Here is a 249865-nt window from a genome sequence, read left to right on the forward strand (position 1 = left end):
TAGTTTAGTTTTATACTGTATCTGAATATTAATGAGTAGCACTTAAATTGTACAATGTATATAGCCTGGCCATAGACAAGTTTTTGATTAGCATACAGTTTGATTAGAAATGATTAGTGTTAATTGCACTAATTATAGAAATGTGCAAACATAGACATGTTCACATAGATATTATAGCCTATAATTTAAACATGATAAGCGAGATATTTTGAAGAAATATGTTGGTCAGCTGACCAGGAAGTGGCTGTTTCCTCACGACACACAGGAAGTTGAATAATCAGCTGATAGTGGTGGTGTTTTGTTGGAAGTTGCGGTTGTTTGTGAAGTGTTTATATTCCTTTCTCTTCAATTCACGACAAAGACACAACAAACGAAAAAAGGAATTCGATGGACATTTAATTATTAATGATGTTATGAAAATTAGCTAAGTGACTCACTGTTACAATTTCAACTCATAGCTAGCTAGATTGCTGTTGAATCCTCGGGAAGAAAGAAAACAGCAACGTAACGTCAGTCAACGGGTTTGAGACGTTCTTTGTTTTTGTTTTGTCAGACAGAATTGCAGTATTTGGTTTCTTCTTTTTGAACATTGTTTTATATTTATTTAGAATTGTGCGTGGATTTTGATTACAATAACTATACAGGAGAGCTAGCTAGCATAGCTACAAGTCGCCGATAATTGTTGTCAAGCTGCTGAGTTGTCTAATCAGAAGCGAGACAACAGAGCTGTTTACATAGTGACGAGTGTGGAAAGATTTCAGACTAGCTAGGTAGTTGTGGTGTGATCGTCATTTGCACATCACTCGGTTAGCTCAACTGCGACCTGTTGGTAGAGTTACATGTCAGCCACCAACCTGTAATTCTCAGTTAGCGTTGTGTGTAATTTAGCAGGTTTGTTGCGCAATTCCTGTATGCCAACGTTGTCATCAAGGATCGCTGGTCCAAAAGTATGGTAACAGCAGTGTGTCGTAACTAAGTTTTGGAGTGTCTTGACCTCTGAGAAGGTGTCATTTGTCCCACTGTCAATATATTTCAGGGTGTTTTATGTAAACCCTTATTGTGTATGCCTATAAATTAAGTATTATTGTATTGTGTTAATAACTTAATGTTGTGTACAAACCGTGCAATTGAAAAGGAGTGATTTAAGAAGAGAAGGATCAGGCAGTCTAATATTAAAGAACGGTCCAGTTCTGGCACAGGCACAGAACCTCGTTGAAAATCCTTCTCCCTACTTGCCAATGCTGGATCTGGAAGTTGTTCCTGAAAGATCTTTAGGACATGAGCAATGGGAATTCGCATTAGGTACGTGACTCAGAAGATAATAGGTTATTTGGTATTTCTTCAATCGACCACACACCTTAAACTAATATGCATGTTTTCCCTGTCCGTTATTTTTCATATTTGTTTGTAATTTGTAAATGCGGACTAAATCTATCTCTAATCTATTCCATCTTTTTTTTGTCACAGGGATGCCATTGGCCCAGGCCATTTCCATTTTACAGAAACACTGCCGCATCATCAAGAATGTCCAGGTTCTCTACAGTGAACAAGTAAGAGATGAGATGACTGCTCTTTGATATGATGTAGGGTGTGGGCTGTCAGATTAATGTGACAGATTCTTGATTGACTGTGCCCTGTAATTACATGTTATCTTTCTGTGTTTCTAGACGCCACTCAGTCATGACCTCATACTCAACTTGACTCAGGATGGAATTAAACTGTTGTTTGATGCCTGTAACCAGAGACTGAAGGTGAGGGAGAGGTGCTCTCGTGGGTCATGACTAGACTTCATTCAGTAAATACTGTATGTTGAACACTAATCACGTCTCTTGTTGCTGTAATGTTTAGGTGATTGAAGTATACGACTTGAGCAAAGTGAAATTGAAATACTGGTGAGTGATCATCTGTTCCTAGTGTGAATACCTGTGTGAGTATTAACACATGTATATGTGAGTGAGATGGGAATTTGTCAGACTGGAATTGTTTGTTTTACTTAGTGAGAATAGTTTGTTTCGCACATTCTTCATCATATGTTGGATGTGGGACTTTGTGCTACTACATATACACTATATATACAAAAGTATGTGAACACCCCTTCAAATTAGTGGCACTTCAAATGAGTGGACTCGGCTATTTCAGCCACACCCGTTGCTGACAGTTGTATAAAATCTAGCACACAGCCATGCAATCGCCATAGAAACACTTTGGCAGTAGAATGGAAGAGCTCAGTGTCTTTCAATGTGGCACCGTCATAGGATGCCACCTTTCCAACAAGTCAGTCTGTCAGATTTCTGCCCAGCTAGAGCTGCCCCGGTCAACTGTAAGTGCTGTTATTGTGAAGTGGAAATAGGAGCCACAACGGCTCAGCTGCGAAGTGGTAGGCCACACAAGCTCACAGAGTGCACCGCCGAGTGCTGAAGCACATAGTGCATAAAAATCGTCGGTCCTCGGTTGCAACACTCACTATCGAGTTCCAAACTGCCTCTGGAAGCACACAAGCCTAAGATCACAATGCCAAGCTTCGGCTGGAGTGGTGTAAAACTCGCCGCCATTGGAGCAGTGGAAACGCATTCTTTGGCGTGATGAATCACGCTTCACCAACTGGCAGTCCGACAGATGAATCTGTATTTGGCGGATGCCAGAAGAACGCTACCTGTCCTACCTGGTTCGGGCTAGGCCCCTTAGTTCCAGTGAAGGGAAATCTGAATGCTACAGCATACAGTGACATTCTACACGATTCTGTGCTTCCAACTTTGTGGCAACAGTTTGGGGAAGGCCCTTTCCTGTTTCATCATGACAATGCCCCCGTGCACAAAGCGAGGTCCATACAGAAATGGTTTGTTGAGATCGGTGTGGAAGAACTTGACTGGCCTGCACAGAGCCCTGACCTTAACTCCATCGAACACCTTTGGGATGAATTGGAACGCCAACTTCGAGCCAGGCCTAAACGCCCAACATCAGTGCCCGACCTCACTAATGCTCTTGTGGCTGAATGGAAGCAAGTCCCCACAGCAATGTTCCAATATTTAGTGGAAAGCCTTGGAGGCTGTTAGAGTGGAGGCTGTTATAGCAGCAAAGGGGGGACCAACTCCATATTAATGCCCATGATTTTGGAATGAGATGTTCGATGAGCAGGTGTCCACATACTTTTGGTAATGTACTGTAATAGTATCTAAGCCTAAATGGTGTCATTGTCTTGCAGTGGAGTACATTTCAACACTCAGGCGATAGCACCCACTATAGAGCAGATTGACCAGTCGTTTGGCGCCACACACCCTGGAGGTAAGGGAAAGACACTTACCTCACCAATCAGCAGATACAACTTCTTATTGATAGTACTGTAGAATGCTGCAAGGTAGGCTTGTTGTGTTTGACCATGTTTTCCTCACTCCACAGTATACAATGCTGCAGAGCAACTGTTCCACTTGAACTTTCGGGGACTCTCCTTCTCCTTCCAGCTTGACTCATGGAATGAAGCTCCCAAGTATGAGGTGAGACTATTACCTGTTCCTGTTATATTTATCCCTAGTATGCTGTTTTTATCTGACTGGCTGTCTAATTGCCTTATAAACCCTGTTTGACATACAGGATCTGCCACACTGCAAATGTATTCTGTAACTTGCTCTGCTTGTTGTACCCTTAATAGTTTCCCTCGTCTATTTTTCATAATTTACTTTACCTGGCTGACAACCCCTAATAGACTTTGTTAACCAGATAAAGTACTAGTCTTTTTGGCTTGGATTATTTGTTAGATAATGAAAACCCCTGTGCTTCATTTTGACCCCATGGCAATTAACAATAGAGCTGTGTGATGCATGAGTATTTGGTTTTGAAGCATTTGATAATGCTGGAAATACAAAAACAATCTGCCCAAAAATTGCTTAGTATGTTATTTTTTGTGAAAATGCATTGTTACAGTATAAAGCTGTTGATGTGAGTGCTTGTGTCTCTATATGTTGAATGTGAGCTGTTGAAATGCACACGCCAATCTACTCCCAGTTGTTTTGCTTTGACAGCCTAACTTTGCCCATGGCTTGGCCTCCCTGCAGATTCCGCACGGGGCCACAGTGAAACGGATGTACATCTATACTGGGAACAACCTACAGGACACCAAGTAAGAACATAATGTATTCACAAGCACACCTGGAATAATGGTTGAGCATGGCAAGTTTATGGGGAGATGGAGGAAGCAGGTGGAGTATAAGGTGAAGGGGAAGATACTGTGTATTTGGTGAGCTTGTTTACTCCAATGGAAATGCTTCAACTAACACTATCTTCTTTGAATATGGTTAGGTTTAAAAGTATTGCGAGATGTGTGATCTTGGATTGCAGAAAAATACATGACTGTGACTCACTCTGTCGCTCCTCAGGGCTCCAGTGATGCCCCTTGCCTGTTTCCTTGGCAACGTGTATGCAGAGTGTGTGGATGTGCTGAAGAATGGTGCGGGACCACTTGGTCTGAGACTTCGCATCCTCACTGCAGGTACATAGCAAAGGGACATCTCAACCCACTCATGTCTATGAGTACAACACCATCAGAACTGTGGAATTGAAGCTAATTCTGTTCAGGTTGATATTCATTTTGAGGCTCTCTGAACACATGCCACTGACGGGACTGGAGGATGTAGGTGTTCTCTTCCCGTAGCTCAATCCATCCACAATTCTAATTGGATCAGGCTAGTCTTCTCTTCCTTCCTTGAATGAATTCCTTCCTCCAGCTCTGTTGTTAGGACTGTAATAGAGCCTCCTGCTGGAGCTACAGAATAGTGCTTTCCTGCAAGTCCCTCAGTTCCATCACGGTCCATGCTCTCTCCAGTCCATATGTAAAGCCCTGCTGATCTCATCGCCAGATATCACCTCTGACAGGCCCCTCCCCTGGAGAGGCTGAGCTAAGCAAATAACCTACAGGAGGAGCCATGTACACTATGTACTTGTACTCTACGCCCTTTAGTAGATGGGAAGAGGGCTATCAAAATATGTAAGTCATCTGAAAGTCTCTTGGAATCCCTCATCCAGTGTTTAGACGTGTGTCTTTTGACCAGCTGTTTTTGTTGTCTCCGGTTTGATGTATTATATACATTGGTAATGAAATGATGTGCTCCAACAGTTTTGCAACATCAGGTCATATTCAGCTTGGATAATGAGTGTACTCGTGTCCTGTTGTCAGGCTGTGGGCCGGGGGTGATGGCTGATGCCAAGGTGCGTGCTGTGGAGAGGAACATCTACTTTGGAGACTCCTGTCAAGATGTGCTGAGCGCTCTGGGCTCGCCACACAAGGTCTTCTACAAGTCAGAGGACAAGGTATGGCCCTTAACTCTCTTCCCTGTCTCCCTCTTTTACCCTCACCCCATTTTCTCAGACTTGACTTGCTGCTCTCAGTTGATATGACCCTCTCTGTTTATAAACAAGCTGTCTTCATGTTTTGGTTTCCTGTTTCAGATGAAGATCCACTCTCCGTCGCCTCACAAGCAGGTCCCGTCCAAATGCAATGACTACTTCTTCAACTACTTCACCCTGGGGGTGGTAGGTCTTGGTGTTATATGGGTGGTGGGTAAAGAGAGGGCTTGTCTTTTTTATGTTGACATTAAAGCTCAATGTACAGTTTTGACCTCTGATTGTTTCCTCTTCCTGTCGTTCCAGGACATACTCTTTGATTCCACCACACACCTGGTGAAGAAGTTTGTCCTTCATACCAACTTCCCTGGTCATTACAATTTCAACATGTAAGTCTCTGCCTCGGTTAAGACTGGCACTTTATTGGCCCTTGGCTGAAATATACAATGTTCAGACATATGATTCATTTGAATGAATGATTTGCAGTAGAGCCATAAGAGGCTATTAACTCTTTAGTGGTTGAAGTAATGTAGTCGCAGGACTGCAGTGCAACCGCTCAGTAACATGTCAAATCTCTCAATACTAGATATCATCGATGCGATTTCAAGATTCCACTTGTCATTAAGAAAGGTGAGTTTCTAATCAGCTTTTGTATTGTATTTCCTGAGTTTTTGGTTCTCCTTTTGTACTCTGCCTGTCTCCTCTCTGACCTCTGTCAAGTCTCCTCATGTAATCCTGTCTGTGTCTTTCAGAAGCTGCTGATGCTCAGTGGGAGGACTGCATCCTTACTACCTACAGCAAGGTCAGACATGCCTGACCTGCTCAGTCTTTGCCTAACTGAATGTTTTCCTACAACATACTGTATATTTTTGATAAAGAGTTGTGAAAAACACCACACAAGCAACTATGTTTTATCTTTATAGGTATCTGTGACTTTAGAGAAGGTTTGTTCTCCTGACTGACTATGGTTGTGTCTCCCTTAGTGGGATCAGATTCAGGAGCTTCTTGGACACCCCATGGAGAAGCCTGTCGTGCTCCACAGGTAAGAGATGCCTGGGTTAGAATATACATGACTACTTTCCGATGAACTGTTTTCACTGTACAACTGACTGCTGGCTCTGCAGTTACCAAAAAGGTGTTAATTTTTTCTGTTTCACAGGTCATCCTCGGCAAATAATACCAATCCGTTCGGCTCTACATTCTGTTTTGGATTACAGCGAATGATCTTTGAGGTACGAACTTGGTGTGTCTCCTGAGTCGTGAGTGATGATGGCATTAGGATGAGTAGTACAAAGGCCTGTATGTAAACTCTGTGTCCTAACTGTGCAAACTTGTCATCCCAGGTGATGCAGAACAACCACATAGCTTCAGTGACTCTGTACGGCGCCCCCAGACCCAACAGCCGGGCCCGAGCCGAGGCCAGCGCCCACTGAACAGCATCCTACTGCCAACCCAGGCCCGGCCTGAGGGCTGTCTCTCCCCTCCTCCAGTCCACGCCACAGCATCCCTAGGCTGATCAGAGCAGTGTACTCTGTCTCACTCAATCTCTCACCCACTGCCATGTTCACACCAGAGAGGACCCATCTGCCCCACTGTGACGGGCACCTCATCCAGAGGCCTGCTAGGAGCCTTACGTCAGCCTTCATCCCACCCCCCCTCCCCCCTCTGACTCACCCTGTCCCAATGGTCTTCATCATCAGAACACTCATTAGATGTGTTGGCAGTGTTTCATCAATGCACATTTGTATGCCGGCGTGTACAAACACATGCTCACCTGCATACACAAATGAGCACCTGCGTGCATGTTACAGTTTTTTAAATGACTTAATACATGCTTGACATGCACACATATATCAGAAACTGATACCAAAAGCATTTCAATCCTTTCTCCACTATATGTTCATGTTACCGGTTCATTTACATGCATATGGATGCAGGCTCATCTCATATCTGCAGCACTAGCATAACAAGTACACCGTTACATACACAGACAGTTACAGAAACAAACATGCATGCACACAGACACAAACAATTGCATGAATAGAGAAGTTGTTGTTTTTAAAAGAAGAGTGGTAAAAGATGACAAGCACAAACTGGCCTCCCCATGGAGGGTCCTAGTGCTCTGCATGCTTTGAGGGGGAACTGTCTTGGCACATGATCAAACACAGACACACGTATACTGGTCCACATACACCACACACATTCATACACTCATGCCATGAACAAGTCCTCAGCATAAGCCACCACCTATTGCAAGGCCGTAAATCACTAACTGCATTTGTAGTTAGTTTTGTGTTAATTTGCCAGGACCGATGGAAACATTTGTAGTTCGTTAGTTTGTTTTGTGTTTATTTGCCAGGACCGATGGAAACATTTGCACTAAGATACACCCTATTTACTTTCCTGTTGTTTCCTATCCAATGAGGAGTATTGTGCATTTTATTTCTATTAGTGAGGAAATGCTCCAGCTCCTCTATCCCGCGACTGACTTCCTTTCCTTCCACATGTACACTGTCCACTGCTACCCCTGTCTTTACAGCCTTCCTCCCCATGCTATCTCATGATTTCTCTCTTTCCCCCTCCATCTCTCTCTCTCTCTTCACAGCAGATACCTTAATGAATCCCTCAGATTTACTTCATCATTGCTATCATTCTTAATTTAAAAAAGTGTTAAATTGCCAAAAGTTTTGCCAAAGATGGTTCAGCATGTTTTAAGTTATCCAGACATTTTAGTTTGGCAAAATTTGACCTTTTGCTCAGAAGAGCAGACATTCCCTCCTAAACAATATTTTTCTTTTATTGTAGGCCCCTGACCCATAATCTTAATCTCTCCAAAGTACTTGTTGAGTATATAATCTTTATTATTTGTGCTTTTTAATGCAGATATTTTTATCATCCAGTTTTTAGTCTCCTGAGACTTCTCCCTATGTGTAGCAGGTAGATTTGGGACTATGTGCAGCAGCAGTCTCTTCTGGTGTTTGTACAGATTTGTAAATAGTGTGCTCTTTTCTTTTGTCATTTTAAGCTAATGGTACATTGTGGGTCTGAATTGTTTTAAGGTCAGAGCACACACCAGACGTGACACTTGTATTACTTAGGAATTCTGTTTGATGTCTCTCTCTTCCTAGTGGAGACAACAGTGGCGCTCCTAAGCCCTGGGCCTGGAGGGTTCATTCATCTCTCTAGTTCAGCTTTAACCACTTAGTACTAGAGACAGATGCTGAAGATGGGCTAAAGCCGAGACAAGGAGGGGTTACTGTTGGATAGGGAAGGGAGCCCTGTACAGTCTGATGTTTAGAACCCCTGGATGTGTGTGTGATCAGTGTTACAGTGGGTTGATAATGTTCTGGTGCTAGATCAGAGGTGTGACTGAGACTTATAAGTGTGTGTCCTCCTCTCATCTTGTGTATCTATCTGCCATCATGTCAGCCCCAGTCAGACCAGCCCTCCAGGCCTCAGCTTAACAGCGTGTGATGCAGGCTTATTACATGGGCATTGTTCATTCTGTTACGTTGACTTGTTTCATGAGTTGCAATGAAAAAAAACCCTGTACTGTTGTTTTTAATTTCATCCCTTGCTTTGTGCAAGTTGAATAAAAAAAAAAAATAAGAAAAGAAAAAGGTAGAATGGCTTGTTAACGTTGTGCCTCATCTCCCACCAAGCCTGTCTCGACTTCTCTCTGTAAATTAAACTAGGCTATAGAACTGCATTGTGTATGACTTGAGCATGAAAAGTTAACATGGTTGGCTGACTGTCACCCATAGTCATCATTGTCCTCTTGCTCCAGAAAACATAGCAGTAAAGAGTAGATTAAAGACTTGGGTCACTATTCAATCTGTATCGCTGAAGTGTTACATCTAGCACGATAAATGTAAAGGTCATTCATTTTCAATTACTCTAACTCAACTTTCTCGATACGTATTGAATAGAGCCCTTGATGTAAAGGTCCTGAGCTCAGTCATGAAGGGCATCGCTGTCATCCTCATCACATATCCCCCTGGTATTCTGATTGGAAGATTTGCACAGTACACAATACATTGTTTTGTCTGGTCTTATGTTCTCGTTGCTGGACACAGAAACATGTATATCACTCTGAACATCTCACAGCAAGACAATGGTTATAACATCAGTTTGAGCACCCACTGGCCAGCCCTTCATGACCTGAGATGGATACACAGACTGGTTGTGTTGGAATTCAAATACAATGCACACATAGCTTTGAGCGAGAAAACAACTGCAACACCACCAATGTTGCGGGGATGTTTCTGGAATGTTACTGCTGAGAGTGAGTAGCTAGTGTGCTGGGCTGTGCTTGCCCAATCTCAGGTGGACATATCAGATATTTTTTTAATGCCAGGAGCAAGTGAATGCTTAATTTTCATCAGCTGGTTTTAGCTATTTTATTTCCTCTGAGGTAATCCTATTTTTCCATTGGAATGAATGAATGGTTCTCCTTAAGATTGTAATTATAAATGGACAACTTCAGTTTAGTGCAATACTTGTATTAATTATATGTATTGTCTCCCTTTATATTGTGTGTTATCTTCCTCCCCCAAAGTAATTATTTTTGGTGGATTCAGTACAGTTAACCCATTTCTGGAAATGGAAATTATCCTTAATTAAACTTGTGAATCAAATTCATTGGAATGTGGTGTTTTATATTTTGGATACCTTTACTTCTGTACAATAAAGAACATGTATAGATCAACATTATCAAGCATGTCATAGAAAGCAATAACCATTATAATCACAACGGTCTGCTTAAAGCTTGCACAATGCTTCCCACTGAAACGATGCAAGATTGCTGTGATAAATTTAGATGAGCTCCTCATTACATCTACTGAAACTCAACATTTATAATTTTATAACACTGCTCATTATGAATTCTGTTAATGAAACATAATCCTGTTACCGTGTGTACAAAAAGGATATGAACAAATGGATGTAATAAATATGGCAAAAAAAGATTTGTTTTATTTATTTATTAAGAGCAAGAAAAAGCAGCACATGCAGTTTTTCCACCAGGGACAATTTCAGTGTTAACAGATTGCTTTCTATTTTCATATCAACAGCATATAGTGTAAAGAAAGCATTTGGACTACAGCTGGAGGTATAGCTGAACATACAAGTTTAAAAAGGAACACCATGTATGATTTCTGATTATCACAAGTATTGTAAATGATAGCACACCACCCACCCACTCATGTTCAGGCTTTACTCTGACCTTTGGTTTGTTGCTTGGTGATTGTCGTCTTCAGTGTGTCTAATTATGAACTAAAAAAAAAGAGGTGCTGTGCACATAACATTGATGAAGGTGTGAACTGTTTGTGTTCATACCTCTGCTGGAACATTTCTAGGAAAGTTCCCCCAGAGTGTTGAACTATATAATGAGGTCCCTTGGGGACTTCCTACCACAGCTACAGTTATTTTTTTATTTAACCTTTATTTAATTAGGCAAGTCAGTTAAGAACTAATTGTTATTTACAATGACGGCCTACCAAAAGGCAAAAGGCCTCCTGCGGGGACGGGGGCCTGGGATTAAAAAAATAAAGAAAATACAATATAAATATAGGACAAAACACACACCACTACATAGAGACCTAAGACAACAACATAACAAGGCAGCAACACATGACACACAGAATGGTAGCAACACAACATAACAACATGGTAGCCACATAAAACATGGTACAAACATTATTGGGTACAGATAACAGCACAAAGGGCAAGAAGGTAGAGACAACAATACATCACACTAAGCAGCCACAACTGTCAGTAACAGTGTTCATGATTGAGTCTTTGAATGAAGAGATGGAGATAAAACTGTCCAGTTTGAGTGTTTGTTGCAGCTCGTTCCAGTCGCTAGCTGCAGTGAACTGAAAAGAGGAGTGACCCAGGGATGTGTTTGCTTTGGGGACCTTAAACAGAATGTGACTGGCAGAACGGGTGTTGTTTGTGGAGGATGAGGGCTGCAGTAGATATCTCAGATAGGGGGGAGTGAGGCCTAAGAGGGTTTTATAAATAAGCATCAACCAGTGGGTCTTGCGACGGGTGTACAGAGATGACCAGTTTACAGAGGAGTATAGAGTGCAGTGATGTGTCCTATACAGTTGATGCATTGAGCTTTACCTCCCCTAACTTCCCTTTCAAGTCTACGTACAGGTGTAATATGATGTGTTATCACACACAAAGATTCATTATTGACAACACTGTAGTGTACATTCAATTTCACAAAATCAACCTGGCACATGCTTCAGTCAATATTGACCTTATTGAGGCTCTGTGCAATAAAATAAATAAATGGATTCAGTCACACTGTACTTAAATGGAGCAGGGATATTGTAAACATTACCACCAGTATACAGACTGGTTTTACATCCAGGATGTTAATGAAAAAGATAACAGGATTTTTGTCTTAGAAAAAGGGTACATTTACAATGGCTGTAAACTTAAGCAAAAACCACTGTATTGCCTCAAATTAACTACCAAACATTCAATCACAGCTTCCATATCCCAATGGCTTTCACAGTGTAGTCCCTCTGATCAACCTAAACCAAACCCCTCAATGCTTTACAAACACTTTAACATCATAGTCCTGTTCCACTGTAATCTCTGAGTCCTTCTGTCCTGTTGTCCCGAGTACCTTGCCCCTTGACTTGAAGTGCCACAGGGTCGGGGCCAGTTTACTGTGGCAGCTCAGTTGGGGGTCATGCAGCAGGTTCCACATGAGCCAGATCTGTGGCACTGTCAGGCTGTGTACCACCATCAGCTCCCTGTAGAAACAAGGGTCAAACACCTGGAGGTGGGGAGCAGCAGAGGGGCGCACAATGCCAAATGTACGAAAACCCTCATGGTGTGACGGTTTCACTCCAATTCTCTGTAAGCACATGCCTAAGAACACATCGTCGATGGGGAATAGTTCTACCTGCTGACAAGCTTCACTCAGCCGCCTGGCGGTGTGACCAGACATCACAAAGCCTCCCCCTCCTGCATATGACGGATACATCGTCTGGCAGTACACAACCTCAGGCACAAAGTACTTGCTGCTGCGCCGGCGGATGGGGTGGGCGTGGTGGATGATGTCACCCACAAAGAGGTCCTTATCAGGCTTCTGACCCTTCACCATCTCCAGAATGTTCTCTATATTCACATAGACATCAGTGTCACCTTTGAAGATGAACTGGACGTTGGAGCAGCTGTCATTCACCCACTGGAGGAAGTGGGTCTCTTTAAGTGTCAAGTTAAAAAATGTGTCATCAAAGTCCCAGAGGAGAATGTCCCCAAAGGTGTGGCTCTCGTAGGCAAGGAGCCGGTCCCATAAAGGCAGGGCTGTCTTGTTCCTGGGTACACCAAGGAGGAATACAGTCTTTACTGTCTGCCCATCCTGGAACACACCCTCTCTTCCCCAGGTGTGCCGCACTACCTGCCTCCTTTCAAAGTCTGCCACTACTGACTTGATAGCAATGAGCATGTAGGGCTCGCCTGAACACTTCCCTGGCTGGTCCATCAGCAGTATGAAGTCCCGGTTGTCCTTATCCCTCAGGTAACCCTCAAAGTCAAAAGGTGGTCGTGTGGGTAAAACCGGAACAGCCTTTGTCCCGTCATCTTTCTTTGACTTAGATTTGGTCTTGGCCTGAGGTTTGGATTTAGACTGAAGTTTGGACTTGGGATGTGTCTGAGACTTAGAATGGGACTGACGTGCAGACTGGCACTTTGTCTTGTCTGGGGGCATAGAAGGGACCCGTTTAGTTACATGGCTCTCTGGTGGGGGCCCTAAAAGAGCGCGGGAACTTGTACAGCCCTGCTCTAAGTGCCAGGTGTCCCAGGTGGAAGTGAAGCCTTGATGGGCATACAACATCAGACAGAGTAGCCCCAGCATGAGCAGGGTGCACAGAACATCTCCATTTATATAAATTCTCCTCATTGTGTCCCACTGAACCTATTTCCCTCTGATTTTATTTACCACTCTTTTCCGATTGATCTTTATTTTCCTCTCCCTCAGGATCTCAGAGCAGAAAGCGCCACACAGCATCCTGTGAGGATTGCCCAATACTGATCATCCATGCAAAGGTTTTCTGGATGATTTCCAACCGGATTGTTTCCATTCATTGAGTCAACATAATGACAGGGAACAGTTATGACCATGAGCTCCTGCCGATTTATTCTCCGTAACCCAACACTCTGCAGTCTTGATGTTTCTCCTGCGGTATGTGAGGGGTTTTCCCTTTAGTCCATGACACTCATTCCATCTCATCAGCAGGATCTGCTCCCTTGATATGACGATAAATCACATGAGAAATAAACATAAAAGGAGAGGAACAAAAGTACATTTTACTTTTATATTTAGTTATTTACATTGTATAATTTCTTTTCTGTTTTTCATTGAAGTTATTATTAATAAATGATCTCTGCAGTTGCAATCCTTCAAACTAATTTCCCCAAATTCCCAGAACTATTTGCAAGAATGTTTGCAAGAATCAATCTTCCTATAGCAGACACGCCCCCCCTACGGTTTCCCGATTACGATTGAATTTAGGTTTAGGAGTGTTTTAATGATGCATATTTTGTACAACAGCCGAAGCTGTAACATGTGTTTACCAAAACAACATGCAGAGAGAACATTCACTAATTGCGTCTGAGGCATATGTCGATTCTGATACGCTCGCAAGAAAGGCAGCGCTGCTCTCGGATCAGTATTCTCCCTTTCAAATCTTACCTACAGATCAGCTCCTAGAGAGATGTCACCTATGGCTACAAATATTGCGGCAGCTTATTCTAATGCTTACCCTATAATAATGCACTAAATCAAGATTTGCCACATCATTAAATATATTGAGGCAAAAATTACAGACAGTGACGTACAAATAGCAAAATAAAACTAAATTGAATAAACATGACATTCATTTTAATAAATTTGAAAAACAACATATTGGTATACGTAGCCGAATACAGACACCGCGGTTTTCATTTAATCATATTTTTATCCTTCGCTTGTTAGTAACAATTGCAAAGAAATTGGAAACCTTGTATTTGTAGTCACAGTCTCTTTAAAGTTATTGGTAGTCACAGAAAGACAAATAAACATCTGGATTTTGTTTAGCGGAGATCTTCTGTGTATAAAGTGAGGCGGAAGGACAAAAAAAACATCTAACGGACGACACACTTAGCTGTTCTTCGAGTGGTCTGAGGCAGTCGTTAAATAACGAGCGTTTTCAAGAGTAACTTTACTGATGGATGGTTTTGGGAAACGGATTTGACGATGTTCCTACGAAAGTTCTAACGATTAATTTAGCCTTAAAATACGTTTGGGAAAACGGGCCCAGACCATCTCCCAGTTGTCTACCATTCAAATGACACCTCAGAAAAAGCAATGGAAAAACGTGATTCCCTAAAAACACGCCACTTTCGAAACAGCTACCACCGGAAGTGACTTTTTCGTAGCAGGTTGAGAGAATTTATGAAGCTGGTTAGGAGAAATAACGTAGCAGGTTAGGATAATTAGGTTAAGGTTAGGAAAGTGGGTAAGGTTAGGGTTAGATAAAACGCTCTCCTAACCTGCTACAAAAAGTAACTTCTGCAGCTGTGCTCCATCGAAGTGGGGTGTTTTTAGAATAAAATGTTCCAAAACATTTCGAAGAATGACAACATTGACATTTTCTCTTATAGGACGTAGCCCCAAATTTGGCAAATTCGCTATAGGAGGGGGGCGTGTCTGACCTTATGTTAAGCTGTACATAAGATTCCTAAATAGAAAAGCATGTCCTGTATTCATTAGAACATAGTGTTCCTAACGTAATGTTCATATTAATATCTTTCCTAAATGTAACTATTGGTTAACCATGCAATTTATAACTTGCAAAAATGCATCTTTGAACAAAACAACAAAACGTATTTTACGCATTTTGCGTCAGCAAAACTGACATACATGCGTTTACCCTCAAAGGAATAATTGTGTTGCATATATTATATATCCTACCATGACGCATTACATTTACATGTAATTGCCAGACTCTGTTGCATATTTGCATATCACAGGGAGACCTATATTGAATAACCGCGTTTGTATTGTAATCAGTATGTGTACAAAGTATCCTGCACATCAGTCATCATACTTACCACGACAGATTAAAGTCACCAAAGCAATTATATAGCGCCACTGCCAAACCCGGGAACATCTGGTTTCTGTATGAAATCTGCAGTCTCAGACTGTAGGAAAGCTGGGGTCCAACCTGGGTCCAACATAAACGAGGTTTAAAATTGAGAGAAAAACACATTAAATGAATACAGACGTACTTGGTTTGGAGGCTCTGTAAGAAGGAGTTAACTTTTGGAGAAATGTGCAAAACTGGCACGATACCGTTTTAACGGTGTTCTTTACACTGGCCACGTGACACGTGTGGGAGTCGCTGGTTCAGCGGTGCTCCAGATGCCAGCACAGCAACTGGAGACAGACTCCCAAGAATTTGGAGGAAGGGGGCATAATGATGAGGACCTAGCATACTTATTTGTCCGATAATGTACTTTTATCGTGGTGATCCTTGCAATATGGGACTATATGTTCTAGCCCCTAGCTGTCTAAAATGGCTGCAATTTAGGAGCAGGACTCAGTTCGCATGGTGAGACTGACATGGAATACATTTATTTAACTGACAAGACTTGAATACAAATACTACAAAGAAAAACTCAAAACACAGAAAAATTTAGTTATAAGACAGTAATTTAATTTAGTTACATTTCTTTCTGCACACACATAATACAGTTCCCTGTCTATTTACAATCTACAAAAAGTAAACATGTATCTCACTCTGCTGGTCCCATCTAACATTCAAGGAGTATAGTTCTTTGGCTACAAAACAACATATACAAGTTTACAGTTACTCCCAACCACTGACTCCTCTAAAACATCACTGCTGCCCAATGGCACCTGGGGGTCCAGGTGAGGCCAGTTTCTTCTTCTGGCCTTGCCACTAGAGAACTAGTCTTTCTTCACTCATGTAAAGCCTCCCCCGTTTCTCCCCCCAGACTGGCCTCTCAGGGATTCCAATCCCTTCAGGATTTCAGGCAACCACTGTGCGGTGCCCTCAGGAAGAGGCTGTGCCTGCTTTCATGATCTTGAACAGGACGTTGACATTGTTGTTTTTGATAGCGTCTCGGCAGGCTGTGATAACCTGATTCTTTGGCTTTCCCACTGAGCGAGACAATGAGGAAGAGAGGTTAGCAGAGATCTGAAACCTTTAAAACACACATGAAATTCTCTTCAAGCCTGATGCTTCACTAATCTCCGTCAACCCCTACTCACCTCTCAGTCTCCCTGCCCTCTGAATGGCCTGGTTGACAGACTTAAGGCAGGCGAGGAGAGCATTGTGATTGTTGGATCGGATCTTGTACTCATTGATTAGGTCTCTGTTCAGGTCATAGAGCTCAATGTAGCGCTTCTTCATGTTCCTTCTGTCAGGCACAAAGAAAGATGAAGGGATTAAAAAGAAAAACAGGTCATTATCACCTTATCGAGCCATGCAAAGGAATCCTACAGAAAAATCATGGAGGTGGTGGTTGGTATGTTGTCACTCACATGTCACCCATGAGCCGTGCATCCTCTGCCTGCACCAGCATGTTACGGATGTGATTAGAATGATCTGCTATGGCCGCCGTCAGCTTTTGGTGGACAGAGTGATAGTCATCTACCTGTTAAAACAATAGATGACAAAAATATGTTGGGCCTACCACACAAAATAATGAGAGAAATGGTTGGTAATGAGATAAATACTATTGGTGTGGAGGCTGAGGTGGGGAGTTTACCTCAGTTAGGGTCGTTCGCAGCTCCCCAAAGTATGTGGGGAAGTCTGCCTCTGCCTGTAGGTCCTCTATGGCCAGGAAGGAAGCCAGTGATTGGACTAGATCCCCTGCCAGGTCTATGTCGTCTGTGTTTAGTGTGATCTGATTGTAAAGAAAAGGGCAGGTGAAGGGTCCATTTTGAAATACTAGAGATATCCTGTGCACAGCGATACGTGTTAGGACATGTAGACATACCTCTCCACTAGTGCTTAGCATGCTGATGGTGAGTAGTCCTCCGCCACGTAGAGAGGTGAACGTCACGTCTGGGGTATCAATGCCCTCTAGTAGAAGGAAGTTCTGGTTCAGCCACATGACCACCTAAAGACAGAGAATACAACCATTTGATAGTGACAGTAACATTACTATGGAGCCAGAAGGGCTCAGAAGTCGCCACAGGTGACAGCACATGAAAGTGTGTGTGTGTGTGTGTGTGTAAGAGTAAGAGTAAGTGAGAGAGAGCAATACAGAGTTTGTGCTCACTCTCTGTGGCCTGTCGTTGATGGTGAAGGTAACTTTCCCAGTAGGTTGGGGGGCCTCAGGCTCAACATTAAGATCATACATGGAGAAGCGAGGCAGCTGACGTGTGATCTCAAAGACGTGGAACTGACTGCTGCAGGGAACAGAAGAAGCACAATCAAATTACAAAATGTTTTTTATTTTTATTGGACAGAGCTAAAGTTCCACTGAAACTACAATGTTTGGATAATAAGAGTGAATTTCATTGGCAAATCAATTGTTCCAGACAATACACTAACACATCTATGCAGAAGACACATCTATGTCTCTTTCATCATTGAAATATGTGTACCTGCTCTTGCCGCCAACAAAAGCTTTGATGTGTAGATCCACAGGGATATCTTTGGGGGGAATGATGGGAACACGGATAGAACCACATAGATTCTGGGCACTGGGATGTACCACATGACTTTCACCCTCAAAAATTCCCTCAGCGAAAATCAGCACGGCTCGAATTATGGTCTCTGTAGAAGGAATGCCAAGAGGTCAGTACCCAGCCCACTCACTTACCACAGTAAGCCACATCAAATCAAAATCAAATAACATCACGTTACTGGTCGCATACACATATTTAGCAGATGTTATTGCAGGTGTAGCGAAATGCTTGTGTTCCTAGCTCCAACAGTGCAGTAATAAATACACGAGGCTGCGCATTCTGGAGTTATAGGATGGTGAGTGTCATTGGTTTCAATGTGGGACAGGCTGAGGTTTGGTCAGCTTGGTGAGATTCTGTGTGGTTTTAGCTCTGTGTAAGTGAGCTGCTTACTGGGTATTGATGACAATGTAAATCTAGGGCATGAGTGTGTTAGTGGTCCGTGAAGATGGTAAGGAGGGTATCTGTGTGGGGTGATGGTGTTTACCATTCGGCGTGGAGATGCTGAGCTCTATATGTGACCTCTGGGACTCCGTGGCTTCTCTGACAGAGAGGACAGTCTGGAGCTGGGTATTGGCTGGTATCACCCCCATCTGGGTGTCCCGTTCTGAAGCTCCTGGGACAGCCTGCTACAGAGACACAGTCACAAAGAGGTATTTTACACTATGACACAAACACCATGAGTGTGTAGTCTGTACATAGTTAAGAGGTGGGAGGATCGTAGCGTTCTCCTCACAGTAACTGATATGTCTGAGAAAATGTGTCTTTGAATGTTGGTCTGGGGTGTGGGTGTATGCTTGTATGTGTGGGCTTTAATATTATAAGAATATAATGCTAACTTCAGAGAGTTTCAGCACATCTATGAATGTAAAAGTGTGTTTGGTTGTAGCTTTATCCTCATAGTTCTTTCTGTGAAAGTGTTTGTCAGTGTGTGTTCCTAGAAACCTTGGCATTCTCCTCATAGTTGCGTAGTTCCAGTAGCAGGTTCTGCCTGCGCTGACTCAGCTCTCGGATCAGATCCTGCTCCACACTGGAGTCCATCAGGTTCCCCTTCATCTCCTTACTGGCAGGCAGGTAGCCACGCACTGACAACCAGCACACAACACATTGGATGTCACTTACTGAAAACATACACACAAATAAACAATATTCAATAGCTATTGTGTTCCACATGTCTTTACCTTCTCCCTCCACAGAGGTACAGATGAGCTGGATCTGTCCATCCATGCGATAGTCCCCTTCCACCACTCCAGCCACAGAGGACGAGAAGTTGTCTTTGAAGATGACTTCACCTGTTCGATCGCTCCGTGCATCAATCTGTAAATGATGGTGAAGTCAAGGGGACTTACAACATTCCTTACACTTGGAGGAAAGGCTGGTGCCAAGTGCCAACCAGTTCCAGACAATGTGACAAAGTGAAGGATTAGAGAACTTTGGAAGACTCTTCTTGATTGGTGCTGTACTCATTTTAACAAATAGGTGCTAAATTGATTATCGACTGACACATCAAGGTGGTTTACCTTTCCATTGGACCAGCCTGTGATGAGTTCTACAACACCGTCAGCGTTAAGGTCAAATGCATGGATGCTCATTGCATGGTTCTTAGACTGCAGGGAGAAGGAGGAACCTTTATTGGCACATATTTAAACATAAAGCTGGTGCAAATGTAATATGCTTTGTGTAAAGTGACAGGGATGCATTTAGACAGAAAACAACCTAATATTCAGCCAATTCAAAACTTGCAGTACCTTGATTCTCCAGTAGCGGGCAGTGCGGTCATATACACCCACAGTGCCGTTGGCCAGAGCATAACCAAACCTGCTGCCATGCATATGACAGAGGGAGGTAACCGTCTGAATGACACAAAGAGAGAGCAATCAGCACACATCGTCTCTTTGCTGACACACAATGTACTATAAACATCAAGATCATAAAACATAATCAAATAGCATTACATTTTACATTTACATTAGAAACAACATGGCCTCATGTAAGATGAGCAATACCTCATTTTCAGCAATCTCAGCCACAAGTTCGTCTTCTTTGAATACCCTAATGTCAAAGTCCTCTGATCCGACAAGAAGCTGTAAAGACCAGAAAAAAACAGCATATTACCCATTTTAGGATCTAGTATAGACCTATCTATTTAATAACACAACATCTGAAATCGTTGAGTTTTATATTTCAAAGTATTTGCTTTCATCTTTGGATAACAAATGAAATGCAACACCTCATTTTTTCCATCACCAGTAAAATCACAGAGCACCAATGATCGCACATTATCCCCCGTGACCTGAAAATGAACCCATAGAAACAAACATCAACAGTTATCACTTTTCTATTGCGTAAAAGTATTTTTATTTCAATTTCATTTTTGCACAACAGTTCACATAATCAAGAGAGTAAGAGGAACGTGAGCCATACCGTCCAGAACTGGTCACTCCCCTCATAGTCAAATCCTTGCAAAGCGCAGTTGCCTCCAATGATGGCGACGGGGGACTCAATGTTCCCCAATTTCCCTAAAACAATGGCATTGGCCCCATCTGTCACCTATAGAGAATATGATGTGAAAAAGGATATTACATCTTAATTTGCAACTTTGTATTCAGTTAATGATTCAGCAGGCAGATGGCTTATGTAATACTGCTGCTACAACAGAATCATGAGGCTGTACTGATATGTTATAACGTTGTGTCCAGTCCTTTGTACTGTCCTTGGCTCACCTCTCTGTAGAAGATGTCAGCATTGTCGTGTACGTCATAAGCCAGCAGGTTTGTCTGGGTGCCCACGAGGAGCGTGTCTCCAGTGGTGTTGGGTCCTAGTGTGCCAGCTGTCAGGCAGCTCACAGCCTGGTTGATATTGAGCAGAGAGATGTCCGAATCCTGGGCACTCTGACTCAGACGGTGGGCTGCCTGCCGCTGGCCACGTGTGTGAGGGTTATGGATAAACACCTGATGGAAGAGAGAAAATTGAATAACTTCACTGGAGTGCTATACTTCAATGCATACTTCATGCACACATGTAAATGGAGAAACAATCAAAGAGAACTGAGTGAGGCCATACCTTCCCTGCTTGTGTGGCTGCAGTAAGGCATGGGTGGATCCCATCAAACTTGCCCATTGTAACCATGCGAGGGTTGATTTTATGGTTCAGCTTGAGGGTGAATATAGGCACCAACATGGTGGCACAATCCTACAACAATAATAACCAATCATGGTACATATGGTGTGTGTGTGTGTGTGTGTGTGTGTGTGTGTGTGTGTGTGTGTGTGTGTGTGTGGTGTATGAAATCGAATCATTACTGCTAGAGAAACAAGGATGTTGTATCCCTCTTTCAATCTAGCAGATACTTGCAAACTACCCTAATGTTATAAACAGCTTACTCGTCGCCCGCTGGGTGTCCCGTTACCTAGCAACACTGGGCAGCTTGTCAAAGCTTTTCATCTAGCTAATCCCTGTAGTTTTCTCTCTAGTTAGCTATGTTCATTGGCTCCTCATTATCTTCAAAAATAGCCAACATTAGATAAACAGATAACTACAAAGATAGCATAGCTATGACCAATTAAAATAATGTTAGTACTCGAGTGCAACATTTGAGTAATTCACTTTCCTAATCATGAAGACATCCACGACTGGCACGAGACAGTCAGATTGATTGTAACTCATCACAGCTATTTACGTTAACGTTAGCTAACTAGCTAGCATGCTATCCACCATTTCCAGCTGCAACAAGACACGATATTTTTCAACATACAAAGCATTGCATTTTACGCATATGAATGGAACATGTGATAAGGTGAGATGATATCTTACCGAAGTCCTCGATGTTTAGCTGTCTTTAACTGTCAATGTTTATGGGTTAGCTAGCTACAAGCATGCTATGCTAACGTCCGAATACAAGGCAACAAGATGCTTTCCCTCTTGCAAATGACGTAACTTGTCACTCAAATCTTCTGAAGTTACTGAGGGGGTTCGATTAATCTCGCCCGGGCGCTCGTGTAAGCGTGTTTTGCACCGCCTGAAAGTTGGTAGCAACCGGGCTGCCTCCCGCACATGAGCCAGGTGCCCCGCATAAACACTGAGGGGGTTCGATTAATCTCGCCCAGGGAGCCCGTGTAAGCGTGTTCTGCACCGGATGAAAGTTGATTCCGTTCGTTTTGGAACCGTGCCGCGTTGAACGAATCAGATAATCGGACATTTCCGCGTTTCCTAATTCCGATTAGGATGTGAACGCAGTGATGTAAACGCAAAATCAGCTCAAAACAAAGTGATTTAGGAGCACTGGAGTAATGAGAAGGATTATGTTTCAAATGCAAAAGTGATTGCTTTTGAGCTTTATTCCCAATTAAAACGAGTTAGAAAATTCAAACCTTTATTTAATGGAAAACGATGTTGTAGGCTTCTGGACGACACACCATGATGCCTTGTTGACAAAATGACAGAGCAAGGAGCAGATTACTGTTCGAGTTGAGAAAGGCGCTCCTCCCTCCCCGCTTTCGCCTGATGACGTGTGGGCCTTTTCCCGGTTCAACCTTGGCCAGCATAAAATAACTCCCTCACTTTATCGCGAGCACAACACTACACAGTACAAAGTGCTTTGAGGTAATCGTTGAATAAACAGGCTTCATTAAATTTTTCAACAATAAGTTTAAAAAAAACGTTTTATTTATTTTTACTCCAAAAAATAAGTTCCTCACCGGGAAAACATGTATTATATTCCATTATATTATATGTTTCTGTATTGACTATGATTCATATTATGGTAAATTACATGCTTAACTTTAACAAAAGTTCATATATCTTCATTTTATATGATGAAATATGAAATATTTTTTATGTTAGGCCAATGACAGTTCTGGTAGCATCACTGTTTTCATTACGGTCGTTTGTAATTAATTGTAGCTGGTACTGTCAGTGACTATTTGTATAACATGGCACAATGTTTGTGGTATGACACAGCTCAATTACTCAGGCAGGAGATTCAGGGAAAATACTAACAGTCAGTCGACGAGTGCAAAGTGATTTATTCTCATTAGAATGTTGCTCACGAGCGCTGCCCGTGTGCAAATAAGGGAAGCATGGACATGGAAGCTCTCAACACAGCACTAATGACAGCAAATTCACCCGGAAAAGTGACAAAAGAACAATTGCCCAACTGTTGTGTACCGTGTGCACAATAACGATGACTGTCCAGTCGAAAACCAGTCAATGTAGTGATTTATAGCCTAAATCGTCGTTTACATCTATTTGTCATAAACACTATACATTCAAATTCTTCCCGACAAGTTTACATCTAGAATTACATACATTTTCTCATTCTAAATCTAGAGCCTAGTAGTCCTAGATTAGATGTTCCTATAGGCTGTAACACTTTCAATCATCATGAATTTGAACAAGAAATTTAGTGTGCCTGTAAAATAACAATATCTGGTAACTAAACGTTAACGAAAGTCCAGACCCAGTGGGTTATTTGAAGGCATTCCTAAATAAATATAAATCCTAATCAATGTTTGCATAGTAACATAATGGGGAGCTGTATTTGAATGAATAATTTGTCAACAACATGGTAATTAGGCTATGTAGTCTATTGAAACAATAGGCTACTCTTCCCTTGATGGGAATGTTTTCGCTCTAGATAATAAACCGTGTGCAAGCAAGCCTATTATAATGATCTGTCTGCGAGAACCCGCGACTCTGTTTTGCACACCGCACCGGTCTGCCCGGACGCTATAAAGTCGAAGTCTCGCTAGCTAGACATTAAAAGCTGACAACACACCACTGACACCCAGCCAAACTACTACGATCCATTCGGATAAAGAAGGGAGCTCAAAAACTGGAAAATGGATCCTTGTGAATGCTCCAAAAGTAAGTTATCATGTACATTGATCAATTTATCAAGGACATAGGCTATGGATACGCCTTAAGCGTATTTATTTCGAAAATCTTACCAGGCAACAAGCAATTACCTGACTGAACTGTTTGTTTGTAGCTGGATCTTGCAACTGCGGTGGATCCTGCAAGTGCTCCAACTGTGCATGCACCAGTTGTAAGAAAGCAAGTAAGTGTTTCTGTTATATTCTAAATCCAACTAGTGTTATTAGGCCAATAGTCTTTTTTTTCTTATCGCTGGTGGCACTTTAAAGCCCCATGATTAACCTCAATTGCCTCATTAGTAGGCTACGCAGTAGTCTTTGGTCATCACTAATCGATTATTTTTCGGCCCATCAGGTTGCTGCGACTGCTGTCCTTCCGGCTGCAGCAAGTGTGCCTCAGGCTGCGTGTGCAAGGGCAAGACTTGTGATACCAGCTGTTGTCAGTGAGGCCTGGTGTATTACATCACAATGAAGTCCATTCCCTATGACTGACGTTGTACCATCTTGAGCATAGGTTTTGTACTTTGTCAAATGTAAGGCAATAAATTGCATCTAACTTATTCAAGTTTCTTTGACTTACTTGGGTTACTGGAGTTGTTGGGCTGTGGGACATAAGGGGTAAAATCATGTCTGTACTCAAAAGAGCAATTGCTCGCTTCTGGGAAACCAGTTTATCATTTTACTAAAATATGTTTAAATTGAGGCGCAAGATCGATCACCTTAACCAGCCAGCACAGCAGGTGGCGTGAGAGCTGATGACTACAAAGCGCAAGGTCTTGTTATGAGGCATGATCGCTGAGCGTTATAGTCCTTGGTGGAACCAGAACTCTTTGACGTGAGAAGTCGTCGCGGTAGCTATTAAGGAATATCAAGATGCCGCAGCGCTATTCCAAGTGGGATGCACTGAGGGGTTCGTGCTGACAGCCAGGCAAATGGCGTCCTTGACTGCAAGAACAAGATCTGTCAAGTGGCGTTTAAGGAGCTGCAGACTTAAAATACGGCGTAAGAGGTGAGGTAGGTCGGAAGGGGGAGAGGGTTTGTTAAAGAATTGTAGAAAGTGTGAAATGGAATTGAATGAGGGCGAAGTATTGGAGTTGACGTTCTCAGGTCAGGATTTTCTTGTTGCGTAAGTGGACCCTTGCCCTTCGGCTGACCTATTTGTGGTGTGGGTAACCAGAAGTGCTCTTGTGATTGTTTGTTTCTGCTGGTCAGAAGGAACAGGCGCTCCAAATGGGGGCAAGATGTATTAATTGTTTCAAGAAAGGTACGCCATTGAAAGGAGTGATTACTGGGGTAGCTGTGAAGTTGACCAACTGAAGGGGGAAGATTCCCGGTGTTTGGTGTGGCGTGAGTGGTGAAACGAGTTCTCTTTTGCGTTTTGGTATTGAGTCTTTGCCCGACAGTGTTATCCTGTACGAGCTTTTGTGCCGAATACATTACGTTACAGGTGTCTAGCTTATGGGCATGTGGAGGGAGGTTCCTAAGTGTGCTTAAAGGCACGAGACAAATCTAGCATTGGGGAAAGTAGTGTTAATTGTAGGGATGGGGATTCGAAATGACCGGTGAGAAGGGCAGGTTGAGGTTTCCAGGGTTAGAGTAGTGCAGAAGTTGTCATATGCTGAGGAAGATGGTTCATAGGGGAGGGAACCTGAGAGGAGTGGTGTGTAGTAGATATGTACCAGTACAGAGCGATAGGACAAGTGATGTTTCAGTAAGATTAGATTTATAGCAATGGTTATCAATTGTACTGCAGGGATGGAACTTAAGGCGCAGAAAATTGAGGTTGTGGTGGCAGCTGCAGAGATATTTTGGTGTGCAAGCTCTTGACGTCAGAAGAATTACAGGATGTGTTAAGTGGCGTCCCATCCTTTCAAATCAAATGTTATTGGTCACATACGTGTTTAGCAGATGTTATTGCGGGTGTAACGAAATGCTTGGGCTTCAAGCTCCGACAGGGCAGTAATATCTAACAGTTTCACAACATATACCAAAAATACACGTAAATCTAAGGAATGGGTTAAGAATATTTATTTAACCTTTAACTACAAGTCAGTTAAGAACACATTCTTATTTACAATGACGGCCTAGGGACAGTGGGTTAACTGCCTTGTTCAGGGGCAGAACGACAGATTTGTACCTCGTCAGCTCAGGGATTCGAGCTAGCAATCGTTTGGTTACTGGCCCAACACTCTAACCACTAGGCTACCTGCTGCCCCTATACATATATACATACAGTGCTGTGAAAAAGTATTTACCCCCTTCCTTATTTTTTTGCACATTATTCACACGTAAACGTTTGATCTGAAACATTTTAAACATTACACAAAGATAAACTGCATTTTGTGTTGACTTGGGTTAAGTGAATCTATTAAGGGAAAAAAGCTATCTGAACCTTCATGGCCCGATGTTAAAAGTAATTGCCCCCTAATAACTGATTGTGACACCCTCAGCAACAACTGCAATCAAGCATTTGCAATTACTGGCAATGAGTCTTTCACTTCACTGTGGAGGGATTTTGGCCCACTCTTCTTTGCAGAATTGTTTTAATTCAGCCACATTGGAGGGTTTGAGAGCATGAAGCGCCTTTTAGGTCACGCCACAGCATATCAATCAGATTCAAGTCCGGACTTTGACTAGGCCACTTTGACTAGGCCACTTTTTTTTAAGCCATTCAGAGGTGGACTTGCTGGTGTGTTTTGGATCATTGTCCTGCTGCAAAACCCAAGTGCGCTTCAGCTTGAGGTCACAAACTGATGGCTGGACATTCTCCTTCAAGATGTTTTGGTAGAGAGCAGAATTCATGGTTCCATCAATCACAGCAAGTCATCCAGGTCCTGAAGCAGCGAAGCAGCCCCAGACCATCACACTACCACCACCACATTTGACTGTTGATATGATGTTCTTTTTCTGAAATGCTGTGTTACTTTTACGCCAGATGTAACGGGACGCACACCTTCCAAAAAGTTAAACTTTTGTCTCGTCAGTCCACAGAATATTTTCCCAAAAGACTTGGGGATCATTAAGATGTTTTTTTGCCAAAAGTGAGATGAGCCTTTATGTTCTTTTTGGTCAGCAGTGGTTTTTGCCTTGGAACTCTGCCATGGATGCCATTTTTGCCCAGTCTCTTTCTTATGGTTGCGTCATGAACACTGACCATAATTGTGGGTTCTTTTGTGACCTCTTGGATGAGTCGTCACTGTGCTCTTGGGGTAATTTTGGTAGGCCAGCCGCTCCTGGGAAGGTGGCAAATACTTTTTCACAGCACTGTATATGTCAGAGAGGCATTGGACTAAGACTCAGTGGCATAGTATAGAGTACAGTATATAAATATGAGATGGGTGATGCAATATTTACAAACAAGTAAAGTGACTAAGATACCATACTATAGAGTACAGTTTACACATGAGATGAGTAATGCAAGATAGGAGACATTATTAAAGTGCCTAGTGTTTAATTTCCTTAAAGTGGCTAGTGATTCCTAATCTATGTCTATAGGCAGCAGCCTCTGATGTGCTGGAGATGGCTGTTTAATAGTCAGTGGTGTAGTATAGAATACACTATATACATATGTAACAGCATAGCTTCCGTCCCTCTTCTCGCCCCTACCTGGGCTTGAACCAGGGACCCTCTGCACTCAACTGACACCCACGAAGCATCGTTACCAATCGCTCCACAAAAGCTGTGGCCCTTGCAGAGCAAGGGGAACAACTACTTCGAGGTCTCAGAGTGAGTGAAGTTACCGATTGAAACGCTATTGAAATGCTGAACGGAGGGCCGTATATGCATTCTGGAAGGTAGTATAGCAATGGTCAAGGGTTCTAGCAGCGCGAGTACAACAATCAATATGTTGATAGAATTTCGGGAGCCTTTTCCTCAAATTTGCTTTGTTAAAATCCCCAGCTACAATAAATTCAGCCTCAGGATATGTGGTTTCCAGTTTGCATAAAGTACAGTGAAATTCTTTGAGGGCCGCCGTGGTATCCGCTGGGGGGGGATTTAAGTTTCTGTATGTTATTACAGTTACACCATAAGTCGTTAATCATAAAACATATACCTCCACCCTTCTTCCCAGAGATATGTTTGTTCCTGTTGGTGCGATGTACTGAGAACCCAACTGGCTTTACAGAGTCAGACAGTGTATCTCGAGAGAGCCATGTTTCCGTGAAGGAGAGTATGTTACAATCCCTGGTGTCTCTCTGAAAAGCAACTCTCGCCTTGAGCTCATCAATTTTATTATCCAGAGATTGGACATTAGTGAGTAAAATACTCCGGAGCAGTGGGTGGTGTGCACGCTTCCTAAGTCGGACCAGAAGAACACCTCGAGTACCTCTTCTCCGCCGGCGTTGTTTTGGGTCAGCCTCTGGAATAAGTTCAATTGCTCTGGGGCGAGCAAACAAAGGATCCACTCCAGGGAAGTCGTAATCCTAGTCGTAATGCTGGAAGTTCTGGTGAGTTATCTTCCTGGCTGTATGTAAAGACAAAAAACAATTCCTGAGCCAATAACATAAAAAAATAGTACATAAATAAACAAAATACTACAAAGTTGCAGGGTGTTGGCCTGAAGTAGGACTAAATAGATTAATAGTGGGCTGGGGTTTTTTAAATATATTTTTTAGTGAGTTTACTGTTAGATCGTAGGGTATTTTGTTTAGTTGTCATGTATTTTTTTCAAGCAAGGTATAAGGGATTTAAACTCCAGTCTAGTAGGTGGCGGTATTACAACATTTATTGGATGGCAACCGCTATTAAACCTCATCGAAGAAGAATAAAACGAGGCCTCGTCCAATCAGGCTCGACCTCAGAAGTGCCGGGGTAAAACGTATCTCCGACTGGAAAACAAATGAGATAAGCGCAAAAGAGTGAAAACAACTGTCATAACTACTATTTGTGGAACAAGGGAAAGGATAATTTGCTGTCTAGGATTCATGTAAGTTACCCAGCTAATACGCGTTACAACAAGTTATGAACCTGCCGTTGCATGCCACTAGTTTAGCTATAGTTAGCTTGCTAAAGTGCTAGCTTGCTTTGTACCTGTAAAATAACTGATTCTTAAATGTGTAATTCGTATTAGTGTTGTTAGCTTTGGGACACAATGTCGGGAGTCTAATACACAGACTCCCGATGTTGTTGTGGGCAGTCGTATCAAAATCAGTTATTCTAGGCTTTCCACGCTAGTTAGCTAACCAGCCTAGTTGCTCATCGTGCCAAGGGGGCATGCGCGCGCTGGTTTCGATTCAGCTGTCATTGCGTGGCTGCATGCATCTTGATGCAGGTAATGCTCAGAAAACTCACAACTCGGTGAAAAGCTATGTAGTAACAACGTCAAGTTATTTACGCCGACATTGTGGACAACAGAGCAAAAGGCTCCAAACAGACAAATGACATTTCACATGCTATGGCAGAATAATAAACACTGACCAGTCCATCTCGACAACACAATTAACATGTTATTTACAAAATGTACGTTTCGAAAGATACACACGACGCTCAACGAAATTTGAGACAAAATGTCCACAGGAAAGTATCCTTTACCCGACTATTTTCAGCACTGGTACTGCAGTAGACATTTCTGGCACGTGCAAAATCATCATCTTCTATGATTATATTGGCGATCCCCACAATGTAATGTGCATCCCGCAACCTACTATGCGGGATGGAAACACGAGTACCCCAAAAACTGAACTACCAAAAAAGAAATCCAACAACTTTTCTGTTAAAAATAAATAAATAAAACAGATCTGAATCCTACACGGACTCCAGGGGAACCTGGAAGGGCGGGTTTTCCGTCGCCAGTACCTCTTGCATCGTCCCAAAAACTTTTCTGCTGCAGCCACAATAATGTGTCTTTTGTTCGACTTCTTTGAGACTTGTGTGGTACAGTTTGACTGGAAATGAACGCAACAAAATACACTTTTTTTTATTTTAAATATATTTTTTATTTTTAAGTTATTCCACAACAATACAACACAGCTAGAGTAAGTACTATGACAAAAGGTAAATCAACCCCCCCCCATTAAAACAATGGCAAAATACAAATAATGAGTTAAATTGGAATAGTAATAATACTAATGACTAAATAAGACAAATGACAAGAGATACCAACATATGCACAAAGCAATACAAACAGTACATTACAGAGAGACAATAGCTGCATCAATCTACATTGATCTACAAGCTCACATCCACCAACCTCAATGGAAGTGTTTCCATATAGTTCAGGAATGGCTGCCATATTTTCACAAAGTGGTAGAATTTATTTCTGAAAGCATAGGTAATCTTCTCCAGAGGAATCTACTTACTCATTTCAGAGAGCCATCTTGTAATTGGGAGAGGGAAATCCGATTTCCATGTCAATGCAACACATTTTCTTGCAAGGGCGATTTTTCTGTAAATTTCATTACAATCAATCCTTAGGGTCTTTTTAACATAAAACATCGATAATATTCCAACCGGACAATAGCGTATTCATTACAGAAGAAAAAGAATGAGCGGCGCTCCAAACGTGCCCGCGCAGTAAACAACTCACTGCTCCCAGGCAGTCCACTCATTGACTGAGCTATTCTCTGCCCAGTAACAGGAGACGCAAGGCTGTTGACAGCCAATGGAAGCCTTAGGAAGTGCAAAATGACCCCACAGACACTGTAGTTTGAACAGGGATTAGATAGAAAAATTACTAATCACTTCCTGGTTGGATTTTTTTCTCAGGTTTTTGCTTGCCATATGAGTTCTGTTATACTCAGACATCATTCAAACAGTTTTAGAAACTTCAGTGTTTTCTATACAAATCTACTAATAATATCCATATCTTAGTTTCTGGGAGTGAGTAGGAGGCCGTTTACTCTGGGCACGTCAGTCATCCAAGCGACTCAATACTGCCACCATCCATAAGAAGTTAACGCAACAATTTCAACAATTTTACTGAGTTCCAGTTCCTATAAGGAAATCAGTCAATTGTCTAAAACTCATTAGGCCTTAATCTATTAATTTCACATGACTGGGCAGGGGTGCACCCATGGGATGGCATAGGCCCACACACTGGGCAGCCAGGCCCAGCCAATCCGAATGAGATTTTCCCCACAAAAGGGCTTTATTACTGACAGAAATACTCCTCAGTTTCATCGGGTGTCTGGTCTCAGACGATCCCGCAGGTGAAGAAGCCGGATGTGGAGGTCCTGGGCTGGTGTGGTTCCACATGGTCTGCGGTTGTGAAGCCGGTTGGACATACTGCCAAATTTTCCAAACGACGTTGGTAGAGAAATGAACATTAAATTCTCTGGCAACAGTTTTTTTTTAAATGGTTGCAAATGTATAAAAAAATGAAATATTCTATTTACATAACCTTTACTCAGTACTTTTTTGAAGCACCTTTGGCAGCAAGTACAGCCTCGAGTCTTCTTGGGTATGACGCTACAAGTTTGGCACACCTGTATTTGGGGAGTTTCTCCCATTCTTCTCTGCAGATCCTCTCAAGCTCAGTCAGGTTGAATGGGGAGTGTTGCTGCACAGCTATTTTCAGGTGTCTCCAGAGATTTTAGATAGGGTTCAAGTCCGGGCTCTGGCTGTGGCACTCAAGGACATTCGGAGACTTGTCCCGAAGCCACTCCCGTGTTGTCTTGGCTGTGTGCTTAGGGTCATTGTCTTGTTGGTGAACCTTCGCCCCAGTCTGAGGTCCTGAGCACTCTGGAGCAGGTTTTTATCAAGGATCTCGCTGTACTTTACTCTGTTCATCTTTCCCTCGATCCTGACTCCCAGTCCCTAGCGCTGAAAAACATCCCCACAGCATGATGCTGCCACCAACATGCTTCACCGTAGTGATTGTGTTAGGTTTCCTCCAGACATGACGCTTGGCATTCAGGCCAAAGAGTCCAACTTGGTTTCATCAGACCAGAGAATCTTGTTTCTCATGGTCTGTGAGGCCTTTAGGTGCCTTTTGGCAAACTACAAGCAGGCTGCCGTGCCTTTTACTGAGGAGTGGCTTCCGTCTAGCCACTCTACCATAAAGGCTTGATTGGTGGAGTACTGAAGAGATGGTTGTCTTTCTGAAAGGTTCTCCCACCTCCACAGAGGAAATCTGGAGCTCTGTCAGAGTGACCATTGGGTTCTTGGTCACCTCCCTGACCAAGGCCCTTCTCCCCCAATTGCTCAGTTTGGCCTGGGGGCAAGCTCTAGGAAGATTCTTGGTGGTTCCAAACTTATTCCATTTAAGAATGATGGAGGCCACTGTTTTTGGGGACCTTAAATGCTGCAGGAAATGTTTTGTTACCCTTCCCCAGATCTGTGCCTCGACACAATCCTGTCTCGGAGCTCTACGGACAATTCCTTCGACCACATGGCTTGGTTTTTGCTCTGACCTGCACTTTCAACTGTGGGACCTTATATAGACAGGTGTGTGCCTTTCCAAATCATGTCCAATCAATTGAATTTACCACAGGTGGACTTCAATCAAGTTGTAGAAACATCTCAAGGATGATCACTGTAAAAATGATGCACCTGAGCTCAATTTTGAGTCTCATAGCAAAGGGGCTGAATACTTATGTAAATAAGCTATTTCTGTTTTTTATTTTGAAAACATTTGCAAAAATGTCTAAGAACCTGTTTTCACTTTGTCGTCATGGGGATTTGTGTGTTGATTGTTTAGGAAATTTTTTATTTTATCCATTTTAGAATAAGGCTGTAACGTAACAATGTGGAAAACGTCTAGGAGTCTGAATACTTTCCGACTGCACTGTAACACACTATCATGTGACTCAATCTGGTACAGCCATAAAGATTGCATGTAATTTAATCCAGAATAGTCATTGGTTTTTAATCCAGCCATTCTGTCCTTTAACTTCTAGTGGTTGCCATGGAAGCGGAGGGCTTTGGAGAGCTCCTGCAGCAGGCGGAGCAGCTTGCGGCGGAGACTGAGGCTGTGTCTGAGCTTCCCCATGTTGAGAGGAACCTTCAGGAGATCCAGCAGGCTGGAGAGAGACTACGTTCCCGCACCCTAACCCGAACGTCGCAAGACGCTGCTGACGTGAAAGCGTATGTTCCCTCTTGTGTATCAGTCAGTCACAGATATTTATTTTATTTTAGAGATTATCCACACATTGAAATCACATGTGAAGTGTAGGCCAGTTCCCTTTTCTAGTAATATCTCATTATTTCCCCTGTAATGAACGAGGCTGATGGTAGTAAGATGTTGAAGTCATCTGCACAAAAGCTCATCATTGTGATTGGTTATTTTTCAGATGACAATACATCTGACTGCGTTTGGACTACTTGCAATTATGTGATATTGTCACTATTGTGTGTGAAATAGAGGACAGATATGTTTCATCAGTATTTGTACTCTTGGACACCCAGTTTATTGGAGCTGTTCTGTTATAGGAGATGTCTTTAAGAACGGATTTATGATGGCAGGTTAATGCTGCTCCCCACATTTCACTGGCATATGAAACGCAGTGTAGCTCTGTTATGTTCTGCATTGCAGTGAACTTACTTCATGCTCCTCATGCCCTCTAGAGCAGTGGTTTCCAAACTTTTTATAGTCCTGTACCCCTTTAAACATTCAACCTCCAGCTGCGTACCCCCTCTAGCACCAGAGTCAGCGCACTCTCAAATGTTGTTTTTTGCCATCATTGTAAGCCTGCCACACACCCTATACAATACATTTATTAAACATAAGAATGAGTGAGTTTTTGCCACAACCCAGCTTGTGGTAAGTGACAGAGCTCTTATAGGACCAGGGCACAAGTAATAATAATAAATATTTTTGCTCTTTTATTTAGCCATCTTACATATAAACACTTATTTGTTCATCAAAAATGGTTAACTCACCACAGCTTAATGAGAAGGGTGTGCTTGAAAGGATGCACATAACTCTGCGATGATGGGTTGTATTGGAGAGAGTCTCAGTCTTAAATCCTTTTCCACACACAGTCTGTGCCTGTATTTAGTTTTCATGCTAGTGAGGGCCGAGTATCCACTCTCACATAGGTACGTGGTTGCAAAGGGCATCAGTCTTAACAGCGCAATTTGCCAAGGCAGGATACTCTGAGCGCAGCCCAATCCATCTGACAGGGGCTTCTGATTAAATACAATTTTCACAGAACCGCTTGTTGCAATTTCGATGAGGCTGTCTTGTTCAGATATCGGTAAGTGGACTGGAGGCAAGGCATGAAAGGGATAACGAATTCAGTTGTTTGTGTCATCCGTTTTGGGAAAGTACCTGCGTAATTGCTCACCCAACTCACTCATGCTTCGCTATATCACATTTGACATTGTCCGTAAGCTTGAGTTCATTTGCACACAAAAGAATCATACAATGATGGAAAGACCTGTGTGTTGTCCTTGTTAATGCAGACAGAGAAGAGCTCCAACTTCTTAGCCTCAATTTTGTCCTGCACATTGAATATAGTTGTGGAGAGTCCCTGTAATCCTAGATTCAGATCATTCAGGCGAGGAAAAAACATCACCCAGATAGGCCAGTCGTGTGAGAAATCCGTCATCATGCAAGCGGTCAGACAAGTGAAAATTAAAGAACACTTTAAGCTCGTCTCTCAATTAAAAAAACCTGTCAATACTTTGCCCCTTGATAACCATCGCACAATATGATGTAAAAGCGTTACATGGTCGCTGCCCATATCATTGCATGGTGTAGAAAATACACGAGAGTTCAGGGCCTTGCTTTAACAAAGTTAACCATTTTCACTGTAGTGTCCAAAACGTCTTTCAAGCTGTCAGGTATTCCTTTGTCAGCAAGAGCCTCTTGGTGGATGCTGCGGTGTACCCATGTGGTGTCGGGAGGAACTGCTTGCATGCGCGTTACCACTCCACTGTGTCTCCCTGTCATGGCTTTTGCACCATCAGTACAGATACCAACATGAGCAGCAGCTACGTTTGGCTACACACGGACCGTTAGTGGAACTCCCGCGAGAGAGTAACAGTTAATGTGATTGGATGTTAATTATTTGACTAGGCTCCCTGTATTTGACATTGTGTTGTTATTTTGCTGAACATCTAGATGGTGTAATTTTATTTTTGGCAGTGAAACGAGGCTACTCAGGCAAGGGAAAAAAACTCACCCAAATGTATAGCCCTGTTGGAAAATATAAATGGACTGTTTGAAAATGTGAAGGGGAAAAAAACAACAAAAAATTAAATACTAAAAATAAAATCACATTTTTATTTGGCTTACCCCCGACGGCTTTGCGCGTACCCCAGTTTGGGAATACCTGCTCTAGAGGATACTATACTAAACAAACACAATCTACTCTTCCTCTGTTCCCTGTAGCTCTATCCTCCTGGGTTCCAGAGGCCTGGACATCTTCCACATCTCCCAGCGTCTGGAGAGCCTGAGTGCTGCCACCACCTTTGAACCTCTGGAGCCAGTGAAAGACACTGACATCCAGGTATTCATTTCAGACTGTCTCTACGAGTGTGGGGCTGCTTTTACATCCACACCTGTTCTCTGGTATGTCACAACCTTCTCTTCTGCGTTTTTCAGAGGCAAAGGCAGCCGGGCAAGTGATGGTAATGAATATTTTTGAGTTGGTAATGATGCTCTAGTCAAACTGGCAGTTTCATATCCGGTTCTGTTAATGTCACAGCTGAGGTTTACTGCGTCATGATTTTGTTATGCTGACAGGAAACAAGCTGACGGATTCTGTTGGAGGATCATTGCAGTTTCTTATTGTTGGAAGTATTAGAAATGTTGTGTGTCTAGGAAAAGATGTCTGATGTGTATAGTTTCCAAATCTTTACTCATCATTCTGTATATTAAACCCACTGCCTGGAGTGCTGACAGTTTGCAATTCAAACGCATGCACAAAAGTTAACCCAACGTCCTTTGATTGGATTCGAACTGTCTTTGGTAGATGTCTGTGATTTACATTTGATTGGATTTGAACTGTCTTTGGTAGAGGTCTATGTGATTTACATTTGGGGGCATTGAACTGTCTTTGGTACAGTTGAAGTCAGATGTTTACATACACCTTAGCAAAATACATTTAAACTCAGTTTTTCACAATTCCTGACATTTAATCCTAGTAAAAATTCCCTGTCTTAGGTCAGTTAGGATCACCACTTCATTTGAAGAATGTGAAATGTCAGAATAATAGTAGAGAGAATGATATATTTCAGCTTTTATTTCTTTCATCACATTCCCAGTGGGTCAGAAGTTTACATACACTCAATTAGTATTTGGTATCATTGCCTTTAAATTGTTTAACTTGGGTCAAACGTTTCAGGTAGCCTTCCACAAGCTTCCCACAATAAATTGGGTGAGTTTTGGCCCATTCCTCCTGACAGAGCTGGTGTAACTGAGTCAGGGTTGTAGTAGAGGTCGACCGATTAATCGGAATGGCCGATTAATTAGGGCCGATTTCAAGTGTTCATAACAATCTGTAATCGGTATTTTTGGACACGTATTTTTGGATTTGTTCTTAAAAAAAAAAAATGTTTTTATAATTATTATTATTATTTTTTTTATTACACCTTTATTTAACTAGGCAAGTCAGTTAAGAACACATTCTTATTTTCAATGACGGCCTAGGAACGGTGGGTTAACTGCCTTCTTCACGGGCAGAACGACAGATTTTTACCTTGTCAGCTCGGGGATTCAATCTTGCAACCTTACGGTTAACTAGTCCAACGCTCTAACCACCTGCTTTACATTGCACTCCATGAGGAGCCTGCCTGTTACGCGAATGCAGTAAGAAGCCAAGGTAAGTTGCTAGCTAGCATTAAACTTATCTTATTAAAAACAATCAATCAATCAATCATAATCACTAGTTAACTACACATGGTTGATGATATTACTAGTTTATCTAGCCTGTCCTGCGTTGCATATAATCGATGCGGTGCGCATTCGTGAAAAAGGACTGTCGTTGCTCCAACGTGTACCTAACCATAAACATCAATCTCTTACTTAAAATCAATACACAAGTATATATTTTTAAACCTGCATATTTAGTTAATATTGCCTGCTAACATTAATTTATTTTAATTAGGGAAAATGTGTCACCTCTTGCAACAGAGTCAGGGTATATACAGTGTGAAGACTATTTCTTCCTAACAAAGACGGCCAACTTCGCCAAACGGGGATGATTTAACAAAAGTGCATTTGTGAAAAAAGCACAATCGTTGCACGACTGTACCTAACCATAAACATCAATGCCTTTCTTAAAATCAATACACAGCAGTATATATTTTTAAACCTGCATAGTTAGCTAAAAGAAATCCAGGTTAGCAGGCAATATTAACCAGGTGAAATTGTGTCACTTCTCTTGCGTTCGTTGCACGGAGAGTCAGGGTATATGCAACCGTTTGGGCCGCCTGGCTCGTTGCGAACTAATTTGTCAGAATTTTACGTAATTATGACATAACATTGAAGGTTGTACAATGCAACAGGAATATTTAGACTTAGGGATGCCACCTGTTAGATAGAATACGGAACGGTTCCGTATTTCACTGAAAGAAAAAAACGTTTTGTTTTCGAGATGATAGTTTCCGGATTCGACCATATTAATGACCTACGGCTCGTATTTCTGTGTGTTTATTATATTATAATTAAGTCTATTATTTGATAGAGCAGTCTGACTGAGCGGTGGTAGGCACCAGCAGGCTCGTAAGCATTCATTCAAGCTTTTTTATGGTGGTTTTGGAGCAGTGGCTTCTTCCTTGCTGAGCGGCCTTTCAGGTTATGTCGATATGGGATTCGTTTTACTGTGGATATAGATACTTTTGTACCCGTTTCCTCCAGCATCTTCACAAGGTCCTTTGCTGTTGTTCTGGGATTGATTTGCACTTTTCGCACCAAAGTACGTTCATCTCTAGGAGACAGAACGTGTCTCCTTCCTGAGTGGTATGACGGCTGCGTGGTCCCATGGTGTTTATACTTGTGTACTATTGTTTGTACAGATGAACGTGGTACCTTCAGGCGTTTGGAAATGGCTCCCAAGGATGAACCAGAGTTGTGGAGGTCTCCAATTTTTTTTCTGAGGTCTTGGCTGATTTTCTTTTCATTTTCCCATGATGTCAAGCAAAGAGGCACTGAGTTTGAAGGTAGGCCTTGAAATACATCCACAGGTACACCTCCAATTGACTCAAATTATGTCAATTAGCCTATCAGAAGCTTCTAAAGCCATGACATCATTTTCTGGAATTTTCCAAGCTGTTTAAAGGAGAATATAACACAATAGATCTGGTAGAAGATTACACAAAGAAATAACCAACCTTTTTTTTTACCACCATCTTTGAAATGCAAGAGAAAGGCCACTGTTATAGCCGTCACTCTGTTTGTAATTCCGATAGTGTCCACAAGATGGCAGCAGTGTATGTGCAAAGTTTCAGATGGATAACTTGGAGTATGAGTGATCCTCAAGACTTTTAGTGTGAAGTCCCCAGGTACATTTGGGCAGATTGTGAAAAAGACATTCATATTCCATTTTTCTGCAAGAATAATGTCAAATCTGTACACTTGGACTTTGATTTTGCTTTTCAAGTATTAGGAGCCATATTATAAGTTCAACATTTGCAAAACAACCAGTTTTCTTAACTTCATAGCTCTGAATATCCTTATAATTTTTGTCCAAAATGAAAAGGCATGCTGTCGTACAAGGTTAGTACCTACATTTTACAACATGTACATGGTTTCCAGATTTTTCCGTGAAGCCCATGTCATTGGCTATCTAGCTAGCTTTGTTCGACCTTGATTGGTGCTTATTTGACAAAGATACATTCGTTCAAGTGATGGCCGCCCGCATCATCTGCGCGCCATGAAGGTGTCGCTCTCTGACCAAATATGGTGTTCTATAGGATATACTACACCCCAAATGAAATAGGGAAGTCTTGTTACCTTCCAGGATCTCTGAGGAATAGATACGAACGTGATTTGACTCATTCAAACAACGTTTAGGGTTAGATTTTCACAGATTCCTTTTTTGCAAAATGAACGAGTGGATATAGAAAATCGATCATGCGTGCTATATGGACCTTTTTTAGGATATGGAAAAGGATTTTATCTAACAAAACGACACTTCATGTTATCTCTGGGACCCTTTGGATGATAACTAAGAGCAAGATTTCAGAATGTAAGTACATATTTCGCCTTTAGAGGTGAATTTATCAAACCTGTTGCGTTGAAAAGTGTTTTGTTAGGAGCTCTTCTCAAACAATAGCATGGCATTTTTTGGGCAGTAATAGCTGTTCTAAATTGGATAGTGCAGTTATATTAACAAGAATTTAAGCTTTCAGCCGATATAACACACTTATATGTACCAACGTTTGTTTCTCTAAAATCTGCTATCTTGACATAATGCGCTGCATAATTAGCTTTCACCTGGTCAGTCTTATGATTCCTTATTGGTGGTGTCTGTGAAATCCACTCCAATCAATGTAGATGAAGGGGAGGAGACCTGTTAAAGAAGGATTTTGAAGCATTGAGACATGGATTGTGTATGTGTGCCATTCAGAGGATGAATAGGCAACACAAAAGATTGAAGTGCCTTTGAACGGCGTATGATTGGCGCACTGGTTTAAAAAAGTTTTGTGTCAAGAACTGCAACACTGCTGGGTTTTTCACGCTCAACAGTTTCGTGTCTGTATCACAAATACATACGGGAACCTGAATCCCTGTAGAACGCTTTCGACACCTTATACAGTCGTGGCCAAAAGTTTTGAGAATGACACAAATATTAATTTTCACAAAGTCTGCTGCCTCCAGTTTGTATGATGGCAACTTGCATATACTCCAGAATGTTATGAAGAGTGATCAGATGAATTGCATTTAATTGCAAAGTCCCTCTTTGCCATGCAAATTAACTGAATCCCCAAAACATTTCCACTGCATTTCAGCCCTGCCACAAAAGGACCAGCTCACAGTCAGTGACTCTCTCGTTAACCTCTTACATCTAGACGTTCCGCTAGCGGAACACCACTCCAATATCCAATGATAAGGTGTGGCGCGAAATACAAACTCCTCGAAAATCCGAAAACTTCAATTTTTCAAACGTATGACTATTTTACACCATTTTAAAGACAAGACTCTCCTTTATCTAAACACACTGTCCGATTTCAAAAAGGCTTTACAACGAAAGCAAAACATTAGATTATGTCAGCAGAGTACCCAGCCAGAAATAATCAGACACCCATTTTTCAAGCTAGCATATAATGTCACAAAAACCAAAACCACAGCTAAATGCAGCACTAACCTTTGATGATCTTCATCAGATGACACTCCTAGGACATGATGTTATACAATACATGCATGTTTTGTTCAGTCAAGTACATATTTATATCAAAAACCAGCTTTTTACATTAGCATGTGACGTTCAGAACTAGCATTCCCACCGAACACTTCCGGTGAATTTACTAAATTACTCACGATAAACGTTCACAAAAAACAACAATTATTTTAAGAATTATAGATACAGAACTCCTTTATGCAATCGCGGTGTCCGATTTTAAAATAGCTTTTCGGTGAAAGCACATTTTGCAATATTCTGAGTAGATAGCTCGCCATCACGGGCTAGCTAATTTGACACCCACCAAGTTTGGTACTCACCAAACTCAGATTTACTATAAGAAAAATTGGATTACCTTTGCTGTTCTTCGTCAGAATGCACTCCCAGGACTTCTACTTCAACAACAAATGTTGGTTTGGTTCCAAATAATCCATAGTTATATCCAAATAGCGGCGTTTTGTTCGTGCGTTCAAGACACTATCCGAAGGGTGACGCGAGGACGCGTATCGTGACAAAAAAAATCCTTAATATTCCATTATCGTACTTCGAAGCATGTCAAACGCTGTTTAAAGTCCATTTTTATGCGATTTTTCTCGTAAAAAAGCGATAATATTCCGACCGGGAGACGTCCTTTCCGTTCAAAGACTCAAAATCTAAAATGGACACTTCACGTGCACCCGCGCGCCCGTCTCATTGTTCTCAGATCGACCACTTACCAAATGCGCTACTGTTTTTCAGCCATGGACAGCAGAGTCATCATTCAACGTTCTGGCGCCTTCTGAGAGCCTATGGGAGCCTTAGAAATTGTCACGTTACAGCAGAGATCCTTTGTTTTGGATAGAGATGACAAAGAAGGCCAAGAAATGGTCAGGCAGGGTACTTCCTGTACAGAATCTTCTCAGGTTTTGCCCTGCCATTTGAGTTCTGTTACACTCACAGACACCATTCAAACAGTTTTAGAAACGTTGGAGCGTTTTCTATCCAAAGCTACTAATTATATGCATATTCTAGTTTCTGGGCAGGAGTAAGAACCAGATTAAATCGGGTACGTTTTTTATCCGGCCGTGGAAATACTGCCCCCTATCCATAACAAGTTAACACAGGTGTGAGTGTTGACGAGGACAAGGCTGGAGATCACTCTGTCATGCTGATTGAGTTCGAATAACAGACTGGAAGCTTCAAAAGGAGGGTGGTGCTTGGAATCATTGTTCTTCCTCTGTCAAACAGAGGGCATTGTTTGGGGCATCCAGAAAAAACCTTGTCCGGAGAAGACAAGGTGAGTACTACCAACAGTCCTGTGTCATGCCAACAGTAAAGCATCCTGAGACCATTCATTTGTGGGGTTGCTTCTCAGCCAAGGGAGTGGGCTCACTCACAATTTTGCCTAAGAACACAGCCATGAATAAAGAATGGTACCAACACATCCTCCGAGAGCAACTTCTCTCAACCATCCAGGAATAGTTTGGTGACGAACAATGCCTTTTCTAGCATGATGGAGCACCTTGCCATAAGGCAAAAGTGATAACTAAGTGGCTCGGGGTACAAAACATCGATATTTTGGGTCCATGGCCAGGAAACTCTCCGGACCTTAATCCCATTCAGAACTTGTGGTGAATCCTCAAGAGGCGGGTGGACAAACAAAAACCCACAAATTCCAAGCATTGATTATGCAAGAATGGGCTGCCATCAGTCAGGATGTGGCCCAGAAGTTAATTGACAGCATGCCAGGGCGGATTGCAGAGGTCTTGAAAAAGAAGGGTCAACACGGCAAATATTGACTCTTTGCATCAACTTCATGTAATTGTCAATAAAAGCCTTTGACACTTATGAAATGCTTGTAATTATACCGTAGTATTCCGTAGTAACATCTGACAAAAATATCTAAAGACACTAAAGCAGCAAACTTTGTGGAAATTAATATTTGTGTCATTCTCAACTTTTGGCCACCACTGTAGAGTCCATGTGCTGACGAATATTGCAACTCAATATTAATGTGTTCCTAATGTTTGGTATACTCAGTGTATTTGTACTAGCTAAGGAATAACCTGTTGATGATCAAGTGGTGCTGTAATCTGGTCACAACCTAAATGGATACATGCCATATTAGTGGGTTTCAAACTAGGGCTGGGAATTGCCGGGGACCTCACGATACGATATTATCACAATAATTTGGCGCTGATACGATTTGTGTTGCGATTAGATTCTGTGAATTTATTGTAATGTTCCAAACATATTGCTCACCATACTTCTGCTGCAGAGGGACAAGAGAGCCATGAGAACATTTGTTTTGATCAGTCATGGAAATAAAAGTGCTCAAAACAAAGTTGGAGAACAAGCTATGAATAGTGCTGAGCTATTAACTGAAACGTTAGTTATTTTTCAAACAACTCATTGACCATCATCTGTTCAATTATTTGAATTCCATTTTGTGAGGGTTTTTTCTGTGAGCTCATGAGTTTCTGTGAGTTTCTCTAGAGATAAATCATATCCAGCCCAAACTGTGCGATGTAGCAGGGAGTTGTAGTTTCCAACAGGACAATATTCTATGTAGTTTAGCTCATAAAATGTGGTAATTAACTACAATGACCATAATCCATTGCTCATCTACTTGTCCGGTCTTTCTTTTACACCTGCTATGGAAGAGAGAAGAATGTGTGATTATGAGGGGATATAGAGAGCAGCTGTTTCTTCCCAAGGTATCTCTACCTGAAAATACATGATCTAAGTGATTGATAGTTGGTATTCAGCAGTCATAAAAGTATTCCTTATTTACTTTAAAGAACTACAAAATAGTGATTTTTGTCAGACAGCATAGGCAGCGGCTCTGTAGAGATAAGAAGACTTGGAATTAAATGTTAAAGTAATCAAATAATATACACCTGACATTTTTTATTAAAGTAAGGTGAATAAATTGTTATTGAACCTTTATTTAACTAGGCAAGTCACTACTAAGCAGTAATTGGCAGTTACAACCATCATGGGACTTTTTTATTAATAGTTTTATTGTGTTACAGCATTCAACCCACATAATGCATAGTGCAAATAATCGAAACTGGAATCGAAAACCGTGATAACAAATCCCCCCCCCCCATGAAAAAGCACTAATTGCTCATCACGAGCTATGAAGTTTTGCAGTTACAGCCAACGAGCTCAAAAATAATATTACAATATTGTCAAAACGATACGTTATATTATCAAAAATAATATCCCAACATGTAACTATGGATTTTATTTCTTCCCCATCACTATTCCAAGCCCTGTCCAGTGTCCACCCGTGATCTGTGGCTGTTTTAGAAAAGGTACTATGGAGGCATTTTCTTTGTTTTTCTTTTGTGTTTACACACTGGCTTTTCCCCATCCTCCATGTGTGCTGATGAATTGCAGCTGGGATGATGTTCCCTGGGTTTCTATGCAAGTCAATGAAATGTGAAATGCCTGCTAATCAGTTAATGGTAGCCCTTACTTTCTGCCAATTGTTACATCAACGGGTGATGTTTCTGCAAATCTGATGCCATTTAGTGGGAACTGTCTCAGATGAGGAAGGGAAATGGGAAGAACCTCCAGTCAATGTGCAGTATGTTGAAAAAGAAGATTAGCAGCATTACTATAGTTATTCCATTGTGTTAGTAGTCACATGTAAAAGCACATGAGAAAATGATGAGGCTTGAAGACAGACTACCATCCTCTGGCCACACCCAGACCGTCAAAAGTTAACACACAATGTTCTCTTTTCCTCTTAATTGGTTTGACACTACAATATTCATTTTAGCAGTGTTAATAATATTGTTGCTGTATCAAATGCATTGATTAGCCTATTCTGGAAGAGGGTGTCATCCACACCATCAGGAAATGATTATACAAATTAGGGTTGTGGGGGATGGGAAGGCAGCAGATAGTCAGTCAGTGAATGACTGGGGTGTTATATTTCTGTATTGATCGCCTCATTTTCTGATGACCCCAGTGCTCCCTCTCCCACTCATAATCCCCAACCTTACATGTGGTGGGCCGGCCGGATGGAGCCTTGGTTTTACTGGAAGTGCACTTAGCCCCGTTGCAGGATTAAACAAGGCCTTTTTAGCTGGACTCAGTTGAGTGCGTGGGGCAGACACAGTGGGAAGTGGCTGTCCTTCTACTGTTCTGTACTGTTTATCCTCCACTGTGCATACCTTTGCATTCCTGTCCATTTTTTCACGACAGTTTTCATAGGCAATTAATGGAACATTTATTTATTTAAACTGTGTGACCTTGCTGTATAAAGCCAGTATTACTCTCACATTACTTGTTTCGTGTTAACTTTACGGGCAGGGAGCCGCTGTAGAGTTGAGTCAAGCTACAATAAAAAGCTATTGAAGATCTATCATCAAACTGTTGGACAATGAAATTCACTTTTCTTCAAATATCCTATGTTACAAACTGTGTGCCTTGATTGCTAAGTAATCTTTTATAACTAGTCTATGGATATCCACCCTTTTCAGCTTTTTATTAGTCACGACAATTAGGCTAGGCCAGGAGATGATACTTGTATGTGGTAGCCTATGTGCAGTCAGTGGAACTGAATGGTATTTTCCCTATTGTCTGCACTGTATTCATAGCTTAGTCTTTTCAGTAGCCTAGGCACTGGTAATAATATTATGTAGTATTCTTTACGTTGAGTGTGATTGTACTGTGTAGTACTGTATGTTGAAGTGCTCAAAGGGAAGCTTAAGAAGACAAAGGAAAAGCTAGATGCTGATGAGGCGTAACCGCTCTTATCTCTATGTGGGCGGCTCACAGAGAGGAATTGGGGTGTGAATGATGTCTGTAGTATATTTGGGTGGTAATGCATATGATTTCCCGCATTTACGTTTAAGGTATGTATATAGCCTACTGTGCTTTTTTACATTTGTTATATTTGTATGTGTTGAGGCATGGCTCACATCAGTGAGGATGGAGATAAAGAAGGAATGAGAGTGAGAAAGGGGTGATAGAAATATCCAAGGGAAATATGAAGAGAAAATAGACAGAATTAAACTGAAATGAAGATCGAATATGGGCGAGAAAGACATGGAAAGAGCTGGATCACAGTGGAATGATAAAATGGCGAAAAGGAGAAGAGTCTTTCTCTCTATTTCCCAGTTTTTCAATTCCATCTTTTTCTGTTCCTGCTTTCTCTCCCTCCCCCTCTTTCTCTCCCTCCCCCATCTTTCTCTGAGAGCAGCTATAGTGATGGCATGTATTCTCTGGACAGTCTGATAAGCGCAGCTGCTGCTACAGCAGACTTTGGTTAAATAGCTTCACATGTGCAGCATGTCTGGTCTGTGCAGCTGTGTACTCTGTATGCCCCCCTGAGAAGCCACTGCACCCTTCTCATTAACATGACTCCTTAAGAGGATTATTAGCCCAATTTCTGGACAGGATGTCGGAAGCCATCAGCAGAGGGGAGAAAAACCATTACCATAATTGCATTGCGCTAGGGGAGGAGGAAAAGGGGAAGGATGCATAGATGTATAAAAAAAGGAAGAAATGAGTGACACTGAGAGAAGAGGACGGCAGGGATGCTGGAAAGAATCAGGCGGCGGGGGAGGATCTGCTGATGGAGAGAGGAAGGCCTGTGAGGTTGAGCAATTACTCCTCCTTGATCCCCCCCTGCGTCTGAGGGCTGACTTGGTATAGTCCTCCAACAATAAAACAGCCTACAGTAACCCTTCATGTGGCACATCTCTGGGTTCACACCGGTGGCCCACATTGGGTGAGGAAGGTGCAGCGTCTGCGATGCGGGCCTGTCAGAAGATGGTCCGAAAACGCCCCAGAATGGCGTCAGCTCAGTTCTTCAGATGGAGACAGGGCAGTGTGTTTAGTGTCAGGCATAGGTCTGTCTACGCCTGGCTACCTGCATCTCTCCTCTTCCCTCTCTCTCTCCCTGCCTGGCAGGCTGAGCCACAGCATGAGTGAGTATTGCCTTCACACACAGACACACTGCGTTTGTACATCTGCTCTGTCTCTGTCACGATCTGTCTGTCACCTTCTCTTTCCTCTATCTCACTCTGTCACTATCTCTGTCTGTGACTATGAAGATGGTGATGATGATGGAGGTGGTGGTGGTCAGTTATATGAATGCTTATTCTCCACACAGGAAGTGGTGGCATAAGGGTGGGGTTTCACCTCCCCTGCTCCACTCGTTGTTACAGAGTAAATGAAGATGCAGGTTTTCAGCTACTGACCCGTCACACTTTTTTCTTTGTATCTCTGTGGAACTACTGAGCATCAGTACATTACATGCAGAACTAAGGGAAAAGGATGAAACATACAATTTAACATGTAAATCCAGATGATAGAGAATTGATTTTAAGATGTTCTAGAATGCTTTCTGTGTGTGATGTTGTAACTATGTACAGACACAGTAAAATCACTATCATTTGTGAACTTTTAGACTGCTCGTTTGACTGAGCCCTGGGAAGAATTGTATGTATGTGCGCATGTATGTATGTGACACGAATCAGCACCGTGATATGGCCCATGTGTTACATGTATTCCTATGCTCTCCTTTTTTTTCTTGAGTTCTACTTTAGTGAACTATAGTGAACGTTTTCTGTTCTTGCGATATCGTATGCAGTATATACGCCACAGAAATTTTGAGGGACAATGCAATTATGTAGGAGAAGGTTCTCGAGTCAGACCAGCTGGCTATATATGTTACATACTGCATATGTGTATATGGCTGGATATATGCCATGAATAAAAGATCCAGGGAGTTTACAGCTTCTTTGTCCATTACTCAGGGAGTTTAGAACCTAAATATGAAATGATAGCCTAAAGTGTACGATTTTTAAATAAAATGTAAAAAATGCGGATAAGTTCCCCCTCCCTTTTGACCCTTCACTTTCTGGAAACCATAGAATGAAACGCATAGCCTAATCTTGGTACTCTGTTATATTCTTCCACATAATGCCAGTTCACTAAATGTATACATTTATTCAGATGTATTCTCTGTGTGTCTTGCTGTGTTTGGAGACATGACCTGAGCTCTCCTGGTATATAAATAGCTCCATTGTCAGCTCTTAGGGTGCAAACTGGGTAGAACCTGTTTCGTTTGGAGAGCAGAATCTCCTGAGGGGGGCGCTCCTTTCTCTCTGCCACAGACGACAGGAGGATGGGAGGACCGAGCACAATGACTGAGCAAGAAATTTAATTGGCAAGATATAGCAGGAAATCTTCCTTTGTTTTATCTATTGAATAGAGGATAGGTACTGCTCTTATTGCTTGCGATACTGAAAAGCCTCAGCCTCCCCCTCCTTTCGCGCTCTCCGCACTGTTCATTTACACTTGTCATTTGATGGTCGGCTGCTGAAGTAATAAGTCAATGATAATTTATAAGCTGTCAGTCAAGATGCGAATGGCTGCCGCTCTGATGTCTGGTGATGTGATGGATTGGACAGACTGGGGGGAAGGTTTGAGCATGGGGGGAGGGGCTGAGGTGGGGAGGGCTGGACGGGATGCTGCGCGGTCCGTCCTAGAGATGACAGGTGCCGAGACAGTCTGCAGGAAAAGGCCCATTATCTGAGAGAAGGGGATAGACTACTATATATATCATATATCATACTGACACCTGGAAAATCCGAAATCCATTAGGCTTTGATTTGCTCTTTTTTCGCCAGTTCTACCGTTTATTTAAATTTTTTTACATATTTCAATAGTATCTCCTAATGCTGGGCGAGGAAGTGTAAATGTGTGCCATTGTGATTTGCAGGCCTTAATCGCAGACTAAAGTATGACATTACCCTTTTCAGCTTTAAAAATGTCTTGTCTGCATAAAAGGGAATTCCACTCTAAAAGGCATGAGATTGTCTGTCGGTTTTTCCTCTGTAGCAGACTTATGGAATATGGAAGGCAACAATAGGCTCAATTATCCGATTTTTAAGGCAAATAAATGGCCTCACATTGTAAAAGGGTGTGGCTGGCATTTAGCCTAGTTGTTAAAGCCAGTGTCCACTATCACAGAGGATGGGCGTAGTGAGTGACATCCATTGTGCTAACTATCGGGGTATCTGTGTCATTGTGGCAGGCCGGACACCACTGTGGTACCATTCATTCATGGGCTGGAATTTGGTTTCTTAACGATCCGCGATGGATCTATGGACGATTCAGCACCACCATTTTGCATATAGTAGGCTATATCTTATTCTTAGCTTCTAACCCCACCCTGGTTTAGATGCATTGACCCCCTCAACCACCGCCCTCTTTTACATTGCTGTGTGTCTGGGTGGGTGAGTTTTATTCCCTCCTCCCTCCCCTCTCGGGCGGGCTGGCTGCCTGGAGGCAACGTACAGCTCCACTCCGAGGGCGGTTCTGCCTGTTCTGGGTACAAAATGTTTTCTCTTTCTCTTCGGACATCGGAAGGAGCGGAGGCTGATGTTTCTCTGTGCGTGCCAAAGTGTACATTAATTAGCTTACTCAATGTGAGATGGTGAGCACAGTCTACGTGCACCTACACAGCTGTTTGCTAAGTTGCTCATGAATTAAACCCATGATTATGCCCTTACCATGAGAAAACAAGATGTCAATTTGAGTTCCTTGTATGTAGGTATTGCAGTAGTAATGGCATTTTTTTATTTTGGTACTGAAAGGTAGGCTTGCTATATCACCATTTTGACCCCTTAAGGAAGTGAGACAGCAGACAGACTTACATTTTAGTCTCTTCAAGATGCATCCATCCGTCCCTTGTATATGATGTTAGCCAGTTAAATGTAGATGCTGATGAATCTCAGCCCACTGTGGAGTTTGTTCCCTAAGGTAGGAAATTGAAGATGGGATGATATGAGGACAAAGGGCCAGGTGCGGTGCGTCTAATCGACTGGTGCTCATCATCAGTCAGGCTTCGTTGAATTAGCTGTAAAATGCCTTGAGATGGGCTCTGGGTTTGTGGGGATGGGATGGAGCATGAAAATGGCTTAACGCTTGACAAGATATGTAACAGGAGTTATTTTTGAGTGGTTAGAATGTCAGGTCAGGAGGAGGCTTCTACGGCTACAAAGAACATGAAGTTGCTATGCCCTGATTGCTGGCCTCCCATTTTTAGCATAGCGTTCATGATGATAGTTGTTCTCCTTAGTTAGCCCTTGCAGCTAGCATTTTGCAGGAGACCTGACTGTGTGGTCAGGTGGAATGTTGGTTAAAGCCATTCTAACCTCCAGCATTTCTCTTTCCAGGGCTTTCTGAAGAATGAGAGGGACAATGCGCTGCTCTCTGCAATCGAGGAGTCACGTCGCAGGGTAAGTGGCACTCTCCTGGCTGACTGGTTTGCCATGACCACACCCTCTCTGCACCCCGTGTTCACATCTAATAATCCCATTTGGCTCCATTGTTTTTATTTGTAAAAATGTTCTTTAACATACTTGGGGCCTCATTTATCAATATTGCGTTAACTATTCTAAAATACTACTTACGGAAGGAAATTAGATTGTTCGTACACACAGAAAAAGTGTGATTTGTCAATGAGCATCATACGCACACTGGTAGGAGATCCGTTGATAAATACCAATTGTTTGCAGCCTCAGTGCTTGTGCACAACCTAGGCTATTAGCATTTTGAAATGCCCCTAATTAACCATATAGACAATCATCCCTTTAAAGCCTGTGGGAATATACAACGGCACAACCCAAAAAAGCTACGAAAAAAAGAACTTCTCCGAGACTGAAATAGAGGTGCTAGTGTCAGAGATTGAGTACAACCAAAGGTTTTATTTGACACGCCCAGTTGTGGTTTGACCAGTAAAATTTAACAAAGCTACAAAGAGAGGACCATTAGGACAATTCTAAGATGCTTTAGCAATGGCAATATACTTCAAATGAGTAGGCAACACTCACCAATAAGCCATACATCCTCAACATCAAATCAAATGTATTTATATAGCCCTTCTTACATCAGCTGATATATCAAAGTGCTGTACAGAAACCCAGCCTAAAACCCCAAACAGCAAGCAATGCAGGTGTAGAAGCACGGTGGCTAGGAAAAACTCCCTAGAAAGGCCGAAACCTAGAGAGGAACCAGGCTATGAGGGGTGGCCAGTCCTCTTCTGGCTGTGCCGGGTGGAGATTATAACAGTACATGGCCAAGATGTTCAAATGTTCATAAATGACCAGCAGGGTCAAATAATAATCACAGTAGTTGTCGAGGGTGCAACAAGTCAGCACCTCAGGAGTAAATGTCAGTTGGCTTATCATAGCCGATCATTGAGTATCTCTACCGCTCCTGCTGTCTCTAGAGAGTTGAAAACAGCAGGTCTGGGACAAGTAGCACGTCCGGTGAACAGCACCCCCCAATGTGTAAACATTGGTTCATCAAGGGATGTGAGATGCCGATGGGCAAGTTCCTGCTGAAAAGTGACCGTTGCCAAAAACCTGAGGGTAGATAGCACTTTGATGTTCACCGGACTGGTCTTTCTAAATGGGTTTTATATCCTCGCAAGGATCCTATAAGATTGCTTTTGGGAAACGATATCTGATGAGCCAATCTGTCGTTTCTGCAAAAATAGTCCCACCTGTTTCTAAAAACGCTCACTCTGCGAAATGCAGAGTGTGCTAAATCTTCCAAGCAATATCAGCCATCTCTCATTCCATTTCCCATTATCTCAGTCTTTTATAGTATTTCAGAAATAGTTTAACTTTCACATGTGCCACATATTTAACAAATTACTGTACTTTATAGGGATTATTATTGTAACAAATGCACTGATATGGTCACAATGAAAATACAATTAAGTCTGACATATATTTTCCACATCCTACGCTTGACAAGCAGTTCCCTTATTCCACCACTGGTCATGGCTATGCGTAAATTTACGCACCAGCTCAAGCAAACGTTCATGTTGATAAATCTCACACTTTACTATTGTATAGCCAAAGGTTTCCCTCCGTGACATCTTGACATACCAAATGTTCTCCTGAATAGGCTATAGTTGCAATCTGTCTGGCACTTTTTAATAAAAAGAATAAACCCATACCCTGTTGTCAATCATGACTTGCTCACCTTGTACCAATATAAACCCTTTGCCTATTATCTTTCTAAAATGGTTTCCTCTCCATGAGTTCAGACCAGGTTTAATTAGGAACAGTTCTAATTATCATCCGCTGTCCCGGTGGGATTGAGATAGATAAGGTCTCTGGATTATAATCGCTTCTTGGCTAAATCTGGACCAGCCATAAATGCAGACCCACTTTAGCGTCACAATCCCATCCCTCCACACACCCAGGCATCACAGGGCGTGAGCCAGTTTGAAGAGCCCGCATAGTCCCAGATTTCACTTTTACTGTGTGGGGCCCCAGGATACCTGCATGGATGATTGGAGGTGTTTACTGTGCACAGATAAAGTGCCTTCAGAAAGTATTCATACCCCTTGACTTACTGCACATTTTGTTGTGTTACAGCCTGAATAAAAACTATTATTTCGTTTTTTTTTCTCATTCATCTACACCCAATACCCCATAATGACAAAGTGAAAACATGTTTTTATAAATGTTTGCACATTTATTGCAAATGAAATACAGAAATATCTCATTTATATAAGTATTCACACTCCTGAGTCAATACATGTTAGAATCACATTTGGCAGCGATTACAGCTGTGAGTTTTTTTTTTTTAAGTCTCTAAAGCGTTGCACTCCTGGATTGGACAATATTTGCACATTATTATTAAAAAAATTCTTCAAGCTCTGTCAAGTTGGTTGTTGATCATTGCTAGACAGTCTTTTCATAGATTTTCATGCTGACTTAAGTCAAAACTGTGACTAGGCCACTCAAGAACATTTCTCTTGGAAAGCAACTCAAGTGTATATTTGACCTTGTTGTAGGTTAATGACCTGCTGAAAGGTGAATTTGGAAAGCAGAACCAGGTTTTCCTCTAGGATTTTGCCTGTGCTTAGCTCTATTCCAATTCTTTTTATCCTAAAAAACTCCATAGTCCTTGCCGATGACAGGCGTATCCATAACATGATGCAGCCACCACCATGCTTGAAAATATGAAGTGGTACTCAGTGATATGTTGTTGGATTTTCCCCAAACATAACGCTTTGTATTCAGGACATAAAGTTAATTTCTTTGCCACATTTTTGTAGTTTTACTTTAGTGCCTTATTGCAAACAGGATGCGTGTTTTGGAATATTTTTTTGTGTACAGGCTTCCTTCTTTTTGCTCTGTCATTTAGGTTAGTATTGTGGAGTAAGTACAATGTTGTTGATCCATCCTCAGAGTTTAATGGCTGTGATTGGAGAAAACTAAGGGTTTTAAGTCACCATTGGCTTCTTGGTGAAATCGCTGAGGGGTTTCCTTCCTTTCCGGCAACTGAGTTAGGACGCCTGTATCTTTGTAGTGACTAGGTGTATTGATACACCATCCAAAGTGTAATTAATAACTTCAAAATGCTCAAGGGATATTCAATGTCTGCTTTTTTTTTTACCCATCTGCCAATATGTGCCACCCTTTGCGAGGCATTGGAAACCCTCCCTGGCCTTTGGTTGAATCTGGGTTTGAAATTCACTGCTTGACCGAGGGACCTTAGAATTATACGTATGTGTGGGGTACAGAGATGAGGTAGTCATTTAAAAAATCTTGTTAAACACAATTGCACACAGTGAGTCCATGCAACTTATTATGTGACTTTTTAAGCACATTTCTACTCCTGAACGTATTTAGGCTTGCCATAACAAAGGGGTTGAATACTTATTGACTCAAGACATTTCAGCTTTTTATTTTTTATTAATTTGCAATGATATCTAAAAACATAATTCCACTTTGACATTATGGATGGGGTATTGTGTGTAGGCCAGTCACACACAATCTCAATTTAACCCATTTTAAATTCAGGTTGTAACACAACAAAATGTGGAAGAAATCGAGGGGTGTGAGAACTTTCTGAAGGAACTATCTCCCATGGCGAGAGGTTTTGCAGCGTTGGCTATTTTAAACAAATCATGTGGTTTCTAACCCATTTATGCAGCCTAGCCTGGTTCTCTCAATTATTTTCAAATTGGTCTGTCCAAATTAAATTTGTTCTCTCTCTCTTCGTACTTACGTGTTCTCTTTTCTTGTTCTCTGTCAGACGTTCCTCCTGGCAGAGGAGTACCACCGTGAGTCCATGCTGGTTCAGTGGGAGCAGGTGAAGCAGAGAGTACTGCACACCTTGCTGGGAGCAGGGGAAGATGCTCTGGACTTCAGCCAAGACGTAGAGGTCAGTGTCTCCATCTGATCTTTATCATTGTCCTATAAACCCTATGAACTCCAGTGCATAAAGCACACATCCAGATATAATCTATATACATATAATATATGACTTGACCACATTGAGATAAATACGCACTCATCAAAAATGTTTACTAACCCAGATGGATGTTGCAGAATTCAATAGGCCCCTCCCTTTTGCGAGAATGTTCCTTACATATTTTCTTTTTCAAAAGAGAAATGGCAAGCACTCCTGTTTTTAATAATGGATAATGATCCAGCACATTCAGTTGGTCTCCCACAATGTTATCAGTCTTTACCAAAGCAATGTTTGTTTTATGTATCTTTGTTTAGATAACCTTCAGGGCTCCAGATATTTAGCACAGTAGGGAAATTGCTGTGGTAATCACAATTTCCTAACTGTAGTTCTTACACATTGTCCTGTGGTGTGTGTGTGTGTGTGTGTGTGTGTATTAGAGTTGATTTGGAGGGATTTGTCTTTCTCTGTGCTTATTGAATTATTAACCAACAGTTACATTTTAAATTTCTGACCTGCTGTTCACTCTCTATGCCAGAAACACACTATCTACTGTGTTCAGTTGTTTCTGTCTATGCTCTCTTCTCTTATAATGCCATGTCTCATACAGCATTTATACTGCCCTATACATGGAATATACATTTATACTGCCCTATACATGGAATATACATTTATACTGCCCTATACATGGAATATACATTTATACTGCCCTATACATGGAATATACATTTATACTGCCCTATACATGGAATATACATTTATACTGCCCTATACGTGGAATATACTGTTGTACTGCCCTATATGTGGAATATACAGTTGTACTGCCCTATACGTGGAATATACAGTTACACTGCCCTATACGTGGAATATACATTGTATGGGTGTGTCCCTTTTGTTCTCAAGAATACATGGTTGATCTGGATAAATGTTTATGCTTGTATGTGCGTGCATTTTATAATGCGAGTGCATTCAGCCGTGAGCTTTGTTCACAATGGCTTTCACGCTACGTTGGTCACGACTACAATTATGAGCAACAAAGATTGAGGCGATAAACCTTCGTTTCTCTCGCCATCACATAACTACACACTTTTATTCACCATTTTTAGGTTTACCCTGTCCTCTCAGGGCAGCTTTCTATTTGACGCTCAGTGAAATGACTTGTCATGTATCATCTCCCTGTCTGTTTGTGTTGCAGCCCAGCTTTGTGAGTGACGCAGGGACTCCTGGGCGGAGTGCTCTTGACAGCGTGGAGGTAGCCTATGGACGACAGGTTAGTAATTTGGCCTGACGCTGATTGCAGTGCAGCACCACTTAACGTGAGATACCTACAGTACATAGCAAAAAAAGGGAAGTGCAGTCTGCAATTAGTCTCACTTAAAATGTTCAAAGATGTGAATCACCAAACCCGTTCCCTCTCGTGTATTTTATAAATTTCCCTATGTGACGATATTAGACTTTAATAGGCTGTAATACATCCAGTCAGCCTGGGGCTAAGTGCCCTGGAACCTCGTGGGCTGAAATGGATGCACAGCCTCAGTCAGGATGCAGCTGCACTGTAGTGCACTTGACTTCATAGTTATGGGGTCCTGCTAAACAAGGCAGCAATAGATCAAAGAATTGATTAGCTGGCAGAGCCAGGGCATGCTGGGTAATTTCTCTGCCCCACTGCACGGGGGTAGGACAGCCTGTCTCTGTATCGTCCTCCCCAGTCACTCGATAAACACTGGAGTTTTAGTCCACTGGTTAAAGAGGACAGAATGTGTCGCCATATCGCCTGCGGTGTCATCATGCTGCTCTTTGTGATCTTCTTTGATGACCTCCTGAACGTTTTCATCCTTTTTGCCCTGTTTTTCATCATCCATCACTTCTCTATGCGGCCGTAGTGTTCCCTGGGGACGACTGGGACCGGGGTGTGGATCAGGGCCCCCTGGTCTTAGTGCTGAAACGGACAGCATTCAGTCTGTCAGTACCTGTCTGTCCTCTGACCCATCTATAAGTATTTCTCTGCTTTTGTTCCGCCTCAGATCTACGTCTTCAATGAGAAGATAGTGAACGGACACGTCCAGCCCAACCTGGGAGACCTCTGTGCCTCAGTGGCAGACAGCCTGGATGACAAGGTTAGCTTCACGGAACCATTCCACATTCCTTTGTCTCTGTCTACGTTTGTCTTCCGCTGGGCTGGTAAATTCTCCAATGGCCAGTTGTGGACATTTTGGATAACGAGGGTGTATATCTGAATGAGTATATATGTTTGTCTCTACAGAACGTGTCAGATATGTGGCTGATGGTGAAGCAGATGACAGACGTGCTGCTGGTCCCAGCCAAAGACACGCTGAAGAGCCGCACGTCCGTGGACATGCAGATGGCTTTCGTCACGCAGGCCCTGCAGTTCCTGGAGAACAGGTCAGAGGGGAGAGCCGTAGAATTAGAATGAGAACACTCCTTAAATGTATTGCAAAATACACTCGTGTAGTTACCCCTCCACTAACGTTTTTGGTGTTCCCTCTACGGCAGCTACAAGAACTACACCATGGTGACGGTGTTTGGGAACCTGCACCAGGCCCAGCTGGGCGGAGTCCCTGGCACCTATCAGCTGGTGTGCAGCTTCCTCAACATCAAACTACCAGGGCCTCTGCCAGGCATGCAGGTACTACTGCCCCCTGCACTGCAGCACATTCTGCTAAAGATGACATTAGCACTGTGCCCAGCCTTACATAGCCCTGGACTATTTCAGTTGGTGGTTTTTACTAAGTGTCGTGTAGAGGCATGCAGGTTAACTGCGCTGTGTTTGTGTTTATAATAGGATGGTGAGGTGGAGGGTCACCCAGTCTGGGCTCTGATCTACTACTGCCTGCGCTGTGGGGACCTGGGGGCTGCCATGCAGGTGGTGAACCGGGCTCAGCATCAGCTGGGAGATTTCAAGACCTGGTTCCAGGAATATATGAACAGCCCTGACAGGCGGTAGGTACCTCACACATAATGTACCTCCGCTGTGTTAGTAAACTGGTCTAGGCTGATTAGCTTTCCATTTCACATTCTCCTGGAATTTGACGTGCTGTAACACTATGGCTCAGAACACCAAAGCACCAGTGTGATTGCTTTGCTCATATGAATCGAATCTAATATCCTTAGTACTCCTTTTTTCTCCATCTCTTTCTGTCTATTGCTCTCTGTCTGACCTGTGCTGTGTCCTCTCCTCAGCTTGGCCCCTGCCACAGAGAACAAGCTGCGTCTCCACTACCGCAGAGTGCTGAGGAACAGCGCTGACCCCTACAAGAGGGCCGTCTACTGCCTCATTGGGAAGTGTGACATCGCAGACAACCATGGAGAGGTGGCCGACAAAACCGAGGACTACTTGTGGCTCAAGGTGCTTGCCTGATGATCAGTCTGTAGAGTCAGGATATTAATATTTTACCACTGTACATGATACGTAGCGCTAGTTGGGGAGAATCAGGTCAAATAGGTTTGCCTATCGTAAATGAACCCTCACATTAACGTAGACCTGTCCCTTCCTCCATGCCCACAGCTCAACCAGGTGTGCTTCGATGACGACGGCAGCAGTGCTCCTCAGGACAAACTGACACTGCCCCAGCTACAGAAACAGCTTCTAGAGGACTATGGTGAGTTCAGAACTCTTCTGGGTACATGACAGCCAGACTACTAATTTGAACAAAAATAGACCTTCAATACTAATTCTGTTCTAAGAGAGAATACTGTCTAGGACTGGAGGACTCTATTAAAGTAGTGTTGTGTAATATCACCACTTCTCAGTCCCCCCTGGGAACTGCTCTGCTCAGATAAAGGAGTGCTTCACTGTTCACTCTTAAGACTTAAACTTTTCTTAAGTTTTATCAGACATAAGGAGGCAAAGCTCTCCCACCTGGAGGATGAATCATGGCTTGTTATCTCGCTCATTTCAACACAGTGCAATAAAAGGTGACTGTGACTCATAGCTAAGCTTGCTGCCTTTCAAAATGGCTGATGTATTCTTGTTTACTTCCTACTTAGTTGAACATGAACTTTACTGAGAGGGATTAATGCAAGTTGATGACTAAGTAGTAGAAGTGGAATAGTTTTGGTTTGTTTGTAATTGTTTCGAATCTTTGTAATGCGGAGCAAATACATTGCTGACTTTATTAATCTATATTCAATTAGCATGTTCTGTTCCCTTTCCCATGTTGTGAATGTGATCCTAATGATTTAGAGTTTATTTCTGTTCCTTATCTGCAGGAGAGTCCCACTTCTCAGCCATCCAGCAGCCGTTCCTGTACTTCCAAGTGCTGTTCCTCACGGCCCAGTTTGAGGCTGCTGTGGCCTTCCTGTTCCGGGTGGAGCGTCTACGCAGTCATGCTGTTCACGTGGCTCTGGTTCTCTACGAGCTAGGGCTGCTGCTCAAGTCATCTGGACAGAGCGCACAACTGTGTACGTCAGGCTACTTGTTTGACTTCCTCTACGTTTGCTTAATTTCTAGTCACACACCTTTTGTAGTTTTGAAGATGATGGCTACTGATAAGTGAATGTTTTTCTACGTTTCAGTGAGTCAGGAGGCTGGGGACCCCCCTATGGTCCGACGGCTCAACTTCATCCGTCTCCTCATGCTCTACACACGCAAGTTTGAGTCCACAGACCCCCGGGAAGCTCTACAGTACTTCTACTTCCTACGGTACATTAAGTTACTTTGCAGCCATCCTCCTGCTCTCAGTTGGGGAGACCTCACCACCACTCCACTGTGTGTCAATAACACTTGGAGGCATGGCGGTATGAAGGGAAAATGAAGTCTTTGTTAGGGGATTTCTGGGTGATTGAAGAGATGAGGCCTCATGAATAAGCCAGTGGGCCATGAATCCAGTTCACCATGAATAATACAGAGGCTTTCACACATGCCCTTGGTTGGGTCATTTACTCTTTCTATTGGGGTTAAGAGAATAAAGAGTTTTGATTAGAGCCTTCAGACCTCTATTGTTAATTAAAAGCTGTAATGTGTATCAAATAGTTTTGTTTGAATATCGAATATGTGGTTGTCTATCCTCTCTTCCTTTTGGGCACAGGAATGAAAAAAACAGCCAAGGAGAGAACATGTTTATGTGCTGTGTTAGCGAGCTGGTGATTGAGAGTCGAGAGTTTGACATGCTTCTGGGAAGACTGGAAAAAGATGGCAGCAGGAAGGTAATGGTCACACCTTTGTTCTCACTCATGATAAATGTATGTTTTACGGTTTTACGGTTCAAACCCCTCTTTAAATGTTATTCACTTCATTGTGCATAATGATCCATTTTGTGAAAGCTGATTTTTCCATTGTGCTCGCGGCACCCGGGAATGTGTATTCGGGCTGTTCAAAGAGCTGATTGTGCCTTGTGCTTCTCCCCCAGCCTGGAGTGATTGATAAATTTGCCGGAGACACGCGAGCCATTATCACAAAAGTGGCGCTGGAGGCAGAGAACAAGGGCCTGTTTGAGGAAGCAGTCAGACTGTATGAGCTGGCCAAGGTGAGCAGGGCTCTGGGTGGCAAACATTGGGGTCAAGCAGTGTCAGTGGGTTTACTCTAGGTGAAGGAATGGGCCGAGTTGATAGAGACGAAGAGTAGAAAAAAATGAAATGTCTCCTCACATTCCTCTATTTTCCTCCTCTGATCTGTAGAATCCAGACAAGGTCCTAGAGCTGATGAACAGGCTGCTGAGTCCTGTTATTGCCCAAGTGGGCTCCACCCAGTCCAATAAGGAGAGACTGAAGAACACTGCTGTTGCCATCGCTGAGCGGTAACATCCTGGCATCATCTACATTCTGCATTACCACTGAAATGAGATCTTGTGTGACATTGCATCTTACAGGCTTACTGAAATGAATTGTGTTATCCTCAATGGTCCACTCATTTTTTCTAAGTTCTCTAACTTCAGTGTGTGTTCTTGTTCTCTGTTTCAGGTACCGGACCCAGGGTGTTGCTGGAGAGAAGTCTGTGGACAGCACCTTCTACCTGCTGCTGGACCTCATGACCTTCTTTGATGAGTACCATGTTGGTCACATAGACCAGGCCTACGATGTGAGTCTGACACCCAGGGCTTCCTGCCTGATGGCTTACAATGCTGTTTATTCAGATGGAACTCATAGTAGTTATCATGACCTCTTCTTTAACTGTCCATAACTTCTCCCCTGTATCTCTCTATTTATGTCAGGTTATGGAGAGACTGAAGCTGGTCCCTCTGAGTCAGGACAGTGTGGAGGAGAGGGTCGCTGCATTCCGTAATTTCAGTGATGAGGTGAGATACTGCACTCTAATTACACTCAGTATGCAGCACCACACATCCAAAGTGTACATGTAATCTTTTATCCTTTTATTTTATTGATTACATGCTTAGTAAACAACAGGTGTGGAGTAGCAATGAAATGGTTATTTATTGACCCTTCCCAACAATGCAGCGATAAAGAAAATAGCTAAATTATAGAAAAGTAAAACAAATAATAGATACAAATGCTACATACAGTACCGAGTCAATGTGCAGGGGTATGAGGTATTTGGCGTAGATATGTACATATAACTAGGAATAAAAGTGACAGATGGTAAATGGTAGCATCAGCGTATGTGATAAGTCAAAGTTAGTACAAAAAGGGTCAATGCAGATAGTCCGGGTAGCTATTTGGTTAACTATTTAACAAACTATTTAGCAGTCTCATGGCTTGTGGGTAGAAGCTTTTCAGGGTCCTGTTGGTTCCAGACGTAGTGCATCTTGACTGCTTGCCGTGCAGCAGCAGAGGGAACAGTTTATGACATGGGTGGCTGGAGTCTTTCAGCATTTGCATGGGCCTTCCTCTGACATCGCCTGCTATAGAGGTTCCGGATAGCATTGAGCTCGGCCCCAGTGATGTACTGGGCCGTAAGCACTACCCTCTGTAGCGCCTTGGATGCCAAGCAGTTGCCATACCAAGCGGTGATGCAGCCAGTCAAGGTGCTCTCAATGGTGCCAATGTAGAACTTTTTGAGGACAACGACCTGTTTGAGGAAGCAGTGAAACTGAATGAGCTGGCCAAGGTGAGCAGGGCTCCCCTGTCTTAACTGCATTGTCCTTTGCATGTTATTCCAGGTCAGGCATAATTTGTCGGAGGTTCTCCTGGCCACCATGAACATCCTGTTCATGCAGTACAAACGTCTAAAGGGCGCCACAGCAGGAACCCCTGGTCGACCACAGAGATCCATGGAGGACAGAGACTCGGTGAGGACTCAGGGCAATACTGGCCATGGGATAAAAATGGAGGGACTTTATTAAGTCTTTGAGGGACTTTTGGGGGCTATGTGTTGTGATGGACTGGGCAGTAGAGACATGCCTCTGCTCTATTATGTAATATTTCATTGAATAATGAGTACCGAACCGTCTTGTTTTGACACAGGGTTGATTTCACTGTCAGCTCTAAGATGTTAACATGCCCTTTTGGCATTTTCTGTGTTTGTCAACAGCAACTGCGCAGCCAGGCTCGAGCACTGATCACGTTTGCTGGGATTATCCCATACCGCATGGCAGGCGACACCAATGCCCGGCTGGTGCAGATGGAGGTCCTAATGAACTGACTCCAAAATACCCCAAAGCCCCAGCCATACCCACCCTTCTCATCAACTGTCTGATTTATTTTTGTGCATTTTTCCCATTTCTTTGTCCTTATGTTGCTCCATATTTGTATTTTTTCATAAATTGAAATAAAATGTCAGTTCAATTTCATTTCTTATGCATTAATTTCATTATAAACCCATTATTTGATTCATTTTAATTTAGTTTGGCAGTTAGTTTGGCAGTTTTCTTATTGTTTTTTCCATTGTTATGCATCAGGGATGGTCATCTATAAAATGATTAGTGGTATGAGTACTACCTGGATTTAAAGAAAACACCAAAAGAAATATTTTTACTCTTGAATTAATTTGTAATTGTTGATTTAAAAATTAATTGTGGCTTTTGATATTATTTTATGGTAAAAGGGATAATTAACATTTTTGGCAATGAAGCCTTCCACTCCCCCCCCGGAGTCAGATGAACTCATGGTGCTCAAACTGCAGGCAGAGACAAAAATCGTATCCATGAGTATAGGAAATGTATGCACTCACTGTAAATCGTTCTGGATAAGAGCATCTGCTGAATGACTCAAATGTCAAATCTGACTGGGTAAGTAGAAAAAAGGGCTTGGTTGCCAAAATCTCAAACTATCCCTGAGACATGGCTGCCTATAGTCAAGAAGCAACAGGGAATTGGGAATCATTACACTAGCCATAATCCAGTGGTCCAGGAAGAACAAAAGCTTACAAAAAGTTTTCATTAAAGTATTCACAAGATGTGTGTTCTACATTAAAATCCACCTCAACAGGCGATTTAAAAATATATATTTTGAGAAATCATTGATAACGAGATTTTGTGGGTGCTAGAATGAAAACTCAACATCCACTGTATACTCTTCGTTGATGGAACGGCACACAGAGACAAAATGTATCCCTGCTGGTGGCTTTCTATTAGGAATTAAATGATAATGATATGTCTCTTTGCTACAAGTCATACTGGATTGATTGTCTTAGAAAGGCCAATATGTTTTTTTGGATAACATTCTTTTTTTATGACTATGATAATATCACAGCAGCTGAAGAAATGACACAAAGTAGGTAATAACTGAATTGAAAGAACATTGTGATGGGCCTTGTCATGTGTGACACTGCTGCACTTATTGACAGATGGTTAGAAGGGAGGGAAATGCCCTGAGAGAACACAGAAGGGAGTCTTTGCTTCACTTGGCTGCGCTAGATTGTTGAAGCTGTTCCCTCTCAAACTTAACCCATTGTCACCACAGGGGACTTGTGTTCATTATGGAGAGAATCAAACTTGACTGTGCATGCTCTTTTACTGTAGTGCTTTAACTTTTCACTCACAGCCCTTACCATCATCATTGGATCTGTGCTGGAGTTAGTTACCTCCTCGGACTATGATCCTCTTTCCTTTGTTATTGAGACGGTGCTTTTACTTTGCACCACATCACAACCTGCTCTAGTGAAGATCAGTCTCTGTGTGGAGAAGACATGGACTGGGAGCTCCCTCTGCCATGGTGGATCCATTCTAAGGTGTGTGTGCTGCAGCTGGTGTTGTGAATCAGGCCGATGCCACACACCCGCTATAACCCGGCTATTTCACAACACCAGGGTGGCACTGCACCACTGCCAACTAGACGCCAAGGGCAAGCAACAAGCAGCTTTGAGGAGCCGAAGATCAAATGACCTACTAGAGTACCTACAGTTCATTTGATGAAATGTCTGCTATGATTTTTGCTTTCAATGACATGTACAAGCATTTGATTAAACAGTGTCATGATATTGTGAGTTTTTACTTACTTTTGTGTCAGATTTAGCAATACAATTATGCCCCAATGAGCCAAAAACACTATATTTTGGGAGATTCCAGGAGGTATTTGATCATTTGTTAAAAATATGTTTTCAGGATATAATTAATAAAAAAAGTTAGATTTTGGAGCAAATGCAGTCAGGGGGATCAAGAGTTCTGAATAGTGAGGTTTCTGTACCAGAACTTGTCTGCATTGTCAGCTGTATTGTAATATGCTCAACTGTGCAAGTTAATGAGAAACTCGATGAAAGGACTGCTGGCACAACATCCCACTGTGCACACATTGGTTGAATCAACGTTGTTTCAACGTCATTTGTCAACGTATTGTGACGTGAAACAACGTGGAAAATACATTGGATTTGAAAAAAGTCATCAACCAGTACACGTGTATTGGAAGAACAGTCCGTGTAGTTTTTGGCCAATTCATATTTCCTATTAGATGACAAGATTAAAAAAACGAGTAAAGGGTTGTTCCTCATTTATTTGATTTAAATCCGAACTCAAACAGCACATAAACGGTTTGTTTTGTGGTTTTTATTGTCTAAAGGAAATGTTAAATGTTAAACGATAAACGGAATAATGATTTGATTCAAATATGTTTTTAATGGTCGGTTCTGGTTCAACCCATGTACTGTATGTTTTGGCCAATTGGTGTCTTCCTGACAACACAGAGAATTATAAATGGGTCTTTCTTTGTTTTATGCAGATATAATGGTTATTTATATATTTTAAAAAACGTTTCTCATTCCAATGATTTGATTATTGACTGTCATTGTAGTGGGTCATGTGACCAGTCCTGAGTCCAACATTGGCCTAGGTCAGTGAAACAGTTACTTCCACAACCCTAACATGTAACCTACATAATTGTGGATAGGCGCTATAACATGCCACCGATCACCACAAGCTTCAGTGCCTACGAACTTAGACAACATGACCACAAGGGCAGTCAGCCACGGTGCTGTGAAATTCGCGCGTCTTGACCAATGATCTATACAGTGGTCATGACCCATTGACAACAGTTTTTAGTTTTGCCTATGTCAGGTTTTGGCCATTTGTGATGAGCCTATTAACGACATCAATAATAAGGTATGATATAAACTCTGTCCACGGACCTAAAGCAGTGATGCCAATTTAGCAATTTTGTTGCTAGATTTAGAAACTTTTCAGACTACCCTGGCAACTTGTTTTTCAAACAGCACCTAGCAACAAATTTAGCTACTTTTAAAAATGTATTTGGAACTTTTAGCAACTTTTGAAAAGTGACTCAAATGCTAAAATGCACGTATTTTCCCTCTAAATGACACAAAAACGATTTTCTCTGTCACATACTCAGTCACAACACACGTTCCTGGCTGCAAAAGTGCATTGTGAGTGACTTCAGCATCAGGCCAGCAGCAATTTGAGTACATTTCAAATCATTGTTGGCTGACTGCAGCAGCAGTAGTATGGGTTCGACGAGCCAATCCCAATTAATATAGTTTGTCACGAATGTTTGATCTTGAACAGAACTTACAACATCAATCAAAATTGTACAGAAAAGAGTGGGAGTCTGTACCTGAACAAATGTGAAATCATATTTTTTGCCGAGATGGCCTGTCAATTTGAGTAACGTTATTGTGTATTCTACGTAATGACGCTGTTTTACGTTATCACGCAATGACGTCACAACGTCTTTTAGCAACAAATCAACCTGTCTCTAGCAACTTACCCTGAAAATTTGTTGGCAACACTGACCTAAAGTGCTTTTAAACTCCGATGGGCAACCGTGCGGAACGACCAGGGCCCGGTTTCACAAAATCATCTTGGTTCATCGTTAGAATGATTCTAACGATTAACTTAGCCTTATGATGCTTTTGGCAAACCAAGCCCTGTGCCCCGTTTTCCAGAGCCATCGTATAGCGTTAGAACCATCTTACGATGCATCTTTAGTAGCCGAGGTGTTTCCCTGAGCCTTCGTTAGTAACGTGGCTCTTAAAACCCTTGCACATCTTCGAGTGATCCAGACCACTTATAGAGCAGCCAAAGTGCACGGTTAGGCTGAATCTTTTCGGTACAAATTGGAAACACCTGGAACACTATAAACGCCAAGCCATTGTCAGACGTCAGAGGAACAACAATAATACAGCATATGGCTGCTATTCAGCAGATTGTTGCTCTCCGAGATAACCGGCGATGCCGGTTGGTGTATTTAAATGCGCATATTCTCAACAAACTGAGCCCATTGCAGACTCAATGATGGGGCAGAAATACAGGGTCCCACGAGACGAGATACTCAGACTAGTCGACCTTGTTTCCCCTTCAAGCAGGTCGAGTTTTCTCCAGGTCCTTCGTGATGGACACGCCATCATAACATTTAACACTTCATAACACTTCATAACATTTAAACACACATAACACATAACACATCATAACACTTCAATGGCTGTGTGAAGTTGCTGAATATTGGCGGAACTAGAACACACTGCCGTACACGTCAATCCAGAGCATCCCAAACATGCTCAATGGGTGACATGTCTGGTGAGAATATAGGCCATGGAAGAACTGGGACATTTTCAGCTTCCAGGAATTGTGTACAGATACTTGCAACATGGGGCAGTGCATTATCATGCTGAAATATGAAGTGATGGCTGTGGATGAATGGCATGACAATGGGGCTCAGGTATCTCTATACATTCAAATTGTCATTGAGCAAATGCAATTGTGTTCGTTGTCCGTAGCTTTTGCCTGCCCATACCATAATCCCTCCGCCACCATGAGACACTCTGTTCACAACGTTGATATCAGCAAACAGCTTGCCCACACAATGCCATACACGTGGTCTGCGGTTGTGATGCCGGTTGGACATACTGCCAAATTCTCTAAAATTATGTTGGAGGCAGCTTTTGGTAGAGAAATTAACATTCAATTCTCTGGCAACAGCTCTGGTGGACACTCCTGCAGTTAGCATGCCAATTGCACGCTCCCTCAAAATTTGAGATATCTGTGGCATTGTGCATATGGGATCTTTAATTTCAACTCATGAAACATGGGACCAACTCTTTACATGGTACAATTGAATAGGCCAAAAGCATAGCCAATCCATTTAGTGAAATGAATGATTGAGGCTGGACTCAAATGCTACATTGATTTAGGGCGTATGCCTGCCGAAAACAAGTCACATAGGCCTACTGGCTATGTCATCGCTGGATGGGCTAAATAATGTAAAGCTATTTTGTGACAATGTACTTTTTTTGCAAATTGCTATAGGCCTATACTTAAACAAAATTGCATTGAAACAAATTAATTGATCCAATGATTTACCGTCCGTAAGCTGTAGGACAAGGTGCAGCTATATGGTTTGATGCGGTTTCGTGGACTTCCCCACTGATAACCGATAATCCCTTGTTAAATCGGAACAGCCTCAGCTCATATATTTAGGCATATACTAAGCTCCTATATGTCCGCACGTGATGACATTCATAGGCTAATGCTTATATGTGTAGGCGTTGCCTGAACAAAAGTGTGCACAATAGGCTTGCTAATAACCAATTTGTTTATCATCTCAGGCACTGGCCTCTAATTGACACTGAGCTGTTTTACCTGTATTCTGACAGGTTCAGGATCCTGGACAGCGTTGATAAAAAAAAACGTAAGTGCTGAGAGTTCAGGATGAGAGGCAACGGGCGAGACTATTATAGAATCTTTATTCAGAAGATCTAAAAGGCCTTCTGGCTCTCTTACATGTGGAACCTATTTCCTGACTTCTCGTAGTCTGGGGGAAGATTTCAATTGCATCCTCTCTACCTTGTCTCCTCAAAACCCATGCATTTTTTTATTTTTTTAATTTAACCTTTATTTAACTAGGCATGTCACCAATTTGAGGAGAAAGCCATAGGTCCCTCCCCTCTGACCTTCTCCAATGGGTTTTGAGAAGGAGGCGAGGAGATAGGACACGATGAGTGTGCAATTGAGATCTTCCCTGGACGTTTCCATCAGACTCATCTTTGCCTGCTGTCGCTGTTACCATGCACACAGTGGGCTTCACAGAGACTGTGCAAGCACTAAAGAAAGTCAGTGTGTAATTACATAGGCGTTTACCCACATCCCTTATAGTCAACCTTTTAAATTGAGTTATATTTTTTAGCTGCACTCTTGTTTGTCCCCCAAACTTCCCACATCAGGAGAGTGGTTCCAGCATAGTGGACCCCATCATTGGCATCTGCGTCATTGGAGTGATCACTGTCACATGTCTGCTGGCCATGTCATTGGCTGGGATGGAATGGGAGTCCAAGGTCAGTTTAACCTGCCACTAGGAGGCAATATTTCTAAATAAACTACAGTACATGCCTGGTGTCAAGATGTAGGAGAAATAGAGAGGTGCGGTGTAATTGAAATTAACTTCAATTTTATTATTTAAGTATTTAATTTGTTTGAGGTATTTTTTGTGAGCCTCTAACTATGTCTCTGAATATGTATTGTGGTGCATTGTGTTTGAAGTGAGTGTTCATTAATAAGCCTGATTAATACTGCGTCTGAATTAAACATCCCATCTCCCTTTCATGTAAATCTCTCTCCGACAGGGTGACTTTTATCAATATATTCGGCTCTATTTACTCTCAGATTCGAAAATGCTAATTAGCATCAAAGTATACATCGTGCAAGACAAAAATCCCTGCAAACTCCTGCACGTAATCTCTAGCTGGCACCTTTGCTAAACGGTACATTTTAAGAAATGTAGCCAATTTATTAATTACTACATTTAGCTAACATTAGATAGTTAATTCAGAGATTCTTACCTTTGCCTCGATTTGTCAGTTTCGTCCAGATCATGGCATTTGTAGTTCTTTATGATAGCCACATTAGCAGCTAATTAGCATTTCATTTGTTGGGGCTAAATACAGGTGAATATATTGATAAAAGTCACCTTGTCGAGAGAGATTTACACGGATATGAAAATGTCACGCTAGGATAAGACTCATACTGTTGTACTCTATTGCGTTATATTAATAGCCTAAATTATGACTATCCAAACTTCTCATCACATTACGAATATTAGGCTATTTTACATAAGTCTGCACATGCGACGATGCATGAAATGCTTTATTATAAAGGTACATTTTTAATGGTGAAAATCAGTTTCCCCAAACTTGAAACTCACATGCAGCCTGTGCTGAGGACCTAATGAGAACAATGTCAGCCATTTCCTACTGAATCAACTAAATAAAAATGTCTCACTTTGTAATTAAACTTCTTATTCCCTCTCTTCTTGCCTCCCTCCTCTCAGACCTCAGTGTCTAGTTCTCAGTGTTCTGCCCAGTTGGCCTGCACTGGTCGACATTGTCGGAACCTTTACCAAGAATCTAAGCCTGATGATGTGTAGGAATGTTGTCACTGAGTTATCATATTAAATCATTGTACAGAGATTGACATCTAGGGTTGTCCTATTGCCCGGGGAAAGTGACCTGAACAGTTGCACAAGTTGAGCCTGCTCTGAGGTTGTCCCATTGGGCAGGTGATTTGTTTCTTATTGATAACAACCAAAATGCAAAGAATGTTAGTCACTGTTCTTCTGATTCCTCCCCTGTATGTAGGTGAAAATAGCCACTTAACATTTTCAGGCAAGTGATAACAATCTTCGGCCAACCAAAAAATACTTCCGACATGACTAATGTGCAAGTGCCTTTCAGATCTTAAAGGTGCAATATGCAGAAATCGCTCCACCATTTCCTGGTTGTTAAAATTCTAATAGTTCACCTAATTTCAGTTTATGTGACAAAACAAGAAATGTATAATGTAGAGAATCATTGTACCATCTAAACCAGTGAAATATATTTTCAATAACCAAAAATATTGTATTTTCAGCAAGTAAATAGTGAACATAGAACAGATCTACTGCTTCTTAGACTTGCGTTCAATGAGAATGACAGATCTGTAACTCACATGTGTTGGGTCGCCCAAAAAGTTACATATTGAAGGTTAAACTAATAATATATGCCATTTAGCAGATGCTTTTATCCAAAGCGACTTAGTCATGCATGCATACTTTTTTGTGTATGGGTGGCCTTAGCAAGAATCGAACACACAACACATGGCATCGCAAGCACCACGCTCTACCGACTTATCTTTTTTAATTATTTTATTTCACCTTTATTTAACCAGGTAAGCTAGTTGAGAACAAGTTCTCATTTACAACTGCGACCTGGCCAAGATAAAGCAAAGCAGTGCGACACAAACAACAACACAGAGTTACACATGGAATAAACAAGCGTACAGTCAATAACACAATAGGGGGAAAAAAGAAAATCTATATACAGTGTGTGCAAATGGCGTGAGGAGGTAAGGCAATAAATAGACCATAGTAGCGAAGTAGTTGAGCCACACATGTCAATCCCTGATTGTGCATTAGCTATTTTTTGTATTCTATGTCATAAACCTCTCTCTCTCTCTCTGTTACCCCGCTGTGCCAAAAGGGAGGGCCTTCTCCCTCAGCTGTGGACACTGCCAGTAGCTACAGTCATGTGACCTGACTGAACAAGTGGCGGATCAAGTCCTTGTATCAAGGTGTGGTGACAGATGACCTGCACACTGGGTTTCAGATGCTGCTCCAGGTGGGCCAACTTCCAAGCCTCATCTCCATCACCGCAGTAGTGAGATCTAGTAGAACAATGGTCTAGATCCAGTTCATCATGTGGTTCCATACTGCAGGATTTAATTCATGTGTTATCATTTATTCCCGCAGGGTGCAGGTTTGGTCAGATGTCCTCCTGATGGGGTTAAAAAGGAACTTGCATAAAATCAAATAAAAAATCAAATCAAATTTTATTGGTCACATACACATGGTTAGCAGATGTTAATGCGAGTGTAGCGAAATGCTTGTGCTTCTAGTTCCGACCATGCAGTAATATCTAACAAGTAATCTAACAATTTCACAACTACCTTAAATACACAAGTGTAAAGGAATGAATAAGAATATGTACATATAAATATATGGATGAGTGATGGCCGAACGGCATAGGCAAGATGCAGTAGATGGTATAGAGTACAGTATATACATATGAGATGCGTAATATAGGGTATGTAAACATTATATAAAGTAGCATTGTTTAAAGTGACTAGTGATACATTTATTACATCCAATTTTTAATTATTAAAGTGGCTAGAGATTTGAGTCAGTATGTTGGCAGCAGCCACTCAATGTTAGTGATGGCTGTTTAACAGTCTGATGGCCTTGAGATAGAAACTGTTTTTCAGTCTCTCAGTCCCAGCTTTGATGCACCTGTACTGTCCTCGCCTTCTGGATGGTAGCGGGTGTGAACAGGCAGTGGCTCGGGTGGTCGTTGTCCTTGATGATCTTTTTGGCCTTCCTGTGACATCGGGTGGTGTAGGTGTCCTGGAGAGCAGGTAGTTTGCCCCCGGTGATGCGTTGTGCAGACCTCACTACCCTCTGGAGAGCCTTGCGGTTGTGTGCGGAGCAGTTGCCATACCAGGCTGTGATACAGCCCGACAGGATGCTCTCGATTGTGCATCTGTAAAAGTTTGTGTGTGTTTTTGGTGACAAGCCAAATTTCTTCAGCCTCCTGAGGTTGAAGAGGTGCTGTTGCGCCTTCTTCACCACATTGTCTGTGTGGGTGGATCATTTCAGTTTGTCCTTGATGTGTACGCCGAGGAACTTAAAACTTTCCACCTTCTCCACTACTGTTTCGTCGATGTGGATAGGGGGCTGCTCCCTCTGCTGTTTCCTAAAGTCCACGATCATCTCCTTTGTTTTGTTGACATTGAGTGTGAGGTTATTTTCCTGACACCACACTCCAAGGGCCCTCACCTCCTCCCTGTAGGCCGTCTCATTGTTGTTGGTCATCAAGCCTACCACTGTAGTGTCGTCTGCAAACTTGATGATTGAGTTGGAGGACAGACCATCCTGCATTGACAGCTACATTGGCATTCTACAGTGAGTGAATCACTGTCAAATCAGAAAGACGAGTTCCTTATGGATGTGTTAGTGAGAATGAAGTTTAATGTGTCTTTGTGGCTGTGTTTTAGTGACTCATTTGACCTGCAGTATGAAGTGTGAGGGCTGCGGATGAGGGAGTTAACCCTTGGTTTGAGGCAAGCCCAGAAAGGGGTGTCAACACCTGTGTGCACCCCTGCAAATGTTTTATTTATGTATGATAACATTCAGAGTATACAGTTTGTGGTCTATGACGTTCATTTTTTTTTAAAAATAGTATTGACAGAGGGATGTTGTCTTAGTTACAATAGACCCTGATGCCATGGTGACTGAGCCTCAGCCTCATACTGTGTTTCAGTCCGAGCAGGGGGAAAATACCATTGATGTGTACTGGCTGTTCGATGATGGAGGTGAGTTTCTTGTTGTGAATCGGATTGTGCCCATGCACAAATATCAAAATGTACAACATAGACTGATAATGTGGGGTTATAAATCATACAATGTTGTTAAATGTCAAGTACCACAAGTCAGAGAGATAACATAGGATAGAATTATGTCACGGTCATATCAGGCAAAGGAGTCAATGTTATGTGTGAATGGTAAAAGTTAAGGCTGTTGAGACATTGCTAATTCCCTACCTGCTCACACGTAAGAAGTGCTGGGTAAGGTGCGAGGTTCTCGTCTTTGTGGGCGGAGACATCCTAGTGAAGGGAGGAGCAAAGGGAAGAGTGAGTGTAGCATGTTTAGGGTCATACTGGGCGGTAGAGACATTATGTAATGTTGTCAGAATAGCCCTTTGCCTTTCCCCTCCTTTGAATAGATAAACTGAGCATGTCCTTTGTGTCCCATTTATAGTCATGGCCCTCGTCGGCAAGTTCCGCCTTGGTTTCCATGACGTCAAAGTGCTGCCTGATATCAATGGAAGACCACAACATGAACAGTATGGTTCCCTGTCACTCACTCTGCACTGTATTGTCTTATTCTTATGTAAGAGTTTAGTTGCACAGTGATTAAACCCTATGAATTTCATCTACATCGATTTACAATTTATGTAGGTCAGTGCTCTGTTGAGACACTTCCATCTGCCTCGCTGACAAGTGTGAGGAGGTTTGAGGATCTGATAGGGACCTACAAGCTGAACACCGACTAGAAGCATGCAGCTGAGCAGATGAAGCAGGTCTGTCCCTGGGTGGTGTCTGGTGAGGAGATGGAGAGAAATAAGATCATTAACTGGGATTCGAGGGCCCAAAGGGCAGTACCACTCTATTGCCAAAATGTCAATTGTAGCATAGCTAGATGTGGAATACATGTTTTGGAATTTTGACAGTATCATTGTTCTCTGGTTACTGTACCTCCATATATGTGTTTTTGCTCCAGACCCTTCAACAGATTCGTCTGAATGAGGTTCTCCAAGATTACTCAAGGGATGCAGCCATGATTGTTATGTACATATTTTGTATTTACAAACCAGATGTCTTTCTTGCATTCATTGACTTCAACCCACCCCATCCCATTACAAAGCCCATAAAGGTGAGAGGGATATTGGAGTGATAACTGAGCTATGTTCTCTTATTGACAGAGCTATAAAAATAGAGTCGCACACTATATATAAACTCCCAGTAATTTATTGGGTAAATCACCAACGTTTCGGCATCACTGTGCCTTCTTCAAGGTAACGTCATGAATGCTTGAACCAGGTTATGTAGACAAACAGTGCAATTACTGCAACCAATAAAAATAGTGAGGGGTGTGTCATAATTATTACGTTAATTAGAATGAATTGAGTGAAACTGTTTAAAAACTATAGGTTATAGCATATATAATATATTAGGCTATTGTTATAATATGGAAACAATTAAATATTGTACATAATATTAGCATCAGCATACATTATTGTTTAATTCAATTTCACATATATATTTAATTGTTTCTTATTTCATTAAAACATTTTGGTTCATGTAATCTTTTGGTTCAACCATAATGCATAATAAGCATCATCAACAGGGGAACATATTGGGTGCATCATCAACAGGGGGAACATATTGGGTGCATCATCAACAGGGGGAACATATTGGGTGCATCATCAACAGGGGGAACATATTGGGTGTATCATCAACAGGGGGAACATATTGGGTGTATCATCAACAGGGGGAACATATTGGGTGTATCATCAACAGGGGGAACATATTGGGTGCATCATCAACAGGGGAACATATTGGGTGTATCATCAACAGAGGGAACATATTGGGTGTATCATCAACAGGGGGAACATATTGGGTGTATCATCAACAGGGGGAACATATTGGGTGTATCATCAACAGGGGGAACATATTGGGTGCATCATCAACAGGGGGAACATATTGGGTGTATCATCAACAGGGGGAACATATTGGGTGCATCATCAACAGGGGGAACATATTGGGTGTATCATCAACAGGGGGAACATATTGGGTGTATCATCAACATGGGGAACATATTGGGTGTATCATCAACAGGGGGAACATATTGGGTGTATCATCAACAGGGGGAACAGCGCTGATAAGCTGTAGAAAGAATATATCCATTTATAAGACTGGTTCATAAAAGAGAGAATTGTTCATAAGAAGGGCCTGAGATCAAAGTCAATATTCAGACCACTCGGGACAATGTTTTTAGACAGGATATCCAGTAAGCCTCCCTTTGTAGTAGTAGGATCTCGATGTTACCTCCTCTCCTTGGTAGAGCAACATGCTCAGTGCCTGTGTATTTGAGGGAGGAGATGGGATGGTTAGCTTCAACAAAGTGAGCTGCTACTGGATAATCAATGTTCTTACACCTGATTGAGCTGCAGTGTTCAGCTCCGCGTTGTTTTAATTATATTTTTGTTTGTCCTACGTAGGCTTTCCCACATGAACAGGTGATGAGATTGATTACTCCCTTGGTCTTGCATGAGATGATACCCCAAACAGGGATTTTTCCACCTGTATGTGGGTGTCTGAAGAAGGATGTTGTTATAGTGCTGTTGCACTGTGCTCATGAGCCACATTTGTAGTTCCCATTTGGAACGGGTGTCAAGAGTGGGCTTATTGACAGAACCATGCCCGTGGGAAGGAGAGGGCAATATCCCAGTGCTCTGTGCATGGCTTGGCTGGAGACTCGTGACTCGTGCCCACTTAATGGTGAGGGGAAACCAAGAGCATATCTTCACCGTCTAATGTCAGTGATCCCTGTTCTAACTATGTTTAATGAAATCACGCAATAACCAAGGAAAATAGTATTGTTATAGCCCTGGTGATAATACATCTAATTTTCTCTGGTAAAAGTGCTCTGGTCATGACAATTCACTTCTTTCATTATCATCAGCAGACTCCTTAGCCATCTGAATACATTTAACATCATCATCAGTAGCAGAAGCATTGTTGTCATTATCATCACTATGCAGTAGAATATAACATTTGTTATTGGTGTGCTTGATGATAGACTGTTTTGAAGTGTAACACCACTGTGTATTTGTAATTGTCAGTAAAGAAAAATCCTGTGCTTTTATAAAAATGTTCGATTTGTTAACAAAGATTAAAGTAATAACTAGGCTTCTTGTATTGTGTAATCCCTTGAAAGAACACCACTATCATAATGCTCGTTTCGATGTTCATTCTAAGAAGCCTAACTTTCAAAATAAAGTTATTTTTGGTTCAACCGGAACCAACAAAATGTTTGATAAGTACAGTATAGAGCACAATTATCTAATGAAATGTTTCTGTCTTTTGAATGTGGAAAATAACTTGGACAGGCCAAGGCAAAATGTTCAAATATGACTGACGTAACTCATACGTGGTGAACTGTAACTTCGAAGCGGGTATCATAATCTTTGCACAGCATGCGCAGAACAGCATGCGCAGTACAGCATGCTCCCCGAGCCTCCACGTTGGATCACGAGCCTTGCTTAGCCAATCACATCAAGCCACAATGTGTTTCCAAACAACACTCCTTTTAACGCGACAGGCTGTGTCAACTACTTCCTCATTTCAACTAAAAAGTTTTCGGGTGAAGAAATTGATTGCTACTTTGTATCTCTGACATTTCAGATGACCAGATACTGTAGTTACTCACTCCGTTGATATTATTATTTGATAGCTAAGAGGCTACATTGTAGCTACTACTTAATCACGTTGGGAGAGGTCACAAAAAAATAAACATGGACAATACTGGTTTTCTTAGACAAAAAACGATCAAGCTTGTGATAAAAACACCTAATCAAGCCCACGGGGATCAAACGATTGAAGGAGTTGACATGGACTGGACAGTGAAAGAGTTGAAGACACATTTGTCGAGAATGTACCCAAACAACCCGGTGAGTGAATGTAATAGTTAACTTCGCTAGCTAACGTTACCAGAGCAAGCTAGCAAGTCCTTGCCAAGTTATATAGGTCAAGGAAGCTTGTCAGCTAATGTGACGCTAGCTACTGTCAATAACAATCATTCAAGCCAAATAGCTAAGTTAGCTAGCTAGGCTATGCATAGTTGTGTTTATTAATCGTGGTTGCTGTTAGTGTGTCTTGTGTTGACATCTGTCCCCCTTTCCCCCACAGGCTGAAAGTGATCAGAGACTAATTTACTCTGGCAAGCTGCTCCCAGACCACCTGCATGTAAGAGAGATTTTCAGAAAGGTACGTACGTGTGTGTGTGCTTGTTCATCTATCTAACAATTACACATAACTCAGTATATAGATAAAGTTCTGAGAATATGTTTCAAGCATCTGGTCAGATTGTAGGCATCATCTGTCAAAAATATATTGTTACCGATTCAACATAATGTACCTAGATCAGGGATTCAGTCAGCCCACACAAATACCTGAACTCAGATAATTACGAAACATGTCTTAGTTGTTTTAGTATTACTGCCGTGACTTAACTGTGCAGAACAGTTTGAATATTTCATCTGTTTTGTCAATTAATCACAATACTAGAATCATTATTGTTGAACAAAACCGACTGAAAACTGGACTTTGACAACCCTGGAGTTCTAGCCTATTATAAGCCCCTCATAACCCCTTTTCTAAACTTCAGATCAGAAGATGTTGATCACTCAGTTCACTACTTTTCTTACAGGATTTTTCAATAGCCATTTTTTGTTGTTAATTTTTTTTTTCAAAAGGTTGTCCCTCTATGTCCAGTGCCAAGAATGGATGTAATGTATATTACTGTGGTTTATGTTGTCTGGTGTATCTTATCATGTATGTATATGTCTTCACAGACGGACCTAACACCCACTGTGCACCTGGTGTGTGCAGTAAGGACTCAGCCTATAGGTCCGCTAGGAGCAAGGCCAAAGGTAAAGTACCCCATATGGAACCCTATCTCAAACTGTGACACTGGATTGTATGTGAAGGTTATGATGTAGTCCTGGGTGAAGCTTTTTTAAATCTACTCAATAAATAGCATCAGTCAACAATGCCTCAGTTGTTGCTCCCCAATATATTGTGCCAAACCATGATGAAACTTTTTAGTTCTGCTGTGCCAGTGATTCCCTCGTTCTTTAGAAACCATGCACACCTCATGAATATTAACTAGTAGCTATAATTGGGAGCTGACAAAGGACAGTCAAAGCCAGAGATTCAGCTTAGGAAAAAGCCACCTCACACAGTTGATAAGGAATCATTTGATAAGCCAAAACGCCCTATCAGCCAAAATCGTCTCAATTATTCCCCCATTCAGTGGTTGAGAATGCGTCAGTGGAGTCTGTTCTGTTCTCTGGAAAGAGGAGTCCCAGCTCAGTGGGTAGCAGGAGACAGGTGCACAACTGCTCTCATTAGGATTCTCTGGAGACCATAACTTTGCATCTCTGAAACTTTACTGCAGCTTATAGCTATGCAGCTAGATCTAAAGATAGCTAGGTTGGGGGTTTCACATAACTTTAAAAAAAATTGTGTGAGTATATTCCTGTATTTTAGTGCCAAATGGGTCTAGACATGTGTGTGAGGGATCCATTTTGTAAAAAGCTTTTTTCAGATTGGGAATGGTATGCAAACAATCATACAATACATATTCAAGTGCAGTTTAAGGAACCAGGACCAAGTATCTTTCACGTTATTTTGAATCCTCTAGTCTACTGTGATGGTTTCTGTTGTCACTTTGTCTATATCTTTAAGATGAGGGAGGACGGTATTTTTTTAAATGAGCATGGCCTTATTTCAGTATATTGGATGACTTTCATTCATATTCTGTCATTCATATTCCATTCACCCAGCTTAATGTAACATAATAGCTTTAGACTACTACATCATACTTACATTTTCCCTACACCCATCATGAAGTTGCTACAACCTATCCTATGAATGAAGCTTAACAATGTCGGTGCACACAGGTCAAGAGAAATGTTTGCGTAGTCAAGGTGACGGACAGTGACACATTCAATACCAACTTGCACACACTTTCCTGCATCTAACTTTTCTAGGGTGTAATCATTAGTCCAACAGTTGCAAACAAGAGTTTCTTTTGGACAAATTCAGATATGTTTATCCCCGTTACATTTGCTTCCGTTTAAGGTTTTCATCAGAATTGGTGGAAAGAAAACACCCCTGATCACACGCAAACACAGTTCACTTTCATAGTAGCCACATACCAACAGCATGATCACTTTGCTCCTTGTATTCCTTCTCTCATCAACACGCTCTCCTCCTCTGAGGAGCATCCGCTGATGTCCACACCTGTGGTGTAACACCATTTCTCACTTTTGATTCAGGTCAGGGAATCAGAGCAGCAAGAGGCACAAACCTCAGCCATGCCTACCGGTCAGAACCCAGAGGGTGCCTCCCCAGCCCCATCTGTGCCCAGTGAACCAGAACTGAGACAGCGCAGGCCCCCTGCCCCCTCTCACACCCCACCAGCAGCTGCATGGCCTGGCACTACAACGTGAGTTAACAAGACTGGTGCATTCTTTGCATAAGGCTGGTGGTATTAGAACTGTATCTATTACTTGTGTTGCTTTATGAAAAGTTATATTGCTTGGAGAGATTATATGCAATACATTGATCTATCCTTCAGTCTGACATGACATGTAATTCACACTGCTATTATCCTGTGTTTCTAGGCTAGTGGCAGCAGAGATGACAAACCCAACCTTCCCCACTTACTCCCTCTACAGCCCTCAACAGCTTCTCTGGCTGCAGCACATGTATGCTCGCCAGTACTACATGCAGTAGTAAGTATTCAATCACAAGCATTTTATCACATTTAGTTATGTGACTTCCTACTGTTCTGCCATAGCATATTATTAACCCTCTAGAGCAGGGTGCCCAAACTTGCGGGCCGAATTTGGCCCGTGGGTGGTTTTATTTGGCCCCACAAGTTTTCTGATCCAAAAATAAATAAATAATAAGCTAACATATGGAAGTGTTTTAAGATGGTCATACCAAGGATTATTTAGCTGTTTGATTTTGAATTTTAAGACCCATTAAGTTATCAAAAAATATATACAAAAATGATTCGAAGGAACATTGAATTTGGCATAACTGCTATTAGCCAGTAGAAACGCATTGAAAAACAGATTCACTACATGAAATAACAGTCCCCCAAAAAATGTAAAAGGAAGTTTGTTTTGAAGTGTCTGTCCTATATCTGAGAGGGATAAGATCAGGAAGTTTTATATATATATATATATATATAAATCTTACATGTATTTATCCCCATATTTTAGGCACTAAACTATGTACAGTACCAGTTAAAAGTTTGGACACACCTACACATTCAAGGGTTTTTCTTTATTATTAACAATTTTCTACATTGTAGAATAATAGTGAAGACATCAAAACTATGAAGTAACATATATGGAATCATGTAGTAACCTAAAAAGTTTTAAACAAATCAAAATAGATTTCAGATTCTTCAAAGTAGCCACCCTTTGCCTTGATGACTGCAGGTAGGTAGCCTAGTGGTTAGAGCGTTGGACTAGTAACCGAAAGGTTGCGAGATCGAATCCCTTAGCTGACAAGGTAATAATCTGTCGCACTGCCCCTGAACAAGGCAGTTAACCCACTCTTCCTAGGCCATCATTGAAAATAAGAATTTGTTCTTAACTGACTTGCCTAGTAAAATGAAGGTAAAATAAAAAAAAAAGGACAGCTTTGCACACTCTTGACATTCTCTCAACCAGCTTCATGATGTAGTCACCTGGAAGATAGCCCTATTTGGTAAAAGAGCAAGTCCATATTATGGCAAGAACAGCTCAAATAAGCAAAGAGAAACGACAGTCCATCATTACTTTAAGACATGATGGTCAGTCAATCTGGAACATTTCATGAACATTGAACGTTTTTTCAAGTGCAGTCGCAAAAACCATCAAGCGCTATGATGAAACTGGCTCTCATGAGGACTGCCAAAGGAAGAGAAGACCCAGAGTTACCTCTGCTACAGAGGATCAGTTCATTAGAGTTAACTGCACTTCAGATTGCAGCCACTCTGCTTCACAGAGTTCAAGTAACAGACGCATCTCAACTTCAACTTTTCAGAGGAGACTGTGTTAATCAGGCCTTCATGGTCAAATTGCTACAAAGAACCCACTCTAAAGAACACCAATAATAATAATAATAATAAGAGACTTGCTTGGGCCAAGAAACATGAGCAATGGACTTTAGACTGGTGCAAGTCTGTCCTTTGGTCTGATGAGTCCGAATTTAAGATTTTTGGTTCCAACCGCCGTGTCTTTGTGAGATGCAGAGTAGGTGAACGGATGATCTCTGCATGTGTGGTTCCCACCATGAAGCATGTAGGAGGAGATGTGGGGGTGCTTTGTGACACTGTCTGTGATTTATTTAGAATTCAAGGCACACTTAACCGGCATGGCTACCACAGCATTCTGCAGCGATACGCCATCCCATCTGGTTTGCGCTTAGTGGGACTATCATTTGTTTTTCAACAGGACAATGACCCACATACCTTCAGGCTGTGTAAGGGCTATTTGACCAAGAAGGAGAGTGATGGAGTGCTGCATCAGATGACCTGGCCTCCACGATCACCCGACCTCAACCCAATTGAGATGGTTTGGGATGAGTTGGACCACAGAGGGAAGGAAAAGCCAACAAGTGCTCAGCATATGTGGGAACTCCTTCAAGACTGTTGGGAAATCATTCATCATGAAGCTGGTTGAGAGAATGCCAAGAGTGTGCAAAGCTGTCATCAAGGCAAAGGATGGCTGCTTTGAAGAATATATAAATATATTTAGATTTGTTGAAAATCTGATTCCATATGTGTTCATGGTTTTGATGTCTTCACTATTATTCTACAATATATAAAAAATCAAGAAAAACCCTTGAATGAGTAGGTGTGTCCAAACTTTTTACTGATACTTCTATTCATTTTTTAAAAACTGGTACCGGGGACCTTCAGGCGAGTCTTGTGAGGCTTGTGGGCGTCCTAAAGCAAAACGCAGAACACCATCGTGTTCGTATGAGTCAGCTTTCCACTGAGATGTCATATTAGTCTGTAGCCCAAACCGTTTGGAGGCTACAGACAGAAGTTGGCAGAAGAGGATGAGTTCAACTTCAGATGAGTCTTGTGAAGCTTGTGGGTGTCTTTAGAACTGTCGTTTTCATGAGAGTCATCTTTCAATAGAATAGTTTGTAGGCCAAACTGTGCTGACGCTACAGACATTTTCTTGAGAAGAATGATTTTCGGGATGTCTCATGGTCTGACAAACACCAGTCTAGGGTGATATCGGCAGATGGGGTGGATTGAGAAGCAGCCCATGCAAAAAAAAACATCTCTCTAGCTTAAAGACACATTTTTGGGGGGATTTTTGCATTATGTTAATTAGATTTTTGCAGGGGCACGGAAATTGTAGGCAAGGGTTAAGCAGGGAAAATACTTGAAGTGTGTTTTTCTTGTCTTTTGTCCCAAAGCCATGCAGCCTACGCAGCAGCAGCAGCCTCTGTCCCCTTTGCCCCAGCCGCCGGCCCATCCCTGCCTGTCGCACCCCACCAAGCCGCTATCCCAGCAGCCCTGCCAGCCAATCAGAATGCGCAGGACGCCGCCTTCATCAACCCGGGAGCAGCCAATCAGAACCTGCGGATGAACGCCCAGGGCGGACCTGTGATGGAGGATGAGGAGGATATCGATCGTGATTGGCTTGACTGGGTGTACACGGCTGCACGTCTGGGTGTCTTCCTCAGCATCGTCTACTTCTACTCCAGCCTGAGCCGCTTCGTCCTGGTCATGAGCAGCCTCCTCCTTATGTACCTGTGAGTTTGCTGTTTATGTGGCTGTTTGTTTGTTCTTACACTACCGTTCAAAAGTTTGGGGTCACTTAGAAATGTCCTTGTTTTTGAAAGAAAATTGTAAAAAATGGTCCATTTTTTAAAATAACATCAAATTGATCAGAAATACATTCTAGACATTGTTAATGTTGTAAATGACTATTGTAGCTGGAAACGGTATATAGGCGTACAGAGGCCCATTATCAGCAACCATCTCTCCTGTGTTCCAGCGGCAAGTTGTTAACTAATCCAAGTTTATCATTTTAAAGGCTAATTTATCATTAGAAAACCCTTTTGCAGTAATGTTAGCACAGCTGAAAACTATTGTTCTGATTAAAGAAGCAATAAAACTGTCCTTATTTAGACTAGTTGAGTATCTGGAGCATCAGCATTTGTGGGTTCGATTACAGGCTCAAAATGGCCAGAAACAAAGAACTTTCTTCTGAAACTCGTCAGTCTATTCTTGTTCTGAGACATTATGGCTATTCCATGCGACAAATTGCCAAGAAACTGAAGATCTTGTACAACGCTGTGTACTACGCCCTTCACAGAACAGCGCAAACAGTCTCTAACCAGAATAGAATAAAAGGATAAGAAGAAAATGTTCATTATCTGTTAGTTGGACTGGTCCTGGGAATGTAAACAGTTTCCATTATTATCATATCAGTGAGTTGGTACTGCCTCTTTTTTTGCACACCTGTTCTTAACCATTAATAACATGAAATTCACCACCACGTGAATAAGATGTACTCACAAATAACATGTATCCTGTGTACTTTGACTGTATGCTATGACTGTGTAATAAACACACAGTTTAAGAAAAATCATGCAGATCTACTTTATTAATCCCCGTTGTCTTCCTCTCAGGCACACAGCAGGCTGGTTCCCCTTCAGAAGAAGGCCCCTGGTCAGAGGTCCCAACAACCAGGTCCCCGACGTCATCCAGAACCACCAGGACAGGAACCCAGTTCCACCTGTAAGACACGTTCTCTCTGGCGGTGGGAAACAGAGATGGCTTTCTAACAAGGCATTTAGCTACTGCCCTTATGTAGTAACATTCATCACACAGCATATAGCCTTTCAGTAACAGTGTTGAATAAATACAGAGTTAGTGTGTTTATATCTTAACTCTGGCGGTGGGGCTAACAGTTTCTCCTCTTCTCTCAGACGGAGGACCCTGCAGAAGAAGAGGGGGCTGGGGCGGAGGCTGAGCTTGATGAACCACACCCCCTGACTGCAGTGCTGGTGCCTCCACACAGGGTGTCCATCGTTTGGACTGCCTGGATCTTTTTCAAAGCCTTCTTTGCCTCCCTCGTCCCAGAGGGCCTAGCAGTGGCTAACTGAATTATCAACTCTTCCAGCAGGGGGCACACTGGTGCTGAATTTACCCTGAGTATTAGACTTGCCTCTCTGTCACGGGAAGTCCTCCCTCTTTGGATTTCTGGATAGTAGATGCCTGGACATTTTGTGAGAAATCCTGAATGATTTAGGGCTTCAATGCATACTAATCCCTGCCTGTAGTCTGTTGTGAGTCTTTAGGGATATGGTGGTTCATTTGGCACTTCCTGCCTTATGACAGTGACCAAATGGTTGTATATGCAGTATAGTACATACACTTCTCGCTGCCAAATGGTTGTATATACTGTAAATGAGTATTGGAACTAAAAATGTAAATATTATTCTATTGTCTGTGTAACAGGGTTGGTTATGTTTTCACTTGACACTGCAGAAATCTGTATTTTGTTTGTGTATTCCTATTGGTTGGTTAAATTTACATATCAGTAAGTTGTAATGCCATTGGTCATGCTTGCAGATAGGGAGAGATCGCAAACTTAAATTCTTCCCAGTCTGATATTGACATGTTCTGAAATTACTATATTCTATTTTCATATTTACAATGTGTAGGAGTTCACTATGTACAGTACCTGTCAAAAGGTTAGCCACACCTACTCATTCAAGGGTTTTTTATTTTTTATATTTTCTACATTGTAGAATAATATTGAACACATCAAAACGATGAAATAACACACATGGAAACATTTAGTGACCAAAAAAGTGTAAAACAAATTAAAATATATTTTGTATTTGAGATTCTTCAAAGTAGCCACCCTTTGCCTTGATAGCTTTGCATGCTCTTGGCATTCTTTCAACCAGCTTTATGAGGTAGTCATGTGGAATGCATTTCAATTAACAGGTGTGCCTTGTTAAAAGTTAATTTGTGGAATGTCTTTCCTTCTTAATGCGTTTGAGCCAATCAGTTGTGTTGTGACAAGGTAGGGGGGGTATACAGAAGATAGCCCTATTTGGTAAAAGACCAAGTCCATATTATGTCAAGAACAGCTCAAATAAGCGAAGAGAAACGACAGTCCATCATTACTTTAAGACATGAAGGTCAGTCATTCTGGAAAATTAAGAACTTTGAAAGTTTCTTCAAGTGCAGGTGCAAAAACCAGCAAGCACTATCATGAAACTGGCTCTCATGAGGACCGCCACAGGAAGAGAAGACCCAGAGTTACCTCTGCTGCAGAGTATAAGTTCATATAGAGTTACCAGCCTCAGAAATCGGCAATTAACTGCCCCTCAGATTGCACCTCACAGAGTCCAAGTAACAGACATCTCAACATCAACTGTTGAGAGGAGACTGCGTGAATCAGGCCTTCATGGTCGAATTGCTGCATAGAAGTCAATACTAAAGAACACCAATAAGAAGAGACTTGCTTGGGCCAAGAAACACGAGCAATGGATATTAGACAGGTGGAAATCTGTCCTTTGGTCTGATGAGTCCAAATTGGATATTTTTGGTTCACACTGCCGTGTCTTTGTGAGACATGGAGTAGGTGAACGGATGATCTCCGCATGTGTGGTTCCCACCATGAAGGAGGAGGTGTGATGGTGTGGGGGTGCTTTGCTGGTGACACTGTCAGTGATTTATTTAGAATTCAAGGCATGCTCAACTAGCATGGCTACCACAGCATTCTGCAGGAATACACCATCCCATCTGGTTTGCATTTAGTGGGACTATCATTTGTTTTTCAAGATGACAATGACCCAAAACACACTTCCAGGCTGTGAAAGGGCTATTTGACCAAGGAGGAGAGTGATGGAGTGCTGCATCAGATAACCTGGCCTCCACGATCACCCAAGCTCAACCCAATTGAGATGGTTTGGGATGAGTTGGACCGCAGAGTGAAGGAAAAGCAGCCAACAAGTGCTTAGCATATGTGGGAACTCCTTCAAGACTGTTGGCAAAGCATTTCAGGTGAATCTGGTTGAGAGAATGCCAAGATTGTGCAAAGCTGTCAAAGGCAAAGGGTGGCTACTTCGAAGAATCTCAAATATAAAATAAATGTAGATTTGTTTTATACTTTTTTTGGTTACTACATGATTCCATATGTGTTATTTCAGAGTTTTGATGTCTTCACTATTATTCTACAATGTAGAACATAGTAAAAAAAAAAGAAGGAGAACCCAAACTTGACTGGTACTGTATGTGTAAGCTACCTGTTAGATATTGGTCATGTTATTGCTGTAAGAGCGAGTTAGCTAGCATGCTCTAATTTTAATGGTCGCTTTAGCTCCCTGCTATTTCCAGACGAGCTACGAATCTACAGCCATCAACATACTGTTGTCTTACACATCTAACGTGCTTCCTTGTTTCTATCGTCAGGTACCATCACATTTATTGTAGTTTGTACTATTTTTGTCATTGTAAAGATGTTTGATTAAGAAAACTACCCAGTCTGATATTGACATGCAAGCGATCAATCACGAATCTGCAGCCATCAACCTATAGTGGTCCTGCACATCGAATGTGCTTCCTTGTGTCTATTGTCAGAATAAACACCAATCAACTGGAACCACTGGCTGGCCATTCCTTTCTTTAAAAAAATAAAACAATGCAAGAGTTATCAAGTATGACCACATCTGCACACTTTACAAAACATATCTTATTATGCAAGCTTGCTTTCATCGGTTAAATTCTGGGATGCTCATAGTGCTATATGACTAGCAAGTTTGTGTTGCTCTTGCTCAGAGATGGATGTGCTATACAGGGTTGTGTGTGAGTATCGCAGGCTTTTCTGGTTGTCTCAGATGTGAAATAGAAAGCAATGTCAACATAGTGTGGTTTTAATTCATTGGAAAGGTGAAAGAACTGAAAGCTGAATTATGGTTGACACAGGAACATGCAGTTGTGTGGGGCTTAGGCCAGACTGCTTTATCCGTCTAAAAACAAAATTGAATCATGCATAGCGAACTTGCTCCCTTGTTATACAGATGACGAAAATATGTATTGTGATTATTTTTGGAAAGTATTCAGACCCTTTGACTTTTTCCACATTTTGTTACAGCCTTATTCTAAAATGGATTAAATTGTCGCCGCACCATCAATCTACACACAATACCAAATAATGACAAAGCAAAAACAGGTTTAGAAATGTTTGCTAATTTATTAAGAATAAAAACTGATTACATTCACGTAAGTATTCAGACCCTTTACTCAGTACTTTGTTGAAGCACCTTTTGCAGCGATTACAGCCTCGAGTCTTCTTGGGTATGCTTGGCACACCTGTATTTGGGGAGTTTCTCACATTCTGCTCTGCAGATCCTCTCAAGCTCTGTCAGGTTGGATGGGGAGCGTTGCTGCACAGCTATTTTCAGGTCTCTCCAGAGATATTCGATCGGGTTCAAGTCCGGGCTCTGGCTGGGCTACTCAAGGACATTCAGAGACTTGTCCCGAAGCCACTCCTGCGTTGTCTTGGCTGTGTGCTTAGGATCGTTGTCCTGTTGGTGAACCTTCGCCCCAGTCTGAGGTCCTGAGCGCTCTGGAGCAGATTTTCATCAAGGATATCTCTGTACTTTGCGCCGTTCATCTTTCCCTCGATCTTGACTAGTCTCCCAGTTCCCAATAAGGCTGTAACATAGCAAAATGTGGAAAAAGTCAAGGGGTCTGAATACTTTCCGAATGCATTGTATACACTAATTGTAATTTCCCTCTAGTAAGTTCCAAATTTGATTTGTCTTTATGTTTTTATTTTGGTAAAACAGCTGTTTAGGGGATGCTACTGTATCATAAATATTTTGTGTAGACTTGCATTAATAGATGCAATAAATGTACTTATTTAAAAGGATTGCCTCTTATGAAACAGTAATTTACTAGTCAACTAACAGAACAAATACTATATCACATCTGCAGTACTCAATAACACAAGCTTGTTTCAGATAAATATGTTTTTAATTTTCATAGCATATCTCATGCAAATGTTTTAAGTTCACAGGGGGAACCCTCCTCCACTCCAACTCTACAGCTTTTGCAATCCAAAGTTAATTGACCTGTTGGAGAATTGTGGGGTTTGCAAACTGCATTCTGTGTTTACCGTGTGGGGTTGTAGTACATTTCCCTCCTTTTCCACATTGCTTCCTCTGAGTTGTCCAGGCAGGCTACAGAGTTCAGCTAGTACTTCTGGTCCATAGAGACTTGCTCCCTCTGACCCAGTACACTCTGCAACTACTCATATCTGTCATGTACTTATTTACTGGAAAGTACATATTTTCTCAGGAAGTTAAATTGACTAATTGGTTCTCTATAGATTCATCATGATGGGTCTGAGTCAATACTGGCATTCCTGTCACTGGATGGTATGGGAGCTTCTGAGAATGTGCCCTATAATCTTTTGGGGGTACATCTCTGTTATGTACTGTCCTATAATAATCCTACCTCACATGTACAGAAGTAGCTGCCTGGGGCCAGAAAGACCACACAACAAAAAACACCCCCAAATCCTCAGACTTCAACTTTGGCCTGGTTGAGGCCCAATTATAGCCTACTGGGGCAGTTTTGTGATGTTTAGTTTATCAAAGGTTAGCCTCAATCCATCCCCCATCTCCCCGGAGGCGTCTTCTGTTCCCTCCCTCTTCCTCCGCTTGTCTGTTCGGTATTATCAACACAGCCTGGATCAGTTGCAAGTTTCTGAGGAGACACAACACAGCTCTGGGATCCAGTTTGAAGTCAGTATTAATTTAGCTGCTTGTGTGATGGATAAGTGTTTGATGACACTCCCAGTCCTGCTGCTGTTCCTGGGCCTGGTTGGGATATCCCGCTCCTGTCTGAATCCTGTCTCTGCATACAGATTCACTGGGGCTGTCTGTAGGCTGACCTACTCTGCAGCAATGGTCTGTCAGTATGACTACTTTATTCCCGTCTCTCTCTCTCTCTCTCTCTCTCTCTCTCTCTCTCTCTCTCTCTCTCTCTCTCTCTTTCTGGTGTTCTCTAGGATCTCTCTCACCTGTTGCTGAAAGTGCTTTATAGCTTCCTTATTGCATTGTTTTTGTTTGAATAAAAACATGAGCTTTTACTGACTTGGTAGTTGAACTGTTTTGTTGAGTATTAGCTTTAATCTCATACAGACAACATGTCTATTTTGTCTTCAGTAAATGAGAAGACCACCAAGGTGATCCAGGCTGCATTCCAGCATGCCAAATATCCAAGCATCAACAGCGAGAAGTCTATTCTCTTTGTTGGAAAGGTTAAATATGGGCTTACCAAGTGAGTGGACCTCTCTCCTTCCACAGTCAGCACACCAGCACCACGTGTGCATGCTTTTCCTTTCATTCTCCTCCATTTCCTCACTTACAATAATTTTGTCCTACATTCGCTAATCATAGATAGATGAAGTATATGGCACATGTTTGGATGAATGCATAAGCACTCATTTTTAAATCACAAGCAGATTGAACGTCAACTCTGTTGCCAGTGCTTTGTTGGTTGGCTCTTTTAAGGAACAACCAATAATATTATCCTCTCCTGATCTTTGCCCTCTCAGTCTGGAGATCCATAACCTGTCGATTGGGCGGAGTGAGTTTGAGCTGAAGCCAGTTAAAGGCATTGAGATTGCTATCTCCAACGTGTCTGCTGTTTTCAAGGGAACCATCCAGTATGAATATGGCAGCTGGCTGTGAGTCCTTCCATCAATCACTGTAACTGGGGAGGATGACACTGAGCAGGAAAAAGATGGAACTATTGTTGATCAGTTTATGTTCAGATTTTTTATATCATTTTCTGTGAGTTTTAATGTTATGTTGTATTTTAACCAAATATCCTGGTATGTAGGCTACTACTAAGGCTTGTATGTTGACCTTAGATAACTGTGTGCTGGTGACACTGCCATGTGTCACTGTTTGCAGTGTCAACGTGGGCCATTCAGTAGATTTTGAAATTGAGTCACATATTGATCTCGGCATTAACCCCAAACTTTGTAAGTAGATTTTTCTGTCCATTGTTTTTGTAGTTTTCAATGTCCACTCTCATTCTCATTCTCCTCAAGAGTTTAAAGGAATCTTATAAACAGAGTTTTATTGTGATGTGTTGTAATGTATTTCTTGGCACTGACCAGTCTTTCTATGTCTCAGATTGTGGAAAAGAGAAAGTTGCCGCAGATACCTCAGTCTGTTACCTCACCTTCCACAAGCTCAATCTCCTGCTGCAGGGAGACAAAGAGTGAGTGAACGTGAACATGAAACCTAGAGAAAATTGTGCAATATATTACACTTGTCAACTGCTCTCTGTTTTTCGACAAGAAAAGTAAAACTGCTACATAAAATACAAACCCTATGCTTTACATTCTGTCTGTAGACCTGGCTGGCTGAAGAGGCTGTTTACAGACTTTATCACCTTCACAGGGAAGTTGGTTATTAAAAGCCAGGTGAGTGACCTAAGAGGGAAGTTTAGGATAAGACCAATTTACAGTTGGACCTATATGCAAATATTTTAAAAACTAAACCAAGATAGACCACACCCTGTTGTTGGAATGGGAACAAATAATGGGAAGAACAAGCAAGGAGGTGGGCAAAGCCAAGCACGAGTTAGCGAGATCCTATTGGGCCGTTATAGCACACATCTGCATATTTCCGTTAGGGAACGCCTACTCTGGGAAGTGCACGTGTGCAATAACTCAATTCACCTTTGCACTCCTTCTAAACAACACGATTTTTTAAGACTTTGGCAAAAGTCTAGTTTTGGGAACAGAAAACTGTATTGAGATCAAATGTTTAATCGATGACAACATTTGCAGAATGTCTGTCAAAAATCCAACTCCTTCCATCTTCTCCCACTGCTGTCCACTGGGCTTCCTCTCACTACCATTTTTGGTAGTGAGTGGAAACGCCAAGTGGATGCTTCGCATTTATACATCCAGTGAAATATCTGTCTCATTGTTCTATCTGTGGTATATGTCTCATTGGCCTTTACTCAATTAGATTTGCTCAAGTCCTGCATCCTCTCTCCTCCGCCCTCTCTCACCTACTTTTGAAAAAGGTCAAAGTGAATGTCGGCGAAAATGTGCTTGTATGAAATTTAAAGGCTAATAAATATGTTTGATTCACATCTCCATCTCAACCAAAAATAAAAGTTAAAGAATAGGATTAAATCAAATCAAAGTGCATTTAAAGTTTGATTTGATTTAGTCCTTTTCTTTAACTTAGATTTTTGGTTAAAATGGAGATGTGAATACAACATATCAATTATTAATTTGTAGATAAACTGGAATTAAAGCCAGACTCAGTGGCACAGATGGAGCTATCCAAGCAGAAGATACATCTCCTTAAAAAGTTGATATTTGGTTGCGTTGACAACCAAACACAATTCAATATCACTTTTGCAATACGGTAAATAGCCTATTAACTTGTCGACAAGTTAACAAATTATATGTTGGATTCACATCTACATCTCAACCAAAATAAAAGTTAAAGAATAGGATTAAGCCAATGGCTCAGATGGAACTATACAAGCAGTAGATACATCTCCTTTAAATGTTAATGTTGTAGTTGTCAACCAAACACAATTCAATATTACTTTTGTAAGACAGTAAAAGCCTAATATTAAGGCTATCTTACAAACTAATGTAACAGTATTTATTCAACCTTAAAATTAGTAACTCATCTATGGACACATTGAAGTTACTGTAACAATAAATGCCTTCTTATGTAATCATAGAAGGTGTGCATGTTCAGGGTCCCAGGCCTGTGGAAATCTTCACAATTGCTATAATAATCTGCACAGAATCTCAAACAGTATCGATCACTTGCACCATATGCTTTAATGTAATCTCTACTAACTGCAACCCAGGTAATTTAGTTGTGATATTAGATCAAGCAAATTGATGACTCATTAAATTGTTGTATAAATAAACAAAATATCTGACATTGTATTCCAATTTGAACTTTGGTGTGCTTTGAAATGGTTGAAAGTGCACTGATAACATATTTAGGTGACAACTAAACGAAAAATCAGACATTGATTAGGAATTTGGTTGAGCTTTTAGCTTTTGGCTGTCTTTTTGAGTGGGTGAAAATAAGTTGGAATCTCATTGATCAACATAGGCTATCTACCAAATGTTAACCAATTCTCCATGTTGAAATGACATGGTGTACCCAGTGGGACAACCTGGTCTCAGAGCATTTTGTGTTATTCTGTATTTACATTTTACGAATTACACTTCGTATTATATATTCCGAATTTGCAAAACGTACAATATGTTATGAATTTGCAAAATGTACAATATGTTACGAATTTGCAAAACGTATATGATATGTTACGAATTCTAGCTAGTTGGCTAATGTTAGCTAGCTCGCTAATGTTAGCTAAGCTAGGGGTTAAGGAGTCCGCATTCTTCCCAGCCAAATCAGTTCAGAAGAGTTTGTGCATATATTATGACAACATTTTGTGACGTTTTTGTTCAATTTGGACTTCAGTGAGGATTTTTGGGGCTTTTCAGGCACACCATTTTTTTTCAGGAGGCAGGCCAAAGTTTGGAGCTGAAGTCTAAGCCCCTTCGTCGGTGATTGGTCAACAGTAGGCATTCTTCAATAAAGTCTTTGTTGTCATTCAATGAGAGACAACTCATTTTCATGCAATTTTTATTGAGAAATACTGCACCAAACATCTTAGTTACATGTAAAATTGCGCAACTAAGATCTCCTCTGCAAAAACTTCAAAATGAATGACAGATTTCTTGAGATATCTTAGATTCATTCAGACTATTTTGAGGAAGTGTATACTGGCTACGGCGTCTCGTGATGGACAAACAGTAGTTTTGCTGACTTTTTCTAATTTTTCAAGTGAACGTCTTTTAAGGGAGTATGCGAGCAGCCGAACTGAAGCATGCTGATGTCTCTAGGGTTAGGGGTTAGGGTTAAGATTAGGGTTAAGTTTAGGAGTTAGGTTAAAGGGTTAAGGTTAGGGAAAGGTTAGCTAAAGGGTTACGGTTAGAGTTAGGGAAGGGTTAGTTAACATGCTCAGTCGTTTCATGGTAGCTAAAAAGTTGAAAGTAGTTGAAAAGTTGCTAATTAGCTAAAGTTGTCCATGATGAGATTCGAAATCACAACCTTTAGGTTGCTAGACATTCACATTATCTGACCAACCACTCTACTTAAGTGACCATAAATGGAGTGTCTCGGACTTACGTACAGAATAATACAAAATACTCTGAGACCACATTGTTATATGTGATCCAGTACTGAAATGCATCCCAAAAGGTTTTAGTAGCTTATTTCTTCAGGTTGAGTGGGAAGTTTATTGTGGAAGACATTTTATAGATAAAGGAGAAGTAGAATATTTTTTTTAATGTGTGTATGATTTTCTCCTCCGACAATACAACAGCTGATTCAAAGTGGTGTGGCAGATACCAAAACTTTTCTGCGGTAGGATACACCAAAAGGTGTGTGGCCACTGCTCATTCTCTCAAAATGTCGGCGCCCAGAGAAGACAAGTTTCCGAGGAGAGAAGGACCATTATGAGATGTTATGTCGGGATTTCACCGGGCCGCAAGCAAAGTCCGGAGAAGAGGAATATTGGGACAGGGACACAGAAAGGTGGATTTCTGAGGAGGAATGGAGGGGGGGAAAAGAGGAAGAAGAGGTTAAAGAAAATGAGGAAAACTGAGGTTGGAACTGAATTTCAGGAAATAAAAAGGGAGATTGGGGGTGTTGAAGAAGAGTCAAGTACAAACAAAGTGAGCCGTGCTCCAGATCAAGTTCTGGAGGTGAAATGAAAGTGAAGGAGAGCGAGTTAAGTGAGATGGAAGGTGTGGTGCATCAATGAACACGATGAAGAGGAATCTGGTCCAGTAGGAGTGACATTTTTGAAGAAAATGGATCCTTGCCTTTTGGCAGATCCATTTGTGGTTTCAGGGTTGGTGAGAAAGGAGTTGGGTACAGTTGAATCAGTGAAGGTAACCTGTAGTGATATTTGTGTGTGTTTGTTCCAATCAAAGGGAGCGGGCGCTTCGTGTCACGCAACTTGGGTCAAGATCTGTTTCTTGCTTTGCTCTTCGGAACAGGGCACAATTGAAAGGAGTGATTTCTGGGGAAGCATTAAGTGTGGAGGTGGAGCAATTGAAGTTAAAGATTCCTGGTATTTGTGATGCCTGCTGTTTGGTGAGATGCAGTCCCGGTGGTGAGCATGGTGAAACAGAGGAGTCACTGTCAGTCCTTTTGAGTTTTGAGTCAGAGTCTTTACCCGACAAAGTCATGTTAGGATATATCAGTTATGCTGTTAGAGCTTTTGTGTCGAACCCACTGTGGTGTTTCAGATGCAACGTTTATGGTCATGTCGCAGCAGTTTGTAGGAGGGAGATTCTAAGATGTGGGAAGTGTACAGGAGGTCATGGGATAGAGGATTGTGTAGTTTCGGTGGAAAAGTTGTGTGTGTCAACTGTAGGGGTGCCCATGTTGCTGGGGATCGGAAGTGCGAGAGAGGCAGGTTGAGGTGGCTAGAGTCAGAGTAGTGCATAAGGTGTCGTATGCTGAGGCAGGGAAGAAAGTAGAAGAGGATGGGTCAGGATCCCTGTGAGTAGTAAATCTGTGCCAGCACAGAGGGATAGGCCAATGAGTTATCAATCAATCAAATGTATTTATAAAGCCCTTCTTACATCAGCTGATGTCACAAAGTGCTGTACAGAAACCCAGCCTAAAACCCCAAACAGCAAGCAAGTGATTTAAGCTTCAGTAATGTTGACTTCTTAGCATTCATAGCAATGGCTTTCAACTGTCCCGCAGAAATGGAATGTAAATCACAGAAAATAGATGTTGTGGTGGCAGCTACAGAGAAGTATTTGGGTATACGAGATTTGACTTTAGAAGAGTTTCAGGGTGTGTTGAGTGGTCGTGTCCCAGGTCATTGACATGGTGCAGGAGTAGATAAGATCAAGTAGTAGAATGGGGTAATGATTTTAATGAGTATAGGGTTAGTTTGAAGGGTGTTTTTTTTGTACATATCTATATACATATCTTTTTTAAATTATTATTTTAATTGTATTTTGTATATGATAGTCCAGTTGGGGGCGGTAAAGCAACATTTTGGATGCCAACCGCTGTTAAACTCCGAAGAAGAAGAAGGAGAAGGATACACCAAAAGGAGGCTATCGAGGAGGGGAGAATAAAAGATTGTTATAACTAAACCAAGATAGACCACAGCCCGTTGTTTCAAACATGAAGAAATAAGTCAGTGGTCGGAAGAAGCAAGGAGGTGGGCAGAGCCAAGCACGAGCTAGCATTTCCGTTAGAGAAGGCCTACTCTGTGAAATGCGCTTGTGCAATAACTCAATTCGTTTTTGCACTCCTTCTAAACAACGCCATTATTTTTTACTTTGGCAAAGGGTAAATTCTACAAAACGTAGTCCACTATGTTCGTAACATATTATAGTTTTGGGAACAGGAAAATGTATATTCACATCAAATGTTTAATCGATGAGAAAATTAGCAGAATGTCGGCCAATATTGATCTCGCTTTATCTTCTCCCACTGCCGGCCAGCGGTCTTCCATATTTGGCAGTGAGTTTGAAACGCCAAGCGGATGCTTCACATTTACGGTGAAATATCTGTCTCATCTGACCGTCTTCCGTTTGCCGATTGACAGATTATCCTTTGCTCAGCTAGCCAACGTCGCCATGACATCACTTACAAGTGTGATCGCGGATTTCCATTGGAGAAGCAGTAAATGCCTATCTTCATACTGTACTGTCTTTGACAGAGAGAGGACGGAGAACATACTTTTGCCAAAACGACAAAAAAGTCCAATGTGATGGAAAGAGGACTGACTGACAGCTCAACTCTGCCCTCTACTGTTTGGTTAATGCGACCTTGCTGACACATGATCTCATCAGCTGCAACAAATAATGAAACAATGTTATTCATAGGGAATGTATTTGCTTAATTGCCGATCTGCAAGGAGATCAATAATGTGGCAAACATACTGGCTGACTTTATACAGGAACGAGCAGGTATGGTCACGTTTTTGGAGTTTGGGTAGATGATGATGACATAAAGCCTACAACAAAACGTTATGTTATTTATGTCTGTCATCTATATACATATGTTTACATTTCCCCTTTGATTCCCACAGAGCAATTCCTTAGTGATGGTGACATCAGCATGAATATTGGTGTAACTTCTGCCCCTGTCATCACATCACATTACATTGAATCATATCACAAGGTGCAGTGTATAGCCCTTCATTATTTTTGTTTAGCATCCATTTATATGCTAGATGATGATGCACAATATCAACTGTTATTGTATATGTTAGGGTATCTATGTGCAGGGTTTTACCTGCTATTCTGACTTCTTCTCAATGTCCAGGGTCTGGCCAAATACAACAATGTGACAGCTGTCATCAATGCCTCTGTATTCCACCCCAGCCAGCTGACAGAGGACCGCATGCTTTACTTTTGGATCTCTGATGAGGTCTTCAACACCTTAATTACAGCTTCCCACCAAGATGGACGTTTTGTCCTCAACATCTCTGGCCTGGAGCTCACAGTGGGTGTTGACCTGACTAGTGGAAGTCACTCTAACATGATCCTGTGTGGCGCAGTTGGTAGAACATGGCACTTGCAACGCCAGGGTTGTGGGTTTGATTCCCACGGGGGACCGTTACGAAAATGTATGCACTCACTACTATATGTTGCTCTGGATAAGAGAGACTGCTACTGACTTAAATGTAGAAAGACGTCATTTAAGTAATCAGGAGTTGTTGTTGTTGGGGGTTATGTTAGAGGCAGGGCAACTCACTGTGTAATAGCGTGATGGAGCAAAAGCAATGTCTACAAGTATGATGTGGCAAGTAAACTCTATCTTACATGGTGACTTCAAGCTGATTTGTGTATTTAATTTGTGCTATTAACATGGTCAATTTAATTACAGGAACTTTACGAAGTGTATTTGTCAAGCGAAATGTCAGAGTTCCTAAGCCAGGTAATGTGACAAACCCAGTCAGTACAATCCTCAGACTTCTATCAGCTCCACAGACCATGTGACCTATCTTGGCATCTGCGGTACTATGACTATGGATCAATGCACATTTTGTGGTGTCTTAAGCTTGCATTGTGTTTTAAATAATCCTAGCAGATGAATGCAATCTGTATACATATGTGTGTATACAGGTAAATGTGTGTGTCTCTCAGCCTGTATGACATACTGTATCTGTCTGTTTCCCTCTGTCAGTTACTCTCCTCTGAGGAGCCATTTCTGAGGGTGTGGAGTGTGTCAGTGCCTCAAATGTGGACGACCCCACTGGGCACCTCTGTTAGAGCTTTGGCTGCAGTGAAGCTGACCAGTGGAGCTGAGGACATCCCAGGACTTTACTTTGAGACGTTCAGCCATATGTTGTTTTCATGATTTAAATAACATGGCATCAGACAACCTTTTCTCCCAGATTAGTAGCTAAATGAAGTTTGTCGCTGTCTAGGAGGTGGAGGTTGTTGTGAGAACTTCATACGCTGAGAAGAAACTGATTCTAAACGCTACAGTGCCACAGTGAGTCTTATTCCATTTTCATGCCTATTCTGTGAGCATGTACATAGGTCTACATGTCTGTAACTGTTATTGTGATGAATTCACTGTGCCTCCATAATGGTTACAGTGACTAACGGTTCAATTCTTGATTGCAAACTTCCTGGTTGCATGTTCACTAACAAGTACCCTACACTGCTGTCGACATCTGTGCAAGTAAAAAAAAAAAAGACTTTTCTTCTTTCCACAAAAGAATTTCCATAATGAAGGAATCACTGTCCAAAGACACACTGCAGGTGAGAATTAAGTAGACTCATTGAATCACTATCTAAGTGACATGTAACGTTGGTAGATTGCTTCTTTGTTATTTTCTTTTGCTCTCCAGATGGTTGAAGCACACATTGAATATTTAAGAGGCAGCGAAAAAAATAGGTGTCCCAAAAGTAATATCTGGTGAGTTCTGTTTCATCCTGTCCCATTTAGTGAATTGAGATATCCCACTGGGCATACCATGCATTTTCAACATGGGAGAATTGGGTAATATTGAGCAGATACGTTGATCGAGGAGATTCCGAACTATTTTAACCCACTCAAAAAGACAGCCAAAAGTTTGTTGAATTCCCAATGTGTTATCACTATGCTTTCAACCATCTAAAAGCACAACCAGATTCCAATGGAAAATCAATGTCTTATTTGTGGATTAGTTGTCACGTAAATGTGTTATCACTGTGCTTTAGAACATTTAAACGCACAACAAAGTTCAAATTGGAATGCAATGTCAGATATTTGGTTTATTTATACAACAACTTACTTCATCTAATACCACAACCAAATGACCTGGATTGCAGTTGAGATTACATTAAAGTACATGGTGCAATTGATCAATGCCGTTTGAGATTCTGTGCAGATTATTATAGCAATTGTGAAGATGTCCACAGGCCTGGGACCCTGAACATGCACTCTTTCTATGATTGTATAAGACATTTATTGTTACAGTAACCTCAATGTGTCCATGGATGAGTTACTAATTTTAAGGTTGAATAAATACTGTTACATTACATCTACACAAAAGTAATATTGAATTGTGTTTGGTTGACAACTACAACATTAACATTTAAAGGAGATGTATCTACTGCTTGTATAGTTCCATCTGAGCCATTGGCTTAATCTTATTCTTTAACTTTTATTTTGGTTGAGATGTAGACGAGAACCCAACATATAATTTATTAACAACTTAATAGGCTATTTGCCATATTGCAAAAGTGCTATTGACTTGTTTAGTTGTAAACGCAACTAAATATCAACATTTAGAATGAGATATATCTTCTGCTTGGATAGTTCCATCTGTGCCACTGAGTCTGGCTTTAATTCCAGTTTATCTACAAATTAATAATTGATATGTTGTATTCACATCTCCATTTTAACAAAAAAATCTAGGACTAAATCAAATCTAACTTTAAATACAGATTTGTTTTATCCTATTCTTTAACTGATTTTCGGTTAAGACGGAGAAGTGAATCCAACATATTTATTATTAACTTGTAGATTCCATTTGAAATCAACGAAAGCTTGAAACCCCAGGCCTATATGTATTGTCTGTTTTTTGTTTAATCCTGGGCAGAATTTAACAATAGCTGTTGATGACTTCCCAAATGCTACACTACATGGCCAAAAGAATGTGGATACCTGCTCGTCAAGCATCTCATTCCAAAATCATGGGCATTAATATGGAGTTGGTCTCCCCCATTTGCTGCTATAACAGCCTCCACTCTTTTGGGAAGTTTTTCCACTAGATGTTGGAACATTGCTGCAGGGACTTGCTTCCATTCAGCCACAAGCATAAGTGAGGTCGGGCACTGATGTTGGGCGATTAGGCCTGGTTCGCAGTCGGCGTTACAATTCATCCCAAAGGTGTTCATTGGGGTGAGGTCAGGGCTCTGTGCAGGCCAGTCAAGTTCTTCCACACCGATATCAACAAACCATTTCTGTATGGACCTCACTTTGTGCACGGGGCATTGTCATGCTGAAACAGGAAAGGGCCTTCCCCAAACTGTTGCCACAAAATTGGAAGCACAGAATCGTCTAGAATGTAATTGTGTGCTGTAGCGTTAAGATTTCCCTTCACTGGAACTAAGGGGCCTAGCCTGAACCATGTAAAACAGCCCCAGACCATTATTCCTTCTCTACTAAACTTTACAGATGGCACTATGCATTCAGGGAGGTAGTGTTCTCCAGGATACCGCCAAACCCAGATTCATCTGTCAGACTGCCAGATGGTGAAGTGTGATTCATCACTCCAGAGAACGCGTTTCCACTGCTTCAGAGTCCAATGGTGGCGAGATTTACACCACTCCAGCCAACGCTCGACATTGCACATGGTGATCTTAGGCTGCTCGGCCATGGAAACCCATTTCATGAAGTTCCCGACTAACAGTTTTTATGCTGAAGTTGCTTACAGAGGCAGTTTGGAACTCTGTAGTCAGTGTTGCAACCGAGTGTTGCATCCACTTCGCAGCTGCTTCTAGACGTTTCCCCTTCATAATAACAGCGCTTACATTTGACCGGGGCAGCTCTAGCAGGGAAGAAATTTGACGAACTGACTTTATGGAAAGGTGTCATCCTTTGATGGTGCCACGTTGAAAGTCACTGAGCTCTTCAGTACAGGCCATTGTACTGCCAATGTTTGTGTATGGTGATTGCATGACTGCGTGCTCGATTTTATACACCTGTCAGCAACGGTTGTGGCTGAAATAGCCAAATCCACTAATATGAAGGGGTGGCCACATACATTTGGCCATATTGTGTATATATGCGTAAATAATCATTGATGATATGATTGAAAAAAATATGGATTCATTTCATTTGCTCTGTTGAATGTATCTTTTGGAATGACTACAATTGCAATAGTGAATCTATTACTGTAAGTGGAGATTTCACAACAATCATTCTCACAATAGCACATTGGTAATAGTCAGTGAGAAACAGCAAAGCTGAGCATGGCTGGGCTTGGTTAAAACCCTGGATGGGAGACCAAAATGGATAGCTGTAGATAGATCAACTCTCCAGTAGGAGGTGCTGCCCAGGTGTTTTTTTTTCTTGTTGTGGATATTACATTGAAGAGCTGACATTTTTTTTCAAAGGTACAAATTCAACCTATTTTATACAAGGTTTGTCTTGTTGAAAATTGATTACCATGACATAATCCTGTGGTTGAAATGTTACCCTAAAAACAACAGTTGATTACTTTTTTAAAAATCGAATGTGTTTTCCACGTCACAATATGTTGACAAATGACATTGAAACAATGTTCAGTTAACCAGTTTGTGACCTGGGGGATGTGTGTGTGTTGTTTTGAACAATATGTTTTTCTTCTCGTCTTGTTGTCTTAGAACTAGAACCAGGTTTAACTGCACTCATGGACAAACAGGGAGCAAATCTGTTTGATATCATCAAGCCCCAGGTTGTTTCTCAGGATGTGAGTACTCATACACCTGTACTTCACTCTTACTTATCATAAACTCCAAATATAATGTATACACAAACTATAGGACTAAATAAATGCATTATTTTCTGTCTGTAGGGTTATGTGATTATCCAGACAGACTTTGGCTTCCCCCATCATCTGCTTGTGGAATTCCTCAGGAAGACTCTGGAGTGACTCAAATACTGAGCTGGTGGGAGTGGTCAAAGCTCCTCCCTATTTTGCTCTTTTGAGACACATACAGTATAATGAGCTCCGATGTGCAATGTTTTGAATGACTGTATTAGTGGAAATGTTGATAAACTTTAGACTTGGGAGTACAATTACTAATTGTAATTGCACCTGGACCAGGAACAGGTGCAAGCACATAGCAATCAGGCACTGTGTGTAAGGTATGTGTGGTGTTTGTAAAAATGTAACTTATTTTTCACCTAATTTGAAATGTCATTGTCTTTGTACACTCATTATGAACTTCTGTATTGACATGGTTGATTCTGTCTCTTAAACTTGTCCCTAAAGCTGAAATAGACATTAGACTTGGTTCAATTATAACATGATGTATTTGCATACTGTAACCAAAGGAACCATGGCAGTAGGGTATTTCCGCTTATGTCTTATGATTGGATTGGTTCATCTGGCACCAGTGGTGGCAAAAGTATCCAATTGTCATACTTGAGTAAAAGTAAAGATAACTTAATAAAAAAAGTACTCAAGTAAAAGTCACCCAGTAAAATACTACTTGAATAAAAGTCTAAAAAGTATTTGTTTTTAAATATATAAGTATTAAAAGTAAATGTAATTGCTAAAATGTACTCAAGTGTCAAAAGTAAAAGTATAAATCATTAGGAATTCCTTATTGAGCAAAACAGATGGCACAATTAGCTTTTTTTTAAATAATTTTTTGGAGATAGCCAGGGGCACACTCCAACACTGAGACATAATTTACAACAAAGCATGTGTTTAGTGAGTCCGCCAGATCAGAAGCAGTAGGGATGACCAGGGATGTTCTCTGTTTAGTGAGTCCTCCAGATCAGAAGCAGTAGGGATGACCAGGGATGTTCTCTTGATAAGCGTGGACACTTTTCCTATCCTGCTAAGCATTCAAAATGTAACAAGTGCTTTTGGGTGTCAGGGAAATTGTATGGAGTAAAAAGTTTAAAAAAATCATTAGGAATGTAAAAGTTGTAAAAAATATAAATAGTTAAGTAAAGTACCAATACTAGTACTTCAACATATTTTTACTTGGTTACTTTACACAACTGACCCCACAGAGCAAGTAGAACCGGTTCCTCTGCCAACTTCCCTGGTATACCAGGTGTCCCTCTGCTCTCTGGGAAGACAGCCAATTGGCGATAGAAGATAGCTTCAGAATGGAAACATTACCAACTTGTTTTGTCTCTGTAATGTCCCAGTGAATTTTGCATTTTTGGAAATAAAGTAATAAATGGTTGATGGTTAGTCTCCTAGTTATGTGTAGGTGGTGCTAAGGATTTTACGTAATGAGGGGAGGATGTTGATATCCTCCTAACCAGGCACATGCACAGATAGGGCTCTACCTGTGCAGAGCACATGCCCCTTTGCCGTTCCAGTCTCCAAAGTGCCCTTTTGGGTGGTGGTATAATTTCCCCCAAAATATTTTTTCTTGTATATATTTTTTGTAATTGTTGTTTGGATCCAAAGACATTAAAACCAGTGAATAGTGATAGCGTTGACATCATCCACGTATTCCTATGGAAAATTCCCAATGGCACCTGAAGCAGGAAGTATTTGAATTGGAAGTACGCTATATTGCTGAATAGGGCTGAATGCAAGGGGCCAGGGTTCTGGGCTTCATTTAGTATGTTTTTATGTTCTGGAACATTCAATTGAACGGAAACGGTGCTGTACTGAACGACCAGTTTTAAAATGAGGGAGGTTGTGGGTTGGGGAACGCTATCAGCATGGTCACGTCGCTCATTGCCTCAAACCGCACCCACCAAATGGGAGCAAACATGACTCAACGTCTGTGCAAGAACTTACAAGAATGTTTCGGAGAAATGTGTCGTTCAGTACAAAACATTCCGCAACGTAGCAAACTTCCTAATAAGACACTTTAGTCATCAAATCAAGCTTTATTTATACAGCACATTTCAGACATGGAATGCAACACAATGTGCTTCACAGGAAAAAATGATATGTACTACACAACAAACATAAGTGTATATAAAAAAATAACAAAAAATTGAATGACTAAAAAGCACCCTAAGGAAAAGCAAAGCTAAAAAGGTGTGTTATAAGATCTCTTTTAAAAATGTCCACAGTTTTTGCCCCCTCAAGTTCTCTGGCAGGCTATTCCAGAGGCTGGGGGTATAGTAACTAACGGCTGCCTCTCCATGCCTCTTGGTCCTAGGCTTTGGGATAGATAAAAGGCCAGTGCCAGAGGACCTGAGGGACCTAGTGGGTACATAACTTAAAAGCATGTCTGACATGTATTGGGGTGCACAATCATGGATTTAAAAACCAATAGAAGAGACTTTACAACCAGTGTAATGTGGGCTCTCCATCTGGTCTTGGTCAGTTCCCGTGCTGCACCATTCTGTACATTTTGCAGTTGACCAACGGCTTTCTTGGGTGGACCAGACATGAGAGCATTACAGTAGTCAAGCCTGCTTGTAATAAAATCATGGATGAGTCTCTCTGTATCAGCCTTAGACAGAAACGGCCACACCTTGGCAATGTTCCGCAGGTGGTAAAAGCTATTTTGGTCACATTCCTAATGTGTGATTTGATATTGAGTTCAGAATCTAAAATAACACCTTGGTTTTTTACCTGGTGTTTTATTTTTATTGCCTGTGAACTAAAGTGTGCGGCCAGATTCTCTCTCTGTGCTTTGGCTCCAACAATAGTACCTCGGTCTTGTCTTGATTTAGCTGGAGGAAGTTGTGAGCCATCCAAGTATTTAAATCACTAATACAGTCTAATAATTTATCCAGAAATGTAAAGTTGTGTGTCGTCTGTGTAACAGTGAAAATCAATGCTGTGCTTTCTGATAACGCTGCCATAGGGTAACATATATAGACTAAACAGTACCGGACCCAAAATCGAACCTTGTGGAATGCCACATGTGATATGTATTTTCTCTGAGTTTTGTTCACCAATGGTGACAAAAAATTGTCCTAAGCCAATTTAGAATTGGACCGGAGAGGCCAACCCACATCTCCAGTCTGTCCAGAAGGACATCACGGTCAACTAGGGCTGGGCGATATGGCCAAAATATCATATCACGCTATTTGTTTTTAAATTACGTATTTTATGTTTTTGAATAATAAAAGTTAAATATTTGCTTTATGAGTAGTGCGTGACCCTACGGTGGCAACACATACATTCTATGTGATTTCACTGGGTATTTTCTCCATTCTGATTGTTTAATACTGTTCAATTCAATAAAAAAATATTTTTTAGGGGCCTCCCGGGTGGTGCAGTGATCTAAGGCACTGCATTGCAGTGCTAGCTGTGCCACCAGAGATTCTGGGTTCGAGCCCAGGCTCTGTCGCAGCCGGCTGTGACCGGGAGGCCCATGGGGCGGTGTAAAATTCGTCCGGGTTAGGAAGAGTTTGGCCGGCAGGGATATCCTTGTCTCATTGTGCACTAGTGACTCCTGTGGCGGGCTGGGTGCAGTGCACACTGACCAGGTCGCCAGGTGTACGGTGATTCCCCTGACACATTGGTGTGGCTGGCTTCCGGGTTGGATGTGCATTGTGTCAAGAAGCAGTGGGGCTTGGTTGGGTTGTGTTTCAGAGGACGCATGGCTCTCGACCTTCGCCTCTCCTGAGTCCGTACGGGAGTTGCAGCGATGAAACAGGACTGTAACTACTACCAATTGGGGAGGAAAAAAGGGGTAAAAAAATAAATACACTGCTCAAAAAAATAAAGGGAACACTTAAGCAACACAATGTAACTCCAAGTCAATCACACTTCTGTGAAATCAAACTGTCCACTTAGGAAGCAACACTGATTGACAATAAATTTCACATGCTGTTGTGCAAATGGAATAGACAACAGGTGGAAATTATAGGCAATAAGCAAGACACCCCCAATAAAGGAGTGGTTCTGCAGGTGGAGACCACAGACCACTTCTCAGTTCCTATGCTTCCTGGCTGATGTTTTGGTCACTTTTGAATGCTGGCATGGCTTTCACTCTAGTGGTAGCATGAGACGGAGTCTACAACCCACACAAGTGGCTCAGGTAGTGCAGCTCATCCAGGATGGCACATCAATGCGAGCTGTGGCAAGAAGGTTTGCTGTGTCTGTCAGCATAGTGTCCAGAGCATGGAGGCGCTACCAGGAGACAGGCCAGTACATCAGGAGATGTGGAGGAGGCCGTAGGAGGGCAACAACCCAGCAGCAGGACCGCTACCTCCGCCTTTGTGCAAGGAGGAGCAGGAGGAGCACTGCCAGAGCCCTGCAAAATGACCTCCAGCAGGCCACAAATGTGCATGTGTCTGCTCAAACGGTCAGAAACAGACTCCATGAGGGTGGTATGAGGGCCCGACGTCCACAGGTGGGGGTTGTGCTTACAGCCCAACACCGTGCAGGACGTTTGGCATTTGCCAGAGAACACCAAGATTGGCAAATTCGCCACTGGCGCCCTGTGCTTTTCACAGATGAAAGCAGGTTCACACTGAGCACGTGACAGACGTGACAGAGTCTGGAGACGCCGTGGAGAACGTTCTGCTGCCTGCAACATCCTCCAGCATGACAGGTTTGGCGGTGGGTCAGTCATGGTGTGTGGTGGCATTTCCTCCATGTGCTCGCCAGAGGTAGCCTGACTGCCATTAGGTACCGAGATGAAATCCTCAGACCCCTTGTGAGATCATATGCTGGTGCGGTTGGCCCTGGGTTCCTCCTAATGCAAGACAATGCTAGACCTCATGTGGCTGGAGTGTGTTAGCAGTTCCTGCAAGAGGAAGGCATTGATGCTATGGATTGGCCCGCCCGTTCCCCAGACCTGAATCCAATTGAGCACATTTGGGACACCCACCAACGCCATCCACCAATGCTCCATCCACCAATGCCACGTTGCACAGCAGACTGTCCAGGAGTTGGCGGATGCTTTAGTCCAGGTCTGGGAGGAGATCCCTCAGGAGACCATCCGCCACCTCATCAGGAGCATGCCCAGGCGTTGTAGAGAGGTCATACAGGCACGTGGAGGCCACACACACTACCGAGCCTCATTTTGACTTGTTTTAAGGACATTACATCAAAGTTGGATCAGCCTGTAGTGTGGTTTTCCACTTTAATTTTGAGTGTGACGCCAAATCCAGACCTCCATGGGTTGATAAATTGGATTTCCATTGATTATTTTTGTGATTTTGTTGTCAGCACATTCAACTATGTAAAGAAAAAAGTATTTAATAAGATTATTTCTTTCATTCAGATCTAGGATGTGTTGTTTAAGTGTTCCCTTTATTTTTTTGAGCAGTGTATATATTTTAGCATTTTCATCCATTTCTGTATTTCCTGCACTCATTTGAGATGCCGTGTAGGGCAGCACGATATGGAAGATATTAATATTACAATTTTATCAAAGACAGTACAGTATGAAGATAGGCTAAAACTGCTTTTACAATAGAAATACCTGATCACACTTGTAGGCGATGTTATGGCGAGGTTGGCTAGCTGAGCTCACGTGTAGCAACACTTCATTGGGTCTAACATTTATCTAGCGCAGGCCGTCAAATCAAAGGCACTCCTTCAATATAAAAGCTGTTTTTGTCAGCAGGATACATTCCGAGTAAGAATTTCAGATTAGTCCCATGTACCGCACTACTCCCACCTCGCGTCCTTTTGACGTAGATCACCGACAATAGGATTGGAGTGATCCAATAGCTCACATAACCGTAGTTACATACGTAACCTTTGTTATGTAGCATTACATTGGATCACTCCAATATGGTATCACAATACCAGATTAATCGGTGATCTAGGCATGGCCAGATGAGCAAAGGACAGTCATGGTTGTCCCTCCATCCCCTTCCAGGGAAGTGGAGGCAACACCCAATACGACCATCCCGACCTGGTTGGCGGCAGCAACATTGACTCGATAGTATCAAAAGTGCAAAAGTGCTTGACGATGCCCAACTCGCAGAGGTGCACATTTCATCAAGGGGAACTCCTCGGAGCAGGGCCCACGATGTAGCTACTCCTCTAGTAGAATGTGCCACCACAGCACATGGCAAAGGCCGGCCGACCAGCTGACATGCTGTAGTAATAGTGTCCACAATCCAATGTAAGAGTCTCTGTTTCGATAGGCTCTTCCCCAGAACTCTCTGACCATAACACACGAACAGCTGATCCGATTGTCATATTCTCTTAGTCTGTCAAATGTAACTTGGGGAAAAACCAATCCCAATCACAGCCATGGGAGGTGCGTAAGCGGACAAATCTAAGGGCCGGTTCACATGTCTGTCAGACAGGACCTTCGGCAAGAAAGAGGGATTAGGCCGGAGGATAACACTTCCCTTGTCTGCACCCATTCGGAAACATTCAGCGCTCCCTGAAAGAGCATGAAATTCACTAACCCTCTTAGTAGAGGTAATAGCCAACAGGAATGACACCTTCATGGATAGGTGCTTCAAAGACGCTAACCCCAGGGGTTTGAAGGGGGTGACCTAGCAAGTGTTGACAGCAGCACGTTAAAGTCCCAGGTTGGCATCGAACGGGCCTTCGCTGAACGCAGACGTCTAACTCCCTTTATAAACTTGGAGAGCAATGGGTTGCCACCCATGGGTCCGTCAGGGCCATCGTCATGGCACGCCAAAATTGCGGCCAAGCAGTAGAGCAGTAGATGCTGCTCGGCCCGCATCAAGCAGTGATTGTAAAAAGTGTAAAACTGTTTGTACATCACACGACTCGGGGGCAACATTATGACCTTCACATCAAGTACAAAATATGCCCCACCGCATTTGATATGATGCGTTAGTGGAGGAAGCCCTGGTGTTCTGCAACGTGTTCACCACATTGTCCTGAATGCCTAGACTTGCCCATATATGCCTCTCAGGGGCCAAGCCCAAAGCTGGAGGCGGTGTGGGTCCGGATGCCACAGCATCCCCCGAGTCTGAGAGAGCAGGTCGGGTCTCAGTGGGAGCTGCCTTGGGGTCCCAGAGAAGAGGGACAACAGGAGGCTGAACCATGGTTGTCTCGGCCAGTAGGGGGCTATCAGGGTCAGCCAGTGGCCCTTCAAACTAACCTTGTCCAGCGTAGCTGTGATCAGGGGAAATGGTGAGAACGCATAAAGTGTTGTTGCTGGCCAATCCCGAGCGAGGGCGTCCAAACCCGGAGGGCCTGGAGGGTCCGACATCGAGAACCAGTGGGGACAATGAGTGTTCTCCTGAGAAGCAAACAAACCTGTGCTCTCCCGAACCTTTCCCACAGCTGTAACACCACCTGAGGGTGTAAACTCCAGTCCCCCTCCGGCGGGCCATTTCTTGAAAGCATGTCTAATTGCCCGGTTCAAGACACCGGGGATGTGCGCTGCCTGCACTGACGCTAAGCAGGTCTGAGCCCACAGCTCCCGAGGCATTTTGTGGAGGTGCCGTGATCTCAGTTCCCCCTGGTGATTAATATACGCCACTACTGTGGTGTTGTCTGATCTGACCAGGACATGCTTCCCCTCCAAGTAGGGCAGGAACTGTTGGCGTGCCAGGCGAACCGCCCTGAGCTCCAGCACATTGATGTGCTTGCTACTCCATGGGGGGGGGGTCCAGCGTCCACTTGCTGTATTGCCTCTGAATACTGCCCCCCAACCTGTTAGCGAAGCATCGGTGCACACTAGCTCCCTGCGGTGGACTTTTTTCACTATTACTCCCTCCAACAGGAAGGAGTGTAAGTGCCATTTCAATGAGAGTGCCATTTCAACAGAGTCCTCACACATGCATTTGTCACCAATAGCTGACAATGTCTGTCGTCTCTGGCGTAGATGGTGAGAGTTGAACCATTGCTGGAGTGGCCTGAAGTGAAGAAGGCCCAGAGGAATCAACAAAGAAGCCGACATGAGTAGACAGAGTAACTTCAGGCACTCTAATATGGACACGGCTCATCCAAGCCGGAAACGGTCTAGGAAGGCATGTATCTTCTCCAATCTCACCTGAGGGAGACGTGCTCTCATAAGAGTTGAGTTGATCAACATCCCCAGGAAGACCACCGTCTGTGATGGAGTCGGCTTGCTCTTCTCCCTGTTTAGGGTGAGGCCCAGGTCTTGAATGTGCTTCAAGATTATCCTTGTGTTTACTGTGGCTTTCTCTCTTAATTGAGCACACACCAGCCAGTCGTCCAGGTAGTTCAGCACTAGAATGCCCTGGGACATGATAGGCGCTAGGACTGCATCCATGCACTTTGTGAATGTATGCAACGCTAGTGAGAGGCCGAATGGGAGGACCTTGAATTCATAAGCCACTCCTTCGAAGGCAAATCGGAGGTACTTCCAGTGATCTCAATGATGAGGAACGTGTAAGTATGCATCCTTCAGGTCGAGCGTAGTGAACCATTGGTCGCTTGAGACTGCCTGAAACACGCACGCAGGCGAGATCATCTTGAACTTGAGCTCCTTTAAATATTTGTTGAGGCCGCGCAGGTCCAGGATTGGTCAAAAGCTGCCATCCTTTTTTGGAACTATGAAAAGACGTGGAGTAGAACCCACTTAGCCGTTCTAGCGGCTCTACCTTCCTGATTGCGTCCTTGCTCAGGATCGAGGCTATCTCCAACCGCAGCACCTCCTTCATCACCCCATCTGCCCCCGAGGTGACCCAGATACCCCTGTAGGACGGCGGTCGCTATCGGAGTTGGAGTTTTTATCCTTCCAGGACTGTGCCCAATACCCATGGAGACTCCCCCTGCCTCTCTCAGTTTGCCCTTCAGGCCTCGGAGATGGCAGAGGCCGACCTCCAGCACCTCAGGGGGACACCTCAGGGGGACTGAGCAACCTTGACACCTCTGTGGCCTCCTTAAGAAGCCACCCCCTGGAAGGTGAGGGATCAGCAAGCCGAGGTAGGATTGCAGCATCGTAGCCGCATTTAGGAGGCACGCCATGATGGAGAGGGTCCCGAAAGTGCTTTGCAGCCATTCATCGCTTAATCCTCCAGGACCTGGTGTGAGGCGAAGCACCTTGCCAATGATCTCCTTGTCAGGGAGGATCATGGCAGCCACCATGTCATTCATCACCGGATAGTGGTCTAGCCCCAAGGACTCTGCATCTATTAGGAGAGTGCACGGCCTGGTCTGTTATCGCAATGGAAGCGTCCTACTATCTTGCTCCAGTATTCGCGGAGAGCCAAACCAAACTTGGGGCAGATGGAGATAAGGAGCTGCTCAGATGGTGCTTCTTCCAGCTTGATATGAAGGGCGGTAGCCACTCATGCAAAAGCTCCCTCATTGCTTCCGTCACCACTGGGCGTGCCTCCGTAGCAGCGCTCCCAGCTACAGATGGCGCTGTGGACTGGGTTGATCCCTGATGTGCTCGGAACACTGAAGCACTGTCACCGAACTCCAACTCGTCTCCAGAGTAGAGAGATAAGCGTCGTTGCCGTCATCATCCCCCCGTAAAGCATCCACTTCCTCCCACAGGCTTTCTGCCTGACGTTTGAGGTGAATCAACTCCTCAGCCATACTGAGTTTGGAGGAGGGGGGGCCCAAAGCGACCGAATGGGTGCTGCCCCAACCCGCATCACCCCAGAGGGGGGAATATGGTCATCAGATAGGGAGGACTGTACTGTGGCCCTCATCCCCTCCAGGCGTGCCAAGCGCATGCGTTCTCTAAAGGCAGCGCAGACCAAACAACTATTGGGTTCTCTAACTGCTCTCCGTCCGTGATCTATGACGGGCCGCCTCTGACGGGCCGCCTCCAGGTGGTAAGGGTAGGCAACAACACGTCTGCCACGCTGATCCTGAACACTGGGGCCCCTCAGGGGTGTGTACTTAGTCCCCTCCTGTACTCCCTGTTCACCCACGACTGCATGGCCAAACACGACTCCAACAACAATATTAAGTTTGCTGACGACACATCAGTGGTAGGCATGATCACTGACAATGATAAGACAGCCTATAGGGAGGAGGTCAGAGAACTGGCAGTGTGGTGCCAGGATAACAACCTCTCCCTCAATGTGAGCAAGACAAAGGAGCTGATCGTGGACTACAGGAAAAGGCGGGCCGAACAGGCCCCCATTAACATCAGTGGGGCTGCAGTGGAGCGGGTCGAGAGTTTCAAGTTCCTTGGTGTCCACATCACCAACAATCTATCATGGTCCAAACACACCAAGACAGTCGTGAAGAGGGCAAAACCTTTTCCCCCTCAGGAGACTGAAAAGATTTGGCATGGGTCCCCAGATCCTTAAAAAGTTATACAGCTGCACCATCGAGAGCATCCTGACCGGTTGCATCACCGCCTGGTATGGCAATTGCTTGGTATCTGACAGTAAGACGCTACAGAGGGTAGTGCGTACGGCTCAGTACATCACTGGGGCCAAGCTTCCTGCAATCCAGGACCTATATAATAGGCGGTGTCAGAGGAAAGCCCATAAAATTGTTAGAGACTCCAGTCACCCAAGTCATAGACTGTTTTCTCTGCTACCGCGGTACCGGAGCGCCAAGTCTAGGACCAAAAAGCCCCCTTAACAGCTTCTACCCTTAAGCCATAAGACTGCTGAACAATTCATCAAATGGACTATTATGTTGACCCCCCCCCCCCACAGAATTTGTATTGTATTCTGCTACTACTGCAGTTTATCATCTATGCATAGTCACTTCACCCCTACCTACATGTACACAAATTATCTCTAACCTGTACCCCAGCACACTGACTCAGTACCTGTACCCCCTCGTCATTATTACGTTATTGTGTATTTATTTTATTATATTTTACAATTTATTTGGTAAATATATTCTTAACTCTTCTTGAACTGCACTGTTGGTTAAGGGCTTGTAAATAAGTATTTCAGGGTAAGGTCTGCAATTGTTGTATTCAGCGCATTAGACAAATACATTTTGATTTGATTTGTACTTATCTAAAGGAAAGTAGAAACAATGATCTATTGTGATATCCACTGCCCCTCCCACGGGCCCAACCCCTCTTCGCGCAATACGCTCGCAACTTTGGCCTATATATAGTCTACATACGGTACACTGAGTTTACAAAACATTAGGAACACCTTCCAAATATTGAGTGGCACCCCATTTTGCCCTCAAATCAGCCTCAATTCGTCGGCCATGGACTCTTCAAGGTGTCGAAAGCGTTCCACAGGGATGCTGGCCCATGTTGACTCCAATGCTTCCCACAGTTGTGTCAAGTTGGCTGATGTCACACTGTTTTGTACACTCAGTGTATATTCATAACTCTTTAAAACGTCTGTTTTAAAAATGTATATTTTATTCGTATAAGGGTCTTAATACCATAATAATACCATAGCCTAATTAACACTCCTCAAAAACGAAACGAAAGTAAAAGCATCTTTCCTATGCCCCATTCACATGATTTGAGTTTCACTTTATTGTAGGCTGCTCTGCAGGGATGCGACAAGCAGCGAAATTTGGTAAGTTATTATTTTGCTATGCATTTTATAACACTTACATTCGTTATTTTAAAATGAGTCTAGGCTATATTTTACGCAGCAGCCAAACGCGCGACACAGGACCACAGGTTCTCCTCATCTTATCTTGCATGACCTTTCCGTGTGAAGCAAGCCTACGCATTTGGGAACTTGCGGTAACGGTTTAGCTTTGCCGGGCCATGTGAAATAGTTTTAGATAATATTGTAATCTAATTCTACACTCTTAAGTAAAGGTGCCAGGAAGAAACCTTTTGGGATGCATTTCAGTACTGGATCACTTATTACAAAGTAGTCTCAGCCCTTCCAAAAAATATTGCAGTTTTCAAACTGCAGTAAAAGTGCAGTAACTGTAGTCGACTGGGGTATTTTGGACGCAGTAATTGCAGAATAGTTATACTGCACTCTAACTGCAGTTACACTGCAAAATTACTACAGTAATTTTTTTGTTGTTGGGGGGACGCAGTATTTGCTGCATACTGCAGTTATACGGCACTCTAACTGCAGTTATAACCCCTAATAAGTACACTGCTTTTATGCTGCACTCTGACTGCTGTCTTTTTTCGTAAGGGACAGCATTCGTATGATTCCGTACATAAATCCGAGACACTCAGTTTAGTATGATGTGTTACGTTTCGCATGGTACCCTATCTATTCATTTGTGGATGTCCATCATTCATTTGGTATGACATGATAGGAATTACAATGTGTGTGATATGCTACGGATTACAATTCGTACAATATATTAGGAATTTGCTAAATTTACAATATCATAATTTTTAGCAAATGTGTAACGTGTTATGAATTCCAATTTGTTGTTGCTAAAGTCAGCTAGGGGGCTAGGTGGCAAACGCATGTTTGACTTCTAGGGCCAGGTAATGGAAGTTATACAGTGCCTTCGGGAAGCATTCAGACCCCTTGATTTTTTCCACATTTTGTTAAGTTACAGCCTTATTCTAAAGTTGATTAAATTGTTTTCCCCCTCATCAATCTACACACAATACTCAATAATGACAAAGCAAAAACAGTTTTTTAGAAATGTTGGCAAATATATATATATATTTTTAAACTGATATCACATTCACATAAGTATTCAGACCCTTTACTCAGTACTTTGTTGTAGCACCTTTGGCAGCGATTACAGCCTCAAGTCTTCTTGGGTATGACGCTACAAGCTTGGCACACCTGTATTTGGGGAGTTTCTCCCATTCTTGTCTGCAGATCCTCTCAAGCTCTGTCAGGTTGGATGGGGAGCATTGCTGCACAGCTATTTTCAGGTCTCTCCAGAGATGTTCGATCGGGTCCAAGTCCAGGCTCTGGCTGGGCCACTCAAGGACATTCAGAGACATGTCCTGAAGCCAGTCCTGCATTGTCTTGGCTGTGTGCTTAGGGTCGCTGTCGTGTTGGAAGGTGAACCTTCCCCCCAGTCTGAGGTCCTGAGCGCTCCGGACCAGGTTTTCATCAAGGATCTCTCTGTGCTTTGCTCCGTTGATCTTTGCCTCGATCCTGACTAATCGCCCAGTCCCTGCCGCTGAAAAACATCCCCACAGCATGATGCTGCCACCACCATGCTTCACCATAGGGATGGTGCCAGGTTTTCTCCAGACATGACGCTTGGCATTCAGGCCAAAGAGTTCAATCTTGGTTTCATCAAACCAGGGAATCTTGTTTCTCATGGTCTGAGAGTCCATTGGGTTCTTGGTCACCTCCCTGACCAAGGTCCTTCCCCCCCGATAGCTCAGTTTGGCCGGGCGGACAGCTCTAGAAAGAGTCTTGGTGGTTCCAAACTTCTTCTGTTTAAGAATGATGGAGGTTGCTGTGTTCTTGGGGACCTTCAATGCTGCACACATTCTTTGGCACCCTTCCCCAGATCTGTGCCTCGACACAATCCTGTCTTGGAGCTCCACGGACCATTCTTTCAACCTCTTGGCTTCGTTTTTTCAATGACATGCATTGTCAACTGTGGGACCTTATATAGACAGGGATGTGCCTTTCCAAACATCTACAATCAATTGAATTTACCACAGGTGGACTCAAATCAAGTTGTAGTTAACATCTCAAGGATGATCAAAGGAAACAGGATGCACCTGAGCTGAATTTCGAGTCTCACGTTTGCAAAAAATTCAAAAAACCTGTTTTTGCTTTGTCATTATGGGGTATTGTGTGTAGATTGATGAAGATTAAAACCTTTTTTTAGAATAAGGCTGTAATGTAACAAAATGTGGAAAAAGTCAAGGGGTCTGAATACTTTCCGAATGCGCTCTGTGTGTGTATATACAGTAGCAGTCCAAAGTTTGGACACACCTACTCATTCAAGGGTTTTTCTTTATTTTTCCGGATTGACTGACCTTCATGTCTTGAGGTAATGATGGACTGTCGTTTCTCTTTGCTTATTTGAGCTGTTCTTGCCATTATATGGAATTGGTCTTTTACCAAATAGGGCTATCTTCTGTATACCCCCTACCTTGCCACAACACAACTGATTGGCTCCAACACATTAAGAAGGAAAGAAATTCCACAAATTAACTTTTAAGAAGGCACACCAGTTAATTGAAATGCATTCTACATGACTACCTCATGAAGCTGGTTGAGAGAATGCCAAGAGTGTGCAAAGCTGTCATCAAGGCAAAGGGTGGCTACTTCGAAGAATCTCAAATCTCAAATATATTTTGATTTGTTGAACGCATTTTTGGTTACTACATGATTCCATGTGATATTTCATAGTTTTGATGTCTTCACTATTATTCTATGTACAATGTGGAAAATTGTCAAAATAAAGAAAAACCCTTATGAGTAGGTGTGTCCAAACTTTTAACTGGTACTATATACACACATATACACTGCTCAAAAAAATAAAGGGAACACTTAAACAACACAATGTAACTCCAAGTCAATCACACTTCTGTGAAATCAAACTGTCCACTTAGGAAGCAACACTGATTGACAATAAATTTCACATGCTGTTGTGCAAATGGAATAGACAACAGGTGGAAATTACAGGCAATTAGCAAGACACCCCCAATAAAGGAGGGGTTCTGCAGGTGGTGACCACAGACCACTTCTCAGTTCCTATGCTTCCTGGCTGATGTTTTGGTCACTTTTGAATGCTGGCGGTGCTTTCACTCTAGTGGTAGCATGAGACGGAGTCTACAACCCACACAAGTGGCTCAGGTAGTGCAGCTCATCCAGGATGGCACATCAATGCGAGCTGTGGCAAGAAGGTTTGCTGTGCAACAACCCAGCAGCAGGACCGCTACCTCCGCCTTTGTGCAAGGAGGAGCAGGAGGAGCACTGCCAGAGCCCTGCAAAATGACCTCCAGCAGGCCACAAATGTGCATGTGTCTGCTCAAACGGTCAGAAACAGACTCCAGGGTGGTATGAGGGCCCGACGTCCACAGGTGGGGGTTGTGCTTACAGCCCAACACCGTGCAGGACATTTGGCATTTGCCAGAGAACACCAAGATTGGCAAATTCGCCACTGGCGCCCTGTGCCCTTCACAGATGAAAGCAGGTTTACACTGAGCACATGTGACAGACGTGACAGAGTCTGGAGACGCCGTGGAGAACGTTCTGCTGCCTGCAACATCCTCCAGCATGACCGGTTTGGCGGTGGGTCAGTCATGGTGTGGGGTGGCATTTCTTTGGGGGGCCGCACAGCCCTCCATGTGCTCGCCAGAGGTAGCCTGACTGCCATTAGGTACCGAGATGAGATCCTCAGACCCCTTCTAAGACCATATGCTGGTGCGGTTGGCCCTGGGTTCCTCCTAATGCAAGACAATGCTAGACCTCATGTGGCTGGAGTGTGTCAGCAGTTCCTGCAAGAGGAAGGCATTGATGCTATGGATTGGCTCGCCCGTTCCCCAGAACCTGAATCCAATTGAGCACATCTGGGACATCATGTCTCGCTCCATCCACCAACGCCACGTTGCACCACAGACTGTCCAGGAGTTGGCGGATGCTTTAGTCCAGGTCTGGGAGGAGATCCCTCAGGAGACCATCCGCCACCTCATCAGGAGCATGCCCAGGCATTGTAGGGAGGTCATACAGGCACGTGGAGGCCACACACACTACTGAGCCTCATTTTGACTTGTTTTAAGGACATTACATCAAAGTTGGATCAGCCTGTAGTGTGGTTTTCCACTTTAATTTTGAGTGTGACTCCAAATCCAGACCTCTATGGGTTGATAAATTGGATTTCCATTGATTATTTTTGTGTGATTTTGTTGTCAGCACATTCAAGTATGTAAAGAAAAAAGTATTTAATAAGATTATTTCATTCATTCAGATCTAGGTTGTGTTATTTTAGTGTTCCCTTTATATTTTTGAGCAGTGTATATATATATATACACACACATATACACACACAGTGCATTCAGATAGTATTCAGACCCCTTGACTTTTTCCACATTTTGTTACGTTACAGCCTCACCCCCCCCCAAAAAAAAATTCCTTATCAATCTACACACAATACCCCATAATGCAAAGCATAAACAGGTTTTTAGAAATGCTTGCAAACTTATTAAAAAACTGAAATAAGTCATTTACATTATTATTTTTTGGAGCAGATGGTCGGGGGCAGAACATAATTACAAGTAATTTGTAGATGGCAAATTGACTGCAAGATGTCCAAACAGATATGTTTGGCTAAAACATAATCATTTCAAGCCTTGCTTACATTTTTATACGATGGTGTGTTTCGCTTTATTATGCGAGGGAATACTTGGGAACATATTTCTTAAATAAACACTTGGAGCTGATTTCCTGTTGTTTTTAGTCTATTATTTCCCCCAAAAAAATACATGTGTACATATACATATTTATGGGTTTTTTTTGCTCAGAAAATTGCGGTGGGGAAAGTAACCAAATTTTGCCCGCAGACCACCGGTTGGGGAACCCTGGGCTAGGTTATTCTACACGCAACAGACCGAAGACTGAACACACACTTAACAATGAGACAGAGCAGGCAGGCCAGCTCCAGGAAGAGAGGGGCAGTAGAAGACAGAAGCATGCTCATATGTTTTGGTAATAGGCATCTCACAATGTCTTGTCTTGCATGCCTTGCAAATTCACCATGTAGCCTAAAGTTAAACTCTTCCTCTCTGGTTTTATTTGAATTACACAACTTCCCCAGTGCTTTATCGGCTATAACACAGAAAATAATATGTTTTGTCATAACTGAACTGTGATTTTAATTAAGTGGGAAAAAAACTGAAAAACATTGTTTTCTGGCTCGGGATTTTTCTTAACGTTAAGGATCTGATTTGTTTAAACGTTTTAAAAGTTCACATCCCTACTACTAACTATGACTGACTGTGAGACGTGTTTTCCATGCATATACATTCAAACAAAGAACACCATCACAAATAGTATTTCACCATTTATTGAGCACAGAGACAAATAGCAAAGGTGTCTCAGGCAGTTTTTGAAGTATCTAAATATAGTGTAACCTACCAATCAATGTATATCAAGTGTTGTGGAGGGCACAATCTTACAACGTTGCAGTCCAGAAATGAGAGCTTTACCATCTATGCCAAAAACCTGGGCCTCTGATGGAGATTGTAGAACTGTCATCAACGCATGCTTCAGTATTCCCCCTTCTCTCTGGGAGCATTTGTGTGCCCAGGCCCCATAGGTATAATATCGAAAGGATCCCACCCTGGTCACCAACCAATGTAGCTGTGGTCCAGAGAGGAGAGCTCTACCATCTATGGCAAAAGCCTGGGCTCCGGACGGGGACAATATAATTCTCCCCACTGCATGTTACAAATGTATAATCATCGATTTGTCACCTGTTAAACTGATTCAACATTGAATTTAGTCTTCGAGATGCTCAAACACGCATGTGTTTGTGTGAGACAAAACCCACAAAGAAAATACAACAGGCAAATCCAAATGTGGTCTCAATGTCTAAATAGTGACGGCATGGCTAGTTCAAAGTGCAGTAGGATGGTTCTCTTCTCAGGTGAGTAAATCAGCCCATGCTTGGTGAATAGCATTAGGTTGATCTATGTGTGCAGGACACAGGAGACCTGAATAGATCATGTGAGACAGAAGTGACAAGAATAAATGAAAGAAATCATCACAACAAAGGAATGTAGTTTGTGAGCTAGAAAATGAACATCCTTACAGTCTGAGGCAGGGTGTTCTCCAATCATCCTACTCCAACTATTGACAGGGATAATGTGCCATTTCTTATTTGTCAGTATGAATGAAAGTATTGGGTCCTGCCTTGATGACTGTATTAGATGTACACTACAAGTCCTATAGATTTTTTGTAGTTTTAAATTATTACATGAAATAAACTGATAGTTATAACGCTCCTGGTCCTGGAATGACATGTTAGCTAGTGATAAAGCTATCTGCTCCTGCTAGCTAGCAACATATCTACTTGTTGTAACAAGCTAGCTAACTAGCAAGCTAGCTACATTACTAATGTTTGCTGTGTTCTATGTTGGGAGTCATTTTACAGCTTGCATTGAGGGTATCACGTTTTTACAACTAAAAAGTTAGATTCCAAATAAATAAGACTCCCTGATAGCAGTTTGTCAGAAGGATATCTCTCTCAAGATGTCACCAGCTGTCTATTACCTTAGATACGGATAATCCGATTGGCAGACGTGATCAGCAGAGATAGTACTATCCATGGTACTCAAGTTTTGATTGCTTTACAGTTTAGTACTCAGTGGCGTTTGCCTGACCAGCCAGCAAAATAAATTGCAAGAAATGACATTGCTAACAAACAGAAACGTGTTCAGAATGTGTTCAGAATAAATACATCTATGCAATATGTAAAAACCAGCTCCTCCATCAACAGAGATTGATCATCTGGAAAACTAAAGCAGATAGCTTCCTACGGCCCACCACTTGTGTAAAGGTACAAACTGGAACCTTTCTGTGATGGGAGGGGTTAAATTTTGAACCTTTTTAATAATGAAGAGCTGGCAGCCTATCTGATTGGAGGCGTAGCTTTCAGATAGTTATTTTTGTAATTCCTGTTCATAATAGATTTTTTAAATGTATTTAACCAGGTAAGTTGACTGAGAACACATTCTCATATACAGCAACGACCTGGGGAATAGTTACAGTGGCTTGCGAAAGTATTCACCCCCGTTGGCATTTTTCCTATCATTGTCCTGCTGGAAGGTGAACCTCCGTCCCAGTCTCAAATCTCTGGAAGACTGAAACAGGTTTCCCTCAAGAATTTCCCCGTATTTAGCGCCATCCATCATTCCTTTAATTCGGACCAGTTTCCCAGTCCCTGCCGATGGAAAAACACCACCATGCCTCACTGTAGGGATGGTATTTTCGGGGTGATGAGAGGTGTTGGGTTTGCGCCAGACAAAGCATTTTCCTTGATGGTCAAAAAGCTACATTTTTGTCTCATCTGACCAGAGTACCTTCTTCCATATGTTTGGGGAATCTCCCACATGCCTTTTGGCAAACACAAAACATGTTTGCTTATTTTTTTCTTTAAGCAATGGCTTTTGTCTGGCCACTCTTCCATAAAGCCCAGCTCTGTGGAGTGTACGGCTTAATGTGGTCCTATGGACAGATACCCCAATCTCCGCTGTTGAGCTTTGCAGCTCCTTCAGGGTTATCTATGATCTCTTTGTTGCCTCTCTGATTAATTACCTCCTTGCCTGGTCCGTGAGTTTTGGTGGGCGGCCCTCTCTTGGCAGGTTTGTTGTGGTGCCATATTCTTTCCATTTTTTTATGGACTTAATGGTGCTCTGTGGGATGTTCAAAGTTTCAGATTTTTTTTATAACCCAACCCTGATCTGTACTCCTCCACAACTTTGTCCCTGACCTGTTTGGAGAGCTCCTTGGTCTTCATGGTGCCGCTTGCTTGGTGGTGCCCCTTGCTTAGTGGTGTTGCAGACTCTGGGGCCTTTCAGAACAGGTGTATATATACTGAGATCATGTGACAGATCATGTGACACAGATTGCACACAGGTGGACTTTATTTAACAAATTATGTGACCTCTGAAGCTAATTGGTTGCACCAAATCTTATTTAGGGGCTTCATAGCTAAGGGGGTGAATTCATATGCACGTAGCAATTTTCTGTTTTTTATTTTTTAGAATTCTTTGAAACAAGTCATTTTTTAAATTTCATTTCACCAATTTGGACTATTTTGTGTATGTCCATTACATGAAATCCAAATAAAAATCCATTTAAATTGCAGGTTGTAAAGCAACAAAATAGGAAAAACTCCAAGGGGGATGAATACTTTTGCAAGTCACTGTACAGGGGATGAATGAGCCAATTGTAAACTGGGGATGATTAGGTGGCCATAACCGTATAAATGCCAGATTGGGAATGTAGCCAGGACACCAGGGTTAACACCCCTACTCTTACGATAAGTGCCATGGGATCTTTAGTGCCCACAGAGAGTCAGGACACCCGTTTAAAGTCCAATTGGGGCGGCAGTGTAGCCTAGTGGTTAGAGCGTTGGACTAGTAGCCAAAATGTTGCAAGATCAAATCCCTGAGCCGACAAGGTACAAAAATATGTTGTTCTGCCCCCGAACAAGGCAGTTAACCCACTGTTCCTAGGCTGTCATTGAAAATAAGAATTAGTTCTTAACTGACTTGTAGTTAAGTAAATAGAACATCTGAAAGACAGCACCCTACACAGGGCAATGTCCACAATCACTGCCCTGGGGAATTGGGATATTTTTTATAGACCAGAGGAAAGGGTGCCTCCTACTAGCCCTCCATCACCAATTCCAGCAGCATCTGGTCTCCCATCCAGGGACTGATCAGGACCAACCCTACTTAGCTTCAGAAGCAAGCCAGCAGTGGGATGCAGGGTGGTATGCTGCTGGCAAATCATGTTAAGTTTCTACACTGCAAATTAAAATGTTCCCTGAATATTTATGCATATTATATATAATAATATAATATTAATCATATTAACATTTCTGATATACAGTAATAAAGTGTTAACAATTCCTACTTTCAGATTTGCATAGGCTCTTGAGGAACACATACACCTCTGTTAGCCTCACAAAAGCTCCAAAACTGTCAGTGTTCAACCTTAGCATGTGATGACAATACAACAGAACAGATGAACAGGAATGACATTTACAGGTGGCTAAGAAATATCTTAAAGCAATGCCTCTACTAAGCCAAGCGTCTACTCCAGGGTTCCTCCACGAACCCATTGCTGCATTGAACCATTAAAGGTTCCTCCAATAACCCCTTAACTAACCAAAAGGGTTAAATAACCATTGAATAGGAATGGTTCCTTGAGAAACTCCAGGTGTTCCTTGAGAAACTCCTGGGTTCCTTGAGTCACCAATAATTCTAAGAGTGTAGGTGAAATGTAATCAAATTGAAGTTTCATTCATTCATTCATTTGCCTACGTTTGTACAGCTGATGGCAATGGAAGATGTAGAAGCAGAGGAAGATGTCCAGACTGTGTTGACACAGGAGACACACGAGCTAGCAGACATTCTGAGCTATCAAGATGATGGCTTTCTCACCAGGTTCTATGAAATGATGGACATCAGTTCGCGGCAGCGGCTAGTGCAACTTGCGAGCCACAGAGAGCGCATCCTGGGGTTGTTGAATTACTTCAGGACTGCAGAACCTGCTATTTGTCGGCAATTTCTTCAAATGGTTTGCATGCTCTGCGAGAACATGCCAATGCTTCTGGAATCACGGCTGATGTCTGTGGCCGGGACTGTGACTAGTAAGTATTTATGTAATGTGCATGTGTCTGCCAATATTGACTATCCACAATACCCACATTATAGCCTCGTTATGCATTTATGGGGAAGATGTCAATATGAGTCAGGACAGGGTTTCCTTTCCATTTCCATGCCTCAAATGTTAGATTGATTTGACACCTAATAATCAATAAACATCTACTGACAATACATTAACTAAGTGGATAGAGATAGGCTTTTTCTTTATACCATTTATTGAAAGTTTGATTTGGCCTACACCTGCAAGTGAATCCCCAGGTAATCAATCAAATCATCACATTATCAATTCTAATGTAATGAAGTGAAATTAAGTGTTTCGTTGTTAGTGTAAGATGACACCTCTGTGTGAAATTCATGCAGAAAATGTGTCAAAGGTCCAAAAGCAGATAACACTAAAAACAGCATTAAAATAGTTAGATGTATACTGTGTATGGAAGTGAAATAGTTGTTTTCTCTCAGATGTCACTTATTTTTCCACAAGAAGTATCTCTTATTCAATGCCGTTTAATCGAGGTGCTTTGTCTTTTCTTGGGTTTCCCCTATATTTCCATTATTGGTTTCTCTCCATTTTGTTATTCTTCTCAGAAGAAGTTGTTGAAAACAACAGTCATACCCTGGTTGATGAGTATATGGCATCTCAAGAGTGCTGTCTGAAACGCCCACGAATAGGTAAACACCAGTCTTTTCATGTCTCAGTAATATTTGTCATGGGGTTTGAATTTGAAAAGACTTGCATACTGTGTGAGCTAGCTCTGTTACTTGAAATTAGTCGTTCTCTCCATAGTATGAGTTGTTTCTAAATTAGTACACAGTCACTAATATATTTTTTAAACAAAGTAATGAACATCTAAAAAACATATTGTCATGTTGTTGTGTTCAGGTCAGGAGTATGTTTAGTGTTAATTTATAAGATGTTCTTTGTATCCAGACCACATAGAAAGTTACAAGGCTGCTGTGAGGAGATGTCTACTGCAGAGGTGGGAGAGGGTGATGCAGGGTGTGGTGAAGGTTTCTCTGGAAGAGGCCTGGGTAAGTCTGCGCCACAAATCCTTGGTTAGACCAAGAGACAGGGCTGATCGACGGCTGAGCCCACCAGAGCTCCAGGAGGGGGCTGTGGAAGACAGGGTGACCGTTGACTCCCTCCTGGGTTCAGAAGCCCGGGTCACATTGCTGTTGGGCCAGGCAGGGGCAGGGAAGACGCTACTAATGCACTGCCTTGGACAGCGCTGGGCTCAGGATGCCTTCCCCTCCTTTCACCTACTGGTCCTGCTAGAGTTCCGGCAGCTCAATCTCGTGGCTCGGCCGCTGTCTCTGAAAGAGCTGCTCTTTCGCTTCTTCCTCCCACCAGAGGGTGGGGAGGAGGAGGGTGCTGCTGTTCTTGACTTCATCCTCCACAACCCTGAGAAAATATGCTGGATCTTTGATGGCTACGATGAGTTTCACACTAAAATCACCCACTCAGGGAGTCTGAGGAGCCCATTCGACCCACAGTGCCCTCTACCCATGGCAGAGCTGATATCAGGGCTGTGCAGTCGCAGGATCCTCCCAGGATGCACCCTATTGATTACCTGCAGGCCTCGGGATGTGACAGATTTGGAGAGCTCTGTGGACTGCATTGGGGAGCTGCTAGGCTTCAATTGGCGCAGTGTGAAAGAATATGCTGAACAGTACTTCCAGGACAAGGATCTGGATCTAAAGGAGAAGGTAGTCACTCACCTACTGGCCAACCATCACCTCCTCACCATGTGTTACCTGCCAGCTCTCTGCCATACCTGCTGTGTGTGCTTGGATCACATATTCTCCAGAGGTGGGTCTCAGTCCCAGGCTTTGCCCCAACTGCCAACCACCCTCACCCAGGTCTACCTCCAGATCCTCTGTGCCTTTCTGAGCCGATGCCCAGGGAGGGTCACACCCTTGTTGCAGAGTCACAGGGCAGAGGTCACACAGCTGAGCTGCATGGCCATGAAGGGTCTGGAGGACAGCAGGATCGTGTTTCTCTCTGAGGAGGTTCCACCAGACCTGTTGGACTTCGTCACCAAGGCTGGTCTCCTCTCACAGGTGGACCTGACCCATGAGGATGGGTCTAAAGGCCAGGGTTACACGTTCATGCACCTCACCATGCAAGAGTTTATGGGTGCTCTACATATCATGACCAGCAAGGACATCACAGAGGCCCAGCTTAGGAAGAAGTTTAACCTCAAGACCCGCTGGACCACAAAATCAGACCCCAAGACGGTCTTCACTGATTCCCTCCACCTCTATGTGTGTGGGCTTGCTGCCCCAGCCTGCTCTCCTTACCTGTTCCAGCTGGTTGTGGGAGCAGGGGCTGTGAGGTGGGTAAAGAAACGCCAAGCTCTGGTTCTCAAATTGCTCCGGAGTCTGGCAGCGAGCACCAACCTGACTGGGCCCAAGGTAGTGGAGCTGTGCCACTGTATCCAGGAGACCCAGGATGCACAGCTGGCCAGGGAGGTGGTGGGGTCACGATCATGCTTTGAGCTAAGGAACATCACGTTGAACCCTGTAGATCTGGATTCCCTGGCCTTTGTTGTATCGTCTGCTGGAGTGGGAATGGGGCTGGACTTTGGAGCTTGTTCTATGGAACTAGAGTGTCTAGATATTCTACCCAGCTGCCAGCACATCGACTACCTAATGTGAGTTCATGACTCATTTATACACTGTGTACTAAACAATAATAATCCTGCATGAAACTACATTTCATTTTTCTTCTCTTTTTTTTAACAATCCCTCAGTTTTCGAAGCCGCAAGTATGATGACAGATTTGCAGATAAACTGTCTAGCATCCTCCCCAGACTACCAACCCTGAAAAGATTTGAGTGAGTCCTTCTTAACTGGGTAACTCAGTTTTGAAAGGACCAACTTTCAAAGTTGTTTTGTTTGTGTGTGAATGTCTAAGTGTGATGTGAATAATTATGCTTCTCTTCCCCAGGTTTATCTGTGGTAGTCTCACTGATGTGGGAGCTGCCAAACTTGCCAGAGCCCTGGAGAGCTGTCCACAGATCACAGAGCTCAAGTAAATGATTATTCACTTACCATAACAACCAAAGATTATTACCATGACTTTAAGATTTTATGACCCTTTTATCAAGAACTAACCAAACTTGGTTAAAGATACAGTACCACTTTTGCCATGGTACAGTTGGTCTGATACTGTACTGAACAGTTGTCTGTTTGACAGCTTCAGTGACAACAGCCTGACCGACAGAGGAGTCGGGGAGATCGCTGACCTCATTCCAAAGCTGCCCAGTCTAGCCTCTATCTTGTGAGTGTGTTGTTTCCTCGACTGGATCATATGTGTTGATCCTAGCCCTTCATGTTTATTAAGTGTAGCTTATTTCTATATTTGAGCAAGCTTGCACTTCTGTTACGAAGCCTGTGTGTGTTGTATGTTTCCAGGCTGGGGAAGAATGGCTGCTCTCTGGAGATTATCTACACCCTTCTAGAGAAGATGACTTCCTGCCCCTCCATCCAGGAAGTCTATACTGAGTATGTTTTTAGACTTGACAATACCCACTGGGCACAGACGTCAATTCAACGTTTATTCCACATTGGTTAAACGTAATTTCATTGAAATGACGTGGAAACAACATTGATTCAACCAGTGTATGCCCAGTGGGTGGAGACTTCATGTGTTCACATATAGAACCTCTAGTTAACTGACTGCAGTTCTGAGAAGAAATGTGCATACTTTATCAAAGCGGAAGAAATATTATTGCGTAGTATATACCGGTAAACTATGTTTTATCTCTCTTTGCAGTGGAATGAAGGACATCAACGTCCTGTTTTTCCCAAGCTCAGACATAAAAGGGTGAGTTTTGTGTTTTAGAGAAGGGAAATAAAAGAATGTGCAACTTTCATTTCTTTTTTCAGTGTGTGGCGTACCAACAGGCCCATGCAAATCAAGCTAATGTTTCATGTTCTTGTTGAGAGAATGTCGCTTTTGTTTCATTGTTTTATCTATACCACATAGGGAAATCTACTGTACTGTATCAATCAGCCTTTCTCTGATTCTCTGATCCATTTTTCTCCCTTTCTATTTGTCTCAAGTTCTAAGAAAAACATTGGACTGACTGTCAGGTATGATATTCTCCGTTTGGTTCTTATAAAGAGCTTTTGAATACCAGGAGTAACATTGCTGTTGTTTCTTCCCTCTCTTTATGTGTCATACAGCCTATTAAACTGCAGTTTGAGTACTGATCAGATGACTAGACTGTGTCAGTTGCTAGCGAGAAGTCCTGGCCTCACTCTCCTAGAGTAAGTAATAATGTACCCAGTGTTCTTGAGCAAGTCACATCACACTGTGGGTAAGGACACTAAATATGTCAAGAGAATCTGACTTTCTGTTTGGTGTTATGTTGTGACCCCTGCAGTCTGTCAGGAGGCCACATGAAGGCTGGTACTCTCAAGGCCCTGACTGACTCTCTACAGAAGCTGAACGTCTCCAAACAGATTGTGTAAGACTGATCTTTTATTTGAAGTTTTAGACTTTTGATAAATTCATGATCTTGTGCCTGTCCCGCATTATGTTTGAAACTAGTTATGCAGCCTAATACGTTTATTGTCTGTGTCTTGACAGTCTGAATGACAGCCACATATCTGTTGATGGGCTGATGATTCTGACCAGTTTCCTGTCTGTATGTCCTGATGTGGTTCAAGTGGACATCAGGTATGTTGTGCATAACACCCTTTATTTTCTTAGATAAAGCCAGTATAGACAGCACCCTTTCTGTGTGCGTAAACTGCAACCAGACTAAAACCACCATACTACCCCATCACTTCCTGGTGGCTTCACTATTCAGAGGGTGTCTCCTCTGTCAAGGGGTTTGCTGTAGGCCCAAACCAGACGTTATAAACATGTTAATAATTATGATACTACTGTGGTCCCTATTCTACAACTTTTTTTTAGAATGTCCTGTAAATTCCTCTCAGACCCTTCCCACTGGGCTCAAACGTCAATTCAATGTCTATTACATTGGTTCAACGTAATTTCATTGAAATGACATAGAAACAACATTGATTCAACCAGTGTGTGCCCAGTGGGTTACCACTCACTGTTGTGCATTTTTCCCATACATCCCCATGACAGGCTGCAAGACCCTGTTCGTGTGTCCATGTTTTTTTCTAGGGTGATAGAGAAACACAAGATTTCTAGGAGACTTTGGTATGTACAATATTTACTAATGATGTGGAGAATGTTTTGTACTGTAAGTGGTATGACATTATCTCTGCTTTTCATCGTCTTTTTCCATGGTCCCTGTGTGCAGTCTGACGGGCTGTGCTCTTCGTCCCCCTCACTTGGACCGTCTGTGTGAGAATCTGAGGGACTGCTCTGCTCTGACTATGCTGGAGTAAGTGTGCTCAGGGAGAGGCTTTGGAGTGTGTAATAGCAATAAGGATAATTGTTGGTATGCACATATACAAGGATCTGTTTGTGTGTGTCCCCCCCCCCCACCTTTGTCAGTATTTCCAACAATGCTTTGGAAAACAAAGGTCTGAAGAAGTTGTTGGACCTCTTGCCTCAGCTTAGCAACATACAGGAAATCAAGTAAGAATGTCTATAGCAACTCAAATGTATTTTCCTTTTCTTCCTTTTTTGTCAGTTTTTTTTCCCTTCAAAGCTTTTATTCTGACCAGGGAGTTTCTGTATACCCTCATTTTGTTTTAGTGTCAGTGAGAATGCAGTCAGCATGGAAGGAGTGGTGCAGCTAGCTGGAACCCTGTGCTCACACAGGAACATGAGTGAAGTGAATATCAGGTATTCACATCCCATTACTGTCTTATACAGACCAACACATTTGTAAACAAACACACATGCCTGAAACCGGCATGGTAGAAAGTGTTTGAATTCATGTCTAGTAATATGTTTGCATTTGTGATGATTATTAACTATAAAACGGTTATATTTATCAGTCATGGGGGGAATAAGAAGCTGATTCTGAAATTCCTCTCCAGTAAAAGGTAATAGAGCAACAGAGTAATAGCAATATACTGTATAATAACACCTCTTTCTGACGATGTTGCTTTCAAAATACCAATTCTGTGACTCAGTAAGATGTTGTAGTCCTAATAACAGTTCACTGAATCGCTGTCATTTCAGAATACAATCAACAGGATTGGAACAGTGTAAGAAACTCAGGTAGGACACAGAGCAATATGTAACTTTTTGGGCGACCCGACCAAATTCACGTAGAAATGTGAGTTATAGATCTGTCATTCTCAATTAGAGCTTTCGGTGGCGTGAATGCATGGTGCAAAAAGCCACAACATTCATTACTGGAGTTCTGCGTGGTTAAGATAAAATCATGCATCGAATTATCTTGAGTACCTGTAGCGGTCCTGTGGGTGAGTGGTTGGGTGGTTGGGTGGGTGCAACTGTTCTGTGGGGGAGGGGTGGGTGGGTGTAGTGGTCCTGTGGGGAGGCTACTAAGCTTTACACTTTTTCTCTTGTAGTTGTTCTGCATCTTATTGAATGTGTGAGTGGGCGGGGCTCGGTCTGAGGGAGGAAGGGAGGGGGAGGGGATGGGGTGAGGGTGAGGGAGGAAGGGAGGGGGAGGGGACGGGGTGAGGGAGGAAGGGAGGGGGAGGGGACGGGGTGAGGGTGAGGGAGGAAGGGAGGGAGGAGGGGACGGGGTGAGGGTGAGGGAGGAAGGGAGGGGGGAGGGGACGGGGTGAGGGTGAGGGAGGAAGGGAGGGGGGAGGGGACGGGGTGAGGGTGAGGGAGGAAGGAAGGGAGGGAGGGGGGAGGGGACGGGGTGAGGGTGAGGGAGGAAGGGAGGGGGAGGGGACGGGATGAGGGTGAGGGAGGAAGGGAGGGGGGAGGGTTAAGGTCTAGCATCCTGCTCTTTTCTTTTTTGTTTAAGTTCCTCTGTCAATATAAATTAAATGAAATAAAAATGTTATCACAAAAAAATGTACCTATCATTCTCATCGAAAGCAAGTCTAAGAAGTGGTAGATCTGTTCTATGTGCTCTATTTCTATGCTTCCCGTGTTTAAGTTTAGTTTTTGTGCCTTTTATTTTCGGTTTTGTACGCCAACTTCAAACAGCTGAAAATACAATATTTTGGGTTATGGAAAATATATTTCACAGTGGTTTAGATGGTACAATGATTCTCTATATTATACTTGCTTGTTTTGTCACATAAACTGAAATTAGACAAACTATTAGCGTTTTAGCAACCAGGAACCATAGTGCATCTTTAACTGAATTTATGTCCCATTCAGTTAACCCTGAAATATAATCCCAAACATGTTTTTGTTTTAGTCTAACTCACAGTGATATCCATCCCACTGACATGAACAAGCTGTGTGGAAGACTGGTACAGTGTCCCGGCCTAGTGGAGCTAGAGTGAGTTCTACTGTTACCTCTATCTCTGTCAGTGTTCTGTCTCTGTCTTTCAGGGTTTACTACAGTATCCGGGGCTGTGTTCTCTTCTCTCTTTATTTCTTACCAGGTTATATGTTTTCCTCCTTCCCAATTCTCTGAAAATATTCTGCCTGTTGTCTGTTGTAGTTCTTTTCTCAGCAGTCTTCTAACATAATATTGTGATATTATCAGTTTCTCCCATGGATCCTTGAAAGACGATGCTATTGAAAATCTATTGAAGATCCTGCCTAAGATGAAATCTCTTCAGTTGCTTAAGTAAGAACGCTTCACCCTCCTCAGTAATGATAATCTCAGGGTCACAACACTGGTAAAGTTAGAAAGTGAATGATATTAATTTCTCATCATTCTCCTTCGCCTCCCCCCTGCTTCCCACAGTATGAGCCATGTCCAGATGTCTACGGATGGAGCATTGTTATTGGTCAAATCTCTGATAGACTGCCAACGTGTCAGAGCTGTGGAACTCCGGTATGTACGACTCAGGATACTCAGGTCATCGTTCATTCACGTGGTTCATACATTTTGTTTTATATATATATATATATATATAAACTGTGTTTACATTAATACCTTAAATATTGATGTGCTTTTAAGGCCACAAGGAGAAGCCTTCATCAAGTTTGTCAACATGAATGCAGAACAAGCAACTTGCAGGTGAATGATTTCTCTGCTTATGCTGTTCCCACGTAGAAATGCCATATTACATTTACATTACAGAAATTAGGTTGTAGGTTAATTAACCGTTTAAAAAAAAATCGGTCATATCTTATATAGAGTTCTTTCAAGACCAGACTAGATAACCTCTGTGATCTACATGAGTTGTGGTCTACAACTTTCTCTCCTCTCTGTAACCTGGTTTAACCCTGACCTCATGTCTCATGTCTCATGTCTCATGTCTCATGTCTCATGTCTGTCTGTCTGTCTGTCTGTCTGTCTGTCTGTCTGTCTGTCTGTCTGTCTGTCTGTCTGTCTGTCTGTCTGTCTGTCTGTCTGTCTGTCTGTCTGTCTGTCTGTCTGTCTGTCTGTCTGTCTGTCTGTCTGTCTGTCTGTCTGTCTGTCTGTCTGTCTGTCTGTCTGTCTGTCTGTCTGTCTGCAGACTCTCTCAGTACACACTGAGCAGTGGGGATGTGGAGAAACTCTCTGGGATCCTGGAGCAGTGTCCTCATCTGTCTGACCTGGAGTGAGTGCCTGTGTCCCCTCTCCTCAAACACATCCCTGTTCCTGGGTCACACTGCCCACATTTTAGCAAAAAGAACAGTGTTTATAAATGATGATGTACTCACAACTACTGCACTGTATTCACAGAAATACTTTACACTACTAGTGTATATGCCTTCCTCAATGATCAAACTGTGTTTTCCATTGCTGAAAATTAGGGTTACAGTATCTGGCTGTTTTTCAACACATTTTCTACCAACTTTTCTCGTTATGGATATTAACCCATTCTTTTAAACGGTGAAGTTTATCCAGTAACCTTCTGAGAGACGAGGGAGTGAAGAGATTTGTGGATTTTCTGCCAAGGCTGCGGATTGCTAGCTCAGTGAAGTAAGACTCATTACAATGGCCTATCTTCCTTCAGTCCATACAGTGAACTCCATTACGGCTAGCGCTGTCCTGTTTCACCAAAATAAACGTCTGTCAATTTACATCCTCTGATTAGCCCCTAAACAAACCTTATACAATACTGTTTTATCAGTGGAAGCAGATGCATCTGTTCTATCTTTGTGGGGGTTAGTTGTGCTTTCTTGTACAGCTCTGTTCTGTTTCTATCTGTAGTCTCGATGATAACAGACTCACTCAGGTGGGGGCTCTCTACATTCTGAACACAGTGACGACCTGTGAAAAAGTGGTTGAAGTGGAAGTCAGGTAAAATCTGTTGAACAATGCCATATTGGCAAAGTTAACATTTACTTGTCTAGAACCCCCATATAGCAGTGTTCCCCAATAGGAGGTCCGCGGGCCAAATTCGACCCACAGGTGATTTTATTTGTCTGAAGACTGTAAAATCACCAGGAAATCAGCTCAAAGTGATTTTAATTTAGGAAATCTGTTACAAATTATTCCGATGCATAAATAAAGAGGCATATGTGATTGTATCCCTATGTAATCAAGGTTTGAAATTATTCAGTTTTTGTCAAATACTATATCTGTTTGGGATGCTGGTACTAAGATTGCACTCAACGAGCTGTATAAGGCCATAAGCAACAAGAAAATGCTCATCCAGAGGTGGTGCTCCTAGTGGCCGGGGACTTTAATGCAGGGAAACTTGAATCCGTTTTACCTCATTTCTACCAGAATGTTAAATGTGCGACCAAAGGAAAAAGAAAATCCAGACCACCTTTACTCCACACACAGAGACGCGTACAAAGCTCTCCCTCGCCCTCCATTTGGAAAATCTGACCATAACTCTATCCTCCTGACTCCTGCTTACGAGCAAAAACTAAAGCAGGAAGTACCAGTGACTCGCTCAATAAGGAAGTGGTCAGATGAAGCAGATGCTAAGCTACAGGACTGTTTTGCTAGAACAGACTGGAATATGTTCCGGGATTCTTCCGAGGGCATTGAGGAGTACACCACATGAGTCACTGGCTTCATCAATAAGTGCATCGATGATGTCATCCTCACAGTGACCGTACATACATACCCCAACCAGAAGCCATGGATTACAGGCAGCATCCGCATTGAGCTAAAGGGTAGAGCTGCCGCTTTCAAGAAGCGGGACTCTAACCCGGATGCTTATAAGAAATCCCGCTATGCCCTCAGACAAACCATCAAACAGGCAAAGCGTCAATACAGGACTAAGATTGAATCGTACTACACCGGCTCCGAAGCTCGTCGGATGTGGCAGGGCTTGCAAACTATTATGGACTACAAAGGGAAGCACAGCCGCGAGCTGCCTAGTGACATGAGCCTACCTGGACAAAAGGAACACCTACATGAGAATACTATTCATTGACTACAGCTCAGAGTTTAACACCATAGCGCCCGCAAAGCTCATCACTAAGCTAAGGACTCTGGGACTGAACACCTCCCTCTGCAACTGAATCGTAGACTGTTCTCTCTGCTACCGCACGGCAAGCGGTACTGGAGCACCAAGTCTAGGTCAAAAATGCCATAAGAGCTCCATAAGACTCCTGAACAGCTAATCAAATGGCTACCCGGACTATTCGAATTGTTCACCCCCCCACCCCCATTTTTGCGCTGCAGCTACTCTGTTCATTATCCATGCATAGTCACTTTACCTCTACCTACATGTACATATTACCTACATTACCTCGACTAACCGGTGTCCCCGCACATTGACTCTGTACCGGTACCCCCTGTATATAGCCTCGCTACTGTTATTTTATTGTTGCTCCTTATTTATTGTTATTTGATTTATTTCATTTTTACTTCAGTTTATTTGAGTAAATACTTGAACACTTATTTTTCTTAAAACTGCATTTCTGGTTAAGGGCTTGTAAGTAAGCATTTCACTGTAAGGTCTACATCTGTTGCATTCAGCGCATGTGACAAATACAATTTGATTTGATTTGATTTTGATTATTGCGGTCAATTTGTACAAATTATTTATAACTATGTTCCGGCCCCCCGACCATCCGCTCAAGGAAAAATCATCCCGCAGCTGAATGTAACTGGGGACCCCTGCCATATAGTTTGTGCTGTAAGTCTGTGTATTGTTTTGTCTGTCTGTAGTTTGGGAACTGAGAAGAGGTCGCTCATCCGCTTTGAACAGGACAGTGACTGTGGCAAAACTCTGAGGTAAGACAACAAAAAGGCTACTTTCTGCTCATAAATTGAAGTGACAACACAAATACCATACTGTAAACTCATTTAGCTAGGCAAACAGAAAGCATTGTTATTTTGTTCTCAGAAAAATAACATATCAAAACTGAAAGGATTGCCAGTATAAATGATATCAAACCTCTCCCATATAACTCATAGACATGAAATCCATCTCCCCACAGCTTCAGTCTCTCACCTCCTTTTTTTGCTTCATGTTCCCTGGACCCTTCAGTCTGAGAGAGTGTCATTTTGGGGCTGACCATCTGCAGAGACTAGCAGAGATTCTGAAGAGCTGTGCTGCTCAGTTGGTCAAACTGAGGTGAGAATGGGACTGGGAAAACTGCTTGACCTTTGAGATAATGAACCTGAAACTCATCAAATTTGAAAAACTTCAAATAACACCACTGAATTTGAAAGAATCACAGAAGTACAGCATGACTGGCAGTAGAAGGATGATAATATACTGAACAAAAATGTAAACGCAACATGCAACAATTTCAACTATTTTATTGAGTTACAGTTTATAAGGAAATCTGACAAATTCACAAATTATCTAAAACTAAGTTGGAAGCGGCTTATGGTAGAGAAATGGACATTCAATTCTCTGGCAACAGCTCTGGTAGGCATTCCTGCAGTCAGCATGTCAATTGCATGCTCAAAACTTCAGACATCTGTGGCATTGTGTTGTGTGACAAAACTTCACATTTTAGAATGGCTTTTTATTGTCCCCAGCACAAGGCGCTCAAATGTAGTGATCATGCTGTTTAATCTGCTTCTTGATATGCCACATCTGTTAGGTGGATGGATTATCTTGGCAAAGGAGAAATGCTCACTAACAGGGATGTAAAAAAAAATGTGCAAAGAATTTGAGAGAAATAAGCTTTTTGTGTGTATGAAAAATTTCTGGGATCTTTTATTTCAGCTCATGAAACATGAGACCAACACTTTATAGTATATTATTCCTGTATGATTCTGGGGAACACTGTTTTCTCTTGTGTATGTAGGTTATCCTGTAACACCATGCAGAGAGAAGGCCTCTTGGCTCTACAGAACAGCCTGACTACCCTGTCCTCATTACACACCCTGGAGTGAGCCCGCATGCACGCAAGCACACACACACACACACACACACACACACATATACACACACACACTGGTGATTGACTCTGCAAGTTATAGGAAGTGAAGTTACTGACTTTTTCCCTTCAGTATAAGAAACAACGGACTTAATGTTCAGGTGATTGAAGATTTGGTGAAGCAGCTGAGGTGTGGTCATGTCCAACGCTGTATCAGGTGAGGAGGATATGGGAATAGCATTTGTGTGTGGGATCTCTTGTGTGAGTGTGTATGATTCAGGTTAACAGGCTGTGTGTATTTCCCATCAGTATTGAGGAGACGTGGATCACAGCAGAAGCAGCTGTTAACCTGGTCTCCTGCTGCTTGAACCTGAACCCCAACATACACACGATCAGGTGATAATTCGTGTTGGCTTTGGGGTAATATTTAGAAGTATAATAAAATAGAACATGACATTCATAATGTATGTGTGAACTTATTTTGCAGGGTAAACCACACCACTGTACACATTACTTTGGAAAAATGCACAAATCACACTCCTACCAGGTAAAGCTGAAATACATTTTCGTTGTCTATTTGCAAAATATTTTTTAGATATAAAGATAACAGCTCTTTCTGTTTTAACTGAGCTGGCTTTATTTGTGTTTCAGTGGTGATTCTGCAGACATGGCTAGCTCTCTGTCTACCGTGACCATCAGGTGAAAGCAGCTTCCTCTGTTATTCCTACATCAACAGGAATGTGTGTAAGATGGCTCAGAATTGGTTACTGCATATTCTCCCTGTTATATGTTCCTGCCTCTTGTGTTTCAGCCTAGTAGGCTGTGCAGTACAAGGGCACCACCTAGTGTCTCTGCAGACTGTGCTCCAGAGATGCCCTCTGCTGCAGGACCTAGAGTAAGTATCTGCGAGAAGGGACCTAGGACTACTTTGGAAGTAGTTAAAGTGTTTGTAATGTCTAATTTCATTTAGTTGTATTAAGTTATACCTATTTCTTATTTTCCTCTAGTTTGTCACACAACAGCATCGGTAGAGTGGGAGCTGAGTTTCTCTGCTCTGTCCTACCATCCTTAGTTAGTCTGAGGAAACTCTGGTGAGGCTTATGCTGTTATGAATTTGGGGGTTGGAAGGGCTTTACATGGGTTTTGTTGGCCAAAGATGAATATCTTAGGCTGCACATGAAAAATATAAACATGTTAATATTTTTCTGTAGTGTTGAATCAAAAGAAGCATCTGAAGATGTGGTATTGCTCCTTGCCGAGGGGTTGTTGCAGGCTAAAAGCATTGAGAGCTTGAAGTAAGTGATTGTTAATTCTCTCTATACCTACTTGTTTTGTTTCTGGCCCTGACTCTGACCTTTCACCACTCTCTCCCCCTTAGTTTTTCTGGTCATGTGATCAGTGACAGAGGAGCTGTAGTTCTGACCAGAACACTCCAGAATCTACCAAATATCAGAACAATCAAGTAATAACTGACACGCTTTGTTTCTCTACATATCACCCCTACCTGTATTCACTCACCTGGCCAGTGACACAACAATACTAATGCTGATCCCTCTGTCCCCCAGTCTGTCCCTGTGCTCTGGTTGGACAGCGGCAGGAGCATTGGACCTGGTCAACGGGCTTGGACAGTGTCTCTCTCTGGAGGGGATCAGGTAAAAAACTTTCACTCTTGAGATTCCCTCACCAACTCTGACCTCCCACTGCAGCACAGCATGACCACCATGACTGACAGCTACTCCTATGATATACTGTGTCCTGGGGTAAGGGTATGAGATAAATACCTGTATCCTGTCCACAGCCTTGACTCTGCACAGCTGGATCAAGAGAGCACAGTCTCCTTGGCACAGGGGCTCCATGCTATGACCTCCTTGAAGAGGCTAAAGTGAGTAGAGCTTTCTGATAGAGAATGTAGTGGGCTTTGCCATGCCTGAGACAATGTGTTGTAGAGTGTTATCTTTGCCAATGATTTGTGATCTGTCCGTAGTCTGAATAGGAAAGTAACCATGGTGACTGGATCCCCAGGGGAGGAGACCACACTGGTCCTACTGGCCTCTCTGGAGGGGCTCAGAGCAATGGAGGAGATTGAGTGAGTAGAATAATGATAACACGCATGTCAAGTAGTATCTGACTTCTGCATGAACTAGCCATCACTTCTGATGTGGTATTGTCAATGTGTATCTGGCCTGCAGGTTGGAGGGGATGAGGATGTCAGATAAAGGAGTGGAGGAGCTTATCAAACACCTGCCCACCTGGACAGGCCTGAGGAAGATCAGGTAGGGTCCAGGGATTATTGAGCTGGAGGAATGGCTAGGGAACAGACTTGGACAAAAAATAGTCAACATAATTGAATGTGTCAAATTAAGCTGAGACATGCATCAGCAATCTGTCAAATGATCCAATGTTAGAACCTGTCAAAGTACCAAGTATTATTCCAATGTGCTTCATGGGTACAACTTTGGTGTGTTTAGGATTAAGGCAGACATTTTAAATTTGTCATCATGAAAGAGGTACAGTGTATTCGGAAAGTATTCAGACCCCTTGACTTTTTCAACATTTTGTTACGTTACAGCCTTATTCTAAAATGAATTAAATCGTTTTTTCCCCCCTCATCAATCTACACACAATACCCCATAATGACAAAGCAATATCACATTTACATAAGTATTCAGACCCTTTACTCAGTATTTTGTTGAAGCACCTTTGGAAGCGATTACAGCCTAGAGTATTCTTGGGTATGACGCTACAAGCTTGGCACACCTGTATTTGGGGAGTTTCTCCCATTCTACTCTGCAGATCCCCTCAAACTCTGTCAGACTGGATGCAAACTCTGTCAGACTGGCACACACTGTACATAGATTTTTCTATTGTGTTATTGACTTGACGTTTGTTTATGTGTAACTCTGTGTTGTAATTTTTGTCGCACTGCCTTGCTTTATCTTGGCCAGGTCGCAGTTGTAAATGAGAACTTGTTCTCAACTGGCCTACCTGGTTAAATAAAGGTGAATAAAAAAAATATGTTTTTTAAATGTTCAGGTCTCTCCAGAGATGTTCGATCCGGTTAAAGTCCAAGCTCTGGCTGGGCCACTCAAGGACATTCAGAGACTTGTCCTGAAGCCACTCCTGCATTGTCTTGGCTGTGTGCTTAGTGTCGCTGTCCTGTTGGAAGGTGAACCTTCGCCCCAGTCTGAGGTCCTGAGCGCTCTGGAGCAGGTTTTTATCGAGGATCTTTCTGTACTTTGCTCTGTTCATCTTTCCCTCGATCCTGACTCCCAGTCCCTAGCGCTGAAAAACATCCCCACAGCATGATGCTGCCACCAACATGCTTCACCGTAGTGATTGTGTTAGGTTTCCTCCAGACGTGACCCTTGGCATTCAGGCCAGAGAATCTTGTTTCTTATGGTGAGAGTCCTTTAGGTGTCTTTTGGCGTACTCTAAGCGGGCTGTCATGTGCCTTTTACTGAGGAGTGGCATCCGTCTGGCCACTCTACCATAAAGGCCTGCTTGGTGTAGTGCTGTAGAGATGATTGTCCTTCTGGAAGGTTCTCCCATCTCCACAGAGGAATTCTGGAGCTCTGTCAGAGTGACCATCGGGTTCTTGGTCACCTCCCTGACCAAGGCCCTTCTCCACCGATTGCTCAGTTTGGCACGGCGGCCAACTCTAGGAAGAGTCTTGGTTGTTCCAAACATATTCCATTTAAGAATGATGGAGGCCACTGTGTTCTTGTGGACCTTCAATGCTGCAGAAATGTTTTGGTATCCTTCCCCAGATCTGTGCCTCGACACAAGCTTTACGGACAATTCCTTTGACCTCATGGCTTGGTTTTTGCTCTGACATGCACTGTCAACTGTGGGACCTTATATAGACAAGTGTGTGCCTTTCTAAATCATGTCCAATCAATTGAATTCACCACAGATGGACTCTAATCAAGTTGTAGAAACATCTCAAGGATGATCAATGGAAACAGGATGCACTTGAGCTCAAGTTCGAGTCGCATAGGAAAGAGTCTGAATACTTATGTAAATAAGGTATTTCTGTTCTTCATTTGTATTACATTTGCTAAAATGTATAAAAAAACTATTTTTGATATGTCATTATGGGGTATTGTGTGTGGATTGATGAGAAAAAAAACTATTTAATCCAATTTAGAATAAGGCTGTAACGTAACAAACGTAACGAAAAGTCAAGGGGTCTGAATACTTTCCGAATGCACTGTATAAAGAGGGTTCAAAGTGCTGATTGGTTTGTAAAGACACACCTTTATTTTATTGTCCTCACAAAGTTCAGATGATTCTACTTCCTGAACTGGTTCAGAGGAAACATACTGATGAAACATACTGATATTATGAGCTATGATATGAAGTGAACCTGTTTCTCTCTCAATCATTAGAAGAGGAGAGTGTTGACCCAGATTTCTGTGTAAAACACACAGACTGGGACGTCATTTAACTTCTTTATCTTTGTGTGTTAGCCTGTCAGATAACTATATTGGTGACCAAGCAGGAGAGAGGCTGGTCCAGGTCCTGGCTAACTGCACAGAACTGGAGGTACTCCAGTAAGGCCAAGTTCCAAATATCTATACATAGTTCCCTATTTCTAATGGGCTTTCAAAATGGACAAAAATAATAGGTTAGAATTTTGACTGCAAACTATGCACCGCCTGACCCATTACATTATATCTCAGTCTGTCCAGAAATAAACTCAGCCTTGCCTGTGCTGCCAAGATGGGACAAGTTCTGCCCACTCTCACTCACCTCAGGGTTCTAGAGTAAGTCTATTCCCATCAGTTTTTTTGTTTGGCCTGGATTGTGTTAAGTTTATTTATTGATTTTATGCGTCTATTGCAATGTAACTGCAACCCTAACCCTTGTTTATGTTCACCGTTGTGTTTTTGCGAAAAGTCTCTCAGAGAACCCGATTGGTAGAGAAGGATCTGTCAGTATCTCCAATGCTCTGATCTTCATGAAGTATTTGACAAAGATACAGTAAGATATACCCAATGTAATCTGCTACATACAGACTGTGCATTCTCTGCTCAATCTTGGGGAATGCAGAGGAGAGGTTAGCTGTTAATGTACTTGTTGTCTTTCAGCTTGACCTCCATAGGGACTTCAGAGCTCACTGGTCTAGCTGCCAGCTTGGCTTACTGTGTCTGTGCAGAGGATGTCAGGTAAGGGCAGGGCCACAGTGTCAGGAGGACCGTATACAGGCAGCAAAGAGCTTTATTCTTCTGGTTCTCATGTTCATGACCAATTTTACCAAATTCCTTTACTCTCTCTTTCACTCCCTGTTAATTGTGTCAGTTTTGCGTGGAATGGTTGTGGAGATGATGTCGCAGTGAAGCTTTCCGAAGTTTTACCACAATGCCAGAAGCTAAGGAGACTTGAGTGAGTGTTCAGTTTACAGTTATGCACATTGACTTGTCCTAAATAGACCTGATAATCAGAACATTGTTTTTATGTCTTTGATTTTAGTCTTGAGTCGAACAGCATCAGCGCTACTGGAGCAGAGGCACTTGCCAGAAGCTTACAGTCTTGTCCGTCGCTTGAAGTAATCAGGTACATTTATATTTTATTCATATAGCAGATGCTGTTATTCAGAGCGACTTACAGTTAGTTAGTGCATTCATCTTAAGATGGCTAGGTGAGACAACCACATGTCGTAGTAATTACATTAACTTCTATGGGCTAGGTGGGACGCTAGCGTCCCACCTGCGGGACACAGCCAGTGAAATATCAGGGCGGAAATTCAAAAACAACAAAATGTCATAATTCAACTTTCTCAAACATACAACTATTTCACACAATTTTAAAGATAAACTTCTCGTTAATCTAACCACATTGTCTGATTTCAAAAAGGCTTTACAGCGAAAGCAAAACATTAGATTATGTTAGGAGAGTACATAGACAAAAATAATCACACAGCCATTTTCCAAGCAAGGACATGTGTCAATAAAACCCAAAACACAGCTAAATGAAGCACTAACCTTTGACGATCAGATGACAGTCCTAGGACATTATGTTACACAATACATGTATGTTTTGTTCGATAAAGTTCCTATTTATATCCAAAAACAGCATTTTACATTGGCGCGTGATGTTCAGAAAATGTATTCCCACCAAAACGTCCGGTGAGTGTGCACATCAATTTACAAAAATACTGATCATAAACGTTGACAAAATATATAACAATTATTTTAAGAATTATAGATAGACTACCCCTGGATGCAACCGCTGTGTCAGATTTTAAAATAGCTTTACGGAGAAAGCACATTTTTCAATATTCTGAGTACATAGCTCAGCCATCACGGCGAGCTATTCAGACACCCGCCAAGTTCGGGGCAACCTAAACTAAGAATTAGTATTTGAAATATTTTCTTACCTTTGCTGATCTTCGTCAGAATGCACTCCCAGGACTGCTACTTCCACAAGAAATGTTGTTTTTGTTCGAAATAATCCATATTTATGTACAAATACATCCGTTTTGTTCGTGTGTACAGATCACTTATCCAAAGGCATAACGCGTGAGCGCAGAACGAGAGACAAAAAGTCAAAATGTTCCATTACCGTACTTAGAAGCATGTCAAACGCTGTTTAAAATCAATCTTTATGGTATTTTTAACGTAGAATTGCGATAATATTCCAACCGGACAATAGCATATTCATTCAAGAAGAAAAAGAAGGAGGGGTGCGCTCGTGGGACCGAGCATATCCAATCCCTTTGTTGCCAGGCAGTCCACTCAGAAACTGAGCTCCTATTATCTGCCCAGTGACAGGAAAATGCTCAAACCACTTTCTGAAGGCTTTAGACAGCCAATGGAAGCCTTAGGAAGTGCAACGTCCCCCACAGACACTGTAGTTTCGATAGAGAATCAAAAGAAGAACTACAATTCTCAGACTTTCCACTTCCTGCTTGGAATTTTCTCAGGTTTTTGCCTGCCATATGAGTTCTGTTATACTCACAGACACCATTCAAACAGTTTTAGAAACTTCAGAGTGTTTTCTATCCAAATCTACTAATAATATGCATATTCTAGTTTCTGGGCCAGAGTAGTAACCTGTTTAAATTGGGTACGTTTTTCATCCGGCCGTGAAAATACTGCCCCCTAGCCCAGACAGGTTTTAAGATGGCTAGGTGAGACAACCACATGTCGTAGTAATTACATTTTTCCTCAATAAAGAAGTTATCAGCAAAGTCAGTGCTAGTAGGAAAAGATAAGTGCAAGTAACATTTTTTTTTGGGGGGGGGGTAAGACTGAGATGTCTTATTTGAGATAATATTTGAATAGGTAGGGTTTCAGACGTTTTCGGAAGATGGTCAGGACGGCCAAGAGACCAGAGGTGGCTTGGAAATTTAGCTGGAAAGTGTTTAGTTGAATTCTGTCAATCGTATTAATGTACTTATGCTGACTATCAATCAGCAATTGGGTACTGTCTTTGTTGTGTACAATGCCAGTAATACTCCTTTCCTCTCCCTGTTTGACCAGACTGTGGAGGAATAGTATCTCTACCAGTGATGCCCAGAGACTGAGACAGAGGGAGAAGAGGCTCAACTTCTTCTCCACATAGTCTATGATCTACTCATTACATTTACATTTTAGTCATTTAGCAGACGCTCATTTCATTTCATGCATTTTTTTTGTTTGTTGTACTGGCCCCCCGTGTGAATCGAACCCACAACCCTGGCGTTGTACACACCATGCTCTATCAACTGAGCCACAGGGAAGACCATGGGCAGCAGAACAGCAGCAAAACAGTCAACTTGCACTTTTATTTTTATAATAGTTTATGCACTTAGAGACCACATTTCCTTAAAATTACAGCAGGTCATCAAATCAAAACAAACAATAAAATGATCCTTGTAGGGGGGGCAGTGAACCTTTATTCCAACCCTGGGAACTGGTCTCTATCTCTCCTTTTTCCTCTTCCTGGGAAGGTCCGTGTGTCACGATTGTCGTAAGGAGTGGACCAAGACGCAGCGGGAAAATGTATACTCATCTTCTTTTTTATTTGAAGAAGGAAAAACAAAATAAACACGTATACAAAACAAACGACTCCAAACAGTCCCGTCAGGTGCAACAAACACTAAACCAGGAAATAACTACCCACAAACCCCCATAGAACAAACCCCCCTATAAATAGGACCTTCAATCAGAGGCAACGAGAAGCAGCTGCCTCCAATTGAAGGTCAACCCAATAAACACCACATAGAAATAGACCAACTAGAAATAACATAGAAATACACTAACATAGAACATAACCCAAACAACCCCGAAACACCCTAAACAAACACCCCCTGCCACGCCCTGACCAAACTACAATAACAAACAGCCCCTTTACTGGTCAGGACGTGACACCGTGTGTTGTCTCTATCCACTCTCATATTTATTTCTGTATTGAGATTGAATCTGGGATTCATTGATTGCTTAAGTTTTGCAGAATTATTTATTTTTCACATCTGACTAAAAGAGTCAGTGAGACCAAGTCAATTTGTTCTCTTGAACTGCTGGATTCTAATTCTGTCATTGCTCATGTTTCAAATCAAAATCAAATCAAAGTTTATTTGTCACGTGTGCCGAATACAACAGGTGTAGACCTTACAGTGAAATGCTTACTTCCAGGCTCTAACCAATAGTGCATTTTATCTGATTCCTTACACTTGTTGTGTTTTGTCTTGTGTGGCACATTTCTTGTTTACTTGTTTTTGTAATGTCCATTTTGATGTTTTATTATGACATGCACTGGTCTAATAAAGTGTGAGACAAGTCTTCTTTTTCATATTCTATGCTATGTAAATAGTGATTTTCTTTATCTGAACTTACCTCTAGATGGCAATACAATTTCACTATATAAGGTTCTATTCTAAATCAAGAAAAAGGAACCTCCAGTCATCTCCCTTTGAAATGTTTACACAATTAATACTTTTTTGGTCTTCTTTATTTGACAAAATAACCAATACTCACTGATGTAAATGATGAGCTGTTGACTATATTGTACCTTGTAAATTGAGACTGACAGAGTGTTTTGTCACCAGATTCAGTCAAGCACTGGGGTATATTCTCCCACCACCCCAACAAAAAGTTAAACTATGTCATGTGATGTAATATACTGTACTTCTGTGTCAAACATATTGGCATTGAGATGTACAGAATTTGGCCCTCTTTGAGTGATTACTGATTACACAAAAAGCCTATATGTTAAGAAAATATGTAGCCTAGTCTATGTATTACCAAACCAGAGCATTTATATTTTCATTTTGCTGAAGGCAATTATCAACAGAATAGAGCGCGTGTGATTCGGGCGGAGTTCAGAGCAATGCGCGACTACTAGTATCGCTCCACTACACCACTCGGCTAGAGACTGTCACAGCGCAGAATGACCTGCCCTCGTGGCGAACCACAACAATTTGTTTTCCCCTGATGATATTTTTGGACATCATGAAAATAACGTCAATTTGTGCATAGGGAGAGAAGTGTTTGAGCTATCAAGAAATAAGGAATCTTCAGAGAAGAGAAGTGGGTAGAGTAGTACTTAAATCACATTTACTAAGGTAAGTGAATATTGGGGCTCTTGGTCAGTGTATTTTTATCATATGCTATTAACGGTATGCATATTATGTCTGGAAATATGTACATTAAGTAAATTCATGACTCTGAAATAAAAATGCAAGGTGTTCAAAGGTGTGCTGCTAATTCAAATATTGCCAGTGAATTTGGGATATTGATTGTAATTCTCAATATACTACTTCTGAAATTGTAAACTGATGGAAATATTTAGGGTTGCACACAGGATATGTCAGAGGTTATTGTGAACATAACGTTTGTGTCACATACAGATCTACAGAAAACCCTCACAAAGCTCAAGCTGTCAAGCACGAGTAAACAGAGACAGTTGTCACTAGCTCTAAATCAGAAATGTCACAGTCTTCTCAGAGACCCATGTCTTTACTTCTCTGGTTCACTCCTGTCTGTCTATTAAAATGGGGACATATTGGTCTCTCGCTCTCTGCATTGCTCCATCTCTCTCTGGATTTTTGGGTTGTTAAAATATATTCTGAAATCTATACAATTTCCATTGTACGCCACCATCAAAGGTGGAGAAACTCTGTTCCCTTCTCACTCACCCTCATAAGTATTCTCTAGTGACATTTGCTCTGTCACAGTAGAGCAGATGATGCAGTCAGCCTGGTCCTTAAGCACTGAGATTAGTGAAGATGGGAATTCAATTTACATCATGGGTTGAAAATGGTCTTGATTGATAATAATCTTGGTAAATAGTAATCTATGCATATTTATCACAGTTTATGTGTTGATTTAGCCTGGACCATTTGCACATGTAGCATTATTACTGGCACAAGAGACAATTTAATATTTTTACCATCTGAATGAATGGTCTAACAAAAGTTTGCCCAAGGGGCACCTGGCGGGGGGGACTTTAGGTTTACAGACAACCAGCCCTGTATTTATCTGTGGGGAGGCCACTTCCTCTGCCACACTGAACATAGACAGAAAGACAACATGACACTGAGGGTGGTGACCTGGGTCTGTAACTCACAGATCGCCAGTCTTTTAGGTTGCCTACTGTATTCAACTCAGTTTTCGGTATGTGATTATATAATTGCGTATTCAGTGACGGACATGAAAATAATTCTAACTAAGAGGGTAAAGTATCAAAGTTTCTATTTGAACTTCGATACACATACAGTATGTGGCATTGTCTTTTTACATACCAATCACTGACAGTTTTGGGCTTCCTTAAAATTGCAGTGTCTGCCTGTCCTCTGTAGCCACTTACTTATATCCCATAGTGATGTTTCACCTATATTTTTCCCCTACATGTTTCCCCAGCATCCATTTAAAAGCATTTGTCTCAATAACTGGGAGTCTATGGGAACAGCTAGCATGTCATTTTGCTAATGCTAGTAGCAATGCAGCCCCCCCCCCCCAACCCGCTACCGTTGCCACCACTGCTGAAAAAATTCATAGGGAAAACACTGCATAGTATTGCCCCATTCCCCTCTTCCCCACAAATATGCTTATTGTACCCTGAGAAAGAAAATGCTACATTTCTGCCACTTGTCAGCATACACCAGGGCAGACAGGTAATTAGAGTGTTAGAGTAAATGACCATGTACGTTGTGTTTACTGTGCTATTAAGGTGAGTGAGGCACAGTTTCCAGTTTGAGCGATAAGGGGTTGTTGGTGTGTGTGTGTGTGTGTATGTGTGTGTGTGTGTGTGTGTGTGTGTGTGTGTGTGTGTGTGTGTGTGTGTGTGTGTGTGTGTGTGTGTGTGTGTGTGTGTGTGTGTGTGTGTGTGTGTGTGTGTGTGTGTGTTTGGATTGTTGATCTCTCTGTTTGTATAAGGATAAGGATGATTATGCTGTTGATTTGGTAACAATACAAGTTTTCCATTACATCATCAGCCATCAGAAGTGAACAAATAGAATGTGGCTATTATTCTAAAAATGGCCCTTATGGTCAGGGTATATATGGCCAAAGCTTTGCCTTAGGTGTGAAGAGTGTTTTAGTCACTCCACTGACTGTAATGTTGGATGGACTGAACCTGAGTGGCTGTTTAGGGATATGGGGTGAGTTATCCCCCTTTTTACTTTAGGTATGTGAGCAATACTATGCTGATATCTTCAGTATAATATTTTTACAGATACCAAAACAACATTTAACCATTTACATTATACAAGTGATTGAGAATATGATACTTTACTTTTGCGCACTTGCTTGCGCATACATACATCCCCGAAGAGTGATGATGATTTGGTTGGCAGTGTGTCGTGTGTGTGTTTATGTTACGGAACACGTCCGTATGCTCCCATTGTACACTTTTGCCATTTGCTTTGGTTGAAGCTAATTATTGGTAATGGAAGACCTTTATATGGTAAGAGCTTCATAGAGAGCCTCATCTATGGTGCTTACATAAAAATGTCCATTAACCATATCAGAAAATGACAATGTAGGTAAATAATCATTTTGGTTTTGTTTGTATTTACAGTGGTTTTATTATAACGTTATAATGAATGACTTAATGTAATAAATGATGCTATAACATATGCAGTTGCACATCTGTGATCTCTAGGGAATATAACCAGTTTCCTGGTTCCACTAGCAGTGGAAGGAGGGTCTTCCACAATGGCACATCAGTATCTTAGCAACAGGAGCTCTCACCATACTCATCATGTCCTTACAAATTACGTTACCTGTGCATGAATGTTTGACAGTGTACAGATCTCATTAGTTATTCTCTCATATGACATATGATGGACCACTGTACTAGATACATTATTCTGTGTGTGGTCCTGACCTTTGTTTTTCCTGCAGCTGAATTGATTTAGGCAACTCTCTGGATACTGCACATGGATAAAATTACATTTTTATGTTCTATTGAATATGGAATATGAGAATGTATGATACTGTAGGTCTCAAATGTTCTGTCATTAACCACCCTGCATTAAGCATCCCCATGTTTTTGTCAGTTTCTCTACCTTATTTTGAATCTATGAGTCTACAGAACGCTCAGTGCTACTGTAATGTCATTCATAATGCTGTTTCTCTTTGCTGTGTATGTTCCCAGGCTGTGGGAGGGCTGACACTCCTGCCGGCATGGCCTACACACTAGGCACAGGGCCCGACTCTGGGTCAACCGTGGGTCCCCAGCACTGCGTCACCAGGGTGGAGCTGTCTGTGTGCTGCGGCAACCTGCTGGACAGAGATGTGACCTCCAAGTCAGACCCCTTCTGTGTGCTATTCAATGAGGTGGACAGCAGCTGGGTTGAGGTGATGAGGGGAGGGGTGGACATGGGTGGAAAAGGGTGGATGGATAATGATTAATGGCGAGATGAGGGAAATGATTGCTGGAAAAGTAGACGGAATGGGTGACTGACTGGAGGGGTAGTATAAAGGTAAAAAATATGAAGAATTTGTGGTTATGATGAAAGTTGGAACAAAGATGATACTGAGAGACGCTAAAAGAGAGAGTTAAACATGAAAAGCAAACCACTTGAGAGGGTGAAATAAACATTACAAAGAAATTTCCTCTCACTGTTGAATGCTCTCAATGTTTTATCACTTACTAGTCAAGTTCGCAATAACACTGAGTGTTCTGTATAAACCAAGGAAATGGTGGAATATCAATATACTATGGAGAAACGTTAATCCAGAGCTGTCTTTGAAGCCGTGTTGTCTTGAGGAGTGGGTTTCCACTAGATAACACAGGTACAAAGTCAAAATTGGCTATATTGTAAAAATGCATGAAAAAAAAAGAAGCTTTTTGGTCTTAATTTAAGGTTAGGGTTAGCAGTGTGGTTAGGGTTAGGTTTAAAATCACATTATAAGAAGAGAAAATTGTAGAACTAGGCAGGGCTCTGTGTGTGTGTGTGTGTGTGTGTGTGTGTGTGTGTGTGTGTGTGTGTGTGTGTGTGTGTGTGTGTGTGTGTGTGTGTGTGTGTGTGTGTGTGTGTGTGTGTGTGTGTGTGCGTGTGCGCTCGGGGTACCCTCTCAGTGCCAGGGAAAAACATGCCTGCCTGCCTGGGTAGTGTTCTGTTGAAGCAGGCTGAGCGTGTTCCTGCAGGCCTGAGCTGTCGGTCAACAGGGCAGGTTCCAGCATGAAACCAGCCTAGCGGTTGCTGCAGTAACCATGGAAACGTGGATGGAAACAAAGGAATCATGATGTTCTTAATGCGTGGACAGAGAAATAAGGATTGGAACAAACAGGCAAACAGGGAAGGGACATGGAATATACACAGTGGGTTTTGAAAACGGGTAGCCTATGTATAAAAAGTACCTCGGAGGATGTGTGCTATTCCAGAGGTGTAAAATAGAAATCCTCACAATGGTTTCTCTTTGGATCATGATGAAAGCTACAGCATATGAAACACACAACAATACACACACAGCCAATAAACACACGGCTGAGCAGGCATTGACAAGCGAAGGGTTTTTCTCCCTGTCCGTCTAGGCGTGAGAGGGGGGGTTCACTCTGGGTGGAGTGGCCATCTGTTCTGTGGGGGTAAAGAGGGAAGTGTGATAACACAGAAAGGGAAGGAGGTAACAATCAGAAGGTGCGGGGAGAGACAGAGACTAGGGGTTCCAGTCAAACAGACAGAGCAGCGAAGAAACATATACAGTCTGCTCCGCTCTAGGCTCAGCGATGGGAGAACAAGAGGGGGTGATGAGTATGTGTACATCTTCTATCAGTGTGAGTCAGACATACACTGTGTTAGTCACTACCACCTGGTTTTATCTTTCACATGAACAAGACCTTATCAACCTTCAACACCCCCACATGTCCACCCTCCACCTCCGCTGTGTGTGCGCGGTGCTTGTGTGTGAGTACAGTACTTGTTTCAGAAGAACATAGTGTATTCCTGTGTATTATTTTCAGATTGGTCGAACAGAGACTGCAGTGAATAACCTGAATCCAGTGTTTGGGGTGAAGTTTAAGGTGGACTACCATTTTGAGGAGGTCCAGAAGCTCAAGTTTGCCCTGTTTGATGAGGACAAGTGCAGCAGCCAGCTGTATGAGCATGACTTCTTAGGAGAGTACATCTGTACACTGGGGGTGGTATGCTACCTGTCACGTGGTTCTTATAATCTGTCTGTGACACCTTTCTGCACCTGTTTATCACCTGTTTATGATTATCTGCAGTTGGGCATTTCACCTCTCACTCACTTCTCTCTCTGGTCTGTGACCTTTAGATTGTGTCCAATAAGAAACTTCACCGACCACTGACCTTGGCCAATAGCAAGCCAGCTGGGAAGGGAACCATCACAGTGAGAACATCCTGCTTATATACTTATATACTTATATATACTTATATACTGCTTATATATGTTTGTCTTTCACTCACACACACACACACACACACACACACACACACACACACACACACACACACACACACACACACACACACACACACACACACACACACACACACACACTGTTCTGTAACATGGTGCAGTGTTACGTAGTACAACCCAGTAACAGTTTGTCTTGTATGCAGATAACTGCGCTGGAACTGTCAGACAATAGAATAATCACATTGACATTGTGTGGGAGAAAGCTTGACAAGAAGGTAAGAGTTACTGCTACTATATTATCATCTCCGTTAAAAAGTTCTTACTTAATATTTGGAACAGGAGTAATATTTTGTCCATTTACATTTTACATTTGAGTCATTTAGCAGATGCTCTTATCCAGAGCGACTTCAATTAGCGCATTCATCTTAAGCTAGCTAGGTGAGACAACCACATATCACAATCATAGTATGTACATTATTCCTCAAAGGAGCTGTCAGCAAAGTCAGAGATAGTAAGAGGGAAAAAAAGTCAAGTGCAAGTGTTAGTTCACACAATTTTATTTGCATTTTTATAGTGGTATGCTGGCAGCTGTGTGGGCCATTGTCAAACTAGATTGTTTTGTTTTGTAGGATTTCTTTGGTAAATCAGACCCCTACCTAGAGTTCCACAAGCAAGGAGATGATGGGAAATGGATGTTGGTCCACAGGACAGAGGTGAGTAGGTCGGGGGTGGCTGTTTAAACTATTTAAATGTCAAGACTGCAGAACTGAGTGTGTTATATCACTAAACAAGGTGTCTTACCACCTGCTGACAACAGTAACTGGATAGGCTTGGATTGGCTTCTGAGTTCTGTATTCCAAGTGACATGGAAGAGGTTTTCTCACTGTACCTGTTTTTGTGCTGCAGGTGATAAAGAACACTCTGGACCCGGTGTGGAAGCCCTTCACAGTACCACTCATCTCCCTCTGTAACGGGGACGTGGACAGGAGCATCAAGGTGAGTAAGGTTTATCAACATGTGCATTCATCTGAGGGCGATGGTATGAAAATGGATTCCCCCTTTAGATACAGTATGTAAAAATGTAAATACATTTGAAGAAGTTATTTTTTGTGGTATTACTGTATGTTGTCTGGTATTTTAGGTACTGTGCTATGATTACGACAACGATGGAGGCCATGACTTCATTGGAGAGTTTCAGACCACTGTCAACAAGATGAGTGAAGCCCAGAATTCACTGGAGGTGAGGGATGGATTTGAGAGCTACTCCAGTTTATATATGGGGGTTTGTTCTGCATGCTTTAGTCATGCTGTGATGTGGATCAAACACAATTTTTACACTGTCTCAACTCTCAGTGTTCTCCTCACTGTGAGTGGATGACTCACTTAAGACACTGCAGTTAACACAGCTCACCATTTGTGAATGGAGGACACCTGTTCATTTGGATATTCACAAGTGCTTATTTACACCTTGTTTTTAACCTCACTAATACATGTTGGGTTATGCTTCATTTTACAGCCCGGCCACACCTGGAGAGAGAAGTATAGGAACAGCTCTGTATTTGACTTACGTTTTTGGCTCCTGACTTCCTGTTGAAAACCTTGTGTCATTAGCTAATGGCAGAAATCAAATACAGCCGATGTGAGAAAGAGTGTACATTGTGTGGGTGTGCAGAGGGGTCCCAGTGGTAATTTCTTACTTCTCTGCTCCAGATCGAATTTGAATGCATTAATCCCAAGAAACAGAAGAAGAAAAAGAGCTACAAAAACTCTGGAATCATCATTCTGAAGTCATGCAAGGTGAACCAAAACACATAGAGACTAATAGATATAGTGTACACTATCCCTCTTAATGACTAATTAGTCAACCCACTATGGCAACCGCAAAATGCATATTAGGTCTAAAAGGAAACTGCTTTTTAATTCAATTATGAATGCACATTAAAGCCTTATGCACAGAGCTAATGACTTTCCTTCATAATATTTTTTGGGATTACAAACAAAAATGCCTGTAATTTTGGTTTTGCTGCAGGCAGGGATTAGAATAATGGCTCAAATCACTAATAAATGTATTTATTAATATCAGCACAAAACACCTGTCAGTCTCACCCAGTCAACCAGGGGCTGCCTGCAGTAATCACCAATTACTGAATATGGAGACGACTCAATCCTATCAAAGTGCCACTTCCGTGCCTTCTCCAATTATTTATCTATAGGAAAAATCATTTGAACTTGCTACAGTATGGATGGAATGGTATGAGCAGAGTTAGAATAATCTTTGAATACTGTCTCCTCAGGTTGAAAGGGACTATACCTTCCTGGACTATATTTTAGGTGGATGCCAAATCATGTTCACTGTGAGTATGTCATCACTCACCTCAATGTGTCTCCCACTTTCTACCTGTAAACTCTGACCCTGTACTCTACCTCTCTACCTGTAAACTCTGACCCTGTACTCTTACTCTCTACCTGTAAACTCTGACCCTGTACTCTAACTCTCTACCTGTAAACTCTGACCCTGTACTCCCACTCTCTACCTGTAAACTCTGACCCTGTACTCCCACTCTCTACCTGTAAACTTTGACCCTGTACTCCCACTCTCTACCTGTAAACTCTGACCCTGTACTCCCACTCTCTACCTGTAAACTCTGACCCTGTACTCCCACTCTCTACCTGTAAACTCTGACCCTGTACACCCACTCTCTACCTGTAAACTCTGACCCTGTACACCCACTCTCTACCTGTAAACTCTGACCCTGTACACCCACTCTCTACCTGTAAACTCTGGCCATGTACTCCCACTCTCCTAGTGGCTGGTTATTTAACCTCCCTGGGCAACCTAGTCAACAGCCAGTGGAATCGCGTGGCGCGAAATACAAATACCTCATAAATGCTATAACTTCAATTTCTCAAACATATGACTATTTTACACCATTTTAAAGACAAGACTCTCGTTAATCTAACCACACTGTCCGATTTCAAAAAGGCTTTACAGCGAAAGCAAAACATTAGATTATGTCAGGAGAGTACCCTGCCAAAAATAATCACACAGCCATTTTCAAAGCAAGCATATATGTCACAAAAACCAAAACCACAGCTAAATGCAGCACTAACCTTTGATGATCTTCATCAGATGACACTCCTAGGACATTATGTTATACAATAATGCATGTTTTGTTCAATCAAGTTCATATTTATATAAAAAAAACAGCTTTTTACATTAGCATGTGATGTTCAGAACTAGCAAACTTCCGGTGAATTTACTTAATTACTCATGATTAACGTTCACAAAATACATAACAATTATTTTAAGAATTATAGATACAGAACTCCTTTATGCAATCGCGGTGTCAGATTTTAAAATAGCTTTTCGGCGAAAGCACATTTTGCAATAATCTGATTAGATAGCCCGGCCATCACGGCTAGCTAATTTGACACCCACCAAGTTTGGCCCTCACCAAACTCAGATTTACTATAAGAGAAATTGGATTACCTTTGCTGTTCTTCGTCAGAATGCACTCCCAGGACTTCTACTTCAACAACAAATGTTGTTTTGGTTCGAAATAATCCATAGTTATATCCAAATACCTCCGTTTTGTTCGTGCGTTCAGGTCAGTATCCGGAGGGTGACGCGCGAGTGCATTTCGTGACAAAAAAAATCAAAATAATCCATTACCGTACTTCGAAGCATGTCAAACGCTGTTTAAAATAAATTTTTATGCGATTTTTCTTGTAAAATAGCGATAATATTCCAACCGGGCAACGTTGTATTCATTCAAAGAGAGAAAGAAAAACATGGAGAATTCACATGAACGCGCATCTCCAGTGTCACTGCTCTCAGCCTGACCACTCACAAAATCTCCTGCTGTTTTTCGCCCAGAGACTGGAGAGACGTCATTCCACTTTCTGGCGCCTTCTGAGAGCCAATGGAAGCCTTAGAAAATGTCACGTTACAGCAGAGATGCTGTATTTTCGATAGAGATGCCACAGAAGGAGAACAAATTGTCAGACAGGGCACTTCCTGTATGGAATCTTCTCAGGTTTTGGCCTGCCATATGAGTTCTGTTATACTCACAGACACCATTCAAACAGTTTTAGAAACTTTAGAGTGTTTTCTATCCAAATCTACCAATTATATGCATATTCTCGTTTCTGGGCAAGAGTAGTAACCAGTTTAAATCGGGTAAGTTTTTTATCCGGCCGTGCAAATACTGCCCCCTAGCCCCAACAGGTTAATGCAGAAAAACTGAAATCCGTTTTATCTCATTTCTACCAGCATGTCACCTGTGCAACTAGAGGCTAAAAGCTCTAGATCACCTTTACTCCACAAACAGAGATGCATACAAAGCTCTCCCTCACCTTCCATTTGGAAAATCTATCCTCCTGATTCCTGCTTACAAGCAAAATCTCAAACAGGAAGTATCAGTGATTCGCTCAATATGAAAGTGGTCCAATGAAGCATATGCTAATCTACAGGACTTTCGCTAGCACTGCCTGGAATATGTTCCGGGACTCATCCGATGGCATTGAGGAGTTTACCACATCAGTCACCAGCTTTATTAATAAGTGCATTGATAATGTCGTCCCCACAGTGACTGTACGTACATATCCCGACCAGAAGCCATGGATTACAAGCAACATCCACACTGGGGCTAAAGGCTAGAGCTGCTGCTTCAAAGGAGCGGGACACTAACCCGAAACCTGATAAGATATCCCGCTATGCCCTCTGACAAACCATCAAACAGGCAAAGTGTCAATACAGAACTTAGATCGAATCCTACTACACCGGCTCTGATGCGTACTGGTAATCCGACATGCCCTGCGGCCTTATAAATGTTAACCTGTTTAAAGGTCTTGCTCACATCGGCTATGGAGAGCGTGATCACACAGTCATCTGGAATAGCTGGTGCACTCATGCATGATTCAGTGTTGTTTGCCTCGAAGCGAGCATAGAAGGCATTTTTAGCTCGACTGGTAGGCTCGCGTCACTGGGCAGCTCGTGACTGGGTTTCCTTTTGTAATCCGTGATATTTTTTTGAGCCCTACCACATCTGAAAAGCTTACTCAGAGCATGTGCTGACAAGCTGGCAAGTGTCTTCACTGACATTTTCAACCTCTCCCTGACCAGTCTGTAATCCCTACATGTTTGAAGCAGACCACCATAGTCCCTATGCACAAGAACGCCAAGGTAACCTGTCTAAATGATTATCACCCCATAACATTCTGTAGCCATTAAGTGCTTTGAAAGGCTGCTCATGACTCACATCAACACCATCATCCTAGACACCCTGGACCCACTACAATTCACATTCCGCCCCAACAGATCCACAGATAACGCAATCTCCACTGCTCTCCACACTGCCCTTTCCCACCTGGACAAAAGGAACACCTACAGTACGTGAGAATGCTGTTCATTGACTACAGCTCAGTGCTCAACACCATAGTGCCCTCCAAGCTCATCATTATGCTAAGGACCCTGAGACTGAACACCTCCCTCTGCAACTACTCCAACTGGATCCTGGAGTTTTTGACAGGACGCCCCCAGGTGGTGAGGTTAGGCATCAACACATCAGCCTCGCTGACCCTCAACATGGGGGCCCCTCAGGAGTGGGTGCTTAGTCCCCTCCTGTCACTGGCGTAACGCAGTTTCTCTGGGCCTCCGCAAGGTTGAAGTATAGACTACTGATCTCTGTCCATGGTGCTGAAATTTCGACATGTCTATGCGGCTTCATGCCTATCGAATTAATGATAGGCTTTCTGTGGTGCCAGGGCTTAGCTTAGCTTTAGATAAAGGATATATATTTATTGGTAGGCCTATTTGGTCGTCATTTTCTCATGTTATGCCTAACATTTCACGAAGCTATACACAGCGTTGCAATGCTGCCATTTTTCGAATGCTGGCTGACTTGTTCAGTAATTAATGTTGGAAATTCAAACATTGCAGATTGTAAAATAAATGTCAGATGCAACAGCATACAGTGGGGGAAAAAAGTATTTGATCCCCTGACGATTTTGTACGTTTGCCCACTGATAAGGAAAGGATCAGCCTATAATGTTAATGGTAGGTTTATTTGAACAGTGAGAGACAGAATAACAAAAATATCCAGAAAAACGCATGTCAAAAATGTTATAAATTGATTTGCATTTTAATGAGGGAAATAAGTATTTGACCCCCTCTCAATCAGAAAGATTTCTGGCTCCCAGGTGTCTTTTATACAGGTAACGAGCTGAGATTAGGAGCACACTCTTAAAGGGAGTGATCCTAACCGCAGCTTGTTACCTGTAAAAAAGACACCTGTCCACAGAAGCAATCAATCAATCAGATTCCAAACTCTCCACCATGGCCAAGACCAAAGAGCTCTCCAAGGATGTCAGGGACAAGATTGTAGACCTACACAAGGCTGGAATGGGCTACAAGACCATCGCCAAGCAGCTTGGTGAGAAGGTGACAACATTTGGTGTGATTATTCGCAAATGGAAGAAGCACAAAAGAACTGTCAATATCCCTCGGCCTGGGGCTCCACGCAAGATCTCACCTCGTGGGGTTGCAATGATCATGAGAACGGTGAGGAATCAGCCCAGAACTACACGGGGGGATCTTGTCAATGATCTCAAGGCAGCTGGGATCATAGTCACCAAGAAAACAATTGGTAACACACTACGCCGTGAAGGACTGAAATCCTGCAGTGCCCGCAAGGTCCCCCTGCTCAAGAAAGCACATATACATGCCCGTCTGAAGTTTGCCAATGAACATCTGAATGATTCAGAGGACAACTGGTGAAAGTGTTGTGGTCAGATGAGACCAAAATGGAGCTCTTTGGCATCAACTCAACTCGCCGTGTTTGGAGGAGGAGGAATGCTGCCTATGACCCCAAGAACACCATCTCCACCGTCAAACATGGTTGTGGAAACATTATGCTTTGGGGGTGTTTTTCTGCTAAGGGGACAGGACAACTTCACTGCATCAAAGGGACGATGGACGGGGCCATGTACCATCTAATCTTGGGTGAGAACATCCTTCCCTCAGCCAGGGCATTGAAAATGGGTTGTGGATGGGTATTCCAGCATGACAATGACCCAAAACACACGGCCAAGGCAACAAAGGAGTGGCTCAAGAAGAAGCACATTAAGGTCCTGGAGTGGCCTAGCCAGTCTCCAGACCTTAATCCCATAGAAAATCTGTGGAGGGAGCTGAAGGTTCAAGTTGCCAAACGTCAGCCTCTAAACTTTAATGACTTGGAGAAGATCTGCAAAGAGGAGTGGGACAAAATCCCTCCTGAGATGTGTGCAAACCTGGTGGCCAACTACAAGAAACGTCTGACCTCTGTGATTGCCAACAAGGGTTTTGCCACCAAGTATTAAGTCATGTTTTGCAGAGGGGTCAAATACTTATTTCCGCTATTAAAATGCAAATCATTTTATAACATTTTTGACATGCGTTTTTCTGGATTTTTGTTGTTGTTATTCTGTCTCTCACTGTTCAAATAAACCTACCATTAAAATTATAGACTGATCATTTCTTTGTCAGTGGGCAAACGTAAAAAATCAGCAGGGGATCAAATACTTTTTCCCCCACTGTACATTTTTTTTATATACAACTGTCCTGTATAGGCTACCTGAATCTGCATGACATGAGCCGTCCTCGCACTCTCTCCCAGCTTGGATAGAAAGTTCTGCGTAAAACCAGTCTATTAATGCCAAATAATACAGTCAGTCCACCCTCAAAACACTAGCTTACTAGGGATTGTTTCATTATGCAGTGTACTATCTATAACTATGTACCGTATTTAGCTACTACTTATAAACATTTATAAAAATTGACACATCAAATAGCCAAACAATGAGGAAAAAAGTAGTCGACTTGAGGATAAATTCAGACACTATTTATTGTTGAACGGGTTTTGTCTGGCTGATAGCCTACACAAATGGCCTGCAATATTCAAGGTAAATTAAATTACATTTGAGAGTCTCCCCTGGTGTCCTGAAGTCCTCCTTTTTTGTGTGCAAATGCTTTCACCACAGTCTGTAGGTCCAGGTTGCGGGCCTGACTGTTTTCTATACTGAGTATTGACAACCCACACAGTCTTTCCTGAGATATTGTGCATTATATGTCCATTACGCTGCACACAATTTAAACGTAGTCTTAAATGATGCATGCCAAGATATACCTGAGATAAGGGATTGTTGATATTGCAACCACAGAACTCAAACACCGGTTCACCAGTATGAACGAAATCGCAAACAGCTTTTTGTTGTTGTTCTTTTTTTGCCCTCAAGAACTGTTTCAACTGCTTCCTATACTGTTAAACTCTTTCCGTAATATGTTTAGGCTGGCAATTGAGGAGAATGAGAGGCTCCATTAAAGATGTTACAGAACTGCTGTATTTGAAGCACAACTCCCTTCTGCCCTGATGTTGCTACGGCAATCATGCTGTTTTTACCATCCCTGTGTCGCTTCTGCAGAGAGATCATTTCTAAACTAAATCTCCCTAAGAAGCATTAGGCTCTCGGTCTGATATGCACTTTTGAACACCTGAGTAAGCTCCACTCATTGTACTGGCTCCGTCATAGCCTTGACTATGGCATTTGTCCACTGATTTGTCCAGGCTGTATCACATCCGGCCATGATTGTGAGTCCCATAGGGCGGCGCACAGTTGGACCAGCGTCGCCCGGGTTTGGCCGGGGTAGGCCGTCATTGTAAATAAGAATTTGTTCTCAATTGACTTGCCTAGTTAAATAAAGGTTAATAAAATAAATAAATAAAAACATCCCCTCATACTTTCAATCAGTTTATATTTTATTTGTCACTTTTTTAGTCACATTCCTGAAGAAACAAACACTTACTTATGGAAATTAAAGAGGTGTATGAATGACTTTTTGGAGGGTTACTGTCAAAATGATTGATTAAATTAATAAAAAATAGACATCGGTGAAAGGCGAATTGGCCCCCAGAACTCGTGAGCCCCTCTGCCTTGCGGGGGCTGTCGGGAACGCCAGTGCCTCCTGTACTCCCTGTTCACCCACGACTGCACCCAGGCCTGATCACTGTTGACGATGAGACAGTGATGAGACAGCCTAAAGGGAGGAGTTCAGAGACCTGGCAGTGAGGTGCCAGTACAACAACCTCTCCCTCAACATCAGCAAGACAAAGAAGCAGATGGTGGACTAAAGGAAATGGAGGGCCCAGCACACCCCCATTAACATTGGTGGGGCTGTAGTGGAGCACGTCTAGAGCTTCAGATTCCTCAGAGTGCTTGGCATCAACTGTAAGGCACTACAGAGGGTAGTGCGTACGACCCAGTACATCACTGGGGCCGAGCTCCCTGCCAACCAGGACCTCTATACCAGGTGGTGTCAGAAAAATACCTTAAAAATTGTTGGACTCCAGCCACCCAAGTCATAGACTGTTCTCTCTACTACTGCACGGCAAGCGGTACCGATGAAGTACGACAAGTCTGTAACCAAAAGGACCCTGAACAGCTTCTACCCCCAAGCTACAAACCTGCTTAATAGTTAGTCCAGGTAGCTATTTCTTAACTATTTAACTATCTGCATTGACCCTTTTTGCACTAACTTGTATATAGCCAAGTTGTTGTTACTCATTGTGTGTCTATTATTACTTTTATTATTATTACATGTTTTATTGTTCTATTATTTCTCTATTTCTTTGTCTCTGCATTGTCAGGAAAGGCTCGTAAGTAACCATTTCACTGTTAGTCCACACTTGTTGTTTACGAAGCATGAGAGTGATGTGACAAATACAATTTTATTTTATTTTATTTTTTATTTACACCAACAACATTGAATGCATGCTATAGTACTATAAATCTTTGCAAACATGGTACAGGTGTAGGATCTTCAAGGTTTAAAAAGGCTTCCAAAGTTTATCATTTCCACTTTAAAATGTCAGACTTGATTTGCCCTAACTATAAATGTATAATCCACACAACAATTCAACTTTCCTGTTGCTGAATGATTATTTTCCTGCTGTGAGAAACTGATCATATTAAGATCCTGTATCTGTAGGTTCAGATTTCTCCATAGTAGGAGAAAATCGTCATTGGTCTATTTTTGGCTCAGGCTGATGAGAGAAACATTGTGCGTCCCTGGTGATGTCACACCTTTGTGTCAGAGCTCTATTATTGGCCAGCCAGGGTATGTATCTCCAATTGTGCTGAAACATTGTCTACCACCATTTACGTATCCATGCTACCGTGAAATACTCAGAGGATCTGTTCCCTTTGTGGTGCCAAAATATGTGCATTATCTATTTTCCTATTTTCTCAGCAAAAGAGCTCCACCTGTATTTTATTATTCTCTGAATGGCAACATTAACTTTCCATTAATGTTTCATTCTGCCACACCTCTTTAGTTACTTGTATGTGACCAGATGTGTTTATTTATGTGGTTGTGAACCACAGACATTTTTCTGATTAGCAGGCTGTATGTGTGGTCCTGTTCAAGAAATGATTTTCTCCCCTTGTTATTGTCAGATTTTTTTTTAAAGCAAATGGAACATTTGTGTTGCCATAGTTACTGTGATTTGTGCCGAAGCGAGACTATGTCTTAGCAGGAATAAAAGAGGGAGACTGAAAACAATAATAGGAACATGACTGGAGACAATCTCCATGGTTTGGCTTTAGGTGGCAACATCTTATAGGTCACGCTTGAGAGACCAATGGATTTTGTGTTTGTACTGTATCCATAATGTTTTTGTCCTTTTAGTTTGCATTTTCTAAAAACCTAGCTGCTAGGCAGGAAATTTGAAATGAATCCTGACAGTTTTACAAAATGTTTCCCATTTTAAAAGAGGAGTTACTACAATTTCTACTGGGACAAATTATATTTGTATTTAAAAAATATATTCAGAACACCAGTAGTAATACCTTAATCATCTACCTTAATCCAATATGATAATTAAAATGATTTAACGAGTTCACACCTGCATGTTATAATTCAGTCAAGATCGGTGTTTGAGAAAGAATGTGAATCTAAATCCTCCAAGGTGCATCCTGCAGTTCTCTTAATCTGCTTTCTTTTGTCAGAGTTCTTTGATTTGTCTCACATAGAAAGATGTTCTCTCTCTCTTGATCCACTGCATTCAATCAGATTTAGCATGCACCTAATCCTAATCTGTTAGAGAGGAAATCTTCTCTACAGAGATGCAGATGAGAACACTGCTCATATATAGACTGGAACTGGAGACTACAGTCTTTGCAGTAGTAGCATGGGAAAACGTATTCACTATATAACACAGTAGTATAGCATTGTATTAAAAGCAGCTTTAGAGTATTTGTCAAACTAGCCTACAGGTCAGACCTGCGGTGTGGAGCGGTGCTTAGTAGACCAGTGTTAAGACTTGTAGTCATTCATGAGGTCATCTGATTGTACATTAGGTTGTTATCACAGCACCGGCCAGCCCTTTCAGAACCCTGTACCCAGACTTAAAGGTATGGTTAAGAAACATGGTCATTCATCTGGACTAAATTGAGATAAAGCTAAAGATTTGAGTCAGTTCCCTGCTCATGCAGAGTAGCAGCACACTCGTCACATTGCCTAGGGCTTGATTGAGACGCAGGGGATTGGGCATATGAAGTGGCACCCTGATTCTGTCAGATCGCATCTCTCTCTCCCTTTCCCTCTCTTTCTGTCTTTTTCACCCTCTCTTTCTCTCTTTCTCTCTCTTCTCTTTTTATCCTCACCATGTCCATCTATTGTCTAATAGAGGCTGTCCAGTTATCAGCCACAACTTTGGTAGGAACTGGAGGAGATCTGAGTAGAAGCCATGCTCTTTGATAGGATTGTTGGTTAAAGGCATTAGCATAGACTGAATGAAGATGTGGGCTTGGGAGGGCTTGTTAGTTGAAATCTTTGAGTTAATTACCATGTTTATATTGTAACCATCTTAAATGAAGTCACTTTGCCCGAGGACAGGATCCTGAAATAAGGCTCTGTAGGATTCACTGGAATCTTTTTATATGCTCCACACTTTTGTTCATATTTAAGCTGATTTATCGGCTTTGTTTGTGTTTGTGAGCATCTCTGTCTCCTGTCTTGCTATTCCTGTAGGTTGGCATTGATTTCACAGCGTCTAATGGGAACCCTCGGGAGGCCTCCTCTCTTCACTTCATCAACCCTCTGGGCAGCAATGAGTACTTGTCTGCCATCCTGGCTGTGGGCCAGATCATCCAGGACTATGACACGTGAGTCCCATTAGTGTAAACAGTAATAACAGGACTCAGTATGATCAAATCACAGATAAATAAAGTATTATATTTTATACATCACAGTCATAAGTCACTAAAAGGTCCCTTCAACTCTTCTAATTATGTCTACTCAGTCATATTCTTTATGTCACTCATTGTTTCTGATAAAGTACCATCCCGAGTTTATTGAGACATTCCATAATGCAAAATTGCATGTTGAATTCTGATGAAGTTGCTTTTTACTCATCACTGTCAATCTGTTGCCCTCCTTCCTCAGTGACAAAATGTTTCCTGCTCTGGGATTTGGGGCTCAACTCCCTCCAGACTGGAAAGTAAGTGTATAAACTGTCTACATGTGAGGGTGTGTCTTCACGGCACACTACATATGATAGACGTAGAGCCAAAAAGAATGCTAAAGAGAAGAGGGAGACTGGAACACAGCGGTATCACAGAGTATGTATAAAACATGCATATTCCAATAATTATGCAACTGTAATCCCATCTGGGTTGCCATGGCACTGCACTGATGTAAAGGACAACGGAATGAGGAGGCTGAGCAACAAAAATGGACAGAATATTTAGCCTTGCGTTCAGATACTTTATGGGAAGCGTTTAGGGAGGTAAAATCCATCAGTGGTCTGAGAGGACTAGAGGAAGAAGAGAGGGAGAGGTTGAAACAGTTGGAATGAAAGGGCACTGCAGGGATGGGAATGTACATAATGGATTTGGAGAGGAGGACAGCAAGAAAGAATAGATCATGTGAAGCAGGGGGAATGGAGGAAGAGAAAATGCTTGTCACATAATTCATTGCTTTTCCCACCTGCTACAATCATACAATGGAAATGCATATTTCTAATGCTCTCACATTCCTCTGCAGTCTCTTACAGCCATTGGACATTCTCAATGTACAATTTCTGCACCTGAGGCTTGGTTTTTTTGTCCCCTGTACCTGCAGGTGTCTCATGAATTTGCCATCAACTTTGACCCCACCAATCCTTTCTGCCAAGGTGAGCAACTATTATGTTTTCTGTAACCCCCGTTAAAAACCTTATTACAATGTACTTACTGCAGGCTGCACTTACTAGGGTTTGTTTCTTGCTTTATCCATGGAGTGGGTGTTATTTCTCATTTATTTGAGAACTACCATACTTAGCCCTCTGTCTGCTGGTGAGGGTGCCGGTTTGTGCTGGTTTCCATGTGTGATTCCTGTTTCCTATGGTCAGGCGTGGAGGGAATTGCCCAGGCCTACTCTGTCTGCCTGCCTCACATCCGTTTCTACGGCCCCACCAACTTCTCCCCCATCATCACCCACGTGGCCCGCTTTGCCACCCAGGCCCTTCAACAGGAGACTGCTGCGGTGAGGAATGCTTGTTATCATTATTAGGATTTCTAGTTTCATTGTTTTATTGCTTATCCATTTTCATTCTATTGAATCTGTAATTTCCCTGTTAAAGATGGCCATCCGACTCATGTCATTAGTATGAGTCAACATTACCAGTTCCAAATGATATGTAAATCCCCCCACATGACCAATGCTTACTGACTTTAAAGGCAGGTGCACTTTGTAGTTACCACAAGCACTGTTCCACTGCCCAGGGCCAGATGTGGTAGCACATGCTGATGACGTGATGGGTTTGCCAACAGTAACCCAGAGCTCCTGAAGTCACAGAACCTTTAAACATTCACAAGGTTGAAGAAGTATATAGGGTACTAGGGGGTAACTAACCCCCTGGGGTAAATGCTTGTGCTTCTAGTTCCGACCATGCAGTAATATCTAACAAGTAATAAAACTAACAATGTAGCCTAACAATACTACCAGATCGTCTGACGTAACATACATAAAAAATATAACGTAACTTAATTGCAGTTGTCAATGTGTCCACTAGTGACTGATAGCTTTACAGTTAATGTTACTTTATAGCCTTTTGCATTTTATGTCATATAGCTAGATAGCTAGCTATGTTTTTAAGAGAAAGCTTTTAAGAGAAAGCTCCCCTTGTTTTCAGTCACAGGTGGGGACATGGATTAGGTGTGAGCAGTGCAGGAGGTGGGCTCATGAGTTATGCTCAAATTTGACTGGGGACAGCTTTATTTGTGACCTATGTACAAATTACAATCGTGCAATAGGAGAGCATAAGAGAGTTGCCTCCAATGTTACACTGAATTAATTAGTTAAGTTATTATTATTATTATTATTATTTTATTTCACCTTTATTTAACCAGGTAGGCTAGTTGAGAACAAGTTGTCATTTGCTACTGCCACCTGGCCAAGATAAAGCGTAGCAATTCCACACATACAACAACACAGAGTTACAGATGGAATAAACAAAACATACAATCAATAATACAGTAGAACAAAAGAAAATTAAAAAAAGTCTAGTGAGTGTAAATGAGGTAAGTTAAGGCAATAAATAGGCCATGGTGGCGAAGTAATTACAATATAACAATTAAAACACTGGAATGGTAGATGTGCAGAAGATTAATGTGCAAGTAGAGATACTGGGGTGCAAAGGAGCAAGAAAAATAAATAAATACAGTATGGGGATGAGGTAGGTAGATAGATAGATGGGCTGTTTACAGATGGGCTATGTACAGGTGCAGTGATCTGTGAGCTGCTCTGACAGCTGGTGCTTAAAGCTAGTGAGGGAGATATGAGTCTCCAGCTTCAGAGATTTTTGCAGTTCGTTCCAGTCATTGGCAGCAGAGAACTGGATGGAAAGGCAGCCAAAGGAGGAATTGACTTTGGGGGTGACCAGTGAGATATACCTGCTGGAGCGCGTGCTACGAGTGGGTGCTGCTATGGTGACCAGTGAGCTGAGATAAGGCGGGGCTTTACCTAGCAGAGACTTGTAGATGACCTGTAGCCAGTGGGTTTGGCGACGAGTATGAAGCGAGGGCCAACCAACGAGAGAGTACAGGTCGCAATGGTGGGTAGTGTATGGGGCTTTGGTGACAAAACGGATGGCACTGTGATAGACTACATCCAGTTTGTTGAGTAGAGTGTTGGAGGCTATTTTATAGATGATGTCGAGGATGGTCAGTTTTACGAGGGTATGTTTGGCAGCATGAGTGAAGGATGCTTTGTTGCGATATAGGAAGCCGATTCTAGATTTAATTTTGGATTGGAGATGCTTAATGTGAGTCTGGAAGGAGAGTTTACAGTCTAACAAGACACCCAGGTATTTGTAGTTGTCCACGTATTCTAAGTCAGAGCCGTCCAGAGTAGTGATGCTGGACGGGGGTGGAGCAGGTGCGGGCAGTGATCGATTGAATAGCATGCATTTAGTTTTACCTGCGTTTAAGAGCAGTTGGAGGACACGGAAGGAGAGTTGTATGGCATTGAAGCTCGTCTGGAGGTTAGTTAACAAAGTGTCCAAAGAGGGGCCAGAAGTATACAGAATGTTGTCGTCTGCGTAGAGGTGGATCAGAGAATCACCAGCAGCAAGAGCAACATCATTGATGTATACAGAGAAGAGAGTCGGCCCGAGAATTGAGCCCTGTGGCACACCCATAGAGACTGCCAGAGGTCCGGACAACAGGCCCTCCCATTTGACACACTGAACTCTATCAGAATGAATTGTTCAATTCCAATGTTATTTAATGTTATTAGTTATATTCCATTCAAATACTATATTCTAATGAATATTTTTTTAATGAATTAAAAACAACTATAGTGTGGATATTAGTGCGGATATTAATGGTGACATGTGCAACACCATTCCCCCTCTCCATATTTTAATTAAATGATAAAAATAAGACATCTAGACTTCGCTTTTAAGTATTACTTACTAAAGAATTTCAAAATAAAACTGATTAAATGGATTTTAAGACACTTGTGTGAAACCCTATCCCATAATCTTCTACCGGGGTAACTGACACCCCGGGGCCAAATCCCCCTTGTGTGTGTGTGTGTGTGTGTGTGTGTGTGTGTGTGTGTGTGTGTGTGTGTGTGTGTGTGTGTGTGTGTGTGTGTGTGTGTGTGTGTGTGTGTGTGTGTGTGTGTGTGTGTGACATTGCTAGTTACTGTCTCGAGTGCTGTCTTCAAATTCCCTGTCATAAATTAGCCAAGGCGCAGCATGCCGGTAGTTCCACATATTTTATTTGTGAACTTGAACAAAAGAATAAACAGGTGAAACGGAAACAAACGTGACGTTCTAGGGCTGCTCACACACAGCTGCACAAAAACAAGATCGCACAAAAACACAGGGAAAAACAGGCTGCCTAAGTATGGCTTCCAATCAGAGACAACGATAGACAGCTGCCTCTGATTGGAAACCATACCCGGCCAAAACATAGAAAACAAAACATAGAATGCCCACCCACCTATCACACCCTGACCTAACTAAACAGAGAAAACACAGCTCTCCTAGGTCAGAGCGTGACAGTTACTCCCAGGTACCTTACCACTGAGCCATTACATGGCGTCTTCTTGTTCCAGGTAGAGGTTTTTATAGAAAGATTCCATATCCATGGAAATTTACCCTCACCCTTGCTGAAGCAACAAAAAAAACATCAACTCTATACGCAACCTATTCAAGCACTTTGTACTCATGCCTGTTTTTACAACAATAGTGCTCTGTATTCTGCCTCTCATGCATAATGAGACATAACAGGCTCTAGCTTATTGGTAAAGTCATAACAGTTACAGAGTAAAAAGCCCATCTCATTGGACAGCCTTCCTTGTACGAATAATTGTTTCCTGTGTCTATCAGACAGGCTTGTTTCCCTCAGAGCTGCTCAGCATGCTGTAATTAGAAAATAATGAGTCCCCTTACTGCTGTTCACACGGGCCTATCAGCAAGCTGTGTGTTTTGTGTTTTGTGTTTTGTGTTTTGTGTTTTGTGTTTTGTGTGTTTGTACAGTGTGTGTGCATGTGTGTGTGTGCGTGTGTGTGCGTGCGTGCGTGCCTGTGTGTGTGTGTGTGTGTGTGTGTGTGTGTGTGTGTGTGTGTGTGTGTGTGTGTGTGTGTGTGTGTGTGTGTGTGCGTGCGTGCGTTTTGGACTCAGGGTATGTAAGACTGGGAGTTGGATCCAGCACTAACAGATCGTAATTGCTGTGTGGAAAAACCTCAAAACTCTGATTCTGGTTGTCAGTTCAAAGTCAGCAGAGGCATTTTGAAAATCGCTCTTATTACCAGCCGAGAGGAGAAGAGAGCAGCCATTAAAACCCCCCTTTCAATTCTAGTTATTTATAGAAGGTGATTCAGTGAACAAATGTTCCCTCTTTTCCTTTTGTTGTTCATGGGTTTTAATGACTAATGAGGCGAAGGCCCAGAGTTCTGCTCCATTCTGTTTGCTGTCCAACAGAATGGTCTCTCTGTCTGTCTCTGCTACAGGAGAGGTTCTGACTCTAGATAGAGATGCAGCACTGGAGAATGTGACAGTAAGGATGTGACAGTGGTCACGTTCGAGAAGATCACTTTTGACAAGTCGGGTACCATCGTTGTTCACCGCCTTTCAAAGTGTGTTGCATTATGGGGATAAAAATGGTCCGACTTGTGCCTACATGTGATCAAAAATCATGTGATCAAAGGTCATGAAGTTTCGGCTGCAGTCAACTGCACATTTCTACAGTTGCTCTTCCCCCAACTTCATGCTGGAGCATCACCTGCATTGTGGGAGGCTCTATTGTCCACCAATCATTAGGGTGTTTTTATTTGACATACACGAACGTGACACTCATGTTCATGAGTGTGTGAAATGGGGATTGGAGCTATGTTTATTTCAACATTTTAAAGAACAACTTTTATAAACAATGGCAATGCTGGTATGTTGCACCGAGCCTTGCTGTTGGAAAACCACCTCGACTTTAGTCTACAGTCTGTTGCTTTCTCCTTACCACTCAAACGAGCCCAGTGACTCTGACATTTTGTCATTTAACAGATGCTCTGGATTTACAGTAGTGAGTGCATAAATGTTACTACTTTTTCCCCTTGGGAATCAAACCCACAACCCTAACATTGCAAGCGCCATGCTCTACCAACTGAGACACAAGAGACTCTAGTGTAAACAGACTAGAATGAGACAGTTAAAGAGTATTTTCCTCCAGTGAAGGAAGACTGACCAGGACGTAATGTCAAAGTTAAGGATATACAGTAGCTAACATTCTTATACCCTGAAAATAGTGAAAATACAGCCCAGACCCCTCATTGGACCTTCTGTTTCCTGGCTTCACATTCAGATGTACACAGCATGTGGGTTTGACAAGTAATAGCTTGTTATTATTAAGCATTCTTCAGAGGCTCCTGGGAGCTTTTTGTCCCTAATTGCACCCTGTCACCCCAGAGAAATAGGAGAGAAATAGTGTAAGACCAAAGAGAATTTTACTGCAATTTGCTGGTATATTAACTGTAAAAACAAGATAAATTAGCTATTGTGTTCACTTCACAAGGTTTTAGAAATGGAAGAGATAAATACCTTGGTGTGTGCATGTGTGCACTCGCAAATCACCTGCTAGGCACTGTAGATGTCTGTCCCTGTCCCTGCCTTGGATAATGATTTTGGCTGTGTGTGAGTGTGTGCAAAACGGCTGCGCTTCAGCGTGGTAGCTGTGTCTGTCTCTGTCTCTTAGATAATGATTCACTAATGAGCGTGCCTGTAAGTACATTAAAGGAGCAGACTTTACAGTGTCCACAGCATGGGAGCGGGGGCTTCTATCAAACATAGGCCAGCTCTGGTGGCCCTTCTGATGGGAAGCAGGCAGGAGCAAGGGGGCGCAACAGCCAGTATATCTGAGGGACTGTGTTTGTGTGGGAGGAAACTACTGACAAGACAACAGAGATGACTAGAAAGTAGTTAGTACCGACAATAGCCAAGCCGTGTGTGTGTGTTGCTGTGTTTGTGAACTTGTCAAAGTCTGTGTGTATTTAAGTAGAATCATGCATATTTGTGCTCAGTGTTGGGTTTGTTACTTTCTAATGTAATCCATTACAGTTACTAGTTACTTGTCCACATTTTTTATCAATGATGTAACTTTTGGATTACCCGAACTCAGTAACATAATCTGATTACTTTCAGTTACTGTTAGATTGCTTTCCCCTTCAGAGGCATTAAACGAAGACAAAAATGAATATTACCAATTGAACAACATCTATTCCAAGATAAATCAATGAGAGTTTACATAGAGTGAGCTCCAAAATATTGGGACAGTGATAATTTTTTGTTGTTGTTTTGGCTCTGTACTCCAGCACTTTGAATTTGAAACGATACAACGATTATGTAGCCGAAACATCAGCTGCTAAACTGGACCTTGATAAGGTCAGGTGTGTTTCATGGCTCGATGAAAAGCCAGCACACCCAGTAGCTCTCCACATTTATGCTGACCTTTTTTATGTAGGCTACATAGTGTGACGTCCTTACCCTTGTAAGAGGTCATTTTTCCAAGTAGAGGGGTCAGGGCGTGACAGGTGGGTGTTTTGGGTGGTTTTGGTTTTCTGTTTCTATGTGGGGTTTTCTAGATTTCTATTTCTATGTTTTTGTTTTCTATGTTTTGGCCAGGTATGGTTTCCAATCAGAGGCAGCTGTCTATCGTTGTCTCTGATTGGAAGCCATACTTAGGCAGCCTGTTTTTCATGTGTGGGTAGTTGTTTTCCGTTTTGTCAAAGTGTACCTTACAGAACTGTTGTCGGCCGTTTTGTTGTTTTGTTCAAGTGTCTTCATTAAAAATCAAATATGAGCACTATACACGCTGCGCCTTGGTCTCCTTTAGATGACCCATGTTACAGAACTACCCACCATGATTGGATCAAGCAGCGTGCCCGGGCAAAAATGGACACCTGGTCACATACGGAATGGATGGAGAGGAGGAACTGCACTTGGGGCCAGGTAATCGATAGATATCGGAGCCTACCTGGGAAAAACGAGAGGCAGAAAAATAAGAGGCACACGGGTAGTTTGGCTGGGCCAGGGGTGAGGCCTGAGTCAACTACCCATGCTTTTTGTGGTAAGCATGTGCCTGCCTCTCCACTCTCTCTCCAGTGCGCCTCCATAGCACAATACGTCCTGTGCCTGCTTCTCACGCTCTCCCTCCAGCGCGCCTCCAGAATCCAGTACGTCCTGTGCCTGTTCTTTGCACTCTCCCTCCAGTGCGCATCCATAACCCAGTACGGCCGGTGCCTGCTTTGAGCACTCGGTCCTCAGTGCGTCTCCCCAGTCCGGTGAAACTGGTTCCTGCTCCACGTACAAAGCCTCCAGTGATAATCGATGTCCCGACGCCTGTAGAGACGATCCATGGCACTAAGCCTCGAGTAATGATCCATGGCCCGGAGCCTGCAGGGATATTCCATGGCACGAAGCCTGAAGAGGTAATCCATGGCCCGGAACCTGAAGAAATAATCCGTGGCAAAAAGCCTGGAGGGATTATAAATGGTCCGGAGCCTGTAGGGATAAACCATGGCACGAAGCCTGTAGGAATAATCCATGGCCCGGCACCTGTAGAGATAATCCATGGTAAGAAGCCTCCAGTGATGATCCTTGGCGCGGAACCTGTAGAGATGATCCATGGCATGGAGCCAGCAGCAACGGTCACTAGTCCGGAACCTATTATGACGCCTCCCAGTCCGGAGCCTCCGGCAACACTCCTCAGTTCAGAGCCTCCAGCGACGCTCTTCAGTCCGGAGCCTCCAGCGATGCTCTGCAGCCCGGAGCCTTCAGCGGCGGTCTGCAGCCCGGAGCCTTCAGCGGCGGTCTGCAGCCCGGAGCCTTCAGCGGCGGTCTGCAGCCCGGATCCTTCAGCGGCGGTCTGCAGCTCGGATCCTTCAGCGGTGGCCTGTAGGCCAGAACCTCCAGCGGTGGTCTACAGCACAGAGCTTCCGGTAATGATCTACAGTCCGATTCCTCCGATAATGATCCACAGGCCAGTGTTACAGAAGCGCAGGGATCTGCGGGCGGAACGGGGGTTACGCCCTGAGCCAGAGCCACCTCCGTTGCTGGAGGATCGGAGGGAGAGGAAGGTTCTGGGTGTAGCACATGAGCCGCCATAGACTTTTGTCACCCTCCCTGCACTCCCTTTGTGTTTGGGGTTGTTTTTTTTTTTTTTTTTTTGGGTGCAGTCGGAGTCTGCACATTTGGGGGGGGGGGTACTATCACGTCCTGACCCTTGTAAGAGGTCATTTTCCATTGAGTGGTCAGGGCGTGACAGGTGGGTGTTTTGGGTTGTTTTGGTTTTCTGTTTCTATGTGGGGTTTTCTAGATTTCTATTTCTATGTTTTTGTTTTCTATGTTTTGGCCAGGTATGGTTTCCAATCAGAGGCAGCTGTCTATCGTTGTCTCTGATTGGAAGCCATACTTAGGCAGCCTGTTTTTCATGTGTGGGTAGTTGTTTTCCGTTTTGTCAAAGTGTACCTTACAGAACTGTTGTCGGCCGTTTTGTTGTTTTGTTCAAGTGTCTTCATTAAAAATCAAATATGAGCACTATACACGCTGCGCCTTGGTCTCCTTTAGACCACCCATGTTACAACATAGAGACCACACCAATTATTGGTAATGGAAATGTGGTTGTCATGGAGAAGTCATGAAATTCCATCTGTCAAAATGTGTTAACCCTTTATTTAGTGAATAATCAGAGGTCTCTACAGAATACTGTATTCTAGTATTTCTAGCATTCTAATGGACCTACTTGAAAAAAGACAGCTCCTGCACCTTTGTCATCCCAAGTCAAGAACTGGGTAGCATCCACATTAATGTAGAAGTGTTTACAAACATATTCTATTCTTATTTCCAATAAAAGTTACTCCAAAATGACATCATTCATTTATATTGGGCACAAAAGAATGATGAACACAACCAAAACAAACAGCAAGGGCATCCAACAAGTTTGTACAGTCACAAGCTTATTAATGTAGTCATTGCATGCTAGGAATATGGGACCAAATACTTAACTTTTTGCTACTTTAATCAGGGGCGAAAATCTGATATCAACTTTGGAGGGGACAATTACATTACATTTTCTCAAGAGCAATTCCTGAGGGGACACCAAAAGTAGTGCTGTAACACATAGCCTACATTTAATATGATAAATGTATATTGAGGAACCAAAGAAATAAGGTGTTTGCCGTACTCCTAACTACCGGTACCCAAAACTACACAACTAATCACAACAGCAATACCATTGCCTTTAACAAATGTTAGTTCAGTCACCAGTTTAAGTTGAGAGTGGGGGTATCCATGGCATTTTCCAATTATGTTCCTATTTTACAAGTTAAAAAAATTGAGAACCTTTCATAATGTTGCCAAACAAAGACTCAACAAATTTACCTGAGACTCCCTGTCTCTGCCAGTCTGTCCCTGCATATCTGTCCCCAACTCTGCTGTCTGTGTGCCATCTGTTGCCTGCTCTGCCTAATGACATCATTGTGAAACATTTCCATTAGAATTTCATTTCTTTCTTATGAACATTTTATCAACTAGTCTTTGAGATATTAGGCTACGAGGGTTCTTACTTTGCGTTTTGGTGTACTGAAAAATACTCTGATGTCCGTCTTTTATTTTTCTGCCATTTTTCTGCCATTTTTCTACCTGGTTGGCTACACACACACAGTATGTAGGTTATTTACAGTAGGAGATGGGCTTCTATCATCTTATCTTCTATCATTCTATATGGGCTTCGATCTAAAAGGTAGCTAGCAAATGTGAAACGATTGCAGTGACAAGAGTTGACAGCTGTACACCATTTACACAACATATGCTGCAATCTTTTGTAATTTTAATCGTTTGTTTCATATTGGCTGGCTTCTAACAATAGCTGAATTTGCAAAGCTAGCGAGCACCAATTCAGTGGTGTTTGCTATAATCTTTGCTACCCGGGTTAAATAAAGGTGAAATAAAATATATAAATAAAAGTTCCCTTGCGACAATTTAGCTTTTGCAACGAGACCATTAAATATATTTAAAACAATGGTAGAAGAGAGTGTAGTTCTGTTCAGTTTATGGCTAACCTTATCACAGGGACTTTGAAGCACTAACTTACATGCATGCTGATCTTGGAATAAATTGACGATCGCAAAGATTCAATCTTTGACGACGCCACATAAATGGAATAGGTACTAGCTAGCTTAATAGTTAATATTTGCGCGTTAGCTCTGCATATTCAGCTAGTGTGTGTGCGCGATTGACTGGATTAACCTCACGTCAGTTACGTGCATTGAGTGCCTTTCAGACAGTAGATACGACCTCTACGTTACCTCGCAAGCTAAGGAACTGGCAGTGGATCAAACCATTGTGAGGCAAAGAGTGGGGGGGGTCGCAATCTTTTGAAACTTAAAAACGAGCTATTAAGTGTCTATAATCAGCACAATTGCTTCCATTGCGTATTATTAATATTATTTAAATTACATAGTTATGTTTCAGTGATATATTGGGGGGGACAAATCATATTTTTCCCAGGATGGGGGGGGTCGTGTCCCCCCCGTCCCCCCCGGGATTTCCGCCCCTGACTTTAATACACATAAGTGAATTCGTCCCAATACTTTTGTATTGAACAGAAAGTTCTGTAATTCTAAATGGTTCACCCGATATGGATGAAAATACCCTCAAATTAAAGCTGACAGTACAGAGCCAAAACAACAACAAAATATGTCACTGTCCAAATACTTTTGGAGCTCACTGTATCTGGCCATTAACACATTTTGCATTTTACTTCTTAATAAAGACATAAAATGATTAGGCTATATTTTTACATTAAAAACCAAAGTCTGTCAGATTTCCAGTCATTCCAATGAATTAAATACTCCTTGATCTTCAAGAATAGGACTTGAAAATAAACTCAGCAAAAAAAGAAACGTCCCTTTTTCAGGACCCTGTCTTTCAAAGATAATTCGTAAAAATCCAAATAACTTCACAGATCGTCATTGTAAAGGGTTTTAACATTGTTTCCCATGCTTGTCCAATGAACCATAAACAATTAATGAACCTGCACCTGTGGAACGGTTGTTAAGACACTAACAGCTTACAGACGGTAGGCAATTAAGGTCACAGTTATGAAAACTTAGGACACTAAAGAGGCGTTTCTACTGACTCTGAAAAACACCAAAAGAAAGATGCCCAGGGTCCCTGCTCATCTGCGTAAACATGCCTTAGGCATGCTGCAAGGAGGCATGAGGACTGCAGATGTGGCCAGGGCAATAAATTGCAATGTCTGTACTGTGAGACGCCTATGACAGTGCTACAGGGAGACAGGACGGAGAGCTGATTGTCCTCGCAGTGGCAGACCATGTGTAACAACACCTGCACAGGATCGGTACATGCAAACATCACACCTGCGGGACAGGTACAGGATGACAACAACAACTGCCCAAGTTACACCAGGAACGCACAATCCCTCCATCAGTGATCAGACTGTCCGCAATAGGCTGAGAGAGGCTGGACTGAGGGCTTGTAGGCCTGTTGTAAGGCAGGTCGTCACCAGACATCACCGGCAACGACGTCGCCTATGGGCACAAACCCACCGTCGCTGGACCAGACAGGACTGGCAAAAAGTGCTCTTCACTGATGAGTCGCGGTTTTGTCTCACCAGGGGTGATGGTCGGATTCGCGTTTATCGTCAAAGGAATGAGCGTTACACCGAGGCCTGTACTCTGGAGCGGGATCGATTTGGAGGTGGAGAGTCCGCCATGGTCTGGGGCGGTGTGTCACAGCATTGTCAGACTGAGCTTGTTGTCATTGCAGGCAATCTCAAACCTGTGTGTTACAGAGAAGACATCCTCCTCCCTCATGTGGTACCCTTCCTGCAGGCTCGTCCTGACATGACTCTCCAGCATAACAATGCCACCAGCCATACTGCTCGTTCTGTGCGTGATTTCCTGCAAGACAGGAATGTCAGTGTTCTGCCATAGCCAGCAAAGAGCCCGGATCTCAATCCTATTGACCACGTCTGGGACCTGTTGGATTTGAGGTTGAGGGCTAGGGCCAGGGCCATTCCCCCCAGAAATGTCCGGGAACTTGCAGGTGCCTTGGTGGACAAGTGGAGTAACATCTCACAGCAAGAACTGGCAAAGCTGGTGCAGTCCATGAGGAGGAGATGCACTGCAGTACTTAATGTAGCTGGTGGCCTCACCAGATACTGACTGTTACTTTGATTTTGACCCCCCTTTGTTCAGGGCCACATTATTCCATTTCTGTTAGTCACATGTCTGTGGAACTTGTTCAGTTTATGTCTCAGTTGTTGAATCTTGTTATGTTCATACAAATATTTACACATGTTAAGTTTGCTTAAAATAAATGCAGTTGACAGTGAGAGGACATTTCTTTTTTTGCTCAGTTTATACATTAGTCTATTTGTTTTACCTGAGCAAAATCCCAAAACAAAGGATATATTAGCCTACTCTGTTGTTTATGTTTTTGTCATGGAGAACTTATTGGGCTCATTGCTTCAAAACATGGTTGAAAAAGAAATGCTGCCCTCATAGAATGGCATGCTTTGAGCACTACCGAAAAGTGCTATTTGCACAGTGGTGGAAAAAGTACCCAATTGTCATACTTGAGTAAAAGTATAGATACCTTAATCGTTAGCCAGTAAAATACTACTTGAGTAAAAGCCTAAAGGTATTTGGTTTTAAATATGCTTAAGTACCAAAAGTAACAGTATTTGCTAAAATATTCTTAAGTATTAAAAGTTAGAGTATAAATAATAAAAAATTCCTTATATTATAAATTCCTTATAGCAATGCAGATGGCAGCATTTTCTTGTTTTTAAAATGTCGGGATTGCCAGGGGCACACTCAAACACTCAGATATTATTTACAAAAGATGCATTTGTGTTTTGTGAGTCTGCCAGGCCAGAGGTAGTAGGGATGACCACGTGTTCTCTTGATAACTGTGTGAATTTAACAATTTTCCTGTCATGCTAAGCATTCAAAATGTAACGAGTACTTTTTGTTGTCATAGAAAATGTATGGCGTAAATAGTACAATATTTTCTTTAGGAATGTAATAAAGTAAAAGTAGTCAAAAATATAAATAGTAAAATAAAGTACAGATACCCCCAAAAACTAATACTTTAAAGTATTTTTACTTAAGTACTTTACACCACTGTATTTGTATAACGTGAAGAATTAATGCCATATGCTGCATTTGCTATACAGTAGGCCAATTGTTGACATTTTTGTTGGTGACACCATAGAATAGGAATTAGAATGGGTGACACTATGATATCTCGATAATTTGCAGCTGTTGAAGTCTATCAAAAGTGAGTTTAAGCATGTGTCCCAGTGGCGGCTGCTGATTGGCTGAAGACCCAGGGCGCGAGGGGCTTGGAGTTATCAACAAAGTAGCATGACAGAAATATGATGTCAAGTTTTCAAAACTACCAGTAGTTTCTTTGAGAATCTATAATGAATAAAGCGTTCTATGCATTTGAACAACAGTATAAATACACATCTTTCACTTTTGCATGTCAAAAAACGGATGACCACTGCTACACATGCTGCCACTGTTTTGAACAGATTAGATTATACTATTTAGAACGAGCAGCCAACTCACGGACAAACAAGTGCACCAGGGAGATTGCAACAAGCAGTATGAAGATGTAACAAGTGAAAACACATTATTTAACTGGGGATAGCTAGATAACATAATGTCACAAAGCATTATATGTTAGCTAGTTAAAGGTGCCATATGCATAAATCGCTCCACCATTTCCTAGTTTCTAAAATTCTAGTAGTTCACCTGATTTCAGTTTATGTGACAAAACAAGCAAGTATAGAAAATCATTGTACCATTAATCCGCTGTGAAATGTATTTTCAATAACCAAATATATTGTACTTTCAGCTGTTTGAAGTTGGTGTACAAACCAAAAGTAAAAGACGCAAAAGCTAACCTTAAGAACTGGAAGAATAGAAATAGCGCACATAGAATAGATCTGCCGCTTCTTAGACTTGCTTTCAATGAGAATGACAGATAACTCACATTTCTATGTGAATTTGGTCAGTCACCTAAAAATGTACATATTGCAGCTTTAACATTCATTCTGAAATACCTTCATATTTACAAGTTAGTCAGATATTAGTTTAGAAAAACTTGAAATTGGAGCTGGGAGCTAACTAGCTAGCTAGCTGCTTATCAAATTTAGATAACTAGTTAATTTGACCCAGAAAATTGACCAAACTATTTCTCAATGTTTCTTAAAATGTTTGTAGCTGGCTAATTAATTTGATCATGCTTTGTGATACACCTGGTTTTATGGTGTTTTAGTCCACACAACATTGCCTTGTCACCTACAATAGATCCTGATGAACAACATGGGGGGAAACAATTGGGCATTTCTGTCCTACCAGATCTGCATTGAGACGGTTCTAGCTAGTGTATCCCTCTGTCCTTCGACTGTTGTTGGAAGTAGTTGTCCGGTTTATCAGGTCCCAGGCTCCCATGACTGTTATGGTTATTTATTTACATGCTAATTACAATTAGCTTTTTGCTTTAGTGCCATCGGTACCTGATAGAGCAGATATAGTCTCACATGCAGTAAGCTGTCTGGCGCTAGCAGTGGCGATTTTAGCATGTGAATCTTGAGGGGGAAACCTCAACCAATTTTTTTAGATGCATGCCAGCAAATCCACTACACAACACAACACTAAACAATACATTAATTGCACTATAACAGTGACAAACGGTGCCCACAAACTGTTAGGATCTACATAAAGCTGTCCTGACAGCGGAGCTTTCCTTTCAGCACAATGGAGTAAATCCTTATCACTGCTACACCTGGTTATCAACGGAGCCTCATTTGCAGCAAAAAAGTTAATTCAGCCTCATTTACTCCCTCTTTAAAAAACATAGTTGACATGGCTGACTTGGTTTCTACTGACTCCTTGTGGGTTTGTGTAATTTGATAAAACTGCACTCTCCTTCAACAATAACTAATGTCGACATGAGTTTTGACTTTTGAACCATACACAAACTTTTTTACATTTATGTTCAGTAAATTCATAATGTTTATTCTTTTATCATTAACACTTAGCCATAAGTATAAGCAAGTGCAAGCAAACGAGCTGCGACAAGGTAGGCCTTCATTCAGCACTTTCAAAATGGACACAGACAGAAATTCAGATAGGTTTTAGTTCAGATAAATTCAGCAAGATGTTGAGGCCTTCACTTTACCCTTGTCACGTCCTGACCAGTAAAGGGGTTATTTGTTACTGTAATTTGGTCAGGACGTGGCGGGGGGTGTTTGTTTTATGTGGTTCGGGGTTTGTTGGGATATGTGTTTATGTAGAGGGGTGTTTGTTTAGAGTATTAGGGGTTTTGGTTATGTTCTATGTTTTGTATTTCTATGACCTGTCTATGTTGTGTATTTCTTTGTGTTGGCCTGGTATGGCTCTCAATCAGGAACAGCTGTATATCGTTGTTGCTGATTGGGAGTCATACTTAGGTAGCCCTGTTTTCACATGTCCCTGGTGGGAAGTTGTTTTTGCACTGTTGTGTGTAGCCTGCATTACTGTTCGTTCGTTCGTTTTCTTGTTTTGTTTATTTAGTGTTCAATAAAAGTTTAACCTGTTTGGGATAGGGGCAGTATTTTCACGGCCGGATAAAAAACGTACCCGATTTAATCTGGTTATTACTGCTGCCCAGAAACTAGAATATGCATATAATTAGTAGATTTGGATAGAAATCACCCTAAAGTTTCTAAAACTGTTTGAATGGTGTCTGTGAGTATAACAGAACTCATATGGCAGGCCAAAACCTGAGAAGATTCTATATGGGAAGTGCCCTGTCTGACCATTTCTTGGCCTTCTGTAGCCTCTTAATCGAAAATACAGGATCTCTGCTGTAACGTGACATTTTCTAAGGCTTTCATTGGCTCTCAGAAGGCGCCAGAACGTTGAATGATAACTCTGCAGTCTCTGGGCGAAAAACAGTAGGGGTTTTGGAGAATGGTACTTCTGAGAACAATGACACTGGCGTGCGCGTGCATGTGACGACTCCATTTTCTTATTTCAGTGTTTGAACGGATACAACGTCTCCCGGTTGGAATATTATTGCTATTTTATGAGAAAAATCGCATAAAAATTGATTTTAAACAGCGTTTGACATGCTTCGAAGTACGGTAATGGAATATTTTGAATTTTTTTGTCACGAAACGCGCCAGCGCGTCACCCTTCGGATAGTGATTTGAACGCACGAACAAAACGGAGCTATTTGGATATAACTATGGATTATTTGGAACCAAAACAACATTGGGTGTTGAAGTAGAAGTCCTGGGAGTGCATTGTGACAAAGAACAGCAAAGGTAATCAAATTTTTCTTATAGTAAATCTGAGTTTGGTGAGTGCCAAACTTGGTGGGTGTCAAAATAGCTAGCCGTGATGGCCGGGCTATCTACTCAGAATATTGCAAAATGTGCTTTCACTGAAAAGCTATTTTAAAATCGGACACCACGATTGCATAAAGGAGTTCTTTATCTATAATTCTTAAAATAATTGTTATGTTTTTTGTCAACGTTTATCGTGAGTAATTTAGTAAATTCACCGGAAGTTTTCGGTGGGTATGCTAGTTCTGAACAAAACATGCTAATGTAAAAAGCTGGTTTTTGATATAAATATGAACTTGATTGAACAAAACATGCATGTATTGTATAACATAATGTCCTAGGAGTATCATCTGATGAAGATCATCAATGGTTAGTGCTGCATTTAGCTGTGGTTTTGGTTTTTGTGACATTATATGCTAGCTTGAAAAATGGGTGTGTGATTATTTCTGGCTGGGTATTCTCCTGACATAATCTAATGTTTTGCTTTCGTTGTAAAGCCTTTTTGAAATCGGAGAATGTGGTTAGATTAACGAGAGTCTTGTCTTTAAAATGGTGTAAAAAAGTCATATGTTTGAAAAATTGAACTTTTTGCATTTTTGAGGTATTTGTAATTCGCGCCACGCTATACCATTGGATATTGGTGAGGCATTCGTCTGTCCCTAACAGGTTAAAATGAGCACTCAACCCGCTGCGCCTTGGTCCACTTCATACGACGGCCGTTACAACCCTTCTTTAAGTCACCACAGAGAGAGAGAGAGAGAGAGAGAGAGAGAGAGAGAGAGATGTGGTTAGCTTAACATATTAAGTATTTTATTAGGCCTTTGTGGTCTAAAAGATAAAACAACCCTTGCAATATCAACTGGAATTATATGGGTCAATTACTGGACTTTCACTGGGAAACATGGTTGCGGACCCAACAACATTACAGTATCCCCTTGTTGTGGAGAAAAGCAATGAGCTAATTATAATACACAAAGTAAGCAAAACAAAGAAATGCATCATTCCAACATTGCCTAAAATGATTCATAAGTTACTAATGAGATAGACCTATATAAGCAATATAACAATTGAATCCTACAGACGAAGAACCGTATATGTGACATTTTTCAAAAAAACGAGATATACATGAAAAATCATTATTGGACACCCTTTTTCTATAGTGAACCGGTTTCACAAGCTTTCCACGCGCTAATTAACAATATGTTTAAATTTAAAGATAGGCTCTCGTGGAATAACCGTTTATGTGCACCACTCAGAATGGACGGACAAGCGCACAACTTTTCTGTTGCTGATGAAAATCACCGAAATGTGGGAAAGAAACGTAAAACAAAACTAAAAGAATGGAAAGACAGGCAAAGGAAGATCTTACGGGATGCGGGAAAACCCTATACAAATCGTAAGGGTCAAGAAAAAAATGGGAAAAGCTGTCCAAAAGAGGTATGTGGAAGAACCGTATATCAAACAATCAAGCTAGCTAGCTATAGAGTACAGTAACTAACATGTATGTTCTGGGTTGTCTAATTTGTAACTATAGAGAAAACATATTAGCTAAAGTTCGTTGGCTACTAACTTATACATTATCGTTACAAATGTTATTGCTAGATTATAGAAGAAACATAGCTAGCTACTTTTTGTCCATCCACCGGATGATTCGACATGGCTACAGTAGCTAGCTAGTTATATGTAACGTTACACTGTATCCTGCAGGGAAGAGCGTGTTCCACGACGTGCAGAAAGGATTGTGGAAAGTTGATTGATGAGCGCAAGCTGCATCTGTTCAACAGTTTCTACACTGTCCCATACGAGAAACAACCAGCAAAACCATTCAAGGTGATGAGGATGCAATGTGAAGACTTCAGTCACCTCCCAGATTCTGTTCTCAAGCGACCAGCTGGACTACAGATCACTTCAGTGAGGTGGTTAAAAGTCACATGTATTGCACAGAGAATAGTTTACTAACATCCCATCAACATGCAACATGTTGTTCTAACAATAAAATATCCTAATGATTCCTTTTTTTTATTCATTACAATATACATCTCTGTCACCACATTTAGCATCAACTCTAAGCAGTTAATACTTATTTACTGCTGTCACCTCAGTACAGAAGGACGTTTCTTGCCTTTAGCATGGGTTTAACGCAATTCAAAACTTAATTGCAGATCATAGTGTTAAACGCAAAGAGAATGGTTTTCTGAACGTTTTGTAATATTGACCTTAGGGACCTGCATAATGGACATGCATATTGGCACATCACATTGATCCATATTTGATATGTACAAGTTGTACTTCTTTTGATTGAATTTAATTGTATTCTATTTTTGTAGTTATTCTATGGTATGTTCACATTGAGGGCTTCATTTTAAATGAGACTAAGATTTCATGACTCAACTTTTAAGAAAAGTCATCGGTGCTAAAGTTGATAGAGCACCTTTAAATGAACCTCCATTAAATGAATTAACTACATATTGCATTTAAGTTATTTACATGAAGGGCATCTGTACTTGAAAGTACTTAAAACATCATATCAGGTATTAAAAAAGGACATCTTACAAGTGTCATGCAAAATGTCACATATAGTGTTCTTCCACAAACTGAAATCATCACTGGAGATATACTGTTCTTCCACATTCTAAAAATTAAAACGGCAATAAAAAAAGTATTTTTTGAAATAACAAAAAAATATCAATTGTTGTTGGAAGATATGAGTATGGTGAAATATTTGTCAACCATAAAACACCCAATGTGGTACACACAATGAATAATATAAAAATAACTGATTATCTTAAAATGGAAAAATTGTCACATATATGGTTCTTCGTCTGTAGGATTCAATTGAGATGTACAAACTATAGCATAATGGAACGAATTAGCGAGCTAAAACGGACGATATGCCTATTTGTTCAGCACTTTTGAAATGGACAGCGACATAATACAGAACATGGGCCGTTGTTACCGTATTCTCCCTGTACACCAAGTCAGAAACGTAGGATAAATAACGGGGGCGTATAAGCAGACAATGAAAACCTTTACAATATTCGATGATGACATTTCTCTAAAACTGGCTATAGGCTACATGTGCACCACCAATTCAGAACAGTATAGGCTAAGTTCTGAGGGGGAGAGAGACCAAATGAGACACAGGGGCTACTTACAGCTTACTACATAACATACACTTAGTATTACTTTTTTAGCTACTGTATACACATACTATACAGTGAGGGAAAAAAGTATTTGATCCCCTGCTGATTTTGTACGTTTGCCCACTGACAAAGAAATGCTCAGTCTAAAATTTTAATGGTAGGTTTATTTGAACAGTGAGAGACAGAAAAACAACAAAAAAATCCAGAAGAACGCATGTCAAAAATGTTATAAATTGATTTGCATTTTAATGAGGGAAATAAGTAATTGACCCCTCTGCAAAACATGACTTAATACTTGGTGGCAAAACCTTGTTGGCAATCACAGAGGTCAGACGTTTCTTGTAGTTGGCCACCAGGTTTGCACACATCTCAGGAGGGATTTTGTCCCACTCCTCTTTGCAGATCTTCTCCAAGTCATTAAGGTTTTGAGGCTGATGTTTGGCAACTCGAACCTTCAGCTCCCTCCACAGATTTTCTATGGGAGTAGGGTCTGGAGACTGGCTAGGCCACTCCAGGACCTTAATGTGCTTCTTCTTGAGCCACTCCTTTGTTGCCTTGGCCGTGTGTTTTGGGTCATTGTCATGCTGGAATACCCATCCACAACCCATTTTCAATGCCCTGGCTGAGGGAAGGAGGTTCTCACCCAAGATTTGACGGTACATGGCCCCGTCCATCGTCCCTTTGATGCGGTGAAGTTGTCCTGTCCGCTTAGCAGGAAAACACCCCCAAAGCATAATGTTTCCACCTCCATGTTTGACGGTGGGGATGGTGTTCTTGGGGTCATCGGCAGCATTTCTCCTCCTCCAAACACGGCGAGTTGAGTTGATGCCAAAGAGCTCCATTTTGGTCTCATCTGACCACAACACTTTCACCCAGTTGTCCTCTGAATCATTCAGATGTTCATTGGCAAACTTCAGACGAGCATGTATATGTGCTTTCTTGAGCAGGGGGACCTTGCGGGCGCTGCAGGATTTCAGTCCTTCATGGCGTAGTGTGTTACCAATTGTTTTCTTGGTGACTATGGTCCCAGCTGCCTTGAGATCATTGACAAGATCCTCCCGTGTAGTTCTGGGCTGATTCCTCACCATTCTCATGATCATTGCAACTCCACGAGGTGAGATCTTGCATGGAGCCCCAGGCCGAGGGATATTGACAGTTCTTTTGTGTTTCTTCCATTTGCGAATAATCACACCAAATGTTGTCACCTTCTCACCAAGCAAGCATCTTGTCCCTGACATCCTTGGAGAGCTCTTTGGTCTTGGCCATGGTGGAGAGTTTGGAATCTGATTGATTGATTGCTTCTGTGGACAGGTGTCTTTTATAGAGGTAACAAGCTGAGATTAGGAGCACTCCCTTTAAGAGTGTGCTCCTAATCTCAGCTCGGTACCTGTATAAAAGACACCTGGGAGCCAGAAATCTTTCTGATTGAGAGGGGGTCAAATACTTATTTCCCTCATTAAAATGCAAATCAATTTATAACATTTATCACATTTTTTTCTGGATTTCTTTGTTGTTATTCTGTCTCTCACTGTTGAAATAAACCTACCATTAAAATTATAGGATGATCATTTCTTTGTCAGTGGGCAAACGTACAAAATCAGCAGGGGATCAAATACTTTTTTCCCCACCATGTATATACAAAAATATATGGACACCCTTTCAAGTTAGTGGATTTTGATATTTCAGCCACACCCGTTGCTGACAGGTGTACAAAACTGAGCACACAGCCATGCAATCTCCATAGACAAACATTGGCAGTAGAATGGCCTTACTGAAGAGCTCAGTGACTTTCAACGTGACACCGTCATAGGATGTCATTTTTCCAATAAGTCAGTTCATCAAGTTTCTGCCCTGCTAGAGCTGCCCCAGTCAACTGTAGGTGCTGTTATTGTGAAGTGGAAACGTCTAGGAGCAACAACGCCTCAGCCGCGAAGTGATAGGCCACTCAAGCTCACAGAACGGGACCATTGAGCACTCAAGCGCCTAGCACGTAAAAATTGTCTATCCTCGGTTGCAACACTCACTAATGAGTTCCAAACGGCAATGTCAGCACAATAATTGTTTGTCAGGAGCTTCATGAAATGGGTTTCCATGGCCAAGCAGCCACACACAAGCCTAAGATCACCATGTACAACACCAAGCATCGGCTGGAGTGGTGTAAAGCTCACCATCATTGGACTCTGGAGCAGTGGAAACACGTTATCTGGAGGGATGAATCACGCTTCACCATCTGGCAGTCCGGCAGACAAATCTGGGTTTGGCGGATGCCAGGAGAACACTACCTGCTTCAATGCATAGTGCCAACTATAAAGTTTGGTGGTGGAGGAATAATGGTCTGGGGCTGTTCTTCATGGTTTGGGCAAGGCCCCTTAGTTCCAGTGAAGATAAATGTTAACGCTACAGCATACAATGACATTCTAGACTATTCTGTGCTTCCAGCTTTGGGGAAATAGTTTGGGTAATGCCCTTTCCTGTTTCAGCATGACAATGCCCCCTTGCACAAAGCGAGGTCCATACATAAACAGTTTGTTGAGATCGGTGTGCCTAATCGCCCCCGCCTAAAGTCCCCGCAGAAATGGTACAACATCTAGTGGAAAGCCTTCCCAGAAGAGCGGAGGCTGTTATAGCAGCAAAAAGGGGACTAACTCCAGATTTAATCCCATGATTTTGGAATGAGATGTTCGACGAGCAGGTGTCCACATACTTTTGGTCATGTAGTGTATCTCCATGGAATATTACATAATTTATGCAGCAGCATACAAGACAGAGGCCTATTTTTGGACTCCTCGTTGTTGTGCTGTGCTCACTTGAACAGGAAGGGGGCGCGGCGGTCCTTCTTGTGGGCAAACTTTGTCATCAAAATCTGGCATTCTCTGGATTTATGGTGCTTTCAAGACAACTGGTAACTCTGCAAAAAAACAAGGTTGAATCATGGTCGGAAAGTCGGAGCTCTAGAATGAGACCCGAGTTCTTGACTTGGAATTCCGAGTTGGATGACCATTCAAAACGTATTTTCCCAGTTGTCTTGAACGCACTGAAGTCAGAAATGTCTAATTTACGAGTTCCCAGTTGTTCTGAACGAGGCATGAGTCATGCTGGATTGAACCTTTTCTGGCCCATGATGTTGCGTGAGAATTTGTATCCTTTTAAGCTTGAAAAAGAGACCCTTTCAGACAGACGTTTTAAATCCTTAAACCCAGACTTGGATTCCCGACTTGTTGTATAATGTTTATGTCCAATGGCCAATGAGCACCGATACGTTTTATCTATAATTTCTCTTCATTATTTCTCTTCATATGACAAGGACTGAAAAGGATTTACCAGTAGATTGTCAACATGATTCATGATTTAAAAATAATATATATTATTCACCTTTATTTAACCAGGTAGGCTAGTTGAGAACAAGTTCTCATTTGCAACTGCGAACTGGCCAAGATAAAGCGTAGCAATTCGACACATTCAACAACACAGAGTTACACATGGAATAAACAAAACATACAGTCAATAATACAGTAGAACAAAAGAAAACAAAAAGTCTATATACAGTGAGTGCAAATGAGGTAAGTTAAGGCAATAAATAGGCCATGGTGGCGAAGTAATTACAATATAGCAATTAAACACTGGAATGGTAGATGTGCAGAAGATTAATGTGCAAGTAGAGATACTGAGGTGCAAAGGAGCAAGACAAATAAATAAATACAGTATGGGGATGAGGTAGGTAGATAGATGGGCTGTTTACAGATGGGCTATGTACAGGTGCAGTGATCTTTGAGCTGCTCTGACAGCTGGTGCTTAAAGCTAGTGAGGGAGATATGAGTCTCCAGCTTCAGAGATTTTTGCAGTTCGTTCCAGTCATTGGCAGCAGAGAACTGGATGGAAAGGCAGCCAAAGGAGGAATTGGCTTTGGGGGTGACCAGTGAGATATACCTGCTGGAGCGCATGCTACAAGTGGGTGCTGCTATGGTGACCAGTGAGCTGAGATAAGGCGAGGCTTTACCTAGCAGAGACTTGTAGATAACCTGTAGTCAGTGGGTTTGGCGACGAGTATGAAGCGAGGGCCAACCAGCGAGAGCGTACAGGTTGCAGTGGTGGGTAGTGTATGGGGCTTTGGTGACAAAACGGATGGCACTGTGATAGACTGCATCCAGTTTGTTGAGTAGAGTGTTGGAGGCTATTTTATAGATGACATCACCGAAGTCGAGGATCGGTAGGATGGTCAGTTTTACGAGGGTGTGTTTGGCAGCATGAGTGAAGGATGCTTTGTTGCGATATAGGAAGCCGATTCTAGATTTAATTTTGGATTGGAGATGCTTAATGTGAGTCTAGAAGGAGAGTTTACAGTCTAACCAGACACCCAGGTTTTTGAAGTTGTCCACGTATTCTAAGTCAGAGCCGTCCAGAGTAGTGATGCTGGACGGGCGAGCAGGTGTGGGCAGTGATTGATTGAATAGCATGCACTTAGTTTTACTTGTGTTTAAGAGCAGTTGGAGGCCACGGAAGGAGAGTTGTATGTCATTGAAGCTCGTCTGGAGGTTAGTTAACACAGTGTCCAAAGAGGGGCCAGAAGTATACAGAATGGTGTCGTCTGCGTAGAGGTGGATCAGAGAATCACCAGCAGCAAGAGCAACATCATTGATTGATGATGATGACTGCTAGCTAAGATTTTGAAAGTATGTTGACATGATCAGTCCAATCAAAGCCATGATAGATATAACATGATTTGATGTCATTTATCTGTGGCCAATGACCTTGAGCCTTCTTGGATGGGCACTTCTAATGTAAATCTGTGGCTGCACCCAAGGGGGCTTGAACTGCCTAGCTCTACTTGAAGATTCTGTGGTGACGTTGTGTCCCCATGAGTGACAGAACACTGAGCCAATCACGGCACAACTAGAGAAGATTACCAACGTCTTAGCGGTGTGCTTTTGCTGGCTGCCCCTCCACTACAGAAAGCACTGTTCTAGGCTGAAACACTTGCATTTTGGAGCTGCCTTACTCAAGAGACCATGTTTGTATGCAGCTTTATTAACTCAAGGATGATAAAAAATGTTTTACATTGTTTGCAAACTGATATGTAACACAAATGAATGCCAAAATAAAATGCAAAATAGTCAAATTATTAAAAATAAATAAATGCTAAACAGGTAGGGCTCAAAACCTGAATGACAGGTCACCACTGGGCAGGAGAGACTCATTGGGAGGAGGGGACTAGAGAATACCCAGAAGTTCTGACTGAATGCACATTTGAGCGCCCCAGGACCATCCATTTACTTTGTGCTGTTAAAATGTATGCTATGAAATCCTGCAATTTACATTGAGGCAGTTCACCCTCATAGCAAATGGCTGGCAAAGCAATCCAAGCAATGTTTGCATTGCCTATTCGCTCATGGAGCTGCCTGGCAGTGACTGAGGGACAGAGTATTAAGTAACTGAACGGCTTGTTTTGAACAATATATTTTTTTAACAGGAAAATGTACACTTTTACTGCACTTTTATGAGCATTTAATACATAATCCTTGAATCATATAATCTATACATATTTTTATTTTATAAATTCAAAGAAAGACCAAAAATTGGGACCAATCACAAGTGGGGTACCACCCTTAACGCCCTAATGGGTGGGCCACCGCTGATCGTTCCATTAGGCCTTTGGATTATTTTGTTAATCAGCATGAATTAGATTGAGAAATAAAAGCTCTACTCATGGGTCTTCTTAAATTAAACTTGTTTTTGACGGTATGTGTGGGGCATAATACCACAGAGGAGTTTACAAGGGAGGAACTCCCTCAAACTGTTATTCCAGTGGCTGGGATCTGCACACAGCTGTTGCAAGAGCGCATTTTTCACTGGCTGTCCAAAATCTAATTCAAGTTTATTGGTCGCGTACACAAATTTGCAGATGTTATCGCAGGTGCAGTGAAATGCTTGTGTTTCTAGCTCCAACAGGGCATTTATACCTAGCAATACAAAACAATACACACATAATCTAAAAAGTTAAAAGAAAGATATTAAGAAATATCAGAACAAGCAATATCAGACTCGAACTTAAAAGTAATCCGAAAGTATCTGTAATCTGATTGCAATATTTTAGTTTGTAACGTAATGGATTACAGTTACCGTTTTTTTTGTAATCAGTTACATGTAATGGCTTACATGCAATCCGTTACACCCCAACCCTGTTAGTGCATGTTTAGTGCGATTGAGAGTGAATGTGTGCGTTTGCATGTGTGAGCACACATGCATGTGCTTCTGTATGAACTTACAGTGTGTGTGTGCTTCTGTGTGTATTTTATGTGTGCGTGTTTGCAATGTGAAGAAGAGGATGAAAATAAGTCAGCCCCCCTTCTCTTCTTAGCCCAGTGCCCTTGATAAGTGTGAGGATGGTGGGGAGCTGTGACACACTGGCCCGAAGGGCTTGACGTCACAGCATCACATCAACCATGCCAGAAGGCCAGGAGAGTTAATCATGGCCTCCGAATGTGTGTATTCCACACTTAAAGCACTTATTACCAAGCAGTAATAGAGCTTTTTTTTACCCAGAGGGACATGTTTGTGTGGTCTGTTACACTGACAAATTAATTTGCATGGCCAGATATGGACAATAAAACAGAGTATTTTATGAACATAGGTCTAGTCCTCCCATTTGGATGATTACCAGGACTGGAAGGGAGGGTATTTGATGTCAGTCAGATTGCTTTGTTTCCTTTTACGAACAGAAAGAAGCAGTGGGTTGGAAGAAAGAGAGAGGCACTATTTGGGGGGGGGTAAAATTGTGTTTATTTTAGTCTTTGTTATGCAAGGCATGTTTGAAGTACTCTACATAGATACAAGTTCTCTGTGTGAGTATGGAACGTGGGAACTGCTGAGGGTCTGTGTGTCAGTGGCTGTGTTCAGAGAGTCAGCTCGAGACCCTCTCATCCTGTACAAGTGCTGCTCTCTCCGACCCTCATGGTTTGGACCTGGCCATAATAAACCCACAGGACTGAATGAAGCTCAACAGACCATAGCTTTACACTGACTCACACCGTTGACCAGCACACATAGACATGCTTTTACTGCTTTTGTTCTGCGTACCACAGTATGATTCAGAAATCTGTGGATCCCTTAAGACCTGTAGAGCCTTTGACATTTATGCGTATGGGCCTGGGTCTTTCTTGGGCTCCAGTCAGTTAATTGTCCAGGTCATGTGTGAGATGGTTCAGTGTGAATATGCTGCTGTCTGCTCTCTAACCAGCCTTACAGCTGGAAGAAGATTCCATTATGATGCAACACTGAGCAAATGGAAATCTCCATTCTAAATATGACTATCAGCAAACTGCAGCAGAAAGAACAGGAGACAGGGATTGTGTGACTATCTAAATCCTTCTTCCCCCACCCTCCTCTTTTGAAGGAGTGGAATGGGATAGTATTGAAGATCCTTCTTTCTCCTTCTCATCTTCACTCTCCACATGTACAACAATATCTCCGCAATGTAATGCAATCATCACTAATCTGACTGTGCTGTTCTAGGGTGTTTGGAGTTAATGTGCATAAAATGCAATTAAAGAAATGTGTGTCTACTGAGCGCTGTGTAAGTTCACAATGAGGACACAGCTTGGACATTAATTGCATTCATTTTAACTTATTCCAGTGACACATCCGAGGTGTGGTGGTAGCCATCATACTGACACCGTAATCCATGTGTCTAAACCGAACAGTTGAATACATTGTGGCTAAACGTCATTTCTGTTTGAACAATTTGTCCAGTCTTTTCTGCTCTGTCCCAACATGATTATATTCCCCTTCAAGGCTTCTTCACATCATTCCCAAAGCTTAATCCCCATTCTCTCTCCCCTTCCGTCCCCCCTCTCTCTCTCTCTTTCCTTCTCCCCCTGCAGCAATACTTCACTCTGCTGATCATCACAGATGGGGTGATCAGTGACATGGATGAGACCCGCCACGCCATTGTTCAGGCTGCCAAGCTCCCCATGTCAATCATCATTATTGGAGTGGGCAATGCAGACTTTGCTGCCATGGAGTTCCTGGATGGGGACAGCAGCGTGTTACGCTCCTACACAGGAGAGGAGGCAGTCAGAGACATTGTGCAGTTTGTTCCCTTCAGGGACTTCCGAAATGTGAGTGTCTCATATGTTTAATACACTTAGGGGGAAACAAAAGCGGTGTATGAATTAGTCTTGTTTTTATTCCCCTGTAGTCTAAAACACATTGTGGTTGACTGTTTAACGTTATGATGTCAACCTGTTGCACTATACTCAGATATCACGACAGGTTGTTGTTGCTGGACAAATTAGAGATGACACATCCTGATATGGACTGACTTTGTGAGTGTAAACAGCCTTGGGAGTGGGTGTGGGTGATCTGTAGGCCATGTGACTTCCTCAACAGTAGGAGAGAGCACATCCTAGCTTCAGTCCATCTGCTGAAAATGAGAAAAATGTTCCATACACAGAGTATGGAGAGATGGAGTGCCATATCTTACTTCTAAACCATTAACTGGATGAAAGTTGATTCTAATGCATTCTTATTGTATAAGCACTGATATTTAGAGATCTCAATGTGACTTTTACTTTTCTGTCTTGTTCTCACAGGCTCCGAAGGAAACTTTAGCCAAATCAGTATTGGCTGAGCTGCCGCAACAGGTCACACAGTACTTCAAACAGAGGAACCTGTCGCCTAGCAACACAGCATCGGAGTGAAATCCCAAGGCCTTGGTTCATCATCATGCATGTTGCAAATATCTATTCACTGTTTACAAGACAAAATGAAAAAGTGCATGAAAAGGTTTTTTAATATGTATTCATCAGATTTTTTAACATCTTATCTGAAAGCAAGACTTTGTGGAAGAGAAATACAGTGTGTCAAAGAATACTACTTTGCAGTCCCCTGAAGGGAAAATTAGAAATGCGTATATTCTACCCTGAATGTAAATTTATACATTGTTCTGTTTCCAAAAGAAAATGTTTATGAAAAGTTTTTATGTATCTTTTATGCAGTGAATTGTAATTTGTTGTACTTGTACTGTACCTTGAAGGCGTTATTGATTTTATAAAGTTCACCATGTATTTGTTACCACTCAGGTCAATAAACATACAGAAATGTCACTGTGCTGTGTGCTTGACTGAAACATAAGGCTGAGGCAACACAAGGAATTAATTCTGCTTGAAGATTTTTAAAAGCAAGCGGAAATTTTAGAAAGTTATAGTTTGAAACAATCAGTACAACCTTATCCTGGATATGCCTAGTTAAATCAACTTTTCACTTTATCCAATTGAAGACGATTTTCTGAAGATGTGTACAGTGGGGCAAAAAAGTATTTAGTCAGCCACCAATTGTGCAAGTTCTCCCACTTAAAAAGACGAGAGAGGCCTGTAATTTTCATCATAGGTACACTTCAACTATGACAGACAAAATGAGAAAAAAAATCCTGAAAAATCACATTGTAGGATTTTTTATGAATTTATTTGCAAATTATGGTGGAAAATAAGTATTTGGTCAATAACAAAAGTTTATCTCAATACTTTGTTATATACCCTTTGTTGGCAATGACACAGGTCAAACGTTTTCTGTAAGTTTTCACAAGGTTTTCACACACTGTTGCTGGTATTTTGGCCCATTCCTCCATGCAGATCTCCTCTAGAGCAGTGATGTTTTGGGGCTGTCGCTGGGCAACACGGACTTTCAACTCCCTCCAAAGATTTTCTATGGGGTTGAGATCTGGAGACTGGCTAGGCCACTCCAGGACCTTGAAATGCTTCTTACGAAGCCACTCCTTCGTTGCCCGGGCGGTGTGTTTGGGATCATTGTCATGCTGAAAGACCTAGCCATGTTTCATCTTCAATGCCCTTGCTGATGGTAGGCTTTGTTACTTTGGTCCCAGCTCTCTGCAGGTCATTCACTAGGTCCCCCCGTGTGGTTCTGGGATTTTTGCTCACCGTTCTTGTGATCATTTTGACCCCACGGGGTGAGATCTTGCGTGGAGCCCCAGATCGAGGGAGATTATCAGTGGTCTTGTATGTCTTCCATTTCCTAATAATTGCTCCCACAGTTGATTTCTTCAAACCAAGCTGCTTACCTATTGCAGATTCAGTCTTCCCAGCCTGGTGCAGGTCTACAATTTTGTTTCTGGTGTCCTTTGACAGCTCTTTGGTCTTGGCCATAGTGGAGTTTGGAGTGTGACTGTTTGAGGTTGTGGACAGGTGTCTTTTATACTGATAACAAGTTCAAACAGGTGCCATTAATACAGGTAACGAGTGGAGGACAGAGGAGCCTCTTAAAGAAGAAGTTACAGGTCTGTGAGAGCCAGAAATTTTGCTTGTTTGTAGGTGACCAAATACTTATTTTCCACCATAATTTGCAAATAAATTCATTAAAAATCCAATGTGATTTTCTGGAATTTTTTTTCTCATTTTGTCTGTCATAGTTGACGTGTACCTATGATGAAAATTACAGGCCTCTCATCTTTTTAAGTGGGAGAACTTGCACAATTGGTGGCTGACTAAAAACTTTTTTGCCCCACTGTATGCAGTACCAACAAGGCTTCCTACAAAGAGCACCCTGAGAAACATATTCCTACATTCTATTCTTATTGGTTAAAGAATGCACGTGAATGAGTACAAACAGAAACAGAAATCACTTCCATTTTATTCAAACTGTATTTCATTCCATTTATCATTCATTCATGCATGCCAACTCTTCACACCAAATACAACAAAGAGAAAACGCTTTAACTTTCTTCTCCCCAAGCCTCGACCTTCCAATGATCAAAACACACATTTCAATGGAGAGAAGTCCATTAAAATCCAGAATTATTTGCACTGATGCATCAAAAAGAAACAAAAATAAAAGGAAAGATATTTCCACATACATTGCATCTGAGACTGCCCACAAAGCTCAGGCTTGCTTTCTTGATGTTTTCTAAGGTTTGGTATGAATGTGATGTGGCAGTCCTTTCCTTGATCCCAAGCTGTCAGTCACTGTTCCCTTGGCCAATAGCACAGCTGCAGCCGCAGGGGGATGTCGTCAGGTTAGGCTGCCAGGGATTTAAACTGTGTGAGATGTCATATTGGGAGGAAGGGGGGGGGAGGTGTCATATTTGGATGCACAACATCAAAACCACAATGGCATTGAAGTTCATTTAAGGGGTTTTAATTATTTAGTGATTATGAAGAAAGTAAATCACAACTAACTATGCAGCTTTGGGCTGGAAAACACTTGATAGAAACGCTGCAAAATGAGAGAGCAACAGTAACTCATACAGCTGTGAAAGCAATGGGAGTAGAAGTGTTGGCAGACTGTGTGAATGTGTGTGTGTCTATCTGCAGACTCTCTCTTTATATGTCAGATGCTCCTGTTCACGCTACCTTCGCTGTCACTACTGGACTCAGAATCACTGCTGCCGGAGTAGGCTCCCAGGCCCGGCAGGATGCCCACACACACGGCAGCCGATGGCCGGTGGAGGATGCCTGTCGTCTTTACTGTGGAGGTCTGCTCACCCGCATCTCCGCCCGCCTCCTGCTCTGAGAGCACAACACACTGTCAGTCACACTTACTGATATCAGTGAACACATAACAATGTGTGAGACATAAGACTTTGTTATTACTGCATTAAGTTGTGACATTATGAGTAGCCGTGACATTATGAGTAGCCGTGACATGAGACGCTTCCAGCCCACCTGTCTGGCCCCCATTCCATGCTGCAGACTCCTCAACCTTATGTTTCTTGCTATTGTCTGAGGACTGTGAGGAGCTGCAGGAGAGAGAAAGGTAAGACAAGGCACAGAAACCTACAGATCAATTCACTGTTTTCCATACTGAAAGCCATAGCCTACTCCACCACTCCCCCATAATTGTGACCTCCTCTAACACAGGTATTCCCAAACTGGGGTACGCGCAATGCCGTCCGGGGTACACAAAAAAATTAAATCAATTTATATTTTCTAACGGGGCTACACATTGGGTGAGGTTTTTTCCCCCTCGCCTGAGTACCCTATTTTCACTGCCACAAATAAATTTAAACCATCTAGAGTTCAGCGTATTAACAACGTCAAATACAGGTAGCCTTGTCAAATAATGAACCGTTACTCTCGTGGGAATTCCACGACCGGTCCGTATGTAGCCAAACGTAGCTGCTGCTCATTCCGTTTGCTAGAAAAATTGATAAATGGTTAAAAAAAAGTAAGGCCCGCGTCCATAGAGACACATACCAGCTCTACTGGGGCGGCAGGTAGCCTAGTAGTTAGAGCGTTGGACTTGTAAACAAAAGGTTGCAAGATCGAATCCCCGAGCTGACAAGGTAAAAATCTGTCGTTCTGCCCCTGAACAAGGCAGTTAACCCACTGTTCCTAGGCTGTCATTGAAAATAAGAATTTGTTCTTAACTGGACTTGCCTAGTTAAATAAAGGTAAAATAAATAAAAAATACTGGTAGTACTTTTACTACCAGCAGTACTACACCTGTCGACGATACAAGTTGTTCTGCTTCCACGAGTACATCCAATGCTAGCATCAGTAATTCTACATTTCTCCAGACCTTAATCCCATAGAAAATCTGTGGAGGGAGCTAAAGGTTCGAATTGCCAAACGTCAGCCTCGAAACCTTAATGTCTTGGAGTAGATCTGCAAAGAGTGGGACAAAATCCTTCCTGAGATGTGTGCAAACCTGGTGGCCAACTACAAGAAACGTCTGACCTCTGTGATTGCCACAAGGGTTTTGCCACCAAGTACTAAGTCATGTTTTGCAGAGTGGTCAAATACTTATTTCCCTCATTAAAATGCAAATCATTTTATAACATTTTTGACATGCGTTTTTCTGGATTTTTTGTTGTTGTTATTCTGTCTCTCACTGTTCAAATAAACCTACCGTTAAAATTATAGACTGATCATTTCTTTGTCAGTGGGCAAACGTACAAAATCAGCAGGGGATCAAATACTTTTTTCCCTCACTGTATATGTCCCTCACTGTATATACTTCCCGCAAGACGGGTTGTGACAAAAACTCACTCATTCTTATGTTTAATAAATGTATTGTATAGTGTGTGTGTGTGCGCGTCAGGCGTATAATGATGGCAAAAAAACAACATTTGAGAGTGTGCTGACCCTGGTGCTAGAGGGGGTACACAGCTGGAGGTTGAATGTTTGAAGTGGTACGGGACTATAAAAAGTTTGGGAACCACTGCTCTAACAATATATTCAGATGAAGTGAAAACTGTGACCTAGGTCTAAAAGGTATTGTGGCCCCTGGCCTCACCTGCGTCGCTTGACTGCCCCGGCCAACAGATGGGCCTGGGACAGGTGACTGGTCTTGACCTCAGCTGGTCTAGGTCCCACCCTCCTCTCTGGCTCCTTCCGACTCTCACTGGATGCCAGCTTTTTCAGAGCACTGTGAGATCCTGGAGTTAAGGAGGAAATGGAGAACACACAGACGTGCAGATCCTAGATGTGACAAACTGCTGATAGAAGTGATGGGGACACCAGCTGACTCACATCTCACTTGACTCAAGCAGGATATTGCCCACTGGGCTGGCACTGACTGTCAGAATGGAATTTCCAATAGGTTTGGGTGAGTGAGTACAGGAAAACAAAATGGTATACACAGAGCTCTAGCCACAGTCCAGGTGTGTCCTCAAACCCAGCCTGTTCTTTCCACTTACTAGTCTATGGGCCTCAATCACTGCCCTAGAAAAGTGACACAATTTGGAGCTAAGAAAAACCTGTGACACTGGTGGGAAAACTATCTTAGGACAAATGACTATATTACGAAAGAGGGCTTTGATGGAGGTTCTCAGCAGTAAGCGCTTCAACTGTCTCCCATCAGCGTACAAGCCAGCCCTCTGTAGGATTTGGTTGCCACGACAACACATCCTCCTCCATCTGCAGACAAACCTGATTGTCAGTGGAAAGAGAGAGGTAACATGTATTTTCTTGCTTACATGATAGCATAATGTTCTGATCATGCCCCCTGCATCATGTTACATGACAGCCTGAACGAGACAAATGAAGGCTATCAAGTCATTGACGTTATGAGCTATGGCTGAATTTAGAATGAATCACCACAGGACCACAGCTCAGAGCAGTGCTGAGATATCTGTGACATGAGTGGCTTTGCATACATTAACATCAGTTAAGTGGACATGCAAAGCATACAGCACACTTTAGAATAGATGCATTAAAATCATTACAAATCAACAAAAAAAATATATACTTTGCTTAACAAAATGACATGCTACCAGTGTCCTTCCTGAGGAACAAACCAACAAAAATCAAGTTGCAAAGCTACTTCAACAAGAAACAGTGTCAACTTAGTGACTAATCAATCCCTCGCTGTGAGGAGATCATGATCATATGACAAATCAAGTTCTCACTAGTCACTACCTGTCTGTCACTGTCTATGCAGGCATCTTTAAACTATAATCTTACCCATACTGTATATTGTTTGATCTAATGGTTTCTCATCACTGTGTTTGAGGTGTGCTGTAAGTCATGTTAGAGAACATGAGCACTAACAAGGTGGAAGAACACCCATTCTGACCTGAAGCCTGTAGACTGACACACTACTCCTGGCTGTCAACTTAACTAAGGTGAAAGTGGGAGTAGAGGGGTAGGACAAGCCTAAATCTACTGCTAGAGAGCAAAAAGCTCAACACCAAAAAACTGTGACAGAGATAAAGAAACACATGGAGAGAGTATGAGAGGATCACACATACAGTGCATTCGGACAGTATTCAGACCCCCTTGACTTTTTCCACATTTTGTTAAGTTACAGCCTTATTCTAAAATTGATTAAATAAAAAAAATGTTGCTCAATCTACACACAATACCCCATAATGACAAAGCAAAAACTTAGTAAAAAAACAAAAAAAAAACAGAAATACCTTCACATAAGTATTGAGACCCTTTGCTATGAGACTCAAAATTGAGCTCAAGTGCATCCTGTTTCCATTGATCATCCTTAAGATGTTCCAACAACCACCTGTGGTAAATTCAACTGATTGGACATCTTTTGGAAAGGCACACCTGACAGTTGACAGTGCATGTCAGAGCAAAAATCAAGCCATGAGGTTGAAGGAATTGTCTGTAGCGCTCCGAGACAGGATTGTGTTGAGGCACAGTTCTGGGGAAGGGTACAAAAAAAAATGTCTGCAGCATTGAAGGTCCCCAAGAACACAGTGGCCTCCATTATTCTTTATATTTTTTTATTTCACCTTGATTTAACCAGGTAGGCTAGTTGAGAACAAGTTCTCATTTACAACTGCGACCTGGCCAAGATAAAGCACAGCAGTTCGACACATACAACAGAGTTACACATGGAATAAACAAACATACAATCAAAAAACTACAGTAGAAAAATCTATATACAGCATGTGCAAATGAGGTAGGATAAGAGAGGTAAGGCAATAAATAAGGCCATGGTGGTGAAGTAATTACAATATAGCAATTAAACACTGGAATGGTAGGATGTACAGAAGATGAATGTGCAAGTAGAGATATTGGGGTGCAAAGGAGCAAGATAAATAAATAAATACAGTATGGGGATGAGGTAGATTGGATGGGCTAATTACAGATGAGCTATGTACAGGTGCAGTGATCTGTGAGCTGCTCTGACAGCTGGTGCTTAAAGCTAGTGAAAGAGGTAAGAGTCTCCAGCTTCAGAGATTTTTGCAGTTCGTTCCAGTCATTGGCAGCAGAGAACTGGAAGGAGAGGCGGCCAAATGAGGAAATTGGCTTTTGGGGTGACCAGTGAGATATACCTGCTGGAGCATGTGCTACGGGTGGGTGCTGCTATGGTGACCAGTGAGCTGAGATAAGGCGGGGCTTTACCTAGCAGAGACTTGTAGATGACCTGGAGCCAGTGGGTTTGGCGACGAGTATGAAGCGATGGCCAGCCAACGAGAGCGTACAGGTCGCAATGGTGGGTAATATATGTGGCTTTGGTGACAAAACGGATGGCACTGTGATAGACTGCATCCAATTCTTAAATTGAAGAAGTTTGGAACCACCAAGATTTTTCCTACAATTGGTCGCCTGGCCAAACTGAGAAATCGGTGGAGAAGGGCCTTGGTCAGGGAGGTGACCAAGAACCCGATGGTCAATCTTCCAGAAGGACAACCATCTCTGCAGCACTCCACTAATCAGGCCTTTATGGTAGTGGCCAGACGGAAGCCACTCCTCAGTAAAAGGCACTACCGCCCGCTTGGAGTTTGCCAAAAGGCACCTAAAGACTTTCAGACCATGAGAAACAAGATTCTCTGGTCTGATGAAACCAAGACTGAACTCTTTGGCCTGAATGCCAAGTGTCAGGTCTGGAGGAAACCAGGCACCATCCCTACGGTGAAGCGTGGGGGTGGCAGCATCATGCTGTAGAGATGTTTTTCAGCAGCAGGCACTGGGAGACTAGTCAAATCAAGTCAGGATAGAATCAGGAAAGTTGAACGAAGCAAAGTACAGAGAGATCCTTGATGAAGTCCTGAGTGCTCTGGAGCAGGTTTTCAGACTGGGATGAAGGTTCACCTTCCAACAGGACGACCCTAAGCACACAGCCAAGACAATGCAGGAGTGGCTTCGGGACAAGTCTCCGAATGTCCTTGAGTGGCCCAGCCAGAGCCCGGACTTGAACCTGAGGGAACTGGAAAGACCTGAAAATAGTTGTGCTTCCTGACAGAGCTGAGAGGGTCTGAAGAGAAGAATGTGAGAAACTCCCCAAATACAGGTGCCAAGCTTGTAGCGTCATACCAAACACGACTTGAGGCTGTAATCACTGCCAAAGGTGCTTCAACAAAGTAAAGTGTCTGAATACTTACAGAAATGTGATATTTCAGATGTTTTTCTTTTATAAATTTGCTGACATTTAAAAAAATATGTTTTTTCTTCGTCATTATGGGGTATTGTGTGTAGATTGAAAAGAAAAAAAACCGATCAAATTTAGAATAAGGCATTAACATAAAAGGTGGAAAAAGTCAAGGGGTCTGAATACTTTCTGAATGCATTGTAGATCCATTATTTGTGTGACTCAAGGTCAATCCGACATCTGCATTGGCCTTGCAGCATTTACGGTGATATAGCCTCTGCAGACGCCAGGGCATTCATACTTCTTGCGCTTCATGGACCAGTGCAGAGCTGTTGTGAAAGAAGTTGTCAAGGAAGTGAGTTTGAGTTCATACATGACCTCCCGCCCTCACCTACAGTCAACCAATCATGTCAATGCAGAGCTATACAGTGCCCTCCGCATTGTTACAAATGCAATAGGGAGCTTGATTTGGACCCTGCATGCCTCCAGAGGGTCCGAAATTGCATCACACCCTCCATACGAAGCCTCCGACTACATTTTCGGATCAGGCATGAATTGGCTTTTAATGTTGCCATATTGACAGACATTTTCTACCAATAAAATGACATGAAAATGGATATACTGTTTTTGCTCTGTGTGTGTGATAAAGAATTACAGTGATGGAGTGAGTATACAGCTGAAACTGAAAGGATATTCTGTACTCTTTCAGCTCATGCTGCTCCTCATCTCTGCGTTGTTTCTCCACCAGACTCTGTTGCCTGGAGACCTCATCCAAGAAGTGAGACTCATCCTCATCCAGGCCTTTGACCATGTTCTCTGTGGTGAAAATACATTTCTATGGAAAAAATATCTAAGCACTATAGTACCAATACAACAATACTCTCTGATCATTTCAACTTAAGTCCAGTGGAGTTGGGGAAGGGTTATGCCATATGAAAATACAAAACAAAGATCTTTCTAGTTTCCTGAAATGGCCTTACTTAAAGAGCATATAACTTTACAAGACACATTCAGCCACAAGGGTAACTACTAATAGTAGGCTGGTCAACAGGGAAACTGAAAAGCAGGGAAGCTGCTATGCCAGGAAGCAGGCTTGAGTCATTTCCAAGACTAGATAATATTCTCCTCTTCTGATGTATTACATAGTTCCATCTGTTCACATAAACAGGTTCATAATATCAAAATGTGCACATATACACACAACCAGAGCATGAAATACTTTATCCTCAACGGTCCAGACTCTGACCCGTGTTCAAAATTGCTCAAATGTTAATTTAGAAGCGGCGCCCCACTACTGCTAATAGTTTCCACCACTCCAATAAATGTTTATTACATATACAGTACCAGTCAAAAGTTGACACACCTACTCATTCAAGGGTTTTTCTTTAGCAGCAGAGAGAACAGTCTATGACTAGGGTGGCTGGAGTCTTTGACAATTTTATGGGCTTTCCTCTGACACTGTCTGGTACAGAGGTCCTGGATGGCAGGAATCTTGGCCCCAGTGATGTACTGGGCCATTCGCACTACCCTCTGTAGTGCCTTGCGGTCAGAGGCCGAGCAGTTGCCATACCAGGCAGCGATGCAACCAGTCAGGATGCTCTCGATGGTGCAGCTGTAGAACCTTTTGAGGATCTGAGGACCCATGACAAATATTTTCAGTCTCCTGAGGGGGAATAGGTTTTGTCGTGCTCTCTTCACGACTGTCTTGGTGTGCTTGGACCATGTTAGTTTGTTGGTTATGTGGACACCAAGGAACTTGAAGCTCTCAACCTGCTCCACTACAGCCCCATCGATGAGAATGGGGGTGTGCTCAGTCCTCTTTTTCCTGTAGTCCACAATCATCTCCTTTGTCTTGATCACATTGAGGGAGAGGTTGTTGTCCTGGCACCACACAACCAGGTCTCTGACCTCCTCCCTATAGGCTGCCTCGTCGTTGATCAGGCCAACCACTGTTGTGTCATCGGCAAATTTGATGATGGTGTTGGAGTCGTGCCTGGCCGTGCAGTCATGAGTGAAAAGGGAGTACAGGAGGGGACTGAGCATGCACCCCTGAGGGGCCCCGTGTTGAGGATCAGCATGGTGGATATGTTGTTACCTACCCTTACCACCTGTGAGCAGCTCGTCAGAGAGTCCAGGATCCAGTTGCAGAGGGAGGTGTTTAGTGCCAGGGTCCTTAGCTTAGTGATGAGCTTTGAGAGTACTATGGTGTTGAACGCTGAGCTGTAGTCAAAGAATAGCATTCTCACATACAGTGGGGCAAAAAAGTATTTAGTCAGCCACCAATTGTGCAAGTTCTCCCACTTAAAAAGATGAGAGAGGCCTGTAATTTTCAGCATAGGTACACTTCAACTATGACAGACAAAATGATTTAAAAAATCCAGAAAAATCACATTGTAGGATTTTTTTATGAATTTATTTGCAAATTATGGTGGAAAATAAGTATTTGGTCAATAACAAAAGTTTATCTCAATACTTTGTTATATACCCTTTGTTGGCAATGACACAGGTCAAATGTTTTCTGTAAGTCTTCACAAGGTTCACACACTGTTGCTGGTATTTTGGCCCATTCCTCCATGCAGATCTCCTCTAGAGCAGTGATGTTTTGGGGCTGTCGCTGGGCAACACGGACTTTCAACTCCCTCCAAAGATTTTCTATGGGGTTGAGATCTGGAGACTGGCTATGCCACTCCAGGACCTTGAAATGCTTCTTACGAAGCCACTCCTTCGTTACCCGGGCGGTGTGTTTGGGATCATTGTCATGCTGAAAGACCCAGCCACCCAGGGAAGACCCAGCTTCAATGCCCTTGCTGATGGAAGGAGGTTTTCACTCAAAATCTCACGATACATGGCCCCATTCATTCTTTCCTTTACATGGATCAGTCGTCCTGGTCCCTTTGCAGAAAAACAGCCCCAAAGCATGATGTTTCCACCCCCATGCTTTACAGTAGGTATGGTGTTCTTTGGATGCAACTCAGCATTCTTTGTCCTCCAAACACGACGAGTTGAGTTTTTACCAAAAAGTTAAACTTATTTTCCACCATAATTTGCAAATAAATTCATAAAAAAATCCTACAATGTGATTTTCTGGATTTCCTTTCTCATTTTGTCTGTCATAGTTGACATGTACCTATGATGAAAATTACAGGCCTCTCTCATCTTTTTAAGTGGGAGAACTTGCACAATTGGTGGCTGACTAAATACTTTTTTGCCCCACTGTAGGTGTTCCTTTTGTCCAGGTGGGAAAGGGCAGTGTGGAGTGCAATAGAGATTGCATCATCTGTGGATCTGTTGGGGTAGTATGCAAATTGGAGTGGGTCTAGGGTTTCTGGATGATGGTGTCAAAGCACTTCATGGCTACAGACATGAGTGCTACGGGTTGGTAGTCATTTAAGCAGGTTACCTTAGTGTTGTTGGGCACAGGGACTATGCTGGTCTGCTTGAAACATGTTGGTATTAAAGACTCAGTCAGGGACAGGTTGAAAATGTCAGTGTAGACACTTGCCAGTTGGTCAGCGCATGCTTGGAGTATACGTCCTGGTAATCCGTCTGGCCTTGCGGCCTTGTGAATGTTGACCTGTTTAAAGGGTTTACTCACATCGGCTACGGAGAGCGTGATCACACAGTCATCCGGAACAGCTGATGCTCTCATGCATGTTTCAGTGTTACTTGCCTCGAAGCGAGCATAGAAGTAATTTAGCTTGTCTGGTAGGCCTGTGTCACTGGGCAGCTCGTGGCTGTGCTTCCCTTTGTAGTCTGTAATAGTTTGCAAGCCCTGCAACATCCAACGAGCGTCGGAGCCGGTGTAGTACGATTCAATCTTAGTCCTGTATTGACGCTTTGCCTGTTTGATGGTTCGTTGGAAGGCATAGCGGGATTTCTTATAAGCTTCCGAGTCCTGCTCCTTGAATGCGGCAGCTCTATCCTTTAGCGCTGTGCGGATGTTGCCTGTAATCCATGGCTTCTGGTTGGGGTATGTACTGTTGGATTCTGGATTAAACTTGGAACATTGTTATACTCAGAATATAGGAACATTAGTTACAAAAGAGACATGAGGGGTGCCATAATGAAGCTTGGGAGGGGCTGAGTGCAGGGAACACGATCGCATGTGGCAGTACTGGTAAGGGGAGAAACCGTTGAAGGCTCATATCACTTAGCTCCCTGCCTAGCAATAATGATGCAATGTTTAGCGATAAGGAGGGGACTCCACCCAAAGTGGGGTATGAATACTACCACGGGGGAAGCCATGTCTGTGTCTGAATTACAGCTGTATCGATGCTTTGGGAAGAATTAAACTTGGTTAAGCCTCTAGTGTCCGTGAGTTATTTACTCTGAAAATTAGAACCTAACAGTACGTACGGTCACTGTGAGGACAACATCATCGAGGAACTTACTGATGAACCCAGTGACTGATGCGGTGTACTCCTCAATGCCAACGGAAGAATCCCGGAATATAATCCAGTCTGTGCTAGCAAAACAGTCCTGTAGCTTAGCATCTGTTTAATCTGACCACTTTCTTATTGACCGAGTCACTGGTGCTTCCTGCTTTAATTTTTGCTTGTAAGCAGGAATCAGGAGGATAGAATTATGGTCAGATTTGCAAAATGGAGGGTGAGAGAGAGCTTTGTATGCGTCTCTGTGTGTGGAGTAAAGGTGGCCTAGAGTTTTTTCCCCCTCTGGTTGCACATTTAACATGCTGGTAGAAATTAGCTAAAACTGAATTAAGTTTCCCTGCATTAAAGTCCCCGGCCACTAGGAGTGCCACCTCTGGATGAGCATTTTCCTGTTTGCTTATGGCTGTATACAGCTCATTGAGTGCGGTCTTAGTGCCAGCATCGGTTTGTGGTGGTTAATAGACAGCTACGAAGAATATAGATGAAAACTCTCTTGGTAAATAGTGTGGTCTACAGCTTATCATGAGATACTCTACCTCAGGCGAGCAAAACTTTGAGAATTCCTTATATTTCGTGCACCAGCTGTTGTTTACAAATATACATAGACCTTCACCCCTTGTCTTACCAGAGGCCGCTGTTCTATCTTGCCGAAAAAGCATAAAACCCGCCAGCTGTATGTTATACATGTCGTTGTTCAGCCACTGAGATATTATAGTTTGTAGGATATACTTGATCGTAGTTTGACTATTTTATTTCCATTGATTGTACATTGGCTAATAGGACCGATGGTAGAGGCAGATTATACGCTCAACGTCAGATCCTTACAAGGCACCCATACCTTCATCTCCGATATCGCCGTCTCTTTCTTCTGCGAATGACAGGGATGAGGGCATTATTGGGCGACTGAAGTAAATCCTTCCCGTTCGACTCGTTAAAAAAAGGTATTCCTCCAGTACGGGGGGAGTAATCGCTGTCCTGATATCTAAAAGCTCTTTTCGGTCACGGTGGCAAATGCGAAAAAACACACAATAGCACAATTGATTAGGGGATTGTAAAATGGCAGCCATCTCCTCCGGCGCCATTAAGACATCAAAACTATGAAATAACACATATGGAATCATGTAGTAACCAAAAAAAGTGTTAAACAGATCAAAATATAGTTTATATTTGAGATTCTTCAATGTAGCCAACCTTGCCCTTATGACAGCTGTGCACACTCTTGGCATTCACTCAACCCCCCCACCATTCCATTGATGCGAGAAAGATGCAAGTTTAATCTGAGACAGCCAATGCGACATCCCAGAATGTGATAGGAAGGAAAGTGGAGAAGGACAAAGAAACGAGAGAGGAACCCTTACTGAATTTAAACTGCTCATCATACTCCTCCTGCTTCTTGTCCTTCTGCTCCTGTAGCCGCTCAAAGAGTGAACGCCCATCATACTCTTCCTCAGGAGCCTCTGTATCAGGGAGACATCGCAAACACACAGAAACCAGAGGCATGCAGATGTTTAGAAGAGACAAGTGTACAGGCATGATGTAAGATATTGCTTGTGTCTGTGTACATTTTTTAAGGAAGAGAGGAGTTAGTGGCAGATTGCTTACCCTCTGGGTCCTCTGGCTTCCTTACTTTTTCCCATTCCTCCTGTATTTGCTTCCTCTTCTCCTCGATAACAGTCTCTGACACAAATTTCCGACTGAGGTCTACGCCCCCGGCCGCTGGCACTGCCATCTCCCTCCTTGAAAAGTAAAGGTGCATGCACAAATCTGAGCTTTAACAGCAGCAAGTAGCATCCACAATAGACTAACCGAAAAACATGTTACGAATCTATACTAAGAAAGAGTTTTTATCATTGATCAGTGTTTTTTTTATCCATCAAAATAGAGGTATACAGTGTAGATTGAGAACTTACTTTATTTGTCTCAACTCAATCAAGTAGACAACAGACACCAAGTCAAGAAATCATCTGTAGAATAGAAAATAACTCAGAGTAATGTGTTGAAAAATGCAAAGCATATGAATGCAAAGGAAAAGGGAGAAATGTAGGAAGTCAGATTAACAATTAGAGTATAAGAGTCTAAAAAAATGCTACACACAACACTCTACATGGTTAGTTAGAGTATAAACCTCGTAAAAAATGAAGTAAAAACATTGCAGCCTGTTGACAATGGATGAGGCTATGCCTCCCTCTAGTGGTCATTTCAATAAATGTGTTTGTAGCAAGTGTAGTTAAATAGCGGTTTCCTATCAAATTATATTTTAGCTAGCTTCTACCAATCATACAACATCAAACAAATTACTGAAGTATGGGTTGTTTTTATTATGGTTGATACTCGTTTATTTTTGTAACTTGCGTTTCCAAATAAGTATCTCGGTATAACATTACCTACTAAACCAGTCGTGCCTGGGGGTACTTGGCCTATCCACAGGGGTGGTACTGGAGAATACTTATGTCATGAGACCATAGGTTTACTGGTAAAATACGGGGGGTACTTCAGGGGTACTCCGGGCAGATCAAAATTATGTGGGTGGTAGAGTAACCGTTAGGCCTAAATTGATACCTAATGGCTAGGTTTTCCATATCATATCCTAACTGGTCACTAGTTATTACTGGCTCAAATCAAGATAATGGATTAGCTAACCAATTGGAAACGAAACACGAAGACATTACACGTTAATGTTAGTTAACGCAGCAATCTAACGTTAGCTAAAATATGGGACACATTGACAGACACTGATAACAAAAAACGGCGAGAAAAAAACATTGTGTAGCTACAGAGAGCTTTCTAGTAGCCAACACCAAACATACTAGCTACAGTTTAAAAACGCTGTGCCAACACCGTTAGCTACACTAGCCAGCACGAAACACGGTGATAAATCGTTGCAATACCGCTTCTATCATGTCCAAACAAAAACTTATGAGATTCGAAAATGATTGAAATAGTTCAACTTAACCTATGATGTTACATTGTGTCATTTTTTTAAACGTAATAGCTAGTACAAAAACAACAACATAGCTAGCTCGCTATGTTAATTTTACCTAATCCACGGAGCCTCGTCGTGTCACAGTGAATATGCTCCGCGCATACTATAGTTTGTGAAGGACCAAGGGCGATAGTTTAAACCGATCTTCGATGGGCTGAATAATTGTAGCAATCTATGATCATACATACTTATATAGTGTCCAAAATAGTGTAACTCCAACGAACCATTATTTTAACTGCAGTATACATTTTCAGAGTAAAATTACTACCGGTATGCTGATAATACTGGCTGTGGTTGAATGCACGCACATACTTTATTTTCATTTAGGCTACCTGTAAAACAATCTCGTTTCCACATACATATTACACATTCTAAATGATAAGACTGTAATTTACTGGTTGTAGAAGAATGCTGGATGTCATGTGTTGAATGTTGAGAAAACTTCCATTGACATCAGCACCACCCATTCATTTGAAGACAGCTGATCGTGGGGGGGGTGGGGGGGTAGCTGACGCTACGGAACTAGGCTAGTTAGTTGTCAGTACAGCCGTACACGAAATTAAATAAATGGGTTGGAGGGCGTTATACCCGATTGAATCAATAAAGAGCAGATTAAATGGGATTGTTAACAATCTAACGTTACACTAACTAGTTTGTGCTTGCAAGCTCCCCTTTTTGTTTAGTTAGCTACCTAGCTAGCTTGGCTAACGGGTAGATAGCTTGTTTAAAGTAAAAGCGTTTTTCGTAAAGCTTTTCAAGGGCCTATTCATCTTGATTATTGTCGTAACTCGTTAACTATCTGAGGACATTACCAGCTATTTTGCAAGGTAAGTAGCTAGCTCGCGAGCTATTATTTTCACGCCCATATAGAACCAACAAGCATCTCATGAGAGCAAACATGAGCTAATTTAGCTAGTTTAGCCACATTTAATGTTGTCATGTAACATGGGGGGTGTGAAAAATTGCTAATGCTAGCTATTAAGTTAGCTGGCTGTCTGACTAACAGTCAGCAGGTTAGCTTACTCATTTGGTAACGTTAAACTAATTGTAGGTAGCTACAGTTCAGTAAAACGTCTCTCATTATATACAATAAATAGCTTCAAGTTGGGCCAACAGCGTAACCACAGACAAAGGGTTAGCTATATACCAGTATATTTGGTGTAATGTAAACGTTAGCTGCTAACCAGACAACTAACTCGCATTAGCAGTTTCAACATGGCTGTTGTTTTAGCTATTTACCATTATTTTGTGTAACGTTAGCACCAGCTAACTCTCATTATCCGTTTCAACATGGATGTTGTTACAGCCAGTCAATTTAGCCTTGGCATAAATTAGTCATAACAAGCTTATCTAACTAACGTTAGCTAGCCAGGTAAATTTGACTTAAATATAACAACTAAACTGTACCAAATAGCCGTATATAATGTTAGCTAACTAGTATATTCTGTAATATTAATCAACAACACTTGCTAGCTACATCTTAATTTCTCAGTGCATTTTGTTTATCTTGAACATGTATTCTTTTCATCAATGTTATTTTACACAGGTCAGAGTTTGGAAAGTGCACGTGGACTTCCTTCCTGTATGACGATTATTGTTCACTGTAACACTGCTGATCTGTGCCACTCCTCCTGGTTGCCATCCATCTGCAGAGTAGTAGCACCATGATTGACGTCCCCACCCGGATCGTCATGAGACGCCTCCACGAGTGCTCCAAATGATATGATAGTAGCTTCTTGGATTGCGTTCTGTGCTAGAAGGAGCCTTGAACAGGTTTTACTGCTCTCTTTGGAGCAGCTACATTCACTACGGGTTTGGGAAAGCCTCGGGACAACCAGAACCATGGGAAACAGCTGTGTTTGTAGAGAAGACAGTGATGTGGATGATGGATCAGTAACTCGCGGGCAGCTCAGGCGAGTTGATCACACCGCTGCTGATCACCCGGAGGCACGAAGCAGTCGGCCCCGGGACCCAGTCAGACCGCCCCGCCGTGGACGGGGACCCCATGAACCTCGCCGGAAGAAACAAAATGTGGACGGGCTGGTGCTGGACACACTTGCTGTCATCAGGACTTTAGTTGACAAGTAAGTGTTTGAAATGTAATTTCCAACCAAGCAAGTGGCCGTGGCATGCATAATAAACTTTGCTTCCCTTCAGAAGTGTAGTTGAATATTATGTGTCAGGACTGTAGTTACGTTTGTTCAGATTATGCACACCCATTTGTTGGCACTTCAGGCATTAACATGGTCATTAACATGGTCGTGAGGTTTATATTTTTGTTCAATGCGTGAGTGTTTATGTATGTATGTATGTATGTATGTATGTATGCATGCATGCATGCATGTTGCATGTATGCATACATACACACTACTAGTCAGAGTTTTAGAACACCCCCATTTTTCCATTTTTTTTTATTGAAATGGAAGCAGATCAAGTCCAGGTAATAACCTGAAATGGTACAAAGGTAAGCGGTAAACTGCCAGAGGTAAAAAAAAAAAAAAAGAAAGTTTGCTACCAAAAACTGAAAAATAATGTACATTTCAGAGTTATAAAAAAAGGCCTTTTTCAGGGAAGAAGTAATAAGTTAACAACTTACAGCTGTTCTGCAGCAATGGAAGTAAATTGAGCCTTGATACTAACAATTCCTACAGGTGTCCCAACTTTTGTTAATTACTTACAAAAACCATCTGTCTATATAAAATCAGTGTTGGAACAGACTGTGTTACTACACCCTCTTAAGCATTATTTGGACATTATTGTACAGCAGGAAGTACTATATTGCTATCATAATAGTGAGGAAAAGGCATTAACAAAAGGAGACACAGACCATTATAACCCCTAAAAGTGTAGTTATTTTCTTTTAGAGAAATTGTAAAGAAAGCCAAGGTGTCAGTGAGTACAGTTTCCTACACCATCAAAAGGCACTTGGAAACTCTGACGGGAAGAGGTCTGGCAGACCCAAAGCCATCAGAAGACATGTTTCTGAGAGTCAACAGCTTGCGTGATAGGTGGCTCACAGGACAACAGCTTCAAGCACAGCTAAACACTGGTAGAAGTAAGCACGTCTCAGTTTCAACTGTGAAGAGAAGACTTTGAGCTGCAGGTTTGACAGCTCGAGTGGCAGTAAGAAAGCCATTGCTAAGATGGCAAAATTAGAGGCTTGCCTGGGCCATGAAGCACTGCTGGTGGACTACTCAAAATGTTAAATCTTGGGTTCATCACGCAGGGGTTTTGTATGCCGTCGAGTAGGTGAAAGGATGGTTCCTCAGTGTGTGACACCAACTGTCAAACATGGAGGAGGATGTGTGATGGTCTGGGGCTCTTTGGCTGGATCCAGAGTCGGCACCCTGAACCAAAACAGCTACCACAGCATTGTGCAGCGCTATTCCATACCCTCTGGTGTATGCCTAGTTGGTCAGGGGTTCATCCTACAGCAAGATAATGACCCAGAACATACCTCCAGGCTATGTCACAGCTACCTTAGAAGAAAAGAACAACATGGTAGGCTTCAAATCATGGAATGGCCAGCACAGTCTCCAGACTTAAACCCCATTGAGCTGGTTTGGGATGAACTGGGCAGAAGGGTGAAAGCAAAGCAACCTACAAGTGCAACACATTTGTGGGAACTTCTGGAACAGTGTTGGGAAGAACTTTCTGAACAATATTTGATTTCCATTGTAGAAAGAATGCCTTGAGTGTGTTCGGCTGTTAAAACTGCAAAAGGTGACTAGTTTGAGTAAAAAATGTAGATTACATTTTGTTAAACAAAACTATTACATAATTTTTTTGGGTCCCCAATTGTTTATTTGTTCTATGATTTATTTTCAGAGTACATTAAAATGTGAATTTCAATAAAACTGGAAAAATTGAGATGCTAAAACTTTTGACCGTGTGTGTGTGTGTGTGTGTGTGTGTGTTACACACAGTACCAGTCAAAAGTTTGGACACACCTGCTCATTCAAGGGTTTGTCTTTATTTTACATTTGTAGAGTAATAGTGAAACTTAAATAACACATGGAAATCATATAGAAACCAAGAAAGTGTTAAACAAATAAAAATATATTTTATATTTGAGATTCTTTAAAGTAGCCACTCTTTGCCTTGACAGCTTTGCACACTCTTGGCATTCTCAACCAGCTTCATGAGGTAGTCACCTGGAATGCATTTCAATTAAAAGTTCATTTGTGGAATTTCTTTCCCTAATGCGTTTGAGCCAATCATTTGTGTTGTGACAAGGTAAGGGTGGTATACAGAAGATAGCCCTATTTGGTAAAAAAACACGTCCATATAATGGCAAGAACAGCTCACATAAGCAAAGAGAAATGACATCAAGCGCTTTGAAACTGGCTCTCATGAGGACTGCCGCAGGAAAGGAAGACTCAGAGTTACCTCTGCTGCAGAGGATATGTTCAGTAGAGTTACCAGCCTCAGAAATTGCAGGCCAAAAAAATCCTTCAGAGTTCAAGTAACAGACACATCTCACCATCAACTGTTCAAAGGAGACTGCATGAATTAGGCCTTCATGGTCAAATTGCTGCAAAGAAACCACTACTAAAGGACACCAATAATAAGAAGAGACTTGCTTGGGCCAAGAAACACGAGCAATGGACATTAGACTGGTGGAAATCTGTCCTTTGGTCTGATGAGTCCAAATTTGAGATTTTTGGTTCCAGCCGACGTGTCTGTGAGACTCAGTAGGTGAGTGATCGATCTCCGCATGTGTGGTTTCCACTGTGAAGCATGTAGGAGGAGGTGTGATGGTGTGGGGGTGCTTTGTGACACTGTCTGTGATTTATTTAGAATTCAAGGCACACTTAACCAGCATGGCTACCACAGCATTCTGCAGCGATACGCCATCTCATCTGGTTTGTGCTTAGTCCCACTATCATTTGTTTTTCAGCAGGACCTTGACCCAACACACCACCAGGCTGTGTAAGGGCTATTTGATCAAGAAGGATAATGGAGTGCTGCATCAGATGACCTGGCCTCCACAATCACCCGACCTCAACCCAATTGAGATGGTTTGGGATGAGTTGGACCGCAGAGTGAAGGAAAACAGCCAACAAGTGCTCAGCATATGTGGGAACTACTTCAAGACTGTTGGAAAAGTATTCCTCATAAAGCTGGATGAGAGAATGCCAAGAGTGCAAAGCTGTCATCAAGGCAAAGGGTGGCTACTTTGAAGAATCTCAAATATATTATTATTTTTTGGTTACCACATGATTCCATATGTGTTATATCATAGTTTTGACGTCTTCACTATTATTCTACAATGTAGAAAATAGTCAAAAATAAAGAAAAACCCTTGAATGAGTAGGTGTGAACTTTTGAATAGTACTGTATATTCTGGACTAATTATTTGTGTGTGTTGTCTATTACTGCACTGCTGGAGCTAGAAACATAAGGATTGCCCCTGTGATAACAGCAGCAAAATATGTGTATGCAACCAATAAGATTGGATTTGAAGACAGATTCTCCTCTGGGGTTATCCAGGAGGGGTTCCCCAGGGATCAGTATGACTGCTGTTAGTGGTCAGATTTACAGGCAGGGTGAGGGAGGCCGATGGGCCAGTCTCGCTCGCAGAAAAAACGACAACAGTCGCACGCCCATCCATCACACTGCTCCACTCTCTCTGCCTTTGACTTGTCATCTGAATTTCTTAACTGCTTAGACCAGACATAACAATGATTGAACTTCATTGTCACAAGATTCTCTGTTCACCATCACATTTTGCTTTTTTTCAGTGACCAAGAGCCTCCCTACTCCATGATCACGCTGCATGAGATGGCAGAAACGGGTAAGACAGATGTACTTATGATTGCTCATATACAGTACCATGATGTAATACATGGATTTCAGACCAGATTTCTTAAGAAAGATACTGTCATTTTCTTCAGTAAGAGGAACTCTGTCCTCTGATGCTTCATCTCCTCTGTGTCAAATTAAATAATTAGTGAGTCCTCTTGTCAGCTGTAACCTACGGATATCGATGACTAGTGGATCTTAAGGTTGTTCAAGGCTCTTCTAGCCGACATAATGATGCTAATGCTGGCTGCCCAGTCACTCTGTCCTCAGGCCATAATGTGCCTTTCTGCCTGCCTATTAGTCAATCTCATCTGATCCTTCAGCTAGAATGTGTTCATTCTACATGAATGAGCCTTTTATTTTTTATTTAACCTTTTATTTAACTAGGCAAGTCAGTTTAGAACAAATTCTTATTTATGATGGCCTACCAAAAGGCAAAAGGCCAGCTGTGGGGACGGGGGCTGGGATTAAAAAGAAGTCAAATAAGTAAAGTAAAACACACATCACGACACTAGAGAGACAACACTACATAAAGAGAGCCCGAAAAGCCTTGTTTGTAACCTTTTACTATTCCCCGTTAAGGCTATTCATTTTGAGAACAAGACCCATGCTTCCAGAGCATTATGTTAGTGAGTGGCAGGTCTGAGCCTTTCTTTGGCTGGTATCTAAGAGGTGGATTTAGCACGGCCTAACTGGGTCTTAACTACTGTATCCTGCCCGCCAGCATGTCTCGTCCCCTCTCATTGCCACAACTGTGTGCTGTTTACTTAATAAGTGCATCTCTTCCTTTGATGGTTGAGAGTTGTAGGTTTGGTGCAGGGCAGTCAGGTGTTGACTCTCCACTATGGAAAGGGAAGAATGGAGTTATTCCTGGCCCTTATCAGGGATAGGAGTGGGGTAGCTGGTGGTGGGATATAAAGGTTCACTAGTATTTTATTCACCACCGTATTTTAGCTTTTCTTATGTTCATCAATGATGTTGTGGATATCTGTAAAAGACATCTATCTGCCTTATGTGCTGCTGTTGCCACAGAGGGAAATACACAGTAGGTTGCATAGTCTGATCACAGGGAAAGGTTAGAAATGAGTCAATTCTTTTGAATTGAGGATGGCCAGGAGGAAGAGAAACCCCAAACAATTCCTCACTTTCAACAGAATTCAACCGTAAATGAGTTTCGGTTTCTGGCCAGTTGAGTGATGATGCACAAGAAAGCCCTCAAGCAGACATGCTTAAACAACCTCAAAGACCGCATATCTGCATCAAGTGTGATGACTAACTACAAACAGCAAGGGGGCTGTTAATTACCAGTTTTGCTCTCCCCTGCTAACCTCCACTCCCTCCCCTGCTAACCTCCACTCCCTCCCCTGCTAACCTCCACTCCCTCCCCTGCTAACCTCCACTCCCTCCCCTGCCCCATCCTCTGTGCTACCCTAAGATGACGGCTGGTTGGAGGTGGTCCAGTCTCTGATCCGGGTGATACCACTGGATGACCCATTGGGACCAGCTGTGATCACCCTGCTGCTTGACGAGTGCCCACTGCCCACAAAAGTAAGTACTAGTTACTATCTGGGTTTCTAGTTCCCTCTAGGCCCTGATAAAATCTGCGTTCTGGAAAACGTGGAGAAAATCCAGACATTTTAAAAAGGAATTCAACAATGTTCAAAAATGTATTGAAATGTAGTAAATCAACTAAATGTATTCAAGTTATTAGAAAATGTATTCATTTGCCCATGATTTTCATAAGACAAATACATCAGTCATTTGTTTTTTCCCTAAAACGTTCCTTGTATTTTTTGCCCCCTTTTTCTCCCCAATTTCGTGATATCCAATTACGATTTTGTTTCATCACTGCAACTCCCCAACGGGATCGGGAGAGGCGAAGGTCGAGTCATGCGAGCTCTGAAACATGACTCGCCAAACCGCGCTTCTTAACACACGCTCGCTTAAACCGGAAGCCAGCCACACCAATGTCTCGGAGGAAACACTTGTGGTGGACCTGCAGGCGCCCAGCCCGCCACAAGGAGTCGCTAGAACGTAATGAGCCAGCTAGAGCCCCCTCCCCTGGCCTAACCTGGACGACACTGCGCAAATTGTGCACCGCCCTATGGGACTACCAGTCACGGACGGTTGTGACACAGCCTGGGATCGAACCCGGGTCTGTAGTGCTTTAGACCGCTGCACCACTCGGGAGGCCTCCCTAAAACTTTCTGAAGAGGCAACGGCACAGGAATGCCCCTCTGTGTGTGTTTGTCTACCATTTTGTGTAGCCGTTAGCTATGATGCTAATGTAATGACAACCGTACTGGCGGACTTATCATTAGGCAGATGAGGCAATTGCCTTCGGCCTCACATCATCAAGGGGCCTCATGAGCTGGGCATAAAAAATGTAATAATAATTTATCCGCTTGATGCCCACCAAGCTCTGCTCGAGGTATAATAAATGCAACAACAAAAAAAATCCCCATGTTAAGCTAGAGATGTTTTTTCTGCATGGGCTGCGTCTCTATCCACCGCATTAGCCGATGTCGGTCTTCCGGAATCCGCGGTGGAAGGTGGCAGTGCTACAGCACTGTTTGTCAGACCTGGAGACGTCTCAAAAATTAATCTGTCTTCTCATGGAAACGTCTGTAGCGTCCAAACGGTTTGGCCTACGAATTAATATTAGCCCTCTATTGAAAGATGAGACTGTCACGGGGACTCTGAAGGTAACCTGGAACTGGGACGAAAAAATTCATGGAATTTATAGTCAAAGGTATACAGGTAATTCCACAGTAAAAAAAATTAAAAAAATATCCTGAGCTTTCTCTTATCTCTTAGATATAGGACAGACACTTCAAAACAGACTTCCTTTAAAAAAACTAAAACATTTACTATCTGTTTTTCTGTGTATGAATCTGTTATTCAATGTGTCTATAGGCTAATAGCAGTAAGGCCAAACTCAATGTTTCTTCATGTTTCCTTTATACAGGGGTCCTAAAATTCCAAATCAAATACCTAAGTTATCCTTGGTATGACCATCTTATAAAAAATTGCGTATGTTAGTTTAGTAGTCGTGTCATGTCAGCAATGCCATACCTAAAAATCATGTTGCTGTCACGCCTCTCTTGGAGGTCTGGAGGATTTTGTATTGTAAAAATGGTTTGAATGGTTCGCTGGCTGCAGCGGCAAAATTTGGATTGGATGTTCCATTTCAAGAACCCTCCCCCCACATGCCTGTTGTTGCTACATGTTATGTTCATCGCTGTTTTCAGATCGGGAAGGACACATTTCGCAGAGTGGTTCCGTATGCTAGTTTGCAACATTGCATTCTGTTGTGAGGTGTCCTCTATACACAATCGACATACATCAACCTATTTTGATGGGGTTTTAATCAGCGATTTCCTGACCATCCTTACCATAGACTGTAAAAATAATCATCACACACTGTTGCACCTAAGACACTAATCTAGTGAGAACTATTGGAGCACCACCTGCTTTCTGGCCAAAAAGAGTATGGCAATGAATCAGATACATGTTCTACATATACTTAGTTTACAAAACATTAGGAACACCTTCCTAATAATGCTTTGCACCCCGTTTGCCCTCATAACAGCCTCAATTCATCGGGTCATGGACTCTATAAGTTGTCAAGCGTTCCACGGTGGTGCTGGCTCATGTTGACTCCAATGCTTCACACAGTTGTCTGAAGTTGGCTGGATGTCCTTTGGGTGGTGGACTATTATTGATACACACGGGAAACTGTTGAGTGTGAAAAACCCTGCACTGTTCCAGTTCTTGACACACTCAAACCGGTGTGCCTGGCACCTACTACCATACAGTGCCTTGCAAAAGTATTCATCCCCCTTGGCGTTTTTCCTATTTTGTTGCATTACAACCTGTCATTTAAATTGATATTTATTTGGATTTCATGTAATTGACGTACACAAAATAGTCCAAATTGGTGAAGTGAAATGAAAAAAATAACTTGTTTCAAAAAATAAAAATCGGAAGAGTGGTGCGTGCATATGTATTCAACCCCTCTGCTATGAACTCCCCTAAAAAAGATCTGGTGCAAAAAATGACCTTCAGAAGTCACATAATTAGTTAGATTGCACACAGGTGGACTTTATTTAAGTGTCACATGAACTGTCACATGATCTCTGTATACATACACCTGTTCTGAAAGGCCCCAGAGTCTGCAACACCACTAAGCAAGGGGCATCACCAAGCAAGTGGCACCATGAAGACCAAGGAACTCTGCAAACAGGTCAGGTACAAAGTTGTGGAGAAGTACAGATCAGGGTTGGGTTATAAAAAAATATCAAACTTTGAACATCCCACAGAGCACCATTAAATTCATTATTAAAAAATGGAAAGAATATGGCACCACAACAAACCTGCCAAGAGAGGGCCGCCCACCAAAACTCACGGACCAGGCAAGGAGGGCATTAATCAGAGAGGTAATAAAGAGACCAAAGATAACCCTGAAGGAGCTGCAAAGCTCCACAGCGGAGATTGGAGTATCTGTCCATAGGACCACTTTAAGCCGTACAGTCCACAGAGCTGGGCTTTACTGAAGAGTGGCCAGAAAAAAGCCTTTGCTTAAAGAAAAAAATAAGCAAACACGTTTGGTGTTCGCCAAAAGGTGTGTGGGAGACTCCCCAAACATATGGAAGAAGGTACTCTGGTCAGATGAGACACAAATGTAGCTTTTTGGCCATCAAGGAAAACGCTATGTCTGGCGCAAACCCAACACCAACTCCTTACCCCCCGAGAACACCATCCCCACAGAGTGAAGCATGGTGGTGGCAGCATCATGCTGTGGGGATGTCTTTCATCGGCAGGGACTGGGAAACTGGTCAGAATTGAAGGAATGATGGATGGCGCTAAATACAGGGAAATTCGTGAGGGGAAACCTGTTTCAGTCTTCCAGAGATTTGAGACTGGGACGGAGGTTCACCTTCCCGCAGGACAATGACCATAAGCATACTGCTAAAGCAACACTCGAGTGGTTTAAGGGGAAACATACTGCAATCATCTGTGGTATGATTGCAGTACACCAGGGGAACCCATCCAACTTGAAGGAGCTGGAGCAGTTTTGCCTTGAAGAATGGGCAAAAATCCCAGTGGCTAGATGTGCCAAGCTTTTAGAGACATACTCCAAGAGACTTACAGCTGTAATTGCTGCATAAGGTGGCTCGACAAAATATTGACTTTGGGGGGGTGAATAGTTATGCTTGCTCAAGTTTTCCGTTTTTTTTGTCTTATTTCTTGTTTGTTTCACAATAAAAAAATATTTAGCATCTTCAAAGTGGTAGGCATGTTGTGTAAATCAAATGATACAAACCCCCCCCCAAAAAATCTATTTTAATTCCAGGTTGTTAGGCAACAAAATAGGAAAAATGCCACGGGGGGTGAATACTTTCGCAAGCCACTTAAGTCTTCTGTCTTGCCCATTCACCCTCAATGGCAGACATGCACAATCCATGTCTCAATTGTCTCAAGGCTGTGCTTCTTTAACCTTTCTCACATTCATCTACACTGATTTGAAGTGGATTTAACAGGTGACATCAACAAGGGATCATAGCTTTCACCTGGTCAGTCTATGTCATGGAAAGAGCAGTGTTTTGTAATGTTTTGTACCCTCAGTGTATAGTAAGACAGAGGGGTGCTGTTTTGCTCGCTCAGGTACTTTCTCCAGTGAGAGAGTTTTTGCTGGAAAGTTGGTGAGTGCGCTGTTCAGATGCTGGAATTATTTTGGATAAACGTGCAGTCGTAACCTACTTTTTGAAGTGATTTGTTTTGACAATCCGATGAAAACATGACTGGTTGTGTACATGGCACATTAAAAGGGTAATACATTTTTACAGTTAAAGTACGTCTTTACTATTAAACTTAGGAGGGGGGGGGGCACTGCATTCACATGAGCGCTACAGAAACATCACTAACAAACAACGGTCTCTGGCTGGTGTGCAGTTGGATTAAAGTGTAAATACTTCTAAAGAGGTCTCTGGATGTGGTATAATCATTGTTGTGGACTTAGAACATCCAATTTAGTTTTTCTATAAACTAAGTGTGATTTGGAGCGAAAAGAATTGGAAAAACAGATACCTGGAAAAACAGAAAGGAGATAACGGAATTTTGGGGAAAACAACTAAATGGAATTCAGGGTTTTTTTGTTTGTTTTTTTAACAGATTTTATAGGGCCCTACCTGTAATGTCGCTACGATTCATCTTCCTTGCCTAATGCCTACACAGTACTCTAATTCAAAGCGCAAATTCCCAATGCATGATTGTCCACTCCTACGCACTCCTTGAGAGCGGCTGATCACAACACGCCAATCTTATTGTCAAGTACAGGGTTTTTCTGCCAACTTTTTGTTTATTTCTCTGCTTTGAGTCAGCACTGTACTTTTTGTCTCTTAAAGATTCTTCTTTTGAAAAAGAAAAACCCACAGTCTTGGCTCAGAATTTTTACTCTGTATTGAGAGGGATTCAGTGTTTTTGTTTATCTAGTCAGTGTATCCTTTTGCTTTCCCCGTTTTATTCCATATAGGCTTACAGAGAAAGTGGGTATTAAGGAGATTTGAACATTGCCGATCTAAAGGTTTTTCTGTGTTGGGCTTTCATAACAGTGCTTGTTTCCCTTTGTTAGGACGCTCTACAGAAGCTGTCCGGGATGCTGAGCCTGAGTTCCACTGTGGCCCGCCAGGATGCTGTCATCCCTTCCAAGCATCGCAACACAACAGCTGTACTGGGCTGCCTGGCTGAGAAACTGGCTGGTGAGTGTAGATGCAACCTGATCTCCCTCATTCTCTTACACACACACCAACTCACAGAATGTACAGTGTGAATATGTATGAAAATGCTCCAGGTTATTTGACCCTAGCTGCTCAACCAGTTTTTAGCATATCAAGTGGTCAGTGTGAACTGAAAGCGCTGATCCTGCAGGTTTGAGTTGGCCTGTCATGACATGGCCGAAGTGCTCTGACAGCTCTGCTGAGCCTGCAGCACTGGGCTGCGGAGGTTGGTCAGGGTGAAACGATTCAGTCTGTCTGACATACCCAACGGGGGTTGCCTCTACTAATCAATGTAGGGGCGGCGGGTAGCCTAGTGGTTAGAGCGTTGGGCCAGTAACCGAAAGGTTGCTGGATCGAATCCCCGAGCTGACAAGGTAAAAATCTGTCATTCTGCCCTGAACAAGGCAGTTAAAAAAATATATATATATATTTCACCTTTATTTAACCAGGTAGGCCAGTTGAGAACAAGTTCTCATTTTCAACTGCGACTTGGCCAAGATAAAGCAAAGCAGTGCGGCAAAAACACAGAGTTGTTAACCCACAACACAGTTAACCCTCTGTTCCTAGGCCATCATTGTAAATAAGAATTTGTTCTTAACTGTCTTGCCTAGTTAAATAAAAAAAAATCTGTTTTGTATACAACCCAAACTGTGAACTACACCTTTTCTTTCTCTGGAAGATCTGAGGTAACCTTGGTGCAATCCTGTGCTTTTACTGTGGCCCTGAGCATTGTTTCTCCTCCTAACGCCCACTCTGCATGTCTCATCTCTCAGGTCCAGCGAGCATTGGACTCCTGAGCCCTGGAACCCTGGAGTACCTGCTGGAGAGCCTGGTGAGAGAACACACAGATCTAGAAGATCATAAATTCTGTTACAAGCTGTCAATAGTCATGTACTTGGGTTGCATGTTGTTTTTCTGTAGAATGAGGATGCGACTTTGTCTTATTTATTTGTCAATCTCTGTTCCCAGAGTTCTGAGGCCCATCCTACTGTTATGCTCTTTGCCCTCATAGCCTTGGAGAAGTTCTCACAGACCAGTAAGTTTGTCCCCATCTCCTGTACATTGGCCATGAAACAGACAACTAACTGTCATATTTCACTGTTGCAGGTGAGAACAAGCTAACGGTGTCCGAGTCGTGTATAGGTGACCGGCTGGGGATTCTGGAATCGTGGGCTGACCACACAGACTACCTGAAGCGCCAAGTCGGCTTCTGTTCCCAATGGAGCCTGGATAACCTCTGTGAGTAGTAGACTACATCATGTTAGTGAGAACAGTTCTCATCCACATTTCCCCACACAACAGACAGTGCTCTTGGCTTTAGCAGCAGTCCATTGTTCCTTGTGTGAAGAGGCTTTAAGCTCCTTGCAGGGTGTGATGTGCCTTCAGAATATGCACTTAACAGCACAGTTGAGTTTGGTTGAAGAGACAGAGGAGACTTTTCGTGTGTGTGTGTGTGTGTGTGTGTGTGAGAGACTGACTTATACCATTCCCTCTCCTCAGTCCTGAAAGATGGTCGTCAGTTCACCTATGAGAAGGTGAACCTGAGCAACATCAATGCCATGCTGAACAGCAACGACGTCAGCGAGTATCTTAAGATCTCTCCTAGTGGACTCGAGGTGAGGAGCGTCTATGTAGAAGGCCCGGGACAATACCAGTATCTCAATACTCGTTAGTATCATGGCAAGGAAACAAAACATGAAGCAGATGTAACTTCTTTAGGCAAACAGCCCTGATGTTGGAAACAAACATTCTGTTCTCATCCAGGTATTTATTTTCCAAGCTATAGCACAATATTTTACATACAGCAGGTTTTAAAGGACCAAAGAGTTTGTTCTGCTTCGTGTTTTCATTTTTGCCATGGAAAAAATATTGTGATACTGGTATTGTCCCAGCCTTACTATGTAACAAGCCTAACAAAGCAGTGGTCTTGTGACTAGAATGATCCAAACTCAACTTTCTGTAGGGGCACTGTGTTGCACACGGAAAGAATGATTGTACTATATGTTCCAGTCATGGGGAAAGGCCAGCATTACACTGTAGCCAGTTTATTAGGTACACCCATCTAGTACCAGGTCAGACCCCCCTTTGCCTCCAGAACAGCCTAAATTCTTTGGGGCATGGATTCTTCAAGGTATCGCTTTCAGGCGTTGCTCGATTGGTATCAAGGGAACTAACGCGCGCCAGGAAAACATTACCCACACCATCGCCACCAGCCTGTACCATTGACACAAGGCAGGATGGGGCCATGGACTCATGCTGCTTTCTCCAAATCCTGACTCTGCCATCAGCAGGACGCAACAGGAACCGGGATTCATCGCAATGTTTTCCACTCCTCAATTGTCCAATGTTGGTGATCACGGGCCCACTGGAGCCACTTCTTCTGTTTTTAACTGATAGGAGTGGAACCCAGTGTGGTCGTCTGCTGCAATAGCCCATCCATGACAAGGACCAACGAGTTGTGTGTTCTGAGATGCCGTTCTGCACACCACTGCTGTACTGTGCTGTTATTTGCCTATTGTGTCCCGTCTGTTAGTTTGCACGATTCTTGCCATTCTTTTGACCTCTCATCAACGAGCTGTTTTCGCCCACAGAACTGCCGCTGACTGGATATTATTTGTTTGTTGCACCGTTATCGGTAAACCATAGACGCTGTTGTGCGTGAAAAGCCCAGAAGGCCGGCCGTTTCTGAGATGCTGGATCCGGCGTGCCAGGAACTGACATTCATACCACGCCACGCTCAAAGTCGCGTAGGTCACTCGTTTTGCCCATTCTAACGTTCAATCGAACAGTAACTGAATGCCTTTCTGCCTGTTTTATATAGCAAGCCACGACCACGTGACTCACTGTCTATAGGAGCGATCCATTTTCGTCAACGGGGGGTGTACCTAATAAACTGTGTACACTGAGGGGTATAATGCTTGTGTTCCATAGAGATAACAGATCTGCCCTTTTCTCCCCTCCCAAGGCGCGCTGCGACGCGTCCTCCTTCGAGAGTGTCCGCTGTACCTTCTGTGTGGACTCAGGCGTGTGGTACTATGAGGTCACTGTGGTCACCTCAGGGGTCATGCAGATTGGCTGGGCCACCAAGGATAGCAAGTTCCTCAACCATGTAAGTGTTCACATTCTTTACTGATACACACAGCAATCAGTGTTTATTCATGCTAGACTGAATGCCATAATGTGTGTGTTTCAGGAGGGCTATGGGATAGGAGATGATGAATATTCATGTGCATATGATGGCTGCAGGCAGCTAATCTGGTACAATGCTCGCAGTAAGCCACACTCCCACCCCTGCTGGAAAGAGGGTAAGTTCAACCCGAACTCAATACAGGATTCATGTAGCTCAGAGGCAGGCTGTAATGGGAGATGACTGTCAGGACCTCAGCTTACACACATTTGTTACTGAGCTACTGGCCCTTACAAGCCTATGCTTAAGCTTTACACTCTTGTTGATCTGTAGGAGATGTCATCGGTTTCCTACTGGACCTCGGTAAGAAGCAGATGCTTTTCTACCTGAATGGACATGAACTCCCCCCAGAGAAGCAGGTGTTCTCCTCAGCAACGTGAGTATACACACCCTACTCCTGCTCGCTCCCTTCTATGGACATAATCCACCCCACACAAGTATTCACATGCTGTACATTTCAGTAACTCACTGCCACATCCAATGTCCTCCCTATTCTTCCACTTACCTTAGTCTCTCTACTTCATCTCTTTCTCAGGTCTGGCTTCTTTGCAGCAGCAAGTTTCATGTCCTACCAACAATGTGAGTTTAACTTTGGGGCGAAGCCCTTCCGCCACCCCCCGTCTGTTAAGTTCAGCACCTTCAATGAATTTGCCTCGCTGGCGTCTGATGAGAAGATTATCCTTCCCAGGTAAGTCTGAGGTAATGGAGCCTTGAGGGAAATGGTTAGGCTCTAAATGATCACTCTGGTTGAACAACTGCACATTACAACTGCACATTATGTGAACTCCTTTGTAGCTTTTCATGACTGTGCTTGTGTGTTTCCCTCAGACACCGGCGCCTGGCCCTGCTGAAGCAGGTGAGCATCAGAGACAACTGCTGCACCCTCTGCTGTGACCAGATGGCCGATACGGAGCTGAGACCCTGCGGACACAGGTACAACAACTTCCCTCTCTTTTTCACCACTTGTACCTATCTAGCCATTTGCATATTTGTTACAGCTCCTTACATGGCCTCTGTGTGTCTGTCTCCTTAGTGGGATGTGTATGGAGTGTGCCTTACAGTTGGAGACATGCCCGCTGTGTCGCCAGGACATTCAGACACGTGTCAGACTCATCTCACACGTGTCCTGACACATCACCTCCAAACCAGGACATGAACACTCCTCCCCAACCCTCCCCTCCTCCAATCCCAACCAATAGGACAATGGGGCTGTGCTAGGATTTGTGATCGGACCCTGGGCCTAATTTGAGGAGGGAGTGATGGGACCTGACGAAGACCCCCAGGAGAGAGACTGTGTAGGGAGAATAGAACAAGGAGGGGTAACCTTTTCTTCATCTGCACTCCATGGAGCGTTCTCTCTGTGAGGAGATGGGCCCTACACCCGTCTGAGAGCAAGAAAGTGCTGGGAGAGTGAGAGGGCAGGAAGGCAATTTTGAGATATTAGCAGGCAGCAGCATTTCCAGAATTGCCTCATCAATCTTAATGTCATAAACTCACACAGTATCTGCACATGGATCTGCCTAATGTTCCCTCAGGCTCTGGTCAATGTGTCCTGTGTATCTCTGCTCAAACGTTTTAAATGTATCTGTTATTCTCTTGTTTTCTGACTAAACGTAAAGGCACAACAACAAAAAGACTATGTTAACTCCCTGCTCAAACATACAATACCAACTGAGCACAGATTTGTCTATTACTCTCCATCTCTCGCGCTCTCCTTTACTTGAAGCATTTCTGAGTTGATTGAATAATCATTCTGTTATAAATGAGATTGCAAAATTAACAAAAGAACTCAAAGTATCATATTTGTGTACGTACAATTAAAACTAAATTGAGTTGATTGAAATCACAGCTAATTGGGATAGTTTTGATTCCCAGGATAGCCTGAAGTGGTTTTGGAAAATCATTCAGAATCAGAGGATGTTGTCAGAAGATATCAGACATCTCTGTTAGTATGAATGACTACATCTGGTCACAGTGCAAATTTGGAGGGCCAAATTGTCTCCATTCCAGAAAATGAGTCATGGAAGAAATTAAGAGAAGTTGAAAGTGAAATGGTATCTTAACGTCTTTAATGGAGTAGCCCCAGGGGTCCCAAAGATGTGGTTTACTGATTGATCATTGTTTTCTGAATTGTGATATTTGTAATAATAAATGTATTCAAGTAACTGTCCAGTGTTTCCAGATTTCTATGAAATATGACCTATAATTAAAAACAATGAGTGAAATAGTTTTCCTTCCAAAAAATGTTAAGTAATGATCTTAAAAAGCAGCTTTTTTTGTGTTGGAATGTTGTGGGAGTACCCCAACAACAGAATGGTGTGTGTGTAAACAGGTCATTAAAACTATTCATGGGAGCTCATCCCCCATCAAGCGTTTCTGAAACAATCGGGTTTGTGTTTTTTCTCCAATGTATACTTTGACTACAAATACGATTATAGGATGAGTTATAACATTATTTGGGAATGAGTTAGAATATGAACTTTTAAAAGTGAGATTTTCACTGGACAGTTACTTTAATGTTATATTGTTGCTTGTCAAAGATGCCATTATTATTGACATGATTTAGCCATGGGCTACATTCACAACTAAACCCATCAGTCAGAATGAATTACATGATATGTATGCTGCATTATCATGGGCCAGAAAAGGGGAAATTCATTTACAGTCCATGATTGCAATAAAGAACTTAAACGCACTTAAACATTTAACGTTCATTTCAGTTTACACGATGTTGAGTGCCTGACCCATAGAGGTCCTATCAAATTATTATAATTCTCAATTCTATGGCCTGACCGCACTGTACTCTACTGTACTTCCGGAACTAATCAGCTGGGATCTGTTCCTTTACCGGACTGAATTTACTGAAGGGAGCGTTTTTTCTTTTGTTGCCTTGGTAGCGATTACAGAAAATCAATCAACTGGACAGCCACGTAGTTTGCTAACTAAATAGATTAAGAATGGACGTTAAAGAGCGAAGTGAGTTCTTGACTGATTTTAAGTCATACGAAAATAAAGTCAGAGAAATATAGCAATTATTTCCTCAGCTAGGCTAGCTAGCATCAAATGTTGAAATGCTATCATTATCTAATGTATTGTGCAATGTCTTGTCTTTTTGAAAGATCTGCTGGGTGGTGGCGAGAACATCGTTGAAATGGTGGATTTGGATGAGGAGAATTTTGCTGTTTCAAAGTATGTATGTATGCGTGTCTGTATGTCTATGAGGAAGTGAGTGAGTGAAGTAACGTTAATTTAGAAGAGAATGACTCATGTTTATATGTTTGGTTGCTGACTGATTTATCCTCCCCAGCTCATCAGATTCAGATGCAGCCTTTGATGCTGTCATTGGGAGTATTGAAGACATCATCATGGGTAAATTGGACAAAGAAACGTTTTTTGGGTTCTAGACATGTTTCAGTGTATCAACGTTAAATGGATAGCACGCTAATGCTACTCAATTTTCTCCTCAGAGGACGACTTCCAGCACATGCAACAGAGCTTCATGGAGAAACACTACCTGGAGTTTGATGACTCAGAGGAGAACAAACTCACCTATACACCCATCTTCAACGAATATGTAAGGCACTATACTCTGTTCATCTGCCTGCCTCATCATCAACTGTCAAGTAAGGTAGAAGGTCTGAAAAAACGATCTATGTGAAAGTGTCTTACATATTCTGATGTTTACTTCTACCTCTTCAGATTGAGCTGCTTGAGAAACAACTTGAGCAGCAGCTGATGGAGAGAATTCCCGGTTTCAACATGAGCACATTTACCCAGTTACTCAAGTATGTAAACCATTTCCACTCAGGAGTAACCTCATGAGTTTCGAAGAGTACCCCCAGGGGTCCTAGCACCCCTAGTTGGGAACCACTGCACTCGGTGGCGCATTAGGCCAGTAGGTGGCACATTGCCCCTTGTAAACCAAATACACCTAACTTCAGAGTGCAAAGTTTATTTGTTTCTCATTTTACAAAAATACATTTTCTCTCTCTCTTTTCTATGTTTCAGGCAGCACAAAGACGAAGTGTCAGGAGACATCTTTGACATGTTGCTTACTTTTACAGACTTCATGGCCTTCAAGGAAATGTTCATTGATTACAGAGCAGTGAGTAAAAACTCAATGTTTGTAATTGGATGTACATTAAATTATGACAGTATATTTTAGGATATGAACTAGTGATTTGTTGAGAGAAATTTGTAGAGAGGATTCTGTCTCTTTGTGGTTGTGTGATGTTGTGTCGCAGCACCCATGCCTCCTCCTCTGTCTGCAGGAGAGGGAGGGCCGAGGGCTTGACCTCAGTGATGGCCTAGTGGTGAGGTCTCTCAGCTCTACATCCTCCAAATCCATCACCTCCAGAACAACAACAAAACTGAAGTAACTAATGAAGAGTCATCCCCAAACACATGAACATACACATTGACCAATAGTGCACTGTGCTGCTGACAACAGAACAGAATTGTTTGTCTTGCCCATGCCCTCCAGTCACAGGGGACCACAGGGAACATCTGTCTTTCCCCCAGCGTTTGTATTTGAACTGTTGTAGGTTTGCAATGGGAATGGTATCAGTCAGGTTTGTCTTTGTTTTACAATATTTTACAAATAGCCTTTCTCTGGTTAAGATAGACACCTTTGTCCTCAGGGTAGGGTACAGCGGTTTTTATTAAATTTGTGCTCGATGACTTGTTGAGTTTTGTGCCTGTTACATTAGTAACACGTATGTTTGTAGGTTAAGCATTTTAGACTAAACAGTAGCCTAGTTGCTCAGCTCTTGGCATTGGTGGTTAGGAGAACTATATGCACCAGCAATGGGAAAACACTTTAGAAATGTTTTTTTTTATTGTACTCATAGCCCTCCACAACAAACAGTATATGAAGCCTGAAAGAAGAAACCTGGTACATTCAGTCCTAGGCTGTATGGTCGATGGTGCTTTCTCAGATCCTTCTTTCTCATTTGAACCAATGGGATCCCTTTCTGTAAAATAATTTCAATAACATTAGTACAACATTTGTCCTATGTAGCAGTCTTTACTGAGAATAATATTTTAAGTGTTTTAATTAAATGTATTTATGTCACTGGTTTGTACATAGTCTTATGTCCCATTGCCTGTAAATAAGTGTTTCAAATAAAGACATGAAATCATTTTGTAAAATCACAATCAACTTTATTTGAAAAGGTGTACTGATATGGATAAACAGTACACATGATTCTCTTGGTCTTCACAATGGTGAAAAAATGTATATAAAAACACATTTCTGAACGTGTGTTGCACACAGACCATGTAACCCATTGGGATTCCTGTGTATCTACAAGTATAATATAGTAATTAGGTGGGTGCTTACATTTGTCCTATTTCACACATGTGAATTAGAAATGTGTTTTTTGCATATCTCCCCCCGAGACACCCTCAGAGAGTGGGGTCATGGCCAAGGATCAGCCTTTATTGAAGGCAACCCTGGAGCAATTAGGGTTAAGTGCCTTGCTCAAGGGCACATCAGCCAATTTTTCACCGAGTTGGCTCAGGGATTCAAACCAGCGACCTTTCGGTTACTGGTCCAACACGCTTAACTACTAGGCTACCTACCTCCTTTATTACAGTATAAATAGATGTATCATTCATCACACTTTCCTACAGTATGTGATCATAGTGGTTATGTTATGTATGTGAGTGTACTGTATGTGAGTGAGTCATGATGAGTGAGTGTACTGATGGATGTGCAGTGGTGGGGTTACCATAGCAACACACTTTGAAAGGGTCTGCAAAATGCTTCCAGTCTTCACTCCAGTCACCATTTTGACATTTAAAAAAGGCTATTGATGTCCAGCTTCTTTTTAAAAAAAGTATACTGTATATAAAAACACTCGTCCTTTGATGAACAGGTTTGGAATCTCCTCTACTTGTCACGCTGTTCGGTTCACACTGTCCAAGTCTCTCTGTATGGAGAGGGTTTATCAGGATAGATAGTAGAGTAGTCCTATGCAGGACCAGAGTTGCTGGCTGCATTACCTCCATCCCCTTTCCATGCCAAATAGGAAAAGAAGGTGCTGGCTCCATATAACAAAGTCACCACAATGCCAAAAAACTGAACAAGAGACAAACACATAGTAAGAGACAATCAGATGAGAGAAGAATGTTATTATCATAAGATACAGTACATGCCTGTATTAATTATTCTTCCTCGAATGTCAGTTAATTGAGATTGTTGAATCTTTGACTAGCAATGTTGATGATATGCAGGCAGGTTGCCAGTACTAGGTGCAAGATCTCTTTGGGCTGTAGCCAAGTCCTCTGTCATCATTTGTTGTCATGCCATATGCCTTGCAACAAACATGACACAAACATACAGTACCAGTCAAAAGTTTGGACACACCTACTCATTCAAGGTTTTTTCTTTATATTTTCTACATTGTAGAATAATAGTGAAGACATCAGAACTATCAAATAACACATATGGATGGATTCACATTTGGATTCACATATGAATTCAAGCAAAAAAGTGTTCAACAAATCCAAATATATTTTATATTTGAGATTCTTGAAAGTAGCCACCCTTTGCCTTGATGACAGCTTTGCACACTCTTGACATTCTCTCAACCAGCTTGACCTGGAATGCTTTTCTAACAGCCTTAAAGGAGTTCCCACATATGCTGAGCACTTGTTGGCTGCTTTTCCTTCACTCTGCGGTCCAACTCATCCCACACCATTTCAATTGGGTTGAGGTCGGGGGATTGTGGAGGCAAGGTCATGTGATGCAGCACTCCATTACTCTCCTTCTTGGTCAAATAGCCCTTACACAGCCTGGAGGTGTGTTGGGTCATTGTCCTGTTGAAAACCAAATGATAGTCCCACTAAGTGCGAACCAGATGGGATGGCGTATCGCTGCAGAATGCTGTGGTAGCCATGCTGGTTAAGTGTGCCTTGAAATCTAAATAAATCACTGACAATGTCATCCGCAAAACACCCCCACACCATCACACCTCCTCCTCCATGCTTCATGGTGAGAACCACACATGCGGAGATCATCCGTTCAGCTACTCTGTGTCTCACAAAGACACGTCGGTTGGAACCAACAATCTCAAATTTGGACTCATCAGACCAAGGGACACATTTCCACCGGTCTAGTGTTCATTGCTCGTGTTTCTTGGCCCAAGCAAGTCTTTTCTTATTGTTGCTGTCCTTTAGTAGTGGTTTCTTTGCAGCAAATCGACCATGAAGGCCTGATTCACACAGTCTCCTCTGAACAGTTGATGTTGAAATGTGTCTGTTACTTGAACTATGTGAAGCATTTATTTGGGCTGAAATTTCTGAGGCTGGTAACTCTAATGAACGTATCCTCTGCAGCAGAAGTAACTCTGGGTCTTCCTTTCCTGTGTCGGTCCTCATGAGAGCCAGTTTCATCATTGTGCTTGATGTTTTTTTCTACTGCACTTGAAGAAACTTTCAAAGTTGTTGACATTTTCCGGATTGACTGACCTTCATGTCTTAAAGTAAAGATGGACTGTCGTTTCTCTTTGCTTATTTGAGCTGTTCTTGCCATAATTTGGACTTAGTCTTTTACCAAATAGGGCTATCTTCTGTATACCACCCCTACCTTGTCACAAAACAATTGATTGGCTCAAATGCATTAAGAAGGAAAGAAATTACACAAATTAACAAGCCACACCTGTTAATTGAAATGCATTCCAGGCAACCACCTCATGAAGCTGGTTGAAAGAATGCAGAGTGTGCAAAGCTGTCATCAAAGCAAAGGGTGGCTACTTTGAAGAATCTTAAATAAAACATTTAACACTTTTCTGGTTACTACATGATTCCATATGTGTTATTTCATAGTTTTGATGTCTTCACTATTATTCTACAATGTAGAAAATAGTAAAAATAAAGAAAAACCCTTGAATGAGTAGATGTGTCCAAACTATTGACTGGTGCTGTATATTATAGCTACATTCTCCACAAAGCAAAAAATTTTTTTTAATCTACATACACATAAATACTGACCCCTGACCTACATCAAACTGTGATGTTTGTGAAAATAGAAGGGGAATCTTTATTGGCTAGAGTCACCTGGCTACTGTTTTCCTGGGTTGTGAAAGGCAGGAGATACAAGTCTTTGAACACGCTATGATGTAGGATCTTAATTTGATCACCTTGTTGTAGGAGAACTTTAGTGTATTTGAGGTTTAAAAAGACTTCTGAAGTTTTTAATATCCATTTAGATTTTGTTTTTCTTACGAAAAATGTATCAACCACATAAATTGTTTTCCATTCTTATAATAATAATAATAATTCACATTTCCTGTTGCAGTAGGATTATTTTCCTGCTGTAGCAAACTGGCTCAAATTAAGATCCTAAATATGTATGCATGGTGAAACATTAACATTTTAGTAATTTAGCAGACACTCTTATCCAGAGCGACTTACAGGAGCAATTACTGTTGACAAACCCTGTTAGATATACTCTAATAGCCCTGGGTCTTGTGCAACAGGGCCAACGTTATGGTGACTGGCTTGTTCCTCCAAGGAAGATCAACGTGCTTGGTCATGTGCCTCATTGTAAATAGCAAATGGACTCTGGCCAGGATTGCCATGGAGAGAGAGACCACACCATAAAAGCACATCTACCTTATATTTTTTCTAGCTCCCTCTCTCTTTATCTTTGAACCTGTCACAGTCAGGTGTGCACATGACGCATCAGTCCTGCCTCTTTAGTCAAACATTTAGGAGTGCCAGAAAGTAGAAGGGCCAGAAACACACTTTTGTGTTTTCTATTCATCCTACCCAGAACATAGATATCAGCACATCCTGTTGAATGTTATCTTGTGACTATAAAAAATGTGCAAGTATTGAACGTAATGTACTCAGTCTCAATCTATGTGGCCCTATGTAAGGGAGCGCTTGTTTAAACAAGGGCTTCTCATGTGTTTCTGTCGCTCATCAACTGATCAGAACTGGTCAACCAATTAACAAGTAAGCTTGCCTACATGTGTCTATGTTTCTGTCTAGTGTCTGCATGTCTTTGTATATCTGTAGATATTACGTTGTCTGTTCTAGACTTACCGCAGCAGCTGCCATATGGCCGTAGAAGTATGTTGAACTGTAAGGAGCGACTGATGCAGCATTGGCCAGAAATGCTGTGAGGTACAAAACGGTTGCCACAGCATTATACACCATAACCTACAAGATAGAAAACAGATGTTGATGAATACAGCCTACATTTTATTTAAAATCTATTTTACATTGAATAACAACTACAAAATAACTTTGAAATAAATGTATAACAAAAATGGAGCATAGCAGGGACTACATGGGTCATTCTACGACAATGGTGTCTTTCCTGTCCCCCGCCTTAACCACCAGGAAAATCAATAAAAAAATGTCAGATATTTGTTTTTGATTTAATTGAAGTGTTTTATTGTTAATGAAACATATGTCAGACAGTTATATTGCAAAAATCGAATCAAATCAAATATATTTCAAATCAAATCAAATGTTTATGTGCCGAATACAATAGGTGTGTAGACCTTACAGTGAAATGCTTACTTAGAAGCCCTAACCAACAATGCTTTAAGAAGTTTTAAGAAAACAAATGAAAACAAGTGTTAAGTAAAAAATCGATAAGTAAAAAATAGAAAATAAAAGTAATAAATAATTAAACAGCAGCAGTAAAATAACAAGTGAGGCTATATACAGGGGGTACCGGTACAGAGTAAATGTGCGGGGGCACCGGTTAGTCGAGGTAATTGAGGTAATATGTAGATGTAGGTAGAGTTAAAGTAACTATGCATAGATTACAAAAAGAGAGTAGCAGCATCGTAAAAGAGGGGTCTGGGTAGCCCTTTGATTAGATGTTCAGGAATCTTATGGCTTAGGGGTAGAAGCTGTTAAGAAGCCTTTTGGTACCAACACTTGGCGCTCCGGTACCGCTTGCCGTGCGGTAGCAGAGAGAACAGTCTATGACTAGGGTGGCTGGAGTCTTTGACAATTTTTAGGGCCTTACTCTGACACCACCTGGTATAGAGGTCCTGGACGGCAGGCAGCTTGGCCCCAGTGATGTACTGAGCTGTACGCACTACCCTCTGTAGTGCCTTGCAGTCGGAGGCTGAGCAGTTGCCATACCAGGCAGTGATGCAACCAGTCAGGATGCTCTCAATGGTGCAGCTGTAGAATCTTTTGAGGATCTGAGGACCCATGCCAAATATTTTGAGTCTCCTAATGGAGAATAGGCTTTGTCGTGCCCTCTTCACGACTGTCTTAGTGTGTTTGGACCATGATAGTTTTTTGATGATGTGGACACCAAGGAACTTGAAGCTCTCAACCTGTTCCACTACAACCATGTCGATGAGAATGGGGGCATGTTCGGTCCTCTTTTTCCTGTAGTCCACAATCATCTCCTTTGTCTTGATCACGTTGAGGGAGAGGTTGTTGTCCTGGCACCACACTGCCAGGTCGCTGACTTCCTCCCTATAGGCTGTCTCATCGTTGTCGGTGATCCCTGTTGTGTCATCGGCAAACTTGATGATAGTGTTGGAGTCGTGCCTGGCCATGCAGTCATGAGTGAACAGGGAGTACAGGAGGGGACTGAGCACTCACCCCAGACAGGCCCGCGTGTTGAGGATCAGCGTGGCGGATGTGTTGTTCCCTACCCTTACCACCTGGGGCGGCACGTCAGGAAGTCCAGGATCCAGCTGCAGAGGGAGATCTTTAGTCCCAGGGTCCTTAGCTTAGTGATGAGCTTTGAGAGCACTATGGTGTTGAATGCTGAGCTGTAATCAATGAATAGCATTTTCACATAGGTGTTCCTTTTGTCCAGGTGGGAAAGGGCTGTGTTGAGTGCAATAGAGATTGCATCATCTGTGGATCTGTTGAGGCAGTATGCAAATTGGAGTGGGTCTAGGGTTTCTGAGATAATGGTGTTGATGTGAGCCATGACCAGCCTTTCAAAGCACTTCATGGCTACAGACGTGAGTGCTACGGGTTGGTAGTAATTTAGGCAGGTTGCCTTAGTGTTCTTGGGCACAGGTATTATGGTGCTCTGCTTGAAACATGTTGGTATTACAGACTCAGTGAAGACACTTGCCAGTTGGTTAGCGCATGCTCAGAGTACACGTCCTGGTAATCCGTCTGGCCCTGTGGCCTTGTGAATGTTGACCTGTTTAAAAATCTTACTCACATCGGCTACGGAGAGCGTGATCACACATTCGTCCGGAACAGCTGGTGCTCTCATGCATGTTTCAGTGTTACTTGCCTCGAAGCGAACATAGAAGTAATTTATCTTATCTGGTAGATTCGTGTCACTGGTCAGTTCGCAGCTGTGCTTCCCTTTGTAGTCTGTAATAGTTTGCAAGCCCTGCTACATCCAACGAGCGTCGAAGCCGGTGTAGTACGTACGATTCAATCTTAGTCCTGTAATGACGCTTTGCCTGTTTGATGGTTTTGTCGGAGGGCATAGCGGGATTTCTTATAAGCTTCCGGGTTAGAGTCCAGCTCCTTGAATGCGGCAGCTCTACCCTTTAGCTCAGTGCGGATGTTGCCTGTAATCCATGGCTTCTGGTTGGGGTATGTACGTATGGTCACTGTGGGGACGACATCATCGATGCACTTATTGATGAAGCCAGTGACTGATGTGGTGTACTCCTCAATGCCATTGGAAGAATCCCGGAACATATTCCAGTATGTGCTAGCAAAACAGTCCTGTAGCTTAGCATCTGCTTCATCTGCCTACTTTCTAATTGACCAAGTAACTGGTGCCTCCTGCTTTAGTTTTTGCTTGTAAGCAGGAATCAGGATGATAGAATTATGGTCAGATTTGCCAAATGGAGAACGAGGGAGAGCTTTGTATACATCTCTGTGTGTGGAGTAAAGTTGGTCTAGAGTTTTTTCCCTCTGGTTGCACATTTAACACGCTGTTAGAAATTAGGTAAAACGGATTTGAGTTTCCCTGCATTAAAGTCCCCGGCCACTAGGAGCGCCACCTCTGGATGAGCATTTTCCTGTTTGCTTATGGCTGTATACAGCTCATTGAGTGTGGTCTTACTGCCAGCATCGGTCTGCGGTGGTGTATAGACAGCTACGAAAAATATAGATGTAAACTCTCTTGGTAAATAATGTGGTCTACAGCTTATCATGAGATACTCTACCTCAGGTGAGCAAAACCTAGAGAACCGCACCAGCTGTTGTTTACAAATATACATAGGCTGTCGCCCCTTGTCTTACCAGAGGCCGCTGTTCTATCCTGCCGAAAAAGCTTAAAACCTGCCAGCTGTATGATTATCATGTCGTCGTTCAGCCATGACTCGGTGAAACATAAGATATGACAGATTTTAATGTCCCGTTAGTAGGATATACGTGCTCGTAGTTCGTCTATTTTATTATTGATTGATTGTACGTTGGCTAATAGAACCGATGGTAAAGGTAAATTACCCTCTCGGCAACAATGCACCCGGACTGTCGTCCCCGATATCTCCATCTTTTCCTCCTGCGAATGACGGGGATGAGGGCCCTGTCAGGCGTCCGAAGTAAATCCTTCCCGTCCGACTCATTGAAGAAGAATTCCTCCAGTACGGAGTGAATAATCACTGCCCTGATATCAAGACGTTCTTTTCGGTCATAAGACACAGTGGCAGAAACATTATATACAAAATAAGTTACAAATAACACGAAAAAACATACACAATAGCACAATTGTTATTGCTATAACATGGGTCCTGAGATCCTCAAAAGGTTCTACAGCTGCAACATCGAGAGCATCCTGACTGGTTGCATCACTGCCTGGTATGGCAACTGCTCGGCCTCTGACCGCAAGGCACTACAGAGGGTAGTGCGTACGGCCCAGTACATCACTGGGGCTAAGCTGCCTGCCATCCAGGACCTCTACATCAGGCGGTGTCAGAGGAAGGCCCTAAAAATTGTCAAAGACCCCAGCCACCCCAGTCATAGACTGTTCTCTCTGCTACCGCATGGCTAGCGGTACCGCAGTGCCAAGTCAAGGACAAAAAGGCTTCTCAACAGTTTTTACCCCCAAGCCATAAGACTCCTGAACAGGTAATCAAATGGCTACCCGGACTATTTGCATTGTGTGCCCCCCCAACCCCTCTTTTTACACTGCTGCTACTCTCTGTTTATCATATATGCATAGTCACTTTAACTATACATTCATGTACATACTACCTCAATCAGCCTGACTAACCGGTGTCTGTATGTAGCCTCGCTACTGTATATAGCCTGTCTTTTTACTGTTGTTTTATTTCTTTACCTACCTATTGTTCACCTAATACCTTTTTTGCACTATTGGTTAGAGCCTGTAAGTAAGCATTTCACTGTAAGGTCTACACCTGTTGTATTCAGCGCACGTGACAAATAAACTTTGATTTGGAATTGGTTGCGGTATCGTAAAACGGCAGCCATCTACTTCGGCGCCATTATATACACAGATTTGTCACTGGTGTTGACGTCACTGGTGTTGCCGTCACTTGTGTTACAGTCACTGGTGTTAGAGTCACTGGTGTTAGCGTCACTGGTGTTATTATAGAAAAATGTTTTTTGTTTAATGTCAATTATTTCTAATCAAAAACATTTCTTAATATTATTATTAATGCTTTCTGTCTTTGATTTACATATGCAAATTAAATAGTCAAATTACATTCTGGAATCATCATTAAAATATAGGTAACACTAGTGACAAAAAAGCAACACAAGCATTTTTCTTTTATTTAATGTAGTAAAAATACATAAAGCTGTTAAAAAAGCCACAATCTTCATAGAACGACCCACACATGACATAAGCCTGAGGTCAGGTCAGCAATCACACCAGAGGTTAGTGGATTAGGACACTCACCAACATTGGCCAGGGCACAGAGCTGAGTTTGTGATAGGCGCCAAAGAAGAGCATGAAGAAGAGGATAATGGTGAGCAGCCACAGTGTAACGGCTACAAACATCACCCAGCCATAGGCAGGAATAATGGAGGAAGCACTGGCAATTAGAGCCCATTGCAGCAGGCCAAGACCCTGAGGAGAGTGAGACAGAACAAGGTACATGTTCAGAAACATTTAGGTGACATTTGAGCAGGTGAACCTTCTATTGAGCCTCTAATCCAAGTCTTCACGCCAGATCAAGTGTCCTCTTGAAGAGCAGTGTAGAAGACCTGGGAGTAATCTACACTACCCACTGAGCATTAATCAGCAGCACAGACAGGAATATATTAGTTATGTCAAATAACCTTGACAGTATTACTTAGTACCCCAGACAAGATCAGGAGGGCAAACAGAACTCTTTCTCAATAAAAAAGCATAATCCAAATATGTATTTAGGGATCAAGTTTTGATCTGCAGGTTAACCCACGCACCTGGTAAACGTGTCAAAGATTAATAATGGTAAGCATAACATCCTCATTCTTATACCCTCTCATATTGTATCTCTAACTCTAATCACTCAATATGACAACATTCAAATTAATTGAGTTTTAATAGTTGTTCTGTTTTTTAAACATTTGCATAAATCTACTTACATTAAGTTTTGTCACATCGAATGTATTAATAATGAAAAATCGGGTGCCATATGTTGTTACAAAACATTGATATATCTCATAAATTGTCAATTACTTTTTCTTGTCTCACTATTGAGCTTCAGAGGAGTGTGAGCATGTTAATATACAGTACAGTATAAGCACACAAATAGCAAATATTAAAGGTGTTACACAAGCTTTAACCTTTTACTGCAGTGGGCTAAATCAGTGAGGGCCAAACAGAGTGTTTCTTGGTAGTCTTAAACAAATCTACTTCAAAACAGAAGTATACACCTCACACACGTGGTTATGAGCTTAAATAAAAGAAGACACCTGTACCATGTCAGATATAGAGTTTAAATGTATTACATGTTGAGTTTGCATCCCAATATTACACTTTCTACACATCACAGAAGACTGAAATGTAACAAAACTGTTTGACATTGAAACACCAGATTTTCGTCAGTTTAAAAAAATCTGAATTATGAAATTATGAGAAATATTAATAACATTCCACCCATGAGGCCAAAGAGGTCACTTTTGGTCATTGACAGCTGGAAAGGACTATAGTATACTGTCATGTAGGCCTATGTTTGTCTACAGTGTACACATGAGGACATAATATTGTCAAAGTATAGGCCTACAGTCAGGAGAATTTCTACTTTTATACAGTATATGACTTTTATACAGCATGATCACTTCCTAAACAAATGTTTTTCAAACTAACCCCTTTTCAGGTAGTCTCTCGATTCATTTCTCTTCGCTCAGTACAGACTGGTACTGTGAAAGACTTTATTAGGAGTCAATCTGAGGCCTAAGGCAGGTTTGTTTAAGTTGTGTAAATTTAAGGTGTGTGTGTTTGAGTGTGCCTGCCTGGTTTTGTGTAGGGTGTGTGGGCTTATATCCGTGAACTGTTAACAATCAACTGCAGTAAACCTATAATGAATATAGAAGATCCAAGATATAGGCTCACAAAATCATCAGGGTTCAAAATATCTGGCTGAGGTGACATGATTGCACAATACCATCACAGGGTCCAGCAATTCATATTCATGTTATTGGTAATGCTCAGTTATAGTAGTAATGTGATGTCTTGTGTTATGAGATGTCTATAATCATGGGTAATGGATGTTGATACACACATTTAGAAGTATGCACCACTGTACTCAAGTGGAACAGTGTGAGTCCTGATATTTCTTTCTCATGCAATTATTGAAATGGCTATGAAGGGTGTGATATGAAGCCTAGTGCAGTGACCCACCTAGCCGGGTCAGTCACATGTACTACAGGAAGCCTAGTGCAGTGACCCACCTAGCCGGGTCAGTCACATGTACTACAGGAAGCCTAGTGCAGTGACCCACCTAGCCGGGTCAGTCACATGTACTACAGGAAGCCTAGTGCAGTGACCCACCTAGCCGGGTCAGTCACATGTACTACAGGAAGCCTAGTGCAGTGACCCACCTAGCCGGGTCAGTCTTATGTACTACAGGAAGCCTAGTGCAGTGACCCACCTAGCCGGGTCAGTCACATGTACTACAGGTTCAAAGGGAGTGGCATCATATTGAAATATCTGCATTATATATATGACTCTCTGAATGTACTGTTAATTATCAATACATTATGTAAATATGTAAACATAAAACATATTCAAGACACAGGGCGTTTTGCATAAAACAATTTTTAACTTGTGTTATGTTCAAATAAAACAAGCTGTCACCTGATTAATGTCCCTGTGTGTGTCCATTACTACAACTCTTAGCAACCACTAGGTATAACTCAAGCCCGTACAAAACAATAAGATAGAAGAAAACAGGGATTCTGAAAAGATACATAGATATAGATTGGCCTAGAAGATGAGTAGGACAGAGAAAGAAGGAAAAATGAGCTGGGTACATGAGACAAAAACGTTTATTGCTAGGTTTACTGCACTGTTGGAGCTAGAAACACAAGCTGCAATTGCGATAACAACTGAAAATTTGTGTACGTGACTGATAAACTTGATTTGATGATGGATAAAGTAAATACAAAGGTGAAACTGGTATTTGTCACTCACTATCTCAGCCAACATCAGGATTCCAGGAATGCTCTTGATCAAGCCCAGGTCCATGGAAATACTGGCAAGCTGAAAGCTGGACCCTCCCTGTTGGGACTGGGGGGAGCTGGTCTCGGTGGCCACATTATCTGGAAAGTCTGACATCACTCCCTCAAATCCACACAATAATGGCCAACAATAACAAACTAACTTTCCTTTTGTCCCTAGTCAGAGAATAGAACCTTTCCAGAGCAAATATACAGATCTGGGGAATGCAGCCGTTACCACCTGGTTTGCTTTTCTAGTCTGACAGGTGCCTTATGTTCTCGCTCTCACTCTCGCGCTCTCTCTCTCTCTCTCTCTCTCTAGTGAGGTAGGTAGGTATATACAGTTGAAGTCGGAAGTTTACATACACCTTAGCCAAATACATTTAAACTCAGTTTTCCACAATTCCTGACATTTAATCCTAGTAAAAATGCCCTGTTTTAAGTCAGTTAGGATCACCATTTTATTTTAAGAATGTGAAATGTCAGAATAATAGTAGAGAGAATGATTTATTTCAGCTTTTATTTCTTTCATCACATTCCCAGTGGGTCAGAAGTTTACATACACTCAATTAGTATTTGGTAGCATTGCCTTTAAATTGTTTAACTTGGGTCAAATGTTTCAGGTAGCCTTCCACAAGCTTCCCACAATAAGTTGGGTGATTTTTGGCCCATTACTCCTGACAGCTGGTGTAACTGAGTCAGGTTTGTAGGCCACCTTGCTCACACATGCTTTTTCAGTTCTGCCCACAAATGTTCTGTAGGATTGAGGTCAGGGTTTGTGATGGCCACTCCAATGATGACGCCATCTATTTTGTGAAGTGCATCAGTCCCTCCTGCAGCAAAGCACCCCCACAACATGATGCTGCCACCCCCGTGCTTCACGGTTGGGATGGTGTTCTTCGGCTTGCAAGCCTCCCCCTTTTTCCTCCAAAGATAACGATGGTCATTATGGCCAAACAGTTCTATATTTGTTTCATCAAACCAGAGGACATTTCTCCAATGTGTCCTTTGTCCCCGGCTGTCAGGCACTGTTTTCCCGCAGGTCTGTTAACGCAGGTCTGTTAGTGTTTGGCAGGCAGTAGAAAAGGATATTTTGTGCTAGCTTAGCCAGCTAGTCCAGTACACAGCAGGCGGGAGAGGGTGGCAACGCATGGTGTCCCTAACAAGCAAGCTAGCTAGTTAACTAACACACATGTCACCCCAGCCTCCCTCCCTCCTGCTGTGCTAGCTGGAGGCGGGGAAGACTGGTATACGGTGTCCTTCGCCTCCGCCTGTCGAGCACGGTTTTCTCGGTTCATGCAAAAACCAATGGGATGCAGGAATGTCCACATGCAGGAACGCCCTGAATTGCACACTATTGAATGTCAGCTCTATTCATGGAATGTTTGAGAACGTTTTTGGTGGCACAGAAATAAATGATAAGGGATAGCAAACAATTTGTTGACTAAATCCCTCTTGCCACTACACTCTATCTGACTGGATGAATAACTTTATTTTGAGTTAATGTGGACCCAGTGACTCAGACTTGAGTATTTGGACCAAGACTCGAGCACTTGGACATTGGACTAGCCATAGGGACTCGTGACTCAACCATTGGTGACTCGGACTTGGACTCGAGCACAGGGGACTTGGGACTTGATTCGGACTCGGCTACATCACTGGGCTAAACAGTCATTAGCTCACGTTATAAGTCATTAGCCCCATTCTATGCTGGCTGGCTGCAACCATGACAAAGGGGTAGACGTAACATAGTAAATGTAAATGATAGTATGATATGTTACATTTCGTATGCTACTGCCACATTCAAAACAACTTGTGTGAATTATCTGACTTCAGTGTTTTCAAGACAATTGAGAACAAGCTCCTTATGGGAAAAATTGTTCAGAACATTCATCCAACTCGGATACTCGGGCATCTTTCTAGAGCTTCGACTTGAGTTTTCAGTTGTCTTGAAAGCACTACATGTATTAATTTGTGGATGTCCATCATCCATTTAAAATGATCTGTTACGAATTGCAATTTGTACAATATGAACTCCAGCACATCAGCCAAAGTGTACCCTCGCAGTATGGTGATCTGCCTTGACATATCAGACTCTCAATGTGCCAGAGCCCACCCCAACTGATGATTACCCCACCTTTAGACTGCCTCCACAGTCCAGTCGCTTTACAACTGTTCTGAATCAAGATGAGATGGACCTTTACGGTGGTATGGAGATAGCACAGTCTGACGCAGAACATCTCAAGAGGGAAACTAGAGCGCAAAGTAACTATAAAGTCTGTCATCGTGTGCGCTCTCAGCACATTACCTCATCTATACTGAACAAAAATATAAATGCAACATGTAAAGTGTTGGTCCAATATTTCATGAGCTGAAATAAAACATCCCAGAAATGTTCCATATACACAAAAAGCTTATTTCTCTCAAATTTTGCGCACAAATGTGTTTACAATCCCTGTTAGTTAGCATTTCTCCTTTGCCAAGATAATTCATCCACCTGACAGGTGTGGCATATCAAGAAGCTGATTTCATGATCATTACACAGGTGGACCTTGTGGTGGGGACAATAAAATGCCACTCTAAAATGTGCAGTTTTGTCACACAACACAATGCCACAGATGTCTCAAGTTTTGAGGGAGTGTGCAATTGGCATGCTGACTGCAGGAATGTCCACCAGAGCTGTTGCCAGAGAATTTAATGTTAATTTCTCTACCATAAGTATTTCAGTACAGTCCAGTATTACTCTGGTATGTGGGTATGTGTTCCTGAAACAGAGGGGCATCAGCTAATTAACAGTTACCCTTTAGGGCCAAACTGGAAGGGATCCTAGCATGAAGTAAAGGTAGTTTGCCCAGGTGACACATATCCTACCCAGGTGACTGTGGAGTGTGATACATTGAAACAAACAGCTAAATCCAGTTCAAGGAGGCCCTGTCTAACACGGCACAGAAAGAGGGACAACTGATCCATTAGAGTTAAGCTTTATAGCCAACTCTACGTGGGTATTCATCTGTTTTGTTTATGCACTGTACCTGACTCCATCTATCCATGGTCTCTGCTGTTGGCTGTAAAGCCAGAAAAACAGCTTTATAGTACTGTAGTCTCTAAATTCAATGTAAATATGGTTTTCTTTTTTTCACACTGGAAGCATAGAAGGAGGAACTGGTTTGCCTGAAGCTTTGCGATTTCCTCAGCCTGACGAACGACCTCGTTGGTGCCTCTTCAAGCTGCTCCTCAGCAGGCAGAGGATTCTGATCATAATCATGGTCAAGGTGTGGTACGCTTGCCACCACCTCTTCACCGAAACTGCAAGGTGAAAGGAAGGGAAGAAAAATGCTTTTAACAAGCCCAACGACATGCTTTTAAGATTAGTACTATCAGCTCTACATCTTCTATTCCAAATACAGGCCATGCAAATGAATACTTAGGAGTTCTTTTTCTGTTTGCAAATGAATACTTAGGAGTTCTTTTTCTGTTTGCAAATGAATACTTGGGAGTTAAGAATGCTGACAGAAAAATGTACTTGCATGGCCTAAATGTAGAGTAGACGGGGCAGAAACTGAGTATTCATTGTGAAAGATTGTATTTGGGAACTAGTGACTGAGGTTAAACCAAATAATGTAAACCCACAAAAACATTAAAGTGACTGAAGTTCAGATAGCAAGTCTATACCTGTGCATAATTTGGCAAGCCATGTTCTCAGCTTGAGGGTCCTCATCCAGTGAGTCACTGCAGATATAAATCTGCTATGAACTATTGAAAATGACAGAAAAAATCCACATGTAATAATAGACAACTACCTTAGTTCATCTGGCTCCTCTGCAGGTGCAGCCTCACTGTAACACAGACAAATACATTACAGTTGATGAACGAGTCTACCTGACAAGTGGTATAATTAAGCAATAAGGCACGACAGGGTGTGGTATATGGCCAATATACCACGGCTAAGGGCTGTTCTTAAGCACCACAAACCCCGAGGTGCCATATTGCTATTATAAACTGGTACCAAAATAATTGGTAACCGCCCCCAGGTGGTGAAGGTAGGAAACTACATCTCCACTTCGATGATCCTCAACACTGGGGCCCCACAAAGGTGTGTGCTCAGCACCCTCCTGTACTCCCTGTTCACCCATGACTGCGTTGCCATGCACGCCTTCAACTCAATCATCAAGTTTGCAGATGACACAACAGTAGTGGGCTTGATTACCAACAACGACGAGACAGCCTACCTCTCACTCAACGTCAACAAAACAAAGGAGATGATCGTGGACTTCAGGAAACAGCAGAGGGAGCACCCCCTTATCCACATCGACGGGACAGCAGTGGAGAAGGTGGAAAGTTTTAAGTTCCTCGGCATACACATCAGACAAACTGAAATGGTCCACCCACACAGTTGGAGGCTGAAGAAATTTGGCTTGTTACCTAACATCCTCACCAACTTTTACAGACGCACAATTGAGAGCATCCTGTTGGGCTGTATCACCACCTAGTACGACAACTGCACCACCCACAACCGCAAGGCTCTCCAGAGGGTGGTGCGGACTGCACAACTCATCACCGGGGGCAAACTACCGGCCCTCCAGGACACCTGCAGCACCCGATGTCACATCAAGGACAACAACCATCCGAGCCACTGCCTGTTCACCCCGCTACCATCCAGAAGGCAAGTCAGTACAGGTGCATCAAAGCTCGGACCGAGAGATTGAAAAACAGCTTCTATCTCAAGGCCATCAGACTGTTAAACAGCCATCACTGACACAGAGAGGCTGCAGCCTACATAAAGACCTGAAATAATTGACCACTTAAATAAATGGATCACTTTAATAATGCCACTTTAATAATGTTTACATATCTTACATTACTCATCTCATATGTACAGTTGAAGTCTGAAGTTTACATACACTTAGGTTGGAGTCATTAAAACTTGTTTTTCAACCACTCCACAAATTTCTTGTTAACAAACTAGTTTTGGCCAGTCGGTTAGGACATCTACTTTGTGCATGACACGTCATTTTTCCAACAATTGTTTCCAACAATTTCACTTAGAATTCACCTTATCACAATTCCAGTGTGTCAGAAGTTTACATACACTAAGTTGACTGTGCCTTTAAACAGCTTGGAAAATTCCAGAAAATTATGTCATGGCTTTAGAAGCTTCTGATAGGCTAATTTACATCATTTGAGTCAATTGGAGGTGTACCTGTGGATGTATTTCAAGGCCTACCTTCAAACTCAGTGCCTTTTTGCTTGACATCATGGGAAAATCAAAAGAAATCAGGCAAGACCTCAGAAAAGAAAGTGTATACCTCCACAAGTCTGGTTCATCCTTGGGAGCAATTTCCAAACGCCTGAAGGTACCACGTTCATCTGTACAAACAATAGTACGCAAGTATAAACACCATGGGACCACGCAGCCATCATACCGCTCAGGAAGGAGACGTGTTCTGTCTCTTAGAGATGAACGTACTTTGGTGCGAAAAGTGCAAATCAATCCCAGAACAACAGCAAAGGACCTTGTGACGATGCTGGAGGAAACAGGTACAAAGTATCTATATCCACAGTAAAACAAGTCTTATATCGTCATAAACTGAAAGGCCGCTCAGAAAGGAAGAAGCCACTGCTCCAAATCCGCCATAAAAAGCCAGACTACAGTCTTTAACTGCACATGGGGACAAAGATCATACTTTTTGGAGAAATGTCTAAATCTTAACTGAGTATACTGACAGTTCGTTCATCTGTTAGTCTTCTACATATCTGCACATCAAATTCAGGAACGTAAACGCTTGCTCCTGTGCGCGCACTATCTGGGTCCTTGGATCATCTGTGAAAAGCATAAAAACTTCTACCAATGTAATTGTCAACCAGTTTCCCTATATCATTGACCTCTGACCAATCTTTCCTTTCTCTACCAAGGTTAGATCAACAACATGATCAGGGAGTAACCATGGAGGAACATTCCCTATCACCACAGAAGGGCCAACATCTAACTTCCTCAAACCACTCTCATTAGCAAGCTTTCCAACTATCCAACCAAAACCACTGCCTTGTCTACTAGTATATTCCCAACAGTCATCTAGAACAGTAGCAGTGGGATGCTCAACCTCACAGCTTTTCAACCTAACACAATAAGCTAATGACCATTTTTATACCGTATATCCAGACATCTCACCTGCCTCCACTAGTAAGGCACATACAGATCTCGATTTAAATGCACCAATACATATCTTTAAATCTATATACTGGATTCTGCCCAGCTTCTGAAGCCAAGTCTTCAACGCTGTTCCATAAACTATACACCTGTAATCAATTGTCGTCCTGATCAGAGCTCTATAAATATCCATAAACGATTGTCTGTCAGCACCCCATTCATAACCAGAGACCAAGCGCATAAGATTTACTACCTTCTTACACTTTCTTTAAACATTTAGGACATGATTTTCCCATGTATATCGCTCATTGAACCATAGACCCAAACATTTGTCCTTAGAAACTCTCCTCATAGGCTGTCCATACAGAAACAACTGTAAATTATCAGCAACTTTCTTCTTCGAGAACATAAAACAAGTCTTTGCCACTGACAATTTAAAAACCCAGTCAATCGACCATCTTTCAACATCCACTATAGCTTGTTGAATAGATTTGATCACGAGAGACATTCCTTCCCCTCTTCCAAATAGCTCCATCATCAGCATATAGGGAAGCCCCCTACCTACATTCAAAAACACATCTTAAATCATAATGTTGAACAAAATTGGACTGATAGCACTGCCTTGAGGAGTACCATTGTCAACTCCATAGGCATCAGATAAAAATGGATCATATTTTAATTTAAAATGAGCGATTAAATAAGAAGGTCAAAACCCAGTTATATAATCTCCCACCAATACCAAGTCTTTCCATCTTAATTAGAGGTCGACCGATTATGATTTTTCAACGCCGATACCGATACCGATTATTGGATGACCAGACACCGCCGATACCGATTAATCGGCCGATTTTTTTATTTCTTTGTAATAATGACAATTACAACAATACTGAATGAACACTTATTTTAACTTAATATAATACATAAATACTATCAATTTAGCCTCAAATAAATAATGAAACATGTTCGATTTGGTTTAAATAATGCAAAAACAAAGTGTTGGAGAAGAAAGTAAAAGTGCAATATGTGCCATGTAAGAAAGCTAACGTTTAAGTTCCTTGCTCAAAACATGAGAACATATGAAAGCTGGTGGTTCCTTTTAACATGAGTCTTCAATATTCCCAGGTAAGAAGTTTAAGGTAGTAGTTATTATAGGAATTAAAGGACTATTTCTCTCTATACGATTTGTATTTCATATACCTTTGACTATTGGATGTTCTTATAGGCACTTTAGTATTGCCAGTGTAACAGTATAGCTTCCGTCCCTCTCCTCGCTCCTACCTGGGCTCAAACCAGGAACACATCGACAACAGCCACCCTCGAAGCAGCGTTACCCATGTAGAGCAAGGGGAACAACTACTCCAAGTCTCAGAGCGAGTGACGTTTGAAACGCTATTAGCGTGCACCCGGCTAACTAGCTAGCCATTTCACATCGGTTACACCAGCCTAATCTTGGGAGTTGATAGGCTTGAAGTCATAAACAGCGCAATGCATTGCGAAGGGCTGCTGGCAAAACGCACGAAAGTGCTGTTTGAATGAATGCTTACGAGCCTGCTGGTGCCTACCACCGCTCAGTCAGACTACTCTATCAAATATCAAATCATAGACTTAATTATAATATAATAAACACACAGAAATACGAGCCTTGGGCCATTAATATGGTCGAATCCGGAAACTATCATCTCAAACAAAACGTTTATTTTTTCAGTGAAATACGGAACCGTTACGTATTTTATCTAACGGGTGGCATCCCTAAGTCTAAATATTCCTGTTACATTGCACAACCTTCAATGTTATGTCATAATTACGTAAAATACTGGCAAATTAGTTCGCAACGAGCCAGGCGGCCCAAACTGTTGCATATACCCTGACTCTGCGTGCAATGAACGCAAGAGAACTGACACAATTTCACCTGGTTAATATTGCCTGCTAACCTGGATTTCTTTTAGCTAAATATGCAGGTTTAAAAATGTATACTTCTGTGTATTGATTTTAAGAAAGGCATTGATGTTTATGGTTAGGTACACGTTGGAGCAACGACAGTCCTTTTTCGCGAATGCGCACCGCATCGATTATATGCAACGCAGGACAGGCTAGATAAACTAGTAATATCATCAACCATGTGTAGTTAACTAGTGATTATGATTGATTGATTGATTGTTTTTTATAAGATAAGTTTAATGCTAGCTAGCAACTTACCTTGGCTTCTTACTGCATTCGCGTAACAGGCAGGCTCCTCGTGGAGTGCAATGTAAAGCAGGTGGTTAGAGCGTTGGACTAGTTAACATAAGGTTGCAAGATTGAATCCCCAAGCTGACAAGGTAAAAATCTGTCGTTCTGCCCCTGAACAAGGCAGTTAACCCACCGTTCCTAGGCCGTCATTGAAAATAAGAATGTGTTCTTAACTGACTTGCCTAGTTAAAAAATATTATAAAAAAATAATTATTATTATAAAAAAAATATTTAAAAATCGGCAAATCGGTGGCCAAAAATATCGATACCGATTGTTATGAAAACTTGAAATTGGCCCCAATTAATCGGCCATTCCGATTAATCGGTCAACCTCTAATCTTAATCAGTAGGCTTTCTCTCCACATACAGTAGTGTCATAAGCCTTTTCAATGTAAAAAAAGACAGTAGCCATTACTTCTTTCATGATCAGAGTTTTTTCAACTTCATTGCTCACCTTTATTAATGCATCCAAAGTAGATCAACCTTTACGGAATCCACTTTGACACTGACTCAATAAACCTCTATGTTCCAGGAAATATGACTGTCTATTGACTGTCATCTTTTCCATCAGTTTACACAAGTTAGAGGTCAGTGCTATTGGTCTATAACTGTCCGCTCATGAAGAGTCCTTACCAGGCTTTATAAAAGGTAATATTACTGCACGTTTCCAACCAGAAGGTATAACCCCCTCACTCCAAATCTTATTAAATAATCCTAGAATAACATGTATGACCTCATCAGGTAGATGCTTAAACATTACATAGCACAACTGATCATGACCTGGGGCAGTATGTCCACAGCCTAAAGGCTGAACGCATCTCATTTACAGTAAAATCAGCATCCAAAGAAGAGTCAGCAGTATCCCTTTTCTTATTAACATTAACATGAGCATTTAAAATGTCACACCTGCGTTGCTTATATACTTGATCCAAAGTTACCCCACTATGTACCCTAGCAAATGTCTTCCCCAACAAGTCAGCTTTTTCTTTATCAGTTACGGCCATTTTTTGACCCACAACCAAAACTGGAATTCAAGTTGACTTGCTTCTTTCAGTTATTTTCTTCAACATAGACCATACATCCCCCAGCTCAGTACCCCTGCCTGTTGTAGAGCAGAACTGTCTCCAAGCATTTCTCTTGACAGACTTAATGACCCTACGTACCAAAGCTATCTTCCTTTGGAAATCAACTAGATTCTCAGGAGTCATATTCCTATGCAACACTCTGTAAGCCCTATTTCTTTCTTGAATAGCTGCAGTGCACTCTTCAGTCCACCAAGGAACCACCTTCCTTTTCTCACCCACTTCACTCACTGGTACATATACACTTGCAGCACTCAAAATCAGAGAGGTTACAGAAGCAGCACATACATCAACCGGCCGGTCTAAAGACAACTGTCCAACAGACTTTAAGCAATGATCACCATCTTCTGAATGGTACCCTACCTGGAATAGTAACATCAAAGGTCATGGTACACGAAATTGGGAAATTATCACTTCCAACAGTAGAATCATTCATTACATTACATTCACACATAGATGCAATAGAGTACGAAGCCATTGTGAGGTCCAGGCAAGATGTAACCCCTCTAACAACATCAACTCTTGTACCACATCCATCATTAAGACATACACCGCCACCTACTGTACTGGAGTGTGAGGCCAGTTACGGCCTAACTATATACATTAAATGACCTTCATTAGTCCTGTTCCTCTGAGAAAGTGAAATTGAGCAACAGACAACAATTCGCTCCACCCAGTACACCACCCAAACCCCAACCCCGTCCAGCCTCTCTAACCCTTTCACACAATCTCTCCCTATCTACGTCATACAGTTCACAAAATATCAACACATGCTCCACCGTTTCCTCCACTAAACACTCATCACACAGGCCTGTTTCATGTCTCTCTATCATCATTGCCAGGTCGCAGTTGTAAATGAGAGCTTGTTCTCAACTGGCCTACCTGGTTAAATAAAGGTGAAATAAAATAAAAAATCCACAAAGTGACATTCAAATCTGTGTGCCCATACTGTGGTCTACTCCTCTGTCCTACATCCCATACTCCCCACCTCTTCCTTTACTGACCAGTGCATGGCAACAAAATGGCCTCCCCTTACTACTAGCATCACACTCCCTTTGCCAAAGATCAAGCCCTTTTGCCCGGTTCAAGGACTTGACTTCCCTGCGGCCCAGCGGGACCTGAATATAAACCCCCTCTCTCCTCACAGCACTCTTAGCCACCGCATCGCCCTTCTCATTACCCTCCACACCCACATGGGCGGGAACCCAGCAAAAGTTTACCACCACTCCCATCCTCTCCAATCCATTAACAGCACCATCATCTCCACAAACAAGTCTCCCCTATCCGACCTGACCGTCTTCACACTACTCAACACTGCAACTGAATCAGAGCAGATCACCACTCTGAGTGGTTTATACACTGACACATAATCAGTTAAGCGCTTGCATACTCTAACATTGAAATCTGGGATATACACCCCAGCCCCCACCCTACCACTAACTGGATCTTTTGAACCATCTGTACATATCCTTAATAATGAATAAAAACAATTATCTATATATCTCTCCAGTCTCCACACACCATCTCACGTCCTCACGCAGTTTTATCCTGCCCTCAATCATGTCCACATCTAATGTACACTTGGTTTCGGAAATAGCCAGAGGAACGTTCCCCAATGCAATTGATAGCCCTACCTCTCTCTCCCCCAATCTCAGTGCCCTTGATTGTATCCTATCCAGGCGCTGTAGTACTGTTTTGGCTGCCGATCCATATACAAAGCACCCATAATCCAAAGATAACCTGATCAATGCCTGGTACATATACAACAGTCTTTGTCTATCCGACCCCTAATCATATCCTGCCACTGCCCTCATGAGGTTCAGCACCTTCCTACACTTAATTTCAATATACTCAACATGTCTCTTCTATGTAAGCCTCTCATCAAACCACATACCTAAATACTTCAACTCAGACACCCTACCTATATCCTGACCGTATATTTGCAGCCTAACATCTTTAACTTTCCTCCTAGAAAACACCATATAGCAGGACATGGCCACAGACATCCTCAACCCCCATGCTAAAGACAAATCTTCCACAACTCCCACAGCTTCTTGCAACTTTGTCATCACATATTTCACATTCCCACCTCTCTTCCATACAGCCCCATCAACGGCATACAAGGCCACACCCACTCCCTGTCCCACCTCAAATATGTCATCTATCATCAGGGTGAACAACACTGGACTAACCACACTTCCCTGAGGAGTACACTGTTCACATCAAACCACATTGACAATTCTGACCCCACCCTCACCCGTATGACTCGATCGAACAGGAAGTCCATGATCCAATTATACAGAATCCCTCAATGCCAAACAGTCCATGAGAGACGTGAAAAATTATTCCTTAGTTGTTAATTTTCTCGAAATCTAAAGGCACAAATTAGATTTGATACAATGTCTTAAGTAGTTGAACATGTTATTGCTCCAACCTCGTGAAAGTGACAAACGGACATGTTTTCATTTTTATCAAAAACAACTTTAAATCGAAAGTGCCTTTGATTTGACGGCATGCACATGCGCAGGTCGGCGAGATACGACCGTTACACGGTCATGGCTAGAAGGGATCTAGCATCAAATCTGATGTTAGTTTGACAAAAACTGGAACCCTTCTAGCCATGACCCCGTTAGACCTGATGACGTATTTCTATGCATGAGCTTAGCTAGCAAACGTCACCATGACACCGCCTACAAGTGTGATTGGGGATTTCTATAGGAGAAGCAGTTTAGTCTATCCTCATACTGTACTGTCTTTGCTACTTTGACGTTACTGTTGGTGCTTTCAAGACAACTGGTGCCGCGTTCAAAACAACTTGGAACTGGGAAATCTCAGATTTCCGACTTCAGTGCATTCTAAACAACTGGGAACCCGGGAAAAAACTATTTGAACGGTCATCCAACTCGTAATTCTAACTCGGGAACTCTGGCCTCTTTCTACTCTTTCTAGAGCTCCGACTTTCTGACCTGAAGATCTCTGACGTCATGATTTGACCTCGTATTTTTTTTGGAATTCCCAGATGTTTTGAACACGGCATGGGAACTTTGAAAAAAAACTAGGTCAAATCATGACGTTGGTCTGAGTTTCCGACTTGGAATTTCGAGTTGGATGACTGTTCAAAATGATTTTTCCCAGTCGGAGCTAGTTTTTCCCAGTTGTCTTGAACACACTAAAGTCGGAAGTTGGAGATTAACGAGTTCCGAGGTCCCAGTTATTGTGAACACAGCATTTGCGGCACAAGCTGTTGATTGTGCTACTCTCTCTCTCTCTCTCTCTCTCTCTCTCTCTCTCTCTCTCTCTCTCTCTCTCTCTCTCTCTCTCTCTCTCTCTCTCTCTCTCTCTCTCTCTCTCAATTCAATTCAATTCAAATGGCTTTATTGGCATGGGACACATATGTTTACATTGCCAAAGCAAGTGAAATACACTGCTCAAAAAAATTAAGGGAACACTAAAATAACACATCCTAGATCTGAATGAATGAAATAATCTTATTAAATACTTTTTTCTTTACATAGTTGAATGTGCTGACAACAAAATCACACCAAAATAATCAATGGAAATCCAATTTATCAACCCAGTGAGGTCTGGATTTGGAGTCACACTCAAAATTAAAGTGGAAATCCACACTACAGGCTGATCCAACTTTGATGTAATGTCCTTAAAACAAGTCAAAATGAGGCTCAGTAGTGTGTGTGGCCTCCACGTGCCTGTATGACCTCCCTACAACGCCTGGGCATGCTCCTGATGAGGTGGCGGATGGTCTCCTGAGGGATCTCCTCCCAGAC

At 42.3% G+C, this 249865-nt stretch overlaps 14 protein-coding genes and 2 long non-coding RNA genes across 40 annotated transcripts; 11 read left to right on the forward strand and 5 right to left on the reverse strand.

Moving 5' to 3' along the window:
• Nucleotides 1-254: 254 nt before the first annotated feature.
• On the forward strand, nucleotides 255-9975 carry phaf1 (phagosome assembly factor 1). 3 transcript variants are annotated; one of them, XM_014149035.2, is made up of 16 exons: nucleotides 255-1302; nucleotides 1468-1550; nucleotides 1668-1751; nucleotides 1849-1892; nucleotides 3203-3282; nucleotides 3397-3491; nucleotides 4017-4114; nucleotides 4371-4483; nucleotides 5168-5301; nucleotides 5440-5523; nucleotides 5641-5723; nucleotides 5921-5964; nucleotides 6090-6136; nucleotides 6318-6376; nucleotides 6494-6566; nucleotides 6678-9975. In XM_014149035.2, exons 1-16 carry the CDS (start codon nucleotides 1239-1241, stop codon nucleotides 6765-6767), a joined length of 1275 nt encoding a protein of 424 aa, XP_014004510.1. In that variant the 5' UTR covers nucleotides 255-1238; the 3' UTR covers nucleotides 6768-9975. The 3 variants fall into 3 exon arrangements, with proteins under 3 accessions (XP_014004510.1, XP_014004509.1, XP_014004511.1); XM_014149034.2 differs by having other exon boundaries at nucleotides 256-1302; nucleotides 6087-6136; XM_014149036.2 differs by having other exon boundaries at nucleotides 256-1302; nucleotides 4050-4114; nucleotides 6087-6136.
• A 1277-nt stretch (nucleotides 9976-11252) lies between these two features.
• On the reverse strand, nucleotides 11253-15716 carry LOC106573724 (UDP-GlcNAc:betaGal beta-1,3-N-acetylglucosaminyltransferase 9). The gene is made up of 2 exons (XM_014149033.2): nucleotides 15451-15716; nucleotides 11253-13604 (listed from the first exon to the last, which is right to left on the reverse strand). The coding sequence occupies exon 2, from the start codon at nucleotides 13256-13258 to the stop codon at nucleotides 11897-11899; it is 1362 nt and encodes a 453-aa protein (XP_014004508.1). The 5' UTR covers nucleotides 13259-13604; nucleotides 15451-15716; the 3' UTR covers nucleotides 11253-11896.
• A 317-nt stretch (nucleotides 15717-16033) lies between these two features.
• Nucleotides 16034-22542, reverse strand: bbs2 (Bardet-Biedl syndrome 2). Of its 3 annotated transcripts, none has more exons than XM_014148664.2 (18): nucleotides 22429-22542; nucleotides 21122-21250; nucleotides 20782-21009; nucleotides 20483-20608; nucleotides 20289-20351; nucleotides 20065-20142; nucleotides 19807-19911; nucleotides 19579-19665; nucleotides 19240-19375; nucleotides 19004-19143; nucleotides 18546-18687; nucleotides 17978-18149; nucleotides 17650-17779; nucleotides 17365-17487; nucleotides 17134-17271; nucleotides 16907-17019; nucleotides 16634-16782; nucleotides 16034-16522 (listed from the first exon to the last, which is right to left on the reverse strand). In XM_014148664.2, exons 2-18 carry the CDS (start codon nucleotides 21236-21238, stop codon nucleotides 16416-16418), a joined length of 2154 nt encoding a protein of 717 aa, XP_014004139.1. In that variant the 5' UTR covers nucleotides 21239-21250; nucleotides 22429-22542; the 3' UTR covers nucleotides 16034-16415.
• A 1184-nt stretch (nucleotides 22543-23726) lies between these two features.
• Nucleotides 23727-61090, forward strand: LOC106573723 (nuclear pore complex protein Nup93). 5 transcript variants are annotated; one of them, XM_014149030.2, is made up of 23 exons: nucleotides 23727-23923; nucleotides 24048-24116; nucleotides 24287-24945; nucleotides 32769-32955; nucleotides 35207-35324; nucleotides 49343-49405; nucleotides 53229-53357; nucleotides 54580-54654; nucleotides 55409-55501; nucleotides 55648-55787; nucleotides 55899-56031; nucleotides 56188-56345; nucleotides 56586-56751; nucleotides 56911-57004; nucleotides 57615-57806; nucleotides 57921-58047; nucleotides 58433-58550; nucleotides 58754-58870; nucleotides 59022-59140; nucleotides 59304-59421; nucleotides 59555-59638; nucleotides 60461-60589; nucleotides 60832-61090. In XM_014149030.2, exons 4-23 carry the CDS (start codon nucleotides 32777-32779, stop codon nucleotides 60940-60942), a joined length of 2463 nt encoding a protein of 820 aa, XP_014004505.1. In that variant the 5' UTR covers nucleotides 23727-23923; nucleotides 24048-24116; nucleotides 24287-24945; nucleotides 32769-32776; the 3' UTR covers nucleotides 60943-61090. The 5 variants fall into 5 exon arrangements, with proteins under 5 accessions (XP_014004505.1, XP_014004504.1, XP_014004506.1 ...); XM_014149029.2 differs by having other exon boundaries at nucleotides 24287-24940; XM_045697168.1 differs by lacking the exons at nucleotides 23727-23923; nucleotides 24048-24116; nucleotides 24287-24945 and adding exons at nucleotides 28704-28858; nucleotides 32205-32316.
• LOC100136589 (metallothionein A) lies at nucleotides 23899-24490 on the forward strand. The gene is made up of 3 exons (NM_001123677.1): nucleotides 23899-23923; nucleotides 24048-24116; nucleotides 24287-24490. The coding sequence occupies exons 1-3, from the start codon at nucleotides 23899-23901 to the stop codon at nucleotides 24376-24378; spliced, it is 186 nt and encodes a 61-aa protein (NP_001117149.1). The 3' UTR covers nucleotides 24379-24490.
• Nucleotides 61091-66750: 5660 nt separating the features above from the next.
• LOC106573793 (solute carrier family 12 member 3) lies at nucleotides 66751-73876 on the forward strand. Its single transcript, XM_045697247.1, is given in 13 exon segments — nucleotides 66751-66795; nucleotides 66907-67017; nucleotides 69196-69349; nucleotides 69482-69516; nucleotides 70630-70673; nucleotides 70766-70882; nucleotides 70980-71094; nucleotides 71294-71405; nucleotides 71529-71613; nucleotides 71772-71928; nucleotides 72063-72118; nucleotides 73746-73823; nucleotides 73825-73876. Coding segments are annotated over 13 exon segments (1161 nt in total).
• A 741-nt stretch (nucleotides 73877-74617) lies between these two features.
• On the forward strand, nucleotides 74618-82754 carry LOC106573722 (homocysteine-responsive endoplasmic reticulum-resident ubiquitin-like domain member 1 protein). The gene is made up of 8 exons (XM_014149026.2): nucleotides 74618-75003; nucleotides 75242-75319; nucleotides 75907-75984; nucleotides 77395-77564; nucleotides 77743-77853; nucleotides 80549-80887; nucleotides 81770-81878; nucleotides 82070-82754. The coding sequence occupies exons 1-8, from the start codon at nucleotides 74848-74850 to the stop codon at nucleotides 82244-82246; spliced, it is 1218 nt and encodes a 405-aa protein (XP_014004501.1). The 5' UTR covers nucleotides 74618-74847; the 3' UTR covers nucleotides 82247-82754.
• Nucleotides 82755-86876: 4122 nt separating this feature from the next.
• Nucleotides 86877-100617, forward strand: LOC106573721 (cholesteryl ester transfer protein). Its single transcript, XM_014149025.2, is given in 15 exon segments — nucleotides 86877-87077; nucleotides 87332-87446; nucleotides 87724-87855; nucleotides 88085-88155; nucleotides 88310-88397; nucleotides 88533-88606; nucleotides 94093-94176; nucleotides 94299-94390; nucleotides 94535-94714; nucleotides 95099-95149; nucleotides 95399-95710; nucleotides 95940-95982; nucleotides 96072-96139; nucleotides 99076-99161; nucleotides 99267-100617. Coding segments are annotated over 11 exon segments (1203 nt in total). The 5' UTR covers nucleotides 86877-86935; the 3' UTR covers nucleotides 95573-95710; nucleotides 95940-95982; nucleotides 96072-96139; nucleotides 99076-99161; nucleotides 99267-100617.
• Nucleotides 100618-110486: 9869 nt separating this feature from the next.
• Nucleotides 110487-141500, forward strand: LOC106573720 (NLR family, CARD domain containing 5). Of its 9 annotated transcripts, none has more exons than XM_014149024.2 (48): nucleotides 110487-110728; nucleotides 120122-120440; nucleotides 121042-121125; nucleotides 121385-123107; nucleotides 123207-123290; nucleotides 123404-123487; nucleotides 123653-123736; nucleotides 123871-123960; nucleotides 124232-124282; nucleotides 124522-124551; nucleotides 124645-124728; nucleotides 124845-124928; nucleotides 125051-125140; nucleotides 125561-125635; nucleotides 125739-125822; nucleotides 125936-126019; nucleotides 126140-126229; nucleotides 126385-126432; nucleotides 126572-126610; nucleotides 127737-127820; nucleotides 128031-128114; nucleotides 128235-128324; nucleotides 128451-128510; nucleotides 128953-129036; nucleotides 129318-129401; nucleotides 129633-129722; nucleotides 131553-131618; nucleotides 131875-131961; nucleotides 132647-132730; nucleotides 132852-132935; nucleotides 133028-133114; nucleotides 133206-133265; nucleotides 133370-133417; nucleotides 133530-133613; nucleotides 133726-133809; nucleotides 133930-134013; nucleotides 134097-134180; nucleotides 134284-134370; nucleotides 134517-134600; nucleotides 134703-134804; nucleotides 134908-134991; nucleotides 137188-137271; nucleotides 137401-137484; nucleotides 137618-137701; nucleotides 137809-137886; nucleotides 138020-138103; nucleotides 138191-138274; nucleotides 140203-141500. In XM_014149024.2, the coding sequence occupies exons 2-48, from the start codon at nucleotides 120125-120127 to the stop codon at nucleotides 140282-140284; spliced, it is 5589 nt and encodes a 1862-aa protein (XP_014004499.1). In that variant the 5' UTR covers nucleotides 110487-110728; nucleotides 120122-120124; the 3' UTR covers nucleotides 140285-141500. The 9 variants fall into 9 exon arrangements, 6 of the variants coding, with proteins under 6 accessions (XP_014004499.1, XP_045553127.1, XP_045553129.1 ...); XM_045697171.1 differs by having other exon boundaries at nucleotides 126427-126432; XM_045697173.1 differs by lacking the exon at nucleotides 129633-129722.
• A 277-nt stretch (nucleotides 141501-141777) lies between these two features.
• LOC106573718 (copine-2) lies at nucleotides 141778-189217 on the forward strand. The gene is made up of 16 exons (XM_014149022.2): nucleotides 141778-142265; nucleotides 145301-145503; nucleotides 147110-147289; nucleotides 147424-147498; nucleotides 147732-147803; nucleotides 148158-148241; nucleotides 148435-148524; nucleotides 148670-148768; nucleotides 149239-149325; nucleotides 149823-149882; nucleotides 159596-159729; nucleotides 160010-160064; nucleotides 160688-160739; nucleotides 160956-161089; nucleotides 187994-188230; nucleotides 188705-189217. The coding sequence occupies exons 2-16, from the start codon at nucleotides 145330-145332 to the stop codon at nucleotides 188810-188812; spliced, it is 1641 nt and encodes a 546-aa protein (XP_014004497.1). The 5' UTR covers nucleotides 141778-142265; nucleotides 145301-145329; the 3' UTR covers nucleotides 188813-189217.
• On the forward strand, nucleotides 178294-178984 carry LOC123727809 (uncharacterized). The gene is made up of 2 exons (XR_006759732.1): nucleotides 178294-178410; nucleotides 178681-178984. It is a non-coding gene; the product is annotated as an uncharacterized lncRNA (long non-coding RNA).
• A 1520-nt stretch (nucleotides 189218-190737) lies between the features above and the next one.
• Nucleotides 190738-204773, reverse strand: LOC106573716 (proteasome activator subunit 3 interacting protein 1). Of its 7 annotated transcripts, none has more exons than XR_001321408.2 (10): nucleotides 204328-204564; nucleotides 203200-203253; nucleotides 202892-203025; nucleotides 202648-202746; nucleotides 202128-202280; nucleotides 197593-197714; nucleotides 193362-193495; nucleotides 191789-191862; nucleotides 191477-191627; nucleotides 190738-191145 (listed from the first exon to the last, which is right to left on the reverse strand). XR_001321408.2 is itself a non-coding variant. In XM_014149017.2 (10 exons), the coding sequence occupies exons 3-10, from the start codon at nucleotides 203016-203018 to the stop codon at nucleotides 191157-191159; spliced, it is 870 nt and encodes a 289-aa protein (XP_014004492.1). In that variant the 5' UTR covers nucleotides 203019-203025; nucleotides 203200-203253; nucleotides 204668-204773; the 3' UTR covers nucleotides 190738-191156. The 7 variants fall into 7 exon arrangements, 5 of the variants coding, with proteins under 5 accessions (XP_014004492.1, XP_014004491.1, XP_014004490.1 ...); XR_001321407.2 differs by having other exon boundaries at nucleotides 190738-191161; XM_014149017.2 differs by lacking the exon at nucleotides 204328-204564 and adding an exon at nucleotides 204668-204773 and having other exon boundaries at nucleotides 190738-191161; nucleotides 191477-191632.
• Nucleotides 204774-204787: 14 nt separating this feature from the next.
• Nucleotides 204788-222213, forward strand: LOC106573715 (RING finger and SPRY domain-containing protein 1). Its single transcript, XM_014149014.2, has 15 exons — nucleotides 204788-205099; nucleotides 205819-206356; nucleotides 210017-210069; nucleotides 211513-211625; nucleotides 216712-216838; nucleotides 217630-217688; nucleotides 217826-217892; nucleotides 217964-218095; nucleotides 218357-218472; nucleotides 219822-219965; nucleotides 220050-220161; nucleotides 220317-220419; nucleotides 220579-220731; nucleotides 220872-220976; nucleotides 221077-222213. The coding sequence occupies exons 2-15, from the start codon at nucleotides 205995-205997 to the stop codon at nucleotides 221171-221173; spliced, it is 1743 nt and encodes a 580-aa protein (XP_014004489.1). The 5' UTR covers nucleotides 204788-205099; nucleotides 205819-205994; the 3' UTR covers nucleotides 221174-222213.
• A 732-nt stretch (nucleotides 222214-222945) lies between these two features.
• On the forward strand, nucleotides 222946-225190 carry arl2bp (ADP-ribosylation factor-like 2 binding protein). Its single transcript, NM_001141902.1, is given in 7 exon segments — nucleotides 222946-223019; nucleotides 223163-223232; nucleotides 223351-223412; nucleotides 223511-223617; nucleotides 223743-223828; nucleotides 224052-224148; nucleotides 224315-225190. Coding segments are annotated over 7 exon segments (549 nt in total). The 5' UTR covers nucleotides 222946-223000; the 3' UTR covers nucleotides 224423-225190.
• Nucleotides 225185-236962, reverse strand: pllp (plasmolipin). Its single transcript, XM_014149020.2, has 4 exons — nucleotides 236596-236962; nucleotides 233875-234045; nucleotides 229098-229214; nucleotides 225185-226125 (listed from the first exon to the last, which is right to left on the reverse strand). The coding sequence occupies exons 1-4, from the start codon at nucleotides 236737-236739 to the stop codon at nucleotides 226018-226020; spliced, it is 540 nt and encodes a 179-aa protein (XP_014004495.1). The 5' UTR covers nucleotides 236740-236962; the 3' UTR covers nucleotides 225185-226017.
• A 2339-nt stretch (nucleotides 236963-239301) lies between these two features.
• LOC106573714 (uncharacterized) lies at nucleotides 239302-241975 on the reverse strand. Of its 3 annotated transcripts, XR_006759735.1 has the most exons (4): nucleotides 241846-241887; nucleotides 240422-240457; nucleotides 240294-240350; nucleotides 239302-239927 (listed from the first exon to the last, which is right to left on the reverse strand). It is a non-coding gene; the product is annotated as an uncharacterized lncRNA (long non-coding RNA). The 3 variants fall into 3 exon arrangements; XR_006759734.1 differs by lacking the exons at nucleotides 240422-240457; nucleotides 241846-241887 and adding an exon at nucleotides 241928-241975 and having other exon boundaries at nucleotides 240294-240374; XR_001321406.2 differs by lacking the exon at nucleotides 240422-240457 and having other exon boundaries at nucleotides 240294-240374; nucleotides 241846-241920.
• Nucleotides 241976-249865: the final 7890 nt, after the last annotated feature.

The sequence above is a fragment of the Salmo salar genome, chromosome ssa16 (genome assembly GCF_905237065.1).
Source record: "Salmo salar chromosome ssa16, Ssal_v3.1, whole genome shotgun sequence".
NCBI classification, from domain to species: domain Eukaryota; kingdom Metazoa; phylum Chordata; class Actinopteri; order Salmoniformes; family Salmonidae; genus Salmo; species Salmo salar.

Bases quoted from the DNA above. Each gene is read 5' to 3' on its own strand.
- phaf1 (XM_014149034.2), top strand. From the start codon at position 1,239: ATGCTGGATCTGGAAGTTGTTCCTGAAAGATCTTTAGGACATGAGCAA. The intron at 5,302-5,439 runs GTATGGCCCTTA...TTCCTGTTTCAG, and splicing joins TCTACAAGTCAGAGGACAAG to ATGAAGATCCACTCTCCGTC. The intron at 5,965-6,086 runs GTGAGTTTCTAA...TGTGTCTTTCAG, and splicing joins TCCACTTGTCATTAAGAAAG to AAGCTGCTGATGCTCAGTGG.
- LOC106573724 (XM_014149033.2), bottom strand. From the start codon at position 13,258: ATGAGGAGAATTTATATAAATGGAGATGTTCTGTGCACCCTGCTCATG.
- bbs2 (XM_014148664.2), bottom strand. From the start codon at position 21,238: ATGTTGGTGCCTATATTCACCCTCAAGCTGAACCATAAAATCAACCCT. The intron at 19,912-20,064 runs GTATTGCTCATC...TGTGTCATTCAG, and splicing joins CTGAGATTGCTGAAAATGAG to ACGGTTACCTCCCTCTGTCA. The intron at 17,780-17,977 runs GTACACATATTT...TGTTCCCTGCAG, and splicing joins TTTGTTGGCGGCAAGAGCAG to CAGTCAGTTCCACGTCTTTG.
- LOC100136589 (NM_001123677.1), top strand. From the start codon at position 23,899: ATGGATCCTTGTGAATGCTCCAAAA. The intron at 23,924-24,047 runs GTAAGTTATCAT...GTTTGTTTGTAG, and splicing joins TCCTTGTGAATGCTCCAAAA to CTGGATCTTGCAACTGCGGT. The intron at 24,117-24,286 runs GTAAGTGTTTCT...TCGGCCCATCAG, and splicing joins CACCAGTTGTAAGAAAGCAA to GTTGCTGCGACTGCTGTCCT.
- LOC106573723 (XM_014149030.2), top strand. From the start codon at position 32,777: ATGGAAGCGGAGGGCTTTGGAGAGCTCCTGCAGCAGGCGGAGCAGCTT. The intron at 57,005-57,614 runs GTGAGTTCAGAA...CCTTATCTGCAG, and splicing joins ACAGCTTCTAGAGGACTATG to GAGAGTCCCACTTCTCAGCC. The intron at 59,141-59,303 runs GTAACATCCTGG...TCTCTGTTTCAG, and splicing joins GCTGTTGCCATCGCTGAGCG to GTACCGGACCCAGGGTGTTG.
- LOC106573722 (XM_014149026.2), top strand. From the start codon at position 74,848: ATGGACAATACTGGTTTTCTTAGACAAAAAACGATCAAGCTTGTGATA. The intron at 75,320-75,906 runs GTACGTACGTGT...ATGTCTTCACAG, and splicing joins TAAGAGAGATTTTCAGAAAG to ACGGACCTAACACCCACTGT. The intron at 77,565-77,742 runs GTGAGTTAACAA...CTGTGTTTCTAG, and splicing joins GCATGGCCTGGCACTACAAC to GCTAGTGGCAGCAGAGATGA.
- LOC106573720 (XM_014149024.2), top strand. From the start codon at position 120,125: ATGGCAATGGAAGATGTAGAAGCAGAGGAAGATGTCCAGACTGTGTTG. The intron at 121,126-121,384 runs GTAAACACCAGT...CTTTGTATCCAG, and splicing joins TCTGAAACGCCCACGAATAG to ACCACATAGAAAGTTACAAG. The intron at 129,402-129,632 runs GTAAGACTCATT...TTCTATCTGTAG, and splicing joins CGGATTGCTAGCTCAGTGAA to TCTCGATGATAACAGACTCA.
- LOC106573718 (XM_014149022.2), top strand. From the start codon at position 145,330: ATGGCCTACACACTAGGCACAGGGCCCGACTCTGGGTCAACCGTGGGT. The intron at 148,242-148,434 runs GTGAGTAGGTCG...TTTGTGCTGCAG, and splicing joins TGTTGGTCCACAGGACAGAG to GTGATAAAGAACACTCTGGA. The intron at 149,883-159,595 runs GTGAGTATGTCA...CTATTCCTGTAG, and splicing joins GATGCCAAATCATGTTCACT to GTTGGCATTGATTTCACAGC.
- LOC106573716 (XM_014149017.2), bottom strand. From the start codon at position 203,018: ATGGCAGTGCCAGCGGCCGGGGGCGTAGACCTCAGTCGGAAATTTGTG. The intron at 202,281-202,647 runs GTAAGGGTTCCT...GTGACCGAAAAG, and splicing joins TGATGAGCAGTTTAAATTCA to AGCTTTTAGATATCAGGACA. The intron at 193,496-197,592 runs ATATCCTTTCAG...CCAGGATCTCAC, and splicing joins ATGAGCTGAAAGAGTACAGA to AGTGCTCTGAAAAAGCTGGC.
- LOC106573715 (XM_014149014.2), top strand. From the start codon at position 205,995: ATGATAGTAGCTTCTTGGATTGCGTTCTGTGCTAGAAGGAGCCTTGAA. The intron at 206,357-210,016 runs GTAAGTGTTTGA...GCTTTTTTTCAG, and splicing joins ATCAGGACTTTAGTTGACAA to TGACCAAGAGCCTCCCTACT. The intron at 216,839-217,629 runs GTGAGTGTAGAT...CTCATCTCTCAG, and splicing joins CCTGGCTGAGAAACTGGCTG to GTCCAGCGAGCATTGGACTC.
- pllp (XM_014149020.2), bottom strand. From the start codon at position 236,739: ATGTCAGACTTTCCAGATAATGTGGCCACCGAGACCAGCTCCCCCCAG. The intron at 234,046-236,595 runs GTGAGTGACAAA...CACTCTCCTCAG, and splicing joins TCCTGATGTTGGCTGAGATA to GGTCTTGGCCTGCTGCAATG. The intron at 229,215-233,874 runs GTGAGTGTCCTA...TCTATCTTGTAG, and splicing joins CTGTGCCCTGGCCAATGTTG to GTTATGGTGTATAATGCTGT.